At 27.7% G+C, this 226,465-nt stretch overlaps 7 protein-coding genes and 1 long non-coding RNA gene across 12 annotated transcripts; 3 read left to right on the top strand and 5 right to left on the bottom strand.

Annotated features, from left to right (window-relative positions):
* Nucleotides 1-18,602: 18,602 nt before the first annotated feature.
* On the bottom strand, nucleotides 18,603-90,456 carry LOC129981966 (uncharacterized). The gene is made up of 3 exons (XR_008785389.1): nucleotides 90,389-90,456; nucleotides 72,238-72,353; nucleotides 18,603-20,523 (listed from the first exon to the last, which is right to left on the bottom strand). It is a non-coding gene; the product is annotated as an uncharacterized LOC129981966 (long non-coding RNA).
* On the top strand, nucleotides 83,696-118,320 carry LOC129981965 (zinc finger protein 319-like). Of its 2 annotated transcripts, none has more exons than XM_056093042.1 (2): nucleotides 83,696-83,775; nucleotides 116,137-118,320. In XM_056093042.1, exon 2 carries the CDS (start codon nucleotides 116,462-116,464, stop codon nucleotides 117,920-117,922), a length of 1,461 nt encoding a protein of 486 aa, XP_055949017.1. In that variant the 5' UTR covers nucleotides 83,696-83,775; nucleotides 116,137-116,461; the 3' UTR covers nucleotides 117,923-118,320. The 2 variants fall into 2 exon arrangements, with proteins under 2 accessions (XP_055949017.1, XP_055949016.1); XM_056093041.1 differs by lacking the exon at nucleotides 83,696-83,775 and adding an exon at nucleotides 101,309-101,807.
* Nucleotides 118,321-120,463: 2,143 nt separating this feature from the next.
* On the bottom strand, nucleotides 120,464-158,745 carry LOC129980585 (delta-1-pyrroline-5-carboxylate dehydrogenase, mitochondrial-like). Of its 2 annotated transcripts, none has more exons than XM_056090963.1 (14): nucleotides 158,505-158,745; nucleotides 139,216-139,414; nucleotides 138,273-138,320; nucleotides 136,667-136,822; nucleotides 136,423-136,503; nucleotides 136,107-136,181; nucleotides 134,319-134,393; nucleotides 133,998-134,185; nucleotides 133,071-133,144; nucleotides 130,309-130,457; nucleotides 127,851-128,029; nucleotides 125,044-125,229; nucleotides 124,792-124,910; nucleotides 120,464-123,196 (listed from the first exon to the last, which is right to left on the bottom strand). In XM_056090963.1, exons 1-14 carry the CDS (start codon nucleotides 158,561-158,563, stop codon nucleotides 123,081-123,083), a joined length of 1,704 nt encoding a protein of 567 aa, XP_055946938.1. In that variant the 5' UTR covers nucleotides 158,564-158,745; the 3' UTR covers nucleotides 120,464-123,080. The 2 variants fall into 2 exon arrangements, with proteins under 2 accessions (XP_055946938.1, XP_055946940.1); XM_056090965.1 differs by lacking the exon at nucleotides 158,505-158,745 and adding an exon at nucleotides 142,569-142,722.
* Nucleotides 151,571-167,671, top strand: LOC129980586 (synaptosomal-associated protein 29-like). 3 transcript variants are annotated; one of them, XM_056090967.1, is made up of 6 exons: nucleotides 151,580-151,725; nucleotides 153,045-153,121; nucleotides 159,438-159,667; nucleotides 162,182-162,283; nucleotides 165,162-165,459; nucleotides 167,358-167,671. In XM_056090967.1, the coding sequence occupies exons 2-6, from the start codon at nucleotides 153,085-153,087 to the stop codon at nucleotides 167,522-167,524; spliced, it is 834 nt and encodes a 277-aa protein (XP_055946942.1). In that variant the 5' UTR covers nucleotides 151,580-151,725; nucleotides 153,045-153,084; the 3' UTR covers nucleotides 167,525-167,671. The 3 variants fall into 3 exon arrangements, with proteins under 3 accessions (XP_055946943.1, XP_055946942.1, XP_055946941.1); XM_056090968.1 differs by lacking the exon at nucleotides 153,045-153,121 and having other exon boundaries at nucleotides 151,571-151,725; nucleotides 167,358-167,669; XM_056090966.1 differs by lacking the exons at nucleotides 151,580-151,725; nucleotides 153,045-153,121 and having other exon boundaries at nucleotides 159,146-159,667.
* A 2,119-nt stretch (nucleotides 167,672-169,790) lies between these two features.
* Nucleotides 169,791-170,637, bottom strand: LOC129980628 (uncharacterized). Its single transcript, XM_056091010.1, has 2 exons — nucleotides 170,214-170,637; nucleotides 169,791-170,158 (listed from the first exon to the last, which is right to left on the bottom strand). The coding sequence occupies exons 1-2, from the start codon at nucleotides 170,635-170,637 to the stop codon at nucleotides 169,791-169,793; spliced, it is 792 nt and encodes a 263-aa protein (XP_055946985.1).
* Nucleotides 170,638-172,855: 2,218 nt separating this feature from the next.
* On the bottom strand, nucleotides 172,856-178,998 carry LOC129981276 (7SK snRNA methylphosphate capping enzyme-like). Its single transcript, XM_056092048.1, has 4 exons — nucleotides 178,277-178,998; nucleotides 173,909-174,127; nucleotides 173,699-173,822; nucleotides 172,856-173,006 (listed from the first exon to the last, which is right to left on the bottom strand). Exons 1-4 carry the CDS (start codon nucleotides 178,853-178,855, stop codon nucleotides 172,876-172,878), a joined length of 1,053 nt encoding a protein of 350 aa, XP_055948023.1. The 5' UTR covers nucleotides 178,856-178,998; the 3' UTR covers nucleotides 172,856-172,875.
* Nucleotides 178,999-179,298: 300 nt separating this feature from the next.
* Nucleotides 179,299-191,172, top strand: LOC129981475 (sphingolipid delta(4)-desaturase DES1-like). The gene is made up of 5 exons (XM_056092323.1): nucleotides 179,299-179,531; nucleotides 179,780-180,102; nucleotides 182,166-182,373; nucleotides 183,271-183,482; nucleotides 186,988-191,172. The coding sequence occupies exons 1-5, from the start codon at nucleotides 179,450-179,452 to the stop codon at nucleotides 187,123-187,125; spliced, it is 963 nt and encodes a 320-aa protein (XP_055948298.1). The 5' UTR covers nucleotides 179,299-179,449; the 3' UTR covers nucleotides 187,126-191,172.
* Nucleotides 191,173-193,346: 2,174 nt separating this feature from the next.
* On the bottom strand, nucleotides 193,347-217,368 carry LOC129981886 (sphingomyelin phosphodiesterase 4-like). Its single transcript, XM_056092927.1, has 16 exons — nucleotides 217,278-217,368; nucleotides 216,605-216,688; nucleotides 214,540-214,755; nucleotides 212,744-212,846; nucleotides 210,184-210,242; nucleotides 208,447-208,616; nucleotides 206,906-207,179; nucleotides 206,384-206,529; nucleotides 205,382-205,472; nucleotides 205,170-205,240; nucleotides 204,707-204,830; nucleotides 201,598-201,637; nucleotides 200,474-200,625; nucleotides 200,157-200,378; nucleotides 197,870-198,130; nucleotides 193,347-193,766 (listed from the first exon to the last, which is right to left on the bottom strand). Exons 1-16 carry the CDS (start codon nucleotides 217,326-217,328, stop codon nucleotides 193,431-193,433), a joined length of 2,400 nt encoding a protein of 799 aa, XP_055948902.1. The 5' UTR covers nucleotides 217,329-217,368; the 3' UTR covers nucleotides 193,347-193,430.
* Nucleotides 217,369-226,465: the final 9,097 nt, after the last annotated feature.

Genomic DNA, 226,465 nt, shown 5'->3' with positions numbered 1-226,465 from the left:
CCAGTTCGCCAATCTTAATGTTCGTTAAAATTTTAATAATTAAATATTTTATGGAATTCCTACTTTAATAGCTTCTTCATCAAAATATCTTAAAACTTCAAATTTTGATAGTCATATAATTCACTCATAATATTATAAACGCCTTCAGTCATAACGTAATATGTATATCTCTAATTTTCTGTTAGCTCCCGTAGAATTTATACTTTAAATTAAAGTGGAAAGGATTAATTTGCAATTGATATAATAATATTTTTTACTGAAACAAAGTATTTTTTGTATATGATTACTGAAAACAGTCACTGAGCGTTTATATTCTATGGGCACTAAAGAATATCTTTCTTAATTTATGTAATATTTCAAGAATTTGTCAACAAAATTTTCTCAGATTCATCATGACCAGATCGATTCATTAACAATGTTTAATTTTAAATGCAACAAACACTAAGAAAATAAAACGAATCGTTTAAAATAATCGGTTGAAAACAGGTTTAAAAAAAACTACTTAAAAAACGATGGACTTAAAACTATAAGCATATATAAAAAATATATAACATAAATACACTTTAATTACAAAAGCATGCAACTAATCTAAAAATAATTTAAATCATCCTTTGATAATGGTTGTCATGTCAACAATCAGAACACAATGCGCATGCGTGAATTTTCAACGCCAGTTACGGTAACGCAAATGCGTGAGTTTTTCTACGCCAGTTGGGATAACGCCATGCAGATTAGTAATTTTTAATTTCCTTTATTCTGTTTTATTTTAATTCAGAAGTACTTCAGAATGAATCTGAAAGATCGATTCATTAACAATGTTTCATTTTAAATGCATGAAACATTAAGAAAATAAACAGAATCGTTTGAAATAATCAGCCAAAAAATCTTAAGCCTAGCCTCACTACTGTTGGGAAAAAAAGAAGAAGAAAAAAAAAACTGAACCCTTACTCATTTAGAGGTGGCGAAAATGAAAAGATTTTTTGGCGGGAAAGTCAGTTTTTAATTAATAATTAATATTCTAATTAAAAATTCAAAAAAAGGGACCCCAGGTGCACATTCCCGAACTCCAAGGTATACATGTACCAAATTTGGCAGCTGTAGGTCAAATGGTCTTTTCTGTAGAGCGCCAACACACACACACACACACACACACACACACACACACACACAGACATTGAGCTTTATATATAAGCATAGATAATGGCAAAAGCTAGTCTCAGTGGAAATCGCAGCCTTTTCCATATAAATGGCATATATGCATCATTTTTTGAATCGGTAGTAATACTCGGCGTATGAACAATTGTGCTTTTGTTTTGACCCTCAACACTTCAATATGGAAAGCGCTTAATCTATATGGCGACAAACCACGCTGAATGACTATTACTATTAAAAAAAACATTTCAGGGTTGACGCATATATTAGTTAGGTATCTAGGTATTCAGACGATTGCTAGCCGAGAGATATAAAATTTTTGTTACTCGAAGAAGGTAAACAAAATAAAAACTTTCTTAAAACCGTTAAAAGATGCTGTAAAAATATTTCATGTTGCTTCATTTTTACTAACTAAGGGACTCTTTAAAAACAATATTTTAAATCAATTATCAATAATAAACTATTTGCAAAATAGAAGATCCAAGAACACTAAAATTTTGTTAAATAAACGGTGTAAAGCTTTTTTTTTGGGGGGGGGGGGAGGCTTTATAAAAAATCAAATAGGAAAAAAAAAAAACTCTTGCATCAGGGAGAGAAATACAAAATTGTATGTTTTTATGAATTATTTACTACATTGCGTCGAAATAAATTTTTTTTTCGGTTATTAGTAATTTTTAAATTTCTACAACACATAAAATTTTATATAAACAAACCTAAATATAATTTTAAAATTGTAATATATCCTTGAACATACATTCTCCACTTAGCTAAGTTATATTAATCTCTCATGTCTTTTCAAATGAGCGCTATTTTGAGATGGATCTCATAGTTTTGAACACTATTGACGGGGGTTACTTCTGAATTGACACACCTCCAAAGTTTTACATTAGCGGCAGGACGTCTGGTCGTAGACGTAGCGGCAGGACGTCTTTTAAGTTCGAATTTTCTTTCGATCATGATACTTAAGTCCTAATATGTTTAAGTTCTAACACACTTAAGTTCTACCAATTATTTGAATTTATTTTATTAGGAATTATTCATTCCCCGTTTTATTTTAATTTTCATTAATAGGTTGTTGAGATAAGATTTAATATCTACTAGAAAGTTGGCGGAAAGTGACAACAAACTTGGCTTAATCTGATTTTTTTTTTTTTTTTTTTTTTTTTGGAAATTGTGCAACAAAATAAATGTATTCATTTCAGAATCGTCCAGTGAATTCAAATCAAAACTAATTATACAAATTTAGGGAAATTCACAAACACGTTGTACTTATTACAACAAGAAATATCACTAAAATTAAAAGAATCTTGATTTAATTTGTTATTTAACAATATTTTATTACTTTCTCGTACGCATAGCATAGAGAAAGTATAAAAAAATTCGAACTTGATATTTTGATGAAACCCCACTTTTTAGACACGAGTTCAAAAAACACATTTTTGGAAATGCCCGTCGATCTGTCTGTGACAAAAATAACTCAAGAATGATTTGAGCCAGATGGATGAAATTCGGAACGTTGTCTTTAAACCAAATTTTTAGATTTCTAACAAATTTTGAGAAAATCCGTTCAGAGGAAGTCTGTATGTCCGGCTATTCGAATGTAAGTTAACACGATAACTGCAAAATGATAAGAGCTAGGGGGATAAAATTCAAAGCACATATTTAATATCCATGTGAGTCGGGATAGCCTGGTTGGTAGGGCGTTGGATTCGCGTCCCTTGGGTTATGAAGACTCTCCGTGTGTGTAGTGGCTGGCGCACGTATAAATCTGTCGTGGTCACAAGGTCCTGCATGTCGAGAGTAATACCACTGGAGGTACTGGATCAGCGGGTGATCGTTCTTTGATTCAGGTCTAAATTACGATGTGTGGATGAGTGAATGAAAGGCTTGAATGAAAAAAGGGTTGTGACGTATGTGTAGCTAAGTCGTACTCTTGGCCCTAAATGGCGCTACTGAAAAAACAAGAGTACCACCCTTGGCTTAAAATCATTGACTTCTAAAGTCAGTGGGCTTGTCTATGACAAGTGCCATTAGAAACAACAACAATATCCATATTGTAGACGCCTATCAAATTTGAGCTAAATCAAACGAGGGGTGGATCATCTGTCGGTCTGTACTTTCAGAAGCATATAAATGCCACAACTCAAAGATTTAAATATATCAAATTTTGGTATGTGATTTGGCAGACTACAAGTGTAATTCTATGTCAAGTTGTGGTTTCAGCAGGGGTGAATCTAAAGCACAAATTCGATTTTTGGATATTATTAACCTCTTCGTCGTCAGTAACGCGTCTAGTACGTTCAAGTGAAACTTCTGCAGGGCGACCCTAACGCGCTTCAAGCGTTCTTCTACATTTTAAAACTTTTAAACGTTTAAAACGCTTTGTAAATGTTTACTTGTTATTAAGTTTTTATTTTTGTTTGTTCTAATGCGAGAAAGAAAATGGAGGAAAAATAGAAATTTTCGGGGACAGAAGAGAACAGCAGAAGGGTTAAAGTCTGTCAGGAATTAACCACCAAAACACTTCCAAGGATCGCACGATAAATTTAGTAAAAATACTAAATTCACGCCCAAAATTAATATTTCATAACTCTTGTACGCCGATGCTATTCAAGCCAATCTCTAGGATAACACCTTTATTAGAGAGTATGTTAGAAAGTTTTGGGTAGAGCACCCATGCTGGCTGTGAATTAAAAATTATTTTGGAACTTTCATGCGATTAGCGGAATTATTTTGAATGGTGTCAACTTGCTACTTTAAAAAGTGTACATATTAGGAAATAAAAGCGGAAGTGAAAATCCTACTACAGAATTTAGTGAAAAAACATGCCATTAAATGTTTTGATAAATGAGTTCCAATTCTATTGTGACATTGTATAACAAATTAAATTTAAAATATTATTGATATTAAGGGAGAAAATGTAGGAAATGGAATTGATGTCAATAGAAAAGTAATTTTTGAATCTAAAAATAATAAAAAAATATTTTTGTAAGAAATTTGTATTGAAAAATATTTTGATCAACTACCGTTCGCATGTCATAACGATAACTTATCTGTCGACGGTTAAGCCTATTAGATAGAACTTTTTATTAGAAGCCTGTTTCTTGATTTCTTTCATATTTTCTTTTCCTTTACTGAAAGGACTTATTGGTGACAACCCTCTCCACAATATTTATAATATATATATTTCAACTCTATACGAAACACTGTATTCAATACAACTGTCTAAATTTTCAATGAAGCAGTCTGAACTTCGTACGATGGTATGTTTGCATTTGATTGTTGCCACTCGATAATAAATAATAAAAGCAATTTCTGTGCCACGTACGCTAGCATTTTATATACATATAGACACGCCAAACAAAAAGTTTAATCGAGTGTGAAAATAAGCTGTAGCAATTCCAGCTGAGTAATTGCTATGACTTGACTATGAGAATTGATGTCGATGATTACATTAGAACTATTGTCTCATGAAAAATGTTTTCTACATTATCTTAAAATTCAAAAATTTCCTTTTTTAATGGCATCAGTTTCATTTCTACACAATTTCTTTTTTTAAAAAATATTTTTTAAATTTAATTCTGTAACACCATTTTAAATGTTACGTTGAAATTCGAACTCATCCATTAAAACATGCAATCGCGTGCGTTTGCCAAAGATAAAATAAAGAAAAATGCTTTCTTTAGACATTAAGACTCCGAAATAAGGCTTTCATTTCCGCTTTTATTTATGCAGCAGGAAAAGTTTTGACACTTTTAAATTTGTAACAGATTAATTCAATTGAATTCATTTTTCCAGTCATACTAAATAAGAAGGTGAAATTTTAAATAATACAATCTATATTAATTGTTTAACAGCTTAAAAACTCAATAGTTCCTGCGAACTAGATAGCTGCTAAAGGCAACTAACATAGTTATATTTCAAGTTCCATTGCGATTGATCTATGTAAGAGCATATTTCTTCTCAACTTTGAATTTGCGATCTTTTTACTTTAAATTAAATTATTTTAATTCAAGGAACTTGCATCATCTTCTGAGAAATCTTTTACAAATGAAATGTTAATGCTATAGTTAATGAATCGTTAATGCTATAGTATGTTCAGATGCTCAAGTTAATATACATAAATTAAGGAAAGATTTTCAATAATGCGTTTGTCTGATTAAAACTATCCCATTCTAAGCATATTAAATGCCCCTTGTTTTATCAGTTTCAATATGTGCAACAATAATAAATCAGAAATAATACATTTCTTGCAATATGTAAAAACAAAATATCATAAAAACCTTTCAAATGTGCATTGCTAATGATTGCATTGGCCAGAGAATGTCATGAAAGGGCCCTGGTGAGAAATTAATTAAAAATTTAAATATTGTTTGTACTTCTAACGTCCCAAATATTTTCTGTTATTTATAGCACTTTTATGTGCCACAGTTATAACTTTCTGCGATAAATACAGTGATTGCAACATTTAATGCTTTTTCTTGCAAAACCTCTGTTAAAAATAATCAAAGTTCTTGAATAAGAAAGTCTGCGCTCTTTTTTCTTCTCCAATTGCACTAAAGAATAATATTATAAATTACCTATCGCCCGAACATGGAGCAAAAATTCTAGCGAAAAAGGTTGAAAATCATAAACGCCTAACAAGACCGTTCCTCAGGCTTTAAAAATCCAACAATAGAAAAAAAATGAGGGGGACGGGGGTGAAAGTACCAGAAAGAAGACGCCGCAGTCCTTTTATCCAGAAGCTTCGTCGGCGAAGATCGGGATGTATCTCGATACATTTATATCCAAAAAGTGCATCTCCACATCGCCCCGGGGGGTTGCAAAGGCCACCGAGGTGACATGAGGCTCTGGGGCCATCTGTTCGCGACGTTTGCCTGCCAAATTGGCTTCGTTGTGTTTCATGCAAAGCGAGCATTTCCCTTTGTTTGAGGCGCCCTAATTTGAATCGCGAGCCTCCCCATTAGGGAGGATGGGCACTAGTGCCGCGATGGCACTTTGTGGTCGCCTGATTAGTCCTTCCCTTGCAGGCGAATCTTCGCCAAGCAGTAATTGGAATGCGCGATGTCAGGTTCAGGTGGAGCTTTTATGTGGAGGAGGGGGCTTTGATCTCTGAGGCGCTCGTTCTTTTTCAACTCTCTTCTATCCTATCCTATGCTATCCTCCTTTTAGAGGAGCGATTTGTGGCTCATTAGAATCTGTGCGGTTTGAGATATGATAGTGGTTTGTTTCGCTTTTAAAAGTGGAGGTGGTTTCTTCAAGTGCGCCGGAAATGTCATTCATGCGACCGTGGATTTTCCGTTTGGTACAAGTGTGCCCTGTTATAAAAGCTACCTGGAAACTGTGTAAAGAGTTATTTTAGGTAGTTCATTTAGTATGACATTTCTCAATTTTATTTTTTTAAACAATGGCATTTCTGTATCCATAAAATTTTATTAATGCTTTATATATAAAATGCAATATTATTTTACAATCATGGGGGAATTTATATATTTAAAATGGTAAAAACCTTCTCATATTCTCAATTATTAGTTCGATTACACCAATTTTTGTTTTGATCAAAACCAATGACTGCTATTTTCCTCGTCCGCCGACTCTATCAGCCTCGTCCCATCTTATAGGTGCGCCAATGACAAAGACAATGGAGATCATGACTCTTTGCATCTCTTGCCATTGGTACAGTTTTGCCATTGATAATGGAGGGCATGGCTTTTGTTTTAAGCCAGTTATCTCCCTATATGTTTGGTGTAGGTAATGGAATATGTGTTAAGAATAATTCTCTTACTGGAGATGGGTTTTGTTGAAAGCTTGTTTCAGAAACATCACTATGCATTATAAATGGGGGGGGGACGCAATAAATCTCCCTACCCAAGATATATAAACCTCATTCGTGAATTTTAATTTCGATGTAATTTCTCAACCCCTAAATACTTCAATATCAGTGCCTCTCTACCAACTTAAATATTCTTAAGATATTGCAAATAAAACTTTGGCAGATTTCCTAACTAGAGCGATCGTGGCATTTTTTTTTTTTTTTTTTTGAAAATTAATTTTACCGTTTTGCAACATAAAAATTTTACGAACTTTTGGACGTTTTAATGTATATAGTTCAAAATTAATTTAAATAGTATTTGCTTTTGTTGCGGTAAGACATAATTCGTCAAAGTTGGTTGGCTCAGCTAGATAATACTATGGATATGGTTGACAGACATCTGATCGCCAAAATAGCTAGTATATTGGAAATACAAAAATCACTTTTGTGGATTAATTGATAAACATATATGAAGTTGGATAATTATTAAATCTTCAACTACTAGTGTTTAAAGAATAAAAATTAAGATAAATTTATCTCTAAATATATAATTGTATTAAAAATGTTAAAGACTAATGATACAGTATTCAACAAAATGCAACCTAGAATTCTGTCTGAAATAATAATGAGCCGATATTTTGATAAGATTACATATTGAGTAACATTGCTGTATTTGTAATCTTTTGTGATAAGATTAGTGTGATAATTTGTGCTGACATAAATTATATTTTCTCGATCTGTTTAATGATGATGTTAATACAGCGATATCACTTGACAGTGATTTATCAAAATGACAGGTAAATATTGCAACAAAATTAATCCTATATTATTATTTGCTAAAACTCTATAAGCTGATTCTGGCACTTTTTAATATTGGAATGAACGTAATCAATGATAAAAAGACGTGACTGATCTTATCAATATTTGCGCAAGATAAAGTATGATATCGACACGCTGTTGTTCGATATTCTGAATGGCGAGAAATATCATGACGATGACATATAAATGTTGTTGCACATTTTAAACTGTGTGGATTAAAAAGCAATGGATTTTCTTGTACTATCTCTTTTGGCGCGCTGTATCATTTAGTCTTTCAATGAGTAATGATTATTTCATTCATTAAATTAGTTTTGAATATTTTTGTAAACAATAAGAAATTATTATTAGGTTCTTGATTTAATGAAAATTATTTTTAATCAAGAAAATGTAATCAGATTAATTTTTGATAAGTTTTAATTAAGAATTTAACTTAATATATTTTTTATTATTATTTTACGTTCCTTTCTCTTTTTTTTTATGAAGAATTTTACGATTCTGACTGAACGTTTAAAAGAATTGTGTGGATTGCCAATTTCAAATAAATATATTTCTAAGGATAAAGATAATATTTATTGATAATATGGTGGAATGAGGATCATCATGATCTGCGCAGTGGAAGCAAGAGAGCCCATGCTTTCGGGAACATTTCTTTAACGATCACATTTCACACAAAACAAACACAAACACAAACATGAAAGACAAGACAAGACTGTAACGCGCACACACCTTAATAGAACAGCATCTCATCTCATTGTAATTACAATCGCAGTGCCCCATGGGATGCTTACTTAATCAGGCATCGCCATCTGTTATCCAAAAGAGAAGATAGAGGAATGTAACTGTTCCATAGTAAAAATAATAGTAATAGTAAAAATTACTTCAAGAAATTTGATCTGCTGGTTTAATAATCAAGTAAAAACATCAATAAAATCAAATGAATATAAAAAAATTAACATCAGAATATCAGAAATCAGCACCAGAAAAAATGACACGAAGATATGCATGGACAAGCATAATCCCTTGTGATTGATTTCGGTTAAAAGATGATATAAATCCACGATTTTCTTGTAAAGCTCTGATACCGATAATTCCCCAAAATTTCTTAGGGAATTCTGGAGGGAGAATTCTGACACGTTACATTTTTTCAAATTCCACAGATTAATCATTTTGATAATAAAAATTCTTTTCTGGTTAAATATGTCAAATTCAAGGGAGGGGGGGGGGGAAAGGAGGCTGATTTATCATGTAATATTCATTTTTAAACGTGTTAAGTGCTTTTCTGCACAGATGTACTTATACCCTGTTAAAAGTTGTGTTCAAACTTCCTACATTTTACTGAGTGGATTACCTCCATATTTGCTATTAATTAAGACGTTGTGTTTCTTGAAAATATACAAGTTTCTTTTTCTTCGTTTCAATCCTAATTTGTAGCAATATTAGTGTTACGTTAGTGACAATACTTCTCTAGCTAAAATATCTACCGAAAAACAAACAGTGTAAGTTCAATAAAAAAAAAGTCTGTAGAAGAAATAGTCCGAAAAAAATCACAATTCTTGGAGAGGGATAAACATCTCTGAGAAGACAGCAAATAGGGAAAATTCTCTTGTAAACTTGATTTGTAATGATAAATCCCTTCCCCCTGCGCTTCTCGATTGAAGATGAAAGTTTCAAAGGATTAAATTATTGTTGGATTTTAAATGGTACATGCAAAATAAATTAGGGATTACATTTACACAATGAAAAAATTAATAAAATCGCTGTTCTGCAATCCATGTACACTTGTCACCCGTAACGATAGGTTTTGAAATTTTGCTTATTTAGGTATTCTATGTGACAATGCACTAATTTCAAAGCTAAATTTTTAATAAATCGATTAATTCAACAACATTTTGATTTTGCACACGTGACACCACCTAGTAAGGAAATTGCGAAACAGGAATTTATGTCAAAATTATAAAATATTTAAAATGGTTAATTATAAAAAAATAAAAGATAAAACATACTTAAAATACAAAAATACTACTTTTAATACACCAATTAAAGTGCGTTTTGAAAATTATTTATATATTAAAAATAATTAACAAAACTAAAGAACCACCAACCAGTCCCAACCATTGAACCGTTTCTGCTCTTTTTTATTTATGTGAAAGCTCATGACTTCTAGATATGCCATCAATAATAACTTGTCCGCCAACACTTGTCTTTTTTAGAGAAATCTCAAAACATTGCCTCACTCTATGCATTCTTTATAGTAAAAAGCTTATGGAGAATCCGCCAACCATATTTACTGTAACGATTTCGGCAATTTTTATTTTATATTTGCTTCATTTTCATAACTTAACTTCATTCTCATTTACTTCATTACTTCACTCTCATCATGAATGCTCTCCTGCCTCAATCTTTCCAATTTCATACGCTATTGCAAAGTTAAACTTTGGCAGAAACTCCAGCTCCAATAATAAGATCGATTTCACCAGTTTTATTCATTCATTAATTTCACATAGCAAACCAAGTAGAATGCTCTATGTTATTTTAGCATAATTTATAACAGTACTTTCTAATGCTGCAATAAGATATTATTCATCAAAGAGCTACTGTTCGCTAGACGTGGCTAATAATAGATTAAACAATGATCAGTTATGAAATTGAAAAAAAAAAAAGAAAAAAAAGAAAACACTTTTATTCCTTAAGGTGTACGTACACACATGAAGATTTTTTTTTAAATTTTAACTTTAAAAATCCAGTGTTTTCACAATAGGTCATTAATATATGTTTAAACATTTCAGTGAGAAAAAACCATATTACACTAATTATTAATTAATTAAATAATATTTAATGAGCTAATTAGCCTATTTTTTGAAACATGATATCTTAAATTCTAATTTGTACAGACACACAATTCTAGTTGGAAATGATGCCTAACATTAATCTTAATGTTGTCTGCCTCAATCAAGTTATAAAAATGTACAGTTTTTTTAAACAATTTATTCATCAACGATGAGTAGAAAAAGCGAGATTTTTTCTGTAATTTTAACTTTTAAACAGCTATTAAAAATTTATTTCTATAAATATAACCTTGACTTAGGCACAAAACATCCGCTATTTCATACAGATTTTTTTAATACATAAATAACTGTATTTGGTTCATTTCTTGTTGAGTTATGATTGTTTGAATGAAGTAACATAGTGGAAAAATATCATTCTTCATAAAATGAGTTTTAGAAACACCGTAACTAGAGTTTTTAATGAAAGCACCTCAAGAAAAATAATTATAACTCGAGAAATATTTCGAATATTGAAAACATCTTGGTATCATCTGAAAGCTAAAGAATCAGAGAACATTATTAAGCAATAAAAAAATATTCGATATTTTGAACGATTTTCGAAGTTTCAAGTGTGTACATACACCTTAAAAGGATAAATAAAAAAGGATTTCAAAAGCTGAGTTTAGGTGATATTATGTAAGCAATATTTGAGCAATGATTTACCAATCATTTTATATGTTTTTTCGGCGAATACAGAGAAATTAAAATAAAAGTGGAGACATAGGATGTAAAAAGAAAAAGAAAAGATAGTCATAGCAGTACAAAGAATTAAAACTTCAAGTAAATAGAATATTTATAAATATTCCGTTTGTTCTTATAACATATAATAATTTAAATTTTTTTGCCCCAGTAAAATCATCAAAATGTTGAAACCAAATTTCTTGACATTCAACATTACAAGACTATCTCTTTTCAAACTTCATATACGAAAAAGCAAAGGAAGTATCATTTGCTTATTTCTTCTGTTCAACTTTTCGGTGTGCCATTTTTCAACAGCAGATTCATTAAAATTCGTTTAAAACGAACGGAAATCCGATTTTTAACTGCCAGTCAAATAATCACGAGAGCGCATCGGGAGGCAAGAAAAGTCTGGAATGAAAAGGAAAAAAAAGCAAGACCAGTGATCCAAAACGTACTCAAATACTTTTGCAATGCGGATACTTTCTTCGCGTCCTGAAGTTCGTGAGTGAACACGTGATGGCGGAAAATGAAAAGTAAAAAAGGAATTTAAATCGAAACGCTCTTGAAATTAAAATCTTTTTTTCATTTAAGTAATTTAAACGCTTTTATTATTTATTTATTTTGTTCGTTTGGTATTTATGTTATTGAATTCAAGCTAATAAGTTATTGCAAACGATTTTCAAAAGTGCTTGTGATATTGCCTTTCAAAATAATTATTTGATGTGGATTTTTTTAAAAAATAAGATAAATATTGCGTTTTTTCTTAAATTTATAAGAATTTTAAATGGAATCTATAATGGAATCTTATAAATTCAATCTAATTTTTTTTCTTTTTTTGGATAACATATCAAATATATCTTACAAAAAAATAAATTGAATCATTGAAAAAAAATAGAGAAAAAAAAATCCACATTATTTATTTATTTGTTTTCTTGCATATGTTTATGGGGTATTGTAGTCATCCAATAATCCAAAGAAAGATTTTACTTAATATTTAAGTTTTAGATCCGAATGAATGAAATTTCAACTACAGTTTTTGATATCAAAATTATATATATGTATTAAATTTTTAGTCAAACTCGTTAAAAGGTAAAAGATGACAAAACACCCAAAGAGGCTCGTTACAGAACCTTTAGCTGAACACCTTCGATAGAAAAGGTAAACCTTTTAGACGCCCGAAACCTACGGGCAATATGACAGTATGATAGATGCAAGACGGCATCTTTAGAGCAGAATTGTAGAAGAATGGTAAAGCTAACATATTAACCCTCCGAGCGTCCAATTATTTAAAGCAAAGCGTCTCAAAAATTTATCTCTATCCAACAAGAGTCCTTTAAAAAAAATATCAGTGTATGTACACTTGAGAAGTGTATCGAAAAATAACTAAGTGAAATTCCCTTCCCATCTTCCCATCTGCGGGGATGTCCACTTACTTCTGGAAAAATAGAATCTCTCCTATTCGTTATCACTGTGTGGTCTCTCCGCTCCCTCCCCCTCCTTACATTTTCATTCATTATCAATTTCAAGTTTCAAACCAAACCCTCTAACCCCAAATTCGAATTTCTATATTTTATTACTTCTCTCTCAGAGGAAAGAAAAATGTATTAAAAGATATTTTTCGCATGTGGCTTTAATTCTGTTAACTAATTTTTTAAAGTTTTCCTATAGTTGAAATGATTATAACACATCTTCCTTTATTTCAATATTTTTTGCTAGAAACCTCAGTGCTACAAATTTTCTTTTCATTGGTATTTTATAATAATTATAATTTGAAATGATTTTTCTGAAACATAAATGCACCGAAACGATGTTATAAATTTACATCTTTCTTACAAAATTTACAAATTAAAATGCATTTGAAAAAATTCATTTGAGCATAATATTTTTGTCTTAATTGCTTTATTTTCTCCCTGGAAATTTAATTTAAGGTAACTTTTTTGCGTTGAAATAAAAGGATGGAAAGTTGAAAATGTTGCACGCAATTGCTTCATTTTCCATATAACTGAAAGTTAAAAAGTTCGTTATTTAATGAGAAAAAGAATGTAATGTTTTTAATGACTTACGAGAATGGATATAATCTAATAATTCTTTGACAGGCTTATACAAACATATTCGTACATTTGGAATACATTGATTTGTATATAAGCTTCAAATGTTACGAAGTACGTAAGATTTGAAATACCCTCTAAGGGGATCCGATGCCTTTAAATAAAGATGAATGATATATTTTAGTTTTTAGCTCAATATTATTTAGGAATTTTATATCAGTTCTCTGAAAATTTCAACTGATAGTGCAAATATTTAGTTAAATACATAAAAATGTTAAACTTTATCCTGGCCATGCCTCTTTTGGCTAAATATTTTATATTTAACAGCTTAAATATAATTTTTTTTCGCCATGAAATAAAATAAACATTTTTATGGGAACAAGGTTGTTTGCCCGATACCAGCCAATCGTTATTTATTTTATTTTTTTTTAATTTTCTGGTATTATATATTTTTGTCTTTGATGGGAAATTTTTTTCCCCAAAGATTATTAAACTCAATTTACGGTAACATTTATTTTGATAGATTATAAACCTTTCTGTTAATTCTGATATATTTTATTCAGAACTAGCCGCCTTTGGCGACCAGCCGGTTCGCCAATCTTAATGTTCGTTTAAATTTTAATAATTAAATAGGTTGAACCGGAGTTTAACCCCCTTCTTCGCCAAGTTGCGATAACGCGCCAAAGCTGGCAATCTTTATTATGCACTATAATTGAACATCTGCTCCTTTGCTTTTGAACATTTCGCAAGGCCGTTGTTGGCGATTTTTAAAAATTGCTCCAAGCAGGGGGTTAAACTCCGGTCGTGCCATTAAATATTTTACGCAATTCCAACTTTAATAGATTCTTCAGCAAAATATTTTAAAACTTCAAATTTTGATAGTCATATAATTCACTCATAATATTATAAAGGCCTTCAGTCATAGCGTGATATGTATCTCTCTAATTTTCTGTTACCCCTCGTAGAAATTATGCTTTAAATTAAAGTGTAAATGATTAATCTGCTATTAATATAATAATATTTTTTACTGAAACAAAGCATTTTTTAATACTATGATTACTGATAATAGAGTCACTGAGCATTTAAACTTTATGGGCACTAAAGAATATCTTTCTTAATTTATGTAATATCTCAAGAATTTGTCAACAAATGCATAAAACATTAAGAAAATAAACAGAATCGTTTGAAATAATCCGCCGAAAAATGTTAACCCTAGCCTCTATTCTGTTGGGAGAAAAAAATAACTGAAGCTTTACTCATTTGGCGATGTGGAAAATGGAAGATTTTTTTGGCGAAAAAGTTGGCGGTGGGGAAAATGGAAGATTTTTTTGGCGGGAAAGTTAGTTTTTAACTAATAATTAAAATTCTAATTAAAATTTCAAAAAAAGGGACCCCAGGTGCACATTCCCGACCTCTACGGTATACATGTATCAAATTTGATAGCTGTATGTCAAATGACCTGGCCTGTAGAGCGCCAACACACACACACACACACACACCACACACACACACACACACACACACACACACACACACACACACACACACACACACACACACACACACACACACACACACACACACACACACACACACACATTGAGCTTTATTATAAGTATATAGATTAACATAAAAGTACATTCTTTTATTATGAATAGCAAAAAGTTTAAAATGTATAAATTGAATGTTCAGAAAGAAATGTTTAAAATTTGCGATTGACATATTTCTAAATGAAACCAAGAGAAAACTGAATATAAATAAAAATTAATGGTAAATTGAGTAATAACCAGAACACGTTTGAATTAACTAAGTAACTTTCAAATTTAATTTTCTTGCACGGTTTATTTTTTATTTATTTATTCATTTATTTATTATTATTATTACTGCACTGACATTCTTAAACATACTTTTATTCTCTTCCTAATTAAAAGAATACTCATTATAACTTGGCAAATAATCTATTTCAAGGTATTTTGCTCTGGGATCTAGATATGATTAATTTATGTTTTATTCTAAAGTCAAACTTATTATTTTTTGTATCTTTAATCAAATACTGAATAAATTCCAACATGGGGTCATACACATTTTAATGAAAAAGATTTAAAAATAATTCTTTGAAATTCTAATCGAAAATAATTCTTTGAATTCTTTCTTAATTCTTTTGAAAGCATTTTCACTATGTATATAATTCGAGCTATTGCAAGGTTATGTTTAATAAGGTTTAATAAAAGGTTATGTTTTGACTTATGCATATTAGGTTATCATAATAAATTTTAATCACTATTTTTTTCAGCATGAATTTCACTATTTTTATATTGATTAAAAATCTATTCTAAAAGAATATGCAATAAATTTTTTAGCTTTTCTTTGCCATGTATTAGTCATTTCAAAGATCTTTAAAATGCTACAAAAGCAGGCTGTATTTTTACCGCCTTTCAACTGCACGACCTTTGCGAACAACATACATCAGATCGGTGCAGTGCCTTTTGAGCTATGAGTACCAACAGGAAATAGCAACGTTTATTATGATTTTTTAGAAAAAAGAACAATGGTAGCATTTATCTCTATGTAACTTTTCAATTTCGAAAATAATTACAAACGGCCCATATGAAATTTGAGTTAAGAACAGTCCACATGAAATTAATTAATCGTAATATATATATAAAATCGTCTCACAGGTTTGCATTTTCTCGAACTTTTGTTCAATCAGGATTCCTCATTTTTATTCAAATAACGAACATATATAAAATTAAATTGTCGAACAAAGAGTAGTAAATTTTCGAATTCTTCAACATTTAAAAAAGTCAACAAATGCCTATTGGACTGAATCAATAGACGTTCACTTGGACTAATCAATCACCGAAGTAGGTTTTTTTTTATATATCATATTTTATGTTTTATTTAATGCAAATAAAATGCGTGACATTTTTATAGCTGTAATTTGAATTTTTTTTATCTATGGCGAAATTCACACCATATTTCAATAAAATACTATTTCTTCAGAGCTGAAAGCAGAAACTTTATAAATCTTCACTATTTAAAAAAAAATGGACTCAAAAACGAGGTCTATTAATTATTATAAAACTCTAAAGAGTTACATAATAATTAATAGAATATTTTTTATTAGATAAGAATTTACTATAAAGTTCAATATTTTTGCTTATGCAGCAATACGATCCAAAATTTAGTGCATTTCTGTGATATAAAAAACTAAAACTCTCTCGTACAATAGAGTAGTATATACAGTTATAATTCATAAAATTGGGATCATGTCATTTGATATTCCCTAATTTATTTTCTTTGGGTTTCAAAGTACTATTTGCACAATTGGGAAATCTTCAAAATTCACTTAATTTTACAAAATATTAAATTTATTTCTAGAATTTGCTTAAAGTTTTAGGATATTTTAAAATACATATTTACTAAACATACAATTATAAATATTTGCTGTTGTTCATCAAAAAGAAAAAAAAAACCCTTGATCACCGCCTTGGTCAAGATTGATAAGAAAGTAAAAAACATTGAATAGAATACCCTCATGCAATTTTTAGTAATTCCCTTTCTGTCATAAAAAGATTTATTAAAAAACTGTGAAGCAAAGTATACATGAAAAAAAAAACTATTTTGCGCACTATTATTAAAACTTTTTTTCTTATAAGTTAGGGACTGAAAAATATAAACACTTTATGTTGCCAGATAGTAACTTATATATAAAGGAGTCTTTTTCCTTCCAGCTTGCCGAGAGGAATTTTTTTTGATTTGTGTATGCTCGTTATCTCTGTTAAATATTGAATAATAAATTTCAGAAATGAAAATAAAGATAGCTAAATCAAACCACGAAAACATTCTCATGCTAAGATGTTTCAAGCTAAAGGTTTGAATCTCCTTAATTTTTTTTTTAATTATTTGCTATATTTTACTTTTCCGATTCTGATTCATTATTAACGATTTTATGGAATCTTGAAATAAATTATTTCTCCGTTTCATTACCATATGATGCTAATCAAATGGATTCAAATTATGCCAATCAATTATCAGCTAGTGGTAGTTCTAAAAATATTAAAATGTTTTACATGTCATCAAGAAGAAACAAGTATTCAGAATTTCAAAATTCTAGTATATCAGGTAGAGAGTGAAAAATGGTTTACAAAATTCAATCCTTACAAACACGGAACAAAGTAATTAAATTAAAATGTATTAAAAAGGCTTGTTCATATTTATTCGATTAGTTATAACAGTTAGTTAGGTTATAACAACAAAAAACTTACTGTTTTGAGATGCTAAAATCTGAAACTTCTGTCCATCTAAATTTTCGATCCAAACTATTGAGCTCTGCAAGCTCTAAAATCACCTGATATAGCACCTTGATATTTTTTTTTTTTCAATTCTACGTCAAAACTTCCACTTTCTGCTCACCGTTTTCAGCATGCTCAAAATTACGATTCCTGGTGCTATACAGAAATGCATTTTACATTAGTGTATTAACATAGAAAAGACGCTGAAAAATTTCATTGAAAGTATTCAGCATAGAGGTTTTTCAACTTCCTCATAGTGAAGTATAAGAGCCGAAAGTATTGTAATTGTTAAAAAATTCGAATACGAGATTTTGACGAATCATTACGTTTCAAATCTCCGTCAATTTGAAAAAAACATTTATTTGAAATTCTGCCTGTGAACATGATAGCTCGAAAAATGTTCTGAACTAGGCAAATGAAATCTGGAATGCGGTATTGGATGCAAATTTGATAGCCACATTTAACATCTAAAGTGTTGATATATATCAAGTTTGGAACCAAATCCGTTAAAGAGTTGAGCGAATATTGATCTATACTTTCACAAGCATGTAAAGGCCATAACTGAAAAACGCAACAACGTGAATAAATATATGAAATTGATATGTGGTTTTGTGACTACTGTAGTATCTGCGTCGAATTTCAATTGGTTGCAAAATGGCGCTCAAAATACGCATTTAGCTTTCTGCTATTTTTGTCACAATTATATCCTAGCTATTCATCATTAAAAAATGTAGCCAATGATTGCACTTTAAAAGGCATTTTCATAACTCTTTTTTAATGAATAGCATTCGGTTTATAATACTTAAATACATTTATTAGACAATATGTGAGAAAGTTTCGAGGAGACTACTCTCATAGAAACAAAGTGCATAGGCAGTGATACTCATACAAACATTTGAAGTAAGACAAGATTTGGTTTATTGTATTCATACAATCTTATTAATGAAACTTTTTGGTTTTGTTTGGCACAACAGTTATTGTGCAGACAAAAAGTTTCCAAACTAAACAGTATATCAAGGTAAAAGATTAAATCTATGAAAAAGGTCAATATTTGCGATATTCATATAGGACATTGAATGAATATAAAGGTATGAGACTTTTAACATAAATGTCTATCAAAATTTGTTATTATTATTTCTTTAGTTTCTACATCGACATAGCTTATCCAAAGGATGTAAAGCTGAAACAAGTTATCAAAATTTGTTTACTGAGGGAACCATTTAGCCCTAACTGCTTATGAAAGATTTAATTTCTCGCAGCAAGTAGTACCGAGGAATTAGTGGCTATAAAATAATAAATTCCAGAGAAATTCAAAACTGCTAAAAAGGAGTTTTCCCAAACAATGTAAATAATGTACTGAAGCGGATCCAAAGAAAAACGAGTGCTGGGTTTTAAATCTTCAACATTTTGAAGGGACACCATAAGCACATATTGGACAATTTCACTGTGTGTCTTTTAATAAATGAATGAATGTTAGTTAATATAATATGACTTATATGAAAACAGCTAGAGAAGGACATCGGCTTTCCTATTTTTGAGCTGGGGGAGGAGGGAGCGAAGTCAAGCATTAGGCTTAACACAATGAAATTTATTCCCTCTGCAGGTGCAATTGGATTATAAAACGATAAAACAGTCTACAGATCTAGTAGCTTTGGGAAGCCCCAAGGTCTCAAGACTTTTAGAATATCAATATTTTTGTTTCAAATCTTTTGCTATTTTTTAGCATAATTTAAATTCATCACTTTCATTTGATTTACAAAGATCTTACAATTAAACCGATTCAAGTTAAAATCAATTAATGTAAAGATTTCAGAACATTATTCTTAGAGTTTCTTTTTTATAATTTGAAATTCTTTTACAAATCAGTGTGGACCGTCTCTTGAGGTCCACACTGATGGGGGAGGGAATTTGGTTGATTGACTCATCAGTTAACAGCTCTAGTTAATTTTGTCGCTGAGAGTTTAGATTACATTAAAGTTTTGTAGATTCTTTTTTACCATTCTGTTTAAAATCATTTAATGTTTTTATTGTTGTTGTTTTTGAAATATTGAAACCAGATCATTCGAGGCTGATTTGCTATCCTCTCTTTTGTTTAAGGTAATATTATGTCAAAGCATGCTTATATAGATTACGAGTTGAATTAAAATCCTTTAAAAAAATCTTGTTTTTGAAATTGGGATAAAAAAAAGGTTAAGAACAAAACTTAAATTGCCAAAGGATTCTTAAAGGGCTTATTCCGATTTTGTTTGAAGGAGAGACAGCATTTGCCATCTGGAATGAAAAAGTAACTTTGGATAAATGGAAGTTGAGAGTTATGAAATTCTTCCAAACCAATCAATTTTAAATTGAAGTTCTAATTTGCAGCCCGTCATGTAGCACTACAGCAAAAATTGAACAAGTTCAACAGGGAATACATATTTCATAAAAATTTTAACATGTAGGAAAGAGGATATCTTATCTACTCTATTATTGATCCAGAGAAATACCACTCAAAATAAAAATCCCATCAAACCGTTTTTAAAAACGCAGCAATACCCCTTTCTGTTTTATAACTCCCAACCAATTAGACGAAGGGGCCGATATCTCTCTTCAATCCTTTGTCTTCCTCGACTGCAATAAATGGAAGATGTTAATGCCATCATCTGATGTCTTGTCCAATGACAGGCCATCCCGAATCGGGAGTCATCCAATGAGAATTCCGGAAAACTGGGATCGATGTGCGTGGTTGTGGGAAAGCACCACCTTTTCCCGATGAGCGCTGGATCAGCGGAAATGATTTGCGGTGCTGGGGAAAAGAGTAAAAATCTTCGGACATGCCATCCGGAAGCAGAACGGCTGCGGACATCGGCGATCCGGAAGTGACCGGAAGAAGACGGTGTCATCCTGGGGTGCTGCAGGAAAAGAGGAAGAGGTTGAGTGGCAGGTAAATATTGATGCTTTTTATTCATTTATTTTGGGTCAGAGAAGCTTTTTAATTTTTGTGATGGAGAATATTTTGACATTTATGCGTGGTTGTTATTTCAGTAGAAATAATTGATGGCATATTTAAAAGTATGCTGAAATATAAAGAATATATTTTTAATAAAGATTCATAAAAAAATCTTGCACCTACCTACTTTGGATTCAAAATAATATGAACAGAGTATTTTTTTTCTATGTCAAGTAGGCGTTTATGATTCTGAATACAGTAGAATTTCGATTATCCGGACAACCAACTTCTGCTAACCGAGCTAACATCAGAAAATCGAAATGTGTTTAAGATATTTTAATAAAGTTAACTATTTTTTCAAATAAGGGTGTCAAAAGTTGGTATTGAAGCTGATTTTCGTGATGTGAAGGCAAGAAAAATATGCAAAGAAAAAAATTCTTTTAGAATTTTTCAATAATTTATTAAATTAGTCTGGGGTACTAAAGAAAAAATGAAACCCATAACATACATATATGGCAGCAGTTTCCAATTCATAAATGAATACATAAATAAAGGAAATATTAAGAATGGACACAATTCTTGTTTTTAGCTTAGTTTGGTTTTAATTTTAATTAAAAATTAAGCTGAATTTTGTAGTTTTTCCATGATAACCTCAGAAAATATAATTATATAAAAATAAATTTTTCAGCATTTCAAAATGTCAAATATTAGTTTTCTAATAATACCAAATTAATAGTAGAATTTTAGCAATTTAGAAAAAAAAATGTTTTTTTTTAAATCCACTTTCCAACAATAAATTACCTTGTTTCACAGAAATGCTTAATCGTGCGATTTTTGGCCATTGCTGAAAACTAAAGTAGGATCCTTATTGATAGCTGTGCAATTTATAAAAACGCGAAATTTAAGATAGGTAAAATGGTATTCATGTTTTTCATTGTACCGTAATGTTAAGGGACATGATCTCCATAAGAAAGGTTCATATACTTAATAAAAATAAAACGGCTATAGTATTTGACAACTTAAGTGGAATCATGGGCATGAAATTATATCTGAAAGATATACTTGAAATTAAATGTAACCGTTGTTCCCGACGATCCAGTTGGTCTCTAAAGGCGACTAATTTACAAAGAAAATAATTAAAACAAGGTAACCATTATATCATCATATGCGGCATTCATTATGAAATAAAACTCCGACTTTTGTTTCATGCATCAAATGGAAAATAAACTCTCAGGAAATAATATTCATCTGTAGTATAAAAATTTTGACAGTTGATTTTATGAATCAACCAGATATTTTAAATTTATTTTTACTTCAAGTGGTCAAAGAGAAATGCAGGAAGAAACCCTAATGAATATAAACGTAAATGAAATAAATACTTCACTTATATTTATATTTATTAAGATATCTTCTATGAAATATAAATTTTACGACGTGTTTATTTTATTCAGCATGAAATTCCCTCACAAACTTCTAAAAATTACATTATTATAAGTAATTTTTTTTTCACGGTTTTTTTTTTTTTCTTTTCAGAAAACCTGCTTTCATTTATTAATATTTATTTACGTTTGTTCAATTTATAATCTATCTAAATTTATCTGAAAATGAATATCCAACTGATGTAAGTTTTTTTGGAATTTTTTTTTAAATTCTTTCTTAAGCAGTCTAGTTATCTTTGATACTGCGATTTTCGAAATTTCATGATTATGACAGTAACATTAAAAGAAGTCACGTATATGAATTATTAAAACTTACATCTCATTTTTTATATGATATTTTCACCATCAGCCGACTCCTTAAGAAAACACAATTTATTTCAATACCAATTGAAAACTTTCCATTCTCAAAATTTTCGGTTTTAATTGTTGCATTGACATATCGTTTTATGTAAACTTCTAATATGCATTCTTTTTCATATTATTTAGCATATATGTGCAAATATCTTCTCGACTTGAAATATTATTCTTAAATTTTGCCGTTTGAAACCGAATTTGATTTTATTTATCACTAATAGCCTTTAGCTGGTTCGCCGGGATATTGGTAGTATTCATTTCAGATAAATGCTTTAGAAGTAACCTCATGTCCATCGATTCCGTCAAACTACCAAACATAAAAGCTATTTTATTTTAATTGCCTAATATAAAACTTCTAATATGCATTCATTTTCATACTCTTTAGCATATATGTGCAAATATCTTCTCGACTTGAAATATTATTCTTAAATTTTGCCGTTTGAAACCAAATTTGGTTTTATTTATCACTAATAGCCTGTAGCTGGTTCGCCAGGATATTGGTAGTATTCATTTCAGATAAATGCTTTAGAAGTAACCTCATGTCCATCGATTCCGTCAAACTACCAAACATAAAAGCTATTTTATTTTAATTGCCTAATATAAAACTTCTTATATGCATTCATTTTCATACTCTTTAGCATATATGTGCAAATATCTTCTCGACTAGAAATATTATTCTTAAATTTTGCCGTTTGAAACCAAATTTGGTTTTATTTATCACTAATAGCCTTTAGCTGGTTCCCCGGGATATTGGTAGTATTCATTTCAGATAAATGCTTTAGAAGTAACCTCATGTCCATCGATTCCGTCAAACTACCAAACATAAAAGCTATTTTATTTTAATTGCCTAATATAAAACTTCTAATATGCATTCATTTTCATACTCTTTAGCATATATGTGCAAATATCTTCTCGACTTGAAATATTATTCTTAAATTTTGCCGTTTGAAACCAAATTTGGTTTTATTTATCACTAATAGCCTGTAGCTGGTTCGCCAGGATATTGGTAGTATTCATTTCAGATAAATGCTTTAGAAGTAACCTCATGCCCATGATTCCGTCAAACAACCAAATATAAAAGCTATTTTATGTTAATTGTCTTACATATGTTTTGTTCATTGTGTGCGTCGATCTCTCTAGTGAAGAACCAGCTCCATGATACTGATTCACCAATCTTCTAACTTCTGTGATATTGTAACTTCATATTTTTTATTCGTTTTGTAAACTACACAATTAAACGGAATCTCTGTTTAGTTTTCAACTACAGAAGAAAATCACATTAAATTAAGTAAAAATGTTTTTAAATAGCCAAAATTCAGGGAAAATGTTTGCAATTATTAAATAATAATCATTAAAAGGACAACCTTTTAAATTTTGAAATGATGTACAATTCATTTTTGTACAATTATAGTTTCAGAAGTTATTGTGCTTAAATACCCAAAATTGTGCTTAAATAATTAAAAAAAATTAAAATGCACTTTACCATTTCCCAATTTATATATGTGTTAAAAATTCATAAATTTTAGGTCAAATGGACAGATCTGTAGGGATCAACACACACACATTAACCTTTAGTATTAGTAGAGATTAATTAATGTTTCTGTTGCTATTTAATTTTTGAATTAAGTGTGGTGAAAATCTTTTAAGCTTGATAAGAATTTAGTAGGAAGGGAGCTAAAATTTATTTTATAGAGTTTCGAAATTCTGTATAAAAAAAGTGCTAAAAGAAAAAAAAAACTTCTTTAGGTTTTCCTATGTATTTCAATAATAGTATTTTACTTCGAAACACTCTGTGCCTATAGGTAGAGGCATAACATATAAACAGAGAAATGAAATAATTAAAAATATCTATAGTATATATTTAATCTAAGTAACAACTCAAAGGTCAAAATAATGATTAAATACAGTTTATTATTATTTTGTTTATTTTAATTTTATGAATGCTTTTTATCTTTCACAGTACAATGAAAAAATTCGAATATCATTAAATCCAGACTTCGATCGACTGAATCAATTAAATCAAGTCGATACAAATTGACTATTACAGTAATATGATTACACACGAAATTTTATGTGCGTATCTCGGATTTTAGTTATGATATTTAATTTATGCCCAGACAGACAGATAGGCATATTTTCAAAATTATTTTTTTCGGAGATCTCAAATATGGGGATTTGTCGTAAAATGGATGATTTTTTTTTATCTATAATTCAAGCTTTTGGGCTTTTTTTTAATACAAAAATTTGCATCGAAAGTGGAAAAGGAAAAGGAAAAATAATTTATACACATTGGCTGTTGACAGAACTTTGTTTTTCCATGATTATTAGGAACATTTATGTCCAAGCTGGTTAATAAACATCTTAAAAGTTGCACTAGGAAAAAAATCCGATATCATATTAATTACAATTTAAGCAGATAAATATTGTTTGAAAACCGTCTTAACAATTTCTACTATTTTCTATGTAGAATATTATAATTTTTGTAATCATCTACATATAAAGGACGCCTTCAAAAATGTTAAATAACTATTCCAGGAAATGATTCTTGTGTGCAAGTGATGATTATATCGCAAATCATTTAAAAATATATTAATATAAAAATTGGAGGAAACTATATTTTTTATTTAGAATTCTATTATAAAAAGATTATGACTAGACAATAAATTGATTTATACAAAACTAAAGTTTTTTTAAAAAAAAAATCCAATACAAAATGTTTTAAAAGAAAAATGTTAGATTTCCCTTTTAAAAGGGTTTTTCTTCAGTGATTTAAAACCCATTTTCAAGTAACAAAATTTTTAAAAAATTTATAATATTCGAATTTATTATCTTGGACAGAAAAATATCTTCAAAGTATGTTTTTATATTTCAATAAATAAGTGTTTTTTCAAAGTTTAGAATCAAGAGACTATAGGGGAAGTATTTTGACCCATAAATTTAAGTTGACAAAAAATTCTAAACTTTTTTTTTTCAATAAAAAAAACCCCTCTAATTTCCTTCTTTTCCTAAGCTGTTTTTCATGATGCAGATTTCAGAACTATATGCTTTATTAAATATCTATCAAAAATGATTTAAGATGCAGCATTCTATTGAAAAAGTCGCTTTTGAAATTCGTACTTTGTTGTGTTGAGTAAATTGTTTTTATCTGTATTCCTTTACTGGTTAATGTTTAAAAAAAAGACAAGAGAGATAAATTCTTCAAATACGTCAGAATATTACAATTGGAAACCTGCTTATGACCCTTGCATATGATTGTAGTTGTGCGAATATTCATTAATTATACACCCAAATGCAGTATTTGAAAACTAATAGTCACTCAAGATGCGATAACATTTGCATAATCAAAGCGCACTGAAAATAATCGCCGAACAAAGTTACAGTTAATAGTTTATCCGCATGAAAAAACGTTAGCCTAAAATTTTGTAGATTTACAGCTTTTGATATGATCATTTTTCAGTTGAAAGCCAGGATCTTCCCAAAGTGAGGAGTTGATCTACGCATGTTTTAATGAAGAAGGTGTTAACTTTCCTGCTGGTATGAAAGGATGATTAATTTTGCTTGAATGTCCCCGTTTAATTTCGTATTTTCGTCGGCCACTTTCACGGATCAGTACTGACTAAAGAACTTACGTCTCGGGTATTATGAGCGCGAACGCTGAGTGTTGATAGCCAAGCCCATTTTCCATCACAGCCAAAAAGGTTGGTCTCGGATGTGAGTGCTTTTCGGTAATTGGGGAAATTTTTCACCGACCTTATTTACAGAGTACTTTATTATCCGAGATCTTTGACTCCGCGATCGGTTTAGATATGCTTTCTTGTTTAGAAAAGGGGTCTTATTTCCTTTCTGAAAGAAGAATCGGAACTGATCTTGATACAGATTTTGTGAATAATTTTGATATTCTTTTTTAAAGTGAACTCGATAAATATGATAGCCAGTGACTCATGAAACATAAAAAAAAAAAAAAAAATTAAATTAACTGTTTCGACCTCTTCGGAAAAGGCGTATCTAAATTGTGTCGCAAAAATTTGGCGATATGAGTATACTCGACAGAGTACGTGTAATATGAAATTATGTTGTAATGAAATCATTTTAATTTTTTTTATTTCAATAATCACATTTATTTATTTACTTAAATTAACATACATATTTTGCATATGAACGGAAAGAAACAAAAAGTTAATTTATTATTTTAACCCTTTAAAGGGCCTTTTTTTCTACTCATATTATGTTAAAATATTTTTAGGCTTGAAATTAGAATAAGAAAAGGGATTCATTTAGCTTATTAGATAAATTTAATTTGATTCATTAATTAATTTGCTTAATTAATAATAAAGTAACAAATCAAGACACATCATTTTGTCTGAGATAAAGAACTGAAGCATCTAAATTTCTGACTCACTAAAAAAAATTGTCAGAACTTAGGCCAACCTACATAATTTCATACAAAGATTGATAAATTTGGAGGGAAGCATACTTCCCACGGCGCTCGAAAGGGTTTGCTGTTAAAGAATGGTATTGGTACAACACATAATGGAACTCTGACAAGGAATCATAAAACTGATGAAAACCTAGCGCAAGGTAAATTGCTTACTCAATACTCTCCTTGTAAAAATACAAAATTACAAAATATGCCCGCCGTTGCAATTATCTCGAGTAGGTTGCAACATTACAATCCGATATTTTTGTACACGAATTCCAAACCAGATAATAGAATATATACAAAAATGTACAGGGAAATATACTAGTATAGTGTATAAATATATTGGTAAGTAGTCCACAGCTCATTTTGGACGAGTCCCGCACACGAGCCATAAAAATTGCCTACTCTTGAAAACATGTAAAAAGAACATTCAATTCCCGGTTTTTATTATCAGACGCGCCGCTTATTGAATAGTCTAAAACAATTTCTGGTTACCTAATTGCTTCTGGGATGACTAATACAACACAGCGATACATTTAAGAAAAACAATTCATATTATATGCGACTTTTTTTATAATAATTATTATTAATCTTATTTGTTTGTTTGTTTTTTTATTTCGACTTGACCTCAATATATTTCAAACATCTTGGAATATATGAATATGTTTGAGTTTTTACTAAAATTCTAATTCAAACTGCAAATTGTTATTACTTATTACTCCTGACGAATAAACTCGTCATAACGCAAAATGTTATACCTTTTCATGACGAGCATACTCGTCAAAGACATTTAATTGGTTAAAATAGTCTTTACTCCGATGGAATTTGATGAAATAATATCAGTTTTTTTAATGTATATTTAAGGACTTTAAAATAAATACTTAAATATTACTTTTCACTTTAACATCACATTTGTAAGTGAAACGAAGTAAATTTTTCAAATCGCTCTTTTAAACGATGCTCTCAAATTTTGAGAACATTTTCTGCGTAAAACATTTTCAGAACTCCATTTTCATTTATTTTTAGGAGATACTGAAGATAAACATACAAAAGAAATCAAAATATATATATATTTCGTTGTTAAATTACACACTGTAATCTAGTAAACTGTGATATTTTTAAAAAATAACTTTTGGTTTCTATCATGGCAGACTTTTAAGTCATCTCATTTCAGAGCTGATTTGATTTTAATAGTAACTTAGAGCATTATTCTTATTCAGTTAGAATGAAGTTCCATTTTGAAATACAAATTAAACAGATATCATAATTTTAAATTGTAGTCAGATGACGAGAAAGGCATTTGAGTCAGAAAATCATTTTACAAATTTTCAAGTCACACTATCGTGAAAATATAAATCTTATTCCTTCACACTGTTTGTAAAATTTGAAAGCATTCTTTGGGTATTGAATATACGCATACTCATTTGGATATACGCATTGAAATATTAAATGAATCTAAATCAGAGTTTAAAATTTTTTCACATTTTCGGTCCCTTTTTCAGATTAAAAATTTTTTTTGTATCCTTATACTTTGTCGGCAAAATAATGCTTTGACCCAGGTTTAAAAAGAGGACGAGGTGTTTAATAATAATAATAATAATAAATAAATGAGAATTCGTAAAAATAGTTTTTCTTATCGGGTTTTACGGAAACATTTTATATTGAGATGGTTTTTTCGCAACTATTTTTAATTACAAACATTGAAGCATTTGATTTTAAAAAATTGAATCCATGAGACTTTCCTCTATTCCACCTGGACTTGATAGGAATAACTTGAAAATATTTCGTCCAAATCCTTCTATTACTAATCTCTGTTAATAACAAACATGAATGTATGTTGGTATCTTTGTGTGTGTATGTGGATTCGCGCTCTACAGATAAAACAATTTAACTTGGAACAATCAAATTTGGTACATATACAGGCTCTGTAATTGTGCATATTGGAGCGATTATTAAAAATTATACGGAGTTTTGACATTTTTCTTCAATATATACCTAAAATATTGCTTCAAAAAAGGATTTTTACATCATCATAAAATATATATTTTCAATGATATTAATTTCACATTGTAATCATTAATTTTACAACAATATATTTCAGTACTGAAGAGAAATTCAAATACTTTCCACGAATATTTCATTCTGGTATTACTTCCATTATTGATGACATACATATGAAGATTCGGCTTATTTTGCTATGTTGAGTAGGTTGCAGTATAAAACATGTTTTGAATATTTGTTAAATGTTTTGTTGTACTTTGAAGGTTTAAACTCAGAACTAAGCAATGATTTCAAAAATCTAAAACTGTTTCCATTTCTAAACATTGCTGCCCTTCCCTGCAGTAAAATTGTATGTATAAAGATACAGACAGAAAATGAAGGAAAAATATAGAACAATGAACAGAACGACGAAATAGTATGGGTATATGCTTATTAAAAGTTTAAAAATATTTTCCCGAAGAAGCTATTAATAACATATTATAAAAAGTATTTAATTGAAATTTTTAGCAACCATTAATCTCAGCAAATCCATTAATCGCCAAAGGCGGTTATGTTTAGTAAAATAAAATCGCAACTTCATTACTTAGTTATTTACTTACTACATTACTTAGTTATTTACTTACTACATTACTTAGTTATTTACTTACTATATTACTTAGTTATTTACTTACTATATTACTTAGTTATTTACTTACTACATTACTTAGTTATATATCACTTACTTAAAATTGCATAACTGCTTTTATTTTCATTTTGTTCTATATCTTTTAAACTTGTAGACAACTGCTGTCATTATTTAAAATTTCGATGATTATGACGATTCATAAGAAATATAGAATTACGTTGAAATGTATGCATTTTGATAAAGATAACCTGTATCTGTTAATAATAAGGGTGTGTGCGCATGTGTGCGCGCGCATTAGGGCTATGCTGGACAAACAACCTGACCTAGTGTAACTAAATTTCGCATTCACCATTCACCATTTCACCATTGTTGAAAATTAAGGAAAAATGATTCCACTAATTAGCTATGCAGTTTACTCAAGGGGACAGAAAATGAAACTGCTTTACCGCCAAATGTGCAGCTTCAAATAGATTATTTTGACACTTAACTTTTTCAGTTGCACTATAATGTCAAGATATTCAATTCCATTGGGAAGGTTCATGTTCACCAATAAACAGAACAAGAGTAAGGTTTAATGTCTGGCATAATTTAATGGCTAAAGACACATTGTTGAGGGAATCGTGAACATCAAGTTATACATAAGAATAAAGTAATATAAAATAATATAAAGCAAGTTATGCATAAGATTACTTAAGTTTTCAACTGCACTATAATGTCAAGAGACTCGATTCCATAAGGAAGGCTCATGTCCACAATAAACAGAACAAGGATAAGGCTAAATGTTTGATATAATTTAATGTTTAAAGACACATTGTTGAGGGAATCATGGACATCAAGTTATGTATAAGAATAAAGTAAAATAAAATAATATAAATAAAGTTATGCATAAGATTAAAGTAATATTAATATAAATTAAATGCAGCAAATATTCCAAGCGAAGTATCTGATCGAGGAAAGCATTGTAATAAAATTATTACTAATCATTTTAATGCTTTCGATTTCGTTTTCATGAAAACAATTAAAACAAAACAAAATAGGGTCATCATTTTATTTTTGATATTTAAAAATGTTGGTCGCCAAATACATTTTAAAATAACTAGTTATGATTACTTACACATTCCACATTTCTCATGTTGGCGTCCTGGCCTAGGTGTAGCGCGTCTTCCCCGTGATTTGGACGTCTCGGGTTCGAGCATGGTTGCTCTTTACCCTGTGTTCTATCTGTGAGGCGTGTGAAAGGCCCCCCCCCCCCTGTAAAAAGGGGTTATCAAGCGAGTGTGTGGGTGTCATCTTCATATGAGCTAAAGTCAGACTTCTGCCCTCGGTTGGCTAGGCGTCTTTACACTTAGAAGCTACTGTATCCCTCTTCCCCCGATCTCTTGGATTTAGTTTTAATTGGTGTTCAATCCAAGGAGGATAAGCAATAATATATTTCTTATTCTTCTAATATGCCGTGTATGATTTGATTATGAAAGAATAACTATTTTGTAATAATATAAGTTACCATAATAAAATATAAAAGTTAATATATAAGTTACCGTATTTTAAACTAAATTGATGAACGCGAGGTGAAACATCATATTAAAAAATTTGAATATCATAAAAGAATCATTTTTCAATTACGAATCTCATGCATATCGTACCTTATGCAATTTGATATTCAAAAATATTTAGCTTTAATATCTTGAAGAATTTTAAACCTTACTAGCTTCAAGATTTTTTTAAAATATCTTTTTAAATTACTTTTAAAATAAATTATAGAAATTTTTTTTCGAAAAATACTTCACGGAAAATTTATGTTAATTTAAAATTTAAATAGGTATACAGCAATCAATAGTAATACGACAAAGTAGTCTCACTCGATCACTACATTTACAAATAGTAGTAGTTGATATAATAAAATGTATTGAGGTAAATTTGATGATTTTTATGATACTTTTTTAATGATGAATTTTTTATGCTTTTTTAAATAAATCATTTTTTATGAGAATGAATGCTGGATGATTGACGATGATTTTTTTAAACAAATCATCGCTGTGATCTACAGTAAAAAGCAACACTGCCAACAGCAACCAAATGTAAAAGCTATACTAGGATATCCATATTTTCTTTCACAACTGAAAATGGTAATCTCTAATTTGTTTAGAATTGAAATTCTGCTGCAAAATTATTATGTTACATGATTGAAAACCAGACTTTTGTGATGACCAAAATATCTTATAATAGAAACTGATAAAGCATTATTTTTAGATTCAAGCTGATAGTGTAGAAGAGATGAAACTAATAAAATAATAATTAATTATTACACTATAAAAATAATAATACTAATAATTTTTAAATTATTACATGCTAAGTTACAAAATTAAGCGTGAAAAACAAATTAATAAAAAAAATTTTAATTAACATTTTAAAAGTCTTTTGAAAACTTTAATTGAAACGTTGTTCATATTGGATCCTTCGAATCCTTTCCAAAAATGTGTTTTTCGAATGCAGGGTGGTTTAAATCGCTGAAATTCGTCAAAATCTCGAGTTCGAATTTTCCCGAGTTTGAATACTTCACGGAAAATTTATGTTAATTTAAAATTTAAATAGGAATACAGCAATCAATAGTAATACGACAAACCAGTCTCACTCGATCACTACATTTACAAATAGTAGTAGTTGATATAATAAAATGTAATGAGGTAAATTTTTCCCCTCCCAAGTTTATTTTTCATTTTCTAAACTCTTTGAAAAGAGAGAGAAAATAACAGATTGACTAAAAGATAACGGAAGCAATTATCTGAATCATTCAATCAACTCTATCTGAAGCGGTATATAAGAAAACAAAGAGGAAAATGTTTTAGAATTTTACATCAAAATAAATATTCCACAGAATCTCATTTAGCAAAAGCAAAATATCACTCATAAAATGAACAAGTGTAGAAGAATAAACCATTGAGTAAGAATCAGTTCATTTTGATAATAAAATAAAAAAGAACTTAAAAATACAATAAAATATGAAAAACTAATTTAAAAATGAATTATTTAGAAATTAAAAAAATTATAAATGGAGGTGATGGATTATCAATTTTCTATAGTATATATTTTTCAAAATCAGTCAAGTGAAACATGTGATAATGTTTCATTTAAAAAATAACACAGGAAATGGATAATTCATCACCCTCATTTATAGCATTTTTTAAAATGGATACATATATTTAAAATTACTTTTTAACAGGGATTACGAATGCTAACTAATACAGTTAAGTTTTCTGAAACTTAGATATCTTACAATTATCTATTCATCTGTATCATTCTCTAAGGCGAATAGCATTTTGTTCAGATGAATTTTAAAATGACTCAATTCTTATTTTTCATTAAAACAATTAATAAAATCCAAAATGGCAAACTAGTGCGAACTACTGACCGATTTGTTTACACAAACCATGATAAAAATCGAGAATACCATTTATCAAATCGCAAATCAAGGAAAGTCATTTATCTGAAATAAAATAAAAAACAAAGAAACGAGATGAAAAATGAATTTCAATTAAAAACCACAATTTCTCTTTCGCAATCGCTCTTTTAACATCAACTCTGCATAAACCTTCTTAAGCGAGGAGGGGGGAAAAACCAAATTCTATAAAAAGCAATCTTTCAACTCTAGTGAGGGAAAAAAAAAAAAAATCGAATAAAAAAAGTGCAGAAAGTATCGCTCCGACCTAACAACACTGTAACAATTCCTCCGCGTGCCATAATCCAGTATCGGGGTCGGGGATCAGCACAAACCCCGCCCCGAGCTGCGGGATCAAGCCCATTGTTTGTCGGCGACCCCTTTCAGCACGCGCGAGCACGCGGCCCGCGCTCTTCCGGCACGATGTTATCGGCGGTCCACCCAGGGGATGAATGAGAGATGAAGGGTCGCCGCCAGGAAGATCTGTGGGGTTGATGTAGGTAGGACGCGTGGGTGGTGGAAGGAAAGAAAGTGCTGTCCATCCAAGATGGGTCAAAATGAAAGATCTTCGGTGCATGTTCTTTTTGTTTTGTTTAAAAACGTTTATTTCGGTAATCAAGAAAGAGAACGATCGGTGTCTTTTAGTTAGTAGAGCATATTTGAGTTCCGTTATGTAAAATCAAGCATGGATTAAAGGAAATTATGTTCTGTACTATAAGTGATGAGTTTTAAGATTTCGACGAGTTATTGCAATAAAGTAGGGTATGAATATAATTAAGATAAGAAAATAAAGAGGAAACTGAAAAAAGAATGCGCACATTTAAAGTTTTCAAAAAATCAAAAATTTTCTTTTCACGTCCTCTACTTGAAATATAAACTTCGTCAAAACTATAAATATCAACTGAAATTAATAAATACAAGTATTGTAATTGTCAAAATATTTTATCTTAATATTCGACAGTTTCAATATCAACAAAGTCGGGAAATTAAATTTTTTGAATTCATGCGGGTTTGTTTATATGAACATGAACATGATGACGCAAAAGATGGGTGAAATTTGAAGGTATCTTTACACCAAAACTGTATATCTTTACCAAATTTTGGACCAAATCCATCATGGGTAGTAGTACTTTTCCTAACTTATACTCAGTTTCCTACACTAAATGCATAAAGTTTATAAAATTGTTAACTTTGCATTTCCATGTAAACTAAATGAAAGATTGCATACATTTTTTATTGTTTCATTTATTTCCATGCACTTTATCACTTATTATATCTTTTACTTGTCAGTAGTTTCATTGGAGATTCTCAGATCTCTCGGATTGTAGCTCATTTTTACAGCATACATAATAAAACCTTTGCAATCACTAAACACATAAGCTATCCTTACACTGGCATATTGAAAAAAATTCCTAATTCTCAGTTAGCGTTGAACTGTTAATCGAGTAACGTGCTTCTTTTTTTTAAATTTTACTAGTTGTTTGAAGATGCTGATGATATCCTTATTTTCGGTACAGCTTGTCCAAGAAATTTTATCAAAAAGTATTTCTCGTGCTATTCAAAATTATGCTATTTGAAAATCCCTATTTTGATTATATAATTTTAATTTTTCTACATTCTAAAAATAATTATTTTCATACTAACTCAGGTTTCATTTTAATTTCTGATATACGTGGGTTCTTACTTTCCCACACTAACTATTCTGAAACTAAAAATTCTATCTCTGTAAAATTCCATTCTAAAACTATACACGTAAAATATTTTTTCACTACGGCTTTTTTCTGGTTTCTGCCTTCTTCTGACTGCGTCTTTTGCAGCGCATTGTATTTACAAAGAAAATCTTATAAAGAATAAAGATTGGACTCTTTCTGGACATTAAGAATCAAAGGTATTGTTAAAGAACTCTATGCCAGCTTTTCCTGAGACCCTAAAATATGCTATTATGTATGTTGAATTATCATTGGCTTACGATTATTTATTTTAAAAACTATATTGATATTCGTAATTATCGTGGTAATTTATATGAACAATTAAACTGATTGAATATACCATGGCTTATATGATCTTTTCCATTTTAACATAGCTGTCTCTCAACTTTAAACATTTCATTTAACATCACTATAAATATAACCTTCCTTGAAATGAGTTAATTGATATAGCGATTCAACGAAATATACCAAAAGTATATTTTAGCTAAAATGGTTATAATTTTGTATTTTCTTTCCTGAAATAAAATTTTTAAATCTAATATTTCATAATTAAGATCTGAGGAAGACAGCTCTCATCTTAATATAAGTCACTTGGGGCTATGTATGTATACATGTCTGTTCCCTATTTCTTCCAAAAAACCTTTGATGAATTCAAGCGAATTTTACCATTTATTACTTAAGATATAAGAAAGAATACTGTCAAGTACATAAAATAATTAAATATTCATTAATTAGAAATGAACGAAAATAAAAATTTTAAACTTTCACCTGCTTTACTACTGGTTTTTTACATTCTCTTTTATTTCAATACGCCTTTTGACAATAATTTCATTTATCTTAAAGTACTGATTTTATACTGCTAAAAACTAATCTTAATTCAAGGATTCTAACGAAGTCAACCTTTCTTATATTTCAGAATTTGTAAACAAGATTTGTAGTACTAAAGTAAAAATACTGTTAATTTAAGGAAAATTAACTATCGGTTGTCTTTAAAAATTGTTTGGTTCAACTGATATTCTACTTTCAATTAGAAGCATACTATAAAGAATTTAAAGTATAACGAGTTTTTGTATATTATTTTGTACAATAATTTAAATTAAAAATATTATATATGAGAAGTTTAACCTCGAGCTATGCCAGGTATATCAACTAGTTTAAAATCATGATAATATTGAAGAAGATGGTTGTTAGTGCGATCAGTATTTTATGTCTTTAATTTTTTTGCATTTTTGAATTTTACTTCCATATTTAGACTTTCGTAGAATACTCTTTTTGAAGATCATATGACAGTGATGATAATTCTATCCTGTTTTTCCTTTTCTCATCAAATCCATTAAAACCGAGTTTAATTTCAATTAAATTGTAAATAAGCATGCAAATTCATTATTTTCTTAGAAAAAGTTACTTTTGTTTAGTATAATTTGAACTTAAATGAAATACAAAACATATTTTTTTTAAATATTGTCAAAATTTCAGATGGTCAAAAAGTTTGAATCTATCTTAGAAAACATTAAGATGGAGCAAAATCAGTATTTAATCAATTAAGCCGTTGAAGTTTGATGGAATAACTAATACAAATGTAAAACTATTACTATATTTTTTTTTTACAGTTTATTCTTATATATCGAAGAGATTTAAATCTAGTTCTATTTTTCTCAGAGCTAGATTTAAATCTCTTACGATTCATACCAGAACCAAAAAAGAGCCCAGAAAAAATTTATCACACATTATTAGAAATCATTGAAATTCCCCTCATATTCATTAGGATTTTGCATTTCTTTAAATTCCATAGCTATAAGAAATCAGCAAGAATGGTTTTCCCAAAACATTCTCAATAAATGTAACGTAATAAATAACAAATAATGTAACCTAATATAAATAAATAAATTTATAAATGCCCCCCTCCCTCCACCCGAATAAAATTTTGATTCTTGTTTGAAGTCATGAACGTCAAAAGTTTTTGGATTTTTAGTTCAGAGTTTCACATGTATGAGTTGTTTGCTTCATAGTATAGTAAAGATAACCGGTGATTTTTTCCTTAACCTCATGCCGTTGACGAACGATAATTAGGAAAATCACTATTAATCGCTGATATGCAGTTAATACACAAGTACTAGAAAACTGAATATGTGTTTTAGAAGCCATTTGTTTCACTGATCAAAACCAAATTTGCAACAATAAAATTGTATATCAAATTTTATTGATTTAAGCGAGATTGCATTTTTGAATTGTCGCGTTTACAAGCATGCTTGCGGAAATACAAACGGACAGATGGTCAACTCCTTGACTGATTTTGTTTTAAACTGAATGGGCCTAAATTTTTTTATCTAGCTCTATACGTAGTGTAATTAACATGACGCTTATATTATCTGTTAACAGACGAACAGAGATCTCCTATGAATGAATTTAATTCAAACTTTGATAGACATGTGCAAATTTGTGTTAAGTTCATATATCAAATTTCATCCACCTAGATGAAGCGTTTTTCAATTATCTTGTTCTCGGACAAACTTACAGGCACAATTTCAAAAGTGTTTTTAGATTCAAAGAGTTATGAAACGTGACAATTCGTCAGAATCTCGAATCTGAATTTTTTTAACGATTATAATACCTTCTGTTTATATACGAGAAAATAAAAAGGATAAACTTACGAGAGAATAAGCAAACGAAGATTACTTATCCATAGAAAGGATAATTAGTCTAACTCATTAATACGTTGTTTCATACACTTAGCTTTTTTTTAAAGAAAAATTTTTTAAAAAAAGTTCTTTTTTTGGTAAAAGTTTGAAATAACGATGAAAATTTGAAATTTATATTTAAGCAGCTCAGGAGTTTTATTCGCAGATACTTTACTTCTGTAAAGAATTATGAAATTACTTAATATTTATTTTCCCAAATTTAAAAATATCTTTTATAGTTATGCACTTTGTTACTGAAAATGGTGTATATTCATTAATTAAGAATAAATATTTAAATTTTCCTTCTATTTGAAAAAAAATCATTCATTTTGAGATTAAATTTTGTTGCAAGGGGCATGAAGCCGACTTTTCTAATATAATTTTGCCAAGGGAAACAATTGAAATTTATCTTTATATTTGGAAAAAAATATCTGAAAAAGAAATGAATAGACAATAAAAACACCCTAATTGTCTTTAAGCGAAATAACCGATTATTTAAATTCATGAAATTTTTTTAAAAGTATATTTGTTACTTTTCGTAATTATATGACTAAAAGAAAAATATTCAGATACATTTCATCAAATACTAATGAAAAATATGTAACCTACAACAGATAAAACATGATTTTTTAATGATTGCAACAAGATAAATTTATTTTGCTAAATCAAAAGTTTAAATAAAAAAATGCGAATTCATCTTAAATTTACAGGAAGTTTCAATCATATCTACATTGCTAATCCTAGTTTAATCTCTCCTAGAACAGAAAGATGGAATCAATAATTCTGAATAAGTTAAGTAAACGTATTATCAAGGCATAATTTATCCAAAATATTCAAGGAAGAAATAATGAAGTGTTTTCAAATCTTGATATTAGAAGAATTTGCCAGGAAAAGTAAAATAAAACAAATTCTCTTTTTTAACATATGTGAAAAATAGCACAAAAATTTACATTTTTGAGAAAACTTTATCTTTGAAGCTTGATGAGTCACAACATCACTTGTTTTTCAAATAAGCCTCAAAGCTATATGTCAGGGGAAAGTACTTCATCAAGATCTTGATATATATAAAAAAGATTATTCAATTGCACGTAATATAGTAAGGGGTTTGTTTTTTAAAAAAGGTAAGAAAATGAGACAGAACGTGCTTCCAATTGCTTTAAAGTAGTTTTCAATCCTTTGAAGTTTAGTGTGCCAGTTTTAAATGAATTTATTTTCATTATTATTTTTCTATTATTTAATTGTATTGAAGATTAGGAGAGGGCAGTTTTCAGTAATCTGTGTGCTTGTAACTAAGATTATTAATTTTGATTTCATATATTTTTAAAAGATAAATTTTTAAAAACACAAATTTGACTAGACATTAACAAAAAAATTGACTAATTACTCAGAAATTACAAAAAACTTTCGGAGAATTGTAAAGAAGAAAAAAAAGAGTTTTTTTTTTTTTTTAAATACTTTTAGAGAAGCTCTATACTTAAAGAGCTAGCTGGTCACCATAGGCAGCTGGCATCTTATATAAATTAGTTTAATAAAAATTATCAGTTTACATTTTGCTACATCTGCCTTTGCATTTAGAATGTCTTTTAAATGCCATAGTAAGGAAATACCAAGCATTTACATTGCTTTAATTTATATTCCTATTCCAATTTCTGATCGGGACTCCAAATTTTTAGTGACGTTGAAATCAGAAGAAAAAGAGGCATATAATTGCATTTTACCATTAAACAGTCACACCTTTAATGCCAACTATTTTATTATAATGCATTTTTAACATTTGAAAAATTTATTATTGAAAATCAATGATCATCAAACTATAGTTTCAAAAATAGTATACAAATTCAATTTAGGAAATAGAGGATCAAATCGCAGTATAAATTATATTTTTAAATAACGTGTAATCCATTTTGCGACTTTGACGTAAAATTTTCTGAGTGAAAACTTTCTCTCCTCCGAAATTGGGATTGAAATTCTTCATTTCTGTTTCTCTTTCGGCTTAACACATTTTTAGGCGTATGTTTTACTTTCCTATATACAAATGTAAGGCTTAAAAATGTGACTTTAATGCTTTTTTTAAACCTTTATAAAGTGGAAATTGTCTCTATATATACTTAAATAGTAGATGTTTAAACAAATTTTTACTTTTAAAAATTTAATATAAAGTTTCTAAATTATGATATCTCCTTAATAGAAAAAAAAATTAAAATTTTTAGAAAACCTGGTTGAGTTATTTGTTTATAAGTAAGGTTACTTTCCTTTCCTATAATAGTAAACCAATAACCTATATGAGTAAACCAACTCAAGGTAACTGCTATTTAAATAGTTCGAATATGATATTAAAAAGAAATATCATTAATAAATAAAATTCATCCTTGCTATCATTAAACCACCACGATTAGGGATATACCATTTTTATCAAGGTGTCTTTTGCGTTTGTATGCAAATAAAATGTGAGAATTTTGGATATGTCTATTTATTAATCAATTATCGATAAAACCGGTTGTACATATGGATATACATGCATTTCATAATCACTATCAATTGAATGCTCATTTCCGAAAATTACAGTGCCGATAAATTTTGGAATAAAGATTATTTATTCAATCCCTCCTCACCATGGCAAACACTACTGCTGATATTAAGAAACAACAACCTGCTTTATAAAAGAATACTTGTCGCATTTTGTCATGCGAAGTTCAAATGGACTTCGCATGACAAAACACATGTAGAAATAATTCAAATTCTACAAAACATGATACATCATACTATGATGAATGCTCATGATATGTGATAAATAACGTCCTGTATAATGACCAGAAAAATTGAAAAAGAAAATTAAACAGTACATCCAGAAGATGTCTAATAACTTTTCCAATCAAGTGAAAAGTCATCCTAACCCAATTATTAGCTGTCAAACAATCTACTTCCATAAAAAAAGGAAAGCATGCGCACCTATTTGTTAAAATTCCCTTCATTCCAGACAATCTGAGTCTAGATTCTTTTAAATGAGTGAGGGTTTTTTTTAATGCAACTTTAACATAAATCAAATCTTTTCCAACTCACTCTCTATACTTTATTCTCAGTGATTTCAGAAGACAGACTAGAATACTTTTGAGGTAAATTTCCGAGTTTTCAAAGGTCTCAGATTGTGGTTTGGATAAACTCAAAGACACTCAAACAAATATCCGAGTCAATCTTTCGATAGAATCAGCTAATTCCAGATTTTGAGCCTTTATCAATATCATTAATCTTTGATGCATTTTCTTTCAATAACTTATTTTTGAAATTCTAATAATATCATTATAATTAGACATAAAAGAAACGAAAAATAATTAGAACGGCATTGAGATATATAATAATTTTTTTTCCTTCAAAGCTTATATGAATATACATTTGAAATAAGTTCACTGTAAAATGGATACTAGTACTAGAAAATAAAGCTTGAGTGATGATGATGAATATTTTATGATGCTTTTTTAATGATGATGAATTTTTTATGATGCTTTTTTAATGATGATGAATTTTTTATGATGCTTTTTTTAATGATGATGAATTTTTTATGATGCTTTTTTAAATAAATGATTTTTTATGATGATGAATGCAGGCTGATTGATGATGATTTTTTTAAACGAATCACCGCTGTGGTCTACAGTGAAAAGCAACACTGCCAACAGCAACCGAATGTAAAAGCTGTACTAGGTTATCCATATTTTCTTTCACAATTGAAAATGGGAATCTCTAATTTGTTTAGAATTGAAATTCTGCTGTAAAATTATTACGTTACATGATTGAAAACCAGACTTTTATGATGACCAAAATATCTCATAATATAAACTGATAAAGCATTATTTTTAGCTTCAAGCTGATAGTGTAGAAGAGATGAAACTAATAAAATAATAATTAATTACTACACTATTAAAATAATAAAACTAATAATTTTAAAATTATCACATACTAAGTTACAAAATTAAACGTGAAAAACAAATTAATAAAATATTTTTTAAATTAACATTTTAAAAGTCTTTTGAAAACTTTAAATTGAAACGTTGTTCATATTGGATCCTTCGAATAATAAAATTTAATATTTCTGTGCTCAAATAATAAAATCTTATAAATCATTTTTTAAAAACCTACGGGAGTGGTCACCGCAAAACTTTCCTGAATACTCGTATTACAAAGCACTGGCGTACAATAGTTACAAAATATTAACTTTTAGCTCGAATTTAGCAGTTTTACAGAAACTATCGAGCCATCCTTGGCGAGTTATTTGGCGTTTAATCCCTGACATTCGAAAAATCGAATTTGTGTCTTAGACATGTTTTCTCAACCGACTGAAACAAAAATTTGATGCAAAACGACACTTGTAGTCACAAAATTTCATACCAAATTTGATATATTTAAATCATTGTGTTTTTTAATTATCGCATTTACATATTTCTGATAGTACAGACCGACAGACAGTCAACCCGTAATCAAATGTGGCTCAAAATTTGACAGGTGTCTACGCTATAGATGTTAAAACTGTGTACATGATTTTATTTATGTAGCTCCCTTCGTTTTGCAGTCATCATATTAAATTATATTCAAACAGACTGACATAATTTTTCTGCATGAATTTTATTCAAAATTTGACAGAAATCTACATAATTTGGTGTAAAGATCGCATACCAAATTTCAACCATCTTGCTCTAATTTTTTTTAGCTATCTTTGTCACAGACAGACGGACATTTTCCAAAAATGTGTTTTTCCAACGCAGGGTGGTCTAAACCGTGGAAATTCGTCAAAATCTCGAGTTCGAATTTTTTGACGATTACTATGGCTTTCTCTATACTGTGAATACTAAAAAGTAAAACTGTATGAGAACTATTTTAAGATTGAAAGTATCAAAAGGAATCATTGTATTTTAACCAAATATGCTACTAATATTACTTAAGATGTCATTTTTTTAAACATTAATAAATGTGAGTGGAAAGCGAAAAATTCAATTTTGGTACAAATGAATTCTAACATTTTGCTATCTGAGCACATATTAATACACAATTATTCACGTCAAAGCACTTCCGTTATCACTATAAGAATGGGGACATTATTTTAATCATGGCTGATTAAGTCCTTCAAAATTTTCTATGTACTATCAACTCCAGCTATTATATAATTATTCTGTGTCAATAAATAATTGAAGTTTCTTGGACTCTAGCTTCTATTACATTAAGGGTAAGTCGTTTATGTAAACATTCGATACTCATCAATGTAGAATTTTGGTAATTGAATACCAATTAAAATGTTGTAATTCTATCAAAATCTTGATCTTCATCACTAGTAAACAAAATGCAAATCTAATCTTAAGAAAAACAGAAAACAGCTGATGAGAAAGCCTATCTTCTGTAAATTTCTAGAAAATTTTAACTGATTTGTTCGTGTTTAAACATGAGTATACTTTTTGATAGATGTCTGATGGTGTTATCTAAAAAGCTTATAGAAAGATAAAATATTTCATCAGAAATTTAATTAGTAGGGATTACAGATTAGCTTTCATTTTCTTTGTCATTAAGTCAAAAGAGGCCTCAATTGCTAGAAATAAATGGGTAAGTACTATGATTCACTATAGAGAGACTTTAAAAAAATCACTAGTTTGATTTCATTATATACACAAAATACCAAATTTTTAAAATATATTTTTGACTTTCAAAGTATTTTCTGTCTTGTAAAAGTCCCCATAGAAACAAAAGGACAAGGTAAGTGAATTTAATCTCTCTAACATTAAATTACAGAAATTCTGCTCTGTTTTTATAAATCGAGAATTAAAAATATATATAATTTTGAATTTTCAGATTAAAATCCAAACTAAAACTAATAAAATATAAACTTATTTGGAAGAATTTTGAGAAACGACATAATTATTTGGGAAATATAAATTACTGCCATTTTGATATTTTAAGCAGCTGTTTAACTGCATAGCACATCTATATTCTGGATAAAATGTAATGTTATGTTCTAATTGTATTAATACATTTATCTTGACTAATATAATGTTCTAATTCAAATACTATAAAACATTCTTACTTTTAACTTTAAATAAGATTGAATAAGATTGTTTTATAACATTAAAAATTGATAATTTATAAAGATTTTGTATATTATCCAATATTGTATAAGGGAATCTTTCACATGGGCCCTGCATCAGGACCAATCAACTTAGAAAGAAAACTTAAAAATTTTAAAAAATAATACAATTCAATCACTCCTTATTATCATTTCCCTAGTGCTTTTTTATTATAATATAAAACAAAAATTATATGTGTATATATTTCTCTATCACAAAAACTCCAGTGAAACTGTAAATAATACTGATATACTAATCTAAACAGGTCATTCCGAGGCTCATTTCTAGGTCAAACTAAGCTATTTTCAACTTTCAAAGTTAATTATTTTTAAGATATGTAATTAAATAAAAAATCAGGCCACATTTTGGCGTTTGAGTAGTTGTTTCCAGTATTTCTGAAATAATTATATCAGAAAATGATTATATATCCTCTTAAAGAACAAACATATCTTTCCAATGACTTTGGTTTGATTTTTATACGATATTTTTATAAATTTTCACATACTTTTCAATGATTCTAATCAATGAATAAAGTCATTCAAGGTTGCCGAGTTCGATTCCTACAATAAGAAAAGAGACAGAGAGAAAAAGAAGCAACATTCTGTGGTGTTTTTCCCGGACAGGCATAGAAACGCCAAAAAGTTAACGATATTTCTTGTGTTGATAATAAAAAAATAGACAGGAAAAAAATGCATTCTCAAAATGCTAAATCTGTATGCTATAGAATTGGATAGATTTTCATCAAATGTTCATAAATATCATTGATCATAAGAAAGGATTCCTTAAATATTTCGTGACAATTATATATTAATTTTTTGAAATTTAAAACAGTGATTCCATGAATAAAAAATTTAATTTTATCTTGAGTTTGTGCCGTTCCTATTGAATGATAACATTTTAGATATTTTAAACCATTTTATTTAATTACTTCAAAGTTTTGATTTGCAAAGTTTAAATTTTATATTATTTTTTAATCATTAATAATTTGTAGAGGAAATTGGGTTTTGGAAGTTTCTTTTAATAAAAAATCTTATTCAATTGATATTTTCATTTTAATTTTTTAAAAAAGGTTTCGCATCATAAGATTATCTTATACATTATCATTCCCACCGGGAGGGGGCACTTCGAAATGACGATGAGAAGCTTCTGGCATGATGGTTGGTACTCGTTACCCTGGTGGGTACGCGAAAAGGTGGGAGTCTGGATCCTCCCATCGGTGACCGAACGTACTTCCTTAGGGAAGGGTTGTACCGTGACCGGTGATGACCCTTAGGATTCAACCACAGTTCCCACCAGTGTTATTGTAGCGGCGGTCCACTCATTCAGTTATTTTATCCGTGTGCCTTCCGGCGGGTTGGAGAATCACTGATTTGACTTGTACATTATTATATTCTTTATAAAAAAATGTTAAAAATGAAAATATTACTCTGAGAAATGTAAAGTATATCAGCTAATTTAAATAAACACAATTAAAATAAACGCAATTTATCTTCTTTATTAAGAATTTAAATACCAAAGTGATATATGCTTGCAAAACAATTTCATTTCTAAAACTATCATAAAATAAAGGTATTTTTTAATTTCGTAACAAAAATAATTCATTATTAGTTATATTATTTTACCATAAAAACAAACGGTTTATCCTTTTTATTAGGAATTAAAACATCGAAATCCATATGATAGTTTGCTATTCTTCAAATGTAAAAATGTTTACTATTACATGCATAAGCTCATAGCTGTATAATTATATTCTCGATTTGTAAAAGAAATCTTTTCTAAAAAAAAAAAAAAAAAGTTGTTGAAAGATCCGTTTTTCTTTACAGAAACCCAACTTTGTAATCTTTTAAGCCATTCTTATCTAACTGCAATATTGGCAAGAAAAAAAGAAAAAAGAAGAAGAGATAGAGAATATTGGAATAAAACGGCAGAAAAGAAATCCATTGGTACTCTCTTCTTAACAGAATTTCTACGACACCTAGGGCAACAACAATAGTTTACCACTTTTACCCAACTCGTGAACGGGAGAGGGAGAAAAAAAAGGAATGATTTTGGAATATCTTCAAGTAAAGCAAACGTGGCCGAACTCGACAAAGACCCTTCCTAAGAAAGAATTAAATGAATCTGACCATCTAATGTCCACAGCGTGCCCTTCTTAACGTCCGACCAATGTGTCCCATTAGGTCGTCCACTCAGTCGCAAATCTTGCACCTCTCCATTGAAGAGGATGACTTCTATGGCCACTGAAGGCCCGGCTACGATAAGGTCCGCTCTTTACGTCCATTGTTGAATCTCGTGGATTGTCTGCTCCTTTTTTCGCCGTTCTTCTTCCTTTGTCCCGACCACCTGAGGAGAAATCATCAACGATTCCTCCAGCGTAAACTGGGGGAGGAAGGTGTAGAGGGAATCTAAGGGCGTTTTTCCCCTCCTTTCTTTTCAACCAAGTGTTGAGCCTTGTTAACAGCAGATGGCATAAGCGCCGTATTGAGATTTCTTCCTGGATACTCCACAGAAATGAGTTTTTCAATCAGGTCTCTTCTAAGAGGGAGAGGATAGTTCTTATCCATCGGGGAATCTCTCTATCCTTTGGAATGGTGCAGAAACTCTTTTTTTCCCAAAGTCACGCAATATTATTTTTGCGTGACTTTGTAAGTTCTTTTCTTTTCTTTTTTTTTGTTGCACTTTATTTTATAAATTCTTTAAAAATGATATCGGATGTAAAATTTCATTCTTACTTTATAATTCTTGTTTAGAAAATTTTGTGACTGAAAATTTTATCAATCTGCTCGATTACACATTAGTCATCGATAGTATTAAACAGACCATTTATTTTGAAAGTGACGCGAGTCCACCCCCTTTTTTTTCTGTTGTTTCGAGAAAATTTAGAGTTGCCATATTAATCAGTACAAAAAAAATTATGACAAGTTTGGAAGTTTTTCTAATAATTCATCCACAAATAATTTCAATACAAATTTCTTTTAAACGAATTTAACTAAAATAATATGTGTGTGTGTGTGTTATATAACCTGATAAATTGATAGGGAAAATATATTAAATATTATTAAGATTTCAATACGAATTTTTGCTACACGTGCTGTCAATGCAAGGAAAACAGAGGGAGGTTTTAAAAAAGAATTTGTCTCGTCAGCGGTATTTTGTCTCTTCGCGTGGAGTGTGGGAAAGTTAGGCTTTTAGCCGATTCAGCAATTTTATAAAGCTTCTGTTGAATTAATAAAGTAGAGACAATGGAATTGATCACGAAATAAGAGAATATTTTAGAATGAAGTTACTATGGGCTAAATTAAAATAAAACCTTAGAAATTAATTAAATTGAAATTAGAATTAAAATATCATATTTATATATATATATATAATCCAGTAAAGGTACTTACACTATTTTCATAATTAGTTAGTTGTAAAAATAGCTTTATTCAAATATGAAAAATTTTCATTGCAAATATATTTTATAACAATCCAATTTTATTTATCTATTTTAATAATAACGATGAAAGTGTGTTTGTTTTGGCGCTCTACAGGCCAGACCGTTTCATCTACAACTGCCAAATTTAGCGCATATATGAAAATCAGAAATATATGCCTGGAAGTGATTTTTTTTTCGAAATTTTAATTAAAAATAAAGCTGAATTTCAGCATTTTTCAGCGATAATATTACTGCACAAAAATGAATTTTGCACCTATTTAAAACATAAAAATTGCCTTTTTAATGATATAAATTTAACATTTGTAGCAATTTTAGCTGAATTTCGGCAGTTTTTTAAAAAATATTTGTCTAATTTCCAACAATAGATTACATTATTCCATGAAGTCCAAACTGTTTTCATTATTTTATCAACTAACTAATAGTGTGATTTTTTCCATTGCTGAAATCTAAAGAATAAAATTTCTGCTTATTTACGAGGTATATAAAAATGAAGTTACAATATCGCGAACTTTAAAAGTTAGATGAACCGAATTTTTAAGTTTTTAATAGCGCCATGATGTCATAGGACTGGTCTTCATTAGAAAGGTTCGTGTACATTATAAACAGAGAAGAACTAGATTTTATTTGCTGGAAATAATCGATTCTAGACTATGATAATTTCTTTCGAATGTACTTTTATTCCTTTTGCTATGATTAACAAATGAAAATAACAGCAGCTTAAAAACAATATTATATATGCGTCACAAAGTCAAGTTACACTTGTAACAAAAGTTGCAAATCGATTCACTAAATAATAAATAAATCTTATGTAACATATGAAGTGAATATTTTTCTTTATTCTATTTTATCGAACGGCTGAAAGCTAAGAAAATCTTTAGCTGAATAATATACGATGAAAGTTTTAATAAAAAAAATCAATCTTATTTAAAACAAAAGAGCATTGATATAATTGTGCATTTAAAAAGATAAAAAACACATCGATTCGCATTGATTGCATCTGTTTTAGATACCTGTCATTCATCTGTAACCACCCAATAATTATTCTAGAATTTTGTTTACAAAAGAAATAATATATATTATTTCATTCTTTGAGAAAATAAGAAGTAGATACAAAATTATTCGTGACGAACTTTAAACAATGATAAGACTTTTTTTTTTATAAAACGGGTTTAAAAGTATGGAAGAATTATATCAAGAATTGTCATTTAAACGTTCTTCTAGAACAATTTAATATCTAAAACTAACAAACTTTTTTATGAAAACAATTCTATATTTTTTCAAATGGCTGTTCTAAAAAAATAAATACAGTGAAAGACAATAGAATGAAAAAACACTAAGTATCAACGAAGCGTCAAGAAAGCTATCAGTCAATGATAATAACCAGAATTCCTGACATCAGCTGTTAAGTTAAACAACAGACGTCTAACTCGTCTTGTAAGTGAGCTATTAAAAATCTGTTTCTTCCGTTCAGGTCAGCCGTTCAAAAGGCTTAAAAAGAAACATTTAATCTTGTCTCATTTATTTCAATTTTCCACCAACAGATGCATGAAAGATGTAACGCTGCTTCGTATATTTTTCTTTCCCTCCCTGTTCATCTTAGACAATGACTTCAGTTGAAATTACGAAAGTTCAGGGCATTCATTTAGATTTTTGAAGCCGAAAAAAAAAATTGATATGCTTTGGTCTCAAACTGTGTTCGAATAAAAGACGAACCGTTTTAATAAAAGATACCTCTCTTGCTTTCAGTTGGAAGTGATGCCACAAAACGAAAGGAAAATATCTTCCATTACAATAGCGCCATGTCTCACTTTTTATTGTGAGCTATTTCGAATGAAGACCACCTGGTGTTTTTTAATAATGCAGAGATTATGATTAGGGGTAGTCGAGCCCCTGTACCCCTTTCCTGATGCTGCATTAATCATGATTGTGGGGAAAATTTCTCAACCGCCTTAGACCGTGTAATTAAATCTAAAAACTCGGTATGGAAAGGAAGGCTCATTTGAGAAGAAGCATTTTGGAGTCTTTTTTTTTTTTAAAGAAACATTATGTCAGAGAAAGAAGAGATTTATGAGAGGATTTGCATACTGATTTTATTTTTAAGCGAATAAGATAAAATATCCCAGCCTTTATGAAGAATAACTCCGATTTTACACGGAACAAACTTTAGGCAGTCATAAGTACGTTCATAAGCTAATATAGAATCATTTCTTATTACAATCGTTGACAAATCTTTACTTTGGCTCTTTGTAGGTACCTCGAAATTTTCAAAGAAACATTGAAATAATTGAAAAAATTATACGATTGAATGTTAATTCTTAATATTGTAATGTTTATGGAATTTTGAAATCTTTTTAATGCATTAATTGATTGAAGCAATTCCTATTTGAAATGCCCAAAGTATAAAAAATGTTAGACTTTTAACTGCTATTAATGTATGAAATTTTAAACTCGCCTAGTAATATTGATTGTTTTTGGATATAATAGAAATAAATACACAATATCTTTAAACCAGCAGAAATGGTCTCCCCAAAGCTTTCCCATAATCTGTAATAAACTTGTCATGCCAGAGAACGCCTTACATGGCATTGGCGTACAATAGTTACGAAATTAATTTTTAGAGTGAATTTAGTATTTTTACAGAATCTGTCATGTCATCTCTGGCAAGTTATTGTAATCCTTGGCATCACTAATAATATCCGAAAATCGAATTTATACTTTAGAAATATTTTTCTCAATCGATTAAAACAAAGATTTGACACAAAACTGCTCTTGTAAATCACAAAATTTTATACTTAATTTGATATATTTAAATCATTGCGTTTTTGAATTATCACAGTAACATGTTTCTGAAAGTACAGACTGACAGACAGTCAACCCGTTATTGGTTTTTTTTCACAAATTTCAACAGGCGTATACACTATACATTTTAAAGCTGTATGCCGAATCTTATTTGTCAACTTTTTTTTTTTTCTATTATCGTGGTAATTCGAATAGCCGGACTTCCTCTAAATAGATTTTATTCAAAATTTGATAGAAATTTGCATATTTGGTGTAAAGACTGTATACCAGATTTCATTCGTCCAGCTCAAAGTGTTTTTGAGTTATCTTTGTCACAGACAGACGGACATTTTCCAAAAATGTGTTTTTCGAATTTAGGGAGGTCTAAAACGTGGAGATTCGTCAAAATCTCGAATTCGAACTTTTTAATGAATACTATACTTTTTCTGTACTATGTATACGAGAAAGTAAAAATAAGTAAAAAGATGAAAAGTTCTTAGTAAATAAAATATAGAAATCAGATATATATAATATAAGCGACAGTTAAGTGAAAAATGATTCTTAACGAAAAGAAAGTTAAAGATACTTAAAAGAAAGCGCTTGTCAAAAATCAGTGAGGTATTCAAGACGTTTTAAATGAGCATTAATTAGGGTTGAGCAAATATCTGTTTTGCTGTATCAGTTACAAGCTAATATTGATTCCCGGTTATACTGATACTGTTGTTATAAGAACAACCGGTAAATGATAATGTTCCACATGCACTGGCAGAAAAATAATCTATTAATAGATATTAGTTTAAAAACTTATCTCTATCCTTACAGATTCAGTTAATGCTAATTTTGTATTCTTTTATAACAATATTACATTGTAGGAACTTTTCGAAAACCTAAAATACTGATAATGAGAATCTATTTTTCATATAGTTTTTAATTATTTTGCCATTTATATTTAGATATAAAAATTAAAAGAAAATTGCTTAAGGTAATATTTAAGAAGTAAACATAAAAAAAAAATGTGTAGATGTAAAATAAAAAAAAATGCCAAACGAAAACAAAATATTCATGGGAAAATATAGTTTTTATTAGTAGAAAATCCCATTACTCTTATTAACTTAATAAACATTGAAAGGAAAGATTTAAAAAAAGTGCGCTAGGAATGCATGAATGGGAAAATGAGTTAAAGTAATGGTAAGAAATAATAAAAACAATACATCTAATAATGGCATCAGAGCCAGATAGATCCATAGATTAAGATCTATTAAGGTGATTTAATTAATCCCACTTTCTATTGATTCTATTTCAAGATTAATAATCTGTCATTTTGACTATAGAAATTTTCCTGCAAACCAAGCTTTTTAAAAATTCCTTTTTTCGTATGAAATGTCAAGTATCAGATTCGAAGAATTTGTGTGCAATTAAGAAATCTGCGCTTTGAAGTAATAATTTTTTTCGCAAAATAAAAGCTATACAGAAAAAAATATGTTTTAAAATGAATGAATTTAATGCATTACACAGTTCAATAATTTCAATTCGCATTAATAAAATCAGCAAATAAATGAGCGATAAATTGGATCAATAAAATAAACTACTTAAGAAAAGTATTAAATGCTTGAAACACTGATTATCAGAATCATCGGAAATAAATTTAATAAAACTGTTTTTAATGCTTCGGTTAAGTTTTTTAAACGGTAGATTTTTTTTTATTTTGATTATTTTCTATTTTTAATAAGAAATAAAAAATTATTGATTATAATTCAATGAAACAGAATCTTGATATAACAGCTTCTAAAATGTACTAACAAGTGATGTCACTCATATGAAATAAAAATTTAATTAATCAATTAACTGTTTTTTGCTTCTTAAAAATTGCTAAATTTTTTTTATATTGTGTATCAAAGTTCTCTGAACAGAAAATATATTAGAATATTGGGAAAAAAATCTTACCTTAAAGTGGTAAATAAATTTCCAAGATTAGCTATTGAAATTTATTCATCTAACATGAAAAGGAACTTTTAGCACAATGCTTCCAAAGCTAATTCTTCAAGTGATATGTTTAAAATCCGATATCCTGTGGAAAAATATATTTAACTTTAAAACACAGAAAAAAATATACATAGTGTGCTAAAGACTGCAATCGAAGATTTTTTTTAAAAAAATCCCTAAATATTTTCAAGAGCATTATAGTAAGACAAAAGTACTTTAACTTCTTTATTATTTAAGAATTTAATTATAAGCTGACAACCTTAGAACTTCGGTAAAAATTAACTTTTTGATTTGGTTTATTCCAGCAGACAATCATAATTATTATTTTTACAAAATTGCATTATTGTTAAAAAAAACTTATTATTTACGATATTGTTAATATTATTACGAAACTGCCGACAATCATAATTATTATTCTTACAAAATTACATTATTATTACGAAACTATTATTATTTACGATATTGTTGTTGTTGTTTACGATATTAATGTTATTATTATTACGAAACTGCAGACGATCATAATTATTATTCTTACGAATTGCTTTTTAATTTCTTAATGACATTACAGTTGTTTATTTAAATGGCTTTTACCCATCATGGGTCATCAATAAATAATCAATAATATTAACTCTGTTCTCAGGATGGAAAGGTTGGAAATGCTTTTGACATTCTCTTTATTAATAAATTATTAAAAACTTTATTTCATTTTTTCTTTATTAATTTTTATTTTCAGATGTGTTTATCTCGTCATTAACGGATCACGTTACGAGCTTTCCTTTATTTATTTATTTATTTAAATACACGTTTGAGCTTCGATATATTTATTGATAGAATGTATTTAACTTTGAATGATAACATATTAAGTGATTAGAAGCCAGATATTATATCAGAGCCAGCTTAAACATTCAGCGTTCAATGTCAGTACTCAGCTAACTGCAGTGTTCCGAGTAAGTACAAAGAGTTTTGTAGATTTGAGACAGAATAAAAATGAAACTAATACAGTTACAATTATAAAATTTGTAAAAATTATTTATGGATATAAATTACATTGTTTTGTAGAACTTACAAAATCTGAGATTTTATGACATTGTATTACAGCAATCTCTACCTGAAACCCAACACTTTTCAAATAAAAGCACTTTGTGTTGGAAACAATCTCTGTTTACTCTGTATCTTAAGTAAAAAAATATGCGACCTAATCAGTTTGTTCTCCATATTTATGTCAGCAACCTTTTTCTACTTTAAAACTAGCGGAAATGACCAAAGAATTTTCTCACATACTCTCTAATAAACTTGCCAGGCTAGAAAACACCTTATATGGCATTATCGTACCACAGTCAGGAAATATTAACTTTTGGCGTAATTTAGCATTTTTACTGAATTTATCGTGTCGTCCTTGGCGATTAATCCCTGACATGCAGCATCCGAAAATCGAATTTGTGCTTTAGACACATTTTTCGAAACCGATTGAAACAAAAAAATTTGACACAAAACCGTACTTGTAGTCGCAAAATTCCATACCCAATTTGATATATTTAGGTCATTGCCTTTTCATTTATCGCGTTCACATGTTTCTGAACGTATAGACCGACATATGATCCACTTGTCGTTGGATTTAGTTCAAAATTTAAAAAGTGTCTACAATATGGAAGTTAAATCTGTGTACCAAATCTTATATATTTAGCTTTCTTCGTCTTGTAATTATCATGTTAATTTATATTCGAACAGCCGGGCTTCCTCTAAATAGACTTCACACAAAATTTGATAAAAATCTGCAAGTTTGGTATAATGACCGTGTACCAAATTTCAACCGTCTAGCTCAAAGTATTTGAGTTATCTTTGTCACAAACAGATGGACGGACAGCCATTTACTAAAAATGTGCTTTTCTTATTCAAGAGGTCTAAAACGTACAGATTCGTCAAATTTCCAAGTTGGAATTTTGTGACGATTAATATACTCCTTCTATATTATGTATACAAGAAAATAATTAATGACACAAAAATGTACTTAAACTTTTAAGTACATTTTTAGAAACTGATTCTGAATCATGATTGAAATCCAAAAGAGTACTAGTTTTAAATTAAATATATTAAAATAATTTCATCAGAAAAAGCAAGCCAGTTACTTACAATTGCTTAAAAAAGATAAAATTATCAATATTATTAATTATTCTAAAATTGAGTTTTTCTTTGTTTGAAAAGTTATAATTGTGAACTAGCTTCACTCTTATACTAGTGTTTTCATCAGTTAAACTATTTGATGCCTCATATTTTATAACTAAGTAAAATCAATAAATGACTTTTAGAAACGAAAGTAAATTCTCTGTATTTTAAACTAAAAGTTAATAAAATTGAAACAAAAAAATCTTGGAAATTACTGAAAGTCACGGAGCCGAATCTAAAATCATTTGTGCAGACGGATGCGGTTCCAGGTTTGTGCCATCGAAGTTCTGCGTGACATAAAAGTTCAACCATCACACATTTGTGTAAGAAAGCAAATCAATTTTTCGAAGTCAATTTAAAGGTGATTCATCTATTTCTCAACTGTTACTTTTCCAATAATAGTTCGACAATGTATGGTAACTCCGCTATCATACTGTGTATTGATAGCGAAACGATTAGGCAAACAAAGATATTGCCATCTTTTTCTGTATCATTTTTGCGATTTTGTAACAAATAACGATTTTTTTTTCAAGTTACAATTACTTTACTTAGAGACCTATTCATTTTTTTATTGGAGATGTTGGATGTTTATACAAATATGAAACTAATGAAGGTTAAAATAAATTTTTATATCAATTACTGCTATAAAAATAAAACATTGAGCTTAATTCGTAATTATTTTTTGGTACTTTTGATAAAAAAAGCAATTTTTTATTACATTTTTTTAGTAAAAAAAGGAATCTGAAAAAATACGACAAAAGGCTTAAAAATATTTTATAGAAGCAGAACTGCGGAATTTATTTTTGTTTCATAAACAAAAATAAATGGAATTTATTTCTGTTTTTATTTTTGTTATTATAAAGAAAACATTCTTCTAAATGATATTTGTATTATATCTCACTTAAATTTTAATTTTTTTATATCGAAAGATAATTTTTTTATTTCATACGATTTGCATACAATCGACCACACCAAAATGAAGATTTGGATTGAATGTTTGGGCGTTTAACGCAGTTAATCGGTTAATATTGTATTAGAGACTTTCACTTCAGTTTTAGAATATATAATTATTGACTTAAATATAAATATTGCTTAAATGATTGCGCCCTTCTATAAAAGTTAATTTGCACTTTCATTTCATTTAAATATTAAGATAAAGCATTTTTAAAATATTTAATAAAATTTTGATTTTTAAATTGCTAAATGATAGAAATAATTTTATTTCTCAATAGAAATAATTGCTATATTGTTGTGTTTTAAATAAATTTTAGTTAGCTATTTATTTAACTAACAGTTAGCTATCTAATTTAATACATAGCATTTAATTTGAGTTATTAAAGTTAATAACTTAGTTAAATAACTGAATAATTATTTAACGTAATGCCTTTGTACTTTTTAAAATATTGGATAAAAACTGGGTTACAAATAGATACCCAGTAAATTACTACGGTATACAGAAAAGTATTCTTAATATTATAAATAAGTACACCTTGAACAAAGAAAACATCTTGTATTATATAAATATGGTAATTCTAGGTCCGACAGAACAGTTCTTCTCAGCAAATAGCTTTGAATTATTTTCGTATCACAGATAACATAATTTACAAATAATGTACCAGCTTGTAAACATTATAATTTGAAAAACGACCTTAAAACAACTTATTAAAGCCTCCAAAGAGAAATATTGTAACTAAAATTAATTTCGATTAAATTTCCATTTTTTTTCCAGATTTAATAATTTCACTTCTATAATAGATAGTAATGTAGACTGATTATTTAAAAAAAGAAATTAGAAGGAGCTATTTAATGCTTAATACAAAATAAAAAATATACTTATAAAAATAAATATAAATAATCTTAGAATGCAAAAAGTTATAAAGCATTTCGAATAGCATTTAATGATAAATTCAATAAAATATGAGAAATTTCCTGATCAAGCTTACATATAATTTCACATTTCAACAAATTTATATTAAAGTATTTTCTTTTAAGTAATTCTGGAATACAAAGAAATTTTCTAGCTTTTAAATTCATGATTAACGAAAAGAAATTCATTCATTTAATCTAAAATTTGGAACAGAATAGCGTATTTAGAAATTTATTTAGTAAAATAGTTTCAAATTTCAAAATTCTCTTTTTTAGTTTTTAGCAATTTTTGAATAAAATTTAACTAATTATAAATGGAAAAAAATAATGGAAGTGAATCAAATGTGTATTATAATCATATAAAACATGAATCTTATTCAAAGTTATATTCTTAATAAAAATCGATGAGAATTACTATATTCAAGAAATAGAACAAGTTTATTTTCTTTTTTCTGTAAAAATGGCTGAAGATAAAAGAATAAAACAAATTCGGAGCATTTTTTTCCAGAGACATCTTACTGCTCAGCATGGCAACAAAATTTTGAATGGATGAATATTTTGACACTATAATTCTGTTGTTTTTAGTTTCTTTTACGATAACCTTTGACAAACGTACCTAGTTTCGCTTCGCACTAAGAAGATCTTTTAACTGATCGCTACATTTACAGTAAATGAGTCCCGATTCTTCTAAAGCACAATCGTCTGCCTCTTTGCGATCTCATCGATGATGCCACTCAACTGCAGCAAAATTGGAAAATAAGACGAATCCCGTGCATTCGAGCATTTCTGTTCGAAAGAAAATTTGGACACAATAGAAATTTTGAATTATTTTGTTAGAGGAAGCAAACGAGCAGACAATATACAGAATACATTTTTTTTTTTTTTTAAGAAAAGTAAATTGCTAAAATAATAGTAAAAAAATCTTAGATAAGGTGAATTAATTCTGAACTGCAAAAGTTCATTTTGCTTGTTTGGAACTCTCATTTTTTTTACAGAAAATAACTCCTTCTTAAAATGAATTTAAAATTAGTATAAACTAAAAGAGATCAAATTATTTTCAGAAAGAACGTATGTTAAAATTTCAAAATAGATAAAAAGGAATCTATATCTCATAATAATCAATTTTCTGTATTTCTCCAAATAATGGTTTAATCCTTTTATATTAATTGTTCCCTTCAGAACTGATTTTTGAAACCATTTTTGGATCATGCGTTACTAGTAAAATAATGCGCACCTATTGTAGTTGCACTTTGAGTAATCCTTTTGTCGTCTCGAATTGTTTCTTAATATTTGGCTTGCATTTATTTTAGTGATATATTTTTAGTTCTTACATAAAAAACTTAAATTTTTCCTATTGCCTAATATTTCTCATATTTTGTTTAATATATTTAAACTGATATATAAAGCATTGCTAAAGATGAAATTGTTTTTATGTTTTTTTACTTATGAAACATTAATTATCTATGTAACAGTTACAAAACTCTCCTTAACATTTTAATTATACTTTAAAATTTGTGAGCAAAATTTGAGGTACTTATAATCTTCACTAATCTATCCCTATTTGATAAGCTGTCACTTATCAAACAAGGCTTTTGGAAGTTAAATAGAGTGAATATCAAATGCCAGAAACTAAAAATATAATTAGTAATAGTCCTCGGCGGTAGCCTGTAAGCAAGCTCAAAATTTTTAGTTAAAAGGAATAGTTTACAAATTAAAGAAATACTGGCCGTATTTGGAGACCATCTGTTAGTCCATTATCTGTATATTTAAAATAATTGGCAAAACCAAAAACATTTCCTAACCCACAAGCAATAAAAAATTTGTAAATTTTTATTTCATATCAAATTATTATAACAAATATTCATATGAAGGTCATATGAATTATGCATTAAATGCTTCTTTTTCTCAACTATTATAAATTTCTGAGATATTTCAAAAGTAATATTTCACTGCACGTTCTTTGTAGTGACAAACTTTGGCAGAGTTCACCAATTACAACCACTAAAATAAAATATCTCACTTGCTGATTTTACTAATTTTTATATTGTATAAACGATCACGGCCCCTAGTTACCTCATGAAGGTTATCTGCCCTTCCCACCTCCAATTTCGAGTAAATACACGAAGTGAATTTAGAGCCTTTAACCTCAATAAAAGGCTTGATTTCACCAGTTTCCTTTTCAATTAATTTTCTAGCCAATCAGTATTAGCTAGCCAATCAGAATGCTCATTGTTATGTAATTATAAAACAAAATTGAGTATTTTAATTTTTAAGATAGGGTTTTTTTGTTGTTGTTGTTAAGATACCTTTTTGTAAAATTTATCGACATGGATTTATTAATGTCAATAATATGTCTCCGAAGTTGGTTAATAGTAATAAGATTAATTTATTCATATTAGTCAATTTGATGAATTCCATATTATTACAACAAAATCATCTTATTACAAAAAATCCTCTATTATTAAAGTATGGTTACAATAATTCAAGTTGTACAATAATGATAGGACATTCTTATTGAGTAATTATACTTCGATGAAACTGGGAAGTTGGCGAGGAAAAGTTTTGAAATCGTTCTTGCCGTTGAGGCTGAGAGCTAGTTAAAATCTTACTGCCTAATATCTCACAAAATGGAAATATAGTGGGTAGGCAATCATTGATAAAGTGTCGATAAAATGAGCGTTCATATTAAACAATGATCAGCTGAAAGTCTGTTGAGGTTTTCCTCCAAGTTTTTCTTTCTCTTTGAATTTTCTCAAAAGGTAAGATGACGGGGAACAGGCGATCCTTTAATAGCATATCTAGAAGTCTTAAGCATTTATGTAAAACACAAATTCCGAAAATCGATTCAGTAATTTCTATGCGATTTCTGTTGCAAGCTTTTCACAGAGACTGCATTTTGAAATTGCTTGAGTTTTATTATTTCAATCAGAAAAAAAAAAAAAAGGAAGATGGAGGAGAAAAACTTCGATGTCATATCTAGAGGTCATGAGCTTTCATATGAAATGAAAATTGATAAGATAGAGCTATTGGTTGGGGTTAGGCGACTGGTTCGTTGTTTTTATTATTATTTTAATTATATGGAATCTTCTGTTTATATTAAAATTAGCGAGTTCTTAGCATTGATAAACTTAATTCAATAGAAATTTTATTGATATTTTTTGAATTTATAGTTTATTTATTAAATGTTATTTTACCCATTTAGGAGATCAACAAAATTATAAATTAATTAACAAATGCGTACATTAATGCATTGGGGAAACTTATGCCTAAAAGAATTAAGTTCATTATATAATGAAAATTTTTAAATATTAACTTTCAAATTTTTACATTCGTGCTTTTAGCAACTCAATTTTGTTTTTTAAAAAAAGCCGTGAAAGAGCATTTGTATATCGGAATTGTGTTTTTTCTTTTGCACTTTCAAAGAATAAATTAAATCAGTAGTATTATGCTTTGAACATCAATTTTTACGATCTAAATATTTTTAATTTTCTTAACAAAATCATTTGGGCCAGAAGTAAAATTTCAATTTTCTACTTGAATTTACTAATTTTCTCTAAAAGCAATTTTCTAGGTAAATATAGCTTTAATTTCCTCATATAGATTGATTAAAAAGATTATCATTTACTTAGAATATATTATATAGTGAGAGAGAGCGATAAAAAGAGATAAAGAAGCAACCGAAATACAATGTTAGAGTTTATTTTGAACCTTTCATAAAAATTAATTTTAAAGGAAATCAAAAATTAAAGGATAAATGCTAAGATAGTTATGAATAGTTATAAATTACTAATATTTTCAGAGAAACGACATTCTTTTAAGAAAATGATATGTATAAATAAAACGCATTTGTTCATTAGTTATAAGCGGTTTTTAAATAGAAATTTGAAACCATTTGTCACTTTTGATCAATATAACGAAAATTATTATAAAATGTACAGTGTATTTGATAGTCACTCTTTGTTATATAATATGTAAAGTGACTCTTGTATTAAATTGATAACATTGGCTGGTATACTATCTATATATTTTGGGATATGTAATGCATGATTAAAAAAACTAATCGAAGCGCTTTATATGCAAACCATTGCATCAAGGGTCTTTAATTCTTAAATGGCAGATACTCAGTAAAAAAAAAAAAATAGATTTGTGATTTAAAATTAATAAAAATGCTAATATTTATCATCAATAACTTTGGAACATATAATTATGCAAAAACCATTTTTATTCCATTCTAAGATTAAAGAAAGAAAACGAAAACTTTCCATGAAACCAATTTCATTTTCTACATTCTTTTTGTCCTTAGTTTTAACAAATTTTTAAAAATAATATTAAGTTTTTAACAATGCTTTTCATTGCTTTAGTTCCTGGATTTAGTAGTCACACTAATTTCGATGATATTAAATATGACCTTTTCCTTTTTATTCAATAAAAAAAAGTCAATAAATTCGAGGAAAACGCAAAAACATTCCGAGAGAACGAAAGTCCTAGAAATTTTTGAAAACTATGAACATCGCCTTGTTTGCGTCTACAAGAAATTATTCTACTGTAGACAGATATAAACTAAAATTGTATTTTTTTCTGTGTTAATGGTATTTAACAATCTATATTTCATTAATATGTTATATAATTGTATTATTCCATCACCACTCTCACTGTATTATATCAAAATTATCCAGAATTTTAAAGCAAGAAGCTTTTTTCTTCCTTATTTTTATTTTTACTAGTAAAATATTTCTACATATTCCTATGATATTATGATATGATTTATAATTATTAGTCACATCTTTAAAAAAAACTATTCAATATGTCAAAGTAAATCTTACACCAATAATAGATAAAAAATCCAGGATCAAATATTTTTTTTAAAATTATTTCAATTTCATTACAACAATGAAATATTGTTACAAAATTTACTTAAAAATACCTTTAAAAATTAATTAAAATTAAACTAGTATTTTGTAGCAACCAAACTTACATCAATGAAAAGAATTTAATTTTAAGATGGTGTAAAAATCACTTTTTGTGCTATAATAGTTTCTAAACTTATGGTGGGAAAACATCAAAATTTCGCTTAATTTATAATTAACTAAAGTTTCAAAAAATCGTTCCAAACTACACGTTATTATTTTCCAAAGTATATCTTTACTAAATGTTCTAACTCCAGGTTTAAAGATTTTTCCTGTAAAGTGACAAACAAACAATCTTATTTCTTATACAATATTTTTTAAATAAAATATCAAAACTTTCTCCATTGAAATGTATATAGAGATTAAAATTTCACTTTCTGCCTAATCTATTGATGGATAATATGAAAATTGATTTTAAATTTACAAAACTACTTATGCTATCCTGAATACGAAAACCTTATTAAATATTCAGTAGCTTCCGCCATTTCGTTTATCTCTTTCACTCAAACAATGCAGTAAGAATTATTCATTTAAAATAATTCGAACACTTTTGAGTGTATCATTGATCGGATTAATTCCCGATCACGGTCACAGAAGCAGGGCATAATTTGGGATTAATGGACAGGAACAAGAACTAGTTTCCGCCGAGCAAGGAATCAATCAGTACTTCTGCGATTTCTTTCCATGATTGCTTAACAGTAACCTATTTTTGTTTACCGAAGACGAATAGACGAGCTGTACAGCACCAAGTGTCCTTGCAACATATGTCTTCCAGTTTCTTTCTTCCTTTTTTTTTTTTTTTTCCGTAACCGCACGTGCAACGATGTGTTGAAAGATGGCGGCTTTTGGAACTGGATTGACAGTCAGAAGGAGAAAGGGCGCGGTCTTGTTTTGTCATTGGTGCGATCTGAGAAATAGCCATAATTGCAGGCCTTGATCAAATCGCCATAAGCTCAGTAGTTTTTTTACGTTAATTCTGTGAAATCACATTAAGGGATAGCTCAGCTATATACCGAAAAAAAGTAATTATGTGGGTTTTCCCTAAAAAGACAAGGAATATAACACACACACACACACACATATTTTTTAACTGTTCCCGAAGAACTACTACTTTTTGTATAGAAAAACCATCTGTCTAATATTTTAATGCAAATTTAAAAACCACTGCACAGTTACGAAAAGGAGTTAGCAAAAAAGTTGTGACCGCATACGTATAAATATTCAACAGCTTGACCTTTAAAATACAATTATTTGTAAAATTCTTCTTGAAGGACATTTAAATGATACTTTCAATGAAGTTGTCTAATAAAATCTAAGTTACGTAGTCACCTCCAGAATACAAAGACATTATTTCTTATTATTCCAAAATAATTTCAGATAACGTTAAATTACCAGAAAAGTGAATTTATGTTCAGATGAAGAAGTTTGCCATTAATACTTCATGTCACATATTATTATCAAAGTCATATATGGTCTTTAAGCACAATATTTCGTATTTTGTAGATATTATCTTACCTTCACCATTTAAAGGGGAAAAAGTAGCAATATTATATCTATGCTTAATATCAATATAATAAAAAAAACTTTTACAAAAAATGTAATATTACGCTCCGTGCAAAAAGTCCGATAGTCTAATAAAAAATAAAATCTAAATTTATTAAATATAATAATAATGACTAAATATTGTCTTTTATGCAAATAAGATGTCGTTCGTATTTAACTTTTTACTTGATAACTGGGTTGGAATTTTTTAATAAAAAACAATATAAATTAAAAGATTGATCAATTTTATATTCTAGCTAAGACTCACCGTTTTTCGACGATGATTAAAAGTTTTATATATTAATTGCCTAAATTGGATGTAAAAAGATTGAATTTTGGATAAATATTCCTATCATGAAAAATAACTTTGAAGTCTCCGATTCAAAGAATGGTTTTTATATGAATTATTGCCAATGCCAATATTAAAGATTGATTAAAAAGTTTCATGCCTATTTCATAACAAAGAATCAATTGTGATGTTTCTAACAAAATTGCCACCTGTTGCATGAAATATAGCTCTTCTCAATATTATTTCGTTTTTTTTTTTTAATTTGAATACTAAGTCATTTTGAACTTGAAAGAAGTAGGAGACTGGAATTTATAGCATTAATGACTGTTATCCCTTGTTTTCAGATGTAGAGAGCAAAAAATTTATATCACTAAACACAAGAGCGTGCGCACACACAAAAACAAATTGAAGTTTCAGCCAGTTAACAGTTACAAAGCAGTTCCGCTGATGATATTTAGTCCATATTAGAGATTCTAAAGTTCCAGTGAAAAGAAGAGGTACAATAAGACGTACTCTTCGCACTAGATGGCGATACTGAAAAAACAAGAGACACACCCTTGGCTTAAAATCACTGGCTTCTAAGTCAGTGGGCTTGTCTAGGACAAGTGTCATTAGAAACAACAACACAATAAAACGGACAGTTCCCGCAACACGGAATGGTGATAAAGGAAAGAGGTTCAAAAAGGACTCAACAGAATGTGGTCAATAAAAGTAATAGATATTGAAGTGCTTCAGTGCTGAAGAGGAACTTACAGATTGGTTTTGTTGGCAGTTATTTTACCCAAAAAATTATTGGAGATATCTATCTTAATTCATAGCATTTCTTTTCATTTATTTACTTACTGAACTATAGGGAATGGATCTACAAAACTTTCTTACATATCCTCTAGAAAAGATGCTATTCCTCTCCTAACACTAAATTGTGTACGTTAGGTAAGGTCGCGAATGCCTTGTATGGCATTGGTGAACAATAATTACGAAATATTGATCTTTAGCGTGAAGTGAGCATTCTTATAGAATCCATCATGTGATCTTCAGTGATAGTTTTAGGGATTAATTCCTAGCATTTGGGTAATATAGAATTTGTATTTTGAAAGCCTCTTTGTCGATCAACTGAAGCCAAAATTTGACACAGAATTATAATTGTAGCCACGAGATCTCATACCAAATTTTATTTATTTAAATCTTTGTACTTATAAGTTATTGTATTTCGGCATGTGAAAATGCTGACCGATAGACGGTCAACATTTTGACAGATTTAATTCAAAATTTGATATGTGTCTATATTTTGGATGCTAAACTAAACATGCGTGTCAAATTTTATTTATCAAACTTTATATATTATTTGTACTCAGACATTGAACAGGTAGATTTCCTTCGAAAATTTGATATATATCTAAATTTTTAGATGTTAAATTTGTGTACCAAATTTTATTTATCTATCTTTTTATATTATGCTCAGTTGTGCTTGGACATTGAACAGGTAGATTTCCTCTGAAAAAAATTTCGTTCAAAATTTGACAGAAATCTACAAATGCGATAAAATATCTGTATATCAAATTCATTTAATTCATCTAGATCCAAATATTTTTGAATTATGAGACAGGATAACAGGCGGACAGGACTGACGCAAAATTCCAAAAATATGTTTTCCAGACTTAAAGTGATCTGATATGTAGAGATTCTTGAAAATCTCGAGTTCGAATTTTTTTGACAATTACAATAATTTTTCTTTGTATTCTTCGTATACGGGAAAAGTAAAAATCAATCATTCAATTCATTATCTACAAAAGAATATAAAAGCAAATATATTTAGTACTGCTTGATTTAACAATAAATGATTCGTAAGATCATCATCAAAGCAGTATCATTACTTCCTAGAAGAAAAAAGCGCAAACGAAAAACCAAATTCCTTATTCGATCAAAACTTTTTTTTAAAAAAGATACAATGTCACAAGAATGATCAACCATCTAAACAATGAGAGCGAATTTGCGATTGTCACAATCGAACGCGGAACCGAATCAATCAATTCACAGATTTTTTTTTCACCTTCGAGCTCCGAAGGGAAGGAAAAAGTAACAAAAAGACTAAATTGACAGAACGTGCGAAGTATTGTTAACGATGCATTTCCCCCTTACCTAGTTACGAAAAAAAATAAAAATCCCAGCACATCCTGACACCGCGTCCACTTTCTGTTTAGAGGGATGCTTGGCTGGCGATGAAGGCCAGGGCAGGTGACTATTAGGGTCTACTACATGGAGATCAAGGCGCGTTTAATTGCACTTGGCGCGAATAATGAAGCGTGAAGCATACGACGATATGTTTCGAAATTCTGGCGGCTGGGTTTTGAAGTGCTTTACGATCTTTTATCCACGCTTTCTGAAGAAACGATCAACAGATTTAGAAGACAAAATAAATAAATAAAAGATAAACAAATAAATAAAATATTATGCAATGTAAAACTTGCTTTACAGAGTATAGAATATGAGTAAATGCTCGATTAATAGGCTGAAATTTGAAGATGTGTAAATTTACAAAGAACAAGAAAAATATGTTAAATATTTTTATAACAGAAAAATCTTTAAAGGGGAAAAATTTCTATTGTTCAGATATTTTGTACTGATTTAAGTAAATTATTTTTTTACGTTTTCTAATGGACGCAAAATCTGCATTTTCATATTCGAATTTCTATTCTACCATCTGAGTTTTCTGTTCTCTCTTTTGCCTGTCTTTTGAGCCTTAAAGTTTTTTTAATATTGTGGAAACCCTTTGCTTCATTTTATAAACATAGAATTATAACGAGTAATTTTAACAAGTTTTAATTTTCATATGTTTTCTTTTCCTAATTATTAAAGAAAATGTCATTACGGAAATATTTTTGAATGATTTTTTTTTTTTTTTTTTTTTCTTTCTCGTATACGTAGTAGAGAGAAAGTATAGCGATCGTCGAAAAATTCGAACCCGAGATTTTGACGAATCGCCACTTTTCAGATGTCCATAACCTTATAAAACACATTTTTAGAAATTGATCGTCTGTCTGTCAGTGACAAAGATAATTCAAAACACTTTGAGCAAAATGGATGAAATTTGGTATGTGGTCTTTACACCAAATTTACAAATTTCTATCCAATTTTGAGTAAAATATATTCGGATGAAGTCCGTCTGTCTGGTTGTTAACATGACAATTACAAAACGAAGAGAGCACGATAGATAGAATTCGATATACATATATAATCTCTGTGATGTAGACACCTGTCAAATTTTGAACCAAATCTAACTACGGGTTGACTGTCTGTCGGTCTGTACTTTCAGAAACATGTGAACGCGATAGTTAAAAAATGCAACAATTTAAGCATATCAAATCTGGTAGGGAATTTTGTGAATACAAGTGCAGTTTTGTATCAAATTTTTATTTCAATCAGTTGAGAAAAGCGTGTTAAAGCACTAATTCGATTTTGTGTACTATTAAGGCATACCAGAAATTAATAGCCGAATAACTCGCCAAGTAATAATGCTAAATTCACGCCAAGAGTTAATATTTCGTAATTATTATACGCCAATATCACGTAAGGCGTTCTCTGACGTGACAAGTTTTTAGAGAATATGCGAGAAAGTTTTGGGAAGACTAATCCCGCTGGTTTTAAATTGATAAAGACATTGCAAATTTAAAATAAAAGCTTTTCTTTAACAGATACATATAAAAGTTCGATACAATGTAACTGAATCTCATTCAAGTTTAGATATATCCTTTCAATTCTTTAAGTATTTTGAATTTCCTCCAAAACTTGTAAAGCTCCTTTCGCGTAACGCTACCAGTAATTTAAATTTTTAATAACATGAAATTTTAATTTTGTTGAAATGTATATTGAATATGCAATTACTATTTTGTTCTTGCTTTCTTTGGGTAAATTTATTGTTAATTTTTATATAGATTTAAAGTAAATTCAGTAATATAGCATTGTGGAAAACAAATTTCTAATTTATCGTGCATTCAGCAAAAATTGCAAATTTTTCCCTGCTAATAACGAAATTGTTTTTTCATACGTTTTACATCTAATAAAATTTAAAAGAATTGGCTTTAATTTGATAACAGAAGATTTTTGGAAATTTCTTTGAGATCACTTCGACATTTCATAGTAAATACAAATATGTCTGCAGATAAGTATAATGTATATAATAAAACTATCTTACCACAATGAGTAATAGACCTAAAAAAAGGTAAGTGAATATAAAACTTTACCACCAAAAAATATTAAATGATTCAGAAAATATAAAGTTTTTACTACAAGTAACCACAGTAATTTATTTTGTGGTATGTATTTTTTTAATGCTATTGAAATTGTTTGAAATTTTTACTTAATTATTACATTCTAAGAGTATAAAAAAGAGATGTGACTTTAAAAATAAGAGGTCCTCACAACTTCTCCTTTTCCCTATCTTTCCTGAATGAATATCAATATAATAAAATTTACAAACCGGTACACTATCTGTAAATTGTGACATTGCATATATGAAGGGAAAAAAATCGTTCAAAACAACCTACATTTCAGGTCATCGGACCTCACAGCACCAGATTTTGAAAATAATTATTTCTAGGATAGTAAATACTAACAAAGAAAAGACTTTTCAAAATTCTGGTTAGATTTTTAATTAATCAATTTTTTGATATTTTTAATTGCTAATTTTGAATTATATGGTTTCACAAAAAAATTGTTTTGATGTCTCTTTAAAATTCAAAAAATAATCTTTTTAATGATATAAATTTTATTTTCATACAATTTTCTCTTCCAATTTTAATAAATTTTAAAGCATGTTTTACAATAATACTTTTTACTGCTGTAATTATTGCATTCATACATTAGTGCCGGCAAAAATATTAAATACATTTTTTTTAGTACATGTAATGGCTGCTATATCATTACGAGCAAATTTTAAAAATAAAATGAATATCAACAATCTAAAATAGTATGCTACGATGTTTCGAACGAGATATTCGAATGGCCTATAAATATTTTTTTTTTCGAAAATCCTTCGAAAAATTAGTGTTTTATTACATCAGAATGTTTTGTCTTCTTAATATGACGGTTTCTGACTTTCATTAAAATTCAAATTTATTTCCTCGCATGTTTCCTTTTACACATTTCATTTTTTGTGAATCACATTCCAAAGGCATTCATTCCAATAAAAACATTGTTATTCCAAAGATAAACAATCAACGTCTTCCTCTACTATCTGGTGAAAAGATTGTTGTTTCTTTTCAAACTCTGTAGAAATTTGATAAATCATTGTATATTTTAATGAAAAGAAACATACTGCCTAGATACCAAACACAATTCCGATTTTCGACGTTTCAGAAAAGAAAAAAAATCAGAGATCAGTTTGTTATTTCTAAGTAAAAGTTCATAATAGGAGAAAAGAATTATATTTGAGTTTAAAAATCTTTTATTTCCGACAGTTCTTTCGAAATGTTTTTCTGCATTAAATAAGGTGGCTTTAATATATGACTAAGACAGATGAATCATATTGAACGAAAAATTATAAAAATCGTTGCAAAATATCTGATATTTTTGTGTTTATATTCCTCATATATATATTTTTAAATTTTTAAACAATTAATCATTTTATATGTTTTAACCCTTTCTAATGCCGTGGGAAGTATACTTCCCACCAAATGTATCAATCTTTGTATGAAATTATGTTGGTTGGCATAAGTTCTGACAAATTTTTTTAGAAAGACAGAAACTTAGATGCTTCAGTTATTTATCTCACACAAAATGATGCGTCTCGGTTTGTCACTTAATTATTAATTAACCAAATGAATTAATTAATCAAATTAAATTTATCTAATAAGCTAAATGAATCCCTTTTCTCATTCTAATTTCAAGCCTAAAAATATTTTAACATAATATGACTAGAAAAAATGGTCCTGTAAATGGTTAATTCTGTTTTCAATTTTTATCTTTATTTCTATAAATTTGTGCAACATCATGCACTTTACCTCCCCTAAGAGTCCGATTTGAATGCCTAGGTTCTTGAGCGTCCGTGTAGAAGCTGAGAAAATCTGGATCATAATCCAAAAACATGTATCATAAAACGGAAATCTCTCTGAACGAATATTAGTTTAATAGTAAGATTGAATAGATTTAGATTCCCAAATTAATAAATTTAAGAGCATTTGAGGGGATTAGGTAACACATTTAGCATTTGAGAATGGTTTGTATTCTCTAAAAATTGACATTTTTCAATTTAAGTTTCATTAAAAGGGGACATTTCACCTGAAATGTATAACAGGTACATACAGGGTTTTTTTTTACAATTTCAAGCTTTTAGAAACAATTTCCAAACACATGCATAATAAAAAGTTCTGTTTTTTTTCTCAAAAATTTTTTTCTTCAGATTTTAGTATTCATATATAAACTTTTTCACTGTATTCGTATAAAATTTTATATTATAATATTTATAAGCATTATAGATCCGTTAAGCAGATTCGTATTTTGGGGTATTTTTATTTAGTATATTTTTAAAAGGTTCTTTTTAATGAACAATATCATATAATTTCCATATTACTTGATATTTAGTTTTATCAAGTGAGAATATGCTATGATTTGAAGTTTTTGAAAGCCACAAAATGCACGAGCAGAAAATTTCGATTTATCACTTTTGATGCATCAATTTATCGCCAAAAAACTTGGCGCAAATGATCGCCATGTACTTGATTCTCCTGTTTGGTCAATAAAGAGTAGGGTTATAAGAAATTATCGCTCGAAGTAGCACAGAGCAGAAAATGGGAATGAATGCGGAACATCGAGGAGAAGTATCGTAAGTTTATATATAATTTTTTAAAAAAAATTATAAATTTTTCTAGCAGGTAAAAAAAAAGTTTTCGAGCTAGAACGATTTTGAGATGAAAAAATATATATTTTCGAAAAGTTGACCATTTGCGCTATACAGTAGTCACATAATCATTCCAAACCAGATAAAAAAATGGTTTCGAAATAAAGGTTTGGAATTTGAACAATTTTGAAAAAGGGGGGGGGGACCCATCGTTTTCTAAATAACGACGCATACTTAATCTGATAGATACGTGATTTTTTAAAATCGATTTAAACTGGTTTTTCAAGAAAAAAACTTCGGCTTCGAGTAAAAAATTTTAGACTTCGACTGGTTTTGAGATGGTCAAAAACCATCGCTTTTCGAATTAATGGTGGTGATTGCAAAATATGAGTCATGCGAGAACATGATGTTGTTTTTCTATCGAATTGATACCACATGACTTAAAAAAATAATGTTCTCAAATGATAACTTAAAGTTTGCGACGAATTTCAACTTTTTTAAAATTTTATTTATTTTAAATTTATGAAAGCAAAAATGAATTCACTATATTGATTTTTATTGAAATCATTGAATATACACTCATATCTAAAGCTAAATTTGAGATTTGGTTATAATCTTAAAGTTATCGCATCTAAAAGCTTTCGTCTCAATTACAAAAATATTTCTTCAAAAAATAAATATTTTAAATAATGCTTTACAATGAAAACTGTCCATTCTTATACATTATAAAATTAAATATATTTTTCAAATGGAAAATTATTCCTTTTGTTTGTAATTCAAATTTAGGCGATTGTCATTATTTTGAATTTTTTTTTAACCTCGGAAGTAAAATAGTGACAAATTGTTTTGTATCATTTAAAGCAATTAATGCTCTCCGCTAATTAATTTTATAGACCAAAACACTTCTAATGAAAGTCTATTAAACGAGAGTTTAAAATAATGAAAGTTAAGCTCGTTTTGAAAGTTCGTGTAAAAGAAATTGTTACGACATCCATTATGAAGTCATCAGAATGATGCTGGGGCGTGGAGAGTCCAAGCACCTTAATCCACCACCGGTCACACCTCACTTGAATGCTCAGGTTTCCATGAGTGGGGTCATGTGCTTCCGGGTTAAGTGCCTGTAATCATGGTTCGAATCGGGGTGACCTGTGATAGATGACGAATCTCTCCGAAACAAGAATTTTTTTTATGGTTATGAACTTCATTTACTAAAATAGAGCATTTTCACCATTTTAAGGGTTTGTGTATCAAGTTTTTGAATTTGGATATACGAAACTGTTATACGGTCTACAATTTTTTTTGCAGGAGTTGACATCCACAAAAACAGCGGGAGTGGTCTTCTGAAACATTCTCGATTACTTATTAATAAAAGTTCTATCCTCAACCCCACAGGTCGCATGGAAACTATAGGCATTGGATAAGGCCATGAGCGCCACTCAAATTTTTATTACCTGGAAGACCGAGCTTAAGTTGACAATGGTTTTTTTGTTTGTTTTTTTTTGTAAAATTGTGTTTTTTCGGAGAAAAAATTTAGATATTAATCACATACTGACTACATAGGAATATTTTTCAATCTTACCTACATTTGAACTGGCCATTTAAATAAAAAAATTTAAAAAAATCACGAATGCACTTAGTTTAACGTTATTCGAATTGGTTAATACAATAATTGCATTGTTGCTATTGGATGTGAGCTGAACGTATTCGAATAATGTCATGTATCGTCATCTCACAAAATTTTTAAGCATCAGTAGGCTATCATCCTATGGCAATAATGCAAATGCCATATAAATTTACGAGAAGGCGTATATGACATTGTCAGCACAAGAGTAGATAGAAAAAGGCTCTAACAGTTAATTATAAAAAATATTTGTGTGTGTGTAAAATCGTGTTTTTTCAGGATAGAATCTATATAGATAAACTTAAAAAGAAAAAGTTTATCTAAATATAAAATTTGATCCAAATCGTTAGAGCCATTACCGTGATACACGAAATAAATTTACATACATGCATATTATATAAGAACTGCTCATTTAAAGTAGGCCGCGGTGGCCTGGTGGTAAGGTCTCGGCTTCGGAACCGGAGGGTTTCAGGTTCGAGACCCGATTCCACCGAAGAACCGTCGTGTAAGAGGTCTGTCGCACGTTAAATCCGTCCTGACCAAACGTCCTCCCACTGGTGTGGTGTGGTGTGGAGAGGGAGGTGCCAGCTCAGGTGTCGTCCTCGTCATCTGACCGCGGTTCAAAATGACGAGGTCCGTCCCAAAATAGCCCTAGTGTTGCTTCAAACGGGACGTTAATATAACTAAACTAACTAAACTGAAAAACTCGTTTAAAGTTATAAGATTATCAGAATCCCCACATATGAGCATTTGTTTATGTAATATAAGCAGAAAACCGAATATGCATTTTAAAATCATGCTGAAAACAAAATTTGGTGTAGAACTACAATTTCAGTTACAAAATCCTGTATCAGATTTTATTTAAATCATTGCGTTCATTTGTGTTTATTTAAATCATTGCGTTACTATCCTGTAATATTTATATACATGTATTGACCGATAAACAATCAACTTTCCATCAGTTTTTTCGATTGAAAATTTAAAATAAATATACATTTCAGATGTTGAAATGTGTGCTAAATTTAATCCACCTAGCTTTTTGTATTTTGTAACAATCGTGTTCATTTGCATTCGGGCAGACAGACACACCTCTTGAGAATCTAATCTGAGACAGACACACCTACTTGATAGAAATCTACAAATTTGGTGTAAAGATCACGTATCAAATTTCACCCGTTTAGCTCAAAGTATTTTGGGGTTAACTTATTCAGAGACGGATAAAATTCCAAAAGTGCGTGCTTTGAAATTACGCAGATCTGAAATATGGAAATTCGTCAAAATTACGAGATTTAATTTTTTTTTCATCAATTTAATTTCTTTTCAATTAATAATTTCTTTTCATAGATTCAATAGTAGATTGAACAGAACACAGAATTAAGTGTTTGAATTCATGCACACCTGATAGGGTATGTAATAGTTTGATTTTGGTATCCTTTGTGCATCTAGAATTTATGGTATTATGCTAAAATTTAGCGTAAGACAATACATACTTTGGTGCCAGATGATATGCGTAGTGGAGTTCATCGTATTATTACTTCACTATATTGATTCCATTTTCGTTTTCTTCGCTCACATCTTGCCAAATATTTACGTTTTGTATTTTTTCCTAAATAAAGTATAAAAAGAAAAATTATTGCAATCGGGAAAAAAAAATCACCATTAAAATATTGGTTAATTTCCACGTTTTAAACTTCGAGTATGAAAAAAAATATCTTTCATTTGTCTACTTATATCTTCCAATTTATGAACACAATAACACATAAACAGAAAAAGAAAGATCATTGAAATTTAATATGTGATCCTTACATTGAAGTTGTATGTATATCAAATTTTGGATTATATCCGACTACAAACAGATTGTCTGGCATTTCACCCGTATGCGCGCGGACATAACTCAAAAACACTAATGTAAAATTTAATTCTTATTCCAGTTTCATTTAATTTTATGATCTTATTTACTGTAGTCTATCATTTTATTTATTACAATCTTATTATTTTTATTTATTCTAATCTTATTCTTTTATGCTCTTAAGTACATATCCTTATTTAATGCTTCTAAAGTGTTATTGGTGAGATAGGAGCTTTTTAGGAGGATGGGAGATTCCGGGAAAGTCTTCCGTGAGATAATGGCTTTGATGGCAACATTCAGAAAGTTTTTTTATATGAAAGAGTTTGTTGAAGCTTCTGGTTTATTTTGGCAGCTTGTACTGTCCTGCTGTGTGAGATCGTTTAGCGGTGGCCTATCGTCTGGTCACATGGTTACGGTCTTTTGTGATATTAAGTTTAATGAAATTGTAGCGAATTGGTATGAGCGAGGATAGAACCTGGAACCTTGTGGTACCACAGTACAAAAGCAATTGCCCGTGTAGCGTTGCTGTTAACTGGCTTATAAGCTCTCTCCACAAAATTTAGCATACCGTTTTGTCACAGAAACTGCAACTTAATATCAAATTTTTGATAAAATCTTTCAAAAAGTTAATTATCTTTCGGTCTGTCTTTTTATATGTATACTAGCCGCCTTTGGCGACCAGCCGGTTCGCCAATCTTAATGTTCGTTAAAATTTTAATAATTAAATATTTTATGCAATTTCTACTTTAATAGCTTCTTCATCAAAATATTTTAAAACTTCAAATTTTGATTATCATATAATTCATTCATAATATTATAAAGGCCTTCAGTCATAACGTAATATGTATCTCTCTCATTTTCTGTTAGCACCCGTAGAATTTATGCTTTAAATTAAAGTGGAAAGAATTTATCTTCAATTAATATAATAATATTTTTTACTGAAACAAAGCATTTTTTTATAATCTGATTACTGAAAATAGAGTCACTCAGCGTTTAAACTTTATGGGCACTAAAGAATATCTTTTTAAATTTATGTAATATCTCAAGAGTTGGTCAACAAAATTTTCTTAGATTCATTATGAGCAGATCGATTAATTAACAATGTTTAAATTTAAATGCATCAAACACTAAGAAAATAAAACGAATCGTTTAAAATAAACGGTTGAAAACAGGTTTTAAAAAAACTACTTAAAAAACGATGTACTTAAAACTATAAACATATACAAAAAATATATAACTAACATAAATACAATTTACTTACAAAAGCATGCAACTAACCCAAAAATAATTTAAATCATCCATTGATAACGTTGTCATGGCAACAATCAGAACAGAATGCGCATGCGTGAATTTTCTTCGCCGGTTACGTAACGCAAATACGTGATTTTTTCTACGACAGTTGGGGTAACGCTATACAGAAATGTTTAATTTCCTTTATTCTGTTTTATTTTAATTCAAAAGTACTTCAGAATGAATCTGAAAGATTGATTCATTAACAATGTTTAATTTTAAATGCATCAAACATTAAGAAAATAAACAGAACCGATTGAAATAATCCGCCGAAAAATTTTAACCCTAGCCTCATTACTGTTGGGAGAAAAAAAAAAAAAACTGAAGCCTTTCTCGTTTGGCGTTGGGGATAATGGAAGATTTTTTTGGCGGAAAAGTTGGCGGTGGGGAAAATGGAAGATTTTTTTGGCGGGAAAGTTAGTTTTTAATTAATAATTAAAATTCTAATTAAAAATTCGAAAAAAGAAACCCCAGGTACACATTCCCAACCTCCAAGGTATACATGTACCAAATTTGGTAGCTGTATGTCAAACGGTCTGGCCTGTAGAGCGCCAACACACACACACACACATTGAGCTTTATTATAAGTATAGATGAAAGCAGTAAATCAAAGGCAACAAACTAAATCAATGAATTTCACTATTTCGACTCCAAAGTTATAGATCCATATCAAAATTGTGAGTAAATACGTCCAAGAGTCGATGATGTCTCACCAAGCTTGTGTGAATACGATAAATCAAGTAAGATGCAGGAAATATTGAAGGATGTAAATCAAAATTATAGATATGTCTCAAATTAGAGCTGAGCTGATCAACGGAAGAAATCTAAATGTTCAGATATCTTCATCATACTAAAATGCTAAAAAAAATTCTTTTTAATCCGAAATTTAATAAAATAATTGTGTGATCATTTTGAATCTTTAGGCTTAGATAACTAAAAAATAAAGGATTCGAACTAAACGAGTAGTTTTTTTTAAATGTATCATTAATATATAATGGTTAAGAATGAAATGGGCGATAAACATAATCCTTGAGGGCATTATGATTATTGGCCTATCACTCCCTATTTCTATATGCATATTTTTAATTAATAGCTTTTTAATCGCTATTCGAGGTGTTCGTTATAAAGTTTAATAATTAATTTATAAATTGTTAGAAATCGATACACTTTTAATTATAAAAATGCTGTAAATGACGAACAAAAATTATATTTTATTTAAATCAATAAATGTACCGATGAAAATTTTCTGTTTAAATTTTGACTCCGTCACCAGGTCCGATTTGTCATATTTAGGAAATAATCAATTAGAAACAGTTGTGCTCAGAGCAACCAAACGATTCTTAGTCTCTTAGCTAAACAAGTATTGCTTGAACTGCGTTTACATTACTATACAGTTTTAACTTATTGATAGGATTGACAGTTATTTGATCATACTGATATCACATATTCATTTAAAATGCCTAGTGTTATGCAAATAAAAACTCACTTTTGGAGATGAAATGTTCATTTCCATTGAGTTTTTTTTTTTCGTAATCACATTTATTTAAAATAAAATTTCATTTCTGAAAATTATTTTTGACAACTGACAAAAAACGAATTTTTTATACACAACTAGCCAATTGTGGCTAGGTTTGCAGGGATTAATGCTTGTTAAAAATTTCCATTTAAATATTTTATCTCATCCGTTTCTAATGACTTTTTCAACGAAGTATTTTTAAATTTGAAATTTTAATAGGCACATAATGTGCTATCTTAGAATCCTAACACTAACCTGTTCATTGTGCTATGCGTTTTCCTAATTTTATGTCGTCTCAGATAAAATTTGATCTTTAATTTGAACTCGAAGTGATTAAACTTCAACAAATACAATAGCTGTCTTTTTGAAACTGAGCATTTTCTAAACAAGTATACATCAAGAGAGTAGTATCGTTCGATACTGAAATTTTGTTTGCATTATAGAATATATTTAACAATTTACCTAAGATCTTAGAATGCCATTCAATAAAGATTTTTCTAAAAAGAAAAAAAATTCAGCTTACGATAGTAAGAAAGCAATTTACGATGAAAAAATTTTAATATATTTTTAAACATCCAATATATTGCAAAAAAGAGCAACAATGTTTAAAATTATATGAACTTTAAGATATTTTTTTCATTGTTTATCTCTGAAAATAAACCAAAATATTCAGAACAATAAAATTTCAAACATTTTATTAAAAGCATGTTTTAAACATAAATCTACTATCTACTCAGTTTAGCAAAATAAGCTGCAGGTTTTCTTCATTTAACAATGAAAGAAAAATTCAGGATGAAAAATTTGCAAACATTAAAAAGAATTAAAAAATAAATTTAAAAATATTTTACATTCTATTTACATTTACAAAATGTTTAACATTTGTACTTTATTTAAAAAATAGACAAAAAAAACTATTCAACTATTAAATTAGTATTATTAGAAAGACAATGTTTCAAATTTTATGATGGTACAAAATTCCTTTTTTAACTTGATATTTTTGCGTTATTATTTAAAAACTTAAAAATGTCACTAAATTAATTAAAACTTCAAAAAAAAAATTGCTCCAAGATTCGTACTTTTATTCTTTCAAATATATCTGTGAAAATTTAGTAGTCTAGGTCAAATTGTCTGATTTATAGAGCTAACTTACAGGCAGACACTATCTTTTAATAGCTAGAGATAATTTAAAATAAACAATTTCGGTAATAAATTCTCTTATATTTCATTTAATTCCGTATTTCTTTTACACTGAGGGATCAATAAGCCAAATCGAATAACAATGATCTTCATTGAATTAAAGGTCTTTATTTTCAACTGAACTTGACGACATATTTAAAAGCTGTTTGTCCTGCCCAAATTATTGTTACTGTTGTTTTTGCTGTTGCTGCTGCTTTTGTTGTTTATTACTATTCTTAAATCAGCGGAAATCAGTTTTGAAATTTTTTTGTTTATTCCCTAATAAAGATGTAAAAGAATTGTGGGTCTTATTCAAGGTCGTGAACATCATGAATGCTCGATTTTTTATTTTCAAATTCTTTGTCTTGAGCATTTTATATAATGAAGAAAATGCATTTTGGAGAGCCCTTTTTCTACCGATCGAAATCAGAACTAAACTTACAACTACAATTTTAGTAATTTGATAAATCCTTGTGTTTTTGAATATTAGCGTTTACATGCGAGCAGATATATAGATTGTCGGATGGGCAACTCATTAAAAATATGATTTAGATCAACACTAAAGTTGTTAAAGTAGTGCACTAAGTTTTATATATCACTTTCTTGCGTTTTGTTAATATCGTGTTCACTTTCACTGAAACAGACAGACTTCATGTTAGAATTTTATAAATTTCTTTCAAATTATGAAATCTACAAGTTTGGTTTAAAAACTGTATACTAAATTTCATCTGCCTAGCTTAAAACATTTACTGTGTTTACTGATGGAAGTAATTTTAAAAATGTATTTTCTGGACTCGGAGAGGTCTTAAGCGTGAGGATTTGTCAAAATCTCGAGTTCGAATTGTTTGACGGTTACAAAACTTCCTTTTTTGTGTACTTCGCATATGAGAAAGTAACATTGCTAATTCAAGCTCTCTTTTTTGTGTATTAAACCACAGTCCATTGTATTATGCAAGCATCGAATTTTCACAATTCATGATCTAATAATTAAGGATTGTTAAGTGGAAATTTGAAAAGGTTTTTGAATGCAAATTGACTTCCTCTTTCACAATATGAGCCAAGAAGCGAGCCATAATTATTTTTTTTTTTTTCTTATCGGAAATCTGTTCTTTTCTTTCTCGATTTTTTTAACATGGAAAATAAACTCTTGAAAATGAATAATATAAGTAAAAATAGATACCATAGAGTGAATGAGTCGATCAATAGAATTGCAGACAGCCTGTAGTTTATTATTTTTTTTTCCTATATCATATACATTTCAAGAACGTGATGAATGAATACATTTAAGTAAGTGCTTTATGCATATTATGTTCTTTAAAAGAATTAAAACACAACAAATACTTAAACTTCTTTCAAAGATGTATGAAACATGGAATTTATTCAATGTATTTTGTTGTATAAATACTGAAAATGATTTTTTTTAACTTTCTCGTATAAAGAGAATATTACAATCCTCAAACAATTTTCAAATCGAAATTTTGACGAATCTCCAAATTTTAGACCTCTCTTAGTGCAACAAACACGTTTTAGCATTATATCTGTGTAAAGAGGATGAATAAAAATCGTTGTGAGCTTGATGGATGAAATTTGGTAAATAGCTTTATCTCAAATTCGTATGCATCTATCCAATTTTGAATGAATTCCATTCAAAATAGGTCTTTCTGTGCAGCTACTCGAATAAATGTTAACACAAAACGAAGAGATGTATAAAAGTTAATACACAAGTTAAGCATTTTAATGCATAGCTCAAACATCTAAAATGTAGATTCATGTCGAAATTGGAATTAATTCCGTCATGCTTCAGTAGTTTCATAAGCAGGGAGTCTTTTCGGTCTGCACTTTTTTTGTAAAAGCGATAACTGAAAAAAAAGCAGTGATTTAATTATATATAATCTGGTATTTGATTTTTTGAGAACAATTGTCATTTTGTGTTAAATTTTGGTTTCAGTCGGTGGAGGGAGGGGAAGCTTCCACAACACACATATGCTTTTTTGATACATGTGCATTAACCGCATTCCAGATATTAATTACCAAAAAATCGCACTCTTATAACAACTGTTGTTTGTCAATAGCATATGATTAATAATAGACAAGTGCATCTACTAGACAGTTTGCGAGAAAATTTCGGGGAGACATACCTCGTTTGGTTTTTATCATGCAGTGGGCGATACACGACAAGTTAAAAAAGATTGCATTAATGATTAATTACGTCATGAACGTTTTTACGTATTTTAGGACTATAGATACATTTCCTAAAATTAAACTACTTTTATTTTTGATTATTAAGCTTTTTTACACTGAATTCATATAAATAAATTTTAAATTTGAATTCTAGTCCAATATAACATATTAACATTTTTTACTTTCTCGCAAGAGATTAAAAACTATACTTTATCGATTACATACTTTCGTATACTAGACATTCACTATTATACTTTCTATAACTATACTTTATCGACTGTACTTTCTATTACTATACTTTCTCGACTATGTTGTTGTTTCTTATGGCACTTGCCACGGACAAGCCCGCTGTTCGAATACAGCCGAATTTAAGTCTGAGGGGGAGCGCCTCTTGTTTTTATCGCAGAGCCAATTAGGGCCAAGAGTACGATTTGACTACTCACGCATCACTCATTCGCTTGCATAACCCCTTTTTACAGGGGGGCACATTCACACACCTCACAGATAGAACATAGAAGAGAAACAACCATGCCCGAACCAGGACTCGAACCCGGGACGCCCAGATTACGGGGAAGACGCGCTACCCCTATGCCAGGACGCCGGCCTTTCTCGACTGTACTTTCAATTACTATACTTTCTCGACTATATTTTCTATTACTATACTTTGCATTACTTTAGTTTCTTGATTACTATACTTTCTGTATACGAAAGTATAGTAATCGTTAAAAAATTCGAATTCCAGATTTCGTCGAATCTCCAATAATTTAGATCTCCCTAAGTTCGAAAAACACGTTTTTGGAAAATGTCCGCCTGTCTGTCAGTAACAAAGATAACTCAAAAACGATTTGAACTAGACAGTTGAAATTTGGCATATGGTCTTTACACTAAATTTGTAGATTTCTATCAAATTTTGAGTAAATCTGTTGAGAAAATCCGTCTGCCCGGTTGTTGTAATGTAAGTTAACATAATAATTAAAAAAAATAGCCGATAGATAAAATTCGCTACACAAATTTAATATCTATAGTATAGACACCTGCCAAATTTTTAACCATATCCAACTACAGATTGATTGTCTGTTGGTCTGTACTTGCAGAAACAAGTAAACGCGATATTTCAAAAATGTCTTGGCTAAAATATATCAAATTTGGTATGGCAAATTGTGATCACAAATTCAGTTTTGAGTCAAATCTTTGTTTCAATCGGCTGAGAAAAACATGTTTAAAACACAAATTCGATTTTTAGGTACTAGTAATTTGGCTAGCTTAATTTGGTAAAAAATATTAAATTCACGCCAAATGTTAATATTTCATAACTATTGTACGCCAATGCCCTATTAGGAATTCTCTGGCACGGCAAGTTTTTAGAGAGTATGCGAGGCATTTTTTGGGAGAAAACTCTCACTGGTTTTTCTGTAGTTTTTTTATACTATCAATTTCAACTATCTTTAATAGCGGTTAAGTTCAGTAAAATGCAATAAAGCAAAAAAAAAAAAAAAAAAAAAAGTATGCCACTCAAAATAAAAGGAAAGCAGAAACATATCTCTTGAATATCATATTTTAAATTATTATCAGCTTTTCCAACAAGAAACAGCGTCAATTACATCATAATGCAGTCATAAACGCGACCGTCTTTACGCTAAGACGCTTGATACTGATACCCAATAAGATAAAAGAGCTGAACTGAGATGATTGCTGATCTTTTCCCGGATGAGATTTCCGACTTTCGAAAACAATCAAAACTTGAATTTCCTCGGATTTGGGGTGTTTTTGTTCGGAAACTCGACAATAAGATGGTAGTTGGGACGGCAAGGAAGAACAATCTCATCCACTATTCCTTTCTTCCAAGAAAACAATGGCAAGATTCAACGCATGGTTGGGGATCTGTTCTTCTGCGCTCAATTAAGTGTGCAAGAAGAATTAAAGAAAATGAAAAAGAGGCAAACAAGGCAGCAGACGCGCGTCATTACCACCAGATGACTCGCCGATTGCTTCAAAATACATCAGAATATGATGACTCAGTTTTCTCAACTGTTCAGAGGGTTGTGATGGTGCTTATACTTTTACCTTCAGTTTTTCTTTTACCTTATCGCAAGCATGATTTATTTTAATGATTTTGTCAGTGACTACATCCGGATCGTAGTAAACACTAATTATTTAGATTACAAAATTACTTCATTTTAAAAAGCAGTTACAGTAACTTATGCAAGGTACTTGTAAAGTGTGAAAGAGTTATTTACAATTTATATTATTTTTATACAACACACCTACATATCAATTATATGTTTTTTTTTCTAATTCTGTTTGTTCTGTTGCGTGAATGTTTTACAAATCTTTCAATCTGTTATTTAATAAAGTATATGCCATTGAAACACATCCAAAAGCGAATTTAAATATATGAATTAATATTACTAAAATTTTTAATTAATTAGTAATTAGTCAAAATAAAAATTTTGATTATTTACTTAAAAATTAGCAGAGAAAAGTAAAAATGATAAATTATTATGTATCCGACAACTTAAACGTTCTAAAATATTTAACAAAAAAAAATTGATAACTCAAAAATATTGATTCAAAATTAAATTAAAATTCAAATATTTGTTATTTCATTCTCACTCCCTGACGAACATTTTATATTTTATTATTCTAATTTTTTTTATAATATTGAAAACAATATTTCAAATTCTTTAGAGGGAATTATAATGCAAAGACAAGTTATAAATTTACTTATAAAAACGAAAAACATATAAAAAAATGGTTATGAAATTTTAAAACATTTTCGTGTGTAGTTACAGTTAATAATGATGCACAAGCTTTAAGTTTTTAGAAATATCTATTGTCTCATTTCTGAGAACAAAATAGCTATCCGCATTCTTCATGATTTAAAGATTATCAATTCTTTTTCGAATTAAACTTGTAGATTGCAAATTAAATGAATTGCAGATCAATATGCTTGACATAGGATTAAGCTACCAGACCGGTGATAATGATTCCATATCTTAATAAAGAAATGCTCTAATTATATTGATCAGAATCTTTAGTGTTTATTTTTAGATTTTTATTAGGACTATATATACTAAATCGCAGTTATCACGTGCATGCATCGCAAAACTCTAAAATGTCTACTTCCATTTTACTTTCTCGTTTACGTAATATAGAGAAAGTAAAGTAATCGTTAAAAAATTCGAACTCGAGATTTTGACGAATCTCCGTGTTTTAGACCTGTATGAATGAGAAAAACACATTTTTGAAAAATGTCCGTCTGTCTATCTGTGTCAAAGATAACTCAAAAACGACTTAAGTTGATCAAACGAAATTTGATATACGGTCTTGATTTGGTAAACTCATCATTATAGTTGAAGGACCTAAGCATAGTTCTTTTTTAAGAATTAATGTCAACAAAAATATCATTTCACCCCTTCTAGGGCCGTGGGAAGTATGCTTCCCACCAAATTTATCAATCTTTGTATGAAATTATGTAGGTTGGCATAAGTTCTGACAAATTTTTTTAGAAACTTAGATGCTTCAGTTCTTTATCTCAGACAAAATGATGTGTCTTGATTTGTTAATTAATTAAACAAATTAAATTTATCTAATAAGCTAAATGAATCCCTTTTCTTATTCTAATTTCAAGCCTAAAAATATTTTAACATACTATGACTAGAAAAAAATGGCCCTTTAAAGGGTTAAGGCAAAAAAAAATGTTTGACACCTAAAATTTTCATTAACAGTATTCCAAAAAACAGTATTCCAAAGTTCCATAAAAAATTTGATATAAAAAAATTCCTCTCAGCAAGCTGGAAGGCAAAGGTAGATTCCTTTATATATATGCCAACTTAAATTGTTCAATCAATATTATTGCTTGAAAATCACTTTTCAGCCTCTAACGTCTACGATATTGCAGTGATCAAATAACTTTAAATACAAAAGTTGTTCGTCTTAATGAGGAACTCACTTGGTTAACTGGATTTATTTTTCTATTTTCAATATTAAGAAAGTTACAGCGAAATGAAAATTTCAGTCCTCCCCCCCCACACACACACTATTTCCATTTCCTTTGCGCTAGATGGACCATTTACGAACTCGTCCGAGATTTTTACATTTCTAACAATATATTCCAAGTGAGTTAAAATCCAAATAAAATTGCTCTAGTTATCCGGTTCGCAAGATAACGTGGGCAATTATATAGATAAACTTTTGAATAGAGGGTGGTTTTATGTTCTGGGGACCATAATCGGTGAAGAACTGAAGAAATTCTCCCGAAGTCTTGTCATGAAAACATTGCAATAGGTAGTTTTCCTATAAGAATCTACTTAAAAACAAGCTGATTTTTAAAATGCATATTTATATATCTAACGATACTATTTATGAAAATTATTTGAAAACAGAAATATCAAATATGAAGGATCTTAAAAAATAAACTGAATCAGATTTAAGATATGATATGAAATTTAAAAAAAAGATGGAATATGGAATTTTATTCCGATGTCATTTGTTTGATTTAGATTACACGAGAGTAATTTAACTTAATCTTTGTATTTTCTCTTTAAAAATATGGTACAAAATTTTTGAATCTACATTCAAAACTTCTAAAATAATAAATGCAATAATTTAAGATTAAGAATTAAAAAAAAAAATTCGCGAGAACTTTTCAGCAGCTGCTGAATATAATTTTTACAAGAACAAAATTAGAAGAAACATTTGAATTTGTGTCTGAAGAACTAATCGATGAGTAGAAATCAAGTCCTTCAAAATGAGCTTTCAGACTTCCGGACTTTTTCACACATTTGCTGAAGGTCGTATTCAGTACAGGTTATTTGTTACTCTAAGGGCAATCGAGAATTTCGTCATCCGTGACCCTGAAACGTAATAGATCTGAGGGTATCTAAAATCCCTTATTTTAACGATAACTCTCTTTTTTCTGTTTCTGGAATAACATTAAAGATTCTCGACTACCAGATAGCTGCTAGGAGCTAAATAATTCTTTATTTCTACTGAAGATCACGCCGCAATTATTTTGTAAGTATATTTAAACATCCAACGCATTCAAAAGTTAGTTCTAAAGTTTTTGATTTTCTTTAGGTTTGTATATAATTTTAAATCAGAATATTAATCTTATTTATCTGTGTTTTAAGTAGATAAACTTAATTGTTTCATTCTTAAGATGAACATACAAATTCGTTAATGCCATGTTTAAAAAAAACATGTTAAGTGGATCACCCAAATTTTAAAGCACATTTATCAATTGATGACTTTCTTAATTAACTTTTTGATTTTGTATTTATTCAACTCAATGACACGAAGTATTTGCAGTTTAAAATATTTTTTTCTTCTTTTAACTCTTTGACTACTAATGGAATAAATTCATCAAAATTTTAAAATTAGTTTAAATAGTTTTTAGTAAAAGCTGTTTAGTTTGTTTGTGGATAAAAGGGGTAACTGCATATCATTTCTAATCTGTAGTGCAAATATCATTTATAATTTTTTTTTTTTTTTTGAAGAAATGTGTCCTATTTAGCTTGCTAAGAAAATTAAGAGAAAGAATTTTAAAAATTCGTAATCAAACGGTTAAAAGGGAAAAAAATTGGTTGAAAAGGAAAAAACGTTTTTTTTCCGTGGTTTCCCCCCCCCCCTCCGTTATATGTAAATGATATGCAAAATTTTGAATAATAAAGAATACTTCAGAAAAATGGTCAATAAAATTTCTTTTTATGATTTTAATTTAATAAAAATTCCGTCATAAAATTTTGTAGAAAGGTGATTAATGTATATAAGAAAAAGCTGCAAGTTATTTAATATTTATTATAAATTTAAAATATGCATCTCATTTTAATATTGCATTTCAATCTAAAATATTTTTCAAAGAATATGGCAGCGATAATAATCGTATTAAAAGCATGTACTTTAAGAAGAAAACAAATAAAAACATAAAATACATACAAAGAAGGAATAAAAATATTTTTGTAGTTTTCAAAAGTTGTCATATAAAGCTTTTATGGAAAAACACGAAGCATATTGAAATAGAAAAAGATAGCAAATACTAATTTATATAGCACTCAAAGTTATTATAATTTGGAATTTTTTCTTAAGAAATTAAATAAATAAAGCGTTTAAAAAAACTTGGAAGGTTATATTAAAACATTTTACACAAATCCTGCAGCCAACATTAGTTAAAATAAGCAATATGCAAGTATAGCTATTGCATAGTAATTTTGTATAAAAATTATTTTTAAAAATTCGAAGTGACATATGCAAAATAAAAATACATGGCTAGTTAATTAGCAGCATTTAATCCGAACCAAAAGTTACAGTTAATGCAACATAGTATTTTAATAAACCTTATCACAATTTGGCAGGGAAATAAAAAGTGTTTGCATTTACGTTCATTTTCTTCAGACGTAACCTAATAAGGATATTCGGATGCAATCTCTAATTATGCTTTTGCGCAACTTTTTCGTGTTCTTGGCATTGGTCGTAAAACCATCTCGTCGTGGAAGAAAGAAATAGAACGTGTAATTTGCACATGAAAATCATTTCGCGAGCCTTCCAAATCTTCACTCGGTGGTTGTGCAATGCGAAAATTTGACCACTCTCTTCAGGCAATGTAATTTTGGTTTTTCAAGATAAGAAAATGAATACGAAAAGTCTGGCTCAATATATCAATTCAAAAAATAGTGATTGTGCGGTTGCAACATTTTCTTTAAAAGGGAGGGGAGGGGGTAATTATATGTTACACATTTTAGAGTTGCGCGGAAGTTAGGTAAATTTTTCTAGGTCAAAGGAAAACCGAGAATTTTATTTAGATCTTTGTTTTTTCACAAAAATATACTGTCGCTTAAAAAGCCGGTATATCAGAAATCGAATATTGGTGAAATTCACTAGCTGATATCGGTCAAGAGAAGCCAAATCACCAATGCCATTACGTTTTATCACATTGAGGCTTAGCATCCATTGACGGTAAGAAGTGACATCGGCTAGTGGATTTCATAAATATTTTATTTTTGATTTACAATTTTTTTTTTTTTTTTTTTTTTGCTCTCTGAGTATCAAAAGATAGGATATATATATACCTGTTCATACAGCTAATTAATGGTTAATGAAATATTTTATACCTATGTATCATTGCTCAGAGCTTAAAAGGTCGTATGGCAAAAATCTATTTCATTTGAAATCCAATAATTGATACATATTCATATCGCCAATGGATGATGGCAAGACGCCAGTGACATCTTGCTTTTTGTCATTGACAATTTGGCATCTGTTGTCAATATGAAATACCAGGTAATAAATTCTAACTGATTGGAATTTTGATAAATGCCTTTTTGTAGTAATAGCGACAATATATGGAAGTATTGACTACTTATAATTAAAAACAAAACTATTTTGTATCATCCGAGATTGATAGCAGCTATCGTAAAGTGGAATTCTGGTATTTAAAAATTTGTTTTCCCCAAAGAATATTTAAAATATTCCAATTCTTGGAGTTATCTATTCCTCCTAGAAATCAATGCAAGCAGTATCGAATTATCGTGTTCATATAAAAGCACGAATAGTTTAAAATTGATTTTAACATCTGTAAAAAAAGCACCTAAAATTTTGTCGAAATTTTTAAAAAATGACTGTATTTTGAAAAGATATACGTTACAATGGTGATGTAATAAATATTAAAGATTATAAACAAATTTCACAAATGTAGTAATCGTTATTTGCCAACTTTAGATATATTGAAATGCATACAACACTTATCGAAAAATAATGAGACGCTTTATTATATATATCTTGGTATTAGGATTCCTTTTTATGCTTTGTGATTTCAGAAATAACTGCAGTTTTGCTGTAATTTTTAAAAATTAATGTGAAAATATTTGTTATTATACGGCTTTTATAATAACCATTATTCAACAAGAATGTGAAAAAAAAAATGCCTCCAGCACAATGGCAGTCACACAGGACGCAAGAGTGATGAAAATTAAGAGAGTAAGAATTTATTTTAAACAATGACATAAATCTAGTAGGTGTGATTTTAAGATTTTATTTATGTTCGTCTTTCCTTACCTCATGTTTAAGAAAAAAATAAAATAATTACTATAATTTTTAATCATACAAGTCTAGCGATTTTGATAACCCATGGTTGATAATTTATCTAGAATCATAGTTTTATCTAACCAGCAAGAATGGTTTCCAAAAAACTTTCTCGCATACTCTCTAATAAACTTGTAGCGCCAGAGAATACTTTGCATGACATTGGCGAACAATAATTACGAAATATTAACTTTTGGCATGAATTTAGCATTTTTACTGAATCTATCAGGTCATCCTTGGTGAGTTTATTTGGCGTTTAATCCCTTGCATGCGGTTAATAGTATCCGAAAACAGAAATTGTGCTTTAGTCACGTTTCTCTCAACCACCTGAAACAAAGATTTGACCCAAAACTGTACTTGTAATCACAAAATCCCATATTTTATTTGATATATTTAAATCATTGCGATTTTCAGTTATCGCTTTACATGTTTCTGAAAGTACAGATAGACAGACGGTCAACCAGTCGTTGGATTTGGTTCAAATTTTGACAGGTGTTTACTCTATGAATGTTAAATCTGTGTAGCAAATCTTTTCTGTCTTATTTAATCTTCATTTTGTAGTTGCCGTGTTAACTTATATTTTAACACTCGGGCAGAAAAATTTGTTCTGAACAGATTTTACTCAAAATTTAATAGAAGTCTGCAAATTTGGTGTTAATACCTTATACCAAATTTTAACAGTCTAGCTCAAAGCGTTTTTTGAGTTATGTTCCAAAAATGTGTTTTTCTAAATCAGGAAGATCTGAAACGTAAAGATTCGTCAAAATATCGAGTTCGAATTTTTTGCGATCACTATACTTTCTCTATACTACGTATACAAGAAAGTAAAAAAAAGACCCATTTTTTTATTATTCGCTTAAAATCAAGAGCTACGTGATGAATTATTCCTGTAAAGACAAAATATTCACTGAAAATCACTCGGGCAGATATATAAAGCATATACAGTATCAGAAAACCCGATATTAACATATATATGTAGTGTATCCAGATAATACATATTAATTGAAATTTCAAGAAAAATAATATTGCGTGTGCTCCAGATCGATGCGCTTTTCTTTCAAATCGATGCTACTTGAGTAGCAGAGTTATTTTGTTTGTTAATCATTAAAACTCCCCTACCATTCTAAAGCGATTCTTATAAAAATATTAAAATCTATTTCTTTAATAAGACTCATTTTGATCGCGTGACAGATAAAACATGGACTTAATTCCCTTTTGGACACGAATGAAAGTTAGGCCACTGGTGTTGCTAGCATTTTAAATTGGGGTTGTCTCTTTCATTTATCATAAATAATTTCGAGTTCAAACAATAATTTAAAACAAAATTATCTTGAGGATTAAAAGACAAAAATTTAACTTCAGCATGTGAAAAAAAAAAAGTTTCAAGTGACGAAGAATTACAAAGTTCAATACAAGATTTGTTAAAAGAAAATGGTATCCATTATCGATCTACTTGACATCACGCTCTTGATAAACGGAATTGCGCATGTCAACAAAAATAATGCTTTACGTATAGTGCCACGACATATTCTTTTGTCTATTACAGGATAATCAGTGGATTCTAAAATGAAATAGGTATGGGACATGAGCATAGATTAACATCATTTTATAAACTATTTTGATAACCGAATAGACAGACACGGTACGGATTTCATACAAATTTGTTAGAAATTTATACGAATTTGATGCAAGGAGCACATACCAAATTTCATCCCCTCACTGAAAGGGTTTAGAGAAATGACATCTACAATAGATTTAAAGTATCTCAAATATTGCCATCTAACAAAATGTGGCAGATTTTTTTAAATCTTATGTAATGTTTTTCAACTATTCTCTGCATTCTCTTAGAAAAACATATACTTGGATTTTTCGGGAAGCAAAGGGAAACTTAATTATTTTCGATTAAGTCGTTGGTAAATGTTTTATTTATTGGAAACTCTAAAAATAACATTTGACGCTTTATTCAAAAATTGTAAGAGACAATGAAAGACAATGAAATAAATTGAATCAATGCATTATGGCTTAACAAAATAAATTTAAGCTGTGCTCTCAAACCAGTTCAATGGTTAACCAATATAGAAAAAAATAACTCTACAATGTAGAGAACTTATCTTAAACAAGTTAAACAAGAACACCATTTGAAAAACTTAATGTACTGATAAGACATAACAATTTTCATAAAAAAAGATAAGTCAGGAATTCTATATATCCCACGTTTATTCAGTTAATTAAGAGATAGGGAAATCATATCTATTTCAGAATCCTGATATTAAACGATGACTTTTCTAGATAGCCATCACCAACAAATTTTACTCCTAAAATTAAAATTGACAGGTGATTTAACGTTCACAATTTCAATAATTTCACCAGATTATTTCTGACCCTTTTATGAAATCAATGCACAATCATTTGATACCATTACAATTATTTTTTATTACTGTCCTATGGTTTTGGAAGATCAATCATACACAAGGAGCGGGTTCCCAGATAAATAAATATAAATTTTAAATACAATAATTAAATTATAATAATTTTAAATATAATAACTAATGAAATAACCAATACAATAATGCAACCTTAATTTTAAATACAATTGAGCATATTGAACATTTATTCAGAATTAAATAATATAAATAATATATTTAAATAATGCTAGTTAATTTTTGAAACATTAAAATTAGAAAAGAAAATATAACTAATTTTATTAATTTTTGTAAATTTATCTTCGATTATTTATTGAGTGCAACTCATTCTTCCACGTATGAAAAAATTATTTAATAAGCTTATATTAAGAGTAAACAAAAAAGTTTTTTTGAAAAGATAAAGAGGATTAGGTTTAGCATTATTCGGAGTTGAAAAATTCCAATAACGAATAACTTAATCGTGAATTCCGAAGCTCTCAAAACACAGTTTGAATTAGAAGAATCTAAATGGCCCCCCTCCCGGCCACACACACACACTTATTTGCACAATGTTCTTTTTTAGCTTATAATATTTAATTCAATTTTAAAAATATCTTGACTTATTTTTATCTCTTTTTTTCAGTCTTATTCTTTCAATTTCTTCTTCCTCTTTCTTTTCTAAAGAGTTCTTAGATTAATAGAATAAATAAATAATAAGGGTAGGCTTACAGATATACAGAATCAAACTCCATTTTTTTAAGTCCTGAAAAATTGATTTAAGCAGTATCTATATCTATTTATAACATGTTGGTTTGGGTCCTCTAAAGATAGTTCACTTCTATAATTTACCCAGTTCTGTCACTTCACAATTACGTCACTTCAATGCACTTTATTAATTGAAAATTGAGTGAATGAAGATTGAAAAATACGCAATATAGGAAATTCAGGGGTAATTGGTTACTCAGTACTTACATCTTCAATCATTAATATTCATCTCAGCTTTTGAAACAGGCAACTAGACACTCTCCAGAATTAATATTTTCTATATTGAACCAAATAATCTTTAATCAAATGGAACTTAAAAGGTACTTATGCGATATTTATATTAATCAGATTTAATTTTATTATAATTATAAAATTGCTCTCACCAGACTAGCTTGAACCGAGTGGTGCCTCAAGTTATACGAGGCAAAAATCTTTCTTTTAATGAATCACCTCTTGTCTTAATTGCTCTGGGCGACGTAACCTTCTTTCGCAAACAATGGTGATCAGAGCATTGTTTACGAGAGAAGGTATATCGGATGTTGCCAATTCATGGTAGGAAACTTTCTTATCTATAATTTAAAAAGTACAAAATGATTGCTCAGGTGTGTTGTGCACCCAACGTGTGGTACACCATGTCATATTGACAGGATAAAGGACACGAGTGGGTGCACTGTATCATTTAGTTATTTCTATTTCATATAGTTTTTAATAACTTGTCTTGAAGTTTATGGCAACTGCCTTTGCATTTTGGCAGAATAAATCCATACTGTTGACTGAGAAACACAGCCACTGATGGTTCAAAATCACAGCACTTCACCTCAATTGCTGGTATTTCTTGTTATCGGAAATTTATTTATCGCATTCATGCCATAAACTCCCTTTTTGCAGCCGAAGTTTTAGTGATCTTCCAAGATCTGGATGAAATGACAGTTCCAAATAAAGATATCCAAATTCTTTCGGATAGTTATTCTGCTTTGATTGCACTTAAAAAGATCAATTTCCATTCGCCTAAAACTATTCAACAACTAGCCTCAAAAATTTACACAAATAAAAATCTGGACCAAAAAATCTCTCTTCTATGGATACCTGACCACTCTTGTATCACATGGAACAAAAACGCAGACGCTCTGACAAAAGCAACCAAGGAATATACGCCATTCATAGAGGGGATCTCTCCGAAGGATACGAACTCCATTATCACAGGAGAAAATATCTAGCTTTGATCGGGGATTTCCCAGACATCAGCACAATCGCTAATTGAACTATAAGTAGGGTTCAAGATAAACTTTTCGCTCGGATGATTAGTAAAATGATCATTACTCCAAGTCTTCTTCACAGGTTCAATCTCTCAGACAACCCTTTCTGCATCAAATGCAACGAAGACAGCGACATTTCCCACATCTTGTTAAAATGTTCGAAATATAACATCTACAGAGAAGCGCTCTGGAAAAAACTCAACATCGCCTTTATTTTGTCTCAATCTTTAGCAAGCAAACATCATCTAAGATTCTTTACTCAATCCCTGAAGTATTTTGATATCCATTAACTGTAACTTTTTCGCTCGTATGGGATAACAGCCTTTGTTGCTATATCCCTCACTGTTTATATTCAAGTTCAATATGACTGGGAAAACCTTCTCATGCGGTCTTCTTAATCTGCAATGGAAACTTCTTTATAATGTTTATACTGAATATTTTTAAAACTTAAGAAATTGGGTAAATTTCCAAATAACAAATCACACCTAGTTACACCATCTTGTTATATGTACTTTGCTGAGCATTTATTTTCAACAACTCAACAGAAGGCTGTATTATATATGGAGGGAAGGGAGTTAAATCTGAAGAAGATTAAGTCTCACGGGCTTATTTTTTTAAAATTAACTTATCAAAAATGTAGTTATTTATCTAAAACACGCTTTTTTATGTGTACAAATTAACATGGAAAATACAATTAGAGCGTCACAATTGGAGCAGTTTTTTTAATACTTTATTTAAGAATAAGAATCCTTTTTTTTTATATATAAATAACTGACTAAGCGAAAGTACGGAATTTTTAAGAGTACCTTCGTATTTCTCCGAATATATGCTGCCCAACACATTTCATTCATCATTTTTTCATCATATAGTATCAACTAAACATCTCCAGTTCAAAAGAAAGAAACTTTCTTATTTTGGGGGGTTTAGATTCAAGAACACGTTGACGTATCACTGGTGATTAAATTTCGTAAGAAAGAAGACGGTTAAGAAGGTAGGCTTCGAAATCGTAGCACAGACTTCGAAACGTTAATCACGCACAATCTTGTTAGAGCAATGTACTTATTGAGATCGATGCCTGTACATTGGTGGTTTATAGAATAAGTCCTTGTTATTGCCTACACTTCCTTGCTGAATCGAACAATTCGGCAAATCACACAGAATCAAATAATATTCTGCATAAAAATGTGTAATAGTAAAATGCAGCCGAAAATCTAAACTCAGTTCAGAAACTATCTCTGTGATTGCATCTAATAAAAAATCTGATTTCAGCCATTTAGCTGCATTTATGGCCACATGCTTTCAGTAGCATATTGTTATATTCAACGTGATCTATCTTTTCGGTTGTTTTGTTTGGGTTGGTTTGTAGCAACAACTACTACCCTTTTGGCCATAGGCATGGTCGGGGTTCATTTATCTTATCTTACCTAATACCATCTCTCTATTTGGGTCATGCATCTAGTCCTGCCTTTCAATCTCATCCTACTAGTGTGTTCTGCAGAACTTATCTCGGAACTTTTTGATACAATTATGAACTACTAATCATTTATGGCTTTAATAAAGATGCTTCCCAACTGGAAATTATATTGTTTTTATACGCACTCTAAGGAACTGGTATTTGAACGTCTTATAAACAGTAAAATGCTCTTACTTAAGACGAAATGTTAAACATTCTGACCTTCTACTCTGAATTAAGCAGTGTTCACACGAAGCCAACTATTGCGAGCAATGGAAGGCTACACCTATTTCAGGAACATCACGTGACCCCAGCGGATCAATGGAAAATGGCTGTCATATAGGGGCAACCATTTGCCATTGTCCCACTGCGTCTCGTGTAAACCCTGCTTTATTACATTCCACTATTGAAAAAGAAAATGATGGATTGAATCCTTGCTTATAGAAATGTACAATTCAGAAAATATATAAACATATAAAGTATGTTTTTACATAACAGGCTAAATTTTGTTTGAAAAACTCACCAATTTTGCTTTTATATTCTTACTAATGGATTTTTAATATCGGAAGGAAAATTATGAAATCAAAATTATTTCGGTAAATAGCAACGTCGTATAGCATGCATTTTTTAAAATTAATTTTATGGTAAAATCTTTCCATTTTGACATTTGTAAATAATTTTTTAGACATGGATTCCAGAACTTTTTTTAAAATTAAAATATTCGCCTACTTCTCTTAAGATATTCTTCAGATCCGTTTTACTTGGCAAAGCAGGTTCGATGATAGTTTCTCCAATGAAGACCTTAATTATTTTTTTTAATGAAATATGGATTTGAAGACTAAAGTGGAATGAATAACTGCTGCTTTTATTGTTATGCCAAATATAACTCTTTAATCTTAAATTTTTGCTTCGGCTAGGTGTTTTGCTGAAAGATGAAGTTTTATTTAGAATTTATTTTTAAATCACCAAGTTATACTAATCCATCCATAATGTCATTAAGGAATACAAATTCTCCTCCTCTAATGCTATGCAATGCAAACAGATTCATTCCTTTTATTTAACAATCTTTATGTTGTTTTTAAGATTCAATTCTTTCCGAACTACATTCCCGCTTTATATCGTGCATCTTTCTCGGACAATTTAAATTTTCTTTCAGTGGAGAAAAGAACAATGATCCAGAGTGATTCCAATTTTGAATAATCAGACAAAAGTTAATAATTTATATTATATATAGTATTAACATTATATATCATCTAATTATTAATTTCTTTTACAAAAGTCAATAATTCGGATCCTTATTCTTAAGTAAATCTTTACACAATTATCAACGCCTGCGTACTGGAGTACAATTGTAAAATTCTAAATTACGAAGAATATCCTGGTAATTTCAGGTGAGAACCTTCCAGTTTCTGAAGTTATCAATAAGTCAATTTAAGAGCACTTAACAAGAGTTTTTTTTTTTTTTTCAATTATAATCTTCTCTTAGTTGTAACGTTCAAAATTTTTTGATTCCTTGTACTTAGTTTATTTGCCCAAGAATTTAAAATTCCATTTCTGTTGAATTATCTTTTGGAAGTAACCATGGATTTTCTCAATCGCCGAAGCATTTTCTCAAACAGATTCACTATGTCTTGCCTATCTCTGATTAAGCAAATGTATTACTTGGGTAACATGTGAATTGCTGAGAATACGTAACAATTGAATCTTGGGTAAAGTGCATCAATTATTTTATATACATTGTTATTTGCATAAAATAATTGATGTTATTTACAGTTCCCAAGGTTTATCAATCATAAACAGAAATTCGGATGATTAGAAAAGTCTCGTGACAGAGGCAGGATAGTTTAAATAATTTTGAACGTACTGGGATAGGGTAATGCAGTATCCCATTAAAAAACTGTAACTGAGAATATGAGTGCCCGATTCTAAGAAACTTACATAATAAAATAATTGAGGAGAAGAAAAAATCACTTTTTCTCATTGATTACACAATATGAATAATTTTGAAATGATATACATGTTAATTTAGAATTACAAAATTGATTATTGTAGTTATAAGTCTAATCATAATCTTACTGTAAGTACATTTAAAATTAGAATAAATACATTATTTTCAGCTTAAAATTAGAATAAAATTAGAATAATTTAATTTAAGACGCCTGTTCCAACAGCGTCCCAAGTCTATATCCCAATATATCCTTTGAATAAAACTGGTCTGGACTGTAGTCCTCTAAACAGCTGTTCTAGCCTGATTGTGTCCTGAAGAATTCCTAGCATCCCCTCGATCACTTGCAATGAGTCACCAACTAAATTCAATCTTTTGAATGCCCACCTTCAGTTTGGATCCAATTTAAAACTTCTTCCAAAGCTATCAACATATTTAACCATCTACGAGGTCAACTGAACGAATATATCATGCAGTGCTTATACTCATAAATTTTTTATCAAGTATTTTTAAGAATGAAAATATAATTACCTTAGTAAAAGCTTATTTTCAAATGTTTATGTATTCAAATACAACTTTCGAGTGTTTTAAAGAAAATTTACGAAGAATTCTGCAGAAAAATTAAACAATTATTTAATTATTTAACAATTTTAGGTATTGCTTTTCGACCAAATGCCAGATCTGTTTATTTTTTGAAAAAAAAAGACTCAAATAAACTAACTTTTATATATGTTTATGAAAATTTACATATAACATAATAATTATGCTTGAAAAATTACAGAATAAATTCAAAAGTACATAGTACAAGAAATGCATGAAACATTTTCTAAATAGTTTATTTTAATTCTGTTCTAAACTCCTTTCTTTGTGCTTATTATTCTGTGGTGAACTGTGAAATTTTGAAACATATTCAGATAACCAGAAAGACGCCTGAATCGGCCTTGTGAAGCATTTATCTAAAGATTGGAAACGTTTGAAATAATACAATGTAATCCATCAATTCTTGAATGAGATAGCACCTTTGATTTACTGAAAAATTAGTTTATACCCCGGATATCCCTTGTTACAGCACTTGACTTTAAGCAGGCTTCGCTCTACAGCATTTGACCAATAGTTTAAAGTCTTAATGGAGTATAAGACGACACAAATACCCACTAATGTGACCACCACACGAAGGGCAACTCAGATCCTATTGCGACACACTTTCATTTTCAGATCAGCAATTTTGCAACTTCGGTAGAGATTTCTCCTTTTGCCAAGAATCAGTCATCGCCAGCAGTGAGATGTGCTCTTTGGACCGTGAAATCTTGCGTACTCCCGCTCGGCTAATGCGAGACCCAGATATTGGTAAGTGGCCGACTACACCCGAAACCGATAATCACCGCTCCACAAGCGATAGAAAGTGGTGTCTTCCATGCTCCAGTGGTAATGGAAAGCGACAGTTTCTCTACTGTCGTTTCTATCTACGTTAGAAGAATGCGGTCTTCCTCAAAAAAGATCCGGAGACTGGGTACAACGTACCCTCGGCTTGTTAGTTGTGGCATTGGGTTCGAGGATGGCATAGGGAGGAGTTGTAGAGGAAGTAGGAAGAAACCAATTTGCCACGGTCTTCATTCTTTTCCACTTAAATGTTCCACCTGTTTCTTTCTTCCCGACGTGTTCCACTGTTCTCTTAAGATGCGCAAGATCTGAGTGTCGCTTCCTTTTGAAGCAGATGTATAACGGAAAGTGAGAGAATTCAGAGCAATGCAACCATTTCGATTGGGTCATTTAACAATGTAGTGTTTGTTTCAAAATTAGAAAGGAATGGCATTTTCGGGAAAGAAACGAACATCGCTTTCTATGTTTGGATGCTATAATTGTAAATGGATGGTAGGAAATTGAGAAGTATTATCTTTCGGTACATCATAATTATTTTTAGTAAATGAGCTTTAAGCGCAAAAGAGCTTTATGTTGTTAAAATAAATTGCTTCGAACTAAAAAAAATTCGAACTCGAGATTTTGATGAATCTTCATGTTTTAGAGTTCCTGAGTTTGAAAAACACATTCTTTGAAAATGTCCGTCCGTATGTATGTCTGCCTATCTGTGACAAAGATAACTCAAAAACGTTTTGAGCCAAAGACGATTGGAATGTGGTATACGTTCTTTATACCAAATTTGCAGATTTCCATCAAATTTTGAGTAAAATCCGTCTGTCCGGCTGTTCGGATATAAATCAACAAGCTAGATAGATAAAATTATGCACACACATTTAACATCTATAGTAAAGACACCTGTCAAATCCAACTATGCGTTGGATTTGTAGGTCTGTACTTTTACAACATGTAAATGCTATAATTCAAAAACGCAATGATTTAAATATATCAAATTTGGCAGGGGATTTTGTGACTACAAGTTTTAGTTATCAAATTTTTATTTGAATTGAATGAGAAAAACTTGTCTAAATTTCGAATTCTATTTTCGGCATGCCAGGGATTAGTCGCCAAAAAACTCGCCAAGTGATGTGATGATAAATTCGGTAAAAATGCTAAATTCTCGCCAGAAGTTAATATTTCACAACTATTGTACGCCAATGCCATGTAAGGCTTTCTCTTTCACGATAGATTTATCCGTGTATATAAGAAGGCTTTCGGGAGGCCAAAACACACGATTGCTTCTTCTTTCACTTATATATCTTTTCAAATAAAAATAATATTCGTTTTCTTTTGTATATATAAGAATTGCTCTATAAAAAATGAGAATTGGATTTGTAATTATCATTGGATACCTGTTTCCGCCAACATCTGGTATTTTCTATTAATCTTGTATCCTTGCTATTAACTATCAAATATAACTTCTATCAGTACGTAAAAAAATTTGGACCAGCGTTCAGATAAGCATACAAAAATTTCTTACCGATTCAAGTTATCATATACTAACTTAGAGGAGAAGTATTATACTATCTAAATATGAGTTCACTTTAACAAGACGTATGCTCAGTTGTATCTGATGCTCAATTTATCTACATTTATCTCATATTTCCATCAGTTAATGAGCTTTTAAAATGTTTGAAAAGACATTGAGTTGCAAAGAGTATGACGTACCTGCTTCAAAACGTTATTAAGTAATCAGTTACACGACAATAGATGATCAGAGCTGATTCACTTCTAGCAATTAAGAATAAACTGTTTTAAGTACTTTATATAAACTGAAATAAACTGCATATAATTACCTAGAAATCTTATAAATTATAAGAAAAATCAAATATAATTTTAATAAAAATGTTTTAACATTTCTAGAATTTCAGTCCCTAAGGAATAAGATTCTAGCATTGGTGTGCCATTATGATAGCCACATACCGATGATGGGTCATATCTTCTACGGGAGAGGTTGTTATGTGGACAAGAGGGTAAAACGAAAAAAAAATCAAATTTTTATTTGTAATTAATTTGTAATAGCGCGTAAAAGTTGTCTATTGGTGTAGATAAAATAAATTATAAATATGAAAAATATTGGAGTAGGTCTTGAGGTGCCGCAAAGACATAAAATTGAAATTTTTGCTACATTTTAAAGTTTTTTTACGAAATAATCAACTTTTGATTTTTAATTTGTAATAGCGCGGTAAAATTGTCTTTTGGTATAGATAAGATAAATAAAAATTATAAAAAATATTATAGTACATTTTGAGGTGCTGCAAGGCCGTTAAAGTTTCATAAAAACACACTTTTTAAGGATTTTTGCGTGGATAGACTATGAAATGAAAAGCTTTCATTAGGCATTGTCATATGAATAACAGTGTAAAAACAGTTTTACTATTGCACTGACATGGCACTGAGTTGTCGCCGGAGCGTTGTTTTTGAGGTAAGGAGGAGATTTGGGTGCATCCAGAGACAAGGACAGAGCTGGTTTCAAATCAGTAGTTGAGTTGGCGTCTTCGCTCCCTCTATTGTGTAACTGATTAATGTAACGAATTTTTTAATTTGTGCTTGTGTGTTTTGCTGTGAGTAGAAATGGCTCAGTCTGAATTAGTGAAGACAAGACAAATATCGGAGTGTTCTATTTTTGAGAAATTTAATGATTTGCTTGAAATTGAACACACAACCTATGAATCTAGTGTTATATTAGATATAATCTCAAAATTTCTTCAGAGAAGGATCCTTCTGTAAGCGACATATGTAACACTTTAGTTCTCCTAATAGAACAAATATGGCCAAGATCTTCTATTCCCGTTGCTTCTGGCAAAATAATTTCACAAATGATAAAAGCTTATCATGCTAAATACAGGAATTTATTAGTCTAAAAGCAGAAAATGTTCAGATAAATTTGATTCCAACCTCCCAAAATTTAGAGAATTTCTTTATTTAATATTGCTGATTTGCATAAAAGAAAAAAGTGCTAGTTATAGAATAAAAGGTTCTAAACGAGCAACACTCTAACAGGAAAATGGTTATAGGTAATATTGATATTGCTACCATTAGGGCTTTGAAAAAGAAAGAAGCAATAAAGAGTAAAGAACTATAGAGAATATTTTTTATTCAAAAACGGGCAAAATATATTAGTGTATCAGAAACGATTACTGGCGGCAATGGCAACCCTGAAGAACAACAGTGTTTTTTGCAAAACAAAGGTAAGTCAATCAGATTCACCAGTAGACAAGAAGCGATGAAACTACCAAGTGCCTGTGCGGTTTAATATTAAGTAAAAATTTTATACAGAAGGCATCTGAAGCTGAACCAAATAGTATAGGGGACTCAGTTATTTCCCCGGCTTCCTTGTCACATGCAAGGAAAGAGCTGTGAGATTGATGGCCGAAATGGCTCAAAATGTCTGTGGTTCAATCGCAAGAGAAGGATATATGAGAGCAAAAATTGACTTACGTATGAATATGACAAAATTCAATTTAAATTACAGTTTAATGTGGCAATGAAGTAAAACAAACATTTTGCAGTTGTAACATTTGTAGTCATTAAGGATACAGAAGTAACAAAATCAACATTGGACATAAAAATATTTTTTATTATTATATTTTATAATTAATAATTTTTCCAATTGTAATGTGTTTAAAATCATCTTTTGCAACATTATAAGAACGAAAAATTCGTAAAAATATTTTATAAAAGTTTATAATTTTTCAATTTTTTTTTTTTTTTTTTTTTTTTTTTTTTTACAAACTTCAAGCTTTTTGCGGCACCTCAAGATAATGTAATATTGAAACCAAATTTTTAAAAATTGTTTTTGAACCTAAAAGGCAGCTTTTCCGCATTATTATCAAAATAAAATTTAAAAAAAAAATTAAGGCAATTTTTGTTCCACCCTAATGGACAGTTGATGCTATTTTGTAACTGACAATAAACTTGGTACATTATTCGAGACGGCTGACCATTCAGATGCAAAATACGGTCTTAGATTCTAGATTAGTGAATGTTCTAAACACTATGTAGGAAATATATGTGTGTAAGCACATTTTATCTCTTTGAATGCTTATAATAATAAATGCCAAAAAACCAGATAACTTCGTTATTTTCTTTTTTATTATTGCCTTTCTTAAATAGGAATAAAGAAGCGAGTGGAATGTAATTGTCAGGAAAAATGTCACTTAATATTATTGAAAGTAAAAAATAAATAAATAAAAACAAGGTAAAAAAATGCTAAAATTAAAAAAAAATGATTTAGAAAATTTTACTAATTAAAAAACAACAACAAAATGACTAGAAGATTTCATGGAACTTTATTTAATTTAGAGAGAAGAAATAATTATTCTACTTTATAACTTCTTTTTCGGGTTTTTTTTTTGTCTTTTCATTTTTAATTACATAACTAGAAATCAAACGATAATTTTGTAGCAATCTTACAAGCTCAAACGATATTTTTCTCCAATTTCTCTCTCGATACGATTCGTAGATAATTTAGTTTAGAAGAAAAACAATTATTGTGTAACGTTCTTACAAGTTCAGATGATAATATAGTAGTTGCAATTTAAATAATGATGATGATATGCTCATTTTCAACAGACGGCCCGGGAATGTAAACAAAACAAACGCTATTTTGATAAACCCAATCACCCCATGCAGCCAAGAAAAACGAAGCTTACGAACGATTTTATTAGTTACTTTCAATTTCAGACTACCCAGTGAAAGAAAGGAAAGAAAACATTTGTTTCGTGATTAAAAAGAACAGTTTATACATTCAAGTTCGGAGCTACGGTTACGTTTGATAAAAGTAGGCCAATCGCCAGTTTAAAGCGGTATATGGAGCACTGCGGACCCACCCCCAGCTTAATTGGCCAGGCAGAAAGATCTCTTTTTTTTCTTTCCACTTGTTGTGTTTGTTTTTCTTCTCTTTATTTATTTATTTACTATACCTCCGCTGGCTCTAAAATCCCTCATCGGATCAGCCTTGGCAGAAAGGTGGGGAGACCACACCGTTCCTGGTGCCACAAAAAGAGGTCATCGCGCCGACGATGTCGCCAAATGACCTCCTGCTTGGCGACTGGAGGAAAAAAAAAATGTAGAAAGATATGGAATACGTTGTTTAGGGAGGGTGGGAGGAAAGGGGCAGGTGTGTCGAACCAAACGAGAAAATTACGAAAAAAATTCGAATCCAACAGTTGGGTGTGAGGCAGGGAGGGCCGGAAGTGTTGATTTCTTAGAGGAGGAGGAGAAGGAGGAAGGCAGAACAATATCGGAGAAAGTTTTTCGGTGTTCTTCGGAAAGAAAAGAGAAAGGAAGAAAGTGTTTTTTCGGAAACGTGAAGTGGTGGTTGTGAGAGTTTTTTGTAGTTCGCTATACTGATTTTCGAAACTGCTAATTTTACAAGATCAAGTTTAATGAGCAGTATTTCTATAATTAATTAATAATTAAAAACATTTAAACTAAAAAGAAATAGGGACTTTTCATTTTATCATTATAACTGATGAAAATCATTATTTTAAGGTGGAGAAGTAAAAAAATAATTAATTATTTTGTTGCTTAGTTGCAATTAGTATCGACACAATACAGAATCGAAATCTAAAGAGTTGATTCAAGATGCAGAATTTAATTTTTTAATTCGAGGCTGAAGTGGTGAACTCTTAAATATTTCATGCATTTTGAGATATTGAAAATTATATTTATAGACCAAAGAAGAAAATTCTAATTGGATTCCTTTTATTTAGTAGGATATCAGTTTGGTAAGTTTATTTTGCTTACTTCATTATTTTTATGAAATGAGATATATGAAATGAAATATTTCACGATATAATTCCAATATTTTAAATAATTTATGAATTTTTTGAATTAGATTATCTTGATATTACGAAAAAGTATATTATTTTCTTATCCCTTTTTTAGCTAATTTTATTTTCCTTAATTTCCCCCTCAAAAAAATTACTGTCTGTGAGACATGATTTTTTTTTTTTGATAACATAAATTCAAAACGTTTTTAATTCTTCAATATTTTTTTTCTTCTGTTTCCTATATTTCCTGATACTCTTTTCGAATTTTGGTAAAACTCTTTTTACGAGGGAAGGCTCTATCTCAGCCATAATAGATACTGGACTATAATCCGGATGGTAGCACAACTTGTTGCACAGTATTTTACAATATGCGACATCATATTATATTATTCAATATTTTACAATATTATAAAATATTACACATATTGTTTAATATCATACAATATATGTGTGCTACTAGGGAAAAGATATTTATTAAACTATTACTGGATTATAAAAGATATTTATTTAATTAAAATATTTCAAATAAAATTTGGTAAAATTTAAAATTATAAATTCTTAAAAATGTATAATTTATAACAAAAATAAAATGTTATCATTATTATATAATTATCACATTTTATTTTTTGAAATATAATATTTTTAATGTTTTTTTTTTTTTTTTTTGCTTTTAATAGGAATTTATTGATCTGTTTGTACCGCTTTTTAAATTAAAGCCTGGATAGCGATCTCTATATCATCACTCTTTTAACATAAAGGAATTAAAATTTCGTCGATAATGAATTAAAATAAATAATTATTTTGTTTAAAATTTTAAGCATAAAAAAACAATTCGCAAAAGAAAGTATCTTTATTATAATTTATACAATAAAACTATTTTTAATAGATTGTGTTCTCTGTAGAAAGATGTTATGTCTGTTATAGATGTTCTCTGATTAAAAGAATATAAAAATGAATGAATAAAATAAATGGATAAAATAAAATTTTGCTACTAAAAAAAATGAGAATTCTTCCATGTACTCTTCACAATCCAACACGTTAAAAAAATTTGGATAAATAAAATTTAAATGAATAATAAATATGAATGCTTTCTTGTATGTTTTTTATACAAATCTACAGATTTTTAATGTTCTTAATGCGATTTGACTAAAATGTTCTTCAAAGCAAGAAAATCATTGTGAACTTTTATCATTATCAAGAATTATTTAAAATATAAATTAATAATTATATTTTTTTATTTTTTCAGCAATGTCTTTTGAAAATATTAATTCCAATAAATAATATTTATAATGTTTTTATTATTTTACTTAATTTATATTATTTTAATTCGAAACTCAAAAGATAACCTTTTTATTGATGCCAATTTCATTTCCACATCATTTTTTTCTTCTTTAAACTTAATTTGATTTTTAAAAAATTATTTTGATACTTAATTTGTAACAATATTTTTATTGCTATAATGAAATTCAATTTAATTTCATTGTTGCATTTTTTCTGCAATTTTAAAATTATTAGAAATAATTTCTTTCTTTGGACTTGAACTCCATAGCAGAAATTTTTACTTTTCGCTTTCATTTATGGTATATATTTTTTTTATATTGCAAGTACAGTAATTTTTTGAGATTCCGTTAAATTCATTTTTTAATGTTATCAAAGAATAAGATGTAATTTAAAATAAATTTATTCCATATTGATATTTTAATCGGGAGGAAAATCAATACTACTTAAGCTAATCTTACTAAGTCAAGCTGGTTGTCAAAGGCGGCTAATAGGAATGTACAATATAATTTCGTTGTTTCGGATTAATTGACATCAAACCCTATTCGGATAATTTGATAATTGGTGGAAAGAAAAGGCTATTTCTTCGAAAAAAAAATGTTTATAATTTATTACATTTATAACCACAAAAATTGTTCTTTACATTTAGTATATTCACGTACTGTATTAAAATAACCATTACTTGAGCATATGAAACAAATACTGTTGTCTTCCTATCTTACTCGCTTTTATTCGGAAAGATCTTACTTGCTGATTTTTTTTTTTCTTTTTTTCTCAAAGACAGCCGGATCCTTAATGATTCGGATAGTTGGAGTTTTATGATATCATCATTTACTATTTAAAAAAAATCCCACATTTTTTAAATTTAAAATTGTTGCTATGAAGACACTTTGAATAAACATGTGTCCTTCTATTTCATTGTTTAGAGACATTAAAAAAATATTCTTTTCCAAGTATATTTCCGCAGATCTCACATATAAGTATTACAATAATTTTTTTTAATTATATCAGTTGAACTTGAAATTACGTTATAAAATTTCCCCAGGAAAGTATCGAATTGATACAAATTCAAATAATAGAATTTATAGTTTTTATTATATTAGAGTTAATCTATTTATCAAAGTTTATTTTTCATTTTCAAAATATTATTGCTGCAGGGCTGTAACAAGGATAAATAGAACCTGAGGCAAAGCATTTCGCTTCTTCTTGTGGCTATTTGGTTTTAAAAAAATGAAATAAATATATCTATTTTTTTTTTAATCATGGAAAAACTTAAAGTGAAATCCAAGCATACAGAAACAAATCATTTTTACAATAGAACATGAAGGTGCAAAAGCAAAGATTGGTGACCAAAAAAGGGCCTTTGGTCAGTGAATTGCAGGCTGATAGTAATAAAAAAAGTGGTATATGGGACTCATCTTTATACATATTGAACACTTTGAACTTATATGAGAAATTTGGAGAACACAGCATTTTTTTTCTGTTACTTTGTATTTATTGATTATTGACACTTTTTAAACTTATTTTTTGGTTCTACCTAACACCGGCGCTTTTCATTCTACAGTTACTATTCCAACTCCATTTAGGAATTTTAGTTTTATGTTGATTGCATTCTAGTAAAAAGTAAGAATGCATGGGTATTTGAAATTTTGTCACTTTAACCGTAAATAAGAGAACTGAGCTGCTGCCTTTCATATCATTCTTGAAAACATATCTTAAAATATGTATCCACATTTTTTGTTCTGTTCCCTACAAAAATAATGATTAACAGGAACTTGTACATTCTCTGTTTTTAGTAAAATCCTTGTATAATTTAACTCCCTGTAGCCGTCATCCATATCATCTGCTATATTTACCCTGAAAGTTTTTTTCTTCAATGTATTAATCGAAACTTTTTGATTTTTTTTTTTTTTTTCGTTATACATTCTAGGACTGGTTTGTTAATACTTTATCTCCTCCATTATCTTATATCACCACGGTATGAGTTAAGAATTTAGTTATCCAGATGCAATATATCACTTCGTAGTTGGAGGACATAAGATCCATTCTTAAGCAAGCTTATTAAAATTAATTCATCAGCTGAGAGATCTTTATTTTAGAAATTTTAAAAGTGCGATGCTTGCTTATTTTTCGCCAATGGCAGTAATTTAAATATGAAGTTCCTATATATTAAGATAGCAAGTTAATGTATTATATTAAAACAAATATTCATATAGGATTTGATTTCTAAGTTTGTTTAATTATAGCAAAAATTCAAATTATAAATGCTTTTGTCATTTTGGTTTCCATTCACACTGTCATATATTTGTTATTTATTTATCTAATAATTCTAATTTCTGTTTTTTTTTTGTTTATATTAGTTTGCAATGTTTTTTTGTTAACATCAAATGTGGTATTTAATTTTCTTACATTTATAGAAGAAAGTTTATGTAATAATTCTGTAAGAAACTAATTATGCGAATTTTATGCATCTGAATAAGGAAAAAAAAATGAAATGAAAAAGACAAAAAAATATCTTAAAGAATAAGAATATTTTTCTAAATAATTTTAAATAGTATTAAAAACTATTTATCACCATTTAATCGTCTGAAACAATAATAGTGCTATTTTTATAATACCAGATTAAAAATGAACATTTTAAAATACAACAATATTTAATGTTAAATCTTAATTTATAAATTTGTTGGGATGTTTACGCATTTTCAGAGGTTTTTTTTATTTTTTTTTATTTATTTATGCTTCTTTGAAAAATTTCAATTCTATTTCTAAGTCTATTTTTAGATTTTACCATTTTTTCCATGAAGCGTAATTTTAATACTATATAGAATAAAAAAAAATAACAATTGACAACAGTTCCTATAAAGTGAATTTCAATTCATAAAAAAACTTGTTGTGCTTTTTAAAAAAATAAAAGCAATTCAAAAAAATGTTTAGCAAGAAAACGCACACAGCGTCTTCGAATTTTGACAAATGGATTGAACAACTTTATTCGTTGCTCCCGTTTTATTCAAACTAATATTGCCATTTGTTTATAATTATGGAAACAAATAAAATATATTGAATGCTTGAATAGATCGTTCATTATTATAAATGGAAAGTGAATCTAAAGAGAAAATTTTACTTTTATTTTTATGAAGTTATTTAATTTCTATAACTTAAAATCCAAACAAATGATTCTCAGTCTAATTCTTTCTTAATTTTTATTCATTTGTTTATTTTTGCTTTTATTTCATGTATTCGTTTCGATATTCATTTTTATCATTATTTTGAAGATAGATATTCCTCAGCAGATTTGTTTTCAGAAATCTTTTCTTAATAATTATAAAGAAAATATAATATATATATTTATATTTTCTAATATAATATAAATCGAAATATAATGTTATAAGAGAGGTTGTAAATATTATTAAAAAATTTTAGTTACTTAATCAATAATGGTGTTGATTATAGCGAAAGATAATTTAAGTATAAATAACTGCAAAGACCAGGAATTTTTAAAAAAAAATTTACTCTTGTTTAACTTAAAGAAAAAAGCTGTTTAAATTTGGATTTTCTTCCCTTGCAATTGTGTGTTTTTATTTATTTTATTTTTCATTACGGTAGTATATTCGCCAAAAACTTAGTTTTACAAAATTCATACATTGTAGATTTTATTGAAATTATAAAATCTATTTTTGGAGCTAAGCTTGTCTGTTTGGCATCATATATAAAAATTTGATCATTCAAAAATCGATCATAATGAGCATGATGAGTAAATTGGGGAATCTGGATCAATAGTAATTAAATCTAGCTAATGTCTTTCAATAGATATTTCTTTTAATTTTTTGATGGCATAAAGTAATTTTTAAACATCTTTTTAATTTTTTAGTGACATAATTTTATTTTATCTATTTCGGATAATATTTTGACCGTAATTTATCAAAATCATATAATATAGCAACATGATTGAAAAAATATTTTTTATTAATGCCGATATTGCCTAAAACCTAGGCAGAACCAGTTTTAATCATTCGAGAAAGTTTATGAGAAAATAAACAAGAAAGTCTATTGGACCGACACGGTAGATTTTTTTCTTATAGAATTTCATTTAAAGCTGTCATGTCTAGTAATCTCGTGAAGTTTGATGAGGTTTTGTCTGATTTAAAAATAGAAAAGGCAAATAAGCATACTAACCTTTTTAATAGTAAACAAAATTAAACTGTAATGCGTCAAAAGTTTACCTCTAAATAAGTTAAAAATTTTAAAGATGGATTATTTTAAAGATCATTTATATCAACCTCTCATTTCGAAATAATACAAGGGCTATTTTACAATGGACATACCAATTTTGAATCATGGTCAAATGATGAGGACGACGCATGAGCCATTTTGTTTCAAGTCTCATTCATTGAGGTGTGTGTGTGTGTGGTTCGGTTAAAAAGGAAACTTCCAACAGTGAATCCGATTACAGAAAAGAATTCGTTGCTAAAATTTACATTAATCTATCAGCGTTCAAATAATGTTAATTACTTATATAATCTTTCATCATTAATTTTTCACAGTATATTTGACGTCATTGTTTGATAATAAAAATATAATTTAAATTTATGTTGATTTTTGAGCTAATCAACTATCATCTAAGTCATTACATCATAATATTCAGAAGTTTCGAGGTTTTGTTGGGAAATAGCGGTATTCCGAAAGGGATTAAAAATCAACACATTCCTCCTCCGAACTAATTTATGAAACAAATATTTAATATTTATTTTATTCATGGACAAAAGTAACTCTGTTTCTGAATTCCACCATAGCAATAAATTTCCTTTAACGAGTTATTGTTTTACTCAAATAATGCTTGTATTTTGTTTCTTAGTAAAAGTGTTTTTTCCCTGCAAAAATTGAATTCGTCATATTCTTTTAAAGAATATACAAAAGCTGTATTTTTATTTTAAAGCTGTATATTAATTACGAAAGCTGTATTAATTCGTTTAGATGGTTAGACATAGGATTCAAAGAACAAGATATAGCAGAAATTAAACATTAATTGTCCGAAATTTTGCATTAAATAATACTTTATTGAAAGGGGATACAAATTCGAGATATGTTTTTGTACTGATATAAAGAAAAAAAAAGCAAGATATCAGTTTTCTAGTCATCATCTATTTATTATTAAGTTTATTTATGGTACTGGAAGGCTATGATATCTTATGGCTGAAAAGTGATTGTCATTAAATGTCATTAGTTTTAAGATCCCTTAAATAATAATTCTCCTAATTTAATTACTACTTTGTAATCAGTCTTGTTTATATAAACTTAGAAGAATCCGTGAACAATGGTGTTAGATAAAAAAAATAAGTAGTTCTATAAAAATATCTATGACGCGATTGTAATTTTTTTTTTAAAAAAAAAAAGCTATTTTACATATAAGTAGTCTAAAAGTTTTAATTTTAAAGCAAGATATGGAATTTGCTGCATTTCAAAAATATTAAATAACCAATATCTATGTATAAAAAACGCTTATGTAGACACTAAAATGTGGCCAGATTTGTTAATCGTTATTTGACAACAGCTCGCATGTTCGGATTATTTACATGTCTGCATCTGCAGAAATCTGAGACAATGCTTAAAAAAAAAGAGGGGGGGAGGGGAGTTGGATAAATGATTTTAAATCGAGCAGATTCGAATATGAATCGAAATAGTCGGAACGGGAAGTTAGGACAAATGAAAGTTTTGAAGAATCATTCGTAGGAAGATCTAATCGGAATGAGTGAAATAGAGATTTAAAATATTTGTGTATGGAACGAACCTTCCGAACTACCTGAGCATGCTTATGAGATTCTGACAGAACTCTATTCTTTTTGTCTGGCATGTTTTAGGGAAAAGGAAGAAAATTGAAATGGAAAATATATAATTGTTGCCATGATAAAAAAAAAAAAAAAAAATTGAAAATCTGTTAAATCCGCTGGAAATACTGGAGGATTTACTAACCATCAAATGGTCGAGGTAAACTTCTTTTGGCGACGACACTTGGAAAAAATAATAGAGAGGTAAACCTCTTGAAAACCCTTCACGCTTCTTGAAAAAGTTTTAAATGACTGATTTCAGATTAATGTAATGATTAAAAAAGAGCCGTAGTGTGATATTTAAGGGTTGGTGAGAGGATTTAGTAGAGGGTATAACCGCCTAATATGATACAAATTCCTTGAAATCAATAAAAAATTTGTGCAAAAGTGAATATCAAATAAGATATGTAATGCATGACCTGAAACATTAATCGTTTTTTACATAATCGTAATTAATACGATTGATATCTCCTTATAAAAAATCTTAATCTCAATAACATTTTAAAAAATTATACACATACTTTCTTTTAAAGAAAAGCGACTTCTAAAAATGAGAAAATGAAAATCCGTTAAACCAAATGTGTTTTTGTCTAGACAGCAACAATCGAAATCTAAATTCATAAGTTGTCAAGAAAAGAAGGGATTCACTGAATTATGTCAAAGGTGCAAAGCAAATTTAAGAACGTCAACTGCTTGTTCTTTCCGTTGGTGCAGAATTTTTTTTTCAGTAATCATCAAAAACATTAATAATACGAATAAATTTGGGCTTAAAGGCATTTAAAATAGTACAAAATATAAAATAAGAAAATTTCAAAGTTAAATTTTAAAATTCAGTCTCTAAGGTGCATTGAGTCAGCTTTACGGCTACCGCCGATTTTCGTGGCTTAGATGCGATAAATTTATCTGGACATTACAAATAAACACATTTACAAACAAATAACGCTTCTTTTCCTTTGGTTATGTATAGATTAAACAATCTCAGCAAGATTTTCGCAACATGGACTTCCCTGAAAAGTTCATTCCACAAAAAGTTCTGGAATAAAGATATTTTGTATGAAATATTTTTAATGTAATTCTCTGAAATCTACAAATTTGATTAAAAGAATTATCATATGCCAAATTTTATCCGCTCAGATTGCTGAGATTTTCAATTATCTTTTTCGCAGCAAATAGGCATAATTAAAAAAAAAATTCTCGTCTCAGAATTTTCTGATATGTAGATATTTATCGAAATTTCGATGTATAACTTTTTTGATAGTGGCTATCTCATTGTTGTATACTTTGTATAAGAAAAAGTAAAAAAAAGACGAATTCCATAAATTGAACTAAATGAAACCTATTTATTAACTATAAATAAGAATATATTTAATTCTTAAATAAATAAATAAATTCTTGAAGAATTTATTTTTATAGAAAAAAAATATCAAAAAAAGGAATTCCGAGAATTTTTTTCTGATATAAAATTTATTTTTCATAGGATATTTTATAAGATTTACTTTTTATATAAGAAATAATATTTTTCTGAATTTATTTTTTATAGAAAGAAACATCAAACAACGGGTGGGTGGGTGGAGATAAGAATTCCGATTGACGTCATTACACAAAAACTCTACCGTTATTTTCCCACGCATTAAATCGTTTTCTTTCCTTCTAAAAAAATGAATCCACAATTTGTGAATGCTAATGAATCCCCCAAAGCGTTCTGACGACTGTTTGACATTCATGAAGAATTCATTTGATTTAGTTCAGTCACCGCATGACACAAAGGTAAGAGACAAGACAATTTCTTGATGGCCACTTCCGCTTCTTCTAGAAGAACTACTGGTATTTTGCTTATTTGCCTAATGACAGCTATCTTCTGATCTAGTTATAATTAACTGTTAACAACGGATTCCACTGCTGACCGCATCTGACCGGTGAAAAACAGACAAAGAAAAGTTGGGCGTTTCCTTCGATAGGTGAGAAATAATTTGATAACAGGCAGATAGATATAAATGAGTGGTGTTTGTAGGTCACATAAAGCACGATTCTTAATGGAAACTTTCTCTTATTTGGCATCTTCGGACAACTCTAAGCACGTAAAGATTTCTTATACCAATTAATTGGTGCTTACCTTCAAAAATGCATGATGCGTGATGTTTATTTCAGAATGTGCTGAAATATTTTAACTAAAGATGAATATCCTTTAAATAATAATTAATAATGCTCGTTATTTTGAAAAGGGCGTAGTTCTGGTTTGGAAAAAACTGTCACATAAAAACTAATGCTTTTGGTTAACATAAACTAACGCAGAATTTTAACTCATGGATAATTTTTAATAATACTAACTAGCCGCCTTTCATTACCAGCTGGTTCGTCGGGAATATGGGTAGTATTTAATTTAAATTAAATATATTGCGCCTAACTTTATATTCATGATTCTCTCAAACAAGAAGAAATTTCTTTAGTAAAATCGGGTATTTTGATATCATAATAATATTTAAAAAGTGCTTGGATAATCCATTTCAAATTGCACATTGTCTTTGATGACATGCGATTTCACTTTCTAATTTTTTCAGGTAAACTATCGTGCCGAAAAAATAAAAAACAATTTTTTTTTTTTTCTTCTTCAGCTTTTAAACAATGAAAGAAAATGGCTCAACTCAATAACTATGACATCGGCTTGGATTTCAATACAAGAATAAAATCTGTTATAAGAAAAATCATGCAGAAAATAATTTGAAAACAATTAACTGTAATTTTATTGATATCTTTAAAAGATGTTAATTAAAAAATAACATAAAAATAAAATTTGCAGTCATATTTTTTGGAAATTATACCTGAAAAAATCAAAATTTCGCTTAATTTTTTAATTAAATACATATTATTACTTTATTTTATCCATGCCTAATTTGGTTTGTCCTATAGACACAAACATGCGCACATAACAAGCACTTCCTTTTATAAATATAGTTATCTAAGAGAATTTTTATATATCTATATGATGGCGTAGTATTTCAAAACTATTCTAAAATGCATGCATTCTGATGAGCTTAACATCATTAATACAAATCTGTTTCTAATTTTTAAATTAAATTAGTTCACTAGTAACCTGCTTATTCATTACGTGAAGAACGGCAACTGAATAAATCGATTAAGTTGTCAGAAAGCTTTTTCAAAAAGATACTTGGTTTTTTATTTGAATAAGTATATGGTCCTTGTGAGCTGAAAATACTCTAACAAAATCTTAAAGTGTTCTACCCCCACCCCCGAAAAAAATTGAGTCCTGCTAAACAGTTATTTGTTTTGTCTTTGTAACAATTCAGCTTTCATTATTAATCTTCGAATTTCAATGGGGTATCTGTCTTGACTTTATCTTAAAATAAGACATGCTATCCAATTTCATGTCATTCAAAATTGTGTAATTATCTCCAATATTAGCGATATGATCACTTACCAAATTTCATTTCTCTAGATCGGTGCATTTTCGAGTCCATCGAATGCACACAAATATGCAGACCGACAGACGATCAATCTTGAAATGGATTGAGCCAAAATCTGAAATATATCTAAATTTTAATGATAACTTTGTATACCAAGTAACTTTTTATATCAGGTACTTGTTTATTTTAACGATTAAACGCCAAAAAATGCAAATGGCCATGAACTGAAGTCACCAACCATCTTAGCGAAATCATGTATAATTATAATGGAAAACTGTTTTCTTTTACAATGAAACTAATTGAGGAGGGAAACAACATTACATATATTTAATACAGGGTGTTTATAAAGTCCCGGACCCATTTTGATGTTTAATAACTCATAAAATAATAAAGATAGATTTAAATTAATAACATAAATGGTTAAATAGACTCAAACAGTTTCATGACCCTTGTCAATGAACTTCCACGTGTGCCCCCTTCGTCGCACGGAGAATATCAAGTCGATAGTCAATTTCACGCCAGGTAGCGACAAGCATGTCGGCATTCACAGAGCCATTTGCGCACTTTATGGCGATTAACAATGCCAGAAACATAAAAGGATGCTTCATCGGAGAACATTATGCTCTTCAGAAAATCAGCAGCATCTTCTATCCTCCTTAGCATATCTGTTGCAAAGGCCATCCTCCTAGGTCTATCGTTCGGTTCCAAAACTTGAACAATTTGAACTTTGTATGCATGCAGTCTTAATTTTTTCTTAATAACCTTGTACACCGTCGAAATTGGCATATCCAATTCTGTTGCCGCTGATCTCACAGATATTCTAGGATTGTGTAAAAATGTCTCTCTGACACGCTCAACATCAAAATCACTTGTGCAAGGACGTCTGGAACGTTTCTTATCTTCGATACTTCCAATTCCTAGAAAATTCTTTTTCCACCGCAAGGTGCTGTTTTTGGATGGAGGATCTTTTTGGTAAAATCTTCTGAAATTTCTCTGTGCTTGCACTATCGATTTCATTTCTATGAACCACCATAAAATCTGTGCTTTCTCTTGTGGTGTATGCATTCTCCTTAATATCCGCTCGAATAAAACATCACATACAAAAGTACTACATAGAACAAACACATCAAAAGTAAACATAACATTGCAATAGTTGACAAAAACAAAAGAGAGAAAAATGCAATTAATAAGCAGACAATATTTAGAAAAGTACAGATATTTAGACTGGAAAATGAAATTATATGAAATTAACCACACGCGCAGACGATATTTACAAAAGTAAAAATATTCAAACCTGAAAAGGAAAATATATGAGTTATTCCATCAATAAATGCCATAAGTGTGTTTATATCTTTATTATTTTATGAGTTATTAAACATCAAAATGGGTCCGGGACTTTATAAACACCCTGTATATCAATAAAAAGAAACTGTCTTAAAAAAGCATGTGCCAAAAGCTGCGAATTTTTCACAATTTTTATAAATTTGCTGAAAAATATAAAATTGTGACAAAAATTGCAAATTTTATGAATGAATAAATTTATTTATGTGTTTATCTCAGTAATAATAAAATTTGTTTTGCCTTTCTTTAATAAAATAAACTTCTTATAATAAATATGAATGTAAGTGTGTGTCTGTGTGTTGGCACTCAACAGGCCATATCCTTTGACCAAGAACTGCCAAACTTCACACATATAATTTAGATGCTGAGACTGTACACTCGGGGCGATGTTTTTAAAATTTTAATTACAATGTTAATAAACTAAATTTTAACGTTATTTTTACTATATTTCACCAAATTCCCTATATTACGCCACAAAATTGATTTTTACGAAATCTTAAAATTCAAAGATTTGGCTTTATCTAAAGACATCAACTTAATTGTAGCTCAATTTTGTCCTAATTTTTTAAAAACATATTTTATTTAATTTTAAAAAATAGATTACATTATTGCACTGAAATTCAAATTGTTTTTCATTGTTTAGTTAAATATTTAATTGTGTGATTTTCTTTCATTGTTGAATGTTAAGGAAGAAAGATTTTGTTTAATATCTATGAAGTTTACAAGAAAAAAAAATGTGAAGTTACAGTGTTGCTGAAATTAGAAGATAAATGAGAGGTACAATTAGGTTTACATGAAGTCATAGCTTTATTAAAATGGAATAAACAATGAGCAGAACAGATGCAATATTATTTAAAAAAAAAAAAAAAAAAAAACGCGGTTTTGATATTTGTCACAGATAAATTATTAAAAATATTTTCTTTTGAGAAAACGTTATGTGTAAGAGATTGAATTGAAAATAAAAACAAACAATATTCTTGGCGAATCAGCTGGTCGGCAAAGGCGGTTAGTAAAAAAACATATATGAAAATATATTTTGTAATCCATAATTGCAGAGGGAAAATGAATACAAATTTACGGTTTTTGTCCGATTTTGATGAACTTTAACTCACGTGTTCTTGAAGATAGGATGAAATTCATTTTTAACTTTTCACAGACCAAAGTTAATTAAAAATTAAACAAGTTTCTGCTGTTTTTTCAGATATATCTGCCGAAAATATTATCCCACAAAAAATGATTTTTACACTGTTTCAGAACTTAAATTACTGTTTTAATGCAATCTATTTCATTTCTGACTAAATTTTTCTTAATTTAATTTAATTTTTTAAAATTTAATCTGATACGCAATTTATAACAATGCTTTTATGTTGATGTTTCGGACATATTTTTAATTTGTTTCCTATTTTTATGATGAATTTCAAATTAATTTCATTGTTCCATTAATAATAATTTCATTGTTCCATTAATAATAATTTCATCGTTCCATTAATAATAATTTCATTGTTCCATCAAACCATTCAATCGAGTGCTTTTATCAATGCTATTTAGATAAAAAGGAATTGCTTCTTTTTTTTAAACAATGACTCTAAAGTAGAATTTCATCTTCCATTTTTATATTGTTGTATATAACTTTTTATTTGCATGCGCAGAATTTGAAGTAAATTAATGATTCTTTTAAATTTTAATTTTTCCGTCTTGTCACAGAAGACGGCGAAATTGTAAATAAATGCATTCCATATCAAAAGTTTGACAGACATGAAATTAATACTCTCTGGGCGTACAAGTTAATTGCTAAAAGCAGGAATTATTTTATTAAAAAAAAATATGTCGATGTTTCGATGATATGTATATGTAAAAAACAGATGTCGATATGTTTTACAGTACTTGAAAATGGTATCCTACTGATCAAATTAAAACTTGTTCACCTTATTGAAAGACTAGATTATAGAAAAAAAGAATATAAACAGTATTGTTAAAACTGTGGTGGTAGCTTCATAAGCCAGTTAACAGCCGCCCAGACCAAGGTAATCATTTTGTCTAGTGGTTATGTTACACGGCTACTGACCCTAACGTCGCGGGTTCTGTCCTCGGCAATTCATTTTCTACAAAACTACCGATTCTTCTAAATAATATTTATGTTAATTCTGATTTTCTGCATCCTTTTATTATAAATTTACTCAATAGACTGTTAAAAGAGTACAAAGAAAGCTGTCAGAACAATCTATTCAAAATTAAACACTTAATAAGTATGCTTATCATAAATGTTGTTGACCCGATAGAAAGAAAATCATATAAGTTTCAAATAAGATTAGTACCTTTTTTTTTTAATCCATTAGAATGCTTACTTCTTAACTAAAGTACTTTTCGAAGATGATTTGTGATGTAAAATCCATGGCTAATAGTTTATTTTTACTATTTCAGAAAGACACGATATCGGTACTCAGAGCAACCTAAAGTCACTGCTAATACCGACTGGCATCACGACTTCAAATACCAAGACACACGACGTGCCCACTTCTGTGTGTCCTGCCATCGAGCGTTCACAGATCCGAGCAATCTCCAAAGACATGTGCGTTCTCAGCACTTAGGAAGTCGAAATCACGCGTGTGCCCAGTGCGGAAAAGCATTTGCTACATCGAGCGGCTTGAAGCAGCACACTCACATCCACAGCAGCATCAAACCTTTCCAGTGTGATGTCTGTTACAAAGCTTACACACAGTTTTCCAATCTGTGTCGTCATAAGCGTATGCATTCTTTATGTCGTCTACAAGATGAATGCAGCCATTGCAAAAAGTCTATACTGACATCGGAAGCTGCAATATATACTTCATTAGACAAATACAGATCCCCTCTGACTTCTAAAGGAAGTCATAAAAGGGACAGGCGTGAAAAATTTTCATTGTTGCCACAATCGAATTTGAAAAAAACTTCACTTGATATTCGAAAAACTAGGAAACAAATCTTTGTCCCAGAAGCAACGGTATTACAAAAAGAGACTGAATTCATTATCGATCTGAGAACACATAAATCTCACATGGTCAGTACATCTGACAGACTATGCCTTAGTGGTGTTAAAAGTGAAAACATGTTCCATTATCAGCGCCAAACTTCACCAAAAATTGCTTCTGTTTGTCCAGAAGCTCTGACAATGAATGAGCTGTATTCTTATCACAGACTGATGGATAATCACTGCTTTGGGACTTCTGAACTAGCCAGACAATGGAAATTGTCCAGTGAGGAACCATATTTGCCTAGATTACATCCTTTTCCTCCTCCGGTTGTAGATTATTCCAAACAGATTGACGAACCTTTAGACCTCAGAGTCAGCCAGAAAAGAAAAAGCACTACAGATTTAGATGAGAATAATAACAAAGAGTGGAAATACCCTCTTGAGTCAAATTACATGCAAAATGCTTTTCCCCGCGATTTTTCATTACCATGGACTACTCCACTGCATCCTTTATTCGTTGATACCATGTACCGGAACCACCAAGAAAGTATGGCTCTGAACTTTTTCAATAGCTCACAAGAATGCATGCCTCATCCATTTCAACAGCACTTAGTGGACAGCTCAGTTTCCGAAACGTCTGCTTTGGCTTTCAGCAAAAATCAAATTCATAACGCTGCCGATCACTACATGAAAGCCAAGAAGAACAAAGAAAAATATTCATGCAAGTTCTGTGGGAAGATCTTCCCACGTTCAGCCAATCTTACTCGACATCTGCGCACACATACAGGGGAACAACCATACAAATGCAAGTACTGTGATCGTTCGTTCAGCATTTCTTCGAACCTGCAAAGACATGTTCGTAATATTCATAACAAGGAGAAACCATTTAAGTGTCCGTTGTGTGAACGATGCTTTGGGCAACAAACCAACCTGGACAGGCACTTGAAGAAACACGAAGCGGAAGACATATCTTGCTCAGATAACAATTTATCGCTGAACAGGTACAAATTTCAAGAAAATTATGCGAATGAATTTACTAGGATGCGAGAATTGGACATGAGACGCAGTTGGTCTTATGAGGCAAATGAGTCAAAAAGCTCACATATTAAGGCAGTTTTGAGAAAGGATGCAGAATTCGCCGGCAATGCTACAGATAGGCAAACAAGCTCTCCAATGACCAGATCACCAGCTAAAAGTCCCGATAATGGCAATAACACAGAATCTGCTACAGATGACGAAAGCAGTGATAAATCGTAGATGGACAGAAATCTGAATACAGTCGTAGCGATACTTCCAGAATATTTAACATTTGATCAGATGAAGAACGATTCAGGAAATATATATAAAAAATATAGGAAAGAATTTTTATTATTTCTTGTGATACTGGATGGTTTCAGGAAAAACTTGAATCAGTGTGATAGTAAAGAGGAGGCGAAGTTTTATGCAAATAATTCTAGTTGTAAATCTAAATGTTCTATAGAGAGAATTTGTAACCATAAAATTTTAATTATGTTCAGAATAACAACATTAATAAGCGTTAGTCATTGAAGAATATTTCACATTTAAAAATATTTTAGAGATTAGGTTTTGCTTATTATGTAACAACGCCCAAAAATCATATAATAACGATAAAATTTCCTATTTAAAAGGGGAATACATTTTTCAGAATTTCAAAAATTCTTTATATTACTATTGTGTCAATGTTTGAAATTATTATAGATTAGTTAAGATGTTCTCGTAAATTTCACTGAAACTATAACTTGTAATTATCAATGAAATACAAACATGAAAAAATAAAATGAAAATATATTTTAATTTCTATACTATTATAGTGCAATAAAATTCATGGTTTTGTAATTATATTTATAGAGTTTTTTATTAATGAATATTTCTTTATTGCTTATAAATATTTAAATATAATTTATTTAATCTCTGTTATTTCAAATGAAAAAAAAATGGAGTATTCATATTTTATGAGCATGAGTACATATATATCATTTTGTTTCTCATGCATATGTAAATTATATTTATTATTTCATTCATATTAAAAGAGAATTATGTTTATTGTTTTTTTGTTGTGAATTAAAATAAATATATTTCCATTATCTTGAATTATTCAATAATTGGGTTGTCCCATTCCGCTCCCCATTTCAAACTTTTTTTTTTAGACAATTACATAAAATTTGTCACATTTTTGCTTTTTCAAATACATAAAAGTCATACTGTCACCTCTCTCTAAATTATCTTATATGCTTCTGTTCTTCCCTACCACAAACTTCATTGCAAATAGATTAAAATAACAACTAATCATTTTGAAGAAATCCTTTCATTCTATATCTAGAGACTAAAAAAACAAAACCTACTGCTGAAGAAAATCACATTTAGTAGTTACTTAATTTTTACAATGATTTTTGTATTTTCTCTTGGGAAACATTTTTAACTCCGTAGTAAATATACTTACTAATGATACTAATAATCTTACTAATGATACTAATAATTTTATGAAAACATTTTTCTCTTAAGATTTAATACTTTGAAGAAAAATTATTCTGAATTAAAATAGATTGTAGACATAAACGAAAATAATTCTACAATTCTTAGAGCTCAATTTGAGTTAAAAAAAAAAATAAAAAAAATCCATTTTGTCTACTGTGATTTGTTCTCTCAGATAGTAATATAATGTAGCAAAACGTTTTGCCTATTGCATTTTCAATTTCTGAAAAGGCTATTCAGGTAATTCTTACAAGGTAAGGTTCTTAGGTAAATTTACTACACTTGCAGCAGACAGAATGTGTTTTTCTTCTTTTAAAGTACTTCTGTGGACTGCATACACTTAAATAAATTTAAAATTGACTTTTAATGACTCGCAGGGTCTTGCTGAGCCAAATTTTACATATCACTTAAGAAACAAATACATCTATCTCTTTTTCAAAATGCCCCACAGGAAGAAGACATTTTTTCTAATCAATAACCTATATTTGACATTTTTATATATTCCCAATTATTAGATTTTAAAAAAAAGGCGGAACAATTTGTAATTGGAAAAATTTATAGGAAAATTAATTTTTTCTCCCAATTGTATAACTGAGATTGGTATTGCTTATTACGCAACATAACACACATAAAGCTTAAAAAGTAACTTAACACTTAAAAAAGTATTTAAAGAAAAGAAATAAAGATATGCACTTGAAGTTTTGTATATATTCTATAAAGGAAGTATTGGCTTTTTTTATAATTAGATGGTATTTTTTTTCACTATTAGAACATTTCAATGATCACATCATAGTTTGATGCCATCAAAGTTTCTGCATGGTAGCTTTTGTTGAAAATTAACCGTGTGCCATTATTCTATTGCAGCATTCATAAATTGTCGGCACTGAAAATTTTGATGAGTTCCAAAATTGCAGTCAATGAGGTACAAATTTAAAACTCATAAAATTTGCAAATGTCTTGCAAAGAAAATGAGAATGTTAATGGCCTGGTATCATTTAGTAAAAAACTTCTGTTATTTTTTTATTGTAGAAAGCCTTTTGATTGAATTTTTTTGAAAACATTTTTTAAAAATTCAGTTTTACTGAATTTTAAAAATTGTACTTCTCAATCATAAAATACAACATATACCAGCCATGTCTAATATAATTAAAACCTTTTTTTTATTCCATATGCCATTTTTTTTCTTTCATTAATATATAATTTTTTGTGTTCTGCTTAAATCAAATAATGTATAAAAGACAGTATTTTTTTAAAGCAGTCAGAATAACTACAGCATTAAATAGTTAACACAATGATGACTAAAAAAAAAAAAAGCTTTTCAATACTTTTATTGAAAATTAAATGTTGTCAAACAACAAATCACTAGTTACAAGTTGCACTTCTATTAGAAGTAAATGTTTTCTCCAATTTTTCACAAGGAGTTAACAAAATTTTGAAATAATTGGACAATTTTTTGCTGGTTTATATCTAACAGAGTAGAACAGACTTACTGATGATCAACATGCAGATAAAATAAATAATTTTATTTTTAAATTTTGATAAAATTTCTAAGTAAATTTTATCATAAAAAAGATCTTTAAATCACTAATTAATTCAGATAAAAAAAATCACAGGGTTCAGAATGAAATGAGCAGCAACCAAAAACATAAAAACAGCTAATAATTTGCTTAAAATGCATTCATTAAATGGATTTATTTTGATTTTATTATCAAACAATCCATAAAAAAAATTTATTGCTAGTTTATTACTTTTATGAAACAAAATGAAAAACAATTAGAAAATTTCTCTAGAACTTAACAAACATTTTAGAAGGGGGTGGAGAAGGATTTTTTTACAAAGAAAGGATAGATAATATTTAAAAATCTGGTATATTTTAGTAACTGAAATTATAAAAGAATATTATTGGGAGATCAACTTTAGTATAAAACTAAAAATATTTAAGCAAACCTGAGAAGATAAATTCTACATTTATGTTAAACAATGTAAGTAATAAAAGGGTATTAATAAAATTGACCAAAGCTACTGAATTTTGTTTCAAAACTAACTAAGCATTAAATTTAAAATAGCTATCAGAATTCAATATAGATTAAAAAACAAAACTAATAACACTTATTTCAAAAATTATCACAACTTATTTAGCATTTTGCAACTGGTTTAAATGGCAAAAAATATCATTTTGAAATAGCAATAAATCAACAAATGCTTCAAAGGACACATATTCAATATGACAAAGAATGAACATCTAAGCAAAACCACAAAAAATACAAAATATGAAAATTTTAAAACAGCATAAACATAATATGAATACATGATAAAAAAAAAAATAACAGATTCATTTATTAAGTAATGACTAGGATATGAAAACATTTCCTTCCTAAGTAAAAAATGATTTGGCAGGTTGGCTTTTGACATCACAACAATAGTTGTATTGAACATAAAAGTGCTATTTTTGGTATCAATCTCAGGAGTAAAAATAATTTCATCCTAATTCTTCAATATAAAAAATTATACTTACTATCATAACACTTTAATTAATTATGATTAAAATACATGTTCCAACAGCGTTATCAGAAAGATTACTACACATAATTTTCAATTGATAAATTATATAAGTAGTTTGATGACTATTGCACATTGTTAGATATGAGATATATACTCCTCCATAACAAATAAATTAGTGATCTAAATTTTTTTATATATAAGAACAAGCAAAGATAGACATAATTAAGCCAGAAATATTTTGATATATAAAAAAAAGGATCTTTTATTAAAAAAATTATTTCACAGCGCAGGATTTTCTTGGCTTAAAACTGAAATGTAAGTAAAGGATATTCTGCAGACACTGTCTTGATATGTTATAAGTTGAATTTATATTCTTTTAACACTATAACACTCCATTTGGGTAGTAAAAGCAGTACATAATATGAAAAATATATAGGAACTCTTTTTATGTAAACAAAAAATACATTTCGAAATTATTTTTTAATTCAAAATTTATTTCTTATGGTTATAAGCCAAGGAGAAGTTGTAATCTGTTTTTTTTTTTTGCATTAAATTCATTTATTAATTAATACACTTTCATTTTCTTCTTCTTTTATATCTATCGTTTGACAAATCCTAAATATTATTGACAATGAATTTAATATTTATATAACAAGCCATTTTATTATTGTAGGATATACTTATAAAATTAAACTTTACACCAATACCATAAGTTTTAAGTATGTAAATTTTAAATTTCCGAAAAATAAAAATTTTTTTAAGGAATAAAAATTTTAAAATTTTACTTTTAAGAACCAGTTTCTGCATTTTGTAGGTATACAAATTGATTTACATATTCACATGGCAAAATAATATAATTTAAAAGCATAAAAAAAAAAGCCTATGCATAGTTTAAACAGATTGACATTTATGAAGAAAAAAAGTCTTAACTAAGTTTGTGCATATTATTGACAGTTGACAGATATACAAATAAATGCTTGTTTCACTATGTTTTGGAAATCAGACAGGAATATGGTAAATACATTTTCAGTGGAACAAACAAAACAAGATTCAACAACAAGCTATTCTACTTTTGTAAACATAAAAACAATAAACTTTAATAAAGGAGTAATTTCAAAACAGATCATTTTTGCCCCAATAACATAAAATCACCGATTTCAAGTTAAAAAAAATAAATGTAGAAGAAATTTGAAAATATACATACTAATCTAAAGCAACAAATATTTTAAATGCTAATTTTACTCTTGAAAGTTCTATAAAATGCTTTTAAAAATAATATATTTATGAGATTCTTTTACCAAAAAATCATAGCTTAAGAAAATAAGAGATTCACTGGTAGCTCATTGGTTCCCAAAATATTCAATTTCTCAATGGAAGACAAGCATGTGTTCCTGGAAAATTGTTACACGACTGACAAAAATTACACAGTCATGTATGGATATTTCCACTCATGTAAAGGAACAAAGGTTTCTTTAACAACTTGTGGAGAAGCCCACCGAAGCATATAATGGGGTCCTCCAGCTTTGTCATTTGTTCCTGGAATAAAAGCAGAAGTCACTTTTTTTTATTTTCTTTTTCCTCACAACATAGTGGGAAATAAAATTTGATTAGAGCCATTTAAAAAAATACCTTAAATTAAATTATTCTAATTCTTTCACTAAGAACAAAATATATGCCAGCTAAATGATTATTATGTGTTAAATGGCAATTAAAAATGAATATAGTAATGGCAAAAATATCTACTTGGATGAGTTTAAATATTTGAGTATGGAATCACAACTAATTAAAATGTTGTCCAGCTATATGCTAACCACACTAGATTACTCATTTCTGCTCGGTTTTTATTCCATTCATCCATACATTTAGTTAGAAATCTCAAGTTAAATTCTTTAAATTATAAAAATTTAATTAAATATCACATAGTAATTTATCTATAAGAAAAGTTCGTTAAGTCACAAAGCAGTGTAATAGTGTATTTGTATATCAACTTTAAGGTCTTCTACAACACTTAACTTCCAATTAAAAAACCCAATGAAAAAAAAAAGTTGTAAAGTAATATTCAAAAATTTTATTCTCCAACTTTGCAGTTATAGCAGGATTGCTTGTAAAAAGCTATGACATGGGAATCATAAGACAATGATCTAAAATATACAGCAATAATATCTCTCTTCTTTCATCATTACTGGACATAAGAAAAGTTCATACTTTAGTAAAAAATGAATGAAATAAAGGATCATGGTGCAATTTAATAAGGTGTGTGGTCACCTCTAACAGCCAAATACGATGCATAATGATATGAGTGTGAGCTCAAAAAGTGCCTAACATCACAAAGAGGTTTTAGCAATTCTGAAACAGGGTTGGGTAGTTAGCTGTTTAAGTGAATAGACCACAGCATGCACCCCATATTTTCAATTTCAAGGAAATCATCTATCAGACACATATTCTAAACAGTTAAAAAAAAAAATCCATATTTATGTGTAGAATTGAGGGAAATGGAAATTGCTTATTATTTGGACATAAAGTTACCAGTAATGTGATGGCTTAAATGCTAAATCTAAGCATTTGGCACCTCTGTCTGATGATTCTTGGCCGATACTGATTGTCAGTTAACATTTCCCAGACTTTAAAATACTTCCGCCCAAGTCTTGAGATCCCAGAATTGAGCACATTTAGAATTTGAGAATCTTTGATTTGAGGTTATTTGAATTCAATTATACCAACAACTCTCGTAATCAAAGCAAAGCTTGTAAACATGACGAGCTATCGCCTCTGTGTTATTAATTATTCTATCTAATTGTTATGAATGTTCCTATGCTCATCAATTACATGAAACTGGTCTGAATTACATATGCTGAGTAAGTTAGTTTATCCACATTCTGACATGAGCAGGTGCTTTGTGCATGAAGATGTCAACTAAAATGTTTTGCATTAAGACAAAGGTCCATCTTCAATAGATGACACTCCATAAGTTATTTTGAACAATGCATCTATTATTTATTGATATTTTTTGGCATTTTACAAATTCTGCTTAACTTTTGGACACCAGTGTATAGATATACATATACATTTCATTAAAGATATATTTATGGGATGAATAAAACTTAACCAAAATTTATAATGAATTTTCTTACCTGAAAGACGGCCTCCACCAAATGGCTGTTGCCCCACAACAGACCCTGTAGATTTATCATTAACATAGAAATTTCCAGCAGCCATTTTCAGGACTTCAGTAGCATGTTCCAAAAATTGCCTATGGAAGCAAATTTGTTTAATTAATGAATAAAGCATTAAATAAAATTCACTGCTATAACTTAATAACATTAATAAATTCTGAAAAAGTGCCCCCCCCCCATCAAATACTCAAAAGATACAAAATTTCTCACCTATCCTGAGCAAATACTGCTCCAGTTAGGGCATATTTATGGTTTTTAGCAAGTTCAAGAGTTTCTTCCATAGCACTGTCTTTGTAAACATAGACAATAAGCAAAGGTCCAAATATTTCTTCTTTCATGACCAGATTAGTTGGATGCGTTGTTTGAATGATTGTGGGTTCAATAAAATATCCTTTACTGCAAAGAAAAGACATACTTTTAAAAATGTGTGATGTATAAATTTGAATTCATTATTTTGAAATTACAGAAAGTTGTTTAACCCATTATAGTTCTCTGGTATATATTCTTACTACCTGCAAAAGAATTTTTTTATGAGGGCACAAAAAGTATTTTAAAATGATAAATTGGGTAATCAGATGCTTAAAATTTGACTGATATCTTAATAGGTCTGAAATACATTAAATCTATAGTTAAACATCATTTAAATTGTGATTAATTGCAATTAAAAATTGATAAATATGTTTATCACTGCCCATTTGTGATGTAAAGATTTTTGTAGCGACATTAAGTTTCAGTGTTTGTCATTAAATTTTAACTCCCAAAAAAGTTTTCAGACATGAAACACCACTATGTTGTTTTCCTTATGTCTAAGGTATTCTTATATTTAATTTAAATTCAACATTCATTTAAAAAAATGAACAAAAACTGTTGATACAGTTGGAATTTCTTAAAATTCTGAATCTCCCAGTTAATGATTTTATACATATTTTGACTTCATTTTTCATGTACTGATTATTTGAATACTGTAGTTTACAACATTCTTAGCCAGTTTATTCCTTAAAGCAAAACTTGGCTAAGATGTTATTAATAAAATTGTATCAGATTGCAACAGTTTTATTTTTATGCAATATAATCCAGCCAGTCGCCAAATAAATGCAAAATGAGCTTCAAACTTTAATGTAAGACATTGCTGAAATGATATTTTTTACCTTTAATGTTCAGTGGTAAGTATAATTACCACTTTCAGTTTTCCTGAACAATCTGCGGTAAGTATATTTACCACCCATTATTTCATAAATTAAATGGCAAATCAACAAACTTTCGAAGTGTTAGTATTTATATCATCAGTTTATCCTGACATAATCTTAAAATTTTTTTATTTATCAAAGCCTCAGAATTATGCCTTATAAAGGGTTAAGATGCAATCAAATTCATGTAATAAAATATTAGTATTTTAAATAATTTGTATTTAAATGAAATTATGTTGAATATTTTTTAAGGGATTAAATATATCATTAGAAATATAACATGATTACATACAGAAAAGTTAAATAAGAAAGATTTGATTCATGTCAGTTTCTTAAAAAAAAATGTCTAAAAAAATTTTAGTTCTGCAATATATGAATATTAGTTCGATTTCAAAATGCAATGAGAATAGAAAAATGCAAATGGAATTTTCAATATCTTTAATTTGTGAAGAGTATTTAATAACAACCTGATTTGCTAAATATATATATATGCCATCTATCCCAATCTATCTAATTTACAATTAAATATACAGTTAACTGTCACTTGCAGAGTTCATAGATGTACTGATAAAAATAATGTAGAAGAGATCTCTTGTGTCTAAATGTGTACAAAATCAGACAGTTTTCATGATCAACAATTTGTTTGTAGTGATTTATTTTAATAGCTGGACAAAATAATAGGGCCTAAGATAAAAGAAATACACATTTTATCTAGATTGTTACCTTTATGGAACTAACCTCTCCTCTACAGTGTTCTGCTTTTTTCAATGTAGTGAACTAACCAGATCAGAGAACATACAGTTTAATGACAAATGAGCATCACATGTTGAATATGAAAGGAAAATGCAATCTTCTGAAAGATCTCCTACTCAGATTAAATCAGCTAGAGGTTGCTTGTTAATTAAAACCAAATTTTGTTTAATTCATTGCTCAAATATAGTGGTGATACTAAATCCATACTCTAGAAGAACAACAATTTGACAGGCATTGTGTAAAAGGTGGAGTTGTGGAAGGACATGTTGAAGGGATCTCTCAAAGTAAATGAAAAGACAGGAGGATCTTCATCAGAAAATCAAACATTTTACACTTATTTTAAAAGCATGCTGAACTGTTTGATAAATTTTATTCTTAAGAATTGTTTATTAAATGAGTTATTGAGAACTTAAATATGTTAATCTAGATTTAAAAGAAAAAAACTTACAAAATTAAATGGAACTTTCTTTGAAATTTGTACATTTTCCTAGCATGCAAATGCAAATTATGTAATCTGCTATTTCTGGTGTCCTTATTACATTTTTAAAGCATTTTGATTATGCTGATCATTTAAAAGCAGAGACAAGTACTTTTTACTGTATATATGTTATAATAAATGTAAACAAAGTGAGCTCCCCTCTTAACACATCTTTTATTTCCTTCTAAGCAGATTGAAATTTTCATCTTACTCAAATTTTGATTAAAATCAGCAATAAATTACAATTGTACTATGCACCTATGGCCCAGATCTAAGAAATGTGCTCTTGGGAAAGAAGACAACAGGAAGCAGCTAGCAATGTACTCTAGGATTTTATGCATTCAAAATGGGAAATTTTGAAAATGCAACTGTAGAAAATTGCTGATTTTGCAATTTTGTAGGATTTATGATATAATTCACATGGAAAGATTAATGTTAGACATTTGAAGATATGATTTTCAGATATTGAGAGGTTTGGGAGCAAATAATCCTTAATTTAAACTCTGAACTTAAGTGGTTAGAAAAAAAATTCAAAAGTAAAGAAAAATTGGATTTATTATTATAAAGAAATTTCTAAAAAGTGGATAGAATATGTATACCTGTCATCACATTTTCCACCTGCAAGTATAGTGCAATCTTGGGAAACTTCAGCAAAATCAATAAATTCTTTTATTTTTTTAAAGGCTCGATCATCTATCACAGCAGATACAAATGTTTCAGGGTCCAATGGAGATCCAACTTTAATTTGGTCTCTTATCTCTAATAAGCCTTGTTTGATCTGAAAAATAATGCAGCAATTATATTTATATCTTTTAAATTATTCATGTGATATTTAGGACGAATATATATATCAGCAACTTAGTGAAGATCTCAAATTTCCTTTCTGCAACAAATTTAGCAAATATTTACTCATTATAACACATGCAGCCTTACAGCATACAAATGACAGCAAATTTAATAAATAACAGTGAATACTGATGATACCATAAAATGTTTCAGAATGAATGAATCAGAAATTGAATAATACATGTAAAAACAACTTAGAATCTTAAATATTTATTTAAATTGTTCCAGCACAAAAATGTGTGTAATTATAATTTTGAGTGCCTAGACAAAATGAGGGTTAGCAGTTTATACATTAATAGCAGTGGAATGGATCTCTCATTAACAATAATAAACAGATATTAGGAAACTTAATACAAAATTAAAAGAAAAAAATTATTCCATAATTCATTTTAAAAATTCAGCAGATGATACATTTTTGAAAATTTTTTTAGGTTTATTAATACATAAATTTATAAATGAATTTCACAAAAAAGAAACCCTTGATGTTATTAAAAATTTTTAGAAAAGAAATGGTAAAGATTTAAATACGAAGCAGAATTATTTTCTAAATGGATACAGCTAAATAAAAGCAACAATATTCAAGGTAATAATGTAATTTTATAATGGCCTTTTCTAACATTTGTATAATATGCATTCCTTTGTAATGCATTCAATATTTAACACACTAAAGTCTAAATCTGTGAATCCGACTACTTTTTTAACGAAACAATTTAGCTTCAAAAGACGTGGGGCTAACTGTTAACTCTAATCAATTTAATTTCTCATAATACACATTTGAGATTCTTGTAAATCTTAAAATCAATATGTATGTATGAATTGTTACACAAAATGGATATATATATATGTATGAAATAATTCAAAAATAAAGTTATACCAAAGTCATTTTGAGCATTCAATAATCGTATTTGTGCTTACACTTCACATTCACAGTTTTTCAAATTTATTAAGTGCAAATGTTTTGGTATCATTAAGTTTTCACCCATTATTTAAAGTTTTTGGTTGAAAAAAACTCTTTCTTATGTAGAATTATTTAAAACTTATTTTGAAAAAAAAAATCCCTCAATCTTTTATAGGATGAAATAAAAATCCCTCAGTTCATATGATGAAATAATTATGATCTGAAAGAATTAATTAGGTTAATCAGACCTGAGAGGGGGAGAAATTCAGCTGCTATAAATAAGGCTAACAAACATCATATATTAAGATATAATTCAAAATAATCCAAGAGGTAAATAATTCTCCCATCAACAAGAACTCTAATATTTTCAATAAATTTTTTTTAGATAAATTTTATTAACATATATGCACTATTCAAATAATATATTTTAGATTTCTATCTAAAATATATTATTTCTTTTGCAAATTCCCTTTTATCTTAGTCATTATGTCCCTGTATCTCACAAAGAAAAAAAAAAATTATAATATACATTTCTATTGCTATATATTTTCTACCATTTATGGGATAACAAATAGTTTAGAAACTTTCAGAGAAATGCAGAAATAAATACCAAATTACTTAGCAAAAGTCATTAAAATAATTAGTATTTTTAAATTTATTAAATTGGAGTCTCAACTGCCTGCCAAATCATTAATAATTTATTCACAAATTCTTCATTAATTTTGTTTTTTAAATACAATTCATGATTCAAATATTTTTACACAAATTTTTTACAAAAAGTTTTTTTAAAAAAAATCAAACTTTAGCATTTTATATCAATTAAAAGTTTAAACCACAGCAATAAAAATTTTTTATGAAGATAAAAGCACTTAGTATTATTAATAGTTTTCCTAATTGCAATAAAATTGTCTTTTATTCAATACTGTTAAAAATAGATAATTTGTTCACAAAGTCAAAAGAAATAAAATTATCTAACTGTAAATAAAAAAAGGATAAAAAACAGACTAAATTAAAATTCAAGAATCTAACTTAATGAGGAATAAACTTTAATGGATATCTGAAAGTTTCATAAGAATAAGCAAATAGTTAAAAATGAAAATCCCCTTTTTCTTATTTAATATAGCTAACTTTTTAGATACTAAATATTGCATCATTTAAAATTTTTTTAAAGATGAAATTTTAAACAGAAAACTTCAGAATGTTTTTATTTCATTGCTTATACATAATAGGTCTGCTCACATTTTGTTTTAACAGAACATGTTGATTTATAAGTTTTATACAAAAATATACACTGTTTTTAAAATCTTATTTACCTCTGGCCACAGGCTTTCAGGAACATACATGCGATCCAAGGCAGAACATTTTTGACCACTGTATTCAAATGCTGATTTGATTGAGCTAGCTACAACTGTGCGGACATCTGCAGATTTATGAACAAAATGGAAGTTCTTTCCACCGCATTCTGGAAGAGTATATTAGAATAAATAAACAATTTTACAAATGCACAACATATAAATGTTCAAAAAATAAATAAATATTAGAATGAATTAGCTGCCTTAGATGAGCAATTTGTTCAACTAGATTGTCGACTTTTTGAGCTGCTGAACAATTAATACGAAAGATTTTTTTAAAAAATTTCACCTTGCTGTTTGGCAAGACTGAAAACCATAAATTTAATTGAATCAGCCTCTCCCAAATTAATACTGATGTAATTTTACAAAGTGTATATGCTAGGCCATTCCATGTGAATTCAACATACACACACACACAAAAAAAAAAAATATTTTTATCCTCACCATCTCAGATTTTCTTGAACTACTGAAACTTGGCACAGATATACTATTGAAATAATCGAAAAATATGAAATTTTACTTAGATATGCCAAGTTATTTATGAATAATAGAGCTCTAATAAATAAATGGTGTTAAGAAAAAATTTCTCAAAACTAAATTAAAAAATTTAATTCAATTCTATGAATAGTTTGAACTATAGTAAATAAAGGGCAATAAATCACATAAATCTGGGATGACAATGGTTTCACTATTTAAAAAAAAAAATTGGTTTTCCTTTTCATAAAATAACAATTTTAATAAAATGCAAACAAAAAATTAAATGAATAGATACAATAATTCAAATAATTATGACGTATAATTTAGAATAAATAAATTGTTTTAATGAAATAATGGAAAAAATAATGAAATATAAATTTAATATCAATTTGCAGGAACAGTTGTCTATGTTAGAGATATCAGTCCACTTATACTGATTGTAACAAATTCAAACTGCTTGAACAACCTACACCTTGCTGATTTCAGTGTTGCATGCAGTGAGTATGACAGTGATGTATACCAAATAAATGAAGCTCTTTCAAGCTTAAAACGATAAACAGATATTATTTAATAGCAAGTTTTTTTAAAAAATTTATATTAGTAGAATCTGTACATCACTTTTTATGTTTATTTTCATAAAAATATCAATACTAGCATTATTGATTGATTGAAATGAATACAGAGAAGAAATGGAGCTTTATTTTTTATATACAATGAAGCCATTACCATCCCAAATTTATATTTAGTTATGCAAGTTGCCATAATGCAAAGCATTCGTGGAATTAATTTAGAAATTCTAAAATATGTTCTTTTTTTAAAAAAAAAATATATTAAAATTTTAAGTTAGGTTTTAAAGACTTTTTTTTTATTCAAACCTATGTAATTTTGCATATCATAGTAAAGAGTGGGGAAAATGTTGTGAAATGGCACCTATTCCAGGTCTCTAGGTCAATCAGGAGAGCTTCTGCAACAATTCATAAAGTTGTCACTCATTGTTTTTAGCCTCGTTTATGAGAACTTCAGAGATGTGCAATTCAAAAACGATTCAACATATCCCAATAAATTTCATTACAAATCTATGTCTATGCCAAATTTCAAAATGAGATGGTAAAGTTTTCATCTTGTGTTGAGTTGATGACCTTTCTTTGAAATAATAATAATAAATCTTAGTTCCAAGAGAATGTTAAAAGAATGCAATTAAAAAAAATCTTAATTTTAACATTAACAAAAGCATGCAATTTGAATGTTTGAATATGGATTGCTTCATAACATTAAAAACAAGTGCAAAAGATAATATATTAAATTTGTTTTTAATAAATTTTTAAAATTCAAGAAAATAGTAAAACCAAAATAAAATTGATATTATTAAAAAAGTTTATTTTATTTTTGGGATAATCATAATAAACATTTTTGTGATATAATAGTTTTAGAAGATATGCACATAAATTTCCAAAGTTATGTCATAGTGATTATCGATCTTGCAATGTTTACTTGATTAAACTGTTAGAAATCTATATGAATGAATACTGTTTGGGGTGACATACAGAGATCTTTCAAGAGTATTTCTAGCAATATTTGCATCTCCATTATCTACCAAAGCATTAAATTAAATGCACTGTAAAAACTTCCAGTTAAGTTGGTTGAAAATATATGCATAATGAGTTGTTTACAATTTACTACTGTCATTTGGCAATAAGTAATAAGAGGGATTTTTGTTTCAAATATTATATGTACTATATTAAATGATTCTTAATCCATTCCCAGTAGAATGCATAAAAACTTTTATAAATGAGCCATGAAAATTTATATTTTTAACATAAATATTAGTAATATTGATTTGGCTGCCCCCTTCAATCTCTTCTGGAAGAGGGGGGGGGGAGGCAGATCTGAATGATAGACAAGAATTCCTATTTGTTTAAGATAAAATAATAATAAACCAAATATGACAGAAAAACAGTTTTCCCACACTTTAAAAATATGGGAAATTACAGTTAAACGAAAAAAGAAATATTTATATAAGAAATAGTTTTCAAAACAAGATACAATAATTCACATTCATTAACAGTAAAAAAAAAAAAATGTTTGAGAGAACTATATCTACAATCAATAAATTAATTCTATAATTATTTTTATATCTACTATCAGTAAGGATAAAAAAAAGAGAGAGAGAGAGAGAGAGAGAGAGAGAGAAGGCATTTCTCAGATAAAACATTTATAGAATTCAAAAACTGAAAAGCCATACTTGCCTCCAACTAGACGAGGGAAATTTTTGTAAATGTCAATATTTTGGGATGTCAATTTCCATAGCAACTTGAATGTCCTACAAAATATAACTATAAATCACAAACCTTTTATTTATAAGATAAAAGACGGTATACATTTTTAAAAGAAACTTATCTGCATTAACAGCAACAACTCAAAAATGAATTCAGAAAAAAAATTATAATGTTTACATAAAAAATAACTAATTTCTTTTATTTTAAAATTAAATTTAATCATTAAGTTTTTAATTTTCTTTTATAATAATTTTAAATTTTTTTTCAAAATGCTATAAATCTAGATGACTTTTTAAAAATTATTTTTATTTACAAACTTAATAAATATTAACTAATTCTATGTAGATATCTGTGCTCTAATGTCTATATAATCAACTTCAAGAAAATATGTAATATTCACAACCAATAAAACATAAGTATGGGTTCCAGTATTATAACATATATTTTGTTAATGAATATTATGTAGCTTTCCAGAGTAAATAGTTGCATTGCAGGGAAAACAGTTTTACAGATAACTCTGTTGGTTGCTGTGTGGATGTTGGATCAATGACCCCAAACCAAAATTTATGAAATCTTGATACAGGTGGAGGATAAATCACCAGATATTGTTTCAATCAATTTAAAATTGGTAAAGTTTTGATCTCAGGCAAGTTTAAAAAGTATAAAACTAAAATAAAATAAACATTGCATGTTTCACCAAATTCAACAGGATGCAACAAAAAGGCCATTCTTGTTTCTTTTGTTATACAACAAAAGCATTACTGTATACAACTAATATCGGAGACAGAGAGAAGAAATTTTTGATTTTACTAGAAAATAAGATAATTCAATTGACAACTATAGTTGTGATTGCCTGTTAATACACATATGAAACACTACTAACAAAAGCAAACTTACGTCAGACTTCCAGTGAAATTGATGCCAGCAAGATCCTCCGATGTAGATATAACATCACCAAACACAGGACCATCAGCTGGAATAAAATTGATTACACCTGGGGGAAATCCAGCCTCTTTCAGCAATTTAAAAATGATATAGTTTGAAAGCATTGCAGTATCAGATGGTTTCCACAGAACTACATTCCCCTGAAATCCAGAATTTTATATTAAATAATAAATAGCAATAAAACAGAAAAGATAATTATTACAACATACAATAATAATAATAATTAGAAACAAAACCAGAAGTTAAAAAGGAAATCATGGAGGTTTAACTTACCATTAAAGTTGGACCAGAGGCAAGGTTTCCACCAATAGCTGTAAAGTTGAAAGGGGAAATTGATGCAATAAAACCCTACAGAATGAAGATGAAATTTAAATTCATTTATAGCAAATACTTCATATTTAGCAAAAGAGGAAGATTTAAAAACAAAACATAAATGATTCAAATCTAATTTAAACTAAATGTTCATATTCATACTGTTAAAAATTAAACATGCCTTAGTTGATTTTAAAAATTAAAATTTCTTCATGTTTTCAGCAAAGCATTTCATAAAATTCTCCCAAATCATAGATTAATAGAAATGTACAAATTTGGAAAATTAAATAAGCTGTAATTTTTAAAAAGCCAATAATTAATTTTATTTCATAAGATATCCTTAGATAATGCAAGAAGTAATAAATTTAAACAAATACAGCAGCGCAAATTTAATTTTCTACAAGAAAAAATGTTATGAGTAAAATAGCTAATTTCTTTTTGAAATACTGATACAATAAATGCTTCCTGCTAAAATGAAGTAAAACACACCCCTCCCCTCTCAAGATTCATCTATACATTATGTTACCATAGAATTAAGAGACTCTACAAAAGAACATTTCATCATTTTCAGCAAAAGTTACTATAAGTGTAGTTGTAAATTAAACACTACTGGAACAATCTAATCAGAATAATATTGTTGGGGAAGGGAGGGTACAAAACAGTTTAATTATACTAGCATTCAACTTTGGAGAAAGATTAAAACGTTTTTTTATGAACTTTACAATTTTGAACTGTGATGATATGGATGTTCAAGTTGGCTCTCTATTTTTCAAACTTCCAAACCAGATTAGGCAGATTATTTGCCCCTGACAGATTTTGATTGAACCAAATTTCTTTACAAGGTGGTTCTTTGATAAAATTTATTTTGATACCCAGTGATCTCCAGCCCAGACCATACAACCAAGCCATGAGGTACAGAATGGACAAGCTGATAGGAAGGGTGTATATTTTGCAGTTATTATTATTAATTTTATTTTTGATTGAATATTTATAAAAAGCTATAGTAATCAAAAACATAAATATAAAAAAATGTTTAATTAAAATTTTTTTTAGATCTATTTCAAATAATTCTAAAATTAAGTACTTTTAATATAAAACCAAGCTGTTAAAACAATGTAGAAAATATCAGTCTTCATAAAATACATTTAAATATCTGTAACCTAGATGTTTCTTACCCTTTCCTCCACTGCTTGCAGTAGTTTATTTATTTTTAAATTTGAATCAAGGCTAATAGTACAAAAATCATGCTGCTTTAAGGAGGCTTCTTGCATTTTCTTCTTTTCTGTTTTAATCTCCTACAGTAAAAATTAATAAACAGTGCCAAAAGGCATTCTAACTCCACCACATTATTGATGGTCAAATCACCATCAAGCCTTCCTTTTAGCTAAACTGTATCAAGGGACTAGCTTGGAACAATCAATGTACACAGATATTCAAAACCGTATAATAAAAGGATCTATGTAAATGAGATCTGAACCACAAGAGCATCTGATCAACAGAAATCATTATTAGACACCAATGGGTGACTGGAAAATGTTACCCATGTTCAACATCCCATGTTGTAATCAAAATGTCAATATTAATAATAATGTATCAACGAAATGATATGCATTGATAAAATTAAACTGCCATAAATCATTCAAATAAGTTCCATTACACTTTCAACAACATGGATAAAAAAATTTTTTCAAAAAAAAAAAAAAAAAAAAAAGAGAGAGAGAGAGAGAGAGAGAGAATACAATATCTTACTTCAATTCCTCTAAATCGAAAAGAATTTGTAGTTGTTTTTGGATCTGGACTAAGAGGCTGATATTTTGTTAATTCCTGGAGGAAAAATAAATAAATAAAACATAATTTTAAAATATTTAAATTTAAAAGAAGTTTGAATAATTTAAAAAACAATTTAATGTTAAGAAGATCATTTTTTAAAACAATTTATGAAAACTAAAATTTCAAATATTTGTTTCAAAATAAAGGGAAAATAATTTTTGAAAGTTATATGGTGTGAAATAAGCAGCAAAAAGTCAATTTTAACAAAATTATATAATTACTAACAAAAACATACTTTGGCAAAATATGCATTAAATCGAAAAAAGTCAGCCAATTCTGCAGCAGCATCAATTTCAGCCTGAATAATATTCTTTCCCTAAAAATGAAACGAACACAGTAAACAAACTGATATTTATTAGAGAAAAAAAATTTGTGGAGGTGTATTCATTAAAAATTGTTTCATATTCATATTTCAGATTATATAAGAATATTTTTCATAAAATAATTTAATTTTAAAGGAAAAAATCTTAAAAACATACCTGACCCAGCATAGTTGCAGCATTAAGATCCATTCTATATTTTCCACTCACAAGATCAGCAGCTTTTAAAAATAGCTTAATGCGATCAGAAAGTGGTGTCTTTTCCCATTGTTCACGAACTGCTAAACTTTCAAATATGGCCTTTTTTATCATATCCTGTAATTCAAAAGCTGAATATTAATATGCAGAAATGTATAAGTTTCCCATTTATTTATATATATATACATATATTAAAATAAACCTTGAGCACTGCTAATAAAAATTAGGGATATAATTAAAAATAGAGATAATTACATATTTTCTAAGAACAACCCAATGAAATCAAAAGATATGATGAGCAAATTACAGTATACTATTAATCCATTAATGCTTATCCACAAAATTAATACTATTAATCTATTAATGTAAAACTAAATTTAAAGCTGTAAATTTCTTTTAAATTATATTAACAATACCTAGATCGCGTAAATGTGTAGTAAAATTAAATCACAAATAAAAAAAATAGATAAAATGATTTTAAAAAAATCCTTTTGCCTATTTTATGGAAATATCTTAAATTCTTTTTTTTTTAAAGATGGCAAATATCATATAATAAATATTAAAAAATATTATTAAAATTTTTTTGATTATCTTGAAAATAAATCAGAGGAAAAAAATTCAAGATAATGATATTAATTTAGTAATTTAATGGGTGGTATATGCCACTTGAAAATTGTTTTTAAGCTGAGGAATACATATCAGAGAATTAGGCAACGCAAGCAAGAAATAAGGTAGAAACAATGATATGTTTACTTTATTCATAGAAGTAAAATGCAAATATGCTGGGCAATAGCAAGTTAAATTTTGTTGCTACATATTATATAAAATGTTAAGATTTACAAATTATAAATTAAAAAATTTTGGTTTCAATAAAAATTCTTTAAAAAAAAATCAAAATTTTTTTTATGGTTTCTTAAAATTTAAATTAACTAATAATAAAACTTAAAAATATATCTTTCTAATATACAAAGCTTTCCAGTAACAACAGAATGTATGCCTAAATATTAATTATTTAAAGACATATGGGAAAGATAATTTAAAACAGTGACTACAATATGCATCAACGAAGTTTTAGTAAGCTGCATGGTATATACTTCTTTTAAGATATAGTAAAGAAAGTAGAAACTAGTTAGAAGTTAAACTAAAAAGAAAATAACTGCTGGGAATGGGTCAATAAAATAAATTCTGAAGCATTATTTCTGGGGTAATTGGAAACATACCATGGCAATAATGAATATTGCTGTAACTGAGAATAATTAATTAATAAATTATTTTTTTAAAAATCATTGTTCAATAAGTCCTCCAGGATATCATTATGGACTTAGGTAAATGTATATGTGTATTTTCCACATCATACAATCATTAAAAAAATAACAATGTCTGTAAAATTTGTTTACAGTTACTCTAACTGACCTTGCAAATGTTATTAGGGAATTAATGGGAAAATATTTTTCCAAAAATGCCCCCATATAATAAAAGATTTTAAAGGTTACTTGGAAATTTTAAGTATTAAGCAGAAAAGTACATCAGTGCCATAAATCTATAATAATAGCTGAACTTTACTTACAGAATTAGCCCAATAGTATTTCGCAAGTTTCTTTCCATGATCAAATGGCTGGAAAAAAAAAGGACAGAAACAATAAAAATATTATTAAACAAAATTATATTAAAATAATTACATTATATTATTTACAAAAATTATTACTATCAAATGTCTCTCATAGTTAAAATTTTAATAAGAAGAATGCTGGTTTTGCTGTTATTTAATAGATTACAAAGCTAGCAGTTTTAATATAGCTACAAATTTATATTTTTACTTTCTTGCTAACAAAGTATATAAAGAAAATAATAATAAAATTCAAACTCAAGACTATGATGAGTTTCAGCATTTTAGATCATCCTGAATTTGAAAGACTCCTTTTTGAGGGCTGGGGGATATTACATAGACAATGAAAAACATAATTATGCCATCGGTCTTATTAAATACAGTGCCTCAAAATATCCTGGATAAAATTTAAAAAAATCTTACAAGATGTTTTACTACCAAATTTGCAGATTTTTTTATTAAATTTTAGACAAAAACCACCTATGTTAAGTCTGTACATCTGCCAATGTTCTTGTAAATAAAACAAATAAAAAAAAAAAAACCCAATAAAAGCTAGAAAGATAAAATTTCGCAGATAACTTTATTATCAGAACTGTGGAGATATATCTATTTTGTAAATTATTCGAAAGTTATCTAATGTAAAATTGATATTTGGTTCTGACACCAAAATTACACACCTGTATCAATTCTTGAACATAATGAGCAAAAAGGAAGGCATCCAAAATACATTCTCATTTTGCTTCCTCTGCCCCCCCCCCCAACTATATAACAATGAAATATAGAATACTGAATAACGTCAAAGTCAAAAAGGAAGGTGGTACTCCTATTTGTATTCACATTAGCTATTACGTGTTTGTTGAATCATAATGGAATGCCATTCATTCATAGACCCACATCTACTTACCATTACTTGGTACTTGGCATCTCCAGAATAAATTTCTTTATCGCCAATAATGATAGGAATTTCAGTACATGTATTTTGGTATTTCGCTACAGCATCAAATAATTCCTTCCGCTCCTTGCTATCCTTCAAGTATTGATAAACTGGTTCATTCTTCACCTGAAAGTCTTCTATTTTTGCTGCCACAGAAATAGGCTGGACTCTGAAAATATGAATAACAATAATTTATGATTTTAAAAAGCTAAATAAGGAAGAAAATTTGGACTTAAAAAAATTTAATCATAGCAAAAAGGAGCTATTTAAAAAGCTTGCTAAAAATGTAGAATTTATTTAGCAAATAAATCCTATGAATAACAGATCTTGGATATCTATATACCAGATTGATGTCCATAATGAAACTAAAAATAAGAAGTAATAACAGTGGAAACTGCTATATTAATTTACAAAAAAATGCCAGTTACAAGGTACAACAGTCATATATAAAATTCATTCAATTAAAAAATAATTATATAAATAAAATAATGATTTTCTTCCTTTACTGATGTATTTCTTTCTTTTATGGTGAAGTTTATCCCCTGAAATGATGTTATCATTTCTGAGGATATACTTCTGATGATCTGGGGCTTCAAACCATAAAATATTTATTCATTGAAAATTAGCATCCAAATATCCATAATTATAGTTATCTAATTGTTATTATTAATTTTCCTCAGAAGAAAATTCTTTCAAAGTTGCAGTTTTATTTTGCTGCAACTAATCAAATCTTTAATTGGAAAATAAATCCATATGAAGTAACAAGAGAAAAAAAAATTTTTTTTAGTAGAATCCACTGATATTTTTATCGAAAAAATTGTTTTAATTCTATAAAGTTTTATTTTGAAAAATGTAAAAGCATTTAAATTAAACGAAACAAAAGTACTAAATGTCAATTATTTGGATGTTCATAAGTTTTAATTTATTACAATGTTAATACCCTTATGTGGATTAATTGATAACTATTATCAATTAATCCACATAAGGGGAAAAAAACTCTAATAAACAGTCTGTGGATAATCTTTGTTATTACTATCTTTCATCTTGCACATCTGTTTATACTACATATCGTCTTTCCGTCATCCCTATTTGATGAAATCTCCCCTCCCCTTCTGTCTTTATCATGACTGATAAAGAATTACTTCAGATATAGCATTCTTTTCATTAATTTATCTACATATCTTGATTCTCATAAACTCAAAGCAAGTTCTTACTTTCCTAGTGATTGGAATATATTGGAAACAAAATCCCAGTTTTAAAAGGTCATTCTAAGAAAATTCAGCATAATAACAGCAAATGAAAAAAAAAAAAAAAATTATAAGAAATATGAAAAATTATTTATCATGTTAATTTTAGAATAAAAATTCATACATTCATTTATCTAAATTTTAAATTTCGTTAGATATGGAAAAATATCCAATGTTTTAGGAAGTGACCCAGAAAAGGTGATAAATGTGAAAAGGAAAAAAAAAAAAAAAAAAAAAAAAAAAAAAAAATCAGATTTATTCTTTTAAAAATTTGAATTAAAAATTAAGCAAAATATCAATGTTTTTCTTTGATAAAATAATGATTTTTACATCACCTGATGAATAAAAAAAATTATGTATTTAATGTTACAATTTTAACAATTTTTGAAAAAATATTTTTACGTATATATAATAGCAATTTATTTTATAATTATAATGAAATTCAAATTGCTTTCATTGATGATAATAAAGGTATATATATTCAGTTAATTTTTGAATATTGATTTAGCATCTTTAATAAAATTCTTGTAATAATTAACAGCAAAAATTTCACTTCAAAATAAGGTTAAAGAAATTTTTTTGAAAGTTTTTCTTTTTTTTTTTAATATATATAACTGTTTTTCCCAGTAACACAAACAGACATTTAAAAATATATTATCACTGCTTTACATTATTTTTTTATTGTAGTGAAATGAATTTTTCACTGAATCAACAAATAAAAACTCAAAATATTATAAAAACTACAAAGTATATTCTAAAGTGCATACAATATTTCAAAGCTGAATTATCCAACTACCCCTCTCCCTTTTTTTTTTAAATAATTTGTATTTATCTATAAGTTAATATATTACTTTTATAATTTCCAATTTGAAATTGATGTTTAAATATTAGGTGAGATGACAATGAATTAGGAAGATGCATAGCACAAAGAAATAACAATATGAAAGTTCAGAAATAAACTGAGTTAAATGCCTGTAAGGATACTTAGCTGAAGAAGTAATTGTGATCATGTTACATATTAATGATTTAATTGAAATTTCCACCACAAAATAATAATGACGTATTTGCTGGTACTGCTCAATGATGGCAGTTAGTAACAAATGTATAACTATGACATAATTCAATGAACAGATTGTAATTACATAACAGTCAAGATTCATATTTGTTTAAAAATTAAATTTAAAATGTATTAAAAGTGCAGTTAGTAATTTGCTTTTCGGCAGAAATTTTTAGATTTTACCAAAATACCTTTTCAGATAAATTTGAAAAAAAAAAAAAAAAAAAAAATCAGAAAAAATTGCGCAAACATTTTTCAGAAAAAAATTATATTCAAAGAGTTTTTTTTTTTTTTTTTTTCCCTCTTTCTTTCTTCCACAGAATACCTTTTAAGTTTTTATTCTGCCTCACACTGTATAATAAATAGTGCATGAAACTTTTCATACTTTTATAATTCAATCAGCTTAACTAATAAGCAGATTTTTTTTTGTTTTTTTTAATTTTATGAAACAAAATATGCAAGCTATTTATAAAAAGAAAAATTTCTAAGAAATACATATAACTTAATATTATGAATAAGTAGAAAAATCTAAAAACACTTTTAATATTTTTCACTAATTAAAATAATTAATGAAAAATTTAAATGTATTGTTTACTTATTAAAATGAAATGTTAAAAAAAATTCTTTGGAATAAATTTTTATCACAATTTGTATAAATTTAATAAGACTTTGAAATGCATATTTATTAAATAATAATATAGTTCGTACATAGATTTAGATGCAAATAAATTAATATAAATTAGCAAATAAATAATAAATTATATATAAATATGAAAGAATTAATGCAACTTTTAATTATTGCATTTTTTCAGTAACGCTTATACGTTCTTAAAAAATGAATTAAGAAATAGCCAATGATAATTCCAATAGAAAGACAAAACACAATAAATTCGACATAAGTAAAAAAATATCATTTGAATTATTCAAATATATTTTATCAATACTTCTAGGTGATTGAAAAAGTTATTGATTTATGTGCTAAAAAGATATCAAAAATAAGACGAAAGAAAACAACTCACTGTTCAGATTCCATGTTTTAACTAACAGAGTAAACGGATATCTTCCTTCAGCAATTCAGATCCTAATAAGAAAATGTATCTAGGAATGGCTCTTACGTGATATCAGAATAAAATCTAGAAATGATAGACAGAGGCGCCGGTGTGACCACAATCAGAAACTAAAACAAAAAATAATTACACGCCGGGTGTACGAGACGTGTTGAGTTGAGCATAAGCTGACAGAAATGTGATCGATCGTAACGGGAACAAATTTATTTAGGATTTCCGCTTTTGCCACGAATACTGTAACTTATGTGACATTCTTCATGAATAAGTAAATCAAGTAGTCTGGCATTTTAAAATAAATCTAAATGCAAAATCTTTCTATTATGATAGTTGAGATTTTGTTTTTCATTTTAACTCTCTTTTCTCCACACCTTCATTAATAAGTTAATTTTCCAAAGTTCTGCTGCTCGTGAAATTTTTTTAAAAGGGGAAGGGGGGGGGGTAGAAAACTGCACTATTCGATAGCAATTTTTCAATATCTTATCGCACAGTTACAGAAATTATATTCCAGTCGAATACCATGAAAAATATATGATCTAATTAAACAGGAGTCATTATCAATAATATTTTATATACCTTTCACAATAAAAGCAAAAAAAAAAAAAAAAAAAAAAGCCCCAATCTCTACTAATAATAAACACGAATGCGTGTGTGTTGGTGCTCAACATGACAGACTTTGACCTACAGCAATTAAATTTGGATATTTAAATTATATACCTTGAAGGTTAAAAATGTGTACCTTGGAGCGATTTTTTAAAACTTTAAATAATGAAAAATTAAAATGAATTTTAGAATCTTTCTGCCTTACTTTTTTTTTAACTTATCGCACAAAAATGTTTTACGACGTTTCAATTTTTTTAAATACATTTTTAAGGATACCAGCTTAATAGTCGTACGAATTTTTCCTGAGTTTAAGTAATTTTCTTTGAATTGTTTTTTTGTTAAATTTCCAAGAACAGATTACATTTTTGCTCTGAAATTCAAACAGTTTTCATAGTTTCATAAAATATTTCATCGCGTGCTTTTCTTTTGTTGTTGAAAATTATAGAAGGAGGATTTTGTTTAGTATCAGTATAGTTTACAAGACAAATAAAAGAGTGATAGGAAGTTACAGGATTGAAATTTTTATGATGTCATGAGACTAATCTCCATAGAAAGATTTCATATATTAAACAAAGAGAACTGAAATAAGACAATGAAAACAACATGGCTTTTTATCAGTCAATTTGGAGGAATCATGGGCACGAAGTTATACTAAACGTTTTATTTGAAAACAAATATAACCAAAATTCTCAGCGAACTGATCGTCTGATACGACTGGTAAATTAGTAAATAAAAGTAAGCAAATGAAAATAACGATTCAATAATTTTGGATAATGTTAAAAGAATTTCAGAACTAACTAAATCAATACATAGCTTTACAAAAAAAAAAAAAAAAAAAAAAAAAAAAAACCTTTGTTAAATTTGAATGTAATGAAGTCATGGTATTTCAATATATTAAATACGATGAGGTAGTACACTTTTGAAATTTATTCGCCTTTTGTAGAAGGGGGAAAAAAAATTACGAAATGAAACAACAAATTGAAATGCAATATACATTAGATATTATGAATTTACAAAAATTGAATCCAATTCAGATTTTAAGAATTCATAAACGTTAAATATGAAGCATGGGCATTTCTAAAACAAGAAAATTAATTATGAATTAAAAATAAGGCAGCTGATTAAAGATTAAATTCAGAAAACTAATTATGTCAGCACTTTAATACAGATTTAGAATGAATTATTTGTATTTATATCTTGTTTCGAAGCAACATGAGGGTTATTTTGAGATCTTAGTAATTTTTAACCGTCGTCAGAAAACGAGGATGACATCTAAGTTGATATTTCCTAATCAAATTTCAGCATCCACTATTGGGAAAATATTTAATCCTCTATTAAAAATATTTAATCAAGAAATTTCCAAAAGCATGTAAATAATGATAATTTAAGCGAACGGAAATAGCATCTTTAAAAACCAAGAAAAAGATAACAAAATTCAGCTGCAATAAATCGATAAAATGCATTTTAATTCAATTTTTATTTTTATCAGTAACATTAGAGTATTTCTATATAAAAGGCTTCTACAATCTTCACTAATGGTTTAGATAATTTTGGACTAGTAACCACTTCGAGAATTTTTTCCAACCAGAAAGCGGGGCGGTCGTTGATTGATCTAAAATAAAGAAACTAAAAGTTTATGATTCGCTCACTTTTAATCCAGAACTTTTTCTGCTCAAAATATTAAAATGTTGGAGCGTCAAGAATATTTTACTAAATATGATAAGCAGGATTGGGAGAATTTTCCACATGAGGTACAAGACTATCTCTAATTATTAGACCACGATAAGAGTGAACATTCTTTTACTATATACTTATTCATACAACATTGAATATCTTGCTTCTGTAAACACTTTCGTAATAGGTCAGTTTTTCATTTTATTAAGCATTTAAGATAGATAGCCCAAACAGGCTAATGAGAGATATTAAATGCTGGTCTGCTTTTTAAACTTTTAGGCTCATTTTTTGGTTCCAAAACACGTCAAAGGTAGGAAGAGAGTCAAAAGATATATAGCAAGTATTTCTTTCTTTCAACTTGTCCATTACAATAAATCAATTTCAAAAAGTATGTATTACTTCCTTATTTTCTTTGATATCAATGCTTTACTTCCTGTTTTGTCAACATTGCAAAACTGTTATGAATGCAAACCTACCAAAGAACATTTTTTTTTTCTTTTGTCATCAGACAATTGTTGAGTCACAAATTAATTTAATTAATGAATTTTAACCTGAAATTAACTTTTATTCGATTTGTATCACAATGAAATATTTCGCCATACCTAATTAATAGATGTAATGCAGCAAAATTAGATATGATATCGACATCTTCTGATCAATGCGCGTGAACAAACTGTGTCAATTTCTATGTCCTTCATAGAAAAGCATGAGATGAATTCCTTTATAAGGTCTTCTGACACTTTATAATTATTAATTAATTTTAATTTGTTCATAGGGGTCCTTTTCTTGGATTGATAACATAAAAATTGTGAGAATTAGTACTAATCAAGACAAAAAGGATGTTTTAATTAATTTACCTCTCATAAGTAAGCTTAAAAGAATTACCGCAAAGATAACTAATAAAGAACGTCAGCATGCATTGGCACGCCGCTGGATGCGGAACCGTAAAATTTGGCATAAACATATTTTGGAAAGAAACTGAGAGTTTGAAATTTTGATTAATTAAAAATGTTGGCCATTTTTTTCCTTCATAGCTTTGGAACAATTACATGTTTGTTTGTTTTTTCATCTTACAAAATGATTAAAAATAAATGTAATTATATTTTACAACAATACATTATTGTGACGAAATTCATAAATTTTTCATTGTTCCTGCAAATAATTTATTCCGGTTTTTCTGCCATTTATAGGTAAGTAGAAAATGAAAATTTAGCCCTTTTTCTGCATGTTGAATAAATTTTTCAAAACATGATTTTAATAATTTTTTATGATAATTGCAAATAAGAGAAGGTAAGAAATTATGAAAATGTTTTGAAGCTCCGATATTTCTTATTATTGCGTTTTCTGTAATATCATCAGATGTATAATACTATACCATTAACATTTAACAAAGTAACCACTCAAATCTGAAATAATAATAATAATAATAATTTCCCGCGCGAACAACACCCATTTGCTAGTTAACAATATTTCCCTAGTTTTTATTAGTAGAAGAAGCAAGGACAAATAATCAACAGTTCAACATTACTTGAAATAATGGTATATTAAATAAATGTTTATATTTAATACAAAAAATTATTTTTATTTATTGTCTAGATTTTAGCAAGCCAAAATTTGCTGGTTACGGGGGGGGGAGAGGGGAGGTCCATCTTTTATCTCATGTTCTCTAATTTGCTATCATGCAAAATTAAACCTGGGTGAAATAAAAACAAAATAATATTCTTGCTATCATGATTTGAACCATTTAATTGCTACTTAACAAAAAATTTATTTTTTTGCTTGCCAATTCATATATTTGAGCATCAATTTCGCAACCTCTGCAGATTTTTCAGCCATCAGTTTCATTTTTCTTTTCTTTTTGCAACAATTTAATTTGCAGAGCTCTATATTATATCTAACACGCTCTAATTTTGCATACTGAAGCAAATCCTTTGAAATCTCTTAAGACATTTTCATAAAAAGTTTATGTCAATTATGTCTTAGACCAATAAAAGAGCCTTCATTCAGATTTTCAACAAATATATTCCTTGTTGATACTAAATCCCCTTTCCACAGTTGCGCTGCCACACAAGAATTATTTTTACAACTTCTCGAAAATCAGAAAATATTTGAAACTCAAATCTTTAGAATAGAAATCAGCTAAACAAATTTGATATTAAATTAAACAAATTGTTCTTTGTATTCAATTTTTCTTTTTTTAAGTAAAAATTCACATTGGATCTTTGCACGTTTTCAACATGCAGTGGAAATTTAGAATAAACAAGTTGAAACAAATCAACCATTCGCTTTTCATATAATAATGCATTGTTTCTCAATAAACGTTAAGTCAAATAAGATGCAATTTCAATTTTGGTATTTTTTTTCCCTCGGTCTAGGAAATAAATTGGACTGATCTATGCAGAAAAAAAGTTGAACAAGTATAAAAGGGATGAGCTTCCGCGGTTTAACAATTGTGAATGGTGCTGTTTTGTTTTTAAGGCAATGATGGTAATTTTTTATTCGTGTAATGCTTAATGAGATCGACATTTCTTAGATGAAAAAATTAAGAAATCTAAAATTCCTTGTACTTTCCGGGTTTTTAATGAAAATTTTAAATTTCCCAGCATTTCTCCTTTTTATAGGTTTAAAAATTCCCTGTATTTTCCCAATTTTCTCGAGCAGAGGCAAATTTACATAAAGCTTGAAGTTTTTCTTTCTTATTATAATAAGAAAGAAAAACAATTCAATAAACAAAATTTCTCTAAATTATCGAAAAAATTATGAAACATATTCGGTATTATACAATAAATTCAGATATTGAATGATTTTTCCTTTTATCCTGATATATTTTATTAGCATGTATTGATCCAGGAAGTAAGTTAGTGGATTATTTGAAGTCCAATCTAACCACATTTCAAAGGAAAGCTCAAATTTCAAGTGGAATGACAGATGAAAAGAAATCGCAGGTGCACATCATAATGAACAATCTAGAGCAAGCTACTTGTCAATTAAATTTAAAAATACTTTTCCCAGTGCACCATTAATACAAGCTATGTATAAATATATTGCAACGAAAATGTTTGCAAGTAGTTAATCTAATCAGCTAGTCGATAAAGCAGAGCAGCTCAAAATAAAGCAGTTTTTGTAATGAATGTAAATATTCCAAATTAGAAAATTACTTTTAAAAAGCGCTATATAAATTTTTAATTATCTTTTAATTATCAGTAGAATTTGCAAAAATTCTACTGAAACAGTATTAAATGTTTTTACATGTAAAAAAAATACAGACATTCATGCTAGACACTTCATACAAGATTATTTATAATCATGCTGTCGCAGGTAGGAACTCCATTTCTGAACACCTGCGAAAAGCAAACGTCGTTAAAAGGAATCTGGCAAATCTGATATCTGTTCCTTTTCCACACATGCATATTAATGACAGGCAAAGAAATATGTGTTTGCAGCACGCACACAATCTATCCGCAGTTTCGAAAGCGGCTGTCAACTTGGTTGGTCGAAGAATCCGGTATCATATTTGAACATATTGCTAAAGATACCAAATTATTTAGGATGCACTTTAAGCAACACCTCCTAAAGTACATTAGGAGGTGTTGTTTCAAGTGGTTAGCAATTTTTTTTACAAGAGGAAACGGAGCTAAGAAATAAAAAAGCGTGCTTGTAAGCCAATAGAAATAATAGTCTTCATTCAATGATTTTCCCTTTAACGAAGTTTTTTTTATAATGCTTTGATTTTAAATGATATTTGCGTGCTATTCATTCTCCATATTACGAAAAAAAAAAAAAAAAAAAAAACCCTATATAAGAAAGTTTTCCCGACAAAATGTTTTAAAAAAATCATCTCCTTCCCTTACCCCCAAATTTTGCGATGTTCATTTGTTGAAGTTGCAACAAAGCAAAACAGATTGCCGTGAAAACTGGTAGCATCTAAGAGACATAGAAGCTATTTAAAAGTAGTAAAATATCACTGTATAATCTGCACGTTGATGAAGACATAGTGAGCGTTGAATATTTTACGGAATATGACATATCGCAGAAAATTCCACAATTAATGAAGACACAACAGAATAAATGAATTTATTTTAAAAAATTAAACAAAGGGATGAAGTAATTTTCAATGCAATAAGAAGACGATTACAGATTCAAGAAAACGTTAAGCATAATATGTTTCATTTTCTGGGCTCTATTATAAGATGATTGCAAATATGATTTAATATATACAAGATATCTACTCTAATTGGTGCCTGACACCTAATTTGTAAACTTTTAGTAACAGACATGCATCTGTTGACAAATGGTCTAAATGAAATAAATAATTATATTTTATATAATTTGAGTTAATAAATGCTGATGATTACGAATTTTAAATTTTTACATATACTTTGTGCCTTGTGAATGATATTTAACAAAATATTCTTAAGACGCTAATATTTTAAATAAAAAGAGCTGCACTTCAATCAATTAAATCAATCATTAAAGCTTTCCGACTTATGAAAATTTCAACATCACTATTCTATAAAATCGGATGATTATAGATGACTACTTCATCGGCCGTCTCAAAAACGCCACTCATGTCACAAAGTTTCTAAGAAGTGATTGGCCTAGATTATGAAAATGTTGATTGTTCTAATATTGTAATATTCAAAACTTAATAAATCGGTCAGATTTGAGAGCAGAAAATAGAAACGTTTATTTATTTAAGAGTTCATTAGTCAAGAATATTTTACAGAATATGATTCCTTAGGACCAAAAGACTTTAAGATTTAAATTTCATAATTTTTTGATGATGATGATGTCATGGCCGCGATACTACAGAGAGGGGGTGCAGTAGCTTCTAAGGATAAAGACCCCTGAACACCAGGGGGCAGAAGTCTGACTTCTAGCTCATATGAAGATGACACTCACACATTCGCTTGCACAACCCCTTTTTACAGGAGGGGGGGGGGGCACTTTCACACACCTCACAGATAGAACACAGGTTGAGGACAACCATGCCCGAACCAGGTCCAGATCACGGGGAAGACGCGCTATTCCCATGCCAGGACGCCGGCTTCATAATTTTTTGAAATATATTTTAAACCGAAAAAAATAAAGCATTATTATTGAAAGCGTTTATATCCATTAAAAAATAAAATTAAAAACTGATTTTTTTCATTGAATCCGTGCAATTTTTGGTGAATAATTCTTTGAGATATAAATTATGAAAATTATTCTATAGTCGCACATAAGACTTCAATGCCGAACGACTCTGGCTTTCAGTTCTCATTTTTTTAAAGACATACTGGGATTCACTAAAATATATATTAATTGTAGTTTTATTATTTCCACTTTAATTTGAATTTTACGGGCATTATAAAAGTTAGAGGAAGACGCGTAATATAATAAGCAGAACGGCTTAAGGCCTACATAATAGTATAAGTGAATGATATGACTATCAAAATTTGAATCCTAAAACATTTTACTGATATAACTATTATGAGAACAAGTTACATTAAATATTAATTGAACGTTTTAGCGAGCATTAATACTGGTGAATCGGCAGGTCGCCAAAGGCAGCAAGTATTTTAAGAATTTTTAAATATAGATAAAGCATTTTCACCCCGAACAACACCGGATTATATCCAATACATCCTGATAATTGATTTTTCAATTTGATAGCATATCACAAGAAAAAGATCAAGTTTTCATAAACAGAAGTAGAAATATCCGGAAGAAAAACCTGATCAAGTCTGATAAGAAAGGGAAATTAATTAAAGTAGCACCTCGGATATTTTGCAAGTTGTAAATCAGGTTGCTCAGAAAAGTCAGACGACTTACGCTCGTTTTAAATTTAAGCACCTGAAGCTATCAAAGCAATAAATATTGATACAGTAAATGCCAGGGCCTTTAGGACGGAACAATCAAGCTTATCTCTCATAACAATTTAAAAATAATTTTAAAGTTGTAAATACATAAAAACAAATAACGGAATATTATATTATCATAAAAATAAGGAAAATCACAGAAAATCGCTCTCAGTGATTTCAATAAAACGTTTCAGTAATGGAATTATTTTTGAAAGCAGTTCTGTATGTCCGATTTATGACACGTTATTTCTAATTCAAGACATAACATAATTAACATAGACATAGACATAAGTTAAATTTGGTCATTTGGATGAGTTCGAAGTGCTATATTGTTCACCACTCGTTGTTTACCACAGATTACTGCGACTGAAACATTAATTCATACGAACTATCATACAATTACCAAACTTTGTTGATTTATTTAAAAAATTAAAATTTTATATTATTATTTAACAGAAGTTATATTTTTAATTTCCCACTAGGTTTACCAATTTTTTTTTAAATAAAAAGAAAAAATTGAACGTATATGTGTGTATATATATGTGTTTTTTAAAACTTTTTTGTCTATTTTATATCCATACTCTTTCCAAAAGAAGATTGACAAATTTTAATTATCTTAATAAAAAAAACTATTAAGAAATTCAAAAATGGTTAAGAACTCATATTTTAAATCAAAGAAACAATCGCTTTAACTACTTTGAAAAGCCAACAACAAATTTCGTTGTTTTTGTTTTTCTATCCCCACCTGGAACAAAAGATTAGCTTATCAATTGCATTTTTTCATCACATTTCCCCCTTCCTTCCCCTTCTCTTTTCCCTGACAGATAGTCATCATAACAATCGTTCTTTTTTGTTTCAATATCTGAGTGGCAGGTCATAAATTTGAGGTTCTGTTCTCCCTTTGAAATTGCAAAAGATAGTCTATTCTTATCTATAGAATAAAGCTGACAAACGCCCATTGCCTTTTATCACCAAGAAAATGCATTATAAAAGTAAGTTCAGCATCTTTTTTAAAATTAATTCATATCATATTTAAGAGTGAGAAAGAATATATATATATATCTAGCTTTCATTTATATATAAATCAACCCGCAATGAATTCTTTTTCGCATTCGTGCAGCTCGCTTAGATTTTTTTTTCTTCTATTTATGATCCTATATGTTTATACGAATGTGAATTTCATTCCATTAGCTTAATTTAAATCTTAAAGTGTTTTACTCAATGTATAATAAGATGTTTTATGCAACTTATCTGATAGCTAAATTAAAAACTTATATCAACTGTTCAAATATTTTGCTACTTTATAAAAAAAGATAGTTAATAAAATTTAATTTTTACTGTCATGTAAGAACAACGTGTAAACAGAATTCATTGGGAAAAATATATTATCACATCCCCAGAGCATATGTAGTAAAAGTACTATTATACGTTTTTTAAAAAAAAGTGTAAACATAAATAAAAAGGCATATTATTAAAATTTCAATAAATTAATTTGTTTATACGAAATTTAAGGCTATTAATATAAATGTCTCAAGACATGCTAGTATATTACAACACAGATCTGAAAAAATGATATTAATAATAATTATAAGCTTTTATCTTAAAAGTGAAAAAAAAAGTCATACTTTTTTTTCTATACTAACTGGAATACTATATAATTCTATATAATTCATACTAACTATATAATTCTATACTAACCTGGAATAATAGTTTTGTTTGATTTAAATCAAATCTCTTGTGCATAAGTTGATATTCATGCTTCCTTCAGCAAGGTATTTTTCAACTTCAAATTTAGTTAGAAATTTATATAACGTTGTTTTAGCTATTTTACACAAATTATGTTTCAATGTCGTGTGAATATATTACTTGCTTCACACAAATATGTCACAATAAGATTCATTTGGTATTTTTGTGAATGTGGTTGGAAGCTCCGTAAAAGCATATTACAATTTTATTTATATATTGTTTTCGAGATTGATGAAAAAAATGGAACTAATCCATAACAAATAATGTACATTTTTGAGCGATCTAATGTACATTGTTTTTTTTTTTTTTTTTTTGCTATATTACTATCAGTAAACATGTGAAAATATTTCCAATATATTATTGAATGCGTTAAAGGAATTATGACTTGCAGTGACGCAACAAATTTAAAAAAATTAAAATACTAAATTAATGTTTTTAAACTAAATTCAATTTTAAATTATTGCTCTTAAATTAAAAGGTTATGTTAAGAACAATATCTTATGTTCGGACATCAAATTTGACGCTTTCGGATTTGACATATCCTCTTCTCTTGCATTCCTTTTAGATACAAAGTCCAATATCAATGATGACTTCTTTGAAGTGTCATGCAATTTTATATGCTTTCCTCTTTTGGCATGACAAGTAAGTGCCTGTTTCCCCATATTACTTAAGATTATTATCTTCTTACAAGGCAAGCAATGAATACGTCACAAATAGATTTTTCGGAGTTTCTCTTAACCCATTCAGCTTCTCAAATAATAAACAAACCATAAACTCACATGTGAGGGTTAAACACCACCGCGATGATTCCGCAGATTGAATGTTGCTATTCCTCCAGAGAAATTTATTCTATTCTCTCACGCATGTATGCTCAATAGCTGCAATTCGGGAATCGATGTAAAAACAATTGTCTGTCAAATCGAACTTAAACTGATCTACACAGAAAAAAAGGGATGTGAGTAGAAATGGGATATTTCCGCGATTACACAGTCGTGAATGGTGTTATTTCGCTTTCGGAGCCATGCCTATGATCTTTTATTCTTGCAATGTTCAGAGTTCAGACTTTTTGGATAAAATAAATAAATAAAAAAAAAACCTAAGAAACTTAAAATGCCATATACGTTCCAGTTTTTTTACGGCAATTTTTAAATTCCCTGTTTTTTAAACGATTTTTGAATTTTCTGTGTTTTCACGAATCTTCCAAAGCCATGGCAACCCTGAGAGTTCATGTTCGACAGCTATAATTGATACTTTCCTGCGAACCTTCAAGGAAAATTAAGATGTAGTTTATTATGCACCCATTCATTCTGTTTCATAGATTTTTCAAAAATTTAATCATGCACAAACTAATTTATTAATATAAATATATTTTTATAAAATTTTCAGCTTTTATTATTAACAAGAATTTTATACACTTAATTTGCAATTGCTATTCAACTTTGCTTTATTCATATAACTATGAACCTTCAGTGAAGAATTTGTTAAAATGAAATATTAGCTTTCTTGGGTATTAAGTTATTATAGTTCGGAAATGCCATTTTTTTTTTTTTTTTTTTTTTTTTTTACCCATAGCTTGTTAAGGTTGAAAAGTAAGAAATTAAAGAAATTGAAATTAATACAAAATGGAATTACTTTTCCTATACTTGTTTTTTAATTAAACCATTTTAATGTTACATGTCTTAAACTAAATGTCAGCACAAGGCAAAATTTAACAACAATACATTTATAAAAATGTAGTTGAAAAATTTTGGCTCATTTCTTTCCATTATATTTCTAAAAGTTTGTTAAGAAAATAATTTAAATGACATCTCATACATAGTTTGGTTCACACACAATAATAATAATAAACTATTAGCCATCTATTTTTTAAAATCAATACTGCCCTTGTCTTTTTTTTTTTTAATTCAAAGACAAAAATGAAATGATATAGAAACTAATATATAAAATATAACATTTTCCCAACACACTCATACAGATAAGATTCAAGAAAAAAAAAAAAAAATTTTTTTTAGCATGACATTCTCAATTCTATAACATACAAAAATTATGTAAAAATGGACTAAAATTATATAAAAATGGAATAAAAATTCGTTACAACAATTGCTTCCAAAATATTTGCATTATAACATAAAAGCAAGATATAGGAACTCAGAAAAAATAAATCACAAAAGAAAAAAATAAATATAAAACTCTGTTTAATGTATATTTTTCAGCATAACATTTCTTAATTTTATAATCAATAAAAATTATGATAAAATAAATCAAAATTCAGGAAATCTAATAAACCTTGTTAGTGTTGAATTTAATTAAAATATAAAGTTTTCAATTATTTTCACCTAAACATTTAGAATGTGTAATAATACAAGATCCTTGAGTGGCTACCTCCCCCCATCGCAGAAAGCAAATAAAAGAAATGAAATATAATTAAGTTCTCATAGAAATAATTCATCATTATACAGGATGCACATTCTAATCAGGGTCAATAATTTCACTTCAGAGCTAGACATATATTTTCAAACAGAAAATACTCTAGATGACATAAGGATCATATTTCATACTGTTTTAATAAATGTTTTGAAAAAAAATTACAGTCCTTCAGTCAAATTTAGTAAAATATTCTTGATGCCAACATTTTAAAGAAACTCCATACTTCTATGACTAAAAGTGACCGAATGAAGTTAAGAAGGTATTTGTGTATTAACTACATGCCTTTGGCAAATTTTAAACTAAACTGCACACTATCGATGAACTTATTCAGGCGTCTTTGGAGATTAACTGCTGGCTGCAATAAACTTGATACCTTTAGCATTTTTTTTTTGTGTGTGTGTAATTGATTGATGTCATGAGATAAATACACAAATACTTCTTTGCATTTCATTACAATAGAAAGATGAATTAAAATAGAAAAAAATTTGGAAACAAAGAATTTTATATACAGTCTCATTTAGCAAATATTAGATTTAGAATGATTATGCTTTGAATTTTCTCTTCATATTTATCATGAATTATTTAATTTATCCACATTCAATAATATACAAGTACAAAAGTAAATTAAAAGTAAATATTGAAATACAAATGAAAAAACAAATTTTGTAATTGTTTTTTAAGATGTCAAATTTATTTTAAGTTATGGTATTTTATAATAGCATTTATACTATGTACCACTTCAAGTTCATTCCAAGTAAAAAAAGAATGAAGGATTAGAAAAATATATATTTATAAATAGAGAGATTCAAATTTTTTTATTATATAACATTAACAGAAATATATTAAATATACCTTTAGTTGAGTCTATAATAATGCATTTAAAGAAAAACAGATTCTTCATGGAATATTTCTATTAAAGTTTCATTTAAATAAATGTATTAAAAATGATGATGATGTAATAAATACAATTAGAGATGAAGAAGAAAGGTTACTAATTTTAAAGTTATAAATAAATATTTTGATGAGCCTCGATTAATTTTTGGCAGGTCATATTAAAAACCTAATTGATTAAGAGGACTTAAACAAATTTTAAGCTAAAACCATAATATTAATAACTATGCACAACTTTGAAATTGCCCTTCATTGCAATTTTTAGAATACCTTTCTGCTAATAGAATGTTGTTTTTAATTAAAGAAAACTATTTACATTAGATTTAACAGAGAATTTAATGATGAATCTAGTATAGGAAATAAAATATGAAAAGCTTATTAGCATAGACATATATTTGCTAATATTTAATTCAGCAATCTTTATTTTTCAAAGCAAATGTATATTGTGACTTTATAAAATAAGTTAATATTTTATTATGTAAGCATCAGAAAAAGCTAGTAATAATAAAAGCTAAAATACACTTTAAAATAATAAGCCCAAATTCACAAAAAGATTCATTTTCAATTTGCCTCCAAAAATTTACTTATTTACAGTTGTTTTTGATGATTTACTAAATGCAAGTACAGAAATATCATATTTGAAATAAATGAAATATAGAAAAATAGAAAAAGAAATTTTAAAAAAATAGAATTTGAAATATAGAAAAAAAAATATTTAATAGAAAAAAAAAACACATTTAAATACTAATCTAAAAAAAATCTGCTTGTGTTGCCAAAACTATTTGCTCAACTAAACTCATGAAGATTAAATAAAATAAAAATACTGAAACTGAAGAACTTCTTCTGAATACATAAAAAAAATTAAATTAAATTCATCCATGATTTAATGAATTATATGGGATGAAAGAGCATTTGTAAAGTTGGAAGTTTATAAAAACTATGTTAGTATACTTAATGTGTAATTTTCTTAATATGTAATTTTCTTAATATGTTAATATACTTAATGTGTATACTATATTACAAGAAAGAACTTTTAGTAAAGTAAAACTTTCTTTCCCCTTTGATTTAACTAACAATATATTTTAAATGCAGTCAGTTTTCCACATTGGTCCCTTTCTTTTAAATCTTTAAAAGTTTATTCAAAATCCATTAAATAAAGAATGTACACTTGATTGAAATTTATTGTACTCTAGTTAAAATATTCTTGCATTTCATTATGGTGCATTAAAAATGAAAACTATAATATTAAATATTGCTAAATTCATAAAGTTATGAATTTTTTATTTAGTTTATATAATTAAAAATTACATTCATTTGGTTAATATGTTTAACAAATTATATATAATCATTCTTAGTAGGACAGTATTTGCAAGACATAAAAATTTAATGCGTCTATACTTTTCACCATTATTTTAATGATTTCAGTGTAATAATGAATACTCAAGCAAGCAGTCAAGTCATAATTAATATTCAACCACACAATTAATATTCAATTTTTAACAAAACTTACAGAAATAATTTTTCATTTTTTTAAGTATGAAAATAGTCTCTATGTAATTAATCTATATGTGTTACTTTAAAATTATGAACACCTTTGTAAATAACAGACATGCACAATTATTACAATTATGAGAATAATAATTAAAAATAACAATTCAACATCATTTCTTTTATTTAACACTATACATCAAATATTTAAATTAAATTAGTAACATTAATGTAGAAGTCACTGTTTAATCTTTATTAAAGATACATAAGAATTTTCAATGCCTTTCCAACACAATTTCAAACATTAAATAGACTTATTTTATTTTTGCAGGTGGCACATTACCTATTTTCATTCCACCTATCTCTCTTACACTCAGAAAGATATATAATAATAAGATTTCGTGGATATTTACAATTACTTTTATACAAAGCTTATAACTGCCATTACATCTAAGCTTAGTCTTTCATATCTTATACTTAATAATTGATATAATCTTTAGTTTTACCTAGAATATAATAATAAGATTTTTTTTTTAATTTTTAAAACCTTATGCATGCAAATAATAAATGAATTATAAAGAATTTCGAGCTAATATGAATATTTAGCAATAAGAATGTAAAAGAAAAAAAATAATAATAATTAACTGCTTTCCCCCTCCCCTCAAAATCTATACTTATTTAATATGTTCTAGCTAAAAGTCTGAAATTTAGTTTGGAAAGGATTAAACTAAAAAATTCGTTAAAGATATCTATCTGCTTTCAGAATGATTGGCGCATTAAAGTATAATGTATTCAATGTTTCTAGATTTTATTTTTATCTTTTTAAAATAAAAACAAATCGGAGAGGTCTGTCCGTTACTTATGAACTGATTATCTTATGGTTAAGCGAGGTCTGTAATTTAATAAGTTTTCGGTCGCATTTTATAATAGAGTATTATAAAATTGTATCAATCAAAGGATTTAATTTAAACAGTTCAAGGCATAAATATGGCTAAATTACAATGTAAATTTTCAAAATATAAATGGTAACAGTATCACAATGCATGCAAAAAACAAAATATTAAAATCGAAAGACATCTAAATCCGAATACATATGAAATATTAACAAAAATAATTTTCAAATCAACATGGAAATATACTGTAAGAAACGGCAAATCATGAAACGATCGGCGAGGTCTTTAAGTAAAATACATGCTTATTGAATTTGAATAACTCATACCTTTTACGAAAAATAATCGTAATTTGACGTTTCAACAAGTTCCTTGGAAACCATAACATTTTTGCAGATCTGATTCCAGGAAAAAAATTATTAGTCTTCAAATAATTCAAGTTTTTTTAATTTACGGTTTCACTCAACGTGATCAAAAATAAATTCAGCAATGCACATCGCATCGGAAGCGTAAAAAAAGAAATAGAAACAGTAATCGCTGTTTCGCAAATAACGAGCGGACGACGTTTTACATTCAACCGTCACATTCACACAGCACCAAAGAATTTTTGTGACGGACCCGCAAAATAAATCTCATCCAAATAAAAAGAAGAAACACACACACACACACACAAATTTTTTAACAAAAGAAATCTAATATTACAAATTAATTCATTGTAGTAAAATATCATTCCCAATATCAGATAATTACTGTCAATTCAGCTAGGACATTTTTTCGCAAATAACATCTTTAGAAAATTTGTGAAATACACGAATTAACTTAAATTTTTTTTCCTACGATTCAAATTTATAAAAATTACAGCATTCTTTTAAATCCTGATTTCTAGTTGTTTTTTTTTTTAAAAAAATTTATTGCTTATTTATCACCTGACATCAAGAAGCGAAGCGTTTAATGAGTCATTTTTGTCTGCTACGTCAGTGTTGCCGTTATGTTGTTGTCATACAGATTGAATCAGCCTTGACAGCAATTGAACTATTGAAATTCACCGTAAAATAACCTCACAAATTCTGATTCACCAAAAATAGCATAATATATATTGAGGAAATAGTCAGTTAATGTTTTTTCCTTGCCATCTACATTGCGTGCATCTTTTGACTGTGTAATACGCTCATCGTGTGTCGTCCACTGTTTTTGTTTTACTTAAATCTAATATACGTAACATAAAATGGCCAGGGAAATTAAATCTTCCAATCCTTTCTTAGACGATGATGATGATTTAGATGATAATGAATTCCTCAACCATCCTCGGCAAGGAAGCTCTGGTTATATACTGGGAAATCAGAGTTCTGGAAGTGAGCAAAATGAATGGGAAAACAGAAGAAGACAGTTACTTGAAGAAAGACGTCGAATAGAGGAAAGAACCTTGCAAAGTACCAATAATTCTCTTGGTTTACTCCACGAATCAGAACAAGTGGGAATATTAACCGCTGAGGTTAGCCAAAATAATTTATTACAATGAGTTAAATAAGAGAATATAAATATATATATAAGATTATATATAATTACAATTATCACGCCTTACGAAATTTTCATTACAAATTTAGTATCATACAAATATAGTTAGCATTTAATAATTTAGCTTTAAATAAATATACAGTATTAAATATAAGTGTATAATCTGAAGTCTTTCTTTGAATAAAATATTACTTTCTCATCTTGATAGTTTACAGGAATGCTAAAATTTCATATTTATTAATATGTCATTAATAAAATTAATTTAAAAGGAAATTTCAAGTTTAAAAACTTGCATGTTCTATTTATTAAAATTTCACTCTATTTAAGAGAGAATTTCAGATTATATTCTTGCCTAAGTTCATGAAATTGTTGAAGTTTGTATTGATACTAAAGTAGGATTAGTATGATATATTTTAAAATTAAGTGTGTGATAATTATAAAAAAAAAAAAAAAAAATGTAGTAATTCTCACAGTTACTAATTCAGTAAATCTACATGAGTGATTATTTGAAAATTCATGTTAAGACTATGTTGATCTTTTGAATTATTTTATCACAAAGTGATTTACACAAATACTTTTATATATATAATGTATGCTAGTGTTATATTTTATCTTGCCATGTTTGCATCCCAATAATTTGAGCTAGCCATTTTCCATTTATCCTTAATATTTAAAAATGATGCTGAGTAAATCATATAGAATAGATAAACTGAAGAATATGGTTCAATTGCCAAATTCTAATTTTTTTAAGGCTATATATTGCCAAGTATGGTAACCTAATTATATTCTTTTGTTGTTTTTATTTGAATTTTATGTTTATTGCAAGTTAGTTGATATTGGAGGAAAATATGTATCATGTTCTATAGTTTTACTGGAATCATCATACTAACAGCATATTTATTAAAATTGAACAATACTGGATTATTAAATGCTAATGTAATAAATTAAATGTTATTGTAAATGTTTTTATTTTTGAACAACTTTTGATACTAAGCACAGAAATAAGTGTGAATGAATGATATATTTAAAAAAAATCATATTTGTTTACATTTTCCATTACAAGTGTTAGTCACATAAGATTAACATGTTTCATATCTTTAAATTGCTATACTTATTGCATTTGGTATGCACATTGTCAACTATTAAACTAGCATAAATTATAAAAATTTTAAGGTTAAATATAAATGAATTCTGCATTAAAATCTGATTAAATTATTTTAGACTTGCTGTCTTTGGCAATATTTGGCTTACTGGGATTAATGGTTGCTAAAATTTTCAATTAAGCATTTTGTGTAACTTGCAGTTGGTGGTTCCTTCCACAAAGTATTTTTCAAATTGAATTATGATAGACATATAACACATACTATTTTAAAAATCTTGTATTGTTTTTTGATGCATTAATTTAATTTTTTTTTACCATTTCATCTAAAATATGAGCTTTAATTTAAAAAGTGGAAGTGTTTATGTATTACAAAATATTTTCCTTTACAGTAAAACAGCAGTGTTTCTAGCAATTAGTATGATAATGTATTTTTTGTGCATCCATTATATTATAAAGAGTCACAATATTTAAAAATTGGCACACTGTAAAAAATATTCATCATTTCTCTCTAAGTACAATAAATTCAAGACGTTTATAAAAATAATATTTTCATTAGAAACAAACTCTTAATATGGTAAAATAACCCATGATTTCATATCTTTATCATCAATAATAGAAGAATGAAATCTTTGTAGTAATAACGATAATGAATTTAATTTCTTTACAATGTGAAATATATGACTTTAAAATATATTTAAAAATTAATTAGTGATAAATTTTAAAAATTATAATTGAATATATATAAGTGGAAAGATAATATTTGAATTTGATGCAAAAATCAATTTTTGCATTAATAATTTCAGAAATTATTAAAATTTCACTTGATTTTTAATCAATTAAAATTTTACAAAAATATGTATTCCACTTCTCAAAGTATATCTGTGTTGAATTTGGTAGTTCCAGGTTTAATAGTCTGTCTTTTAAAATGCCAGTATATATATATTCATTTGTATCATATTAGACAGATAGTGGAATTAATATTGAATTTGTGTTTGTATCAAAATTTCATTTTCTTTTATAGAGAGCTTGAACATTCTTTAATGAAAAAAAATGAATTCATCTTTTGCCTAAAGTGAAAGAATATGTACTTGCTAAAATGAATGAACTGAGATATCTAATATTTATATTTATTTATTTACAGTTTTGAAAAATTATTAAAATTTGTTTTTAAACCATATCACTATTTTAAAGATTTTATTAAACACTAAGTGTATCTCATTCTTTCAGGTTGAAAATAATTTTAATAATTTACTTAAAATATCTTGGATTAAAAAGTTTGCTTATTATTTGATTATACACTTTTTAACAATAGATAAGTTTCTATAGTGATTAGAATTATGCATTTAAATTTTCAAACATTATATCTAATTATTTGTTTGTGCATAATAGGAACTTGTGAAACAACGTGAACAGCTTCAAAATATTGAAGAAAATTTAGATATCATAAACAGTACAATGCGTACAAGTCAAAAACATATCAATTCCCTAAAAGTAAGTATTATGTTTTTATATTAGTGATTATTTATTTATTTATTTTGAGGAGGGGATTTTATGAAGAAAGCCTATTTTTACCTTTATAAAAAAAAAATTTCTGCCATGTGTTTTTTTTATTTAATTATAGAATCAGCTATTCTTATTATGTATGAAATGTTAAGTTTATTTAGAATTTATTTATTCTTTTTTACTAAATATGCAAAAATATTCATTGAAATATATATCTGCTCTTATTGCTTTTAACTTCAGATAAATAAACTTATACTATTTTTTTATTATTATTTATGTCCCTCCATTTCCTGTGAAGAAATTTATTTCTTATTATTTTCAATAAGTTTTTTTAAAATTTTTTATCTATAATGTCATGTAAAATAAATCTATTGTAAAATGTATTAAACTTTTTACTTTTTTTGTGAGTAAATAAATTTTGTGCTAATAAATATTATGTATATAATCTTACTCTACTCATGGTAATGCAGTTAATTTGTAAAAGTTTGAGATAGTCAAATGCTTGAACTTATGTAAAATATTTTCTTATTTGTGTCAGTATATCAACCACTGGAAATATTACAAAATATAAATTTCATGGTCTTTTATGTGTCAAAACAGTTTTTGCAAGCTATCCATTTTGAACAAAAATAAATAAATGAACTGATTGAGTTCTGAAGTTTGAAATATCTTTCTCCAAAGCCAGTCAATAGTGACTGGAATTAGCACTGTATTTTGATTAGTGGGTCTTTCTCAAAACAGCCAATGAAATGCCTAAACTCATCTGAAATGCTTTATGCATAGAGTGTGCATATTTTCCCATTTGATGTGTATATTCCTATTTCTGATGATTTAGAAATTATTTAATAGACCATAATTAGGGTAAACACCCTTCATTTATGATATAATTTATCCATAGAAAGAATAAATTTTTTTGGAAAATGTTGGAAGTTAGATTTTATGGCTAAAAAATAAATATTGAGGGACCTCACTTAACAAGCATAATTCATTCTGTAATCATACTCATAATTTGAAACACTCATTAAGTTAAACAATTTCTTTCCATAAATACTCATGTTAAATTAAACAATGCATTCCATTAAAAAATCAAATCAATTTGTAATAATGTAATTTATTATTTTTAATGTGTAATTTTATGTTTGCAAGGATATTGCCTAAAGATATTTGTCTTTGGCTATGCTTCAACTTTCCAAAAATGAGACATAGCACTATCGTTAAATGATTTTGTAGCATTCATAGTTGTTTCTTATTAGAATGATATTTCTCAACATAAGGTGCAATATTTCCCCATATTTTCTTCTTTTTGATTATTTCACTGGAAAATTGTTCTTTCCTGACTAAATTTCTTTTACAGCTCTTTGCTGTGACACAGAATATATATTTAAAAGTCCCATAACCTTGACCAGAGGCACAATCATGTCAATTAAGGTTCCCCGGGCACTTGTTCAGACATTTCAGATTCATATTTTGCAATGCTATAAAAGAGCCAAAGCTTCTTTCATGTAGATATAAGGGTTCTTTTCAAACAAGTGTGCAACACAGACTGATACAAGCCTATCAAGATGTGTCCTTGTTACTCATTTTGTGAAACATCACTCGTTAAGCAAATTACTTCTTTACATTTTATTTTGCTCGTTATGCAAATTGTTCATCATGCAAGGTGTTCATTAAGTGATGTTCAATTATTTTAAGTAAATTTTGGTGCTAAAGCAAATTTTATGGTGAAATACCTTAAACTGAATATAGGATAAATAGGCATATTTACTTCATTCTTTTGCTTACCTATGCATGCAAAGTAAACTTTAAATCATTTATTGTATATAATAAGGAAACTACTGCTGCATGATCTTATTCTAGAGTTCTTGTTTTTGGAAGTAGGGCAGTTATATTTTCAGCATAAATTAGATTGATTTTTAGATTTTTTTTTTATATGGGAACGATTCTGAAAAAGATTTCAATTAAAGTTTTCAGAGGATTAAACTTTAAAAAATACAAAATTTAAATTTTTATACGAACTTCGTAAAAAAAAAATTCCTAATGAGTAAAATGTGCCCTATCCTCTAAGGTCATGTGCAAAATTTCAGCAATTTATCACAAAAAGTCTCAAACTTATGAAACTACATAAATGCTGACTTAAACCACTTTTCGATGCCTGGTATATGAGTTCGCAAAGATTAAAAATCATGTCGGATGTTCGTATTTTAGGGGTTGTACACAAATTAACAAAGAAAGTAATGATTGGATAAATAAATAATAATTTTGCTATTTATTAGTTTAAAAGTATTAAAAAAGTGTAGAAATAATAACTTAAAGGAAAGATTACATAAGTTTTTTACAAGTTCATTGACTGTGCTATTTTTAAGTTATATTCTGTAATTCATGATATAAAATTTTAAAGTATTTTTCAGGAAGCATAGATTTTAAAATTTGTATTTAAAACTAAAGATATAAAGCATATTTTATTTCCTTATGATGCATTCCTGCGTTGTGTCATCTGCACTGAAGCTGTAAACATTTGCATTTTAATTTGTGATTGACCCTTCACCAAATTTGTTTTAACGTATCTTTGAGAGTTTTCATGATAAAATTCTGAAATTTTGTACATGACTTTATTAGAGGATGGGGCACATTTTACTCACTGGGAATTTTTTCGTACATGGTCCGTATAATAATTTAAATTTTGTATTTTTTTAATGTTTAATCCCATGAAAATTTTAATTGATTTCATAACATTTTGCAACTTTGTAATTTACAGTATATGTCTTTGATCAATATTTAAGGAATAAAAGTCACATTCAAGGTTTTTGTGACACTCTGTATATAGTAACATTGAAAAGTTTTAAATAAAGTATTTAATTTCTTTTAGAGTATCTTTGGTGGTATCAAAAATTATTTTAGCAAAGGTGGCCAAGCAGATCCTACAGTGAGAGTTCCTGTTGACGTCCCTGAAAAAAAGCATGCAAGTGCATTAAGCAGTACTATTGAGACTCTAAAATCAGATACCAAACTGAGTGAAGCTACACATCCAGCTTTAAGAATTCGGAATTTGCCTTATGATGATCCAGATTCTTTGAAAAATGAACTTTTTTCTCCAGAAAAGACACCTTCTCCTCCAGCAATGCAATTAACAAATGATGTAGAGGAGAAACTAGATAAAAATTTAGGTGAGTTTTTTTTTTTCTTTTGTCCTTCCATTTGCTTTTGCTAAGGAAAAACTGTCATGATAAAATCCATCTTTTTTGCTATGTTCTGAACAAAAACAAAATTGTAGTTTTTATTTGATATTCATTTATTTTTAGTTAAATTAATTTAACAAATAAAAACAATTAGCCCCCTAGAGAGCCTTTAGACTTTCAGAGTTACAAAATAATTTTAAAAACTAGAAGATTCTTTTATTTTTAAAGTTAATTATAGAAGGTTACAAGTTACTATGATAATTTTTCAATTTCTTAGTATAAGATTTTTATAAAAAATATGATATCTTTGAGACTTTTGAGATTATTTTAAAATACTCGTGTTTATTGAATAATTACAGGAGAGAATATACTAAGTTTTGGTTTGCTTTATATATATAGTTGTGTTAGTTCTCCTTGAAATGCTAACCCTATTATTCATTATAAAAGTAGCCCATTAAACTGGCACTCAGTATTAAATATTGAATATTTAGACTGCCCTTCAACAGCCAGGTGTCCTAAGGTATCTAAAAGGAGAGAAAAGAAAACAAATGATTAAAATTTGTATGCGGATGATTGTTCATTTTTTTTAAGAAGACAGCAACTATTCTCATGTAATATTTGTAAATATCATACTCTGATAAGTTATCATGATAATAATGATAACTAATATCACAGTTGTTTTATAATATTAGTTTTGTTTAATTCTTTATTGTAGTGTAGCAAAGGTACATACTTGTTAGTTTAATTAAATTTTTACCATTATTTCTTTCTTTATTTATTTTTCATTAACATTTGCACTTGGAATGAACATCAGTTTAATAATAGTAAACTTGAGCTGATTTAAATTAACTTCTGAGCAGACAGACTTTATGTTTATTATCTGTGAATTAATCATTATGTCTGGATGCATAGATGATCTTTAATTGCTAGAAAAATATGTAAACATGCAAGTTTCATGAAAGTAATTTTTCAGTTACATTATTTTGATGAAATAATTCTTAATATTTGTTATAGAATTGATCCAATGCTTTATTCCCAAATATTATTTAAAATGTGTTGCACCAAACTAATTAGATTAAACTAAGATTAACTTCAATAAATGACGTATATTTATGCATAACTATTAACTGAGGAACTCATCTATATTGTTTTCTTTACATTGTTACATATTAACAAAAGCAACTTATCATTATTGATTTTCTATAACTATATTTTTTATCTTACTAAACCAATGATAATATAGCAGACCTTGAAAGTTTGATTGTATAATTAACTTCTTTAAAGGATTCTTAGGTAATATTTTTTAAGCAGACTAGAGTATGTGTTACATAATAGTTTTCTCTGAAGTGAAAGTTTATAGAATAATGGATTCTCCAATACTTATTTTAATTAACCTATTTTAAGAGACTTGTGATTAGATAATACAAAAAACATTATGAGTTGACGTTTTGGAAATTTAGTAGCAACAGGAGAAGAATACATCTCTTCTCTGATCACAGTTCACTTCTACTGCTGTAAAATGGTTAATTCATTTTCTTTTTATCTGCCATGTATAATCATAATTATTCCATATTGCACCATACTAAGCTTGGGAAAGTCATGGCACTTAGACTTACCCTAAAGTTCAATGCTTGTTTAATTAAATCATATCTGACAATGAATGTCTTTGCTGCATTTTGGCATTTTATATGCCCCAATTTTATATGAAATTAAATATTTTAACTATACACCTTCTATCAAGTAAATATTATAAAAATAAAGAATTAAAGCTAAGAGAATCATCCATTTTGTTTTTCAAACATAATTAAATTGCACCCAAGTTAATTGTAGTTATTTTTCAGAACATTACTTTTTAGTGTATGTTAACATCTGAATTTTATTTTCAGAATTTATGTCTATGGGACTTGGAAGACTGAAGAATCTAGCTATTGGTTTAAATGAAGAAATTGAACAACAGAATGAGATGATAGACTTGATTCATAATAAAGCTGATAAAGCAGATGAAACTTTGGAATACCAAAATAGACAGATAAAGCGTATTCTAAAAAAATAATTGATTATTTAGCTGTACATTTTGTTCCAATCCTGAATTTATTTTTATTTTCTGTAAAAATATTTTATATTATATGTAATTATTTATAGTTAAGTTTAAAAATAATTCATGTCAGTATTAAGCAATAAAATTGTTATGTAACTTATTGAAAAAGTGATTATTTTGTAACAATTGATTTGGTCAATTTATTTTAAACTAACCATTTTTGGTAGCCAGTTGGTTTGCCTAGATTTAATGGTTGTTAAAATTTTCATTAAAATATTTTACATAGCTTGTTCTTAATAACTTCCTCAGCTAAATATTTTTAAATTTCAAATTTTGATAGAACTCTACAAATACTTTTTTAGAAGGTTTACATCATTCTATATTTGTAAAATATACATATAAGTGAATTAAAATAATGGTATAGCAATTAAGTTAGTATCATTGAAAATATAATTTTTTGAATTTTAAGATGGCATAAAAAGCAGTTTTATGCTATAATATTGGTAATGTAGTGGGAAGAAAAAAAATGTCAAAATTTCATCATATATTCACATCCTTTAAAGTATATATGTGCCAAATTTGATTGTTGTAGGTCTAAAGGTCTGTCCTATAGAACACCATTACACATATTTTCTACTTAGAAAAAGAGAGGGGGGAAGAGGGGAAGGAGAATCTACAAGAAATTGGGAAAATGGATTTTCAGAAGCTTGAATTAATTGTTATGCATACAAATTTTAGAAAATTCAACTGATTGTCAGTTAGGGTAAAAATATTTGTCATATAAATAAAAGAACAATTAAAACAAAAAGAAAGGGGAAAAAAAAGGGCAAATTGGAATTTACAGCATCACATTCTATATAATGAACATCAACTAAGGGTATTCATAATTAATGATTTGTAAGATTAATTTCAGTTGCATTAAAGGCAGTGTTTATGGGTAAACCCACATCTAACTCAATCAAGTATAATATGAATGAATTAATGACTGTATAGATGTTCAACTGGTACAAATCTTTTGCAATTTAGTAATATATTGGGTATGATTAGTTAATAGGAGAAAAGGCCCTATTACCTTTTCTTTCAGATCTTTGCACATACCATTGCTTGAATCTTCATTAAAATGATTGTGTATTAGTAAATTGTTGATTTAGATGGATATAACACAAGGTAATCTTATGCTACTATTCGGCATGAGGCTAGTTATTATTTATACATCTGTATTAATTTCGCTCAGGTTGATTTTCATAATCTGCAGAAAAACTTGAAGATTAGTGCTGGTAAATACAATTGGAAGTTGTAATTATTTATGTGAATTTTTTTTCTTTGTAATGGATATCTTTAATTTTTCCCTAAATATAATTTTAAAAATTATAGTTTAAAGATACAAAATAAATTGACCTACTACATTTTAATGCTAATGAAAAAAATATTTTATTTGATAAGAATAAAAAAAGTTCCTACTAAATATTTTACATTTTTTAAAATTTATTGATGGTTTAACTGAAATATTATAAGCTAAAAATTATAAATTGTCATATAATAATGAGGTATAGTATTCGAGAGAAACCACATATATGATCTGATATTTTTATTAACTGTTGTTGATTTCGCTGAGACTAGATGTGATTGGTATCTTAATGCAATAAAATAAATATGATGCTATAAATTTTCAACATGTGCAATTCCTCAGAATTATTTAAAATGTTGAAAATATTATCTTGTGATGTGGAAGTCAAGGGGTTTAATTAAATCAACTGCATGCTACTGTCTGTCTACCTCAAGAATAGCTCCCGCCAATATGTCTACGATAGTCTGTTGGCGTGGAAACAAGACCTGCTCTATTTTCAATAGGGGATTTTTAAAAAAAAGGCATCCATGTTGGCTTACTGATCGCCTTGATGACGTATTGGCGATTTTTTTAAATTGATTTATAAAGAGTGAAAAAAATTGTTTAATATATTAATTATATCATAATATTTAAACTTTTAAACATAAAAATGAAATATTAATGAATATGCAATAAAGATGAAAATTATTACAATAAAAAAGTAATTATTTAACTTTTTAATAATTGTTTAATATTTTCATAACTATTAATAATTATCAAGGACTTTAGATTATTAATACAATGACAGAACTTCGTTGATTATTAAACATTCAGCATGTATTTTCCAACCATTTCTAAGGCAAAACAGTTTTAAAAATAAAATGAAATAAAATACCGTCTAAATTTCGAAAATAATGTTCATTCAAGCATTTCAAAATCCTCTAAATCACTCTCTCAAGTTTCGGTTTCTTCTGAATCAGAATCATCATTGGTATCAATTTGAAATGACAGTTCGTCCACTAAATCTTCTAACAGTTCATCTTTCTCCCAATAATTATTTTCAAGCTTTTCTACGTGTTTGCAATGCGCTGCCCATTCTGCCGAAGTAACTGCAGTGATAGCCGTTTGAAGAAGGGATTTCAGATTGTCCAAACTTAAATCGCCAGTAACATTTCGTTCCTTTATTATTCTTTTTACAGAGGACCACACAAATTCGATTGCGTTCAAATTGCAATGATAAGGGGGTAGTCGGATAACTTCATCTCCTTCTTTCTCTATTAAATTATCAATTTTATAGGCAATTTTCTGTGGACGATTACTGTCTATAAGAGAGAACAGTTCCACTTTTCGCATTTTTTGATCGCAGGGTATCATAACTTTTTTTTGTAGAATACATCGTTGGAGTGGGGTTTTCGACAGTCGTATGATACGGTGTATTATCCATGCATACGACACTGTTTGATTGCAAATTTGGAAGAAGTTTCTTCAACACCCATTTTTTAAAGTTTTCATAGTTCATTTGCCCGTGATAGTCGCCGCTTTTTGTTGATGCTTTATATACTAGTAAAGCACCCTTAAGGAAACCCGTTGATGACCCAGCATGAACAACTATAAGTCTATTTTTCGAATTAACATTTGCTGTAGCTCCCAAAACTGTGTCATCTTGCGAACATTTCTTAAATGTCAAATTGCTGTCTACCCAAGTTTCATCAATATAGACAATCGCTCGTCCAGCTTTCCTGTGACATCTCATTTCTTTCAAATATCTGTGTCTCCAAAAAACAATATCTGGTCTTTCCATGAGTATTTTTCTATTATTCACGCACTTCTTCCATCGGAAATTCATTGAATGTAAGACTTTGCACAATGTGTCTTTTTGCCACGAAAATCCAATTTTTTCTTTCAACACGGGTAGTAATTTTCTGAGGGATGGTACTTTCCTTTCTTTTATGTAAAGGTCTTGAATTGTCTGCAGTATAACACACTTGTCAAAGTCGTCAATTTCAGTTTCGCTCACTAGGTCTTTCACGGTGTTTACCGGGTGATTTTAAAACTGGCGATGAGCCCGATGATGAAACTTCCTTTCTTATTTTTTTTATTGTAGCTTCAGAAATTCCAGTTGCTTGAGAAGCCCTTTTCAGAGCTTGTGGGAGTGGAATTAACGCAGATTTCGATGAAGCTTCATTGGAACAAAATTCCGCAACATTATATACAATTTTACGTGCCTGCAATTTCAAAATTTCACCCTTCCTTAACTTAAAGGCCATCTTGCAAGTTTAGCAAAATCAATTAAACCAGTAAGGAACAAATAATTTTAAAAGCAAAATAAACACAAGGATAAGATAACGCGTGCAACTCTTTAAAATCCGAGAAGACGAATGACGTGATGTAACCTTTAATTCCGCTAATTCCCTACACGCTTAATCACCATTAGAAATGAACTAGTCTTGTAACTACAGCTACCGCCACTAGATAGACTTCTTGGCGGGAGCTATTCTTGTGATCGATAGACAGTATATTCCTCAAAGTTTATTTGACAAAGTTGTTGAAATATATATCATGAAAGGTTCACTCCAGAGGTAGTTCGGGGAGAAATCTTGAATACCTTATTTCTGTTTCTGCTCTGAATAATGGTACAGTCAATTTGGATAGGTTCCCTCCACCCCACCCCCACTTTAAAAAGAAATATATAAATCAAGAATAAAAACACATATCAAGGGGGAAAATGGTTAGAAACTAATTTTGTCACATTTTAAATTTTTTTTCTTTCCTATATATCATTGTCTGTCACTTTTTTATGGTATTGCTTCTTTAGCGCTCTGTGCTTGTCCAATTACAAAAAGTGCATTTGCTGACATCTTACTTTTTTCTGCTCTCAAAAAATCTTTCTTTCTCTAAATTTTTTTTTTATAAAAGGCATCAACATTGTCTCATTTTTCATTTCAAATGCAAAAAATAGAATTTTCCTTTTGAAACAAAAATTAATTCTGAAGCATATCTAAACATGCTTGTTGAAAAATTATTTCCAGGCACTCCTCTCATTACAAGTGGGCATAATATTTTCCAGCAAGATAATGCCTCTATCCTTGAGTCATCATCTACAAAGCCGTGGTTTCAAGCAAATGAATTATTGATCTGGCCATCAAAAAGACCCAACTTGAAATCTGTGGGGTGTAATAATTCGCGATATTTATGGAGGAGCATTGTTACTCCAATATATATGAGTTACAGTATGTGATCAAAAATTCGTCGAAAAGAAATTGAAACAATTTTTAGAAAGATTTGTGAACTTTATGACATCTTGGCTAATAATTAATCACAAAAAAGGGTAAATTTCTGAATAATTTAACTGTTTTGTGGGTCAAACAGGCTCTATTTTATTTTTTAATTCTGTTTAAAAGGTAAACATGAATAAAATTGCAATAAATTTAAATGAAATATTATTCAAAATAACTTCAAATAGCATATTTATGTTCTTATTGTTTTAAAAATTATAATATACTACAATAAATAGTTTAAATTACAAATGTTTTTTCATTGGACCAATTATTTTTTTTCACCATTATATTAATTTCTAATTTTACTTGTTTCATTACAACTAAGCTTCTGATTAATAGGGTGTAGATTACATAAGTACATTATACAAATGCAATTTAAAGAAATGTATTTTATGAATGATAAACAAAATTCTCAGCAATATGAGGAAAATTTCGAAAGAAGGCAATTCATAAGCTGCAACAATTGCTTAGCATTTGAGTATCAAGGCATAATCAAATAAGACAAATCTGAACCAAATAACAGTATAGCAATTTCCGACTGGTAATTTATATATATATATTGTGAAATTCATAAGAAAAGCTAGGAAAGAGATCATTGCAAATCAAAAACTTTAATCCAATGACTAATGTGTGAACATTTTAGATAAAACTTAGATTAGCCTACAATTAATATATAGTGTATAAATGATTAGGATATAAAATAAGACTCAATAATTAAAAATAGTAATTTATTTACAGAATATCTACACATGACAAATATATTAATCTGATAATAGCTGTTCCACGTCAGAATCATTACATGATTCATCTGAGCTGAAATGATAAATGATATGCTTTGGCTTTTTCTCCACAGCTCCAGCTTTAATAAAAAGATAAATAGGTCGACTGAAACCTATATAAAAAAAAATCTTTGAAATTTGCATGAATGAAAATGTAAACACATGTATATATATATATTAAATATAAAATATTTTATAATATGCAAATAAAATATGGATACAATTAGTAAAATTGCAATTTATATTCTAAACTTAGAATAAATAAAATAAAAGCTGCAGAAGCAATATCAAATACATATTTTGAAGAACACCAAATTTAATAAATATTAAAGTGAATGAAATTTTAATTCAGCAAACTTTACAAACTCCAAATAACAAATTTGTTTTTTAAAAGGAAGATTTTTATATTTATTTCTGAATATTTCTTTTTGTATATTAACCTTTTAAAAGGCCATATTTTTCTAGTCATGGTATATTAAAATATTTTTAGAAATGAGATTAGCTTAAGAAAAGTAATTCATTTAGTTTATTAGATAAATTTAATTTGATTTAATTAATTAATCAATAATTTAGTGACAAATCAAGACACGCCATTTTGTGCGAGATAAGGAAATGAAACATCCAAATTTCTGTCATATTGAAAAATTTGTTGGAACTACTCTAACCTATATAACTTCATAAAAATATTGATGAATTTGGTGAGAAGTATACTTCCCATGACCCCAGAAAAGGTTAAAACGTATAGGTAAAACAGCAACTGACAATTTTCCTTAACTAAACAAAATCAATAGAATTCATAACTTACCTTGTGATGAATGAGCAGGAGTATCAATCAGTTGACAAGTTTCAAAACCAACTTCTTTCAACAAATATTCATTAAACATTTCAGGAAATAGTTGAATTTCATTATAATGTTTATATAAATCTTCCTGAAAAGATTAAAATATCAATATTCTTATTATGCTCATAAATTTACATCTGCATTGAATCTAAATGTACAAAATAAAAATTTTACCGTAAGTTTCTTTTTCTTTGCATAAGACTGAAATGCTTGAGCTTCTAAAATTAAATTGCCACCAGGTTTAAGTTGTCTGAAAATTCGGTTAAATAGTCTCTTAATACCAGTGTCACCCCAGTTTAAATGAATCCATTTTGTTAAACTGAGACATAAAATAGTATCAAAAAGCTCTTCTTGCATCTCCACAAGCTCATCAGAGGACAAAATAAAATTTCCCTAAAATGTAAAAAGAACTATATATATACATCAGATGTTTTTATTTTATAAAAATGGATATTTTAATTACAAATTCAGACAAAAAAACAAACATAATAACTGAAAAATAGCTTCATGGCTTCTTGCAATAAAAATCACTTTTGAATAGCTCAAAAACAGCATTCTATGCAACATACCAATATAAAATTTTCAAACTGGTTTGAGATAAACTTGGTACTTTTTCTAACAATGTCAGTAAAGAATATGTAATTATGAGGTAATTATAAGAAACTGCTTTAGTATAAGAGACAATCAATTAATACAGAACCTAACTAGATTAACCTCTTTGTCGTCCATAACAAGTCTAGGGCTTTAATGCAAAACTTCTGTAGGGCGTCAGTAACGTGCTTCAGGCATTCTTCAACATTTTAAAACTTTTAAACATTTGCATTTTAAAAGAGTGGCCAGTTCAATTAATTTAAAGTAACTAAAGCTAATTATATTTTAATAAATATACTAATAAGACAAATTACATTTCCATTCAATATTAAAGGACATGCTTAAAAAGAAAAAAATATTTTCCTATAAGAAACTTTAGGTCTATCTGAATAACTGGTTTATTAGAAAAGAAATAAATCAGAAATATATGCGCGATAAGAAGTATTTTCTAAGCATCACTTTCTGCAAAATGATTTAAAGAACTAATATGCCATAAAAATATTTATGGTAAAAGAATGAAAAGAGAAAAATGTTGCAAGCAGAGTGATTGGAATTTTTCCTTGATTAATATTAAAATGTTTACTTATCCTATAAAGGAACAAAAATTTTTTCACCTTATTTACACATAATTTTTCAATGATAAATTTTTTAAAAATGAAACGTTGAAATAAATACAAAGAGCATGACAATTCTGAAACTCAAATGGAAGAACTGTATCTGTTCAAAAGATAATAAACCAATTAAAAATCTTGAAGATAGTTGTAACTAATATTGTTATAAAAATCAGCATTCTAGTCGAAATTTTCCTCATCGAATTAGGAAATTCTATTTTAAAAAATGTATTAAAAGGAAGAATTTACTTTCTAATTATGGTTATTTAATGGTTTGCAACCATATCTTAGTATATAGATAATAGTTTTATATTTTTAATTAATAAAGTTGTAAAAGCATTAGAAATTAAATAAAAGGATAAATAATTTAAATTATGAAATATATATATACTAGTTTAAATTCGCTTAAAAATATATGAAATTAAAATTAATATTTTGCAAAGCCATTGTTTTCAAAGTATATAAATGGTAATGCTTTCTACAAAGACAGTCATTGAGAAGGTATCTCATTTTGGTATCAATTAACTTGTGCTTATTTCAAATATATGCATGTTCTGTACATGCAATAAAGTAAAAATTGTGATGTATTGTTATTTGAGCCAACACAATAGTAATATCTGCACAATGATAATATTTGTAATCCTGATTTGTTTTAATTCTTTATGTCAAATAACTTTGTTTATCTGAATAAGAGTTATGAATGTTTCTAAATTTAGATTCTAATTATAAATTAATATTCTGCTCTTTTCTATTAACATAAAACCATTCTTTTCTCTAAATATATTTTATTAAGTGTGAAGGATGTACGTTGAGCCTCTCAAGTCCAATGAATATAATGATATAAAAGAGGTCATCTTTTCCTGTTCAAAGGAAAAACTCTGGTTTCACAGAAGCTGTATTCAAATATATTTGGTAATTCATAACAGGATTTCTAAGAGTTTTCCTTATTTTCTTACTTCACAAAATATGCTTCTCCATTCAAGATGAAATATGTGTTTTTGCTTAAGAGCATAATTGCTTAGAAAAGAAAATGTTTCAATTAACTTTTATTTCAAATTTAGTAACAAATTTATTTTGTTATTAATAAATAATGACTTAAATTTTACATATGGCTTGTATTTTTCAGTTTTCAAAGTGTAATAACACTTATAATTCATTTTATAACTTCATGCTTATTTATTTTTAAATATGAAATACTAAATGCAAAATTTAAGTGAAAATTAGTTACATATTGTTTTTTTTAAAGATAATTAATGTTTCCGTAATATAAAAGTAATTTTCTTTTTGCTTTAAGGGGGGGAAAAAAAATTTGCTATGGATCTGTGAATTTCAGAGCATGTCTTCCAATAAATACAAGTAATGTGTATCTTCATGAGTGAATCAATACTTTTTGCGTTGGAAATTAAATTGTACAATCAAGTAAAATATTTTTTTTATCTCATGTGCCCAATGTATAAATTTATACACTAAGCATTCAATTGGTTGCAATATTGGATATGAGCATAATTCAAGTGTATTTACATTTCTTATGCTCATTCAATCTTTAATGAGTTATTAGTTAGTTAAGTTGTTAGCTTCTGCAACGAGTCTTTATTATTCTTTTTAAAGCTGAAAGAATAGCTTTCAACGTTATTTAGCAATAAAAATATTATATAAATTCCTTAATTTTGATTCTTAAGGCTTTATATCTACTAATTTTACTATTTTTCCATCATTTTGAATAATGATTTTTGAACTAGTCATAAAGGAATGTTTCGATTTCTTTCTGTCATTGGAAATTTATCCAAATTTTCATCTAACCTAGAAGTGCAATATTTGATATAGGATATACATTAAAGCTGATATATCACAAACTCTAACCATAGATTTCAATCTAAAGATATTAATTAAATTGAAAGTTTTAATATACTTAGTCTCTCATAAAGCTCTTAGCATATCATTGCATAAACAACCTTTTCACGCATGTATGTTTAAATAGCATTCAGTTTGGTTTTGGTCCATATTCATTTTTATTTTATTTTAAATTAAGTATTAGTAGCCAATTAAAACAGCATTTCAGGGACCTTAATGCCTGCTGAATTTAATATTTTTCTCCTTTAATGTCATTATATAAAAAATTATTTTTTTTCTATTAAAAAAATATATTTTAATTTTTAAAAAAATTCTGAGTTTCGATCAAACAAGAAGTAAATATACTATGGTGCTGCTCTCTAGTCATGGGCAGGGGTTTAGTGCAAGGGGGATTATAATACTGTCCAATTAAAAGAAACTTACTGATAGCAAGAACGACTAAATAATCAATTATAATTCTAAACTGTTTATCTATCATTATAAAAACATATATAACTAGTATAACAATTCTGCAGATGCATGGCCCAAAAGTAGACAAATTTACAATTAACTTCAATTTATTTTTCTATAGAAATGCCCAAAATTAATAAAGGAAAGAAAAAAGAACCATGTCTGTTTACATCAAGACAACAGAAAAAGTGTAAGATTTTTTTTTCTCCTTGAGACTTTTATTTATAGATTCTTTTACGAATTTCTTGCACATGTGCCAATTTAAGAATCTTGAGTATCATCTTTGAAAGATATGTATGGGCATTAGAGATTTTTATCATTTCTATCAGAATGCAAAAACTTGATATGTCAGCAATTTTTTTAAAGCACATGTTAGAAATAATTAAATAAAAAAGTGGAATTTGAATCAGGGAATAAGAGAAAATTTTAGAATAAAATAACATGGGCTAATTTAAAATACAAAATAAGCAATGAATTAAAGATAAAATAAATTAAGAGATATCATTGCATATGTACAGTTTTAATGCATTTTCATTTCTTTAAATATAATCTTAATTATAATAATTCTAATAATTTAATTTTAATATAATCTTATTACTATTTTAAATCAGTATAATTTAAAAGGAATTGTGTTAATATTTAATCAGTACCATTTTATTAACCTAAATTTTACTCATTTTATATAAAAAAAAATTACAGTGAATCATTCACTTTATACGTGAAAAGTGCAAATTAACGAATTTTTTGCATGTGAAATGCAAATTAACAAATTATTAAGAGTAACACTGTTAGCTTGTATAAATAATTAACTATTTGGAGAAGATTTTAGCATAAAAAAATAGTATGATTAAATAACTAAAATAAAAAATTAACTAAAAATATTGAAAATAAAACACATTATTATAATAAAAAAAATTTTAAATTAACAATTTGTCAACAACACCAACAAACAATTTAAACTTAATTCGTGAATAACAAAATTTTTTTTTAAAAAAGCGAGCATAATTTGTCTCACTTTCTGAGGAAAAGTATGTCTCACCTGGACGAACTGCACATTAAAAGGGAAATTACCGGAATCATATCGGCCTTTCGGATCCATTGCCAGGGCGATTGGCCCATATGTTATAGGGAATGATATTGGGAAATCGTCATCCTTAATGTCTTCTGGATTTATATAATGTCGTATGTTTTTCATTGCCATTCTGACTAGCTCTTTATCGATATCAATACCAATAATACTTCTTGGTGAGAAATATTTAGCAATAGCAAGAGTGAAATGTCCAGCATTGCAACCTATATCTAAAACATCTTTACCATTAAACCATTCTTGCTTCATGCATAGAATCCGATTGTCTTGCTGTCCCTGATTTCGATAACCGTAATATTGATGATAATTTCCAAATCTAAATTTACATGCTTCTTTTTTCTTTTTATTATATTTTTGCTCTTGTTCAGAAGTCTTTCTTTTCTTATTCGGCCATTTTTCACCAAAAGTTGATACATTTTTATAATAAAACGCTTGCTGTCGTTTTCCAAACGATGTATTCTTATTTGACATATCAGAATTATGAAACGATTCTGGACTGCGTGAAGGACTACCGCGATTTGGAGGCGACATTTTTTTTCTTTCTAAGCGAAATATAATATGTTTCCAAAGATGAGAAAAACAACAAAAATATTTTTTAAACAATTAAACAAACATTATAGGAATTCCTGACAATTCACATGTGTTTATATTAAATAAAAACAATTCCTCATTGGTCAAATAAAATTCAACCAGATTCAGGAACAGTTCTGAAGAAGGTTTTCAAAAGCTGGGAGAAATATGTTACATTTTGTTTTCAATTTTAATCAAATTTTATATAAAGAATGTGAAATAAATTTTATGTAGAAGATAAATATTTTGATATTATATCTTGGATTATTCTAATTAAACTTTAGAACTTCAATCTTAGAAAAAAGCAACAACTTACAATTGAATTCACTCCTACTGGCAGTTTATTGTAACTAAAAATTCTCGTTGTGATGAGTGAAGTATACACAACTGACATTACATAATTTTCATTCCTTTCGCAACCCTTTCTCCTTTTACATTTCACCGGGATCTTGATAGCGAGATGTCAATGTCTGAAATGATGTGTTCATTTTAAAACAATAAGAACTTGGGATCAGTAAATTTTCTCCTCACGATTTAAAAATTAAAATAGTAAAAATGGGCTCTAAAGTTTCTAGAAATGATTTTGAATGGGTTTACACAGATGAACCACACGCAACTCGCAGAAAAGAAATTTTAAGTAATTATTATTTTTTTAAAAATAATTTGTAAATGTATAAGGTGAATAATTAGAAACTTTGTAGCAAAAATATTTATGAAAATTTAGTAATTTATTTATATTTTGATTTTTGTTAAGATTCATTTTAAGAATTGTATAGTTTATTCTGTCAGTGTGCTAAAACAAGTCTGTCACGAATTAATTATATTCTAACTGTGTTTTAATTATTGATATGAGTAGTTATTTTTTGATTTTCTTTTCTTTTGTAGAAAAATATCCAGAAATTAAGTCTTTAATGGGTTATGATCCTAACTTCAAATATGTGGTAACTGGCATGGTGTTAGTTCAGTGCATATCTTTTTGGCTGCTGAAAGATGCCTCTTTCCTTACATTGTTTATTGCAGCATATTGTTTTGGTGGAGTTATTAATCATTCACTTGGATTGGCTGTTCATGAGATCTCTCACAACTTAGCATTTGGTCATTCAAAGCCAATGCACAACCGCATTTTTGGAATGTTTGCTAATTTACCCATTGGCATTCCAATGTCCATTTCATTCAAGAAGTATCATTTAGAGCATCATAGATATCAGGTAAGTTAAATAACTAAATTATGCTTCTTTTCTAATGATGTCTTGGACTTCTAAATATTGTAAAAATCTTTCTGAATTAAAATGACGAAATAACTTTATTTTCCTTCCAGTTTTCTTATCTTTAAAAAAATAATTAAGTATATATAGGATCATTATTTTATTAAAAAAATCTTTTTGCTCTAGAATTAAAACTATTTTAATAAAAACTTGGAAAAGTCTTTGGTATTTCTTTGAAATATATTTCATCTTTCTCAACTGAAAGAATTCTCTTATCAGATTTGCATCTTCTACAGTTCAGTTACAGGTTCATCTATGTGACAGATAACATTAATAGCATTTTATCTGTGTTTTTCTAAGTAAAACTGCATGTTCAACAGTGTTTCTGATAACTTATATACTTGCCACTTATAGCAAAACTGCTTTCTCAATTTTTTTCCCCCCTTTACTGATAACTTCTTTTATTTGTTGTCGTCTTCAAACTCTTTTTTTGACTCAACATAAAATGTGTTATTTCAGCATTTTAACCCAGACATTTTTTAAAAGATATATGTGTCTCAATTTTATAAGAATCAATCCTATTATGAAATAGTAAGGGTAAATAAAATCGGATATTTTACTTTGGATTGATTAATCAGAATGTTCAAATTAAAATATGTCAATAAAAGGAAGTCAATTTGATAACTTTTTTTGAAATATGAAATATATGAACTAGAAAAAAAGAGAAGTTTAATTATTTTTCTTTCCTCCCATCAAATTTTAAAGGAACTGATGAAAGAAATAAGTATTTTTTTTAATTGCAATAGTAAATTTTATTCATGTAATTATTAGAAGTAAATTATCTGACCTGTAAAAGAGCAATCTTATCAAAAGTTTTTCTTATTTTATTTAGTTAATCACTTCATGTATATGAAATTTTGTTGAAGTATAAGAATATGTGTATTAAAAAAAAAAAGTTTAAGCCTGGTGGTCTTATTTCTCATTTCAGTCATGCATTCAATAGATATATCTTTAAGTTCCTATGTTATTATTGTGCTGTATCTGCTATGCATTCATTGTGTATTGAATATATATACTAGGATTGAAAAGCCAATATGCATGGCATTGCTCAGAAGATATTAATTATTACCAGAAATTGATTTTGTGTATATTTTGCTGAAATGAAAAAGGCTTTATTAGAAAGAATGTATGTTTACTGAAAGATTAATATCAACATTGAAGTAACACTACTATTGTATGTTACTTTATTGATTTGAAAAATAGAGGGTTTGATTTTCAGTTCATTCTAAAATCGAATAAAATAAGTTTTAAACCTATATTTCAATGTATTAGTGACATTTTTTGTTTGTTTCCATGTTAAAATGTGACAATTTCTGCTTTTATTGTAAATTTCTTAAATCTTAAAGTTATCAAATAGAAATATAACAATAATTATTGCTAATTTAATTATGTCTTATTTATTATAAAATAAAACTTTGTTTATAAATTAATGTCAAAGGAAGATAATTGAAAATTATTTATAGCTAATCAGTCAATGACTGTGAAAAACGTAATGAATCATATTTATCTAGCTTATCCTTTTTACGGTACTTCAGTTTAAAAGGTATTTGCTTGTGATCTTTTAACATCTATTTTTATCTCGGATATCATTTTTAACCTTTCTAATCTTGAAAATTACACAATATCTATCTATTTACGTATCGTTGTTTTTCTTATTGAATCGATTGTAGTAATTTTACGTTCAACTTTTTCCTTTAAATGATTCTTATAAGAAGAAGCATGCATTTAATTTTTTTTTTAAATTATTCTTTTCATCTTTGTAAATAATATGATTTAAATAAAATTGATCATCAAACTTTACTCATATATAATATGATTCATTTCATATATGTATTTGTAAGTATTTCAGCAGTCTGTGTACATTTCTTTTGCCTTTAAATTTTGTTAATCAGTTTCATTAAATTTTTGTATTGGAGTTTTTCCTGTAAAAAGTATAAATTTCTTTAAGTGTATACATTTAATGACAGTTTTAAAAAACATACTTTTTTTCCCCTGTATATTTTTAGGGTGATGAAAGATTGGATACTGATCTCCCTACATACTTGGAAGCCAAGTTGTTCTGTACAACTTTCACTAAATTTTTATGGGTTCTTTTACAACCTTTCTTCTATACTTTGAGAGCTTTCTTTGTTTATCCCAAACCACCTACATCTTTAGAAATCATTAATGTTATTGTACAGATTGTTTTTGATGGCATTGTCTGGTATTTCTGTGGTAAGAAATATTTTGCATATATATATAATTATATATATTTGATTTCTTTACTCTCCTTTCTCCTATATTGCATGATTATGAAAATATTTTAATTATATTAGTCTTGAGCAATTAAATTTCTGGGACTTTTGTCTTTTTTAATATTTCTGGATATTATTTATTTATGTCCCAATATTTTTGAAGCTTTTTATTTACTTCAAATAATTTAATATTCTTAGCTTTGAGATGAAAGAACTAAAATAAATACATATTTTTATTAAGTTTCAAAGTTATTATATTAACATACAATAAAAACTGATTTGGAGAAATTCTGGATATAAATAATATTTTATAAGACTAATAATTTAATCTTTCATAATTTCAAAATAAAATGATGTCTGTATTTTTAAAAAAAGTATTGTAAAGCTGTTATTGGGTTCTAAAATTTCAAGGAGAAAATTTCTATTAACAACTGTAGTTTGTATAATTTAATATTGGTTATATCAAATATGAGGTTATATCAACGAAGGTTTAAGGTAGCTTAAGGGAGTGTCTTTCAAAAAGTTACTCTTGCTTTTAATCTTGAATAAATTGTTCTGCAAAATATTGTTTTTATGTGATCTGGTATCTTAATAGAAAAAAGAAACTGAAAATGTGTTTAAAACATTTTTTTTTTTGAAATTTAATTGTTTATGTGAAAAGAAATTAAGTATTTTTTTAGATTTTTTAAAATTAAATTTAAAAGAATGAAATATATGTAGCTGGGTTTTATTGTGTCCTAAAAATTTGACAGATTATTGCAGTTTTAAAATTAATTTTGAATTGCTTTGCTGAGTGACCTGTAAACATTAATAAAGCATTAAGTAAAAATAATTTTTATTTTCTTTGGTTTTTATGAAATTTTTGATATCTTTCCAGGTGCCCATATGATAGGCTACATGATTGGTGGAACTCTTTTGGCCATGGGTTTCCATCCTGTTGCTGGTCACTTTATTTCAGAACATTATATGTTCAAAAAAGGTTTTGAAACATATTCTTATTATGGCCCTTTAAATTTTATTACTTTTAATGTTGGTTACCACATGGAGCATCATGATTTTCCTAGTGTGCCTGGTTCTCGTCTCCCTCAAGTAAGTTTTTTTATGTTTGAAAAAAAAAAAAAAGTTTTGTGTGTATTTATTTTTTTGTTTCCTTAAAAATAACTGGATATTAAAATTTTTCTTAAATTTTTCAGAGTAACAGAAAATGAATGTTAGTTAGTAATCTTGTTTAAAGCAGTGGAAAAAATTGTAGCACTTGAATGACATTAGATATTACAAATTGTAGTTATTCTGTCTCCTGTGTTTATGCTGTGAAGTCTTGTTGGTCAAAATACACTTTAACCATTATGAATTTTGAATTGGATAAAGATCATTAATGGAAAAATGTATTTTGTACTTTTATACAGATAATTAATTGTAAAGTTCAATTTTGCTAGAATCCCCAAATTAAATCATTATGCTATGGATATTTTTGTGTAGATTTTTTTATATCCAAAATTCCAGATTTTTATTCCCAACAAATTTTTTTGGGTAGACTTAAAATATTATATGTTGTCAAATTAGATTTTTTAAAGCAATTATAGAATATGGCAATCCAGAAAATTATAGAAGTAATTTTAAACCATGAAATGCAAAAAATGAATGTTTCTTGTGTGAAACTTTATCTTTTGAGAGCAAGATAAAGACCATATGATGGAAATTTCCTGAGCTTTTTTTCTAGAGCACATCATAATCTTGAACTGTTAAAAGTTTGGGAAAGTTCAATCCATTTGGAAATGAAATTGAAAATATTCTCAAAAAGACATATTTTGAATAAGTTGGTTACATGCAGAAAAAAATTACCTTATAAGAACTGCCTTAATTGAATGTTTGGCTTAAATGTTTTTTACTTGTTGAAATTCATTCATTGTTTTCTTGAGATTTATAGTTTCTTAATTCTAATAGATGAAAAGTTTTGTTTGACAAAAAAGTCCGACTATCGAATAATAATTCTCTTGCTTTATAAAGAAAGTGAAAATATCTTGTTAATTTTGGGGCTGAAGATAGTAAAATGAAATACTTACTTGTGTGATAGAATCCACAGAATGCTTGAATTGTAAAGATCTGAACTTCCATAACAATGACAATTCAAGTATTTGACAATTGCACAAGTACATTTGAATATTAATAAGATTTGAAGAAAAGTTCACTAATAGCTATTTAGAAGAGAGAAAAAATAAAGAGAAGAGAGGTAATGAAACGTTTACATAATGATGGTAATCAGCAATTTCATTTTTACCAAGTCATATTGGTATAATGAGAGCAGTCACCTAGGTCTGTAGTTAGTCATTGTCTAAGTAAAGTCACGCTCTGTTTTTTTTTTTTTTTTAATTTATTTGTGTTTAAAGTGATTTTTTTATGTTTTTTTTTTCAATGATGTACAAAAAAGGGTACAACATGAAAGCTGAATTTGTAGCAGTAGCGTTACTCTTTAAGGAAGTTCATTAGTGCAAAAATTTTGTCATTTGGATTTGTAATTGTTTGTAATTATGCTATAAGTTTAAAGATAACTTGAATTTTTGGAATGATTGATTTATTCTAGTGTTGGTTAAATTAATTCTGTTTCACTTTTTTTCTTGGACTTATTTTTAAAAATGTTTAATTCTATGGGTTAAGTTATGAAAAATGATGACATCTCTGAACTTTGATAATCTAGATACTGTATAGACTGTGAAACAATGTAATTTTTTTTTTTTTTCTTTAAGCAAAAATGCTTGTAAAGCTTTTGATTTAGCAGATTCTAAAAGACTTGCTGCTGAATATTTTAAGGAAAATTTAAACATTCAATAAAAATTCTTTACTTTTGGTGAATTTTTTTTTTTTTTTTTTTTTTTTTTCATACTGGTTGCAGTTTTTTCTCAATGGGTGTTAATATTGATTTTTCAAGCTCTAATATCGGGTTAGAAATTTCAAATAGAAGTAACTGTAAATTAAAATATCTTTATTAAATTGAACTTTCATTTGGCAAAAAACATTGATGTTGTAAAACAGATCTTTTGTTTATCTCTTTTCTGACTAGTTGTCTTCTAATTTGCTCAACCAAAAAGCATATTAAATGGCAACTGTTTTTTTTTTTTTTTTTTTTTTTTTTTAAGTTGGTGTGCTGCATTATATTGTAAAGTATTATAATTAATATTTCTAACTGCTTTTTTTTTTATTGAATCAAATTTATTGAAAATATGCATCATGTTAACATGCTAATTCATAAAAATTATATTAAATATTTACCATGCATGCTGTTTTGAAATAGAATTTCAGCATTTATGAGATTGAATGTTATTGTAAATATTTATTTATTTAATTTGAGAGGATATATTTTGTTCTGTAAGTTTTTTTCTTTCTTTTCTTCATACTATTTAAATATGACAACTGTAAGAAAAAAATTTTTTAATAGTCTAGCTTGAAAAACAATCATGCAAGCTCTTGGCATGTGCAAACATAGTCTTAAAATATGTTGGACAGTTAGGGCAAGAATGTAATGCTTTTTATAAGTTGATCTAATTGCTGCAAAATAGAATTACAGGTCTGAATTATTAGTTAATTGAATATATACCATCTTTCTTATCTTATTATGCAGCACTTCATATCATTGTTTAACCCTTTAAAGGAATATTTTTTTCTAGTCATATTATGTTAAAATATTTTTAGGCTTGAAATTAGAATAAGAAAAGGGATTCATTTAGCTTATTAGATAAATTTAATTTGATTAATTAATTTGGTTAATTAATAATTAAGCAACAAATCAAGACGCATCATTTTGTGTGAAATAAAGAAAATTTGTCAGAACTTATGCCAACCTACATCAATTCATACAAAGATTGATAAATTTGGTGGGAAGCATACTTCCCACGGCCCTAGAAAGGGTTGATACATGGTATTGGACAATAAGATGAAATGCTCTTTTTTTCAATGATTTTTACTTATCTGAGATGTCCTATGTCTTACAATTTAGGCTTTGCATATAAATATATTTATTTAAACTTTTATCATATGTTTGAATTTCTTTCTATTCTATTTATTTTTCAAAAAGACAGAAAGAAAAACTTTTTAAAAATGTTGGTTTTAAAACATAATTTTATAAACATTTTTATAAACTATCCACCTTATATATAACAGAATAAAGACCACAGTTTTTATTAGTCCATTTTTATCTGAAAAATCCTTTTGTGAACTTAAAATTATATGGTATAATGGAAACTGCAATATGATAAGAGAAATGATATTCAATTAAAAATAATTAAATCACAAATTTTAATGAAATATTGTTTTGTTAAATATATTTGGTTATAGTTATTGAATTTTCTGAATACAGTAAAAGTTTTGGAAACTCCACTTGGAGTCTGATTAAAGTAGTTCTAGTTAGCTGAATTTAAATGAGTAATCTTTAGTTATAGTATTTTTCATAAATTCTTAAGTTTTCAAATGGCTTCCCTCTTTGCTTTTTTTAATATTGTGAATATGATGATTAATTTTGATCTCTTAAAAATGCCTTGTATGTAATTTTTAATAAATGATTGTATTCTTATTTTTCTGAAATATATTCTTTAATATTTAGGTAAAAAGTATTGCAAAGGAATATTATGAAGATTTGCCTCAGCACAACTCATGGATAAAAGTTATTTGGGATTTCATTACTGATCCTGCTATTGGGCCTTATGCTCGAGTCAAAAGGCAGCATAAACCAAGGGATTAAAACTTTATTTTTAAAGACGCTTTAAAAATGTGTAAATTATATATTAGCTATGTATTCTTAAGGCTCAAACAGTTTTAATACTGCATTATATATTGACATGCATTTATCATCTGTTTTGCTTGATTTAAAAAAAATGTTAATAATATGCTGGCATACTTGATTTGTACAAAATAAATGTTGTGTATATTTAGTCCACTTAAAAAAAATTTTCTTTTGAAAAAATATTGTTTGGTTAGAAAATTGATTTGGTTTCAATTTAATCTTATTTGATCTGTTATTGTAGATTAGCATGAGTTTTTCTGTGATATGAAGGAAGCTTATAAATGTCCAGTCATTTTTACTAGGATTTTTAAAAAGTTGTAGACTTATAGCTCAAAAAATGCAGAACCATAGCAACATTATTTTAATTTTTAACTGATTTTATAACTTATGAGAATTTCCCAATAATTGGTTTTAAGATTGAAAAAAGGCCAATAAAATAGAATATATAATTTTCAGTTTCTGAAATAAATGAGAAGTATTTTTTTAAAATAAAGTGCTTAAAGTATTTTAAATTAAATCTGGTATTTATTTCCCCCAGTTTTTTTTTAACACTAAAAAAATTTTAAAATTTTTCTGGCTTTTTTTTTTCTGTTTTTCCCATAAGAATGGCATGATTTTATGTAGAATAGCTTTCAATTTATTGATGTTCTTGCTTTCTTTTCTCACCAAAGCTTTGCTATAAATGTTTTATTTACTGTTTTAGATGTTCAACTTCATAACATTCAAATTATTCTTATTACATTAATTTATATACTTTATAAAGTATTGCATACTTATATTATTTGCTTTTTTTAATTATTTTTCTACTGTCTTATACTGCTTAAATATATAGCCAACATCAAAGCTTTAAAATTAAAAATTGTAACTATGCTGAAAATTCAAATATGTCAAAAATCCATTCTTTAAATTCTAGAATTTTTATTATTGTACCAATTTATTTAAAAATTCTTCTTTGAATTTATCATAAAATTTATCTTTTGTCATTATCTTATATAAATGGTGACTGTCTAAAACAAATACAACTGTTTTTCTTACTTTAGAATTATTTCAATGTTTATTGTTTGATATTAATGGATTTAAAGATGGCTTGTTTTAAACCATATTGGTGTGGCTTCCTTAATTTACTTTAACACTAGGCAATTGAACTATTTTTTAATTCTTTTTTTATGCTCATTTCTAAACTGCATTAATACATACTTATTAAGTTAGTTTCTTGAAATTATCTAACTAAAAGATTATACTTATACTTGTCTGATTTATACTTAGTTTATTTTTGTGGTGAAAAATATAAAGGGAAGCTTTATATGGATCAAATGTGTATGGCTTTATGGCTATGTGTTAGAAGCTGAAAGCTTTTTTTTTTTCCCTCTCTTTATTTCAAAGTTGTTTATACTATTTGTTTTGTTTCTATAGTATAACTAAAGAAGAAAAATTAGATAAAATTTATAATTATTTGGTATTTAGGTTATGCTTTATTCAAGATACATAGTAAATAAAGTTATTAATAGATAATAATTATTTTATTTTGATACAACACTTATTTAAGTTTTGTTAAACTTCTTTAATTATTAATTGAATAACTTTAACACTAGTACTGTTATTGTTTATTATGTAAAATGCCTTTCTTGTTGAACAATTTTCAGTCAAGTTTCTAGTCCAGTTCTTGTTTTTATAATTGCTAGATGATGTTTTTAAAAAAGGAATTTTGTAATAATGCCTCAAATGCAATAATGCCTTTGTTTTAGTGAATTAGGTGCATAACTCCTACAGAAAATTTGAAAATACTATTGTGGGATTTTATTTATTCCTTTGATATTCTAAAACAATTTGATTTCAAATTAACACACACACACATAATTTTTTGATCATAAATATTTCATTAAACATTGCTTTTTCTTTCATAAATAATTTATTTGAATAATAGTGCCATACAAGATTTATAATAAATGTGCTCAGTTATATATTTCAGTTTAATTGCTTGGATAATTAAACATCTAATATTAAATGAGAAAAGAAGATAAAAATTGTTACTTTAAGGAAAATGAACAACTTAAAGTACAGACAATTTTTGACTAATTGCCAGAGGCTATAAATATTTTTGATAATTTCCTTGTAATGTAATTATACAATCTAATTGAAAAATATTGCTGGCAACCACGTTTCTTTTTATGAGTTATATTAGACCAAGGTATTCTAATGTTCAGAATATAATTCTTGCAAATGTTAAACATTTGGGTTCAGAAAACTATACATTAATAAGTGTTTGAAAATGGATAAATGTTAAACCTGCTGAAGTCTATCCTTAAAAGTATCTATAAACATTTATTATTATTATATATATATATAAAAATTTAAAAAACATATATTACTGTTAATAGTTTTTTACCTACTGTGAAATATGTATGATTCAGTTAATAGTTTTTGCAATTGTGTTAGGGCATTATTTTATTTTCTAACTGTCCAAGCTTTATTGGATTTATCATGTAACTAAATTTGAATTAAAAAAAATCTGCAGTCACTTTTCTTTGGCTCAAATTATAGTATTTACATTCTGTTTTGACAGGGCTTATTATTAGAATAAGACTTAAAGTATTCCTATGTTATATACTATTTATATGCTTATATACTATTGTTCTGTTTTTTTTTTATATAGTTTAAAATTTTTGAATCTATATATTTTACTAGTAATAATTTATCCACCAAACAAAAATAGCAAGTTTAATAAAATTCTCATGATTTTTATATATTTTCTTAAATGTTTTAATGGACTTATGAATATGACTAATTTTGATATTAAATGAAAAAATCTCTTTAATATGTGTTATTTTAATCAATTTTTGTGTGAGATTTTGCTTTTAAGTTAAATCTGATTTGTGCTTTTCAAAGTTATTGTATTCAGGAGAGGGGGGGGGGCTATTTATCAAGAATGCTGCATGTGTTCTTTTTAATAAATCTTTCATTTTTATGTTTTTAAGACAAACATTGTGCTTTCTTTGAAAATTTTCTTATGTGTTCTAAAACAATGTAATATTCATATTTTTAATGGTTTTTAGTTTTTTCTCTTATTTTCTGTTTTAACATAATAAAAACATTTTTTTTTCCTCTACAAATCTGAAAGTTAAACTAATAAAAAAGATGTTTTTAAATATTTTATTTGTATAGACATTTTAAAAAATATATGTATATTTAGTTGTTTGTTTTCATTATAGGAGATCAGTTGAACTTTTGGATATATCATTTATTTTAAATTGTTTTGGAATGCTCAACATTTTATAATGAAACAGAAAAATTTTACTATACAGAGCTTTGAAATCATAAGTATTACACTTTGAAAGTAAAGCATTTTTAATGATAAAATATGAAAATTGACTATTTATTTATAAATAGTGTCAAGTACAAATACGAAATTCAAACATCAAAATTAATGAAATAAGTTATTAAGATAGAAAAAAGAATGTCTCATTTTTATAATCCAATCAAATATTTTTATTATTAAAAATAATCATTTGAAAAATTTTTAGATGAAAATTTATGAAGTCAGTATTATGAAAATACTTTGAAATTTTGCAATATAGTATTGGCATATTGTTTTATTAGTTTTCATCTGTAGTTTTAGAATTAATTCTTTCCACCTTTTTTGTTTTTATAGCTAAGTAAATGACAAGTTCTGAGATTTAACTTTAAAAGATTAGTGTTAGGAATAACTTGATTGCTTCATTCATTGTTAAATTTTAGTGCAGTATGATATCCATCTTAATATTATATTTCTTTTTAAAACTGATTATATTAAAATATTGGTCATATGAAATTGTTTTTAAACATATCGGATGGGAAGTAAAGTTACTCATTTTTAAATCGGAATTTGTCATTGTCAAATATTCACAATTGCTTAGCAAGCATTCTTTTGTTCAAATGTTCTTGAATGTGAGTATGCAGATCTCCTGTGTATGATTCATGTATCTTCTAAGAATGAAACGCTTCTAAATAAATGATTATTATATATTGTGTGGTAGTTTTGATTTGACACATCCTAAAATATAAGGCATACATAATAAAAAGGGATAATTTTTATTCCTGTTGGTAATACATGTGTATTTTAAATATTGATTTAGTTTCATTTCAAATTTTGTATATTGTTACTGTAAAAATTACTTTGCATTGTTAAATTTGTATTAATACAAAATTCCATATTTATGTTTGGAACAAAAATTATGATTGCAATGAATCTTTTCAGGTTTTACCAACAAATATATTTGGAGGTAAATTATCAGATACTGATTACATATAAAGCAAAAAGTCAAGAGAACTTTCCAAATTGAATTTCTTTTATTCTGAAATTCAAGCTGAAGGCTCTGCTAATACATGTGCTATTAACTCGGCTAACTGCCGGGGGGGGGGAATGTAATGAAAAAATATTGCTCATACATAATGTAACCTAAAGGTATGGACATCAGTAGTAATAAGTTTTAAAATGAAAAAGTATATAATTTTATGCAATACTTGAAATTTCATGCTAAATCTATTTTTGCATGCAAAATTTAAAAAACACTGGTTATGAATTAGGAAGAAAAAGTTTTAATTGTTGTATATGAATTCAAAATATTTGTGTATTCAACTTTATTATCTTGCTTGCATATTAATATATTTTCTATTGCTTGTTAATGTAAATAATGTTCTTAATGTAAATAAATTAAGCAAAATTAATTGGTGTTCAACTATATAAATGATTTTTTAAATTCATTATTTGTTAATTAGCCTACAAAAATGGCTCCCTTTCCATCTTTTTTGTTCAATAGATGGGATATATAAATAACACATTTTATCGTGTTTCATTGACAAATTGCTTAATCTTTTAATTGTAGTAATATATACAGAAATCATGTTGAAAATATTTTACATAAATTTAGTTTTGTTAATACTATAATGATAAAATATTTAATTCTCTTTTTTTGCTGATTTTTGAATGCATGTCATTACTCTTTGGGTATAAGCCTTATATTATATTTTGCATAAATTTTACAACAAAGTAATAGATGAATGTGTTCAAACAAAAAACAAAATTTGTAAGTGATGCCATAATGAAATGTTTATTAAATGGTTCTAAAAAAGCTATAATTGGAAAATACAAAACTGAGCACTGGTGGAATATATCATAGAACAAAATATTCACATTGTCAGACATTTGCAATAAAATCCTGTGTAATGTAAATTTCAATTTTCTTTTGAGGAAATTACTCTTGCATTTTTTTTTTTTTTTTTTCTTTTCTATTGCCATGTTCAAAAAATATATAGGATTGAACTCTAGTTATTGCAATTATAGCTTTAGACACCAGAAATTGGAATTTAAAAAATTTCCTGAACATAGATAAATCTTTTATTTTCCAAACAAATAAGCATTCAGAATATAGTAGGATGGAATAACTACTGAATTACATATGCAATTATAAGGAAAAATGGGAGGCATTTAAAAAAATACCTGGAAAAATTCCAGAAAGAATTGTTCCATTAATAAAGTACCTGTCCAATTCATTCATTTCTTCAATGTTGTAAAATGCTACAATCTACACTGACATCTTTGTAACTTAAAAGTTCCGGATTGTTTATAAATATGTACATAAATTATGAAAAAATAATACTAATCAAAAGTGATGTTGTAAAAGTGTGGTCCATATTTAGTATTAATGTTTTTATATACTTCATGCTTTACTTTAAATATTTATCTCCGTGTTTTTCAGATGCATTGAAGATGAACCAGTAATTTAGGTGAATCCTAAACAACTGTATGTTAAGTGGAGTATTATCTTGTATATATTTCTTAAAGACTACATTTTGGTGCAGTTTTTACCTTATTTATTACAGAGCATATTACAATGGAAACAAAATTCAAGGATTAAAATTTAAATAAATATAATAAAAAGCTTTCTGATTTCAAATTTCTTTTGTCAAGGATGCTTGTTTATTTGTTGTGACAGCTTTGTTAAACTGAATCTATTCATGATTTGCTGAGATATTTCTCTGGCAAAATAAAGAAGATATATCATTAATATTGCATATTACTTCTCAGGATTAGAAATGAAAGTTTCATACAATTGCTGGTAGGAAATTTTTGAAGATAAAAATTGTGTATGTAAGAAAGGTTAAAAAACACTTTATTCATAAAAAAAATGACTTTATTATTATACAGCTGCACAATGATATTTAACTTTTAGAATATTACAGTAATAAAATAAATGTTTAATCATTTTTCATCTCATTTTATTATTTTAGTCATCTTTTGTATCAATTGGCACAGGATATATTATAGAAAAGAAAAACCAGAGAACAACGAAAAGTACAAATAGCAGTAAAATACTGGTGATAGGATTAAAACCATATAAGTATAAGCTTAATAGATATACAAAGAAATAGGCAAGTAAGTGTTTGTTAGCCAGAATTCGCAAATTAATTCGAGGTGGTAGATGAACAGGAATCCAAGATACTGACATCATATCCTTAGATTTCTTGACATCAAAATAAGTCACAGGTTTTGACAAAATCCGACGACACATTTTCCCAAGAAGTGAATTTCGACAATAAAATTGTTGAATTTCTGCTGCATACTGAAAGAAATTTTTTATAAAGAAATATGTATAATACAATAGCCAAAGTTACGTTCTATATATTTTATCACTAATTAGGCTAATTTTTGACTAAAACTTTGCCAGTTATGCCAAATGAAATATGAAAGCAAAATGAAGTAATGCTTAATAAAAATTTTAAGATCTTTTTTTGTGAGTTAAAGAAAGATAATTCAATATTATTAACTCCTGAAAAGTTTAAATTGACAAAAGAAGAAAACATTTTAACAGAGATTTGATTTATTTCATGCAACATAAAGTTTCAGAGAAAAATTTTACAAAGGAATAAAAGATTAATTTATAATTTAAAGCATTTTGTAATTAAAAAACAGTTTTTCAAATGTCAATATATAATTTTCAACCTCAAAACTTTTGAAAATTGTTGCATTGCCACATTCAAGGATTGCAAAAAGTCATGTAATAATGTGACAAAAAAAGATATTTCCCTGAAGAGGCAGTTTTTTTTTTTTTTTTTTTTTTTTTTTTCTTTCTTAAGAAAGGAATACAAACAGCTTAAGGCTGTAATTGTTTAATGAAGGATGATGCCTCAAATAATCACAACTTAGAAATGTTAACAATTTAACATCATTTCTGGAAACCAAAGTTACAAAACTGAGAGTATTAATGTAATAAATGTAAGTATTCTGAATTTATCTACAATGAAAATCAGTAATAGGAAATGATTGAGTTATGAATTATTGAAATATTTACGTAATTTTAAGAAGTTATGAGAAATTACTATTAAAGAATATCAATTAACTCAAACATCAATTTAACAGAGTGTGTAGTGTGAAATGGATGCAAAAATTAAGCATCTTTAAGCACTTGTACATGCACGAATACATAAACTCAAGAATTTTCCACTCGTAGGATTTTTTTGTCTTATAATAAATTATAGTTTTTATGAAATTTTTTTTTAAATATCCTGTTTTAAAATTTTTTAATTTTAATCTGTTATTAAAAAACAACTTTTCAAATTTTAATTGATGTTTGGATGTTGAATCATTTATTAAAATCATCATTATTACCCTCATCATCTATTTAAATTGGCAGCATTATCTTCAGCAATAATTAATAGAAAGAAATTCTGAAAATTTGAACTAAGAGCAAACTGAATAGAATCAATATATGTTACAGATATTAAAGATTCAATAATAGGTAAATTCGACAAAAATAAGTTTATAAAATTATTTTCACAAGACATCAGAAGAAAAAATGTTTTGCTAATTATACAAAAAGAAAAAAACTATAATAAATTACATATTAGCTCAAAAAACTTAATTTATTAATACTAGATACGTTGACAGATTCTTAGAATAATTTTAAATTTTTTTAATAAATCAGAAAAAATATAGTTAAATAACTTTTACGTCTTAATAATTTTTATTTTTTTTAAGAGTACAATTTAAAAAAAAGTACACACAAAAAGTAACTGACTGCTTTCTTTCCCTAATTTTTTAAATACTCAACCCAAATTTTAAAATTAAAATGACAAAAATCTCACAGTATTATTTTGTATTGATAAATTAAATTAACTAATGCATACAGCTTTTATTTTAAAAAATTAACTAAATACAACTGTTAAAAAAATTGATTATATAAGACATTTTCTATTCATATAATTTTATTTATTCTATTCATAATACGCATAGAAACAAGAACCTATTATTACAACTAATTAGGTAGGTGAGTAGAGAAACATTATTACAGCTAATTTTATATATTTTAAAAAAATCTCACATTGACAATTTCAGATTTTATATCTTATAAAAAGTTTTTTTTTTTTTTTTTTTTTTTTTTTTTTTGTATCCTACTTTTTTTTAATGTTGTTGCACTTCGCTATGAGTAAAAAATCCTTTGCTAAAATAGCTTTCCGTGACAATTCTTTAATTTCTACAGAGTATAGTACATTTGGGCTGCTGAATATATTCAAGGGAAAGTTGGTAGCATTCATTTCCTATGGAGGATAACCTACAACTGCTGTACACGATACTTTCCACTTTGTGTTCACTAATGGATTTTTGCATCATTCTTTATCGGAACTGAATTCCAAACATATATATTGACTATGAATTTGCTTCTTTCGTTCTAAAAAAAATAGGTTTACAAAGGAGAGGGCAAGAATTTATTGATGAAATGCGAGTGGCTAGCATATTTCTGAAGCCTTAAGACGAAATCCATCAAAATACTATAAGAGGAGGTCAGGTTTTAAAGATGTTAATGGGAAAATCCTTCTATTACTATCACAGTTAATGCAAGCCTGACAAGGCCATCTAAATGAGATGTAACAAGCAGCAAACAAATTCACAAAAGAGTGTCAGAAAATATTGTATAAACACCTTTAAGAAGATGTAAAAATAAATTTTGTGCCATAATATTCCTTATGTTATGTGGGAAGTATGTTAGAAATTTTAACTTTTAAATTGAATTTCTAATTAAAATTTTACAATATCCATCCTTAGTGAGCCTCTAATATCCAAAAAGAAATTACCCACTAAATTCCACGCCCCTTATTTCAGTGATGCTCTATATTAATCAGGGAAATCTTTATATAATGAGAAAGAAAAATTTCGTGGGCAAAAAAATCATGTTAAAGTAACAAGAGAAAAAAAAAAACTTTTTAAAAATGATATAATCTAAATCATAAAGATTTCTTAAAATTTTTTAAAATTTCTTTTAAATTTTAATTAGACCTAGCAGAATTTAAAATAAATAAAAATATCAATTGACAAGATTGGTTCAACAAATGATAATTTTCAAAGGATTGGAGACATTTAAAAAAGTACACCACAAAAGAAATTATTGAAAACTTCCACCTTCAAATTAAAATTTCAACTCACTAGATTTTGCGCAGTTGACTAAAGTAATTACAATCGAAATAAATAATTGTACAATAAAATCCCTCTCGCAGTCGTTCCAAATCGCTCAAAGCAACATATTAATGAGAATGATGATTGAATATACAATGAGACTTCATGGTAATTAGAATAAAAGTAGTTAAATATCATAAATATCTTTCAAGTACGCTTGAGAAAACTTCTCCCATCCCTACTTTTACACACCATACTGTCTTATTTTTCGTTGATCGGAGCTAATCTGTGTAATCTTTAAGAACACACTAAGAGTTGAACATAAAGTCACCAAGCATAACTAAAATAAATTATTTGCTATTTAGAACGCTAATTGTAAAAGAAGTTCAAACGCTATTCTACTTGCAACTAGTTTGACATTATTTCGTATTTCGCTCTTTCAGAATAATCATTGCAATACTTCAATATATGCTGGTGCCCATTGTGGAAGAAAGGAGTGAAAAAAAGTTAATTAAGCATTTTCTTAACATGGGTTGAAACTCTTTTATCCTTTTACCGGTTTTCTTTTTTGATATATCCAGTAAATAAAAATTTATGACTTTTACCGATTTATCGCCTACGGATGGATACAAAAAGGAATATCTTCTTCGCATTTCTCGAGAAAATTAAGCACTTTTAAAGACATTTTATCCAAAATTAAGCACTTTTAATTTGCTTAAAAATGGTTTTCAAATTTAAGCACTTTTCATCACACTGCACACCCTGTTTAAATTTTTAATCAGATGAAAGTATTTTATCAAACATGAGTAGCACATTAACAAGTTTACTGAAGATAAACGTCTGAAGCCGACTTCTTCCATTGTAATTAAGCTATTCCAATGTATTAACACTTACACATGATAAAATTTTATATTAAAAAAAAACCTTTTATAATTTACACATTGTTTAGAAATATGAGAATGTTGATTATTTTTATTTGATAGATTTAAGATAATAATAAATTAACTTTTAAAATAATTTTGTATTTAACTAATTGATTAAATGGGATTACTTAAATATAAAGACAGATTGTACATTTTGTTAATGCATCATTCTTTCTTTAAAAAAAAAACAGTTACTGTAAAATTATATAAATTAAGCTGCACATATTAAATTTGTAATGAAATTCAGAAATTCTTATAATCTTTAGATACAGGCAATCTAAATATATGATTTTGCAGTGAAAATAACATCTTTAAAGTAAAAATTTTTCATCAAGAACATAAAAATATTTACCTTCTCACTAAGCTGTTGTGAGATTTCATTAAAGATGCGAACCAAGAAAGCATTCTCATATGTACGCACAGGTTGCAAATCAGGATTACCGTTATAATTTATGACAGGTTTCTTTTCCTTTTTCAACAGTTGGATCCGCTCAATTGTTGATAATTCATGGAATTTTGAGCTATCCATTATTTCAGTTCTATTGTTGTTAAATGATGAGGAAGTTGAATCTAAAAGATTAGTTGGTGGACTACTCAGTGTTGGGGGTGAGACCTATTAAAATGGTAATTTGAATATTTAGGAGAAAAATCATTAGAATTAAAATTGCAATTTTTGCTGTTTTATATAAATGTGCAAATATATTTTGGTAAAACTTCTGGCAAATTTTGGTACAGTCTCACACAAAGCAAGTAAAAATTGTAAAAAAAATTCATCATCTTAGATGGCTATCAGAAATGATTATAAAATACTTTTAAGGAAAAAGAAAAAATTACTATTACATTTGGTGAGAAATTGTCTCAAAACAAATCAACTTTGGCAACTGTACATTAGCTTAAGTTTAGCCTCTAAGTATTATAAAACATATTTCTTCTCAGGTAGATTGAATCAATAATCATATATATTTCAAAGATGCCCAGTTTTGAAAAATTCTTCTAATTAAAAAAAAATCATTTTAATTTGTCATTAATGAACAAACATTTTGGTTCCTTTGCTTGCAGTTGCCCAATAAAGGATCTTCAAAGAAATTCAGCATGATTTCTTGTTTTCCATTTTTAATTAAATGTATTATTTTTAAAAATATAATTAACTTCTTTTGTGTAAGTTTATGAATTAGGTTTAGCTGAAACATAGGTAAAATTTATTCTGCTAAAATATGTTTAAAGCACTACATCTGTTAAAAATATAATAGCAGAACCATGCTTTTAAAGCATTGCATGAATAAAAATGTAAAAGTTTCCTTAGAAAGAATATGTATATTCTTTCGAAGGGAAGGTGTATCATGATATTCATAAATTATAGCATTCACTTCCACACATATTTTCTTTTTTCTTCTCTTTCCAATTTTTAAAATTTTGAAATCAAAAAAAAATTATGTAGCTATTATTATGTCAACTTTGTCATTAAGAAACCACAGACCATCTTTCTTCAACAAAGTATTTTTTATAAATAAAATTCTTATAGATATTAAAACTGTCATTTTAATAGTCTTTTATGCCTGTTCCATTTATTCTATATATAAATCATTCCAATGAACATCATAAAACAATTAAGTATATGAATGATAAATTTTCCTTTAATGTTCATAGTATTGTAATTTCCCTTTCTTATTCCCATGTAAAATACACAGATTTTAAACAGAATCCTTCTTCCTTAGCGTTTAACTAAGGAAAAAAAAAAAAAGAAAAAGTGCAATGAAATGTTTGGTAGCAGTGAAAATGGTATTAATTGAATTGAGCAACAATTGAATACATTATTAAAAAAAATTTTTAAATGTCAAAATTCCAAAGAAATTTACAATTAAATTACTATTATTTAAAATACATAAATTTTTATATTCTAAAATGGCGTCATCTCAGTATTGAGCAATATTTTTGCAGGTTATTACAAAAAAAAACTTCTTTTTAATCAATCATGACAATTTGACATACATTATGTAATAAAAAAAGTAAGTAAAAGTAGATTGCCAAAATTCACATTACCTTTAATATAGGTAGATATATAACCATTTGAATTTGCAGAAGTTATCATTATGAATTAATATCTTCTAACACATGCAACTATCTATCATAACAATAGTAATTGAGATTGTTGTTAAATATGTTAGTAACAAATATTCTATTTCATAGAAATCAAAAACTATAGTCTTAACAAGACAACTTAATTTATTATGTTTCAAATTAATTTTCATTTGCAGAAAAGAATATTACATTTTTTACTTCAATTTGGAAAACTTATATTTTTTTAGAAATCTTCCTAATTTTCCTAAATTAATAAAATGGTTTTTTTTTGGTCATATATGATGTTCTATAATTAGATTTTTAAAAAAATTGCAGTCATTGCCAGATTTGCAAACAGAAAAAGAAAACTGAAAAATAAATGGTATTTTAAATCTTGAAACATTAGTATATATATATATATATGCTGCAGTTAAGAAATCAAAAAATAGTTATGAAATAGTTAATTTGAGATTGATTTATGTTTAAGCTAAATTGAATATTAAATTTTGCAATAAACTAAAAAAAAGAGAGAAAAAGATACAAAATTTTAAAAATAAATTATAATGAAAAGTAAAACTTACTTCTCGGAAAAATTCACAGAGTGCTTTGGATGATGTTTCTAAGTAAGAAGCAGTCTTGCGGATATCAGATGGACTATTGTCATCAGAATTAATAGCATCATCTGATGTCTCAAAGAAACTACATACTTTGGCTAGAAAACCCTTATTGGAAATACCAATAGTTGCATTTTGTATGGAAGCTTTTTCTCGAGCAGCACAAATAGCAGTAAGAAGATGAGTTACCTGCAGAAAAGTATTTTAACAAGTTAATATATATTTTGCATTAGTCTTATGGGATAAAATAAACGATAAAAATACTCAAAATGATTAAAATTTACCAGCATAAACACAGGTTCACTGAACAAAGGAAGATAACTAAAACCTGTCATTTCAAGTTGTGAACTTTTATGAAATGAGAATTTTTCAGGGGAATGTTGAATATATGAGGATATTCCTAAGTTTGAAGATTTTGATAGAGAGCCTCTTTCAGCTAATTAAGAAAAAAAGAGAAAAAAAAAAAACATATAAGTTATTGGTTGTTACATTAAAAAAAATCTAGTACAATAAACTTATTAATGTAAAATTTTTTTAATTAAGAATAAAAATACAATCTTTGTTTGCCAGTATTTCTTAATAAATCAATAGCCAGCTTAATTTAAGGCATAGATTTTAATAATTGTCATTTAAGTTATGTCAGAAGCACAGAAGTCATTATAACAGTGAAGTAAAATTATATTGAAAAGAAGTGGAAGATGGGGGGAGGGAGAAGATTTGAAAAAAAATTGTCGAAAACATGGGAAAGGTTATTTTTAAAATTTTAGCTAAATATTAAAAAGAATGTTGAAATATAAGAAAATATAACTTTTGAATTATTTACATTATCTGAAAAATAAGTCACAAAAAATTTAAAATGTGTACATTTTGATTTTCAAATCTGATAACAAAGTATATTTAATTTGGAAACTGTTTAGGAGTTTGGTAAAACATATTAAATTCTAAGACAGTGCAAAAAAGATGCAATGTTTAACCACAGGTGAGAAATGTAACTGTCCTATAAGTAGGACACAGGGGAATAATAGGTTAAACAAAACAATAGTTGACTTAAATACACATTTAAATAAATGCAAAATTTTCACAATACAAAAAGGTAACATGTTTCTTGTAAGGCTTGAATGAATCATATATATTAAATTCTTAAATTTAATATTTAAGATATTTAATTAATACATATTGAATATTTAATAAATATGTATTGAATAATTAGTATACGTAAAAATTAAAGCTGCAATTAATTTTAAAAAAATGCAAGTTACAGTTAAAAATGTGTTTAAAAGATACCAGTGCATTTAATAAATTTAAAAGATATCAGTGCACTGAATGCACTTAAGATATATCAGTAAAATGCTTATTTTATATGAAATATATATAGTTTTAGTACAAATAAACAGAAAAGCATTTTTACCTTGCATAATCATATCTCTCAACTCTGATGTACAAATTACCTAAAAGGATTCAACAATTGAATAGTTAATTCCTCGTAAAAGTATCTGCTTAAAAAAATTAAATAAACAAATGATTTTCAAAGTTTTGTAAATGTTTAGAATCTGGCATGTCAAAATTTTTAAATAATAAATATTTATTAAAGATTTTCATTTTATTGTCAGTTAAAGATAAAGTTTAATACTTTTCCTAAGATTATATATTTACATTTCATTTATTTCTATTCATTAATTTTTTTTTTTTAATATTCAAACTACAAATTTTTCTCAAAGATAATTCCTTAGCTGATATTTTATTACTAAGTTTCTAATTAGACAATAAAAATTATATAAAATAGGTTGTTATACCTTCCAAAATTGTATTTATAATATCTTCAACTTTTTATTTTTCTGTTTATGTAAAATTAATTGCATGAAAATTACTTTGACTCAAATTTTTCTTAAGCATATAAGACAATTTAATTCTAAAATTACATTGACAGTGATGACTAGTAAATAATCATGTATATAACATTTCCTCCATCAATGAAAAATGATTTTTTGTTTGGTTGTTGAAATTAACATTCAGTGAAGTATAGGAACAAAATAGCAAAGATAGTTTATTAATGTAAAAATATGAATAATTTTGCAACAGCTCTTTGTATGTAATAGATAACAGAATGTGATTATCTCCAATTCTTCATTTATCATTTTCAGTAATGATGCAAAAATGTTGTTAAATATAGCAATTCCTGAAAACCTTACATAGAACTGTTTGAATAAACAGAGCATTTTGAAAACATAATAAAGTTCTCTGAAGCCTTTATACATACGACTAAATGATAATTATAGCAAAGGGAACATTTAGAGAAAATTACTTTTCATTTGGAAAGACACAGTTAGGACACACAGAAAATATTAATTCTTGGTATGGTGATGGTTCTTCAAGTAAATTAACAAAGAATGACAGTGCATTTGTGGAATTGACAGCCATTCTTGGATAAGCTTGATTATAGGTTTAAATTATTTACAAGTCCCCTTGTAGGATTCTGTGAAATAACTACAGTATATTTTGCAATCTCTTTCCACAATGTGTTTGTTGCTTTTTGTGCAGTTTTTATCTTCCAAGTATAATAACATTATATAGTTAAAATCATTGATATATTTGGCATAAATTAATTAGTGTTGCTTTAACTTCAAAAACAGAATATTGAAATAAATAAAAAATACCAATGTTTTATGAACTTTATGCTAAATAAAAATAACAACGAATAGACAGTATATCAAATACAGAATTTAATCTCATCAGAAATAAAATTTGTATTATATGAAGTTTTTTTTAAAAAAATAGAACGTATAGTTTATTTATGCTTCTAAGGTTCGAATTTCTATATAATTTTAATTTTCTAGTATTAAGCTACTACTAGTATCACATGACAATTTGAAGCTTAAAATAAATACTCAGTTATATCTCAATAAAATTGCTTTCTCAGATTTATATAAAATCTGAATGCTTTCTCACAATCTCTTCTGTCTCACTCTATTTAGAGTTTTGCACAAGTCCCTAACTAAGCCTCAATAAAGAATTTTTGAAAGCCATTTAAGCCCTCTAACATTTATGCATGATTAACAAAATATCAGCAATTAATTAAAAATTAAAATCCATTAATAAACATATAGGACTGTAGCATATTTTCTTTAAAAAATGATTTTTTTTTGTAAATATACTTAAATTTGATTAATATATAATTAATTACTGATTAATATATATAAAATTTTTTCACATCATTGAAACATTTTTAAAATTAAATTAAAGCCCAATACATTTTTAAGGAATCGCATATTTGTACTAAAATGAAATATATATATATAAATTATGTGTTATGTTGTTTGTACGCGATGGACTCCTAAACTACTTAACCGATTTTAATCAAATTTGTGCAGTTTGATCTAACTTAAAAGATAGGATGGTTCTTTTTTTGAATTTTTAATTAGAATTTTAATTATTAATTAAAAACTAACTTTCCTGCCAAAAAAATCTTCATTTTCCCCACCGCCAAATAAGTAAGGCCTCAATTTTTCCCCCCAACAGTCATGAGGCTAGGCTTAAGATTTTTCGGCTGATTATTTGAAATGATTCTATTTATTTTCTTAATGTTTGATGCATTTAAAATTAAACATTGTTAATTAATCGATCTTTTAGATTCATTCTTAAGTACTTTTGAATTAAAATAAAATAGAATAAAGGAAATAAAAAATTTCTAATATGCATAGCGTTACCCCAACTGGCGTAGAAACACTCACGCATTTGCGTTACTGTAACTGGCGTTGAAAATTCACGCATGCGCATTGTGTTCTGATTGTTGACATGACAACCATTATCAACGGATGATTTAAATTATTTTTAGGTTAGTTACATGTTTTTGTAATTAAATTGTATTTATGTTAGTTATATATTTTTTGTATACACTTATAGTTTTAAGTACATCGTTTTTTTAGTTTTTTTTTTTAACCTGTTTTCAACCGATTATTTTAAACGATTCGTTTTATTTTCTTAGTGTTTGATGCATTTAAAATTAAACATTGTTAATTAATCGTTCTGGTCATGTTGAATCTGAGAATATTTTGTTGACAAGTTCTTGAAATATTACATAAATTAGGAAAGATATTCTTTAGTGTCCATAAAGTTTAAACGCTCAGTGACTGTTTTCAGTAATCATATTACAAAAAAATACTTTGTTTCAGTAAAAAATATTATTATATTAATTGCAGATTAATCCTTTCCACTTTAATTTATAGTATAAATTCTACGGGAACCAACAGAAAATTAGAGAGATACATATTACGTTATGACTGAAGGCGTTTATAATATTATGAGTGAATATTATTATATGACTATCAAAATTTGAAGTTTTACAATATTTTGATGAAGAAGCTATTAAAGTAGGAATTGCATAAAATATTTAATTATTAAAATTTTAACGAACATTAAGATTGGCGAACCGGCTGGTCGCCAAAGGTGGCTAGTATATATATATATATAAATTAAAGAGGCAAATAAAAAGTTATTACGTTAAAAATAAGATTCAATACCTTAGTCAACCGGAACAGCATATATGCATTTTTAGGGCAACTTAAATCCATTCGAAGAAATCGTCTCAAAACTTGTTGAAAAATTGTGGTATAAAACAATAAATTTTCAGACATAAATTTATGCCTGAAAAAAGAGGATAAAAAAAATATATATATATCAAAACAAAAACATACATATTTCAATTTTGTGTTAATGGAAGAAGTATGTAACATAATAAATACATTTATTTAAAAAATAATGAAGTAATAAATACCATGTTTATTATAATACAAATGAATGAATGTTTTTTTGTTTTTGTTTGTTTCTTTTTATTTCATGGTTAATTGAATATATACAAATATGTTGAGCATTCTAAGAAACAATTTCCACTCCACTGTTACTGCAAAAAAGCATTTTTTCATATTAATTATTAATAAACCAGAAACAAGAAATTATAAGCCATAAATAAAGTAAGTAACTTACCACACAGATGGATCCAAATCACAATGAATGTATCTCCATGGCTGAATATAACTTAAATAAGTTTCAAGAGGCTGAAATAAGTATAAAAGTAAACAAAATTATTTGATAGATACTACAGCTCTCATTAATATTACAATCCAGTGCTTACTTCTTCATTTAATCATAAATAATAATCAAACATTTTTTAAGAATTTAGATTCTTAAATACTTACCACTCGAAAAGATGCATCTAAAGGCCAATGATCAAATACGGATTTCAGAAAGCAATACATTTCTTTTTGGATAAGCTGAGTCATTCCTAAGCTGTAAAAAGAGTTTTGGATTTTTAAAGGAGTCTTTTAATTATTTTCATTTTTGTTTAACAGTTATTTCTTATTTAGGTTAAAAAGAGATCTTTAAATTGTAAATTAAAGACTAATTTGTTCATATCAATAAATAATTCTTTTAGTATTTTTTAATTTTAATAAGCTTCTGAGATCAGCTCTGAAAATGTTATTTACTATTTTAGGATCCCAGAATCCAAGGAAGGTACATATAGTTCTTCCGCATTATATAACTAAGATTCCTGATCATTTGGTACCCAAGTAATTGGTAAAATTTTTAATAGTTAGTATATTTAACTAGTTTCAATAAAGCTAATTATCACCATATGAAATAAGATCTTCAAGCAAGAGTTATAAATATTATTACTCAAGCTCTATTAGGATTTAATTTGAAATCACTTAAACAAGAAGCAATAAATATATATTCCAATAATAAACTATATCAAAATTGCAAAAATTTAACTACAATTATTCATATATTAGAACATGTTGAATAATAAATTTGGCAAAAAATTTTTTTAATATGATTCACGCTTCTATTCTTTCAAATTTTTCATGAATTTTTAGAAAATATAAATGGTAATAACTTATATCACGTTTATATATTACAATTGATTCATATTTTTACATGTTTCTAATACTAAGTTTTGGAAAAAAAAGTTAAAAACAGTACACCATTTTAAATAATCCAATAAAGAAATGGTTATGTAAATAATACACAAAAAATTAATTGTTGTTTAGATAAAACTAAACAATAATAAAATAAGCATAAAGTAATTAAAAATATTTTTTCATAGCAATTAAACACAAAATAACAACATCCTAAAAGCATCATGTAGCAATTTTGTTTTAAGTTATGTTTAATATATTATGCTTATATAAAAATTTTACCTTTTTAAACGACCTAAACTATCAATCATTATTTGTCCATGTCCAGATGATTGACTTGAAGATAGTGTACTGTTAAAAAAGAAATGGAGATGCTTGACCATTATTCTCACCATCCAAATATGATAATGGCTAGGAATAAATGTTTTCTAAAAATAAAAACAAGCTCGCTTATTGATCCAAATTTTGGAATTTTTGATCAAAATCAAATCAAATAGAAGTAAGTATTATATTGTATTTTAAATTCAAAGCAAGATAAGTATTATAGGAATGACAACTTTATGTTAAAAATATATTCAGAATCATTATAAAAGTACAGATATATATTTATACATCATATAATTCTTGAAATTTTCTTCACTTACATTACTATTTCCATATGTCATCTTTTAAAGTATTTAAAACTCTTATTTTGTTTTCTTTATAAAATTATCTCCTAAATATTGATAATAAAAATAGTTACAAAAGAAAAGATAACAATTTGAATAAATAAAATACAAAAATAAAGAAAAATTTACACTTTACCGGCATCAAAACATAGGAGTTCTTTTGGTGGTCCAAAGAATTCTGATTTAAATACATTTCCTTTAGAATTAAAACAAATGTTTCTGATCTCCAACTTTCAGCAGGTGAATTACCAAATCCATAAGAAGAGTTTGAATTAGGTGATGCAACCATTAATACAGTTCCTTTTTTAAGAAGGCTTGGTTTTTGCTTAAGAGGTGAAAGGAAATCTGGTCGACCAGGGCTTATGGTAGGAGAGTTGAGAATTTGAAGATGATCAGATGAACCATGAATACTGTTTAAAATGTTATTCAATTATTAAAAAAATAAAGTTTAAAGAATAGCAAAAACTTAAATTATATACTTGGAGTGATTATCTACTCTCTTGTTTGAGACACTAATTAATAACCAAGATGTATTGAAAAATTACTAAGCAATTTTTCCTCCCTTTTTCCAATTCAAAAATTTTAGAAGGAAATTATAGAGTATGTTAAAAATGAGAACAAATTAAATCATTACATTTAGAAAGATATCATCATTATTTCAGTGAATATAAAAAAGATACCTATTTACTTAAAAATGACTAGTTATTGAGGAAGTGTTATCAGCGTAAATTAATAAACTCCATGACTTTTATTTCGGCACTAAAAGCTCGCTTCCATAAAAAATAGACATGAACAATGATCAGCATTTGCATCTTATCATCAATGAAAATGAATGAAACTTACATTTTGCCACAGAACAGCACATAATAAAATTAAAATTTGCTTAAATGCAGCTAAAATATTTACACCAATAAAAGTAGAATATAAAAAAATATATAAGATTGAATTGGAAATTGGGTTAATTTATATCTCTGGTGCTATTTTTTATATAAAAATTAATTTTTTATATAAAAATTTTATATATAAATTACTGCAATTAAAACCATTAATTGCATGTTTTTGTCTTCCATGCACAGCTTTTTATTTCACTATTCAGCTAAAATGATGGGAAACCCACTACATCTAAACAGAGAAGCTTTAATTTTCAGGGTATTTGATCAAAACAGACAATTTGTTGAGGGAGAAAAAACTAACCCTCGTTTCAAATATGAATACATTTTGTGATAAAGGTAATTATCATAAAATGTATTTAAAAATTCATCATAGTATTTTGATCAAAATACTTCATGATTTTTTTAATTATTATTTTTAGAAAATAAAATGTGAAAAAATAACTTTAAAATTATGTTACAAGTTATGGTGATGAAAATAAATACATAACATTTATTCAAGCAAAGATTAATATTTCAACTGACTCTCACATATATGTAGAAATTTTTAATAAAATTTTACATTACCTCATAATGTGTAATAAAAAAAATTATGATATTATTGATATGAAGATACTATATTTTAAGACATTGCATATAAACTTTTGATTAATTGTTTCTTTAAATAAGATTATTTAACTATGCAATTTTTAAAAAAAATATTTGCAGATGGCATTTACAAAATGTACATAAAGACATGAAATTTCCATTAAATAGTATTGATTGAAATCCTTTAAAATTAACAAACCTGCCATAACTTGATGACAATGACGATGTAAGTATTGGAGAATGTTGTACATTTGACTGTGTTTGATAAAGAGGCACAGCTCTGTTGTCAGTTGGCAAAAGAGAACTGAGATAATCTTCTAAAATGTGAGCATATAGGGTATCTTGGAGATTGATATTGCTCATTGAGTTCTGCAAACCAAGATAAATTATTATTATTTTACAAAGAAAAGTGTAGCAGCAATTTTTATTTCATAAACATACATGATATAATTTCTAAATACTTTCATGTAATAAGTTTTTAACATAAAGAAAAGTTTCACATTTTCATTTAACAGTTAAGGAAATTTCATCTGGTATCCACAGTATAATTTTTTTCATGAAATGGTGCGGTAATTGTTGAAGGTTTTACATCAACATTTGAAATCATATAATAAACTTTTACTGGGGTAAAATGAATGCTATAAAAGTTATTCTTGGCAAAATTCAAGTAATCTCTAAAGTAAGTTTGGTAAGTAAGTAACATTTCATGCTGACAAAGTTGTTTAATAACAGAATACACATATTTCCTAACAAATATAAATAATTCATAAAATCCTCCTTTATTAATTGAGTAAAATTCAATTTGTTTCACAAAGCATTTACCATAATTATTCAAATTCTCATTGTATTAATATGAAATTTCTTAAATATGTATATAGATCAATGAAATTGTGTATTGTGTCAATCATTTTGTTACTAATTGTGGAATTGCAAAAAGGAAAACTTTCTCAGAAATATATTTTAAATATTCAAATTTTTGAAATATTTAGTACATAGTATTAGCCTGCTTTTAATTTTTCAAAGAAAATAAAAGTGGCAGGAAAGGACAAATCACGAGAACCATTTGCATTAGTAAAAATGATTATAAAAAATAATTAAATATTATATACCCAAACATTATTGATATAATAGATTACTTCACTCTTACTCCTGGTACATAACTCAAATATCCAATGTAAATTCATTGCCAACACTATTCTGCCTCATTAATTTGTTTAATCACTAACTAGGATAAGTTAAAATAAATTATATACTACTTTCTCTTAATTTTGTTATCCTTTTAAAATGAATTCAAGATATGATAAATTTATTTTTTCTATGAGAAACTTTTTAAGTCTAAGAGTTACAATTATATATCAATATTTATTTCAGCTGTAAAACTATTACTGTCTCCTATTGAAATATGTAGCCCAAAATAGATTTCTGTTTGCATTTCTTATATTTATGTCCATGATTTGACTTTAAAATTCATAAAAATTACTGAAATTATTTTCAAAGTTCAATTACTTGGCATTCATGTGAATGATAAGAAGCATGACATGTCATTAATATAAACTTGAAAAATTTTAATATTTTATGAGGATATAAAAAATTTGAAGAAAACAAAAAGTATTCTAAAAAATGGGAAAACATTAAAAAAGGAATATAAGAATGTGATAATATTATACATAAAATTATATTTATATTTTTCTTTTCTACTTATTTTTATTTTCTGGTAGTCCATTGGGAAAGAATATAAAATGCACTTGATGAATATGAATATCAATATTCTTTAATCAACTAAAATTGATAAAAAGTTTGATAGAAATAACTCAATTGCAAATAAAATTAATATTTCCAAACAATTTTATACTAATTATTCAAGGGATTTTAAGAAGAAACAAAATGTTTTCAAAAACTATGACAATTTTAAAATATAAAAAGTAAGATTTCTCACCTTTAGAGTTGGATTCACAATGAAATAAGTGAAATGGAAAAAATAAAACTCAAAAGCATCTGAATAATAATTAAGAATATATATAGGATAAAAAATACATTTTGGTAATTGCAAATAATTAGCTTAATATCAATGCTGTAAACACCCAAACATTGTTACAAAAGTACATCCTAATAATATAATATTTTTCAACAGTTTTGATGCATAATAAATAACAGAAACATTATTGATTATATATAATAATCACAATAGCTTCAATTTTTACATAAATCAAAATTACTATCTTATTAAAATTTAAACACAATTTTGATTCATTACAAATACCTTTGAAGTTCAATTAAGTAATAAATTTATTCTGATGACTGATAAGAGGATTAATTGAATGCAATTCAATATAAATAGAAATTAATTTTTTTCAAAATTATTACAAATGAAATTAATAGGAAAAAAGTAATAGCCAATATATATACATTAAGTTGTAAGGGCTATTATATTGTGATGGTTACACATTAAATTTAGGAATGTAGAAAGTAATTAATAATTAAAAAATGTTGCAACAAATTCTATGATTATATATATATATATATCCTAAAGCACTTGTGGATTAAATGCCAATAGTATGCATATATCATATACATAATAATTTCTAATTAATTTATTATTATTATTTCAACAAAATTAAAATGCTGAATTGGCAAATTTTTTTTCTAAATCTATATAAAATCATACTTTCTCATAGTCTCTTTTTCATACCTTGTGCCCTTTTATTTGGTTTGCTGTATTATGCTCTTGCCATGCTTGGAAAAAGAATCTTTGTAATATTTAAAATATGGCTATTTCTTTACAATTATGAAGAATAAAAATGTTAAAGAACTATGTCTGCTGCTTCAAATCATGTTTTACATTTATATATATACATAAATGGAAGACAAAATCTTTCCCATAATTTATCATTAGCTACACAGCTAAGCTAATTATTTTGGAATGCAATGAAAAAAAAAAAAAAACCCTTGAACTGATTTTTTAAAAAATGTATGTCATGTTTTCAAATCGATGTTTATCTTAGAATGAAAAAGGAGAATGCAATGAAAAAAATTAACTGTTTTGGATCAGATGATGGGAGTGAATCGCATGATATTTTATCAGCAGTTAAGAAGTTAAACACAGCGTTCAGTTCCAAGCACCAACAATCTTATTTAAAATTGAAATTGTTTTATTGTATAGAGCTTTTCTTGATAGCACTGAAAGATTATTATTCATCACTGATATTGTTGTCACTCTTTCTAAGTGCAGATAAAGAATTTTTTTGAATTGCACTGGTTTATATCTTTTCCAGATCACAATTAGATTTCTAAATTGAACCTAAAACTACAAAATGATGATTCTGATTTTATTAAGTAATTGTATTTATAATGCCACTATTTTTCAGCAATAATAACACCCATAAGTTAGGAAACATCAAGTTCAAGAAATACATAGATTCATCATACGTTGATATTACATCAACCTTGAAAGCCATTAGTGGTCTTCTTTAAAACTATAGCATATATAACAGCAATACACCTTATTATATTATGATTGATACAGTCCTTGACATTTACTAAATGTTTCAATTACTTTAATAAAAGACTATACATTAATAAAGTACATTCAGTATATTTATTCATATAAAAAAGAAGATATGCTAAAGATTTTTAATTCAAAAATTTAAACTTTAAAATATGGACAAAAGGAAAATTTGCACTTTTAAATGATAATTTTAATGAAGAAACAGTAAAGTATTGCCCCTTTTTTTACAAGTAACTAAAAGATAAAGTCTGTGGTTCACTTAATATTAATAGAGCTATTTTTTAAAACAGCACTCAATCTTCCTCTCATACATGGGATGATTAAACAGAATACCATGATTAACCACATGATTCGTGTAAAAGATTAGTTAAAGAAAGGGAGTAAATCTTAATCATTTACTGACATGGCTGTTGCCTCAATCATAAGCAAACACAAAATTCAGTAAGTACAGCATTTTTAGTTTATAATGAAAAGGCTAAAATATTAATAACTTTGAATAACTCATAAATAAAAAGAGCTGTATATATAAATAAAAAAAATTACTAAGCAAATTCTTTACCTTTATACTAATGCATCACAAATTTTTCTTTTGTATTATATAAAACTGAAATCCCAATTATTATGAATGTAATTGTAATTTGGATGAAAATGGCTGGAAGTAATAAATTACAATACATTAATGTCAAAATAAATTAAACATTAATAGCAGTTGTGAATATAGAATGTTCCTTAGTACAGATTTAAATTTAATAACTAGTTTGTAATTCCTAATATTCATATATGATTAAAAAATTATACTAAATTTAATAAAGGCACCAATGAAAGTTTTAAAAAGAATAATGGATATTAATTTATTCTCAGAATGTTAATAATATTAAACTCTTTAATAACAGTTTTATAGCATGCATCTTTCTCACATATATTTAACCCACAATTAAAGCAGAAAATACACATGCTCAATTAAATATAATCTGTAAATTTCAAAGGATACTCAATTGCAGTGTTGATGGAAAAATACCTGGATTTAGTATTTGAAGTTTGTTTGCATACAAAGCAGGAACTTTGCCTTCTTGTAACATTGTTTGACTTGGAATCTAAAGAGAGAGAGAGATTATTTACTCTAATATTATTACTGTTACTTCACAATACATTCTAAATTAAATTGAAAAAAGCTGTTGGAAATCTAACAACATAATTATGATAAAAACAAAGATGCATACATTTCTAATTTCAATATAAGGTAGTTTACAAACAATTAAAACTAATATACAAAAATATTAATAATATCATAAATAACTGAAGTGATTATTCATTCCAAATAATTTTTTAAATAAAGCATTCCTGTTTTAAAAAATAATAAAAGGAACAAAACAAATGTTATTCCTTAACAATAATTGCAAATAAAATTACAATCACAAAAATTAGCAAAGGGTCATTCCTATTTATCTCTTTAGGATTTGTCAAATTTAATATCAGGCATTATATTTATTAGTTTAACATCTTGTGTTGAACAATTATCAGTTGGCAAGATTGAAATTCCGATTAGGTTCATAAAAACTAAAACTAAGAAAATTTATTCCTCCATATCTGGATTTCAAAACAGCATGACTGTCATATCATAAGGAAGGAAGGAATGAGGTTTGTTTTCCGGCGTATGCTCCTGAACGGATTCTTAGCTTGTGCCGGGTTTACAAAAATCAAAACTCGAATATCACAAAATGTCATATCATACATGCCTAAGAAATCAAAATGTGTATTATTATTATTTCTTATGCATTCTGATGATGCCATTGATGAAAATGATAAGAAAAAACCAGAAATTAATTCAGTTTTATAATGCACAAAAGAAAGTGTTGAACCAGTGATGAAATGTCATTATTATATTCAACAGCACAAAAAAACTAACAAGTGGACAATGTTAATTTTTGGTTGTGTGTCGAATGTCACTACATTTAACATACTAGCATCAAAGAAGATCACTCCCTTGTAAAATTCAAGTAGAATTTGGTATTATTTCTTATAAAGCCACATATAAAGATCAGGAAAAATATGCAAATGCTTCCTAATGCACTTTATGAAATCACTTCCAGTGGGCCAGAGGATATCACATCAAAAAGATCAAAATAAGACTAAGATCGATGTGTTATAGATCCAATAACTAAAAGCAATAAAAAAATTTCTTGCTTAAAAATGTGATAATTTTACTTTCAAAAATCATTTTTCTTATGTTTGCCAGAAGTGTGTGTTGGTTTAAAAGTCTTGATAAAGACATAAAATTTAATCAGAATTTTTACTTAAACCTTAAAAATAACTTCTAAACTAAAGAAGCATACTTTCTTATTGAATGAATGCACTTTATTTATAATCAAATAATTTTTTTCCCTATTTGCAGCATATATTATTTATGAAACTGACTGAGGTGACCTAGTCAATCTGCATGATCTCCAATGTTAGAGTCAGTTGCACACCTTATGCTAAATTGAATAAAAAAGTGGGATTTGGATTTTTTTTTAAAAGAAAAGAAAATTTTAGAATAAAATAGTATGGACTAATTTAAAATTAAACATAAGGAATTAATTAGGATTTAAATTAGATTATATATACACACACACAATAACATTAGCATCCATCGCAATATACTTATTTTTCAGAAATCTTATTATTCAATCTTTTAATAAATCACTATAGCAAATACAATAATTGCTAGTATTTTGGCACTATTATCACTGCACATATTACAAACTGTAATTATCTGAAAAATATTGCTGTAAAAATTATCCAACTTACGGGTAAACATGCTACAGGAAATTCAAATTTAGGGCAAAATTCTTCAGTGAATTTCGTTGCTATCCTTAAAATAGGGCCATCTGGTGCTAAAAGCTTTCGGAAGTTATCAAATTCCTTTATTTGAATATCCTTGTCAAGTGTAAGAAGACCCCAATCTATTCCAGTGCGAAAACCAAATATGTTTTCGACTAAAGAAGGAAACACATACTGAAGTTCCTGAAAAATAACAGAAAAACACAATAATGAAAATTCATCCAAAAAACATAGCACCAAATATAGAAAAACATATAAAATTACACAATTACAACTTTTTAAAAAACATTTATGTATAAACAAATTCAAGAATAAAGAAATGCAGTACAATACAATGATTCCATAATACAAATGATACATTATAGAAATGATTATTTTAAATTATATTTTCAAAACAAAAGTGAAAAATTATGATTAGAAAAAAAAATGCTTTATGCATCAAAAACATAATTTTGATTCATTAACATAGAGATGTGAGCCTTTCAAAGCAGATGTTATTTAAAAATAAAACAGTGCATATAACAATGTCATAAAACTGAAAGCTTGCCACAATTATTAATTCATTAAATAAATGAATTAATACGATAAAACCTATTGTTAAAAATCTAAATGCAAAAAAAAAAAAAAATCAAGACTGCCAATATTATTAGGTCAAGTAATTTTAAGACATTTTAGGAAGTGATATGATATGTGAATACGAAAATTAAGATTGCCAATATTATTGAATTCAGGCAAACAGCTGATTCACCAAGAATATTGGTTATATTTGATTTCTGATAAACTGTTTAGATTTAACTTCATGTTCATAATTCTGCCAAACTGTCTGATATTAAAGCTATGTTATTTTCATAATCTTAATTAAGTTCTGTCTATTTTGTACATAAACCTTTTTAATGGAGGTGGCCTCATAGCATCATAATGCTATTTTTTATTAGTCTTGTAATCTAAACATATTAATGAGAATCCATCATTTTAGGTTTCAACAACATATGATGAAACAATGAAAATGGTTTAAGTGTCCTGCAGTAATGTGATCTATTGTTGAAAATTAGGCAAATCATTTTTTAAAACTTGCCAAAATTTAGAAAAAAATTCAATTGTTTTAAACTGGGATCATAAAAATGAGAGTATCTTAAAATTTGAAATGATGTAAAATTCCTTTTTGTGCATGAATTTAATTAATCAAAATTTTAGCTCCGAGATGCACATTACCACCTATGAGCCAAATTTGGTAGTTGTAGGTCAGATGGTTAGGTTGTAGAATGCCAACAAATATGTACACAACTTTATTATTAGTAGAGATAGATCGGTAATAATTTCAAGAAGTTTTAAGCAATATAATAATGTGACTTAAAAATATATTTCGGAACATATATGTCTCAAATACTTTAAAAAATTTAAAGAGGTTTCTGAAACATTATTTACAAGTTAACCAACTTTTGAATTCATTAGACATTCTATCATATCTTTAATTCGGATACGAGTTAATAAGCATGTTTAACCGTTTACAGAACAAATTAATTTTCATATTACAATATGTGCATATCCATACATAGAATGAATTAACTCAGGTTATATCCTTAAGTGATTAAATAACATAGGAAAACTCTTAAAAGCATATTTTGAGAGTTCTATTAATTAAAGAAATTATATTTTTATTATTAAGAAGGAATTTCTCTTTAAGAAGATACCACTCTAATGAAGAAGAGCATCTTTTGATCAGTAAAAAATTTCAGTTATGTATATATATAAACTGTTGTAGGAACCATAAATTAATTCCAAAGCAGATATTGTTCTGATAAATTTAAACTACACACAAACTGTAAGTACAGAATTAGAAGAAGGAATGCAATTCAAATACAAAATACAATGGGAAACCTCTCTGTTTGCACAAATAGTATTTGAAAGGTATATAAATATATATTAAAAGCATAATGAACAAATTCATATCCAAAGACAAACTAATAAATAAATAAATAATATGCATATATGTATTTAACTAACAATATGCATAAATATATATATATTTCACCTTTAGTTGTGCATCCTGCAGCAGCTGAGTTAGAAACAGACATCTGTCATTCAGTGGATTAGTTAAGGCAGTTTGGAAATTTGTCTAGAATGAAAGATAAATTATCCTTATATCCACTGATGATATGAAATAAAAAATGTGATTTGCAATTTATTTTGAAGCAGTTCTGCAAAAATGTGAAATGCATTTTTTTGTTTTGTTTTTTGATCAGTCTTATTTTTTATTAATTCACGATTAATCAGATCTAATTTAATAAAAATTTACAAAACAAATACAGACTGTAGAATAATTATAAATTGTTTTCATCGCTTTACCAAATAAATTCTTAAACAAATTGACTTATAAAAAAAATCAGAAACATAGAACACAATGCAATGGTATACACAACATACATACTGTATATAAAAATTATTAAATACTTTGATACATGACCAAAAAAACAACAGAATATTTTGAAAAATAAAAATGAGAATAATTGATAATTATCAGTTTATATATAATAATAATATTTTATTTAATATAAGCTAATAGCGGTAGTAATCTAAAGCATGCGCCTCCACAAAGTTTTCACAGGTTAAAATAACAAATTTACAAATGTATATAAAAATTCAATTTTTAATTAAATTTCTATTCACAATAAAATGTTTAATAAAATAATACGCCAGAAACGTACAAGTAATAATTGATACGAATGAGTATTTCCCGTTATAATACTACCCGCCATTGAAATCGAAATATTGTTTTGATTTCAAAACAAGGATGTTGCCACTTACGAAACTCAAAGGTTTACTGAAAGATATTTAAAATGTCTTTCATAGCTTAAAATGCAGTTTCTTAAGTAAAAAAAGAGAAAAAAAAAAAAAAAAAAAAGATGGAGATATTTGACGTGGACAGCATTCTATATTGGTACACTCATATTCAAGAAAATTTGATTTTCAGTTCACTGTTTATTGAATATTTTTTATCTTGAAATGTTTTTGCTTAAATTTTAAAAATTACCCATAAACGACATGAAAATCCATATACTAAATGTTATAATTAGAGATGCATAATCCACGATTTTTTGAATAACAAATAATATTGCTATTTTTATTTTTAAATATGAGTTCCAAATATCTGTTATTTCAATCATATTATTAATTAAAAATTATTACTTAATATTAAATATAAAATTTATTAATTGTAATTAATACTTAATTTACAAATTTAAGTAATGTGTGATTGAATTAATTTATTTGTTTCATCTTACTTCTTAATTTTTTTCTTCTCAAAACTATTTATTTAATTTATTTAGTAGAGTGAACCATTTTCTGGAAAAGATGAGTTAATAATATATGTCATTTCTTTAAAATGTTTACTTTAGTCCTATATTCTATTAATAGATGGCGCCAGCAGTAAACAGAGTACATGTCAATCGTGTCACGAGCTATTAAAAATGATCTGTATGGAATAGTGCATCATCAAATACGAATATCGGTCACTCCCGTAAAGTGGAGCGGTGACTTCGCACTTTCCAGTGAAGCCTCGCACTTTCTGATGGAATCACCGCTCCGATAAATTTCAGTGATATGCAATTCAATGATACGATACGATAATTCCAATAACCGGTCCGTTCACTTTTCAATCCAATCACAGATTTCTTTCGAGAGCTTCCATTGGACAGATCGTATCGATTGTTACTTTCCAGTGAAGTCACCGCTCCGGTAAATTTCAGTGATATCGATTGTTACTTCCTATCGTGATCCAAAACCTGTAATCGAAATATCATCAGTAAGATCGTATCAAGGGTTTGAATCACACCCTTCTTTGAAAAGTATTGATCACTTGTATTTGTGACTTTTTGATATTGGCTACGTAATAACCGCTGTGAAAATATTCGTCATCCCTAGTTATAATTTCGTATTTCTTTTTTTTTTTTTTTTTCTTCTTCTTCTTCTTCTCAAAATTTTGTGCCAAGGAATGTAAAGATTGAAACTGTAGTTAAATGAGAATTATAAAACATTTTAAACTAACATTCTTCCACTATCAGTTGTTTCATCAACAGTTCCATCAATAAACATATTCAATTTTTGATAGTAATAATTAATTGAAAAAAAGAAAAATGTTCAAAAAGTATTATTATTTTTACTAAATCTTAATAGGTAAACCAAATGAAAGTGTGCTGAATACCTTGCAGTTAACTCAAGTACCATACTATTGTGCTTTAGGGATTGAGATGCGCGGGGATAGAATCTGGGACCTTGTGGCCTGCAGTCCAATAACAGCCATTATGTAAAAGCAACTGCTTGTGCAGCGTAGTTGTTAGCTGGCTTATATGCTATTCACCACAGACTCTCCCTCCAGTGAGTCGGAGGTGAGACGAACGATATGGCTATTGAGTGGTGATGTATTTAGCTGTTGTCTAATGGGCCTGTACCCAGTTTAGTAGCGAGTGTGTGTGGGTGAGTGTTTGCTGCATCAAGTGAGCCTGACGACTTTTGGTTTTGCTGCGTCAAGTGAGTCTGACGACTTTGGTTGCGGGTAGATGGCGCCACAACAGCTGTTACGAAGGTTGAAGGTTCATCATCCGGGTCACCAATTTAGGGATTGAGATGCGTGGGGATAGAATCTGGGACCTTGTGGTTTGCAGTCCAATAACATAACCATTTGCAAAAGCAATTGCTTGTGCAGCGTAATTGTTAACTGGCTTATATGCTATTCACCGCAGTGCAATATTTGAAAAATAATATATAATATTACTTTAAATATTGACATCGTGTAAAATATTAAGCTTTATTACATTGCTCAGTATTTATTTCTAATACTGTACAATTCTGAATCTAAATTGTGCCGTATAATTTCTATGATTACAAGATAAAGTTTTCGAATCCTGCGAAACACATTTCCCAAATATTACTAAATAAAAATTAACTACACACTTATATATACATATACTGGAAGAATGAAAAATGAATATTTTGCTTTCATACAGGATACCCTTAGTACTTTTTAAAAGGTACTTGAACTTCCCCTATCATCTCACTTATAAGCTATGTATAGACTCGAACTCGCGACTTTTTGGAAATGAACGGGAATCTTGTCCACTAAACTGAAGAAACCACGAATGCTTTCTTAGATGTCAGATTATGGTAATGGAAAAGTATTATGCATTTCCAAATCTAATTTCGATTAATCTTTTGAAGTAAATTAATTTGTTACATCTTCAATTTAAGAAGGTAATAAAAAATAAAAGGAGATGCGATTTTCGCTCATAATTACAATTTTCAATTGGAATAATCTAGGAATGTTGCGCTCGAAAGTAATTGCTTCTAAAAGTTATGAGAGATTAAAAATGTTATTATTTTTTGAAAACCATTTAGCATTTATGGGGTTGATTTAGTCTATAAGCATTAAAATTTCCTCGTTACGTAAAAAGGGAAATAGTTTTCTGTAAAACGCGTGTTGCTCATCTTAACTTTTAATAATTTTTTCCAACAGAATTTAGAAATAAGAATTTAGCCTGTTTTTAAACTGTAACATTATGATAGAAATTTTTTCAAGAGCGAAATTTTTATAACTATGACTGATAATTTTTATTCAACAATAATTCATTTAAATTATTATCTAAAACAGTACATATTTATAAAAGTTTAAAGTTTAAAAATATTCTGCTGAGAAATATTCACATAGAATATTTAATTTAAACGTTTAACAACCTTTAATCGCAATAAACCTAAAGAGGCTAATATTTAATGAACACCAAATGAAGAATATAATTCTGAAATAAATATTCCTTATGTTTAAAATTATGGAGAGGGACAGAAATATAATCATATATAGCATAAGCTATAAAATCTCTGATTATCTTTTCATAGCATAAGCGTAAAGTTCTTGACCAAACTATCTGATATAACAGAAACAGACAGCTATTTTTAAAAGAAGAAAAACAATTCAGAGATTTCATAAAACAAAGAAATGAATTTACATAAATTTCAAAAATTATTTTTTGACATAGTTTCAATAATGCAATTGCAAATTATATTTAATGATAATTTGCTTAAAATTTTTTTCAAAATTTTGAAAAAAATTGGATAGTTAAATTTACATAATTAAAAATATTTTTTTGGAATTTTGAAATTTTGTAAAAATTATTCTCGTGCACCAGTGTTTCAGAATCTAATTCCATGAAACTTCGAATACCACTTAATTCTTAATTAATCAAAATTCTTTTTAAAGCATGGGAAAAAATAGCTTTTTATGCGTTTTCATTCTCCAAAATACATGTATACAAAATTTGGTATTTCTATGGCCTAACTACGTATCCGATTTGTGTCGGATAAGGCAATATCAAGTGATAAGTGTTGTGGAAAATATTGACAGCAGATGGGTAGTACACATATACCTCCCACTATGATGCACTATCGGACAAATAATTGGCAACATTTCTGCTCAGCAATTATTCTGGAGATAAAAAGAAAATCTCAGATAATATGTTTTCTGATCAATAACTATCAAACTATATTCTTTAACATTTTGCTGTAAATTGCGTACTTGGAAAAAAATTATATGTTTTCAAAGGACATTTGTTAAACAGTTTTGTATTCAACACACCAACAGATTTCGTGAATTATCCTTCAGCTTTAGTAGAAATATCTGCATACAAGACATTATATATAGACACTTTTTTCAACTAAAAGACGTCAAGTGGAAATATCAAAATGTGTCTAAAAAATGAATTTCACAAAATAGTTTTAAAACCTTTTAATGAAATTTTGCTACCTAATAATTTTAAATAGAAAGGGTTAAAATAATAAATTCGAGCGTAAAAATTTCGAGATTTTTGAAATATATAAATTAATATGCGTTCCGTCGGTCATAGACTTATCATCTGCCATGCACTTCAGAATTAGTCTATATCCCATCAGTAACCAGAAAGGCAAGTCCCATTCAACTTTGGAATTCGGGATCTATAAAAACTTATCGAACATAGATATTTAGCAAATTCATTGGATGGACAATGTGAAGCTACTTCCTCAAAATAAGATATCTAATATCGGTCAATTACTATAGATCAACAAAATAACGGAAATAAAATAAAAAATAAACCGATACATGCACCGACCTTAGGTTCACCTCCGCTGCTAAAATTTTTCTTCAAGATTCTCAAGGATATCAATTAATTAAATTGCTTAAATCAAATATGCTATAAACATCTACAAACATACAAGTTTTCAGACAATGCAAGTAAATCATTTAAACAGTCTTCTAACTTGTCTAGAATCAAATTCCTTTTTTGATATTTTGATAAATATACATACCAGTTCCAGTAAACCAAACTGGTGAAAAGGTTTTGGAAATACTCTTAACCAAGTGATAAGTCGTGAGTAAGCATAAGCATATTTCTTTACGGTACCATCATCTAAACTACATCTACACTCTTTTCTTTTTCCAAAGAATATGTTTTGATAAATAGAAAGATACCATGTGATGTCATTTGTTTAAAATAAAAATTTCTAAAGCACTACACCTTAATTTCTGGCACAATTCCACATAAAAAAAATATCGAGAATTGGTTGAATTTTCCCGTTTTGCCATTGTTTGTGAAACAGTTTTTTAGAAACAGTTATTGCTTAAACCATCTTTTACTGGGTCTCAACTCACAATCATTATTTCCTTTCTTGTAGTTGTTTTTAACTATAGTACCTGCAATCTCATTCCCTCTGATATCTATATGGGTTTTAACCAACATAAATTTCACATTCGTAAACTTAAAAAAAAAAAAAAAAAAAAAAAAAAAAACTAATATTTTTATTTTTTTAACTGACCTAAATGCCAATCAGTATTTGGATGGGGAGGCTCTATAACATTTCAAATTCAATTACATCGCAAGACGTCTTGACATACCATTTCAACCAAATTACGAGATATACTGTGAGATCCAGTAGCTTTCCGAGTATAAATATCTCAAAGGGATATTATATGATTCATTTGTTTCTAATCTTCACGCCTCTTGTCACTTTTTGTCAAATGTCTGTTCAATATATATTGTCAAATCCCCATATTTCAATCATAGATTTTTTTTTTTTTTTTTAGATTGAGGTGCTAGATTTTTTAAAAAATATAGCACCCATTATCTTCCTTGCTTGATAAGATACCTCATGTCCAATCTTTGCATTTTAAAAATCCATAAAGTTTATACATTTATTTAAATTTTGATTATATTTTAGATTTTCTTTTCACATTCTCTTCAATGATTGTTTTAAAAGGATCTAATTGTATCTATCTACAATTTTTTATCTGGTGCAGTATGATCAGCATCATTGCTTTTGCACCAGAAAATTCCAAACAAATCAAATCAAATCACACCCTTTGTCCCTCACTCCCTTCAAAAGCTATGTCACTGGAGATACTCTACGGAATTAATCGATATACAGTCATCTCTTTCACAATTAGATATGAGGAGGTCAAGTTTGCCAACTGCACTCCCCCCCAGCTTCTCCATTGTAGTATGAAAAAGATCTTAAGGAGCTTTCTCTTTTAAAGGTTACATTTCAGTGCATCAGATGTCTGTAACATAAAACTATTTTTTATTTTATTTTAAGAAACCTAGAACAAGTTTCTCCTAAATTTTGAAAGAAAAAAAAAGACTTTTTCTTATTGTTTTTTTCTTAATTGGAGACATTTGAATTTTTAAGAATCTGGAAAATATAAGTCTGGAATAGGTATTTCTTAAATTAAATTAATTGATTCCTCATTTTTTAAATATCCTTTTGCACTGGCGACCAGGACATTTGCGTTGCTTTCTCCTCATTAGATGTATCATTGAATGAAAAATCAAATCTTGCAATCGATTTTCACTCCCTATCTAATGTGCTAGAGTACTAAACTTTTGTTACACTTACATGTTCTCGATGACAGTACACTGTTTTAACATTTTCAGACAGTATTTATTAGTTAATAGCGTAATGATATTAACATTTGATTTCATACATACTAGTCATAGGAATTGAGAAATTGTCATTTTAAGATTTCATAGTATTTGCAGTAATGAATTATAAATCAAAAACTAAAGATTTGAAAATAAATAATACAATAAAAAAAACTTTATAGTATTTAGTAAATGTGTGTTTAAAAAAATTCTTTTTATTAATTTTATTCATTTAATGTTTGAGTAATATTAGGACTCATATTCTCCTGCCGCCATCTATCGGATAAAAGGTGAATCTGAAAAGAATTTCGATACCACTTTTACCGTCTGCTGGAATAAATAAACCAGAAAGACACTTCCCTTTGATATTCATATTTGATCTGTTTTTCAAAAACAATAGATCGAATCAGAGCTAATAGTGTTGCCACTGAGGGAAACCAAAAGAATATTGATGATCTGGTCTTCAGTCTTAAATGATGCGATTGAGAAGGGAAAACAACTATGTATTTATGTTGCTTTTTAAAGTTAAAAATGATGAAAGAAGGTGAATAAATAATGCAATGCTGCCAACCCCACTTACGGTCGCAAAGCCACCTATCCAGAATTAACAAAATTATGTTGTAGATCTTTTATCAATATTTATGTTGTAAATATTGATATAATAAGAAATTGAAGTTGGTGTAGGCAAGCAAGTAGAATCTGCAAATCACAAATGAAATTTTCTTGACTCGGGCAACATAACAGTATAACAAGCAAGAAATAAGAAAAAATCAAATTTTGAGATTAACTTTTTAATGCTACTCATTTGCCTATCCAAAGGTTTATGAAATTAATACGTCGTGCGCATGAATAAACCATCTTTCATAAATTTATAATATTCTATGGGGAAAAAAAAAAAAACAAAGTGTAGTTCAAATTTCTGGATTTTATAATTTAAACACTTTAATTAGTATTATATAAAGTAAAACATTTTTACTGTGTTTTTACATTTCTGTATATAAAGTATATAAAAGAAAGCATTTCAATTTTCGAAAAATTTTATCTCGTGATTTTAATGATTTTTCATGTTTCAGATCTTAGAGAATCTAAAAACCACATTTTTGGAATTATGCCTCTCTGTCTGCGAACGAGATAACTCAAAAACCCTTTGAACTAGATGGGTGAAATTTGGTATTTGATCTTTGAACTGCATTTGTATTAATAAATTGCATTATGCTTTGTGATTAATAAATTGTATGAATAATAAAATAAATCGAAACCAAAGTTTGTACATTTTAAATATTCGGAAAATAATGCATAAATGGAATTGCATTTTCTGTTTGAATTAAGAAAATTATGAAGGTGGGGAATCTAATTTAAAATACGTTTATTGGCCACGTTCATAAACGTTAGAGAAATGCCCTAAAATTTCATTAAATTATTTTACTTACTTATTGACGTTACCAGTTATTTATATTACAAAAGGAATTAATTTTCCTTGTTATGCAGAGTTTCATACTTTCATTGCAGAAGAATTCAGGAAGTAATTATTGCAAATAAAATTGTCTCTAAAAATGAAAATTAGTTGAAAAGAAATAATTTCATTTTTTCAAGTAGCAGATATATTAATTTTCAATTAATAATTAATAATTAATTTAACATTTTATTTGTTTTCAAACATTTTTAAAAAATAAACTAACATCTCTAAGTAACTGAGGACTTTTTTCTGCGGTGTCCTTTGAATTTTCACTGATTTATTGGAATTGTAGGTAGGTATGAAATGCAAAATACCATATTGAAAGTTTATGGATTAAAAAGTTCATTCATATTTTGGATGAGAAATTGTGATATTTAAAAACGGAAATGGATAGGTAAATGGGTTCTTTAAAATCAAAATGACAGTTCTGATATTATTTATTTCTATAAAGAACCTATAAAAATGATTCAACAATGAGAATATATCTACATTTCTTCTTAGATTTTATTAATTTTCATCTCCTGTGTAGGTCATGACTAAAATCTCAACGTTAGGGAAACCTTGCAGAAATTCTGAGTTTGAACCAACGAATTCTGAATTCCCCAAATCTTTCTCATATACTCTTTGATAAAAGTGCACCCCCTTCCCCTTAAGATTGATTAAGATCTTGAATGCTTTACATGGCATTGGAAAACAATAATTACCAAACATAGAACTTTAGGCTTGATTTTAGCATTTTTATTGAATCTAGTGTGTCATCTTTGTCGATTAATCTCTGTCATGCGGTTAGTACACAAGTACTTGAATATATAGTATGGATACTTTAGGTATCTTTCTATTTCATTTCTATTTAATTTCTATTAATTTCAAGATCTCATTCCAAATTTTATTTATTTCACTGCATTTTTTTGTTATAATATTTATATACACGATAGAAACTACGATATTATGTTCAAAGTATTGTTGTTTTTGAGAATCATAATTATCGTTCGTTTAATTTAGTTCACATTTATAATTTCATTTGTTTTAATAATTTTGTGATAAAATATTATTCCGACTATGCAACTTTTCGATCATAATGCATTTTCTTAAATTTAAATTGAATTGAATTTTGTACTCTTAGTTTAGATATTCGATTGTTCATTGACTACACTACGGTTTCATAGTTCAACGTTTATCAAAATAGAAGAATAAAATATAAAAACAATGTTTTAGTTTTTATTCTGTAGTGGATTCATTATTGCTGCTTGTAAATTTATTTCTTAAATGCATCGGGAAATGAGAGTCAATGTAATCTTTGTGCTGGCCAAAGGGTAGCGCGTCTTCTGGGCATCACGGGTTCGGGCATAGTAGTTCTTTTCCTTGTGTTCTATTTGTGAGGTGTGTTAAAGAGCCGTAAAAAGGGGTTGTGCAAGCGAGTGTGTGAGTGTCATCTTCATATGAGATAGAAGTCAGCTTTCTGCCCTCGTGGTGCTCAGGGGCCTTTACCCTCAGAAGC

Source organism: Argiope bruennichi, chromosome 8, assembly GCF_947563725.1.
Source record: "Argiope bruennichi chromosome 8, qqArgBrue1.1, whole genome shotgun sequence".
In the NCBI taxonomy this organism is placed as follows: domain Eukaryota; kingdom Metazoa; phylum Arthropoda; class Arachnida; order Araneae; family Araneidae; genus Argiope; species Argiope bruennichi.
Note: the sequence above shows the minus strand (reverse complement) of the source record. Positions and strands in the feature narration are given on the sequence as shown.

Bases quoted from the DNA above. Each gene is read 5' to 3' on its own strand.
- LOC129981886 (XM_056092927.1), bottom strand. From the start codon at position 217,328: ATGGCGGGTAGTATTATAACGGGAAATACTCATTCGTATCAATTATTA. The intron at 200,626-201,597 runs GTAAAAATGCTT...TTTCTTAATTAG, and splicing joins GAGAGATATGATTATGCAAG to CTGAAAGAGGCTCTCTATCA. The intron at 198,131-200,156 runs GTAAGTTTTACT...CCATTTTAATAG, and splicing joins TCTGTGAATTTTTCCGAGAA to GTCTCACCCCCAACACTGAG.
- LOC129980628 (XM_056091010.1), bottom strand. From the start codon at position 170,637: ATGGAAAGACCAGATATTGTTTTTTGGAGACACAGATATTTGAAAGAA. The intron at 170,159-170,213 runs GTTATGATACCC...TCTCTCTTATAG, and splicing joins GATGTATTCTACAAAAAAAA to ACAGTAATCGTCCACAGAAA.
- LOC129981276 (XM_056092048.1), bottom strand. From the start codon at position 178,855: ATGTCGCCTCCAAATCGCGGTAGTCCTTCACGCAGTCCAGAATCGTTT. The intron at 173,823-173,908 runs GTAAAATTTTTA...TAATCTTTTCAG, and splicing joins CAAAGAAAAAGAAACTTACG to GAAGATTTATATAAACATTA. The intron at 173,007-173,698 runs GTAAGTTATGAA...TTTTTTATATAG, and splicing joins TCCTGCTCATTCATCACAAG to GTTTCAGTCGACCTATTTAT.
- LOC129980585 (XM_056090963.1), bottom strand. From the start codon at position 158,563: ATGTTATGGTTTCCAAGGAACTTGTTGAAACGTCAAATTACGATTATT. The intron at 138,321-139,215 runs GTAAGTAGATGT...TTTTTTTTCCAG, and splicing joins ATGCCAAGTACCAAGTAATG to CCATTTGATCATGGAAAGAA. The intron at 134,394-136,106 runs GTAAGATATTGT...TTCATTCTGTAG, and splicing joins TTCGATTTAGAGGAATTGAA to GGTTTTATTGCATCAATTTC.
- LOC129981475 (XM_056092323.1), top strand. From the start codon at position 179,450: ATGGGCTCTAAAGTTTCTAGAAATGATTTTGAATGGGTTTACACAGAT. The intron at 180,103-182,165 runs GTAAGTTAAATA...GTATATTTTTAG, and splicing joins TAGAGCATCATAGATATCAG to GGTGATGAAAGATTGGATAC. The intron at 182,374-183,270 runs GTAAGAAATATT...ATATCTTTCCAG, and splicing joins CATTGTCTGGTATTTCTGTG to GTGCCCATATGATAGGCTAC.
- LOC129981965 (XM_056093042.1), top strand. From the start codon at position 116,462: ATGCATTCTTTATGTCGTCTACAAGATGAATGCAGCCATTGCAAAAAG.
- LOC129980586 (XM_056090967.1), top strand. From the start codon at position 153,085: ATGCAATTTTATATGCTTTCCTCTTTTGGCATGACAA. The intron at 153,122-159,437 runs GTAAGTGCCTGT...ATCCTTTCTTAG, and splicing joins TTCCTCTTTTGGCATGACAA to ACGATGATGATGATTTAGAT. The intron at 159,668-162,181 runs GTTAGCCAAAAT...TGTGCATAATAG, and splicing joins TGGGAATATTAACCGCTGAG to GAACTTGTGAAACAACGTGA.